At 44.1% G+C, this 288,358-nt stretch overlaps 2 protein-coding genes across 4 annotated transcripts; both read left to right on the top strand.

Annotated features, from left to right (window-relative positions):
• The first annotated feature begins 46,032 nt into the window (after positions 1 to 46,032).
• FCHO2 (FCH and mu domain containing endocytic adaptor 2) lies at positions 46,033 to 184,759 on the top strand. The gene is made up of 26 exons (XM_077287864.1): positions 46,033 to 46,297; positions 87,102 to 87,193; positions 93,069 to 93,143; positions 93,262 to 93,403; positions 93,495 to 93,647; positions 99,753 to 99,857; positions 121,673 to 121,771; positions 127,755 to 127,851; positions 143,966 to 144,010; positions 144,115 to 144,187; positions 145,181 to 145,205; positions 153,205 to 153,262; positions 156,477 to 156,655; positions 159,618 to 159,629; positions 159,967 to 159,991; positions 160,085 to 160,124; positions 161,315 to 161,400; positions 168,728 to 168,843; positions 168,978 to 169,107; positions 169,917 to 170,028; positions 171,360 to 171,515; positions 172,938 to 173,070; positions 176,360 to 176,559; positions 180,126 to 180,190; positions 180,571 to 180,735; positions 182,725 to 184,759. Exons 1-26 carry the CDS (start codon positions 46,082 to 46,084, stop codon positions 182,745 to 182,747), a joined length of 2,622 nt encoding a protein of 873 aa, XP_077143979.1. The 5' UTR covers positions 46,033 to 46,081; the 3' UTR covers positions 182,748 to 184,759.
• A 28,163-nt stretch (positions 184,760 to 212,922) lies between these two features.
• TMEM171 (transmembrane protein 171) lies at positions 212,923 to 273,319 on the top strand. 3 transcript variants are annotated; one of them, XM_077287842.1, is made up of 4 exons: positions 212,923 to 213,038; positions 215,789 to 216,452; positions 256,454 to 256,589; positions 271,205 to 273,319. In XM_077287842.1, exons 2-4 carry the CDS (start codon positions 215,825 to 215,827, stop codon positions 271,416 to 271,418), a joined length of 978 nt encoding a protein of 325 aa, XP_077143957.1. In that variant the 5' UTR covers positions 212,923 to 213,038; positions 215,789 to 215,824; the 3' UTR covers positions 271,419 to 273,319. The 3 variants fall into 3 exon arrangements, with proteins under 3 accessions (XP_077143957.1, XP_077143968.1, XP_077143964.1); XM_077287853.1 differs by lacking the exon at positions 212,923 to 213,038 and adding an exon at positions 213,059 to 213,128; XM_077287849.1 differs by lacking the exon at positions 212,923 to 213,038 and adding an exon at positions 213,156 to 213,338.
• Positions 273,320 to 288,358: the final 15,039 nt, after the last annotated feature.

The following is a 288,358-nucleotide window of genomic DNA, read 5'->3' as shown; positions in this document are numbered from 1 at the left end:
GGCCTGCTGTACTGTTATGATCCTGGTGGCAAGGATCGCAAACTGACCTGCTAAGTAACAGAAATCCTTAGGACAAGCTCTGGGGATGTGGGAGCTATACTGACCGCAACCCTGATTCTATCAATACACACTATAGGCAGCCGTGGAGCGTTACCTAATATCCTAGACGCCTCGTCACAGCCTGAGAAACTAGCTACCCCTAGAGAGAAAGCAAGCCTCACTTGCCTCAGAGAAATCACCCCAAAGTTTTAGACAGCCCCCCACAAATAATAACGGTGAGTTAAGGGGAAAACACAAACGTAGAAATGAAAACAGGTTTTTTAGCAAATGAGGCCCGCTAACACTAAATAGACAGAAGACAGCAAGGGATCTGTGCGGTCAGTATAAAATGCTATAAAAAATAATCCACGCAGAGATTACAAGAACCCCCACACCGACTCACGATGTGAGAGGCGCAACTCTGCCCCCAGAACTTCCAGCAAGCGAGAATATTACATATAAGCAAGCTGGACAGAACTCATCATATACAGAGAAACATTTTCAAGGAAATAATGAGCAAACATGAACTAGCAAGACTTAGCTTCTCAGGAGGAGACAGGTCACAAGGAAAGTCCAGAGAGATCAGAACCAGTACTGAATACAACGACAGCAGGCAAAAAGTGAAGGTCCAGGTGGAGTTAAATAGAGGCCAGACTAGCAGAAAAGGAGGCAGCTGGATTCCAGCTACAGACCCGCAGTAAGCACTAAAGGCCACCAGAGGGAGCCCAAGAACAGAACTCACACAATACCACTCATGACCACAGGAGGGAGCCCGAGAACGGAATTCACAACATTTTCCCTATTGTTGCTCTGCCTTTTTCACATCTTTTAATCCTGTAACTTACCTCTGTTTACATCAATTTAACTTGTGCAATTTTGGCAGGGCCTTATGCTTTGCATACACTTATTCAGGTGCGGGCTGGGCCGGGTGGCAAAGGGGCGTGTGCCCCCCGGGCCGGTCACTTAGCAGCGATTCGGGCTGCTGGTGGCCGGCGCTGTTCTCTATGTCCGGCCAGCTGCATCATCACACTCACAGTGGAGCTGACACGCCCCCTCCTGCTCCCTGTGTGCGGCCTCCTGAAGAGGGAACATGGCTGCATTTACCTGCAGGAGAGGATCTAGTGGATGACTCAGACATCAGGGGGAGCTTCAGCTCTGTGTGCGGTGAGGAGATGGACGCTGCTGCTCACCTCCCGATAAGTCCAGGGCCGGTCCCTCTATAGTATTAGCGGGCGCTCTGCTGATGCTCACAGATTTATTGCAGGAGTCTGAACTTTCAGGGTCACCCTGTCAGTGCCAGGTCATCGGCTCCAGGAAAGTTCAGTCTCCTGCAATAAATCTCCCTATACTGATAGTGAGCAGAGACTGTCTGCAGAATCCAGCACTGGAGTGATCACGCCTGAACCTGGTGACTGGACATCACATGCTGTATACATGGCCCTGTATATATACAGTGCATGTATGTCCAGGGCCAGGTGCAGGATGGATCCATCCAGTGTATATAATGTTGTGTATCTGTGCCCATAGTATACAACTATCAAGGGCCTGGAGCACTCTGAGCTACAAAATGGGTCGCCCGCCCCTCAAATCCTCTGCACAGGCCTTTGTGCGCACTCTCTCGGTGCCCACGCTGACCAAGGCCATGGCAGCCCTCATTCGTGCTTGCGTATGTAGCTGCGGCCTTTGTCAGTGAGGGAAAACAGGAAAGCACACGCACACGCACCTGGACCTGTGCAGAAGATTGAAAAGGCCGCCACTGCGTGCACAGATGCCCGAGCCTCACTGTGTCTAACGCTAGCCAGGACCAGTGTAAGAGAACAGCGCTCTCCTCACCAATCCCCGGCCGGCATCCGATCCATTATATAGGTGATACTGCAGCTGATGTGTATATACGTTATATAAGTGATACTGCTGTATATATATACTGGAACTATACACTGCAATCATAGTATCACCTATATATTGTATATGCAGCATTTGCAGTTTGACCTGTCTAATGTATATTGACTGTTGTATATACAGTATAAGTGATACTGCCATTATATACCGCAGTAGCAGTATCACCTATATAATGTATGTACAGCAGTCTATATACATTACATAGGTGAAACTGCGACTACGGTATGTACGTTATATAGGTTATACCACTGTAATATACTGCGACCGCTGTGTATAGCCCATATAGGCCAGCCGCAGTGTGTGTGTATGCATATATACACACAGACACACACACACTCTCTGTAGCTGCCCTATATGGGCTATACACAGCGGACGCAGTATATTACAGTGGTATAACCTATATAATGTACATACCATAGTCGCAGTTTCACCTATGTAATGTGTGTGTGAGTGTATGAGTGTGTGTCTATGTGTGTGTGTGTATATTATACCCATACATACACAGACACACACCACTCTGATTAATCGTGAAAAAAGTGCGGACTCTTTATTGGCCCATATGGCAATGTTTCGGATCAATAACAGAGCATTTCTCTGATATGGAACTGAAATGTTGCCACATGGGCCAATAAAGCGTACACTGCTTTAAGGGATTGTCTCCCACTAGGACAACCTCTTCTTAAACTAAAGCCTATACTCACCTCCTTTGCCAGCGCCGTTCCCACAGTGGCTGTGATGTGTTGTGACACGTGATGCCCGGCGCCAATCAGCGCTGGTGTCACTGTCTCTGCCTTCAGACAAACTGAACATGAAGAGGAAGTCCAGGATGAGCTGCTTGATCCTGGACGCTGGCACGGGAGGCAAGTGTAGGCTTTATAATTTTATCAGGGCCAAACATTTAGGGGTTGTCCTAGTAGCGGACAACCCCTTAAAGATTTGGTGCTGCTCAGTTATGATATATATATATTGCCTGCGTGGTGTAAATCTGTAAATCTAAGTATCTGTATATATACACTGTATATATACACTCCTGTCCTGTGTATATATACACTGCACAGTACCACTCCTCCTGTCCTGTGTATATATACACTGCACAGTACCACTCCTCCTGTCCTGTGTATGTGTGTGTATATATATGTATATATATATATATATATATATATATGGAAATAAATCCAAAAAAGATAACCTAATGTCTTTAAGTAAAAATGCTTTATTAAAGTGCAATATATATATATATATATATATATATATATATTAGACTGTGGCCCGATTCTAATGCATCGGGTATTCTAGAATAGAATATGCATATCCCCGTAGTATATGGACAATGATGATTCCAGAATTAGCGGCAGACTGTGTCCGTCGCTGATTGGTCGAGGCAACCTTTATAACATCATCGTCGCCATGGCAACCATTATGACATCATCGTCGATACTGTGCCCGTCGCTGATTGGTGGAGGCCTCGACCAATCAGAGACACGGGATTTCCATTATGACATCATCGTCGCCATGCTGTACCCGTCGCTGATTGGTCGAGGCCTGGCGGCCTCGACCAATCAGACGCGGGATTTCCAGGACAGACAGACAGAAAGACAGACAGACGGAAAAACCCTTAGACAATTACCGTATATACTCGAGTATAAGCCGACCCGAGTATAAGCCGACCCCCCTAATTTTGCCACGAAAAACTGGGAAAACTTATTGACTCGAGTATAAGCCTAGGGTGGAAAATGCAGCAGGTACCGGTGAATTTCAAAATTAGAAATAGATACTCCATACCATTCATTATGGCCCCATAGATGCTCCACATAAAGCTGTGCCATATATAATGCTCTGCACCGTTGCCCCATAGCTGTGCCATATATAATGCTCTGCACCATTGCCCCATAGCTGTGCCATATAGTACTCTGCACCGTTGCCCCATAGCTCTGCCATATAGTGCTCTGCACCATTGCCCCATAGCTGTGCCATATAGTACTCTGCACCGTTGCCCCATAGCTCTGCCATATAGTACTCTGCACCGTTGCCCCATAGATGTGCCATATATAATGCTCTGCACCATTGCCCCATAGATGCTCCACATAAATCTGTGCTGCTGCTGCTGCAATAAAAAAAAAACAACACATACTCACCTGTCTTGCTTGCAGCTCCTCGGCGCCATCTTCCTGGCGTCTCTCCGCACTGACTGATCAGGCAGAGGGCGGCGCGCACACTATATGCGTCATCGCGCCCTCTGACCTGCACAGTCAGTGCAGAGAGATGCCGGAAAGATGGCGCGACACCCGGCGTGTGGAACGAGGACAGGTGAATATGCGATACTTACCTGCTCCCGGCGTCCCGCTCCTTCCCCCTGCCTGTCTTCGGTGCCGCAGCCTCTTCCTCTATCAGCGGTCACCGGCACCGCTTCATTAGAGAAATGAATAGGCGGCTCCGCCCCTATGGGAGGTGGAGCAGCCTATTCATTTCTCTAATGAGCGGTCCCACGTGACCGCTCAGGGGAAGAGGCTGCGGCACCCGGAGACCATGGGACGGGCAGGGAGAGCGCCAGGAGCCCCGGAAGCAGGTAAGTATATGACAGTCCTCACCCGCCGACCCCACCACCGATCATGACTCGAGTATAAGCCGAGAGGGGCACTTTCAGCCCAAAAATTTGGGCTGAAAATCTCGGCTTATACTCGAGTGTATATACGGTGTGTGTATATATATATATATATATATATATATATATATATATATATATATATATATATATATATATATATATATATATATATAGCACAGTACCACTTCTCCTGTCCTGTATATATACACTGCAAAGTACCACTGCTCCTGTCCTGTATATATACACTGTACAGTACCACTCCTCCTGTCCTGTAAATATACACTGTACAGTACCACTGCTCCTGTCCTGTATATATACACTGCACAGTACCACTCCTCCTGTCCTGTATATATACACTGCACAGTACCACTCCTCCTGTCCTGTATATATACACTGTACAGTACCACTCCTCCTGCCTTGTATATATACACTGCACAGTACCACTCCTCCTGTCCTGTATATATACACTGTACAGTACCACTCCTCCTGTCCTGTATATATACACTGTACAGTACCACTCCTCCTGTCCTGTGTATATACTGTACAGTACCACTTCTCCTGTCCTGTATATATACACTGTACAGTACCACTCCTCCTGTCCTGTGTATATACTGTACAGTACCACTTCTCCTGTCCTGTATATATACACTGTACAGTACCACTCCTCCTGTCCTGTATATATACACTGTACAGTACCACTTCTCCTGTCCTGTGTATATACACTGTACAGTACCACTGCTCCTGTCCTGTATATATACACTGTACAGTACCACTTCTCCTGTCCTGTATATATACACTGTACAGTACCACTCCTCCTGTCCTGTATATATACACTGTACAGTACCACTTCTCCTGTCCTGTGTATATACTGTACAGTACCACTTCTCCTGTCCTGTGTATATACACTGTACAGTACCACTGCTCCTGTCCTGTAAATATACACTGTACAGTACCACTGCTCCTGTCCTGTATATATACACTGCACAGTACCACTCCTCCTGTCCTGTATATATACACTGCACAGTACCACTCCTCCTGTCCTGTATATATACACTGTACAGTACCACTCCTCCTGTCCTGTAAATATACACTGTACAGTACCACTTCTCCTGTCCTGTATATATACACTGTACAGTACCACTCCTCCTGTCCTGTATATATACACTGTACAGTACCACTCCTCCTGTCCTGTGTATATACTGTACAGTACCACTTCTCCTGTCCTGTATATATACACTGTACAGTACCACTCCTCCTGTCCTGTGTATATACACTGTACAGTACCACTTCTCCTGTCCTGTATATATACACTGTACAGTACCACTCCTCCTGTCCTGTATATATACACTGTACAGTACCACTTCTCCTGTCCTGTATATGTACACTGCACAGTACCACTCCTCCTGTCCTGTAAATATACACTGTACAGTACCACTTCTCCTGTCCTGTATATATACACTGTACAGTACCACTCCTCCTGTCCTGTATATATACACTGTACAGTACCACTCCTCCTGTCCTGTGTATATACTGTACAGTACCACTTCTCCTGTCCTGTATATATACACTGTACAGTACCACTCCTCCTGTCCTGTATATATACACTGTACAGTACCACTTCTCCTGTCCTGTGTATATACACTGTACAGTACCACTGCTCCTGTCCTGTATATATACACTGTACAGTACCACTTCTCCTGTCCTGTATATATACACTGTACAGTACCACTCCTCCTGTCCTGTATATATACACTGTACAGTACCACTTCTCCTGTCCTGTGTATATACTGTACAGTACCACTTCTCCTGTCCTGTGTATATACACTGTACAGTACCACTGCTCCTGTCCTGATCTTGGAGAGGCGACATTGGTCTTTGGGAGGGTTAATATTGGTTTATATTGGAAAACCCATTTAAATGGATTATGCCAAGTAATCCCCATTCCCGAGAGCTTTGTAGTCGCTGGAGTCTGACCGCTGGGACCCCCATGATCTCGAGAAAAGGCGCTCTATAGAGGTGGTCGATCATGCGCACTGCTGCGGCATTTACACGTGGCTCTTCAACTAACGCCTTTAAGAGGACTGTTGAAGGGCACAACACAATAAAGCAAAATCCACTGATCGGGTGTGGGGGGAGTTTTATAGTTTGTGGGGTTTGTGTTTCAGGGCTGCTTTTTAGTCCCAGTCCGGCCCTGGACAGCTCTGCAGGGAGGCTGCCATACTTTGTACTGGTTTTACTCCCTGCATATTGTGGGGCAGCTGAAGGGTTCAGGTAGCAGTATCATCACCCTGTGTTGTTCTGTAGCCCACATCCCCACACTGACTATATACAGTGGGCAACTAAGGTGTAGACAGCAGTTCCTTATGAATAGTAGGGTCAGTGGGTAAATGTGTCTACCTGTTTTACAATGTTATGGCCCAAATGTGAGCTGAGGTAAAACATTGCCAGAAGCTAAGAGGGATCAAGCTTTCTTCTTTCTAACCTCTGACATGTCCATACACGGGCACTACACATCCATGTGTGTGGCAGTAGTTCTTTTAATAGGCTTATCACACCTGTCTGCCATACTTCCTTGAGGCGGGATGGGAATCATAGTTGACGTGTTCTAGTATTGAACTCCCATTTGCCAGCTCTGGAAATGCACAATTTATGGTTGGAGAATTGGCAATATTACTTGTCAGGATGTGACTTTCCCCACCAGGGTTTAGAGGGGCACACTTCCATTTATAAGGGGTCATCCCTGTTAGGCTGGGTTTACAGGAGCGTATTACCATAGACACATGAGGGTGTGAGTTCGGATTGGGATACCCTCCACAAGGCTGGAGGTTGTGGTCTGTATATAGACCGTGTACTTCACTCTTGTGAATCCAGCCTACAACTAATTCCATAATGGTGCAGGTATTACTAACGCAGATGTCGTTTGCGTGTGTCACCATTTCTAATTCACCTATATATTTTGGCATGGGGGGGACCCCATTTGAAGTTTGCATCGGGGCCCATAACTTTGTAGTTATGCCACTGCTCTGTAGTAAAGGTACCTTCACATTAAGCAACGCTGCAGCGATAGCGACAACGATGCCGATCGCTGCAGCGTCGCTGTTTGGTCGCTGGAGAGCTGTCACACAGACCGCTCTCCAGCGACCAACGATGCCGAGGTCCCCGGGTAACCAGGGTAAACATCGGGTTGCTAAGCGCAGGGCTGCGCTTAGTAACTTGATGTTTACCCTGGTTACCAGTGTAAAATGTAAAAAAAACAAACAGTACATACTCACCTTCGCGTCCCCCGGCGTCTGCTTCCCTGCACTGTGTGAGTGCCGACCCTAACAGCAGAGCTGTGACGTCACCGCTGTGCTGTACTTTCACTTTACGGCCGGCGCTCACTCAGTCAGTGGCAGTGCAGGAAGCGGACGCCGGGGGACGCGAAGGTGAGTATGTAGTGTTTGTTTTTTTTACATTTTACACTGGTAACCAGGGTAAACATCGGGTTACTAAGCGCGGCCCTGCGCTTAGCAACCCGATGTTTACCCTGGTTACCAGTGTAAAACATCGCTGGCATCGTTGCTTTTGGTGTCAAACACGACGATACACGCCGGTCTGACGACCAAATAAAGTTCTGAACTTTCAGCAACGACCAGCGATATCACAGCAGGATCCTGATCGCTGCTGCCTGTCAAACTCAACGATATCGCTAGCCAGGACGCTGCAACATCACGGATCGCTAGCGATATCGTTTAGTGTGAAGGTACCTTAAGCTCGGTTCTGCACCCATATCTCTGTAGGAAGCTCGGTTCTGCTCCAATATCTCCAGAGTAAACTCTGTTCTGTTCCCGTATCTACATACCAGCCTGTTTTTAAAGCCTGTTATCTCTACTTCTTCAATGCAATGGCCAGATGTAAGCAGGGAAAAGGAGGGACACCGCGACTCGAGGGCCACTACCTTGTGATTGCCCCCCAGGCTGAAAAGTGCCAGCCAGCCCCTGCACTTATTATTATATAATTATATATTTTACCCCTTTTTATATTTTCTCTTATGATCCCCTAACTTTCCTGCTTTGGTAGTGATAATATGCTCAGATTTTTAAGTGTTAATTTCTATTAATAAAATTGATTTTATGGTTGAACATATTCTTTGATCCCCTGTTACTTTAATTACACCTATTGCGGTTTTTTGTGTTCATAATGCTTTTTGAATTTGGACCTGTTATTTTTTATATTTATCTTGGGAAACTTCTTGTTTAACTACTGAAATATGTGATCAGTAAATGCACTCAATACTTGGTCGGGGCTCCTTTTGCATCAATTACTGCATCAATGCGTCGTGGCATGGAGGCGGTCAGCCTGTGGCACTGCTGAGGTGTTATGGAAGCCCAGGTTGCTTTGATAGCAGCCTTCAGCTCATCTGCATTGTTGGGTCTGGTGTCTCATCTTCCTCTTTACAATACCCCATAAATTCTCTATGGGGTTAAGGTCAGGCGAGTTTTCTGACCAATCAAGCACAGTGATACTGTTGTTTATAAACCAAGTATTGGTACTTTTGGCAGTGTGGAGAGGTGCCAAGTCCTGCTGGAGAATGACATTTCCATCTCCAAAGTGCTCTAAAATGTCCTCGTAGATGGCTGCGCTGACTTTGGTCTTGATAAAACACAGTGGGCCTACACCAGCAGATGACATGGCTCCCCAAACCATCACTGATTGTGGATACTTCACACTAAACCTCCAGCAGCTTGGATTGTGGCCTCTCCGCTCTTCCTCCAGACTCTGGAACCTTGATTTCCAAATGAAATGCTAAATTTACTTTCATCTGAAAACAACACCTTGGACCACTGACAACAGTCCAGTTCTTCTTCTCCTTGGCCCAGGTAAGACGCTTCTGTCATTGTCTATTGGCCATGAGTGGCTTGACACAAGGAATGCGACACTTGTTGCCCATGTCCTGGATACGTCTGTGTGTGGCGGCTCTTGAAGCAATGACTCCAGCAGCAGTCCACGCCTTGTGAATCTCCCACACATTTTTAAATGGCCTTTTCTGAACAATCCTTTCAAGGCTGAGGTTATCCTGGTTGCTTGTGCACCTTTTTCTACCACACTTTTTCCTTCCACTCAACTTTCCATTATTATGCTTGGATACAGCACTCTGTGAACATTAGCTTCTATGACAACAGCCTTTAATGGCTTACCCTCCTTGTGGAGTGTGTCAATGACTGCCTTCTGGACATCTTTCAAGTCAGCAGTCTTCCCCATGATTGTGGAGCTACTGAAACAGACTAAGGGACCTTTTAAAATGCCTTTGCAGGTGTTTTTTTTGTTAATTATTCTAATTTACTGAGATAATGACTTTTGGGTTTTCATTGGCTGTAAGCCATAATCATCAACATTAACAGAAATAAACACATGAAATACATCACTCTGTTTTGTAATGACTCTACATAATATATGAGTTTAATTTTTGTATTGAAGAGCTGAAATAAATAAACTTTTTTATGTTGCACATCCCTGGAATCAGGGTTTCTAGCTCTTTATTATGCTGCTCTCAAATTACATAAAAAAAACTACTGAAAAATTCCCTTTACGGGTGCATGTCTTTAAATATGTGTAACTTGTTCTGTGTGTAATATTTAATTTTTTTAGATTTTTACATAGAAAAGCATTTTTGGGGATTTTTTTTCCCATATTTTTGTAGATTGGTGACAGAGAGACAGAGACATGGGCGGACATAACGCCTGTTCAACCTGTGCAGCTGCACAGGGGCCCGGAGGCTCCAGTTGGCCCCTGCAGGCAGGGCCAGCATTAGGGGCAGGCAGCTGCCTAGGTCCTCGCTCCCCCAGGGGCCCCCAGCTAGCGGCACATCACGCAGCTGCTATGGGGCCCCTGTGAGGCGGGGGGGACGCCTGCCGCCAGCGCCTACTCCCCCACTGCATTTAACTATACCGGCGCCTGCCGGTACAGTTCAAAGCAATGATGGAGGAGAGAACGTCAGCTGACGCTCCCTCTCTCATCATTCCCCGCTCTGCCTCTGACAGACACTGCCGTGCACTCACTTTGTGCCGGCAGGAGCAGGAACTGGAAGCAGCGTGGGCATGAGGAGAGGTGAGGAGTGTGCTGTGTTGTTTGTTGTTTTTTTTTACTCTATAACAGTGAGTACTGGACTGTGGGGCCATTCTGGGGGGGGAGAGCTGCGCTGTATACTATGAGACAGTGTGCTGTATACTATGAGGCTGCACTGTATACCATGAGGCTGTGTGCTGTATACCATGAGGCTGTGTGCTGTATACCATGAGGCTGTGTGCTGTATACCATGAGGCTACGCTGTATACTATGAGGCTGTGCTGTATACTATGAGGCTGTTCTGTATACTATGAGGCTGCGCTGTATACTTTGCGGGTAGTGCTGTATACTATGAGGCTGCGCTGTATACTCTGAGGCTGCGCTGTATACTATAAGGCTGTTCTGCATACTATTAGGCTGCTCTGTATACTATGCGGGCAGTGCTGTATACTATGCGGGCAGTGCTGTATACTATGTGGGCTGTGTTGTATACTAAGGTGGGTACATTATACGTTATATTCTATGGGGGAGGCTGTGTTATATACTATGGGGGGTGCATTATATTCTATGGGGAAGGCTGTGTTATATACTATGGGGGGCTGCATTATATTCTATGGGGGCTACATTATATTCTATGGGGAGGTGGGCTGTATTATATTCTATGGGGGCTACATTATATTCTATGGGGGGCTGTATTAGATTTTATGAGGGAGGATTGCATCATACTCTTTGATGGGGCTACATTATATTCTATGGGGAGGTGGGCTGTATTATATTCTATGGGGGGCTGTATTATATTTATATTCTATGAGGGGTGATTGCATCATACTTTATGAGGGGGCTACATTATACTATATGAGGGTGGCTGCATTATATTCCATGGGGGGTTACATCATACTCTTTGGGGTGGCTGCATTATGCTCTATGGGGTGGCTGCATTATACTATATGTGGGCTGCATTATACTGTATCAAGGACTATGGGGAATACATTATACTATATGAAGAACTATGGGGTGCATTATACTGTGGGAAGTGAATTATAGGACTGAGGACTGAGGAGTGTATTATACTATATGGAGGATTATGCGGTGTGTATTTTACAATATGGAGGACTGTGGTGCACATTATAATATATTGAGGTTTATGAGGTGTATTACACTAAACAAGTAAAATGCTGCCTATTCATCGATTGATTGGATTGGTTATGCCGCAACAGAAATCATTGTTCTCAGCAGCACATAGCCGGTGTAAACTGTAGGTGTGCTACTGGTGACATGATACTGTATGCTGATCTGTTAGCGATCTATTAGTGATTGTTCTGTTCCCATCATTCTTTCTCAGACGGTGTAAAGAGGCTGGGAAACAAGCGTTGAACAACTTCAGTATTCTCGATCACATTCCTTTAGTGGCCTGAACTCAGCATTTGTAAATACAACAGAAATGCTTCTGTGTGATGTGCAATATGTTAGGATTTGAGGCCCCATTTTAAACTTTGCCTAGGGCACTATATGCAGTATGAGGTCCCCACAGCTCCACTATATACAGTATGATGTCCAAACAGCTCCACTATATACAGTATGCAGTATGATGTCCCCACTGCTCCACTATATACAGTATAATGCAGTCAGAGCTCAACTACATACAGTATGACGCCCACAGAGGTCCACTATATACAGTAAGATGTCCCCACAGCACCACTATATACAGTTTGATGTCCCCACAGCTCCACTATATACAGTATGATCTCCCCACAGCTCCATGGTATACAGTATAATGCCACCAGAGGTCCACTATATACTGTATGATGTCCCCACAGCTCCACTATATACAGTATAATGTCCCCACAGCTCTACTATATACAGTAAGTTGCCCACAGAGGTCCACTATATACAGTGTTATGGGCTCTCATATCCACTATATACAGTATGATGTCCCCACAGCTCTACTATATACAGTATGATGCCCCCAGAGGTCCACTATATACAGCAGTGATGGCGAACCTATGACACGCGTGTCAGTGCTGACACGCGTAGTCATTTTCAGTGACACGCCGGCCGCCGGCCGCGGCCCCATAGAAATTGCTTCTTTCCCAGGGTCTGAAGGAGAGGAAACTCTCCTTCAGGCCCTGGGAACCATATTAATATGTAAAATAAAGAATTAAAATAAAAAATATTGCTATACTCACCTCTCCGACGCAGCCTGGACGTCCGCGAGGGAACCGGCAGCGTTGTTTGCTTAAAAATCGCGGTTTTCCTTCCTTACTTGAAGTCCCGGCTTGTGATTGGTTGCGTGCCGCCCATGTGACCGAGACGCGACCAATCACAGCAAGCCGTGACGTAATTTTAGGTCCTTCAGGATTTTAAAATTACGTTCCGGCGTTGTGATTGGTTGCGTCGCCCATGTGACCGCACGCAACCAATCACAACGCCGGAACGTAATTTTAAAATCCTGAAGGACCTAAAATTACGTCACGGCTTGCTGTGATTGGTCGCGTCTCGGTCACATGGGCGGCACGCAACCAATCACAAGCCGGGACTTCAAGTAAGGAAGGAAAACCGCGATTTTTAAGCAAACAACGCTGCCGGTTCCCTCGCGGACGTCCAGGCTGCGTCGGAGAGGTGAGTATAGCAATATTTTTTATTTTAATTCTTTATTTTACACACATTAATGTTGTTTCGATACCGATACCCGATACCACAAAAGTATCGGATCTCGGTATCGGAATTCCGATACAGCAAATATCGGCCGATACCCGATACTTGCGGTATCGGAATGCTAAACAATGGCATCCGATCCGATTTTTTATCGGATCGGATGCCATGCAGGAGGTCTGTGGGTCCAAACAACAGAGCTCCGGTGCAGAGCGTCTAGGCCTGGGACTTCCGGTAGGCCAGGCGCAGCTCCCGGAAGTCCCAGGCCTCTGCGTCGGATCTGTGTTGTTTGGGCGACATTGAGCTGCTCCCTGCTGCACCGACCAGAAGTCCCAGGCTGCACTTCTGAGGCCTGAGGAGATTGCTGTCTGGACTCAGGCCCTGTGATAGCTGTCTGGACTCAGGCCCTGTGATTGCTGTCTGGACTCAGGCCCTGTGATAGCTGTCTGGAGGCCCTGTGATAGCTGTCTGGACTCAGGCCCTGTGATAGCTGTCTGGACTCAGGCTCTGTGATAGCTGTCTGGACTCAGGCCCTGTGATAGCTGTCTGGACAGGCCCTGTGATAGCTGTCTGGACTCAGGCCCTGTGATAGCTGTCTGGACTCAGGCCCTGTGATAGCTGTCTGGACTCAGGCCCTGTGATAGCTGTCTGGACTCAGGCCCTGTGATAGCTGTCTGGACTCAGGCCCTGTGATAGCTGTCTGGACTCAGGCCCTGTGATTGCTGTCTGGACTCAGGCCCTGTGATAGCTGTCTGGACTCAGGCCCTGTGATAGCTGTCTGGACTCAGGCCCTGTGATAGCTGTCTGGACTCAGGCCCTGTGATTGCTGTCTGGACTCAGGCCCTGTGATTGCTGTCTGGACTCAGGCCCTGTGATTGCTGTCTGGACTCAGGCCCTGTGATTGCTGTCTGGACTCAGGCCCTGTGATTGCTGTCTGGACTCAGGCCCTGTGATTGCTGTCTGGACTCAGGCCCTGTGATTGCTGTCTGGACTCAGGCCCTGTGATTGCTGTCTGGACTCAGGCCCTGTGATTGCTGTCTGGACTCAGGCCCTGTGATTGCTGTCTGGAGGCCCTGTGACTACTACAGCAACCATCATCCAGTGAACTGTGGGGTGTCATTGGCCATTACTGAGATAAGTGAGAGGGAGGCATCAGTGATGGCGAACCTGTGGCAGTCCAGCTGTTGCAAAACTACAATTCCCATGATGGCTGGCCATTCAAAGCAAAGGCTTTGGCTGTGAAGACATGATGGGAATTGTAGTTTTGCAACAGCTGGAGTGCCACAGGTTCGCCATCACTGGAAGAATTCCCCCTCCCCCTCACTTATCTTAGTTCACGGCACCCCACACAAGTTAAATAATAGCAAGACCAACAAAAGAAACCAACTGACAGATGAACAAAGAAGTCACTAAGCAGGTAAGTTAATTCTAATTATACATATTTGTTATTTAAACTATACATGTCGCAAAATTATGTTTTTTTATCAAGGTGACACACCACCCAAGTTATGCTCGGTTTTTTGGCGAATTTTGACACACCGAGCTCAAAAGGTTGCCCATCACTGATATACAGTATGATGTCCCCACAGCTCCACTATATACAGTATATTGGGCTCACAGATCCACTATATACAGTACGATGTAATCAGAGCTCCACTACATACATTAAGTTGCCCACAGAGGTCCACTATATACAGTATGATGGGCTCACAGCTCCACTATATACAGTATGATGTCCCCACTGCTCCACTATATACAGTATAATGCAGTCAGAGCTCAACTACATACAGTATGACGCCCACAGAGGTCCACTATATACAGAATGATGGGCTCACAGCTCCACTATATACAGTATGATGTCCCCACTGCTCCACTATATACAGTATAATGCAGTCAGAGCTCAACTACATACAGTATGACGCCCACAGAGGTCCACTATATATAGTATGATCTCCCCACAGCTCCATGGTATACAGTATAATGCCACCAGAGGTCCACTATATACTGTATGATGTCCCCACAGATCCACTATATACAGTATGATGTCCCCACAGCTCTACTACATACAGTATGATGCCCCCAGAGATCCACTATATACAGTATGATGTCCCCACAGCTCCACTATATACAGTATATTGGGCTCACAGATCCACTATATACAGTATGATGTCATCAGACCTCCACTACATACATTAAGTTGCCCACAGAGGTCCACTATATACAGTATGATGGGCTCACAGCTCCACTATATACAGTATGATGTCCCCACAGCTCCACTATATACAGTTTGATGCCCCCAGAGGTCCACTATATACAGTATGAGGTCCCCACAGCTCCACTATATACAGTATGATGGGCTCACAGATCCACTATATACAGTATGATGTCCCCACAGCTCCACTATATACAGTATGATGTCCCCACTGCTCCACTATATACAGTATAATGCAGTCAGAGCTCAACTACATACAGTATGACGCCCAGAGGTCCACTATATACAGTATGATGTCCCCACAGCACCACTATATACAGTTTGATGTCCCCACAGCTCCACTATATACAGTATGATCTCCCCACAGCTCCATGGTATACAGTATAATGGCGCCAGAGGTCCACTATATACTGTATGATGTCCCCACAGCTCCACTATATACAGTATGATGTCCCCACAGCTCTACTATATACAGTAAGTTGCCCACAGAGGTCCACTATATACAATATGATGGGCTCTCATATCCACTATATACAGTATGTTGTCCCCACAGCTCTACTATATACAGTATGATGCCCCCAGAGGTCCACTATATACAGTATGATGTCCCCACAGCTCCACTATATACAGTATATTGGGCTCACAGATCCACTATATACAGTATGATGTCATCAGAGCTTCACTACATACATTAAGTTGCCCACAGAGGTCCACTATATACAGTATGATGGGCTCACAGCTCCACTATATACAGTATGATGTCCCCACTGCTCCACTATATACAGTATAATGCAGTCAGAGCTCAACTACATACAGTATGACGCCCACAGAGGTCCACTATATACAGTATGATGGGCTCACAGCTCCACTATGTACAGTATGATGTCCCCACTGCTCCACTATATACAGTATAATGCAGTCAGAGCTCAACTACATACAGTATGACGCCCACAGAGGTCCACTATATACAGTATGATGTCCCCACAGCACCACTATATACAGTTTGATGTCCCCACAGCTCCACTATATACAGCATGATCTCCCCACAGCTCCATGGTATACAGTATAATGCCACCAGAGGTCCACTATATACTGTATGATGTCCCCACAGCTCCACTATATACAGTATGATGTCCCCACAGCTCTATTATATACAGTAAGTTGCCCACAGAGGTCCACTATATACAGTATGATGGGCTCACAGATCCACTATATACAGTATGATGTCCCCACAGCTCTACTATATACAGTATGATGCCCCCAGAGGTCCACTATATACAGTATGATGTCCCCACAGCTCCACTATATACAGCATATTGGGCTCACAGATCCACTATATACAGTATGATGTCATCAGAGCTCCACTACATACATTAAGTTGCCCACAGAGGTACACTATATACAGTATGGTGGGCTCACAGCTCCACTATATACAGTATGATGTCCCCACAGCTCCACTATATAGTTTGATGCCCCCAGAGGTCCACTATATACAGTATGATGTCCCCACAGCTCCACTATATACAATATACAGTATGATGTCCCCACTGCTCCACTATATACAGTATGATGTCCCCACAGCACCACTATATACAGTATGATGGGCTCACAGTTCCACTATATACAGTATGATGTCCCCACAGCTCCACTATGTACAGTACACAGTGTGATGTCCCCACAGCTCCACTATATACAGTATGATGCCCATAGAGGTCCACTATATACAGTATGAGGTCCCCACACCTCCACTATATACAGTATGATGGGCTTGCAGATCCACTATATACAGTATGATGTCCTCACAGCTCCACTATATACAGTATACAGTATGATGTCCCCACAGCTCCACTATATACAATATACAGTATGATGTCCCCACTGCTCCACTATGTACAGTATACAGTGTGATGTCCCCACAGCTCCACTATATACAGTATGATGCCCATAGAGGTCCACTATATACAGTATGAGGTCCCCACACCTCCACTATATACAGTATGATGGGCTTGCAGATCCACTATATACAGTATGATGTCCCCACAGATCCACTATATACAGTATACGGTATGATGTCCCCACAGCTCCACTATATACAATATACAGTATGATGTCCCCACTGCTCCACTATGTACAGTATACAGTGTGATGTCCCCACAGCTCTACTATATACAGTATGATGCCCATAGAGGTCCACTATATACAGTATGAGGTCCCCACACCTCCACTATATACAGTATGATGGGCTTGCAGATCCACTATATACAGTATGATGTCCCCACAGCTCCACTATATACAGTATACGGTATGATGTCCCCACAGCTCCACTATATACAATATACAGTATGATGTCCCCACTGCTCCACTATGTACAGTATACCGTGTGATGTCCCCACAGCTCCACTATATACAGTATGATGCCCATAGAGGTCCACTATATACAGTATGAGGTCCCCACACCTCCACTATATACAGTATGATGGGCTTGCAGATCCACTATATACAGTATGATGTCCCCACAGCTCCACTATATACAGTATACAGTATGATGTCCCCACTGCTCCACTATATACAGTATAATGCAGGCAGAGCTCCACTACATACAGTATGATGCCCAGAGGTCCACTATATACAGTATGATGTCCCCACAGCACCACTATATACAGCAGAGGTGTCAAACTGCATTCCTCGAGGGCCGCCAACAGGTCATGTTTTCAGGATTTCCTTGTATTGCACAGGTGATAATTTAATCACCTGCACAGAATTATTCCAGCACCTTGTGGAATGCTAAGGAAATCCTGAAAACATGACTTGTTGGCGGCCCTCGAGGAATGCAGTTTGACACCTCTGATATACAGTATGATGTCCCCACATCTCCACTATATACAGTATGATCTTCCCACAGCTCCATGGTATACAGTATAATGCCACCAGAGGTCCACTATATACAGTATGATGTCCCCACAGCTCCACTATATAGTTTGATGCCCCCAGAGGTCCACTATATACAGTATGATGTCCCCACAGCTCCACTATATACAATATACAGTATGATGTCCCCACTGCTCCACTATATACAGTATGATGTCCCCACAGCACCACTATATACAGTATGATGGGCTCACAGTTCCACTATATACAGTATGATGTCCCCACAGCTCCACTATGTACAGTATACAGTGTGATGTCCCCACAGCTCCACTATATACAGTATGATGCCCATAGAGGTCCACTATATACAGTATGAGGTCCCCACACCTCCACTATATACAGTATGATGGGCTTGCAGATCCACTATATACAGTATGATGTCCTCACAGCTCCACTATATACAGTATACAGTATGATGTCCCCACAGCTCCACTATATACAATATACAGTATGATGTCCCCACTGCTCCACTATGTACAGTATACAGTGTGATGTCCCCACAGCTCCACTATATACAGTATGATGCCCATAGAGGTCCACTATATACAGTATGAGGTCCCCACACCTCCACTATATACAGTATGATGGGCTTGCAGATCCACTATATACAGTATGATGTCCCCACAGCTCCACTATATACAGTATACGGTATGATGTCCCCACAGCTCCACTATATACAATATACAGTATGATGTCCCCACTGCTCCACTATGTACAGTATACAGTGTGATGTCCCCACAGCTCTACTATATACAGTATGATGCCCATAGAGGTCCACTATATACAGTATGAGGTCCCCACACCTCCACTATATACAGTATGATGGGCTTGCAGATCCACTATATACAGTATGATGTCCCCACAGCTCCACTATATACAGTATACGGTATGATGTCCCCACAGCTCCACTATATACAATATACAGTATGATGTCCCCACTGCTCCACTATGTACAGTATACCGTGTGATGTCCCCACAGCTCCACTATATACAGTATGATGCCCATAGAGGTCCACTATATACAGTATGAGGTCCCCACACCTCCACTATATACAGTATGATGGGCTTGCAGATCCACTATATACAGTATGATGTCCCCACAGCTCCACTATATACAGTATACAGTATGATGTCCCCACTGCTCCACTATATACAGTATAATGCAGGCAGAGCTCCACTACATACAGTATGATGCCCAGAGGTCCACTATATACAGTATGATGTCCCCACAGCACCACTATATACAGCAGAGGTGTCAAACTGCATTCCTCGAGGGCCGCCAACAGGTCATGTTTTCAGGATTTCCTTGTATTGCACAGGTGATAATTTAATCACCTGCACAGAATTATTCCAGCACCTTGTGGAATGCTAAGGAAATCCTGAAAACATGACTTGTTGGCGGCCCTCGAGGAATGCAGTTTGACACCTCTGATATACAGTATGATGTCCCCACATCTCCACTATATACAGTATGATCTTCCCACAGCTCCATGGTATACAGTATAATGCCACCAGAGGTCCACTATATACAGTATGATGTCCCCACAGCTCCACTATATAGTTTGATGCCCCCAGAGGTCCACTATATACAGTATGATGTCCCCACAGCTCCACTATATACAATATACAGTATGATGTCCCCACTGCTCCACTATATACAGTATGATGTCCCCACAGCACCACTATATACAGTATGATGGGCTCACAGTTCCACTATATACAGTATGATGTCCCCACAGCTCCACTATGTACAGTATACAGTGTGATGTCCCCACAGCTCCACTATATACAGTATGATGCCCATAGAGGTCCACTATATACAGTATGAGGTCCCCACACCTCCACTATATACAGTATGATGGGCTTGCAGATCCACTATATACAGTATGATGTCCTCACAGCTCCACTATATACAGTATACAGTATGATGTCCCCACAGCTCCACTATATACAATATACAGTATGATGTCCCCACTGCTCCACTATGTACAGTATACAGTGTGATGTCCCCACAGCTCCACTATATACAGTATGATGCCCATAGAGGTCCACTATATACAGTATGAGGTCCCCACACCTCCACTATATACAGTATGATGGGCTTGCAGATCCACTATATACAGTATGATGTCCCCACAGCTCCACTATATACAGTATACGGTATGATGTCCCCACAGCTCCACTATATACAATATACAGTATGATGTCCCCACTGCTCCACTATGTACAGTATACAGTGTGATGTCCCCACAGCTCTACTATATACAGTATGATGCCCATAGAGGTCCACTATATACAGTATGAGGTCCCCACACCTCCACTATATACAGTATGATGGGCTTGCAGATCCACTATATACAGTATGATGTCCCCACAGCTCCACTATATACAGTATACGGTATGATGTCCCCACAGCTCCACTATATACAATATACAGTATGATGTCCCCACTGCTCCACTATGTACAGTATACCGTGTGATGTCCCCACAGCTCCACTATATACAGTATGATGCCCATAGAGGTCCACTATATACAGTATGAGGTCCCCACACCTCCACTATATACAGTATGATGGGCTTGCAGATCCACTATATACAGTATGATGTCCCCACAGCTCCACTATATACAGTATACAGTATGATGTCCCCACTGCTCCACTATATACAGTATAATGCAGGCAGAGCTCCACTACATACAGTATGATGCCCAGAGGTCCACTATATACAGTATGATGTCCCCACAGCACCACTATATACAGCAGAGGTGTCAAACTGCATTCCTCGAGGGCCGCCAACAGGTCATGTTTTCAGGATTTCCTTGTATTGCACAGGTGATAATTTAATCACCTGCACAGAATTATTCCAGCACCTTGTGGAATGCTAAGGAAATCCTGAAAACATGACTTGTTGGCGGCCCTCGAGGAATGCAGTTTGACACCTCTGATATACAGTATGATGTCCCCACATCTCCACTATATACAGTATGATCTTCCCACAGCTCCATGGTATACAGTATAATGCCACCAGAGGTCCACTATATACAGTATGATGTCCCCACAGCTCCACTATATAGTTTGATGCCCCCAGAGGTCCACTATATACAGTATGATGTCCCCACAGCTCCACTATATACAATATACAGTATGATGTCCCCACTGCTCCACTATATACAGTATGATGTCCCCACAGCACCACTATATACAGTATGATGGGCTCACAGTTCCACTATATACAGTATGATGTCCCCACAGCTCCACTATGTACAGTATACAGTGTGATGTCCCCACAGCTCCACTATATACAGTATGATGCCCATAGAGGTCCACTATATACAGTATGAGGTCCCCACACCTCCACTATATACAGTATGATGGGCTTGCAGATCCACTATATACAGTATGATGTCCTCACAGCTCCACTATATACAGTATACAGTATGATGTCCCCACAGCTCCACTATATACAATATACAGTATGATGTCCCCACTGCTCCACTATGTACAGTATACAGTGTGATGTCCCCACAGCTCCACTATATACAGTATGATGCCCATAGAGGTCCACTATATACAGTATGAGGTCCCCACACCTCCACTATATACAGTATGATGGGCTTGCAGATCCACTATATACAGTATGATGTCCCCACAGCTCCACTATATACAGTATGATGTCCCCACAGCACCACTATATACAGTATGATGGGCTCACAGTTCCACTATATACAGTATGATGTCCCCACAGCTCCACTATGTACAGTATACAGTGTGATGTCCCCACAGCTCCACTATATACAGTATGATGCCCATAGAGGTCCACTATATACAGTATGAGGTCCCCACACCTCCACTATATACAGTATGATGGGCTTGCAGATCCACTATATACAGTATGATGTCCTCACAGCTCCACTATATACAGTATACAGTATGATGTCCCCACAGCTCCACTATATACAATATACAGTATGATGTCCCCACTGCTCCACTATGTACAGTATACCGTGTGATGTCCCCACAGCTCCACTATATACAGTATGATGCCCATAGAGGTCCACTATATACAGTATGAGGTCCCCACACCTCCACTATATACAGTATGATGGGCTTGCAGATCCACTATATACAGTATGATGTCCCCACAGCTCCACTATATACAGTATACAGTATGATGTCCCCACTGCTCCACTATATACAGTATAATGCAGGCAGAGCTCCACTACATACAGTATGATGCCCAGAGGTCCACTATATACAGTATGATGTCCCCACAGCACCACTATATACAGCAGAGGTGTCAAACTGCATTCCTCGAGGGCCGCCAACAGGTCATGTTTTCAGGATTTCCTTGTATTGCACAGGTGATAATTTAATCACCTGCACAGAATGATTCCAGCACCTTGTGGAATGCTAAGGAAATCCTGAAAACATGACTTGTTGGCGGCCCTCGAGGAATGCAGTTTGACACCTCTGATATACAGTATGATGTCCCCACATCTCCACTATATACAGTATGATATTCCCACAGCTCCATGGTATACAGTATAATGCCACCAGAGGTCCACTATATACAGTATGATGTCCCCACAGCTCCACTATATACAGTATGATGTCCCCACAGCTCTACTATATACAGTAAGTTGCCCACAGAGGTCCACTATATACAGTATGATGGGCTCACAGATCCACTATAAACAGTATGATGTCCCCACAGCTCTACTATATACAGTATGATGCCCCCAGAGGTCCACTATATACAGTATGATGTCCCCACAGCTCCACTATATACAGGATATTGGTCTCACAGATCCACTATATACAGTATGATGTCGTCAGAGCTCCACTACATACAGTAAGTTGCCCACAGAGGTCCACTATATACAGTATGATGTCCCCACAGCTCCATTATATACAGTATGATGTCCCCACAGCTACACTATATACAGTATGATGCCACCAGAGGTCCACTATATACAGTATGATGTCCCCACAGCTTCACTATATACAGTATGATGTCCCCACAGCACCACTATATACAGTATGATGGGCTCACAGATCCACTATATACAGCATGATGTCCCCACAGCTCCACTATATGCAGTATAATGTCGTCAGAGCTCCACTATATACAGTTTGATGCCCCCAGAGGTCCACTATATACAGTATGATGTCCCAACAGCACCACTATATACAGTATACAGTATGATGTCCCCACAGCTCCACTATATACAGTATGATCTCCCCACAGCTCCATGGTATACAGTATAATGCCACCAGAGGTCCACTATATACAGAATGATGTCCCCACAGCTCCACTATATACAGTATATTGGGCTCACAAATCCACTATATACAGTATGATGTCATCAGAGCTCCACTACATACAGTAAGTTGCCCACAGAGGTCCACTATATACAGTATGATGAGCTCACAGATCCACTATATACAGTAGGATGTCCCCACAGCTCCACTATATACAGTATGATGTCCCCACAGCTCTATTATATACAGTATGATGCCCCCAGAGGTCCACTATATACAGTATGATGTCCCCACAGCTCCACTATATACAGTATATTGGGCTCACAGATCCACTATATACAGTATGATGTCGACAGAGCTCCACTACATACAGTAAGTTGCCCACAGAGGTCCACTATATACAGTATGATGGGCTCACAGCTCCACTATATACAGTTTGATGCCCCCAGAGGTCCACTATATACAGTATGATGTCCCCACAGCTCCACTAAATACAGTATGATGGGCTCACAGATCCACTATATACAGTATGATGTCCCCACAGCTCCACTATATGCAGTATAATGTCGTCAGAGCTCCACTATATAGTTTGATGCCCCCAGAGGTCCACTATATACAGTATGATGTCCCCACAGCTCCTCTAAATACAATATGATGGGCTCACAGAGGTCCAATATATACAATATGATGGGCTCACAGCTCCACTATATACAGTATGATGTCCCCACAGCTCCACTATATAGTTTGATGCCCCCAGAGGTCCACTATATACAGTATGATGTCCCCACAGCTCCAAAAAATACAGTATGATGGGCTCACAGATGCACTATATACAGTATGATGTCACCACAGCTCCACTATATGCAGTATAATGTTGTCAGAGCTCCACTACATACAGTATAATGGGCTCACAGCTCCACTATATACAGCATGATGGGCTCATAGCTCCACTATATACAGTATGATGTCCCCACAGCTCCACTAAATACAGTATGATGGGCTCACAGATCCACTATATACAGTATGATGTCCCCACAGCTCCACTATATACAGTATATTGGGCTCACAGATCCATTACATACAGTATAATGAGCTCACAGCTCCACTATACAGTGGGTACGGAAAGTATTCAGACCCCTTTAAATTTTTCACTGTTTCATTGCAGCTATATGGTAAATGCAAAAAAGATCATTTTTTTCTCATTAATGTACACTCTGCACCCCATCTTGACTGAAAAAAACAGAAATGTAGACATTTTTGCAAATTTATTAAAAAAGAAAAACTGAAATATCACATGGTCATAAGTATGGGAATGATGCAACAAGTTTTTCACACCTGGATTTGGGGATCCTCTGCCATTCTTCCTTGCAGATCCTCTCTAGTTCTGTCAGGTTGGATGGTATACGTTGGAGGACAGCCATTTTCAGGTCTCCCCAGAGATGATCAAATGGGTTTAGGTCAGGGCTCTGGCTGGCGCAGTCAAGAATGGTCACAGAGATGTTCTGAAGCCATTCCTTTGTTATTTTATTACCCAAACAAAAAAAGTGAGTCACAAAGCAGAATTCTCATTAAATATATTCTTTTTAATAGAAAATATAAAGGTAATTAAAAAATGTTCATACAATAAATGATAAGGCTGGTGACACCTAGAAACCATGTCAGGCGAGATTAAGGTACATTCAAAATCGTGAACACATCCCTTCTTTCCAATTTAAATGCTTGTGTGGAGTAGTATGTATAAGCAGACACAAAGATGTATCAATAAATATAAGGTCCATAAACCACTGCCAGTGCATACAAACAATATAAGGTGCCTTGAATGACGGGCTCACAGCTCCATTATATACAGTATGATGACCCCACAGCTCCACTATATACAGTATGATGCCACCAGAGGTCCACTATATACAGCGTGATGTCCCCACAGCTTCACTATATACAGTATGATGTCCCCACACCACCACTATATACAGTATGATGGGCTCACAGATCCACTATATACAGTATGATATCCCCACAGCTCCACTATGTACAGTATACAGTATGATGTCCCCACAGCTCCACTATATACAGTATGATGCCCATAGAGGTCCACGATATACAGTATGAGGTCCCCACAGCTCCACTATATACAGTATGATGGGCTCACAGATCCACTATATACAGTATGATGTCCCCACAGCTCCACTATATACAGTAAGTTGCCCACAGAGCTCCACTATATACAGTATGATGGGCTCACAGATCCACTATACACAGTATGATGTCCCCACAGCTCCACTATATACAGTATGATGTCCCCACAGCTCTACTATATACAGTATGATGCCCCAGAGGTCCACTATATACAGTATGATGTCCCCACAGCTCCACTATATACAGTATATTGGGCTCACAGATCCACTATATACAGTATGTCATCAGAGCTCCACCACATACAGTAAGTTTCCCACAGAGGTCCACTATATACAGTATGATGGGCTCACAACTCCACTATATACAGTATGATGTCCCCACAGCTCCACTATATACAGTTTGATGCCCCCAGAGGTCCACTGTATACAGTATGATGTCCCCACAGCTCCACTAAATACAGTATGATGGGCTCACAGATCCACTATATACAGTATGATGTCCCTACAGCTCCACTATATGCAGTATAATGTCGTCAGAACTCCACTATATAGTTTGATGCACCCAGAGGTCCACTATATACAGTATGAGGTCCCCACAGCTCCACTAAATACAGTATGATGGGCTCACAGAGGTCCACTATATACAGTATGATGGGCTCACAGCTCCACTATATACATTATGATGTCCCCACAGCTCCACTATATTCAGTTTGATGAGCCCAGAGGTCCACTATATACAGTATGATGTCCCCACAGCTCCACTATATGCAGTATAATGTCGTCAGAGCTCCACTACATACAGTATAATGGGCTCACAGTTCCACTACATACAGTATGATGGGCTCACACCTCCACTATATACAGCATTATGTCCCCACAGCTCCACTATATACAGTATGATGTCCCCACAGCTCCACTATATACAGTATATTGGGCTCACAGGTCCATTACATACAGTATAATGAGCTCACAGCTCCACTATACAGTGGGTACGTAAAGTATTCAGACCCCTTTAAATTTTTCACTCTTTGTTTCATTGCAGCTATATGGTAAATTCAAAAAAGATCATTTTTTCTCATTAATGTACACTCTGAACCCCATCTTGACTGAAAAAAACAGAAATGTAGACATTTTTGCAAATTTATTAAAAAAGAAAAACTGAAATATCACATGGTCATAAGTATGGGAATGATGCAACAAGTTTTTCACACCTGGATTTGGGGATCCTCTGCCATTCTTCCTTGCAGATCCTCTCTAGTTCTGTCAGGTTGGATGGTGAATGTTGGAGGACAGCCATTTTCAGGTCTCCCCAGAGATGCTCAAATGGGTTTAGGTCAGGGCTCTGGCTGGGGCAGTCAAGAATGGTCACAGAGATGTTCTGAAGCCATTCCTTTGTTATTTTATTACCCAAACAAAAAAAGTGAGTCACAGAGCAGAATTCTCATTAAATATATTCTTTTTAATAGAAAATACAAAGGTAATTAAAAAATGTTCATACAATAAATGATAAGGCTGGTGACACCTAGAAACCATGTCAGGCGAGATTAAGGTACATTCAAAATCGTGAACACATGCCTTCTTTCCAATTTAAATGCTTGTGTGGAGTAGTATGTATAAGCAGACACAAAGATGTATCAATAAATATAAGGTCCATAAACCACTGCCAGTGCATACAAACAATATAAGGTGCCTTAGGGAACCATAATGTACAATAATATCTTTGCGCAAAACACATCATCACAAGCTAACTACCCCCAAAAGAATGAAGGCATGTATATAAGATGCAGGAACAGAGGGAGAAAGATGAAGAGTAAATAGATAAATAGTACCAACCTACTACCAAGACGTGGACAAGAGTCCTCGACGCGCGTTTCGCTGTCAGTGCTTCCTCGGGGGGCGTGGTGTAGAGATGTATTGCAAGGTTTAATAGGGGACCCAAAAGCTGGAGCCCCAATAGCGCGGTCTGATGCGGCGCTTCCTGTGGCATGATCCCGGCGTCTGACGCTGCAGGTCGCCGCCCACAGCTGACGCAGCAATGTGGGCGGGGATTCCACAGCACCGTGGAGACGCGCAACCATGACACCGGATCGGAAGCCCGTCACAGGAAGCGCTCACCGCATACAAAGAAGATAAAGGGAAGACTCATAAGGTGACTAGCGCAATATTAACCCCTTTATCCCATATGACGTACTATCCCATCAAGGTGACCTGGGACTTAATTCCCAGTGACGAGATAGTACGTGATATGCGATCGGCCGCGCTCTCGGGGGGAGCGCGGCCGATTGTCAGCTGACTATCGCAGCTGACATCCAGCACTATGTGCTAGGAGCGGTCACGGACCGCCCCCGGCACATTAACCCCCGGCACACTGCGAACAAACGCAGTGTTCCGGCGGTATAGGGAAGTATTGCGTAGGGAGGGGGCTCCCTGCAGGCTTCCCTGAGACCCCTGGAGCAGCGCGATGTAATCGCGTTGCTCCGAGGGTCTCTTACCTCCTCCTCCCTGCAGCAGGCCCGGATCCAAGATGGCCGCGGCATCCGGGTCCTGCAGGGAGGTGGCTTCACTGCGCCTGCTCAGAGCAGGCGTCGGGAAGCCTCCAGGAGCTGTGCACGTCAGATCACCGATCTGACACAGTGCACAGCAAAGTGTCAGATCGACGATCTTACACTATAACATCATGCCCCCCCTGGGGCAATGTTATAGTGTAAAAAAAAAAAAATTCACATGTGTAAAAAAAATAAATAAAAATCCCCCCCAAAAAATGCAAAAAAAAAATATTGTTCCTATACATTTTTTTATCTAAATAAAAAAAAACTATAAAAGTACACATATTTAGTAGCGCCGCATCCGTAGCGACCCGACCTATAAAATTGTCCCACTAGTTAACCCCTTCAGTGAACACCGTAAAAAAAAAAAAAAAAAAAAAACGAGGCAAAAAACGCCTTATTATCATACCACCAAATAAAAAGTGGAATAACACGCAATCAAAAAGACGGATATAAATAACCATGGTACCGCTGAAAACGTCATCTTGTCCCGCAAAAACCGAGCTGCCATACAGCGTCATCAAAGAAAGAATAAAAAAGTTATAGTCCTCAGAATGAAGCGATGCAAAAATAATTATTTTTTCTATAAAATAGTTATCGTATAAAAGCACCAAAACATAAAAAAATGATATAAATGAGGTATCGCTGTAATCGTACTGACCCGAAGAATAAAACTGCTTTATGCATTTTACCAAATGCGGAACGGTATAAACGCCTCCCCCAAAAGAAATTCATGAATAGCTGGTTTTGGTAATTCTGCCTCAAAAAATCGGAATAAAAAGCGATCAAAAAACGTCACATGCCCGAAAATGTTACAAATAAAAAAGTCAACTTGTTCCGCAAAAAACAAGACCTCACATGACTCTGTGGACCAAAATATGGAAAAATTATAGCTTTCAAAATGTGGTAACGCAAAAAATATTTTTTGCAATAAAAAGCGTCTTTCAGTGTGTGACGGCTGCCAATCATAAAAATCCGCTAAAAAAAGCGCTATAAAAGTAAATCAAACCCCCCTTCATCACCCCCTTAGTTAGCGAAAAATTAAAAAAATGTATTTATTTCCATTTTCCCATTAGGGTTAGGGCTAGGGTTAGGGTTGGGGCTAGGGTTGCAGCTAAAGTTAGGGTTAGGGTTGGGGCTAAAGTTAGGGTTGGGGCTAAAGTTAGGGTTAGGATTACATTTACGGTTGGGATTAGGGTTGGGATTAGAGTTAGGGGTGTGGTTAGGGTTACCATTGGGATTAGGGTTAGGGGTGTGTTTGGATTAGGGGTTCAGGTAGAATTGGGAAGTTTCCACTGTTCAGGCACATCAGGGGCTCTCCAAACGCGACATGGCGTCCGATCTCAATTCCAGCCAATTCTGCGTTGAAAAAGTAAAACAGTGCTCCTTCCCTTCCGAGCTCTCCCGTGCGCCCAAACGTGTTTACCCCAACATATGGGGTATCAGCGTACTCGGGACAAATTGGACAGCAACTTTTGGGGTCCAAGTTCTCTTGTTATCCTTGGGAAAATAAAAATTTGGGGGGCTAAAAATCATTTTTGTGGGAAAAAAAAGGATTTTTTATTTTCACGGCTCTGCGTTGTAAACTGTAGTGAAACACTTGGGGGTTCAAAGTTCTCACAACACATCTAGATAAGTTCCTTGGGAGGTCTAGTTTCCAATATGGGGTCACTTGTGGGGGGTTTCTACTGTTTGGGTACATCAGGGGCTCTGCAAATGCAACGTGATGCCTGCAGACCAATCAATCTAAGTCTGCATTCCAAATGGCACTCCTTCTCTTCCGAGCTCTGCCATGCGCCCAAACAGTGGTTCCCCCCCACATATGGGGTATCAGCATACTCAGGACAAATTGGACAACAACTATTGGGGTCCAATTTATCCTGTTACCCTTGTGAAAATACAAAACTGGGGGCTAAAGTTCATTTTTGTGGGAATAAAAAGGATTTTTTATTTTCACGGCTCTGTGTTATAAACTGTAGTGAAACACTTGGGGGTTCGAAGCTCTCAAAACACATCTAGATAAGTTCCTTAGGGGGTCTACTTTCCAAAATGGTGTCACTTGTGGGGAGTTTTAATGTTTAGGCACATCAGGGGCTCTCCAAACGCGACATAGTGTCACATCTCAATTCCAGTCAATTTTACACTGAAAAGTCAATCGGCACTCCTTCCCTTCCGAGCGCTGCCATGCGCCCAAACAGTCATTTTCCCCCACATATGAGGTATCAGCGTACTCAGGACAAATTGCACAACAACTTTTGGGGTCCAATTTCTTCTCTTACCCTTGGGAAAATAAAAAATTGGGGGCGAAAAGATCATTTTTGTGAAAAAATATGATTTTTTATTTTTACGGCTCTGCATTATAAACTTCTGTGATGCACTTGTTGGGTCAAAGTGCTCACCACACATCTATATAAGTTCCTTAAGGGGTCTACTTTCCAAAATGGTGTCACTTGGGGGTTTAAATGTTTAGGCACATCAGGGGCTCTCCAAAAGCAACATGGCGTCCCATCTTAATTCCAGTCAATTTTGCATTGAAAAGTAAAATGGCGCTCCTTCCCTTACGAGCTCTGCTATGCGCCCAAACAGTGGTTTAACCCCACATATGGGGTATCGTCGTACTCAGGACATATTGCACAACAACTCTTGTGGTCTAATTTCTTCTCTTACCCTTTGGAAAATAAAAAATTGGGGGCAAAAATATCATTTTTGTGAAAAAATATGATTTTTTTTATTTTTACGGCTCTGCATTATAAACTTCTGTGAAGCACTTGTAGGGTCAAAGTGCTCACCGCACATCTAGATAAGTTCCTTAAGGGGTCTACTTTCCAAAATGGTGTCACTTGTGGGGGTTTCAATGTTTACGCACATCATGGGCTCTCCAAACGCAACATGGCGTCCCATCTCAATTCCAGTCAATTTTGCATTGAAAAGTCAAATGGCGCTCCTTCCCTTCTGAGCTCTGCCATGCGCCCAAACAGTGCTTTACACCCACATATAGGGTATCAGCGTACTCAGGATAAATTGCACAACAATTTTTGGGGTACAATTTCTTCTCTTACCCTTGGGAAAATAAAAAATTGGGGGCGAAAATATCATTTTTGTGAAAATATATTTTTTATTTTTACGGCTCTGCATTATAAACTTCTGTGAAGCACTTGGTGGGTCAAAGTACTCACCACACATCTAGATAAGTTCTTTAGGGGGTCTACTTTCCAAAATGGTGTCACTTGTGGGGGGTTTCAATGTTTACGCACATCAGGGGCTCTCCAAACGCAACATGGAGTCCCATCTCAATTCCAGTCAATTTTGCATTGAAAAGTAAAATGGCGCTCCTTGCCTTCCGAGCTCTGCCATGTGCCCAAACAGTGGTTTACCCCCACATATGGGGTATCAGCATACTCAGGACAAATTGTACAGCAACTTTTGGGGTCCATTTTCTCCTGTTACCCTTGGTAAAATAAAACAAATTGGAGCTGAAATAAATTTTGCGTGAAAAAAAGTTAAATGTTCATTTTTATTTAAACATTCCAAAAATTCCTGTGAAACACCTGAAGGGTTAATAAACTTCTTGAATGTGGTTTTGAGCACCTTGAGGGGTGCAGTTTTTAGAATGGTGTCACACTTGGGTATTTTCTATCATATAGACCCCTCAAAATGACTTCAAATGAGATGTGGTCCCTAAAAAAATGGTGTTGTAAAAATGAGAAATTTCTGGTCAACTTTTAACCCTTATAACTCCCTAACAAAAAAAAATTTGGGTTCTAAAATTGTGCTGATGTAAAGTAGACATGTGGGAAATGTTACTTATTAAGTATTTTGCGTGACATATCTCTGTGATTTAAGGGCATAAAAATTCAAAGCTGGAAAATTGCGAAATTTTCAAAATTTTTGCCAAATTTACGTTTTTTTTTTCACAAATAAACGCAAGCTATATCGAAGAAATTTTACCACTATCATGAAGTACAATATGTCACGAGAAAACAGTGTAAGAATCGCTAAGATCTGTTGAAGCGTTCCAGAGTTATAACCTCATAAAGGGACAGTGGTCAGAATTGTAAAAATTGGCCCGGTCATTAACGTGCAAACCACCCTAGGGGCTTAAGGGGTTAAAATTAGAAGCATGATGGATATAGGGACAAGGGGCAAATAACAGATATATATACCTGAAGGAAGGGCCAATGAGTGACGGCCAGAAAAGAAAAGTGCACAAGAGGGTGACACAAGCTGTGAATAAAAAGGCAAAAGAAAGATAAGACATAAATGGATGCATAGAAAGATATAAATGCATCCGTACAATACAAACACTATGCAAAATAACAAAGCATAGTGATTAAGGTGCCTATACGTAAATATTAGAGCAATGTGCTAAACATAATGAACCTAGTAAAAGCCAAATATAAGGCAATATAAAAAGATTTTTTTAGCGCCCTAATACGCTAAATAAGTGTAAATTGTGTCACATTTACTATATAAATAGCTTATGACATATAAAAAATATATGCAAAAAAAGTGAAAAATACAGAATAATCAATCTAATATATAATTGCCTAGAATACTACTTCCTGCAATTTGTGCCAACTTCCGTGGCTTTGTCCGGAGCTAATGTCCGGAGCTAATGTCCGGAGCTAATGTCCGGAGATAAGTGACGTCACCAGTGTCCTACACCCAGGCAGAGCACAGTGGCCCCAGGCAGAGCACAGGGGCCCCAGGCAGAACACAGGGGCCCCAGGCAGAGCATAGGGGCCCCAGGCAGAGCACAGGGGCCCCAGGCAGAGCACAGGGGCCCCAGGCAGCATATGGGGCCCCAGGCAGAGCACAGGGGCCCCAGGCAGCATATGGGGCCCCAGGCAGAGCACAGTGGCCCCAGGCAGAGCACACACCAAATCGGAGGCCGAGGGGCCCCGCCAACCAAATCGGAGGCCGAGGGGCCCCGCCAACCAAATCGGAGGCCGAGCGGCCCCGCCCACCAAAGCGGAGGCCGAGGGGCCCGGCCCCGCCCACCAAAGCGGAGGCCGAGGGGCCCCGACCACCACATCGGAGGCCGAGGGTCCCCGCCCACCAAATCGGAGGCCGAGGGTCCCCGCCCACCAAATCGGAGGCCGAGGGTCCCCGCCCACCAAATCGGAGGCCGAGGGTCCCCGCCCACCAAATCGGAGGCCGAGGGGCCCCGCCTACCAAATCGGAGGCCGAGGGTCCCCGCCCACCAAATCGGAGGCCGAGGGTCCCCGCCCACCAAATCGGAGGCCGAGGGTCCCCGCCCACCAAATCGGAGGCCGGGGGTCCCCGCCCTCCAAATCGGAGGCCGAGGGGCCCCGCCCACCACATCGGAGGCCGAGGGGCCCCGCCCACCAAATCGGAGGCCGAGGGGCCCCGCCCACCAAATCGGAGGCCGAGGGTCCCCGCCCACCAAATCGGAAGCCGAGGGTCCACACCATCCAAATCGGAGGCCGAGGGGCCCCGCCCACCAAATCGGAGGCCGACGGGCCCCACCCACCAAAGCGGAGGCCGAGGGTCCCCGCCCACCAAATCGGAGGCCGAGGGTCCCCGCCCACCAAATCGGAGGCCGAGGGTCCCCGCCCACCAAAGCAGAGGCCGAGGGTCCCCGCCCACCAAATCGGAGGTCGAGGGTCCCCGCCCACCAAATCGGAGGCCGAGGGGCCCCGCCCACCAAATCGGAGGCCGAGGGTCCCCGCCCACCAAATCGGAGGCTGAGGGTCCCCGCCCACCAAATCGGAGGCCGAGGGTCCCCGCCCACCAAATCGGAGGCCGAGGGTCCCCGCCCACCAAATCGGAGGATAAGGGGCCCCGCCCACCAAATCGGAGGCCGAGGGGCCCCACCAACCAAATCGGAGGCCGAGGAGCCCCGCCCACCAAATCGAAGGCCGAGCGGCCCTGCCCACCAAAGCGGAGGCAGAGGGACCCCGCCCACCAAATCGGAGGCCGTGGGGCCCCGCCAACCAAAGCGGAGGCCGAGGGTCCCCGCCCACCAAATCGGAGGCAGAGGGACCCCGCCCACCAAATCGGAGGCCGAGGGGCCCCGCCCACCAAAGCGGAGGCCGAGGGTCCCCGCCCACCAAATCGGAGGTCGAGGGTCCCCGCCCACCAAATCGGAGGCCGAGGGTCCCCGCCCACCAAATCGGAGGCCGGTCCCCACCCACCAAATCGGAGGCCGAGGGTCCCCACCCACCAAATCGGAGGACGAGGGGCCCCACCAACCAAATCGGAGGCCGAGGAGCCCCGCCCACCAAAAGTAAGTGCGGCCCCAAAAGTAAGTGCGCCCCCGGGTGCAAAAGTAAGTGCGCCCCCGGGTGCAAAAGTAAGTGCGCCCCCGGGTGCAAAAGTAAGTGCGCCCCCGGGTGCAAAAGTAAGTGCGCCCCCGGGTGCAAAAGTAAGTGCGCCCCCGGGTGCAAAAGTAAGTGCGCCCCCGGGTGCAAAAGTAAGTGCGCCTCCGGGTGCAAAAGTAAGTGTGCCCCCGGGTGCAAAAGTAAGCGCGCCCCCGGCCCCGGGTGCAAAAGTAAGCGCGCCCCCCAGTCCCGTGTGTGAAAAGTGCTGCTGTGCTGTATTCCGCCTGTGTGCGCCCCACTATGACGGCTGCTAATGGTGACTGGCGTGACTCGCCAATGCGCATGCGCCACTTCTTAACCACACTTCCGGTACCATACGGATATAAACACACGGGATAGAGGTAATTCCAAACCCTGTTGATAAAGCTACACCGCGAAACGCGCGTCCGGGGCCGCTGGGTAAAGTGTGGGTTGCTCCCTCTACACTTGTTATGGGTAAGTCTGCATATTAATGATGTGCTATTGGCGGCGTTGTGGTATTACCTTCTGGTTTATAGGAACCATTTGATACTGATCTTGAGCACTGAGGTCCATGTGCCGCCACATTTATTGTCATTGCTGACTCCCTTGAGGATGTACTTTAGCGACTCACCTAACCTGGCCTACCATGTTATTTCCTTTGATACCTCCAATATATAATGTGTACTACATATATATTCATTATTACTATGGATTTGTTTGTTATTTAAGTTTGTGTAATAAAAGTTATCATTGTTTTAATTATGGTTTTGTGGACATTTATACTCCTTTCTTGTTTGGTTCTACATTGCTGGAGTTGTTCATCTGATTGGACACCCTTGGGGTGTTTAGGGAGGGAATTTTACCCTCAGCTACATGATATTGTGGGGCTTACTGATTACGCTTGTATATGTGACTTTCCTGTGTTTTTCACAGCTTCCAATCCTAAGCCCATGGATTTCAGGACACGAGACCAGGCGTGGCTGTCTCGCCTACAGGAGGTTTTCAAAGGGGATGATATCGGTATCTTAAATATGAGCAATGGGGACTCTAAGGAGAGGATTGTCAGGTTGAGATCTTTGCTACACAGACGGACGAAATTATGGTGGAATAAAGCGACCCTGGGACAATATTTGACACGTTGTCTTATTCCCAGGGGTTTACGCATCCAAATTTTTCCATCATTTACTGTTGAGGACGAGACATTCAGAGGAGAATGGGAGGAAATTGCCACGAAGTGCTCCAGGGGTTTCATCGAACTACTGATTAAATTAGATGAAGCTAAACTATTGGACATAGAGAAAGAGATTGATGAAATTCAGACATTGATTAAGGATGAATTAACATCTGAGGCATTAGAAAGACTGAATGGGGACCTGGACAAGGATTTTTCCAAATGGGAGCAGGAGATTAGCTCTGTTAAAACCAAAAAACTACAGCGCGATAGCCTTGACTACCGTGAGAACAGGGTTTACCGGTGGAAAACAAACAGGGCCAAAAGTCGTCCCCCACAACAAGTGAGATCGGGCTCTACATCATCCATGACCTCTATGGACGAATCAAGCGTGGCGTCTGATCAGTCCATGATGGCTGGTGGTGATAAGATGAGGAAGACACAGCCAGGTAGAGCAGCCAAGGGGAAATATACAGCCAGTAAAAGAAAATTTACATCTCCACCTAACTATGAGCGTAAAGCCAAGAATACCAACTTAGAGGTGATTAACCTGTCTACCTATCCCCTATCTGAAACTCAGGTTGAAATGTTGAAATTTGGTCTTAATTTTGTTCCATCTAATCATTTTGATTTTTTTACAGTCTTAAAAGATACCCAGTTATTTTGCCGGAAATTACTCTTCAAGAAACTGCATGGTCAGAGGGACACTGGGTGTGACACACTTAGCGATGCAGAAGCAACAGCGCTGTCTGCATTAGAGGACCTACTTAAGGAACAACAGCCTGACCAAGGAGGTAAATTCCCATTATCGATTGTGCCAAGATCTTCTTCTTTCCCCCCCTTGTCATTGTGCCCTCAAATAGACATTTTCTGCAGGTTAGTGACGGAGGACCTAATGAAAATACCGAAAAGTCTATATAACGATAATTTGACACCTGAGCAGAGGAGGGCTTTGAAGGAGTTACAATCCTTGGATACGGTGGTGATTAAACCAGCTGACAAGGGGGGGAATGTAGTGATATGGCCAATCGAAAAATACGAAAAGGAGGCGTTCAGGCAATTAAGAAACAAGGACACATATCGCGTCCTAACTCAGAACCCTACTCAGAGGTTTTTAGGGGAGTTGGAGTTGATTGTGACATCGGCCTACGAGTCGAATATCATCCCCAAAAAGGTATTGGATGGATTGTTACCTGAATATCCCAGGGTTGCTACCTTCTATATCCTGCCCAAAATACACAAAGATGCTGTTAACCCGCCGGGCCGACCCATTGTCTCTGGCATGGGAGGGCTATGTGAAAATGTCTGTAAATTTATTGATTTCCATTTGAAGACTTTGGTGGAGACGTTGCCCTCCTATGTCAGAGACACTACTGATGTATGGAGGAGGGTGGACGGACTGTCTCTGGAGGCGGGCATGCTCCTTGTTACAATCGACATAGAGTCCTTATATACGTCAATTCGACATGAGGATGGACTCAGAGCTGCCCGCTTCTTCCTTGAGACTACCAACTGGGATGGCCATTTTGTGGAGTTTATTTTGGATTTGTTAGAATTTATTTTGACCCACAATTATTTTGTCTTTAAGGATAAGTTTTATTTGCAGACACAGGGTACTGCGATGGGCGCGGCATGTGCTCCGTCGTATGCAAATTTATTTTTGGGTTTTTGGGAAAGGCACATTTTTCAGGGTGACGGGGCACATGCCGCGGACCCAGTGGTGGGCTGGTTTCGCTACATCGACGATGTTCTTATGATCTGGGACGGTAGCGAGGCCAGCCTAACCAGATTTATGCAAGATCTCAACAATAACACCTTTAATTTAAAGTTCACATATAGTTGGCATTTGAGGAAAATTGATTTTTTGGATATTACTTTGTGTGTTGCCGAGGATGGCTCTGTCGAGACTGATTTATACAGAAAAGAAACATCTGTGAATTCTCTGTTACATGCCTCCTCGGCACACAATTATTCTACCATCAGGGCCATCCCGGTTGGGCAATTCTTGAGGAATAGGCGGGTGTGCTCTACCGAGGCCCGCTTCGAGAGGCAGTCCGCCATCTTGACAGAACGGTTTGAAGCCCGGGGGTACAGCCGACGCTGTATTAGGGCAGGATATAGACGGGCGAAATCTGCACGTAGGGAGGACCTCCTGTTACAAACTAAGAGGAATAAACCCACATATGACCCTGAGGTCAGATTTATTTCTACATCCAATTGCCGGTGGGACTTGATTCGAGAAAGCCTGACTAAACATTGGCCTGTTTTATTGACTGACAATATACTGGCTACACAACTTACCAAACGTCCTCTGATGACACAGCGTAGGGGTAGGAGCCTGAAGGATAGTCTGGTGAGAAGCCACTATGTGGCGAAAACCAGAAACCCCTTTGGTACAGGCAGTCCAAAAGTAGGCTGTTTCCCCTGTGGCTCGTGTGTCGCGTGTCCTAACATACTTAGATGTGGGACCTTTAGAACATCTAATGGGAGCAGGGAATTTAAGATCCGGGAATTTATCACATGTAACACCACTTTTGTGATATACTATGCTACATGCCCCTGCTCCCTTATTTATATTGGTCTCACGTCTAGGGAACTGAAGGTTAGGACACGCGAACACGTACGAGACATTTTGGCTGCAAAGGGTGCCAAAGACATAACTGGTCTCAAGACTCTACCTAGGCACTTCCACATACATCATGGCTCTGACCCCACAGGGCTGAAGGTGAGGGGTATCGATAGGGTCCATGGAGGTGTCAGGGGTGGCAATATGGTTAAGATCCTGGCACAACGTGAGTGCAAGTGGATCGTCACCCTTGACACCATGGCCCCTAAAGGACTCAATGAGAAATTGAGTTTCGTCCCCTTCCTCTGAGTACTCTGCTCTACATTGTATACTTTGTGCGCATTGCGCATTTTGTGCATATGGGGCATTATGTACTGTTTTTCGTCCGGTCTGTGTGGCTCTGTCTCAACCTGATTTCATTTGGGCTGTTTGCCCTACCTCTCTTTGTACCATTAACATTTATCCCCATGCTCTATTTTTATTAATTTTTATCTTTGTTTTTGTGTGTTTTTATAGTTTTTAGCCCTTTACCTGGCACAAGTGGTTATGAGCCCAGATGTTGTTCATGCTTGCTGGTGTCGTCTTTTCACCTCCTCTTATGGAAATGTGATGAATTGAAGAATTCTCCTCACGAGTCACCAAGGCACTTCATTATTGGATATGGACCACATATCTTTACTTGTCACTTGCAATCGGAGATGCTTTTTATATTATTATTTATGTCTCTGTTTTTATAGCATATTTACTTGTTCTATCTGTGCACCACACTTACGTGTTTTGTATACATGTAATTGCTGCTAACACTGCATCTTTGCACAGCTATTTTTCTGTATTTTTTGTATTTGTATGTTCCATGCCAGGAACTTCGTGTTTTTATCCTCACCAAGATGGCCGCGCTGTATGTATAACCCTGGGCTCCTTTAAAATGACCGATGGTGGGTGCGCATGCGCGTTGGGTGTCTTTGCTGCCCGCCTCCCTTGGCTGCTATCAGATAGTGCGGGGCGCACACTTGATGACGTCATACGGCGGTATTCCGCCTGTGTGCGCCCCACTATGACGGCTGCTAATGGTGACTGGCGTGACTCGCCAATGCGCATGCGCCACTTCTTAACCACACTTCCGGTACCATACGGATATAAACACACGGGATAGAGGTAATTCCAAACCCTGTTGATAAAGCTACACCGCGAAACGCGCGTCCGGGGCCGCTGGGTAAAGTGTGGGTTGCTCCCTCTACACTTGTTATGGGTAAGTCTGCATATTAATGATGTGCTATTGGCGGCGTTGTGGTATTACCTTCTGGTTTATAGGAACCATTTGATACTGATCTTGAGCACTGAGGTCCATGTGCCGCCACATTTATTGTCATTGCTGACTCCCTTGAGGATGTACTTTAGCGACTCACCTAACCTGGCCTACCGTGTTATTTCCTTTGATACCTCCAATATATAATGTGTACTACATATATATTCATTATTACTATGCATTTGTTTGTTATTTAAGTTTGTGTAATAAAAGTTATCATTGTTTTAATTATGGTTTTGTGGACGTTCCTGCAATTTGTGCTAACTTCCGTGGCTTTGTCCGGAGCTAATGTCCGGAGATAAGTGACGTCACCAGTGTCCTACACCCAGGCAGAGCACAGGGGCCCCAGGCAGCATATGGGGCCCCAGGCAGAGCACAGTGGCCCCAGGCAGAGCACAGGGGCCCCAGGCAGCATATGGGGCCCCAGGCAGAGCACAGGGGCACCAGGCAGCCTATGGGGCCCCAGGCAGAGCACAGTGGCCCCAGGCAGAGCACAGGGGCCCCAGGCAGCATATGGGGCCCCAGGCAGAGCACAGGGGCCCCAGGCAGCATATGGGGCCCCAGGCAGAGCACAGTGGTCCCAGGCAGAGCACAGGGGCCCCAGGCAGAGCACAGGGGCCCCAGGCAGAACACAGGGGCCCCAGGCAGAGCACAGTGGCCCCAGGCAGAGCACAGTGGCCCCAGGCAGAGCATATGGGGCCCCAGGCAGAGCACAGGGGCCCCAGGCAGCATATGGGGCCCCAGGCAGAGCACAGGGGCCCCAGGCAGCATATGGGGCCCCAGGCAGAGCACAGGGGCCCCAGGCAGAACATGGGGCTCCAGGCAGAGCACAGGGGCCCCAGGCAGAGCACAGGGGCCCCAGGCAGCATATGGGGCCCCAGGCAGAGCACAGGGGCCCCAGGCAGCATATGGGGCCCCAGGCAGAGCACAGTGGCCCCAGGCAGAGCACAGTGGCCCCAGGCAGAGCACAGGGGCCCCAGGCAGAGCACAGGGGCCCCAGGCAGCATATGGGGCCCCAGGCAGAGCACAGGGGCCCCAGGCAGCTTATGGGGCCCCAGGCAGAGCACAGTGGCCCCAGGCAGAACATGGGGCCCCAGGCAGAGCACAGTGGCCCCAGGCAGAGCACAGGGGCCCCAGTGGCCCCAGGCAGAGCACAGTGGCCCCAGGCAGAGCACAGGGGCCCCAGGCAGCATATGGGGCCCCAGGCAGAGCACAGTGGACCCAGGCAGAGCACAGGGGCCCCAGGCAGCATATGGGGCCCCAGGCAGAGCACAGTGGTCCCAGGCAGAGCACAGGGGCCCCAGGCAGCCTATGGGGCCCCAGGCAGAACATGGGGCCCCAGGCAGAGCACAGGGGCCCCAGGCAGCATATGGGGCCCCAGGCAGAGCACAGTGGTCCCAGGTAGAGCACAGGGGCCCCAGGCAGAGCACAGGGGCCCCAGACAGCATATGGGGCCCCAGGCAGAGCACAGGGGCCCCAGGCAGAGCACAGGGGCCCCAGGCAGCATATGGGGCCCCAGGCAGAGCACAGTGGCCCCAGGCAGAGCACAGGGGCCCCAGGCAGAACATGGGGCCCCAGGCAGAGCACGGGGGCCCCAGGCAGAGCACGGGGGCCCCAGGCAGAGCACAGGGGCCCCAGGCAGCATATGGGGCCCCAGGCAGAGCACAGGGGCCCCAGGCAGCATATGGGGCCCCAGGCAGAGCACAGGGGCCCCAGGCAGCATATGGGGCCCCAGGCAGAGCACAGCGATATTTTGGACCACTGTGCGGTGTTTCAGACCCCCTGTGTGATGTCTGGGGCCCTGTTCTTAAGTATATTAAAGATTAAAGTAACGTATATTAAAGTATATTATAGATCAAATTTGACACGTTTATGAGCACCATTGAGTGATATACTCAAGAATGACATAATTTTTCAACATTTTATGGTTTCAAACTGTAAACACTCAGAGTTTTTTTTACTTCAACCAGAAAACCTTAACGGTTCATAAAAAACTTGACTGTTCAGGATATGATAAAAGTCATAGTATTCTGAATCTTTAACTTATAAAGATACCTTTACATGGAGTGATTATTGATTCCAGAGAGGCTTTCGGCCGATAATCGTACACATGGCTGTTGACAGGACAATACAATATAAACGTTCAAAGGTAAACACTGATAACATTAAAATCTAATATATAATTGCCTAGAATACTACTTCCGGCAATTTGTGCCAACTTCCGTGGCTTTGTCCGGAGATAATGTCCGGAGATAAGTGACGTCACCAGCGTCCTACACCCGCTCAGGGTGGACAAAGATATATGCCTTCGTGGTGCGCGGCACTTTTCTGATTGGTTGCCGCCTGCCGCGAGCGACCAATCAGAAATGTGCCGTACTGTCAAGAATTGTCAAGAGCTGGTGAGTGCAGCCATTTTTTGTTCTTTCTTACTATTATTTATTAATTGTATTATTCTTACATTTGAATAAATAAAGTATATATGGATTCTAGACTCCCGATTCTTTAGAATCGGGCTGCCATCTAGTATATAATAAAAAGGATAAACATGTATGCATACATATAATTATAAAATGATATTGCTTTTGCTCCATTTCTTCTCCCTTCTCCTGCCCTCCATCTGCTCCAAGGAAAGAATATTACAAAAGCCGCTATATGAGAAACATCAATGAAATAATGAAAAATAGACCTGCATGAACAAAAGATAAAAAAGTGAGAATTAAAATCAGAAAATAAACACGAACACAACACAGATTTCATAAAAACGGACGCATTCATGTTTCCTTCAATGGCAACCAGTCGTCCTGTCCCTGCAGCTGAAAAACACTCCAATAGTATGATGCTGCCACCACGTTTCACTGTTGGGATTGTGTTGGGCAGGTGATGAGCAGTGCCTGGTTTTCTCCACACATACCGCTTAGCATTATCACCAAAAAGGTCTATCTTCAACTCATCAGACCAGAGAATCTTATTTCTCATAGTCTGGGAGTCCTTCATGTGTTTTTTTTAGCAAACTATATGCGGGCTTTCATATGTTTATCACTGAGGAAAGGCTTCCATCGGGCCGCTCTGCCATAAAGGTCCGACTGGTGGAGGGCTGCAGTGATAGTTGACTTTGTGGAACTTTCTCCCATCTCCCTTCTGCAGCTCTGGAGCTCAGCAACAGTGATCTTGGGGTTCTTCTTTACCTCTCTCACCAAGGCTCTTCTCCCATGATTGCTCAGTTTGGAAGGAAAGCCATGTCTAGGAAGACTTCTGGTGGTTCCCAAATTCTTCCATTTAAGGATTATGGAGGCCACTGTGCTCTTAGGAACCTCGAGTACTGCAGAAATTCTGTTGTAACCTTGGCCAGATCTGTGCCTTGCCATAATTCTGTCTCTGAGCTTCTTGGCCAGTTTCTTTGACCTCATCATTCTCACTTGGTCTGACACGCACTGTGAGCTGTGAGGTCTTAATATAGACAGGTGTGTGTCTTTCCAAATTAAGTCCTATCAGTTTAATTAAACACAGCTTGACTCCAATGAAGGAGTAGCACCATCTCAAGGAGGATCACAAGGAAATGGACAGCATGTGACTTAAACATGAGTGTCTGAGCAAAGGGTCTGAATACTTATGACCATGTGATATTTCAGTTTTTCTTTTTTAATAAATATGCAAAAATTTCTGTTTTTTTCAGTCAAGATGGGGTGCAGAGTGTACATTAATGAGAAAAAAAATGAACGTTTTTGAATTTACCAAATGGCTGCAATGAAACAAAGAGTAAAAAATTTAAAGAGGTCTGAATACTTTCCTTACCCACTGTATACAATATGATGTTCCCACAGCTCCACTATATACAGTATGATATCCCACAGCTCCACTATATACAGTATGATGTCCCAAGAGCTACACTATACAGTATGATGTCTCCAGAGCTCCACTATATACAGTATGATGTCCCCAGAGCTCCACTATATACAGTATGTCCCCAGAGCTCCACTATATACAGTATGATGTTCCCAGAGCTCCACTATATACAGTATGATGTCTCCACAGCTCCACTATATACAGTATGATGTCCCCAGAGCTCCACTATATACAGTATGATGTCCCCAGAGCTCCACAATATACAGTATACAGTATGTCCCCAGAGCTACAATATATACAGTATGATGTTCCCAGAGCTCCACTATATACAGTATGTCTCCACAGCTCCACTATATACAGTATGATGTCCCCAGAGCTCAACTATATACAGTATGATGTCTCCACAGCTCCACTTTATACAGTATGATGGGCTCACAGATCCACTATATACAGTATGATGTCCCCACAGCTCCACTATATACAGTATGATGTCCCCAGAGCTCCACTATATACAGTATGATGTCCCCAGAGCTCCACTATATAAAGTATGATGTCCCCAGAGCTACACTATATAAAGTATGATGTCCCCAGAGCTCCACTATATACAGTATGATGTCCCCAGAACTACACTATATACAGTATGATGTCCCCAGAACTACACTATATACAGTATGTCCCCAGAGCTCCGCTATATACAGTATGATGTCCCCAGAGCTCCACTATATACAGTATGATGTCCCCAGAGCTCCACTATATAAAGTATGATGTCCCCAGAGCTACACTATATAAAGTATGATGTCCCCAGAGCTCCACTATATACAGTATGATGTCCCCAGAACTACACTATATACAGTATGATGTCCCCAGAGCTACACTATATACAGTATGTCCCCAGAGCTCCGCTATATACAGTATGATGTCCCCAGAGCTCCGCTATATACAGTATGATGTCCCCAGAACTACACTATATACAGTATGTCCCCAGAGCTCCGCTATATACAGTATGATGTCCCCAGAGCTCCACTATATACAGTATGATGTCCCCAGAGCTCTACTATATACAGTATGTCATCACATCTCCACTATATATAGTATTATAGTATGATGTACCCACTGCTCCCCCAAAACGCAATATATTGATCCCCACAGAAGCCCTCACACTGTGTAATGGCCCCCACAGTAGAACCCACAATATATAATGGGCACCACAGTGTATAATGGCCTCTACAGTACTCCCCACACTAGCCTTTAAAATGTATAATGGCCCCCACATTAGCTCCCATGCTATAAAAATGGCTCTCACACTTTATTAGGATCCCCACAGATGTCCCTACAATGTATGAGAGCCCCCCCCCACACACACACTGTAGGCCCCAAACTGTATAATGGACCTTAATTTGCCCCAAATGGTATAATGCCACCCACATTAACCCCCAAACTGTAAAATGGAGCTCACATTAGTTCCCATGCTGTATAATGGCCTCCGCATTAGTCCCTAAACTGTATAATGGCCACTGTATTAGACCTCAAAATATTCACGCCCCCTGCACTTTATAAGGGTCCTCACGCAGAGGACGTCAGAATCTCGGCATGTGAGGACGCTACCGTGGCGGGGTTCTCGTCCTGCACATGCACCTTGGCCTTGGGCGTTCTATAGATGGCAGGCTTAAAGGGGTAGTCCCAACTCCAAGATCCTATCCCAATATGTAGTGGGTTTAATAATAATAATGTAGCATATACCTCCAACTAGAAATTTAGAATAGTTCTTCTGATGAGCTGTCGTTTACCTTATGTGCAGGCATTGCAGGACCTTAGGTATCCATGGTTATGACCACTGATATAGTGACAGACAGATCTTAGCAGATGTAACCATGGATACCTAAGGTCCTGCAATGCCTGCACGAGGTAAGTGATGTAGCGAATCAGAAGAACTATACTACATTTCTAGTTGGAGGTATTTGCTAATGTTATTATTATTACATCTAGTACATATTGGGATAGGATCTTGGAGCTGGGAAATCCCCCTTTAAAGCGACCCTCGGTATACAGAGGGAAGTGCGGGTGTGCTCTACATGGGCCTGATTGTATCCTGCGGTGTAGCACTGGGTGGCCCGGGGAGACCCCACTCTGTCCCCCAAAGCTACACTACTGGGTCTGTGCCATAAAAATGCTTTTATTTCCATAAGTAGCAAAACATAATACCATTCTAGAGAGTTGAGATCGCCCCGTCCTGCGGAATTACGAGAATGTGTCACTTATACTGCACGGAACATGGAAACAGGAAAATAAATGTGACAATAATGCAGAACTGCTGAGGGGTGAGGTGAAGGCAGGTGCCGCACTGCCGGGATGTAGCTCCGGGCCTGGCCCACAGACGGACAGGAATGGCTGCCGAAATCCCCAGTGCGCTCTTCCTGGCAGGGAGTTCCTGCTCACTTGTCTTCTTATTGTTCCCGTTCTCAATAAAGTTTTTTAAATAGAAAAAAAAATATTGGCTAGTCAGCGTTCTTTCACGACATGGCCACTAGCTGGCGCATTACTACGATTCCCACCCTCGGCCGGCTACGCATGCGCGGTCCAAGCTCCAGCAGCAGGAGGCGGGGGAGGAGGCGGCTGTGGGATTCCGTCTGGTTCCGTAGGTTGGAGGAGAGCGGAGGAAAGACACTACTACATCGGGCCGGGGAACCGGCGGAGTGCGGCCGCATTGGAGAGAATACACCGGAGCGGCGACCCCCTTTATCCATTAGCAAGATGGTCATGGCGTATTTCCTGGATAATTTCTGGGTAAGCTGTGATTTCTGCTCGCTTCCTGCCCGGTGTCCGGCCTCCTGTCCTCCCTTCCCTGCAGGCACCACTACTCGTACCTCCGGAGACGTGTGTGACAGGAGCCGCAGCCTCACACTGCCCTTATTATGGTGTGACTGACACCGACAGGGGTAGAATTAGTACATGGGCGTCATGTGTCTGTCAGTGTGCACAGTGCGTGTGACAGAGTGTGTGATAGTGTGTGCTGTGCATAGTGTGTGTGTGACAGTGTGTGCTGTGTATAGTGTGTGTGTGCTGTGTATAGTGTGTGTGTGACAGAGTGTGCTGTGTATAGTGTGTGTGTGCTGTGTAGTGTGTGTGTGTGACAGTGTGTGCTGTGTATAGTGTGTGTGTGTGGGATAGTGTGTGCTGTGTATAGTGTGTGTGTGACAGTGTGTGCTGTGTATAGTGTGTGTGACAGAGTGTGCTGTGTATAGTGTGTGTGTGTGACAGTGTGCTGTGTATAGTGTGTGTGTGAGTGTGCTGTGTATAGTGTGTCTGACAGTGTGCTGTGTGACAGTGTGCTGTGTATAGTGTGTGTGTGACAGAGTGTGCTGTGTATAGTGTGTGTGTGACAGTGTGTGCTGTGTATAGTGTGTGTGTGACAGTGTGTGCTGTGTATAGTGTGTGTGTGCTGTGTATAGTGTGTGTGTGACAGTGTGTGCTGTGTATAGTGTGTGCTGTGTATAGTGTGTGTGTGACAGTGTGTGCTGTGTATAGTGTGTGTGTGACAGTGTGTGTGTGACAGTGTGTGCTGTGTATAGTGTGTGTGACAGTGTGCTGTGTACAGTGCGTGTGTGTGACAGAGTGTACTGTGTGCAACTGTGTGTGACAGTGTGCACTGTGTGTGCACTGTGTGCTGTGTATAGTGTGTGTGTGACAGTGTGCTGTGTGACAGTGTGTGCTGTGTGCACTGTGTGTGTGCACTGTGTGTGTGTGACAGTGTGTGCTGTGTATAGTGTGTGCTGTGTATAGTGTGTGTGTGACAGTGTGTGCTGTGTATAGTGTGTGTGTGACAGTGTGTGTGTGACAGTGTGTGCTGTGTATAGTGTGTGTGACAGTGTGCTGTGTACAGTGCGTGTGTGTGACAGTGTACTGTGTGCAACTGTGTGTGACAGTGTGCACTGTGTGTGCACTGTGTGCTGTGTATAGTGTGTGTGTGTGTGACAGTGTGCTGTGTGACAGTGTGTGCTGTGTGCACTGTGTGTGTGCACTGTGTGTGTGTGACAGTGTGTGCTGTGTACAGTGCGTTTGTGTGACAGTGTGCGCTGTGTGTAACTGTGTGTGTGTCAGTGTACACTGTGTGTAACTGTGCACTGTGTGTGTGTGCACTGTGTGTAACTGTGCAGTATGTGTGTGTGCGTGCACTGTGTGTGCGTGCACTGTGTGTGTGTGCACTGTGTGTCTGTCAGTGTGCACTGTGTGTCTGTCAGTGTGCACTGTGTGTCTGTCAGTGTGCACTGTGTGTCTGTCAGTGTGCACTGTGTGTGTGACAGCGGGCACTGTGTGTGTGTGTGACAGCGGGCACTGTGTGTGTGTGTGTGACAGCGGGCACTGTGTGTGTGACAGCGGGCACTGTGTGTGTGACAGCGGGCACTGTGTGTGTGTGTGACAGCGGGCACTGTGTGTGTGTGTGACAGCGGGCACTGTGTGTGTGTGTGTGTGACAGCGGGCACTGTGTGTGTGTGTGTGTGACAGCGGGCACTGTGTGTGTGTGTGTGTGACAGCGGGCACTGTGTGTGTGTGTGACAGCGGGCACTGTGTGTGTGTGTGACAGCGGGCACTGTGTGTGTGTGTGACAGCGGGCACTGTGTGTGTGTGTGACAGCGGGCACTGTGTGTGTGTGTGACAGCGGGCACTGTGTGTGTGTGTGTGACAGCGGGCACTGTGTGTGTGTGTGTGTGACAGCGGGCACTGTGTGTGTGTGTGTGTGTGTGACAGCGGGCACTGTGTGTGTGTGTGTGTGTGACAGCGGGCACTGTGTGTGTGTGTGTGACAGCGGGCACTGTGTGTGTGTGACAGCGGGCACTGTGTGTGTGTGACAGCGGGCACTGTGTGTGTGTGACAGCGGGCACTGTGTGTGTGTGACAGCGGGCACTGTGTGTGTGTGACAGCGGGCACTGTGTGTGTGTGACAGCGGGCACTGTGTGTGTGTGACAGCGGGCACTGTGTGTGTGTGACAGCGGGCACTGTGTGTGTGTGACAGCGGGCACTGTGTGTGTGTGTGTGTGACAGCGGGCACTGTGTGTGTGTGTGTGTGACAGCGGGCACTGTGTGTGTGTGTGTGACAGCGGGCACTGTGTGTGTGTGTGTGTGACAGCGGGCACTGTGTGTGTGTGTGTGTGACAGCGGGCACTGTGTGTGCAGGGTGGATTGATTTAAATCACGCCGATTTAAATCATGATTTAAATCACGATTTAAATCAAAAGATTTTTTTCTATTTAAATCGGATCGATTTAAATCATGATTTTAATCATGATTTAAATCACTGATTTAAATCAAAAGGTTTTTTTTAATATAAATCACGATTAAAATGAGAAGTGAGAGCAGTGCGCATGTGCGCCCATAGTTACACGGACGAAACTAGGGGCAACGATCTAACGCCAGGGTGAGGGGGGGACCCCAAAGTAAGTAAAAATCTTTTTTGTTTTACTATATGGCAATAGGTAGGTGTTTAAAAGCAGCATGTCTTAATTGTATAAACTATTAATAGCCTCCACATTTTGTTCATACTGCCCCTTTAATTCCACACTTCTAGCTTGGTTTCACTTTTGGTTTAGTTTCTTTTTCCATTCAGTTGACATGCCCAAACTTGTTGGATAGTCAGCATCCTACAGAAACCTCTGGAAGAGCATGGCATTGTGAATGTTAGGCTACTTTCACACTAGCGTTAACTGCAATACGTCGCAAATGCGTCGTTTTTGCGAAACGCCGCATCCAGCAAAAGTTTTTGCTGGATACGTTGTTTCGTCATAGAGTAACATTAGCGACGCATTAGCGACGCATTTGCGACGCATTTCCAAACGGTGAATGCGTTTGGCGGCGTTTGGGCGTATGGTAGCGGTCCGTCGGGAGAAAAAAACGTTACATGTAACGTTTTTTGCTCCCGACGGTCCGCTTTTTCCGACCGCGCATGCGCAGTCGGAACTCCGCCCCCACCTCCCCGCACTTCCCCGCACATCACAATGGGGCAGCGGATGCGTGGGAAATATGCATCCGCTGCCCCCGTTGTGCGGCGGAGACCACACTAGCGTCGGGAACGTCGGCCCGACGCGCAGCGACGGGTTGTTCCCGACGCTAGTGTGAAAGTAGCCTTACACATATACAGCCTTTATTCTACTGAGTTAAACAACTCAGCTTTATCTCATGATGGAAGAACCTTTGGATGGTAAAATATTTTCCTCAAAAAGCAGTTTATTGAAAAAAATCCGATTTAAATCAAAAAAATCCGATTTAAATCAAAAAAATCCGATTTTTTTGATTTTTTTAAAAAAACATTGATTTTTATCCACCCTGTGTGTGTGTGTGTGACAGCGGGCACTGTGTGTGTGTGTGACAGCGGGCACTGTGTGTGTGTGTGACAGCGGGCACTGTGTGTGTGTGTGACAGCGGGCACTGTGTGTGTGTGTGACAGCGGGCACTGTGTGTGTGTGTGTGTGTGACAGCGGGCACTGTGTGTGTGTGTGTGACAGCGGGCACTGTGTGTGTGTGTGTGTGTGTGTGTGTGACAGCGGGCACTGTGTGTGTGTGTGTGACAGCGGGCACTGTGTGTGTGTGTGTGTGACAGCGGGCACTGTGTGTGTGTGTGTGTGACAGCGGGCACTGTGTGTGTGTGTGACAGCGGGCACTGTGTGTGTGTGTGACAGCGGGCACTGTGTGTGTGTGTGTGACAGCGGGCACTGTGTGTGTGTGTGTGACAGCGGGCACTGTGTGTGTGTGTGTGTGACAGCGGGCACTGTGTGTGTGTGTGTGTGACATCGGGCACTGTGTGTGTGTGTGACAGCGGGCACTGTGTGTGTGTGTGTGTGTGTGTGTGTGACAGCGGGCACTGTGTGTGTGACAGCGGGCACTGTGTGTGTTTGTGTGTGTGTGTGTGTGTGTGTGTGTGTGTGACAGCGGGCACTGTGTGTGTGACAGCGGGCACTGTGTGTGTGTGTGTGTGTGACAGCGGGCACTGTGTGTGTGTGTGTGACAGCGGGCACTGTGTGTGTGTGAGTGACAGCGGGCACTGTGTGTGTGTGTGTGTGTGACAGCGGGCACTGTGTGTGTGTCCTGTTCCCTGTTTGTACAGTGTTGTATACAATGACCCATCTGGCTAATGTATCCTCCTTTAAGGTTTCGGAGTTGTGGATCCCTTGGTAAAGACCATGAAAATTGCCACAAAATAAAAAGACCTCTGGGGACCGCATGGAGGATTTAAAACCCCCTAACTTTAAATTGGATTAGGCTGATTTCAAACTCAAATCACTGCATGCGGACACATCCGAATACAACGCATGTCCCTGCGTCCCCAATGTTAAAGATAGATACGCAGGGAAACGCAGGCGGCAGTAGGACAATAATGTTGTGTAAGCCTCCGGCTGTAGTGGCTGCTGTAACCTGTCAGTGTCCTGTGCATGCACTGTCACTGTCACGCTATATACAATAATGTTGTGTAAGCCCCCGGCTGTAGTAGCTGCTGTAACCTGTCAGTGTCCTGTGCATGCACTGTCACCGTCACTACATACAATAATGTTGTGTAAGCCCCCGGCTGTAGTGGCTGCTGTAACCTGTCAGTGTCCTGTGCATGCACTGTCACCGTCACTACATACAATAATGTTGTGTAAGCCCCCGGCTGTAGTGTCTGCTGTAACCTGTCAGTGTCCTGTGCATGGACTGTCACCGTCACTGCATACAATAATGTTGTGTAAGCCCCCGGCTGTAGTGGCTGTTGTAACCTGTCAATGTCCTGTGCATGCACTGTCACCGTCACTGCATACAATAATGTTGTGTAAGCCCCCGGCTGTAGTGGCTGTTGTAACCTGTCAATGTCCTGTGCATGCACTGTCACCGTCACTGCATACAATAATGTTGTGTAAGCCCCCCGGCTGTAGTAGCTGCTGTAACCTGTCTGTGTCCTGTGCATGCACTGTCACTGTCACGCTATATACAATAATGTTGTGTAAGCCCCCCGGCTGTAGTGTCTGCTGTAACCTGTCTGTGTCCTGTGCATGCACCGTCACTGTCACGCTATATACAGTAATGTTGTGTAAGCCCCCCGGCTGTAGTAGCTGCTGTAACCTGTCTGTGTCCTGTGCATGCACTGTCACTGTCACGCTATATACAGTAATGTTGTGTAAGCCCCCGGCTGTAGTGTCTGCTGTAACCTGTCAGTGTCTTGTTCATGCACTGTCACCGTCACTACATACAATAATGTTGTGTAAGCCCCCGGCTGTAGTGTCTGCTGTAACCTGTCTGTGTCCTGTGCATGCACTGTCACCGTCACTACATACAATAATGTTGTGTAAGCCCCCGGCTGTAGTGTCTGCTGTAACCTGTCTGTGTCCTGTGCATGCACTGTCACTGTCACGCTATATACAATAATGTTGTGGAAGCCCCCGGCTGTAGTGTCTGCTGTAACCTGTCAGTGTCTTGTTCATGCACTGTCACCGTCACTACATACAATAATGTTGTGTAAGCCTCCGGCTGTAGTGTCTGCTGTAACCTGTCTGTGTCCTGTGCATGCACTGTCACCGTCACTACATACAATAATGTTGTGTAAGCCCCCGGCTGTAGTAGCTGCTGTAACCTGTCTGTGTCCTGTGCATGCACTGTCACTGTCACGCTATATACAATAATGTTGTGTAAGCCCCCGGCTGTAGTGGCTGCTGTAACCTGTCTGTGTCCTGTGCATGCACTGTCACTGTCACGCTATATACAATAATGTTGTGTAAGCCCCCGCACGCCCATTACTGTATGCAGTCACGGTGGCAGACTGCATACAGTAATGGGCGTGCGGTGTCTGGAAGAAATCCCTGCATTCTGACTTCATTATTCTGGTACTTCCCTCCCCTCAGCGTCGCACTGACCTGTTCGGTGCTGTAATCCCGCGCATGCGCTATGCACATGTTTCCTATGGGCAGTGTCTGCATTGATCTTCTGCTCAGGCGCTGGCAAGTGTCTGCTGCTGAACATATACCCCATTAACGTGCTCTGTTATGAGTTTATTGGTGAAAATCTGCACCAGTTTTGCCATGTCTGTCGATGATTTGCAGGTGACCTTAAACAATTATTTATATAGGAAGTGAATGTGCCACCCTATCCAGCATGTGGCGTAGACGCCTCGCCATACCCCATGTCAGATCGAGCCAAAAAGACATCTTGAAGGATTTATTCAATGCTGTGGTTCCTGCGGTTGGGGTGGAAGATGCTACTGGTGTGGCAGTGTTAGGCATGGCTGGCAGGTGGCTCTCGCCTCCGGTGTGGACGTGAGTTGTTGGATTACCCCTCTACTCCATTAGGTGCCACTGGATTTGCCGCCTCACCTCAGTTGAATCTTGTTCTTTGTCTGTTTCCAAAATTGTCTTGTATCACATTTTCCATGAATTTTGTGTCTGAGAAAATAAATGTGACGTCCAAACAGCTGTGTGGATACTACAGCGCTGCGGATCATCAGTCACAGCGGCTCCTCTGTCCTCCACTGCAGACATTTGCTATACTTTATACTGTCAGTGCTGGTGGATTACTCTGCTGTGCTTGCTAGTAGGCACTAAATGATGGGTTTGTAGACACTGAATGCTTGTCCTGGGGGATCAGATCTGGCTGTCACAAGACAGGCCACCGCACAAGGCATTGCAGGCAGTGGCTACACCGGAGCGCTGTACTAATGGGTTACACACAGATTAGCCTTGCCACTGGTGATTAGGATGTTTCATCGTGAAGCTTCACTTTCATGAATGATCACAGCTTCGTGCAAGACGTTGGCTATGAAGCCATTTTTTCAGTTTACTTATATTCATTTGTTGATCTGGACAGAGCTCGTCTCTGGATGTATTATCTACCGGATTTCAGGGATGTCTCCAGGACTGTGGAGTCTGAGTTGGAGTCTGTATAAAATCGAACGACAGACTCCTAAAATATATAATACATTGGATACAGTAGTACAATGCAGGATGTGCTGTAAATTGTTTGTAATAATTTGGGAAAGTTGTGAAATGTGCTGTTCCTGACCTAAGGATCTGGGCTTTTAGTGGAGATGAATCTGTGCTTTATTCCCGTGCTCAGTAGTGACCAGTGCTGTGGGGTCGGGAGTCGGGGAAATTGAGGCGTCAGTCGGAGGTTTGGCTTACCGACTCCACAGCCCTGGGTGTCCCCCAGCTCTTCATAAGTGTTGTTTTTTTTATCTGGCTAGCAGTATGGTTTCATTTATTGCCACAGATTTGTTTAGATTACAATATTCATAGACAAAAAAGTGCGCTAGACTTGGTGTTCTGGTAGAGGTACCTTCATGTAACAGATCCTAAGAAGATCAGCTGAAAGTGTGCTCTTCAGACTTTGGTGGGCATTTCACTTTATGTAGAGCAAAACAATCCATTCCCATTACAAAACCGTGAATTGAAATGCATGTGTTTGATTTGGTAATCGGCTTGAATGGACTTGTTTTTTTACCTGCATTGATGGACTTTTGAAAACATTCTTAAGGTACCTTCACACGAAACGACTTTGTAACGATATCGCTAGCGATCCGTGACGTTGCAGCGTCCTCGCTAGCGATATCGTTTAGTTTGACACGCAGCAGCGATCAGGATCCTGCTGTGATGTCGCTGGTCGCTGAATAAAGTCCAGAACTTTATTTGGTCGTCCGATTGCCGTGTATCGTTGTTTGAAAGCAAAAGCAACGATACCAGCGATGTTTTACACTGGTAACCAGGGTAAACATCGGGTTACCAAGCGCAGGGCCGCGCTTAGTAACCCGATGTTTACCCTGGTTACCAGCGTAAAAGTAAAAAAAACAAACAGTACATACTCACCTGCGCGTCCCCCAGCGTCTGCTTCCTGACACTTACTGAGCGCCGGCCCTAAAGTGAAAGTGAAAGCGCGGTGACGTCACCGCTGTGCTGTTAGGGCCGGAGCTCAGTCAGTGTCAGGAAGCAGACGCCGGGGGACGCGCAGGTGAGCATGTACTGTTTTTTTTTTTTTACTTTTACGCTGGTAACCAGGGTAAACATCGGGTTACTAAGCGCGGCCCTGCGCTTAGCAACCCGATGTTTACCCTGGTTACCCGGGGACCTCGGCATCGTTGGTCGCTGGAGAGCGGTCTGTGTGACAGCTCCCCAGCGATCAAACAGCGACGCTGCAGCGATCGGCATCGTTGTCGCTATCGCTGCAGCGTCGCTTCGTGTGAAGGTACCTTTAGGGCTCCTTAAGAGGCCAGTGTGTCTGGTAGGTGTGGTGACAGTTTTCACACGTACCGGAGACACGTACACACTAGAAACATTCAAGTGAATGGGTCTGTGCTCATGTCAGTGTGTTCCCACGGACCGTGTGTCCGTCTGCAAAATACAGCAGCACAAGCCTGGTAACGTCCCGCACATGGATGACACACATGACATCCGTGTGTAATCATTGTGACACGTACCAGCGCCTGGGAATCAGCAGTACTGTTAGCCCCCGCCGGGTGCTGAGACTGCTCTCATCATTCTCCCTGTTCTGCCGGCGATCAGCCACTGCCTCTGCTATAAATAAATAAAAAAAAATGCCATAGGGTTCCCCTGTATTTTTGTTAACCAGCAAGGCAAAACTGACAGCTGTACAATCTGCAGCAGAAGGTTACATGCAGATTTTGGATTAAGGGTAAGTTCACACAGGGCGTTTTTGCTGCTTTTTTTATGCTAATGTTTAGTTGCTTTTTACAGTACCAGCAAAGCCTATGAGATTTCAGAAATTTCATGCACACAGATTGGTTTTGTAGCGTTTTTTTTTACATAGGGCATGTCACTTCTTTTTCAGCGGTTTTCCAGCGTTTTTCACCTTGTCACTGTCCGTTTTTTTTACTTAGACAAAAAACGTTACTTTGTTCGTTGTCTCCAGCTGCCAGATCAACAATTTTCGACGGACCCGACGAATGAAACGTGAGGCCATCCGTCGGTAATACAAGTCGATGAGAAAAAAATATATATAAAGGCAAAATATTCACCAAACTGTGTACATTTCTGCACTGAGATTCTGCGGGCTAAGGTTCTCCATTTGCGGTATGTGAATTTGCTTTTGTTAAATCTCATCCACGCTACAGCACAGAAGATTTTCAGCCTGGAAAATCCAAAATGACAATCTGCTAGGTATCCTCCTAACCATTTCCACAACCCTAATCTTGGGTAGTCTGCTTCATCTGAAGAGTCTGGTGTCTGTTTACTGAGGTTTATGGATTTGCACATGGCTAATGCTTTTATATGGTGGAGTGATATAATAGGTTACTGTGTGCTGACTTGTGTCTGATGTCATGTTTGGACTATATTCCCTGGCAAAGCCCCCTGCTTTTATTGACTTTCTGCCATTGACTGGTGGGATAATGTTACAGGATATGTATGTATCAAATACTTCTCTAGGCTTGGAGCCCCTGTAACAAAAGCATTTGTTTTACAAGGAGTAGAGGAGTGTAGCATTGTTTCTCTGGATAGGGCACATGTACAGTAATCCATAGGGAAATCCACATTTAACTCATCTGAAGTCTTTTGACTTCTTCTTTTCTGAAGTTTTAGTTCCATAAAATGACACCTGAAGGGCCTGCTATCCACTACTGCTGTGTACTTATCCGATTCAGCCGGGATTAAAAGCTGTAGGTGTTGGATGAAGAACACGTGCACCTGGAAGATGAGCAGATGGTGCTCAGTAGCTGATCTCCTCGTGCCCAGAGTTGCTGCACTTGAACACTTTATTGCCAAACTTCCCACTATGCTAGCCACATGGCTGTAATGTTATCCGGCAATGGTCCGGCATCCTAAAGCAGGAAGAGTCTACAAGTATTTGCCACCAGTGCCTCTAAAATACCAAGGATGACTACGCTGGTCAGAAAGGAGCAATGTCACTGGAGACAGGATCTGCAACATTTTTATACTGTGGGATGTTCAATAATTTTTAGTAGGGGATTCTGTCCCCACCTTTTAAAAAGTGTTTCTGAAGCTAAAAAAAAAGACAAGACAAAGCCACAGTGAACCCATAGTAATGTGGCATATCATTTGGGCTGCATTTACACATCCCTGTGTCACCATTCAAGTACGGACCGAGGGTCACGGACCGGCTGTGGGTCTCCTCACCCAGCTTCATAGGCCTCCAAGTTTGGGACAGGAGAACCACAGATGTGTGAATGTTCTGATACAAAAAGTTAATATAAATGATAATAAATTAGTTCAGACTACAGTCATGGCCAGAAGTTTGGAGAATTAATTTATTGTTTTTAGCAAAGCTTTCTACTTCAGTGTTTCTAAATCTACCAACTCTGCGTATTACTGTGTGATGTACTATTATAAGCGTCTCATAAGTTTTTAACTTTTTTTTTTTTTTTTTTTTACTGACAAATCAATTAAGATGATTGAAAAACTCAATATTTATGGTATTGTTCCTTATTTTTCAAGACTTCTGCCCTTCGCCCTGGAAGCTGGATATTAGCTCCTGGGCCAGATCCTGACTCATGGCCGCCCATTCTTGTCTAATCACATATATTAGAGAACTACATTGTATGCAATTTCCTTTTATAGTATCCAAGCCTGATCTAAAGGCTGAGTCACACATAACGATATCGTTAACGATATCGTTGCAACGTCACGCTTTTGGTGGCGTAGCAACGATCCCGCTAACGATCTCATTATGTGTGACAGCGACCAACGATCAGGCCCCTGCTGGGAGATCGTTGGTCGTTGGGGAATGATCAGGACCGGTTTTTGGTGTGTGACGCCGATCCAGCGGTGTTTACTTATAACCAGGGTAAATATCGGGTTACTAAGTGCAGGTCCGCGCTTAGTAACCCGATATTTACCCTGGTTACCATTGTAAAAGTTAAAAAAAAAAAACAGTACATACTCACATTCTGATGTCTGTCACGTCCCCCGGCGTCCACAGGGTTAAAACTGCTTTCGACAGAAGCGTTGCTAATGCACGCGCTGCTGCCGAGAGCTTCCCTGCACTGACTGTGTCAGCGCCGGCCGTAAAGCAGAGCACAGCGGTGACGTCACCGCTGTTACTGCCGGCGCTGACAGTCAGTGCAAGGAAGCTCTCGGCAGCAGCGCGTGCATTAGCAGCGCTCTTGCCGAAAGCAGTTTTAACCCTGTGGACGCCGGCATCAGAATGTGAGTATGTAGTGTTTTTTTTTTTTTTTTTTTTACTTTTACAATGGTAACCAGGGTAAATATCGGGTTACTAAGCGTGGCCCTGCACTTAGTAACCCGATGTTTACCCTGGTTACCTGGGTGCTGCAGGGGGACTTCGGCATCGTTGAAGACAGTTTCAACGATGCCGAAGTCGTTCCCCTGATCGTTGGTCGCTGGAGAGAGCTGTCTGTGTGACAGCTCCCCAGCGACCACACAACGACTTACCAACGATCACAGCCAGGTCGTATCGCTGGTCGTGATCGTTGGTAAGTCGTTTAAGGTACCGTCACACTAAGTGACGCTGCAGCGATACAGACAACGATGCCGATCGCTGCAGCGTCGCTGTTTGGTCGCTGGAGAGCTGTCACACAGACCGCTCTCCAGCGACCAACGATGCCGAGGTCCCTGGGTAACCAGGGTAAACATCGGGTTGCTAAGCAGGGCCGCGCTTAGTAACCCGATGTTTACCCTGGTTACCAGTGTAAAATGTAAAAAAAACAAACACTACATACTCACCTTCGCGTCCCCCGGCGTCCGCTTCCTGCACTGACTGAATGCCAGCCCTAACAGCAGAGCGGTGACGTCACCGCTGTGCTGTGCTTTCACTTTACGGCCGGCGCTCAGTCAGTGCAGGAAGCGGACGTGGGGGACGCGAAGGTGAGTATGTACTGTTTGTTTTTTTACATTTTACACTGGTAACCAGGGTAAACATCGGGTTACTAAGCGCGGCCCTGTAACCCGATATTTACCCTGGTTACCATTGTAAAACATCGCTGGTATCGTTGCTTTTGCTGTCAAACACAACGATACACGGCGATCTGACGACCAAATAAAGTTCTGAACTTTAATCAACGACCAGCGATATGACAGCAGGATCCTGATCGCTGCTGTGTGTCAAACACAACGATATCGCTATCCAGGACGCTGCAACGTCACGGATCGCTAGCGATATCGTTTAGTGTGATGGTACCTTTAGTGTGACTCCAGCTTAAGCCAAACTCAGACTAGCGTCTGTAGTCGGACAATGGACTGCTGCTTACAGTTGTGTGTAATTTGTCTTTATTTATGTTGGACTCCTAAACTATCCTGTTACCTGTGGATGGGCTCTAATGAAACCATAGCTGTCTCTGCTGTAGAAACGGCATAATAGCCTTTAAAGATATTCTTGCTAAATTCTTTTAAGATCCGCTACCCCCTGTGGTTCTACAAAAAAAAAAATCTATCTTGAAACGGATTATCTGAAATCGGGCTTTTGGAAACATTTATGTATAGCTGGAATGAGAACCAGCCTAAACAACACAAGGCTCCAGACTCGAGTCAGTGTGTAGATAGTGTGGAGTTGTATATTCTAGAGGCTTCTTACTGCTGGTTTGTATGGGTGTTATTCTTAGAATGACAGTGTGGTCTCCTACCTAAACTCTTTAGAAATGATGCTTTAGCATGAAAACTGCAATTATTAGACCATATACGGTAAGTCAGGACTGGACAGCTCTTACTAGTTTTTTAGGAGCCAGCAATGACACACTTTGCAAGGCTGAGCTCACACAACTTGATGTTCAGGTGTTTTATACACTTTGCTGCACATCACACCAAAACTCTTGCATAAAATTTAATGTTGGACCTTTCTTGAGTATCGCCAACAGGGCAACAAGGATGTGTGTGTTCCCTACAATACATAGCGATGCACACCTTTCGTAGTAACAATATGGTGCCACATTTTCCCCTACATCTGTGTGACCCTCCTATCCCGGCTGTTGATCTTTGACATGTTATATCACTCCATAGCCTGTGCACAGTGTGACCCTGTCTGTATTGATATGACGTGATCTCCCTCCATTCTGTAATATGTTATATCACTTCGGAGCCTGTGTACAGTGTGACCCCGGCTGTACCGGTATTCGCCCAATTTTCTGTGTGTGAATATAACCTTAGCCTTCTTTAATAAACTGTTATTTTGCATGTGTAAGCAATTTTCCATGTGGGCTTTCATGGCTGTGGGCATTCTGTTTGGGCATTTTTCATGGGACCACCCGATGGCAATATCAGTAGGGTCCTTCTATCACCTGAGAGCAGTAGCAGTAGAGGCCCTCTAGCCCCCAGTGGCAATAGCAGTAGGGTCCTTCTATCACCTGATGGCAGTAGAGTTTCTCTAGCCCCCAGTGGAAATTTCAGTAGGGTCCTTCCATCACCTGATGGCAGTAGAGGTCCTCTAGCCCCCAGTGGCAATAGCAGTAGGGTCCTTCTGTCACCTGATGGCAGTAGAGGTTCTCTAGCCCCCAGTGGCAATAGCAGTAGGGTCCTTCTATCACCTGATGGCAGTAGAGGTCCTCTAGCCCCCAGTGGCAATAGCAGTAGGGTCCTTCTGTCATCTGATGGCAGTAGAGGTACTCTAGCCCCTAGTGGCAATAGCAGTAGGGTCCTTCTATCACCTGATGGCAGTAGAGGTCCTCTAGCCCCCAGTGGCAATAGCAGTAGGGTCCTTCTATCACCTGATGGCAGTAGAGGTCCTCTAGCCCCCAGTGGCAATAGCAGTAGGGTCCTTCTGTCATCTGATGGCAGTAGAGGTACTCTAGCCCCCAGTGGCAATAGCAGTAGGGTCCTTCTGTCACCCGATGGCAGTAGCAGTAGAGATCCTTTAGCCCCAGTGGGAATTTCAGTAGGGTCCTTCTATCACCTGATGGCAATAGCAGTAGAGGCCCTCTAGCCCCAGTGGCAAAAGCAGTAGGGTCCTTCTGTCACCCAATGGCAGTGGGGGACCCTCTAGCCTACAGTGGCAATAGTAGTAGAGTCCTTCTGTCACCCGATGGCAGTAGCAGTAGAGGTCCTCTAGCCTACAGTGGCAATAGCAGTAGGGTCCTTCTGTCACCTGATGGCAGTAGCAGTAGAGGTCCTCTAGCCCCAGTGGCAATAGCAGTAGGGTCCTTCTGTCACCCGATGGCAGTAGCAGTAGAGGTCCTCTATCCATCAGTGGCAATATCAATAAGAACATTCAGCATTTTTCTGTCCTTTTTAGTTTAATCTGTCCTTATATAACAAGTACAGGTTCGCCGGTGCTGTCCACATATTAATTAAAGTCTTGTTCTTTCTCATAGAGAGCCGCCCTCCTGTGTCCTAATCCTAGAGAAAGACAAGGTGCGCCTTAGTTTTGACAGCCGGTATGAGTGTAAGGTATATGACACATCTATTAACTGGTTTGACAGTTTTGTGCTGGTGACCACTGGAGGACGACCTTTCCATTAAAGGCAAAGTGTATTTAAAAATTCCAGTAGCCATAGCACATGGATCTCTGCCGCTGGCATCTCACTATATTTTCTGTTAAAGGAAATTAGGAAGTCTGGCCATTGAAAGAAAAATAAAGTTGTTGCCAAAATATGCACCAATAGCTGCTTGTTAGTTCTGTCCGCCACAGAAGAAAAACGCACACTACATTAAAGGAGTTTTATGCAAGTTTACAAAACTTGCAAAAAAATATAAAGACCTAAGCAATCCTTACTAGGCAAAGCCCCCGCTGCTCAGGTGCTGCCCATCGGTCCTAATTGTGATGATGTCTTGCACTTATTTCTCTTGTCCAGTCGCTGGGCTTAGCAGTCCTGTGCCACACATACCACAATCTTTAAGACAGGCATACAATTATGGGTAGCTGTCAGTACGTCGCTGGTGTTAGCAGGTGATCTGCTGCAAACCATAATGAACGTGCAGAGAAACCATTGTGACCATTGGTACACATAAAATGATTGTTAGTCCTGGGTCTACCGAGTGTATAAATCGGGCAAGTGCTATCTCCGTCTCCTCCTCGCAGTGTCCTCTGATTCTCTCATCTAAGACAATCGGATCACACTGCTGACTCTCTGATCATGAATGTCATTGGCATAATCGACCCCATGGTCTCGGATGAGAGAATCTACAGTCGTGCCACCCTCGCTTTCAAGTAACAATTGACATCTATATTGTCGAGCCGCACTTATTGTTGGCCAAACATCCGCTCGCGTAATAAGACTGGTGGGATGTCCCTTCCCGATTTTTTTTTTTTTTTTTAAATTTTTTATTTATATATATTTTTTTCAGCTAATATTTCCAACCTTGAGGTAGATGTGCTACACAACGTCTTGCGTCTGAGATTGTTAATGATAGTTTAAGATATAACGTAGTTCTAATCTTGGTAAAATGGACACATACAGAGAATTCACATGATCAGGTCTCATGAAAGTCGCTGTCTTTGTAATTTGTGAGCTGTAATGTGGACCTCCAAGGTGTCTCAATAATATTACATTGAGCTGCTTTGTAACTATCGACGTCAGAGGTCTCCATAAAACCAAACATGGCGTATGTGTCTCCATTTATACTATAGAGCGAGTATAGTGCAGGGGTGCACTCGGGATTTGCATTGTCGATTCTACTGAATAGCATCATAGACCGTCAGCGGTCCATGCTGCCAGCTGCTCATGTGCATGTACAAGCAGGCATTGCATCTTGTGGTCTTCCAAGCTCCCGGACCCAGTAATGGAGCCAACGATATAGGATGCAATGTTCTTCTACAGACCTGGCTCCCCAGACTGGATACAGGGCCATAGGCGACTGCCGGATGCAGGCTCTCCAAATATGAGCAGGACAGATCGCACCCTGTGTATGGACAGAAGCTGTGGAGCAATGTTTTTAGTATGTCTGGATCTGTGCAGACTTTTATATGATCAAACTGACTGTAGCACAATGTAACCTTATGAAATTGGACTACTGATTTAGTTCACTTAGAATTTAAACCCTTTTCTTTAATACCAGTACCACTTTTCCATATTTATGTAGTCCCTTATACACATTAAGCCAATGTTGGCTGACTCACCAATAGCATTGGGCTCGGCTGTCTAATGTATATGGGGGCGCTTGCTGACTGATGGGGAGAGATGTGCATGTCGGATTTCGGACTGTTGATTGCATTGTTCTCCTGGAGATAAGCCACCAGCCGACGTATCAGTTGGCGGTTTTCTTATAGAGTACACAGGATTGATCGGCCAAGCAATCGCTGCTATGTCTGGGAATGTCGGCCAAACATTTGGTCAAGGCATTGTTTATCTGGTAGCCATCTAAGGTGCATGGCCAGGCTTGCTCTCTTAAGCCACCCATACACTTTAGATAACTGGCCAAGTGTTCCTGTGTTTTGTATGACAGGGATGTCGTCAGACATCTTTGGCAGCTCATTATCTTTTAGAGAACAAAAGAACCAACAATCAGAAGTCATGCATGCCAAATTATCTATCAGGAGGCCCTCAAACACATTAGATTGTCAGATGACCCTGCTGATATTACCAGACTTAGTCTTTAGTGTGGGGGCCTTTAGGCTTGTTATGCAGTTTATCTTTAGTCTCTCTAGTTCTTGAGCTCATTATAAGATCAGCATTTCTTCACATCCCGTACTGACTGGGATACATATATCCTGGAGACTAAAGGTACCTTCACACGAAGCGACGCTGCAGCGATAGCGACAACGATGCCGATCGCTGCAGCGTCGCTGTTTGATCGCTGGAGAGCTGTCACACAGACCGCTCTCCAGCGACCAACGATGCCGAGGTCCCCGGGTAACCAGGGTAAACATCGGGTTGCTAAGCGCAGGGCCGCGCTTAGTAACCCGATGTTTACCCTGGTTACCAGTGTAAAATATCGCTGGTATCGTTGCTTTTGCTTTCAAACACAATGATACACAGCGATCGGACGACCAAATAAAGTTCTGGACTTTATTCAGCGACCAGCGACATCACAGCAGGATCCTGATCGCTGCTGCGTGTCAAACGAAACGATATCGCTAGACAGGACGCTGCAACGTCACGGATCGCTAGCGATGTCGTTTCGTGTGAAGGTACCTTTAGTCTTTATAAGCTTGTTATCCATCTTCACATGATAGTTATAGAGCGTGGACCTGTCACCGTACCTGTTCCTCAGGTGTTTCGTGTGTATTCTATTCATGGGGCTGCTTATCCTGATGGGCATAATACACACAAAAATGGGAAGAGCAGAAAACACTACTTAAACTTGCTGTTTTATCATAGAAGTAAAAGGAAAGAGGGACTCCTAGTGCTATTGCCGCATCAGTGACCCAAACTTAGCATGCTATTTTGCCTGCACGGTGAGCAAGGTTGATATGCTGTGATTTGTTGTTCTCATTTGACAAAAAATGCATCAAAAAGTGATTGAAAAGTCATATATGCCCAAAAATCCCATCAATTAAAGCCTCAGCTCATTCCACCAAAACAAGAGTTATGGCTGGCAGAATATGCGACACAAACACAATTTACTTTTTATTATCTACTTGTCTTGTACAGCAGTTTTAAAACAAAAATAAACTATATAAATTGAGTATTGCCATCTTCTTACTGACCTCATATCATTTATACTGTCTATAAAAATACCGTTTGTGCTACAAATCTACTGTGTGTAGAAAACGTCTGATGCACAAATGCTCTGGAGCACATGGCTTTATTATGGGTGTACATAGACTTCTATGTTCAGACGCCTCTGACTTGATTGATGAAAGGGAGACCTCGGTGATATACTCCATGGGATGCATTTTTTCGGTTTATATCTACATTCACCGTAACTAAAGTTCCTTATTTCTTTATACTATTACTGTAAGTGAAGTAATCGCCCAGAATTTGTGCAGAGATTACACAATCATTGCTTTCCGCTTTTTGTGAAACGGCCATGACTGTACACTTATGTAATGTCAATGTGTTGTACAGATAGAACCATTAGGGCTCGTTCACACAGCTATCTTTTTGCGTGTGAGTGATATCTGTGTTTTTCAGGAATATCACTCATGCCTGTGCAGTCTTTGGGGCAGTTCACATGTCTGATTTAGTTTTTTGTGCACCCAGTGATCCATGCAAAATTGAGGAGATAGATCCGATGTTGATCTGAATGTCAGATAAAACTCAGCAGTGAAAGTCTATGGGTCCATGAAAAAAGATTTTAGATTTTCACTGACCAATAGGAAAAGGTGGAAAAATGTTTTCTTGTTTTTTCAGAGAAAATCTGATCAAAAACACTAATGAAACTCAGACTAATTTTCAAAATTGCTGCTGTGTGCATGACCCGTGTTTAGCATGGTTACTACATGTAGTAGAAGCAGAATGATGTAACTAAGGCAAGCTGGGAGAATTCTCCTGGAGCCGGCGGTCATGTAACCTCAAGTATCCATCCAGCCTCACTCACTACACTTGCGCTGAGGAAGGCTGTGCCCATCTAGTCTGCAGTCACATAGATTAACTGAAGGCTTGTAGTGTAAGACCGAAGAACCCCTTTAACAGTTCAAAATCAGATATCATGATGATGATGAACATGTCAAGGGATAGCGTGTTCTGTGCGGGACCAGCGTGTTCTGTGTGCGGCGGGGCCGGCGTGTTCTGTGTGCGGTAGGGGCCGGCGTGTTCTGTGTGCGGTAGGGGCCGGCGTGTTGAGCCCTTGATTGCTTTTTGGGGGGATTGTTATTTTATAGTTGCTATGGCAGCTTGTGTAAGATTTGGTGTCATAATCTATTTTGAGCCATTTTTGGCAACTTCAGGTGTAAATTCCCTTTGACGTCAATAAGGAGCTGTGCCAGCTGCTTCAGGGCCTGGAAATGAACCCTTTATGACAGTGTGGATGCATGTAAGGGGCAGAGGAAAATTGCTGTACATTTAATGGAAACAAGTCTCATTGTAACCAAAAAGCTGCTTTGCTGAAGAGCGGTACTTCGAATATCCTCCGGATCCTAGCACTATCATCTTATAAATCCTTCTTTTTTTTTTTTTTACTTTGGCATCTTATATCTGATGGAGATTTATGGTATTCCGTTGCAGTTTTAGGACTTGTTCACACTCTCCATCCCCCCGCCCCCCCAGTGCGTTTTGTTTTTTAAGCGTCATTTGAATAGTTAAAGGGAAGCTACCCTCAAAAAAAAAAATACCATCTGTCTAAATAATCAGGTTTTGTGTTACATGTGTTTTTTTTTTTTTTTTTGTTTTATTGTAATATTAATTGAAAAATGTTCATGTTTTACAAAATATAGACTTGGGAGTAAAAACAAAACTTCTCCCAGTATCCGTTGTTTCAGATGCTGCACATCTCGTATCTTCACAGCATAGACGACCACATTATGGAGGTCAAGTCCGAGCATTCCTACATGAACAGTTTCCTGGAAAGTGGATTGGTCGTCTTGGGCCAGTTGAATGGCCACCAAGGTCTCCCGACCTGACCACCTTAGACTTTTATCTCTGGGGTCATCTGAAGGCAATTGTCTATGCTGTAAAGATACGAGATGTGCAGCATCTGAAACAATGGATCTGCAAGTCTGTGCTAGCATTTCTTCTGCGGTGTTGTTATCAGTGTGTCAAGAGTGGGAGAAGAGGGTTGCTTTGACAATCCAACACAATGGGCAGCACTTTGAAAACATTTTATAAGTGGTCATAAACTTGTATATAACTCATGAAAGAATAAACGTTAAAACAAAGCACACCTTTGTTTATCTTGTGAAATTCTCAATAAGTTTGATGTGTCGCATGACCCTCTTCCCATTGAAAAAAATAAAGTTGGATCCAAAATGGCCAACTTCAAAATGGCCACCATGGTTACCGCTCTTCTTGAAAAGTTTTCCCCCTCCCATATACTAATGTGCCACAAACAGGAAGTTGATATCGCCAACCACTCCTATTTTACAGTTATATGATAAAGTTTGGGCACCCCTATTAATCTTAAGCTTAATGTTTTATAAAAATTGTTTTTTTTTGCAACAGCTATTTCAGTTTCGTATATCTAATAACTGTTGGACACAGTAATGTTTCTGCCTTGAAATGAGGTTTATTGTACTAACAGAAAATGTGCAATCTGCGTTCAAACAAAATTTGACAGGTGCATAAGTATGGGCACCTCACCAGAAAAGTGACATTAATATTTAGTAGATCCTCCTTTTGCAAAAATAACAGCCTCTAGTCGCTTCCTGTAGCTTTTAATGAGATCCTGGATGAAGGTATTTTTGACCATCCCTCTTTACAAAACAATTCCAGTTCAGTTAAGTTTGATGGTCGCCGAGCATGGACAGCCCTCTTCAAATGATCCCACAGATGTTCAATGATATTAATTAATAGGGGTGCCCAAACTTTTTCATATAACTGTATTTAGGTGTATCCATATTAATGGCCCACCCTGTAGAATGTTGTGGCCTGTTCATATCAATCTCATAGAGATTGTATATTTAACATGGCCCAAAAGGAATCCCAAGGAGACCAAACAAGGTTAAATCTCTCTACAGTATTGTCAGTAACAAAGCCCTTAACGAACAGAGCCACATAATAGCACAGCAGATCTGAAAAAACAATAAGGTCCCTGTGTGTGCAAAACGGACTATCAACCCCGATCACTAATCACAATGCACAAAAATCTACACAACAAAATGACAAAAGGGTCCAAAAAGTATGTAGAAAAATACAAATTTTATTCATTAAAAATGCCAAATTAGGTCAAACTTCAAAGTGCAAAAGAAAGATGTGCAACAGATTGAATATACATTATGGAAAGTTGTAAGAGTAGGGACGCGCCAGGACATTGGAAATGAACGAGGCAAATAGTATAACCTCATACCAGGGCAAAAGAAGTATCTATTCAACCATGTAAAACCCAAACAAAGAAGGGGTTAACAAGAATTAGAGCCCTTCACATGCCTTCCCTCAGTGCCGCAGTGGATACATACAGCACCATACATAATATAGGGTGACCGCCTTAGAGTAAATGTATAGCCATAATTACCAAAGTGCAGGCGATTCCCGGCACCAACACACCAATGGCACGGCGCGTCCGCCCCGACGCGCGTTTCTGACTTCATGGTGTCGCTTAATGACAATACATTGAACATCTATGTAACTTTTCAATAAGATAGTGACACTGTGGAGTTTCTTGATGTCACACTAAAACGGGATGTACATGGAGAGATACAGACAGATATCTTCCGGAAACCCACTTCCACTAATATGCACCTGCATGCAACTTCCTCCCACCCTGGTCACATGGTTCAGCCCATCCCCAAAGGCCAATTTTTGCGCCTTCGCAGGTTGTGCTCAACTGATGCTGACTTTTTCAGACAGGCGGAGGATCTTAAAGGCTAATTGAGCGTGGTTACAGCAATCGCAAGATAAAGAAAGCCTATAATAGGGCAAGATTTGCATCTCGGCATACATTGCTATATGAAGCTAGGACGGACAGAAATAATAAGGATGTGGTTCGGTTTATTACTAAATTCCATTCCCATTTCCCTCATATGAGAAGGGCATTGGAGAGGTCTTGGCACATGCTTAAAGCGGATCCGATAATTTCCAGATTCCTTTCTGAGAGGGCATCCGTCACAGCGAGGCGAACCAGAAACTTACGGGACCTTTTGGTCCACAGTCATTATGCAAGTGAAACAACTATCACCTTTTTGGATAAAATTCTTGTTAACCCCTTGTTTGGGTTTTACATGGTTGAATAGATACTTCTTTTGCCCTGGTATGAGGTTATACTATTTGCCTCGTTCATTTCCAATGTCCTGGCGCGTCCCTACTCTTACAACTTTCCATAATGTATATTCAATCTGTTGCACATCTTTCTTTTGCACTTTGAAGTTTGGCCTAATTTGGCTTTTTTAATGAATAAAATTTGTATTTTTCTACATACTTTTTGGACCCTTTTGTCATTTTGTTGTGTAGATTTTTGAGTATTGTCAGTAAGGGTTGCCCGGTACTCAAAATTCCTGCTATCCTTGATGTGAGAATATAGATGTAGTTGGGAAGGAGGAGAGGTTTGCTTCCAATGGTAGGCAATCAAACAGCACGCTGCTGTCAACATATATAAAAGCTATCTAATGCATCTCTTGGATATGGACTCAGGAAAATATTTAATAGAAAGAGCTGAGGATGTAGAGAGACATCTACTCCGAAAACTTGCTTAGTGAGGAGTTGGGCTTTCATCCAAAATGGTTTAATCATAGGGCGGTCCCCAAAAAATATGAAAAATAGAACCTCTAGATAGGGTGCACTGGGTCTTTGTGGATTACATAAGGCAACCACTGATTCATAAGTATTTTAACTTATGAACTGAGAAGGGAAATCAGTTTATAGTTTTTACAGTCTAGTCTATCCTTGCCTGGTTTGGGAATCAATGTTATAAAGGAGTGTAGCATGGAGTCAGGGATCTGGCCTCCCTTTAGAAAAGAATTGAAAAGGGGAAAGTTCATCTTGGAAGATCTTATAGTATAAGTAGGACAGACCATCAGGTCCTGGGGTCTTCCCATTGGAAGGTTATAGATTACATCCTTAATTTCTTCTTTAGTAATTACATCATTTAATGATGCCATTACTTCTGAGGAAAGAGAAGGCAACTGACTAGTCCAAGAATGAACAAATAAGGTTACTTCAGGCTTGTGGGTTAGATGGGAGAGTAGAAGGAACAAATAAAGTGGTGAAAAATAGTCATGAACGAATGTCTGCAATTTCTTTAGGGTTATGTGTAATTTATATTGCGTAAGATAATCAAATTTTTAACATTCGGAAAAGAAGGGAGGACATACAAGACTTACAATAGACAAAGGGGGAAAGGATAAGTATAGGTATTGGAAAATGGAGAGCAAAGGAAAAATGGAGTCCAGGAGTATAGAATAAGTAATCCAAGGTGACCAGATGTTACCTGTATTTTGAGCAATGCACACACCCTATACTGTAATGTTACGTTGGGGTGTGTGAAAAGGTTAAAGGGCTGCCAGGGTTTGTGCGCTCTCTGAAGCCTCTTCAGTCTTTACATTGTTCTATCTCCATGAATGTGATCTACTTAGACGCTATAGTGCTTGATGTCATAACATTGTCAGGCGCACAACCATACGTGGGTTCAGGGTTGCAGTCACAACCAGGTCCTGGAGACCTAGGGACCCAAAAAGGTTTCTTATGTCCTCATGAAGTGACCAATGCTATAAAAGACCTGTAAGATTGTGGGGCCTGTTGTAGGTTTTGCATTGGGACCCACAAACTTTGAGTTGTGCCACTGTCCATTGTCCTATTCACGTCAGCACACTGCAATATCCTACATCACTGTTACTAAATGGAGGGTGCAGTGTGAGCAATGTAGAGGCTGCAGCGATCCCACAACCTCTAGGCACCATTTAATAGCTCGTCAGCTGGGTTGCTGAGCTGCTGCCCCATGATCTGATAGTGATCGGTTGATTGACAGTAATGTTGGCACTTCCATTTATCGGATGATGTATGTGTTAGCATAGCACTATTATCACTTTATGCGATGCTGTAATCTACTGTGCTTTTCAGTGTAGCGCTATCCAGCAGAAACCATGTGCCTTGCTTTAGCAGTGGAATTGTACCAGCGGTGAGAGGATCAGCCCTGGCTTCCTGTCCACAAGCAGGCCGTACTATTGACTGGAGCTGCAGACTCTCAGTACTGGGAAATATATTTTTTTTTTCTGGCAATATGAGACCAGTTGTGCAAGGTCACAGAGTTGCTGGCACATTAAAGAGCTGGATTATGTTGTGTTTGCTTAAGCACTTCTTCCTGCTGCATAATCTGGCATTAATTAGTTTTTCTCATAGCTCCGGCACTAAAAAGGCACTTCAAAATGCTAGGAAGTTTCTGATAAATGCTAATGTTTCAAGAATGTAGAACTACTGTCTACAACATAAAGGGTTTTGAAATGTATAAAAGAGCAGTTCAGAATGGCCAAGCATCCTACTAAATGTATCAATTAGTTCTCCCGGAAATACTGTAACAGTTTATTGTTAGGGTGACCAGCGACCATGAGCTGATTGCCAGCAGCCCTAAGCTATGGCAAGGGTTTCCTGGGGGGGCAGAGGTACATGACACTATGCCTATGTACATACAAAACACATCCCCAACATGAAACATCAAATTCATTGCATAAGTCATAAAAAGAAACATTTTTTTTGTACTTTATATGCTGGTAAAGGAGTTCACAACTTCAGTATCTGCTGTGTACACTGTTTACAGCCAGCCGCCTCGGCCTGCTATTAGCTGATTAGTGGTGCTGCCAGGTATGAACTCCCACTGATCTGATATTGATGACCTATTCTACTGATTAATTCATCGTGGTCAACCCTGTTAACAGAAGAACCATTATAGAGTTATGGCATTTTTATGGCATCAACTAGTAGAGCCGTGTGTACATCCACTGATGCGCAAAGTGCTAGTGACCAGACCTCATTCACTGTCCCCACAGCCGAGTCTCGGCCGATGATAATGGCTCGCTGCCCTGTCAGAAGTATGGCAATACAGCTGGGAAGCTTCCTCATTGGCCTCATTATTAAGATGTTCTTGTTTTATCCAATTTACTACTCTACTCCTGCTGAAAACATGTCTGCTTGACCAGCTAAAGCATGCCTGTGCATGAAGGGGTAAGACGAGATGTCTGTCATCATGTAACGTGTATGGCCAGCTATATTATTAGTGGAAGTCTGAACATATTGGCTGTTATTCCAATCAGCTCATTATTGCAGGCTCTCCAACTGTGCTTCCTTGGAAACATTCTAATTTTTAGGCTTTTATGTATAACTAGATGGTGGCCCGATTCTAACGCATCGGGTATTCTAGAATATGCATGTCCACGTAGTATATTGCCCAGCCACGTAGTATATTGCCCAGCCACAAAAAAAAAAACACAACACGAAGGTATGGTGTGAGTCTATAATGCCCATCATCCTTCTGGACAGACTGCTGGGACTTGTAGTTCCCAAATTTAGAACTATGGGCTGGAATATAGGACAGTAAGGTGCAAGACACAGTAGTAAGGAAGAAGCAGACTCCAGCCCCGGTGCCGCCTCCTCCGGCCGATGCTTCCGTCCTCCCTGCTCCTTCTCAGCAAAGCAACAGCAATGTCAGCCAATCACCGGGCGCCTCTCATGCTCCGGGTCTCCGCCACAGCCGCCGCTGCAGGAGAGTCCGAGACACCGGCTCCGGTACTGTGAGGAGGTCACCATGTCCCCGCACCGCCCCGGGAGCCTGCGGCCGCGCTGACCGCATCCGTACAGTTGAGCTGACAGCGTGTGCGGCGCCTGCGGGAAGTGATGTCATCACTGGTGACATCATCACTGGCGGTGACATTATACCATGTAATGAATATCAGGAGAGAGGGAAAACCGCGCAGTGATCAGTGATTACCGCATGTATGGCGGCTGCGGAGGGTGAGACTGACTGCGAGCTCGCCAGTGTGGTGTGTTATGTGTACTGTGTGCAGTATATATATATATATATGTGTGTGTGTATGCTGTATGGAGCGGGCGCCGGGCACTGACTGAAGGGGAGTAGTGAGGGACTAATCGGACTGTGGCAGTCGCTGATTGGTCGCGGCAGCCATGACAGGCAGCTGGCGAGACTAATCAGCGACTTGGATTCCATGACAGACAGAGGCCGCGACCAATGAATATCCGTGACAGACAGAAAGAAAGACAGACAGAAGGACAGACAGAAAGACGGAAGTGACCCTTAGACAATTATATAGTAGATAATACAGCCTGTTTCCATATAATCTAACAAAATACAAGTGTCTCACTAAATTAGAATATCATCAAAAAGTTAATTTATTTCAGTTCTTCAATACAAAAAGTGAAACTCATATGTTATATAGAGTCATTACAAACAGAGTGATCTGTTTCAAGTATTTATTTCTGTTAATGTTGATAATTGTGGCTTACAGCCAATGAAAACCCAAAAGTCATTATCTCAGTAAGTTAGAATACTTCATAACACCAGCTTGAAAAATGATTTTAAAATCCAAAATGTTGGCCTACTGAAATGTATGTTCAGTAAATGCAGTTAATGATCTTCAGAAAAGGAATGGCACTAGGACCACATGAATCACAGCACGCAGACTTTCAATCACGTCTCTCCATGTGGGTGCAGTCGGCGTGGAGCAACTGCATTTATGGTGCTCAGCTACATGTATAAGAATTGCAGTGCGTCATTCCAAAAGTTAATTGTAAGAAAATAGCGGCACTCACCAGTTGGCTGATCCACAATGTTTAATCCATGTGCAGGTTAATGCAAACACATCTTGGAAAGTGCAGAGGGTGCGGGGAGTGCAGAGGGACGACGGCCGTTTCGTGCGATTAGCACTTCTACGGGTCCCTCTGCACTCCCCGCACCCTCTGCACTTTCCAAGATGTGTTTGTATTAACCTGCACATGGATTAAACATTGTAGATCAGCCAACTGGTGAGTGCCGCTATTTTCTTACAATTAACTTTTGGAATGACGAAATGCAGTTAATACTTTTGGTCCGGGCTCCTTTTGCATCAATTACTGCATCAATGCGGCATGGCATGGAGGTGATCAGCCTGTGGCACTGCTGAGGTGTTATGGAAGCCCAGGTTGCTTTGATAGCAGCCTTCAGATCTGTCTGCATTGTTGGGTCTGGTGTCTCTCATCTTCATCTTGACAATACCGCATAGATTCTCTATGGGGTTAAGGTCAGACAAGATTGCTGGCCAATCAAGCACAGTGATACTGTTGTTTTTAAACCAGGTATTGGTACTTTTAACAGCGTGGAAAGGTGCCAAGTCGTGCTGGAAAATGACATTTCCATCTCCAAAAAGCTTGTCGGCAGAGGGAAGCATGAAGTTCTCTAAAATTTCCTAGTAGATGGCTGCGCTGACTTTGGTCTTGATAAAACACAGTGGACCTTCACCAGCAGATGACATGGCTCCCCAAACCATCACTGATTGTGGAAACTTCACACTAGACTTCAAGCAGCTTGGATTGTGGCCTCTCTACTCTTCCTCCAGAATCTGGAACCTTGATTTCCAAATGAAATGCAAAATTTACTTTAATCTGTAAATCACCTTGGACCACTGAGCAACAGTCCAGTTCTTTTTCTCTTTGGCCCCGGTAAGATGCTTTTGGCGTTGTCTATTGGTCATGAGTGGCTTGACACAAGGAATGTGACACTTGTAGCCCCATGTTCTAGATATGTCTGTGTGTGGTGGCTCTTGATGCAATAACTCCAGCAGCAGTCCACTCCTTGTGAATTGCCTCCAAATTTTCGAATGGCAATTTCTTAATCCTTTCAAGGCTTAAAGGGAACCTGTCACCCCCCCTGGCGTTTTAACTAAAAGAGCCACCTTGTGCAGCACTAATGCTGCATTCTGTCAAGGTGGCTCTTTTATTTGGGGTCCCTTCCAATGCTGCAATATTTGTTTTTTAAATTTTACCTGTAGTCTGTTCGGGGGGTGGCACGTCTTTTCCCCCGGGACACAATTGCCTCCCAACCATCACTCGGCCCCTCCGTGCGCCAGGCGCCACCTCCTGTGCTTTCATTAATGTCCCCGGCGCCTGCGCTGTAAGTGGCTTGGTGGTCCGGTATATTGAGCACTGAATAATTGTGAAAGAAATATAATAAGACCAACCATATTCTGCATGGTCTGTGCTTATGGAGGCGTTTGCTTATTCATTCTGTGACCACAGATATTACAGATGCTGTGTGTTAGATAAATGTGTCATGCACCTCCATATGTGCTCACCAATGAGAAACTGTAGCGTTTATAGCCTTATGGTACATAATTGTATTGTGATTATCAGATGTGTAGCTCCGTGTTCAGGGAAGACATGGCAAGATGTCATTCCGCCATCTCCAGTTTTCACGTTTCTGACCAGGCCAAATGTTTGAAATCTGACATGTATGTGGTGGTAACTCTGGAACACATCTACACATCCAGTGATTGAGGGGTTTTTTTGTGCTATATTCTACTTTATCATAATTATTAATTTAGGTCGATAGGCTTTTCATTTCTTGAAAATATTAGATTTTTTATGAAAACATGAAAAAATTAGCAATTTTTAAAATTAGAATTTTTATGGCATTAAATCCGATAGTCATATACCATACCTACCAGAAAGGTAATGATTAACATTTACTATATGTCTACTTTACATCAGCATCAATCCTAATTTTTTTAGGGACCACTTCACTTTTGAAGTGACTGAGGGGCTTATATGTCCAAAACTTTCATTCTGGGAGTTTAATCCTTCAAGTGTTTCATAGGAATGAACACAGAACGGTAGAAGGAAAAATTTAAAAAGTGTTTATTTTTTTAATAAAATGTTGCCTCATGTTTCCATTTTGACAGAGGTGTAATTATTGTAGAAAATGGATCACACAATTTGGTGCTATTTGTCCCGAATTTGGCAATACCACATCTGCTCAGAAATTATTAGGCTCATGGCAGAGCTGGGAAGAATGGAGCGCTATTTGTCTATCATGTTGTAATTTTGGAGTTCCTGAGGTACTAAAACAGCCGAAATTACCCACATACGACCCCATTTTAGAAGCCACCACCCTCAAGGAAGTCAGCTATAGGTGTGAAGAACACTTGAACTCGCAGGTGCATTGGGAAGTGAGAATGAAAAATTATTCCTTTCCACTAATAAATTCCTTTATCGCTTCAATTTTATTTTTTAAAAGGTAAATATGATAAAATGGATCCCACAATTTGTTACCCAGTTTCTCATGGAGGTGGCAATACCCGTGGAAAACCACTATTTGGGAACATGGCAGGGATCGGAGAGGAAGTTGGACTACTTGACTTTTGCAATGTAATTTAGGCTGGAATAGATTGTGAACACAGTGTTACATTTGAAGAGCCCCTGAGGTGCCAAAACAGCAGAGGCGTCCAGAAAGTGACCCCATTTTTAAAACTGCACCCTTTAAGGAATTAATTTAGATCTGTAGCGAATGTTTTGAACCTACAAAGTGTTATAATGCAGGGAAATAAAACCCAGAACAATCTTTATTATAAAATGAAGGGCAAACTATGCCACCACAAAGTGACCAAACCACAACAAAAACGTGTTCCACCCAATTAAAAACTATGGGATATAGCTAGCAATTCCTGCACCGGCTCCTAGATAATATCTGCCTACCAACGGAGGTTGGCACCCTAGGGGGGAGCGTATCGGCGCCCCCGCTCCTCGATGACTGACCCTAGGAGCCCTGGTATACCCTACAACCACTGGTGAGTCCCACTACCCGTAGGCTAAAGGACCACTATATCTATACAGAAAATAGCTATTCTAGGGAAAGCTAGCACCCATAGACATGTAAAAACATTTTGAACACACGAGGACCAGACCGGTGTAAAAATTGGTGAGGAGGAGTGGTGGCATGAGCATATATCTATGTGGTATAGGTATATCGATGATGTGCTTGTAGTGTGGACGGGGCAAAAGGAGGAGTTCCATGAGTTCTTGCGAGTCCTTAACATCAATGATATGGGCCTTAGATTCACCTTTGAAATTAATGAGGCGGAACTAGCGTTTCTGGATATTAAAATCAAAAAGGAGGCGCATGGAGGAGTCTCTACTAGCATATACCGTAAGCCTACAAGCACGAATGGCCTTTTGCACTGGCATAGTCACCACCCTACTCCCCTTAAGAGAGGGATCCCTAAGGGACAATTCCTTAGGTTGAAGAGAAATTGTTCCAGATTGGATATGTTTAAAAGTCAGGCGGCAGATATGTCGGACAGGTTCCATGAGAAGGGGTACCCGAGACACGTTATAGATACAGCATTTAACTGTGCCAGAATGACGGATCGCCAGAGGTTGTTACAAAAACGTATAAAGGATGATCCTGGGGACGTGGTGAGGGTCATTGGGACTTTTGATTCACGACATGAGGATGTAAGACAGATTTTTACAAAGCATTGGGACGTCCTTAAATTTGATCCTGACTTGAAAGAACTGATTGGTGACCGCCCGAATATTACATTCAGGAAGGGCAGGTCAATTAGGGACATGCTTGTGCATAGCCAATACCAGAGACCTAAGACTGGGAGTACATGGCTGGACAGGAGACCTTGCGGTTTTTTCAAATGCGGTGACTGCAGCCTCTGTAAGTGGATGAAACCTGGCAAAAGATTCCAGAGCTCCGCCACAGGGAAAACCTTCTACCATAGAGAGTTTTCGAACTGTAAGACGACGGGTGTTGTGTATGTGGCCTCCTGCCGTGCCCTAGAGACTATGTGGGCAAGACAAAGAGGGAGTTCAGGAGAAGAGTGGGGGAGCATATGGGAGACATCAGAAACAACCGGGATACCCCACTAGCTAAACACATGCGCTCCCACCATAGTGATGATATAACGGGAGTTAGATTTACCATTATGGAGGTGGTCAATATAAACCCCAGGGGGGATAACATAGATAGATCAATTCTACGTCGCGAATGTGAATGGATCTTCAGAATGGAGTCCCGGGAACCTCTTGGGCTAAATGAACAGGTTTCATTTGCATGCTTTCTATAAATGTCTGTGATGTTCTGGGAGGTCCGTCCCCCGTATGCCTGGACATAAAAGGAATATGACAGGGTCTCCGGCAACTGAACCATGCAAATTGATGTTTAGATTTCTTAGTTTTCAGAAATTATATATATTTATATATTTTATCGTAGATATTGCTTGTTCCTCTTTATTTTCTCCCTATTACACGCCATTTACAGAGATGGAGCGGGGTCTACTTGAGAGTGCCTGGATTGGGCAGAATGTACGCTTGGTATTTTGTGGGTGGATAGGTGAAGATATTTTATAGAGTGTGACATTCATAACAATTCCACCCCCATAAGTGACATAGTACGTATGCGTATCTTGGGCTCTGTTAATATCCCAGCAGCTTCATAGGGGTCTAGTGCATACAAGGATATAAAGAAGTGGGTAGATGCGCTAGGCTGTTAGATATAGTATTCCCACCCTGACAGGTGACATTTGGTGTATGCGTTTTTGGGGACTTTGTGAGCCCTTTTTGATTTCATTCTGCCCCAGTCGTTCCGAAGGTATCCAATAGTGTGTGTGTTAGAACATAAATAAGCAGGCGCTTCCATGTGGTTGCTATGCAACCCGCTATAAATTACACTCACGGCGAGCGCCTTGGTGTGACGCAGACAGGAAGTAGTCTCTGGTTGAACCGGAAGCGCTCGCACGCTTGTGATGAGCTTGCATAGAACGGACGGGCGGTTCTGCGCTCCAGCCCGCGCATGCGCCTGCGAGTCATCTGTATGAGATGACGGGATTACAAAGCAGGAAGCGGGGGGGAGTGGCCTGGACACGGCGCAACAAGCGGGAGAAATAAAAGTAGGTGGATATCGGCGGGCACTTAGCCATTTTGTTTGGGCCACAAAGATATCAGTTCACCAAGCCTCCTGATGAGCCTAGGCAGGCGAAATGCGTTGAGGCGTTAATATTGAAAGGACAGACTGTGTGGGAAGTCTGGCGTGATGCAGATGAGTATCAATGGTTCTTTCCGGTATTTTTGTTATGGTGGCTGTTAAGCACCAATAGTGTGTGTATTGATAGCAGATTGTGTGTGTATTGATGTCAGATGGTGGTCTATAAGCATCAACAGGCTATGTATTGATATCAGAATTGAATTGGTATAGGTGGATCCGGATTGTGATGACACATACACTTGGTGATCAGTTATTAGCGGATCTGGTTTACACACACTTGGTGCTCAGTGTTTAGAGTATCTGTTTGATATTTCCGGGTAACCCCGCTTTGAGGGGTAGGGGTGTATCTGTTAATCAGCCACCATAAATAGTTACCTACATCTGCTCAGACGTTCCAATTTTTACACCGGTCTGGTCCTCGTGTGTTCAAAATGTTTTTACATGTCTATGGGTGCTAGCTTTCCCTAGAATAGCTATTTTCTGTATAGATATAGTGGTCCTTTAGCCTACGGGTAGTGGGACTCACCAGTGGTTGCAGGGTATACCAGGGCTCCTAGGGTCAGTCATCGAGGAGCGGGGGCGCCGATACGCTCCCCCCTAGGGTGCCAACCTCCGCTGGTAGGCAGATATTATCTAGGAGCCGGTGCAGGGATTGCTAGCTATATCCCATAGTTTTTAATTGGGTGGAACACGTTTTTGTTTTTGTTGTGGTTTGGTCACTTTGTGGTGGCATAGTTTGCCCTTCATTTTATAATAAAGATTGTTCTGGGTTTTATTACATGATTTTTTGCAATTTGAAAAACCCTCTAATCCATTATAAACAATGCAGGGAAATAACTCACAAAAAAAAAAAAAAAATTGTCTTCAACGTATTGCTTTAACCCTAAAAGGTCTCACAAGGAGAGTAGGAGAAAATGTGCGGTATATTTTGTTACTCAATATCTCCCCCATATGTGGGAAGAAGCGCTATTTGACTTTTGAAGTACAGATTTGGCTGGAATAGATTGTAGACTCTATTTGTGGACCCCAAGTGTTCTACACTGTGTGCAGAATTATTAGGCAAGTTGGACTTTAGAGGATAATTTTTATTATTGATCAACAACTGTTCTCAATCAACCCAAAAGACTCATAAATATCAAAGCTTAATATTTTTGGAAGTTGGAGTGGTTTTTTTTTTTAGATTTGGCTATCTTAGGAGGATATCTGTTTGTGCAGGTAACTATTGCTGTGCAGAATTATTAGGCAACTTAATAAAAACCAAATACCGGTATATTCCCATCTCGCTTGTTTACTTTCACCAGGTAAACCAATATAACGGCACAAAATTTAGAAATAATAATTTCTGACATGCAAAAACAAAACCCCAAAAAATTAGTGACCAATATAGCCACCTTTAATTTATAATGACACTCAGCAGCCTTCCATCCATAGATTCTGTCAGTTGCTTGATCTGTTTACGACCAACATTGCGTGTAGCAGCCACCACAGCCTCCCAGACACTGTTTTCCCTTCCTGTAGATCTCACATTTTATGAGGGACCACAGGTTCTCTATGAGGTTCAGATCAGGTGAACAAGGGGGCCATGTCATTATTTTTTCTTCTTTGAGACCTTTACTGACCAGCCACGCTGTGGAGGAGTTGGAGGCATGTGATGGAGCATTGTCCTGCATGAAAATCATGTTTTTCTTGAATGATACCGACTTCTTCCTGTACCTCTGCTTGAAGAAGTTGTCTTCCAGAAACTGGCAGTAGGTCTGGGAGATAAGCTTCACTCCATCCTCAACCCGAAAAGGTCCCAAAAGTTCATCTTTGACGATACCAGCCCATACCAGTACCCCACCTCCACCTTGCTGGCGCCTGAGTCGGAGTGGAGCTCTCTGCCCTTTACTGATCCAGCCTCTGGCCCATCCATCTGGCCCATCAAGAGTCACTCTCATTTCATCAGTCCATAAAACCTTTGAAAAGTCAGTCTTAAGATATTTCTTGGCCCAGTCTTGACATTTTATCTTATTTCTTGTTCAAAAGTGGTCGTTTTTCAGCCTTTCTTACCTTGGCCATGTCCCTCAGTATCGCACACCTTGTGCTTTTGTTACTCCAGTAACTTTGCAGCTCTGAAATATGGCAAAACTGGTGGCAAATGGCATCTTGGCAGCTTCACGCTTGATTTTTCTCAATTCATGGGCAGTTATTTTGCGCCTTTTTTGCCCAACACGCTTCTTGCGACCCTGTTGGCTATTTGCCATGAAACGCTTGATTGTTCGGTGATCACGTTTAAAAAGTTTGGTAATTTCAAGACTGCTGCATCCCTCTGCAAGACATCTCACAATTTTAGACTTCTCAGAGCCCGTCAAATCTCTTGTCTGACCCTTTTTGCCAAAGGAAAGGAAGTTGCCTAATAATTAAGCACACCTTATATAGGGTTTTGATGTCATTAGACAACACCCCTCCTCATTACAGAGATGCACATCATCTGATTTACTGAATTGGTAGTTGGCTCTCAAGCCTGAACAGCTTGGAGTAGGACAACATGTATAAAAAGTATCATGTGATCAAAAAACAACTTGCCTAATAATTCTGCACACAGTGTAGAAGAACAACAGGTCCTACTCTGGGAATTTACCTAGGGAAGGGTCCTTTTCCACAGACCGACTGGTGGCACAACACCACTGCTGATCAGTAAACGTTTACTGATCGGCGGTCATCTGCCTGGTTACATAGATGTGCACCGAGCAATCTATACTAGACAGTGCCCATATGCTGCCATTATACTCGGAGATGCGAGTCCTGAGTGCACAGACGATGCACTTCCGAGAACGATGATCTTTAATGCTGCATAAGAGATTTAACTAAATAACAAGTGTTTTGCTTGATCATCGGGTGATCGTCAGCTTGTTTACACTGCAAGATAAATGTGAAACACGCTTTTTTTCACAACATTCGATGACTATTGTCTTGCAGTGTAAGTACTCCTCACCTGAACTCCACAGATGTTTTCCAGAAATAACGGTTACAGTGTGACAATTGCAAATATGCCCTTTTAGTGCCCCATACATTGATCCAGCTTGTGCTACTGGAGACACAGACCCAAAAATGAATTGGGTTTTTCCCGCTAGAGGAATGCTATATATGTGAACATTAACTGCTTGGGGCACAGAAAGGAACAGGGTTTATTTGTATTTGGGAGCACAGATTTCTTTATTTTTGGGGAGTGCAGGCCACTATTCCAGAACCTTTCACCTATCAGCAACATAGAACCCCCCCCCCTTTGTCCCAACAGATAATGGACCGGAGTGGGGGCTGTTTTTTGTGGGTTGAATTGGTGCCATTTTGGGGTACATAATGTGTGTTGTTTTGTTTTTTTTTAATTGCTTTTAAGGCTGGATTCACTTTAATCTTGTTTGCTACGCTGAGCACTTATATTGGGGCTTCCATCATAATTACAGGAAACATCATTCAGGCAGGACTCCTTACAGAATGATATGGGGCACGCAGACCTGCTGTGGACTCTATCTGGTCTCTGTTCTGCCGATGTCTGTCTTTTTAGAGGTGCACAAAAGCGAGGTTGACTGCACTTCTTGTACATGCCAAAAATCACAGGACACCGCAGAAACAGAGGCAGACTGAGTTACCCGTTCGCACACCGGGTCCAAAGTGACTCCATCGGCCTCATTATCGTGAGCGGTTCCATCAGAGGATTTTCCATAAATCCTTTTTTTGGACATTTAGACAGAAACCAAAACATAAGAGCTCAGCAGAGAGCACAGGATGAATGTGAACCTAGCCTTATTTAGTTTATAGAAGGCAGAATAAAGCAATAAACAGCAGTATAGGAATCATCATTCATTCATTCATTCATTCATTCATTCACAGTGTTCATCGATGAAGCTAAATAATTTAACCATTTAATAGCACAGGTTGTTCCAGACACTACCAAACATGTACTATTTTTGTTCTTCCATCACACATGCGTTTTTAATGGCGCAACTTTTTTTTTTTTTTTTTAAATTTATAGTATTTTTTTTTTTTAAATCTCATACCTCTGTGGGACTTGGTTACTCAATAGAGTAGATGTATTGCAATCTACTAGGCCTGTCTCTGTTACACTGACTGACAGGAGGCCTGTAGTAATGCACGCCTTTACGATTAGTCTGGTCATTTAAATATGTTAAAGAAGTTTACTAAGGTGAGTGTCACTAAACACTGTCAACTTGTCCCACACAATGAGGTTGTCTGTAATCAACTTAAAAGCAAATCTAACTGCAGGTTTTTGCTATTTAATCTGAGAGCAGCATAATGTAAGGGAAGAGAACCTAAATCCAGAGATGTGTAACTTATTAGGCTGTAATGTAGTTTCAGTACAGTCAGTGTTTTATCAGCAGGAAAATATCACATGCTGGACTGGGTCTCATATGCAAGCCAGTCAGACTATTTCGTGTCACCCACTCCCACCACTGATTGGTACAGTAGCTTGCTAAAAATTCACAGTGTAGACAGGAAGCTGCCAATTAGTAGTGGAGGTGGGGCTATGCACAGCTCAGCATTTTGACCAATGCATCTGCAACAGACAAAACAGGGATTCTATCAAAACTACTACAAGCAGTCAGGGTCTACAACAGAGTCATAACCTAAAGTTTTTGCACCCTTGAAATTGTTCCAGAAAATAAAGTATTTCTCCCTGAAAATGATTGCAATTACACATGTTTTGTTATTCACATACTTATTTCCTTTGTGTGTATTGGAACAATGCAAAAATCAGAGACAAAAAGGCAAATTGGACATAATTTCACACAAAACCCCCAAAATTGGCCTGACAAAATTGTTGGATGTTTCCAAAATTGTGGGTAAACAACTTTTTTTCAAGCATGTGATGCTCGTCCATTTCACCTGCAGAAAGTAACAGTTGTGGGCAATATGAAAATCACACCTGAAACCAGATAAAAAGGGGAGACGTTGACTCAGTCTTTGCATTGTGTGTCTGCGTGTGCCATACTAAGCATGGAGAACAGGAGGAGGAGAAGAGAGCGATCTGAGGGCTTGAGAACCAAAATTGTTGAAAGTTATCAATAATCTCAAGGTCCGTCTCCAGAGATGTTGATGTTCATTTGTCCACTGTGCGCAACATAATCAAGAAATTTGCAACCCATGTAGCTAATCTCTCTTCACAGCAGAGAAAAATTGATCAGATTGCATTCCAGGATAGCCCTGATGGTGTATAACGAGCCACAATCAAGTACCAAAGAAACGCAAGCTGTCCTGCAGGCTTAGGCAGTCATATATATGATATGCATGGTCCTGGCAGAACCCATCTAGAAGGGGCAGCCTTGCTCAGTGCAAGTGTATGGAGTGAGGCTGTGCCCGCTAGGCAGGTTCTGCCCAGGAGTATGTATATCGCATATATCCCTGCATATATCCCCGCATATATCCCCGCTGCTCCCGGCTCACAAACTCGTGAATCTTGGGGCAATTCATGAGTCTGCAGTCACACACAGACTTTTCATTTTAGACCAGACAACCCCTTTAAGTGTCACTATACGTCTCCAGTATTGTACAGGCAAAGCTGCCTCTGTTTGCAGCATGGGGAGAGTCATGGTTCAGGCCAAGGGCTCAGCCACACCACCCTAGTGATCTCCAGCCTGTGACTGTTACAAAATGGAAACTTGGATTCTTAGTTTTGCAGTAACTAGAGAGGCGCAAGTTCCAGATCTCGTATAAGGGCTCATTCCGGCATCATTTTCCCCCTTATAATGACTGTGTTTTTTACGGATAGAACGCATCCCTATTATATTTATGGGGTAGTTCACATGCCCCATTTTCTTTCCTCGGGCCGAGTGGTCCGCACAAAGCACAGAGACTTGTCATATATTCATTCAGTGGAGTATCCGATCAAACTCCCCAGTTCAAGACTGTGGATTCATGAAAAAAATCAGCCAGCACTGTGTTGCAACCATGTGCTATCGGCTTTTCATGGACATTTTGAAGATTGAAAACCCCCCATCTTTTTTTCAGCTTTTTGTACGAGAAAAATCACTGATGTCTGAATGAACTTGTACATTACCCCGCACACTCTCCGGGGGGCTCTAAGGCTAGGATCACATTAATACAGTTCTCTCCATCAGGGTGTCCCCCACAATAGCCGTATTTCAGTGACCACCCTGACAGCCCAGCTATAACCATTAATGTGAATGAACTCTATAGAGTCACTGTGACACCGGCCGGCCTCCTCCCTGGCAATATTTGTCTTTTTCAGACATTCACAAAAACGTGGCTCCCGTCTACCAAACCGGATGGCAGGGATCCTGGCTACATATTTGGCACTGTACCAGAACGCAACATATGTGTGTGATTTCCATCCTACGATGTGTGCAGATTTATGCTGATCTCAGCCTATCCTGCCCTCATTGTAAACTCTTTATAAGAGCTGCTCAAGCTAAAAACATAAATTCTCTGCCATCTTCAGATTCTTCTTATTTTAGAAATCTTTCTGTAGGACACATCTGCCAAGTTACATAAATAATCATTAATCGGAATTATGCTGGAATATGAAATGGTTAAACATTGTGGCGTATACAAAGTTTCAATAAGTTGTTTTTTTTATGTAAAAGGTTAAATGAAACTGGTTTCAGCTCTGATTGTACTGACCTGATCTGTGGTCAGACTCTGTATTGTGCCAAGTAAGGGATGGGGGGAGTATGGGACATTCAGAGGAAGCAGTCCAGGATGAAGACCCCTGACTGCTTGACTTGCTTCTTGGTCAGGCTGGAGTTCATTCATGGGCTGCTTCCTCTATCTCCTGTAGTGTGAGCAGGAAGCCATTCCTGGGGTGGGAGGGGGCACAGTGGAGAGGACCCTCAGACTGCTCACTGTAGTGTGGGCATGTTAACACTGCAGGTAAAAGCTGAGATCCTGTTGCTGCAATGTGTTTAGGAGTAGATCTATGAACATTTCTTAAGTTTCTTCTTTTAATAGCTTGTGATGGCAGAGTGTCAAGTCCATATTTACGTATTACATATTTGCACTTCTTGAGATATGATGTTGGTGTGGCCTGCCTGCTCGGCTCTTACTTGTCAGTGATCAATAGCGATGTATACAGTTCTCATTTATCAAAATTGTTTAATATAACAGATGTCAGTGTGGCCCAGGCATGGTGCAGCACTCTGTTCTCCAGAGCTTAGCTCAAATAGATGCTCTGGGATCCTAGATATCACTGAATGAAATATTCCAGTTGAAAATCTTTATTCATTACATAATGGAATGCGTTGAGAACAATAAGACATAAAGATGATCATTGTAAATCAAAATTAATATCCCATGAAGGTCTGGACTTGGAATGATACTCCAAATCAAAGTGGAAATCCAAATTACAGGTTGATCCAAATTCAGTGGAAATGCCTCAAGGCAAGGAAACGATGCTCAGTAGTGTGTGTGACCGCCACATGCCTGTATGCCCTCCCTACAACGCTTGGGCAGATGTTCTTCTGAGGGATTACCTCCCAGACCTGGATTAAATATCACTCAACTCCTGGACAGTCTGTAGTGCAACGTGGCATTGGTGGATGGAACAAGACATGATGGCCCAGATGTACACCATTGGATTCAGGTCTGGGAAACAGGCTGGCCAATCCATAGCATTAATTCCTTCATCATGCAGGAACTTCTGACACAATTCAGCCACATAAGACCTAGCTAGCATTGTCATGCATCAGAAGGAACCCAGGTCCCATTGCACCTGCATATGGTCTCACAATAGGTCTGAGGATCTAATCCAGGTACCTAATGATAGAGTACCTGTGGTTAGCACATGGAGGGCTGGGCAACCCTCCAAAGAAATGCCTCCCCACACCATTACTAACCCACTGTCAAACCGGTCATGCTAGAGGAGGTAGTGGTCCTGCTGCTGGGTTTCCCTCCTATGGCCCCCTCCACGACTCCTGGTGTACTGCCTGTCTACTGGTATCTGCACCATGCTTTGGACATTGTCCTCACAGACCCAGCTACCCTGTTTGTCACAGCTCCCATTGATGTGCCATCCTGAATGAGCTGCACTACCTGAACAACTTCTGTGGTTTGTAGACACCGTGTCAAGCTACAGTATAGTACCTCCAGGAGTGAGAGCAATGACAAAATGCAAAAGTGACCAAAACAACTGCCAAAAAGGATGAGAACAGAGAAATGGTCTGTGGTCACCCCCTACAGAACCAATCCCTTATGGGGGTTGTCTTGCTAATTGCCTATCATTTCTACCTGTTGTTTGTTGCATTTGCACAACAGCAGGGAAAACTGATTCACAATCAGTATTGCTTCATAACTGGACAGGTTAATTTCACATAAGTGTGTGTTACATTATGTTGTTTAAGTGTTCCCTTTATTTTTTTGAGCAGTGTATATATACAGTTGAAACCAGAAGTGTGCATACATTATATAAAAAAAACACATATGCATGTTTTTCTCAATATCTAGCATGAAGTCATAATAAATCTTTCCCGTTTTAGGTCAATTAGGATTACCATAATTATTAATGTTTGCCAAATGCCAGAATGAGAGAGAGAGAGAGAGAGAGAGAATGTTTTAAGGCATTTTATTACTTACTGTAAAGTCAAAAGTTTACATACATTTTATTAGTATTTGGTACCATTGCCCTTTAAACTGAATGACTTGGGTCAAACGTTTGGGATATCCTTCCACAAGCTTCTCACATTAGTTGGTCAGAATTTGGGCCCATTCCTCCTGACAAAACTGGTGTAACTGATCCAGGTTTGTAGATCTGTATATATCTCCAAAGACCTCCTGACAGGGGAATTGGATTGTGACCCCCAGTGGGGACAGTGGCGATAATGTCTGTAAAGTGCTGTGGAATTACATAGACAAAGTTCTGGAGTATGAAGCTAACTGTAAGCAGAGCTACCCTTATAGAGACACTGCCTCTGAAATTCTGCATTTAGTGACCCTTCATGAGTCCCTTCATGTTGAGCAGACCAGTTTTTGGGTTAACCCATTCCTGTAAAGCTTTGTTGTTGATGTATTTTTAGTGAATGTCGCATCGTGCTAAACTTAAAAACTCTGAATGTCTTCAGTTATTTGGTCCTATGTTCTGGATTTTTAGGTTGTGTGACCCAGTGTCTGGTGATGGATACCTTATAGTTTACATCACTATTAATCGTAGCACTGTTATGTTACTATGTTGGAATGCTTACATGCTTTTCTTTTGGTTTTTTTTTGCACAGGGTGAAAAGAATAATGGCTTTGATGTTTTATACCATAACATGAAACATGGGCAGATATCGACAAAAGAGCTGTCAGAATTTATCCGGGAGAGGTATGTGATTCTCTGATTAGGGCGTTATGTATTGGGTAATATCATGCGCTCCCCTTACCATGTACAGACAGCACAGCGAGTGATGAGGATCCTAAAGGCCTGGATACATCTCTTCCAGCACATGTTCCAAGAACCCGGGGCTTATGCCTGTCTGTAGAGCCATCATTTTTAATATCTTTGCTGTTAAATATTATTTATTATTGATTTATTCTTATTCTCAATTCTGTACCGAACACATTGCCTTTCGCTGACATTACATGTATATTAATATTTAACACTTGTATTGATGAACTCTTTAAAGCGTTGTCCGTTCTAAAATGACAATATGCAGTCACTGTAACCCACGCGATGAGTGTTCCCTGCTGTCAGCGCCAGGAACGGTGGTATAATTGTATAATTTACAGATTCTGTTATTTATTTATTTTTTTGCTATAAACCAGGCCCTCTGATTGGTCAAAGCAATTTTATTAGAATTCTGCTTTGAAAAGTTGTAACATTTTTGCGCAACGTGGCATTTCATGACCGTTTTCCCCAGCTCCATCAAGATGGATGGGGCGCGGCATGGGCGAAACTAATTCATGACAAGCCCCAAGTCTGTGACTGGAGTCAGATTGGCGCAGCGCATGGAGGCACATGGCTCTTGTCAGATGTTCCTAATTCATTATCAGGCGTGCACCTCTTAATGAATCGGGAGCGTCCGAGTCCACCGCGTCCCTTCATCAAGAGCGGCGTGAACATCTCCAGTCTCGATGAATCTGAGCCCAGGTTTTTAAGTATAATTCCTTGCACGAGAAGGACAGATTTATTTGGCGCTACTCAGTCCCCCCCCCCCCCGAAAATGTGATAAAATACACCTTATGATGGATTGTGCAGCATGTAGATACCGTCCCTGTGTTTTCTATTCGCTATTCATTATGACTGGCCGGATGTCAGCAACAATCTTCAGGTTTTTATGGCATTTGCCAGTGGGCTTCACTCTCTTTTAATCATTCGCAGCACGAGATGTACACAGATGTCCACATTACAAAGAACTACCGGTACTTTTTAAGCTGAAATGCTGCTGCATAAAACATGACTAGTCAGGGAAGATGTGTCCGCTGAATGGCTAGCCTCTACTGCTCCCTGCACAAGCTAGGCAATGGATAGCTGCCCAACAGGCACTGTATGTTGTAGTCAGCTATGGTGTTATGTACGCCTGAAAATTTGGCACAATTATTGCAACATCTTAGTGCGGCATATGACTTTTTACGCTTAAAAGTTGTCAAACAAGGTAAAGGTAAGCAAAAATTCATATACTGCGTGCAGCTTTTTCATGAATTTGGTGCAAAAAACAAAAATGAATACCAAGACAATAAATGAAAAGTGGTTTAAAAAAAACTCCAATTTGATGTATTGGGATCTGTGTTTTGTCTGAAAAGTCACAGCATTTTAGGATAAAATGTAGCTGATTGTGATATGCCAGGCAGTATTTCTTGCTGGCCGTGCTTAGTGCACTATGAGTCTGTACATGCAAGTTTTGCCCAGATTTCACCATCTTCACAAAGGGAAACCCTGGTAAGTAATAAAAGCTTTCCCGTTCTTGATGAAGTTTTAGAGGTTCTAAATAATATAAGTAAAAGTTGTATTTCCAAGGCAGCACCCAAATAAGTTAGCATTTCCTTCTAGTAACTGGTGTGGCCGCCTTCTGTATGTGGGGACTAAACTGAATCGGTCAGCAGACGCTATGGTGTGGTCACTTCCTAGGCCATGGAGTTTGGTAGGGCTCACATTTGGTTACTAGATGCTCAGAGGGCATAGAAAACTGGGTCTGATGTAGGTGTGTATGGAATTTTGTAGCACTGCGGGAATTTCCAATAGACCACCCACTGGGACCCCTGCTTAGCTGTAGAGCCTGGACCTCTGAGGGCAGCTGGCCACGTGTGGGGCTCTGTACATGGATAATGCTATGTAGGCCTCTGGAGTGACTGCTCTTTAACTGACAAGATACACTATATGGGTAAAAGTGTCGGAACACCTACACATTACACCAACCGGAGTTTCTATGACATCACTTTCTAAATCCGTCGGTATTATATAGAGTTTGTCACCCACCTTTGAAGCTAAGGCAGTGTTTACTAGGAAGTATTTCTACACCATTTTGGAGTTGTGTTTGGGAATGTTTGCCCATTCATCCAGAAGAGCAGTGCAGTGCAGTGCCTCGGTGGTTAGCAGTGCAGTGCCTCAGTTGTTAGCAGTGCAGTGCCTCAGTGGTTAGCAGTGCAGTGCCTCAGTGGTTAGCAGTGCAGTGCCTCAGTGGTTAGCAGTGCAGTGGCTCAGTAGTTAGCACTGGAAACTTGCAGCGCTGAGGTCATGGATTCAAATCCCATCCAGAACAATATCTGCAAGGAGTTTGTAGGTTTCCCTGTGTTTATATGAGTTTCTTCCAGGTTCTCTGATTTCCTCCCACACTCCAAAGACTGATAGGGAATTTAGATTTTGCGTGTCCAGTGGGGTTGAGGTCAGCGCTCTGTGCTGCAAGTAAATTTCCTCCACCTCGAACTCTCCCAACCATGTCTTTATGAACGCTTCTTCACTGCTTTGTGCACTGGGGCACAGAAAAAAAGGCCTTCTCCAAACTGTTCCCACAAAGATGGAAGCATATAAATGTCCTGGTATACTGAAGCATTGGGTTTCCTTCACTGTATCTTGGTGGCCGATGGCAATGCCTGAGAAACAACCTTATCTCTCCAACAACGAACAGCGGGCACAATGCAGTCATGCAGGTAATGTTCTCATGGCATTGGTGGCATGGCATAACATGACCCATCCATCATGCCAGATAGGCCTCTCCAGAGAACATTTTTCCAGAGTCCAGTGTCAGCGTTCTTTACATAAATTCATCCGGTGCTTGGTAGTGTGCTTGGTGATGTAAGGCTTACGTCCAACTACTCGGCCATGGAAACCCATGCCATGAAGCACTCGGTGCATAGCCTTGTGTTTGATATTCATACCAGATGAGGTTTGGACTCTATAGTTGTCTGCTCTGGACAGTGTGTGTGACTTTTATGCACTAGGCCCTTCAGCACATGATGGACCTGCTTTGTATCAGTACGTGGTCTCCACGGCACTTGTAAGATGCACCTGATTTTTTTAGGTGGCATGCTCATCTTAGGCTTCTTTCACACTTCAGTCGTTTGGCGTCAGTCACTTCCGACAAAGTGACGGATCCGTCACAATTGTTGAAAAAACGGATGTAACGGATCCGTTTTTTTGACGGATCCGTTACTCGGGGGTTGTATATACTTTTTGGAGCATGCGCAATTGAAAAAAAATGAAAAAACGGATTGGGGCGACGGATCCGTCGAAATAACGGTTGCGACGGATCCGTCGCCCATAGGTGGCCATTCTAAGGAATGACGGACGCGACGGATCCGTCGCGATCCGTCATTTCAACGGAGACAAAAAACGTTGCAATGACCGTCAATGTCTAGATGACGTCCGCTAAATTTTGACGGATCCGTCGCATGACGGATGGAACGGACGACCATCCGTCACAATCCGTCGCTAATGCAAGTCTATGGGGAAAAAAACGGATCCGTCGAAAAAAAAAACGCATCCGTTTTTTGAGGAAAATGGCGGATTTAGACTGACGCCAAACAACTGAAGTGTGAAAGAGGCCTAAATGGGGCACATCCTACTCCAGTATGTGTCTGCTTACTGGACTGGACCCATACTGTATATCTACACTTACATTGTCCTTACTGTTGAATTCTATATAAAAAGACAGGAATTGTACATTTTTAGTGGGCTCCAATCAGGACATGTTTGTTTATGTCTGGATCTGAAGACACAGGCAGTCATGAGACATATGAGATCTATGGAGTGACGCAGTGTCAGGCTTATTATTCCCCCTTGTAACTGAAGACAGCCCCGGCTTTGTCATTCCAGCTGTGTCCTATTCATTCCCGTAATATTGCATCTAAATCGCTGGCAATAAACAATGGTTTTGACGTTTGCCAAGGCCTTGTATGATATTACTCCTCTCGTATAACTTGCAGCTTTCTATTGTGCTTGTCGTCTTTTTGCTCAGGGATGACCGATGTAATGCTGAGACAAGGGCACAGACATGTATGATTGTTTTGTGGCCATCAGGGTTGGTTTGTTTAAGAATCTGACCCCCCCAGCACACCTGCCAAAAATAAGGACATATCCTACTATACTTTTTTGAGCTTCCTAGTTTTCCTACACTGATAAGTTTTTAGCATGTTGAAGAGATATTCCATTTATTAGTAGGGGGATGACTGGGCACATACTTTTCTCATCTACCATTACTTAGAGTGGAGAGTAACCATATAGATGAAGGTCCAACTTCACCATGAGCTTGAGGGTCTTTTCCCTTGTACTTCCACTGGTCGCACTTCTATAGTTTGTACTAGTGGAAAAATGTCCTAAATGTTACTCATACCATTTTCAGCCATCACATTAAAACCAGTAGAGGTCCTCTTCCTGCAGCCAAAATAGCTCTGACCATGAATACAGTTTTCTTGGTCTCGGATAGTAGAGGTCTGTGACTGAGTAATGATACATTGTGCTGGCATTTCTATATTTTACTATACAGTCATGGCCAAAAGATTGGAGTCTGGCATAAATGTTGGTTTTCACAAAGTTTACGGTTTCATTGTTGTACCTCTTTTAGTCAGATGCTTCTATAATAATAATAATAATAATAATAATAATAATCTTTTTATATAGCGCTAACATATTATGCAGCGCTTTACAGTTTGCACACATTGTCATCTGCTGTCCCCAATGGGGCTCACAGTCTCAATCTTTGGTTACTGAGGCACAATTATCTGCATTTTTATAGGTTTTTCACATGATTGACAAATACGTCAAGTTTATGTAAAGTCTCAACATTATGATGGTTGACCCTTATTTTTCAACACATCTGCCCTTGTTTTGTTTGTCCAACTGTTTTGTTATTATTGATCACAGGTTCCCAATGAGATTTAAATCTCCTGGCCAAAACCCAAAATTTCATTTTTTTTTTGTTCACCGAGCCACTTAGTTAAAACTTTTGCCTTGTGACCTGGTCTCCATTATGCTGAAGCACTGTTCATCACCAAATAGTTCCTTGATCATTGGGAGTTGCTCTTGTGAAATACTTAGGCTATGTGCACACGTTACGGATTAGGCTTAGGAATTACTGGTGCGGATTCTGCCGCTCCTGGCAGAAAACGCACCTGTGGTTTTTTGTGCGGTTCCGCAGTGTTTTTTTGTGCGTTTTTGCGGCGGTTTTCTTGCGGATTTGCTGCGGTTTTTACCCCTGCGGTTTTCTATAATGGAGTGGGTACAAAAATGCTGCAGATTCACAAAAAAGAATTGACATGCTACTTTTAAACCGCAGCGTTTCCGCAGCGGATTTTCCGCAAAGTGTGCACAGCATTTTTTTTTCTTAGATTTACATTGTACTGTAAATCAATTGCGGATCTGCAGCGTTTCTGCACCTCAAAAAACGCTGCGGATCCGCAGAGAATCCGCAACGTGTGCACATACCAAAAAAAAAGTATATGAAGTATTAAATGGTATCTATTGAAAGAATTGTCTGTCCATATATTGTATGTCATGTCCAAAGAGAAGGACACAAAGGCTATAGAGTTTTTTGTGAAGTTTTTGGAGCAGAAATTCTCGTAATGCTCTTCAAAAACTTGGAGGGTATGCTCCTTTTGTGTCCCAAAAATTCTACAAAAATATTCTGTGCACATACCCTTATTGTAGTAGCTCTTCTCTCCAGATAACTGCAGGACCAGAAGGAGTTATCCCCATGCGTTAGCACAAAATGTCCTTACGGCTAAACCTCACAACTCCTTGAATATTTTGACTTTTTATTTTATAGGTCAGCAATTGAAGAAGCTTACTCCCGATCAATGACAAAACTCGCCAAGTCTACCAGCAACTGCACACAACTTGGGTACGTTAGTTATGATTCGAAGCCAGTGTTTTTTTTTTTGTTTTTTTTTTACCAGCCTTGTGATCTTCTTTTCTCATTTAGAGAAGACTATGCTATGCCTGTATCTTATGTGTTGTAGGACATTTGGGCCTGTGTGGGATGTCTTCAAAGTATCAACAGAAAAGCTTGCCACTTGCCATCTAGAACTTGTCAAAAAATTGCAGGATCTTATTAAAGACCTCCAGAAGTATGGGGAAGAACAGCTGAAGGCACATAAGAAGGTCTGTATTACAGTGCACAGGTTCATGGACTGACATTAAGAATTATTGGATGCTTAATACCGACTGGTTTCCATTTGTTTACATCTGGCAGACAAAGGAGGAAGTATCGGGAACCTTGGAGGCCGTACAAAATATCCAGAGTATTACACAATCGCTGCAAAAAGCCAAGGAACTGTACAATATCAAGTGTGTGGAGCACGAGAGGCTGAAGAAGGAAGGAGCCGCCGCAAAAGAGATCGAAAAGGTAATGCCTTCAGGACATGGTGCAGCTTCTCACTGGTAATATATCGGAGGATAATGTTAGGGAGAACCTGCCAGATGTGAATTCTAAAGAGACAACATGGCAGCCTTCAGCAAGCGGGAAGCCATGGATCTACATTGCTGCTGAAGGATTGCTCAAGAGCTCAGCTGCACATTTGTCACAGTCATATAGAAGAAAGCCTCTTATCAGAGACTATTGGATGTTTTTATGAACATTTCTATTATTTACAGGCTGTTAATATATTGTTAGATAAGTGACAACTGTTGAGTTGCAATAATGATTCTTTACTTTTAGGGTTAGGATTTTAGTCACATCCTGAAAACTTGTTATATACAGCATAAACTTTAAATTCTTCTGTTATGTTAGTTATGACAGTGTGACAACCATTATACTACCTGACAACCATTAATATTACCTTTTAAAGCTCCCACATAGATTGCCATAAGAGGATAATCTTTCCACAAACCACATGTTTCATACTCAGGTGGTCGGGACTGGCTTCTGACTCCCCTCCACACCCAGCAGAGAAGCCAATATGAAAGTCATTCCTAAAGATTGATGGACCACCTTTTATGGAGTCCAAATGCCGTAGGGAGACGACCGCGTTATTGGACATCCGTCTAGTTTTGCAGTGTTATAGCAGGGGATTTATTGCTGTGTAGCTAAGAATATTTGCAGGATTTTGGAAGAATTGGTTGTGAACCCCTGTAGTGATAGATGTGATGGTTGTACGGTGGCAGACTCCCCTACCTGGTCTGACATGAGCATGGAGACACACAGCTGTAGGAATGGGCAAACCTGAGCGGTAGAGTTCGGTGTCCGTACCGGACACTTAGCGTCTGTGCACAGACCCTGAACAAGAACTACCCCCGGAAGTCTGTGTTACTGTTCGGCTGCCCAAGCAAATCTTGTTGAAAGGCTGAAGCACAGCCATTTAACAAGCTTTATGGGTGTGGACGTTTCCGGTTCCATAAGTATTTGCTTGTCTGTGATTGGCCTGCAAAACATGTTAAAAAAAAAAAAAAAAGAGGCACAAACAAGGGCCTCTCTATTTTTGATAACAAGCGCAGGTAATACACACCTCCGCTGTCTGGTTTATCTTGACTGGTTAGAAATCACTGTACATCAGGTAGAAAGAACAAAACCATAAAAATGACCAACATAAGTACTATATCAACAATTGAATCATATAAAACGGATCTGTTAACAAATCATATAAGTTTTACTTAAAAAATTACTCAACCCATAGTTTATCATATGGTGAACACTGATCCCTAGATACACATGGGCGGACATCCGGTCCCCTGTTGTCTGTTGGACTTTCTGAATTTAAGCTGCGGTATGTCTAAATCTTTATATGTCTATATGTGTATGTTTGGTTTTTTTTGTTGTAAATTAAAGGCTAGCATGTTCTCCTGATGAACTTATTGAAGGGGTTACGCGTCGAGAATATGCATACTTGGCTATTGGTGTGCATAGTTTTCTGTGTAACTAAAGAATACGCACAACCTCTGTGTGTATGAAATAATTCTGATTTACTGGGAATAAGTGCAATATTAGATCTTGACATGTACTTGATACATACCTTTATATTTGGGTTTGTAGTATGCTGATATAGTCCTTTTTTTTACTGGTGTAAAGATTATATAGGACACCAGTGTGGGATATCTTCTCTAAGACATTCAGTTTTTCCAATGGGAGTCTTAATTTAATGGCTCATGAGAAGAAATCTTGGTTTATATTTTGTCATCTACTTTGGTGATATCCCTAGGTGTATTGAATATCTTAAAAACTTTTTTTTTTTCTTTGGACATCATCTTGGTAACATTACAAACAATATTGTAATTTGCCATCCGTCTCTGTAAATCTATACACTGTACTGTATTTTGCTGTCTGGTGTTTCTATATTCCATTCTCTTTTCTATCTAGGGAGGGATAGTCGATGATGAGCAGGGGCGCCATTGCGCAAGTTAAGGTGCCAACCTCCACGGCAAGGTAGGGAGACAATAGTGGCCTACGAGGGTAAATCTCTTCCTTTCCTGGAGTGCAGACAGATTAAACTGGGTCGAGTAATTTTTAAGTGAAACCTATTTGATTTATTATGCTCTTTTAAGTGACTGAAATATATGGCACCTTTTATATGATTCAATTGTTGATATAGTACTTAGGTCGGTGATTTATCTTGGCTGTTATCACAAGTAGAGGGCCCGCACACCGTTTATTTTTAATTATTCAAATAAATAATAAAAAAAGGAATTGGTGTCCCCCCTATTTTTGATAACCAGCCAAGATAAAGCAGACAGCTGGGAGCTGGAATTCTCAGGTTGGGATGAGGCCATGGATATTTGGTCCTCCCTAGCCTAAAAATAACAGCCCGCAGCCGCCCAGAAAAGGCACATCCATCCAATTATGGCGTCTTGCCTGGCTCTTCCCGCTTGGCCTGGTGCTTTAGCAAGCTGGATAATATTGGGGGCTTTCAAAAGTAATAAACATACACACACGGCCAACCGCCCCTCATCTATACAAAACACTCCCTGACCCTCTTCTACCCATTTATTGCCTTTAAAAAATAAAATAATCCAAAGGGATCTGCTGTAGATCTATCCAACATCCAACAACGATCCCTGACTCTGCTACATCTGGATGCAGTGTGGAGATGTGACATCAGTAATGTGACTGCTTAGCACGACAGCTGGAACTCACTGACAGTAGTGGAGGCAGCTGACTGCTGATATGAGCGCTAACGTCTGTAAGGTTATCGCAGTCCATAGCCGATGAACTGCAATAACCTTACTGACGTCCGTCATGGTAGATCCCTTTGCACCACTCCACAGGCTCCATGCTTCCTCCTGGCAACTTGCCTCCAAGTTACCAGCATACTCAGAGACAAATTGTTTCCAAGGCATCAGAGACATGTTTCTATTTCTTTTATTCATCCAAAATGCATCATAAAAGCAATGTTAAGGCTAGCAAGCGGCCTTTTTTTCAAGCATAAACAAAATAGAAGATGTTAGCTTAGGCCATGTTCACACTTTGCGGGTTTTACCGCGGATCCGCAGCGTTTCTGCAGCTGCAAGTCCGCAGCAGTTTCCATTGTGTTTACATTTACATGTAAACCCTATGGAAACCGCAATCCGCTGTGCATATGCTGCGGTTAAAACCGCGCAGAAACGCAGCGGTTTACATTCCGCAGCATGTCACTTCTTTGTGCAGAATCGCTGCGATTCTGCACACATAGGAATGCATTGATCCGCTAACATCCCGCATGGGGCTGTGCCCACGATGCGGGAAGTAAGCGGATCATGTGCAGATGGTACCCGGGGTGGAGGAGAGGAGACTCTCCTCCAGGCCCTGGGAACCATATTTGTGTAAAAAAAAAAAGAATTAAAATAAAAAATAATGATATACTCACCTCTCAGCGCTGCACGCGGCCGTCCGGTCGCAGGGTTGCTGTGCGAGCAGGACCTGCGGTGACGTCGCGGTCACTTGACCGTGACGTCGCGGTCACATGACCGTGACGTCACGAAGGTCCTTCTCGCACATCATCTGTGGAACCGGACCGCCGCATGCAGCGCCGAGGAGATCGGGACGTCAGAGGGTGAGTATAAACCATTTTTTATTATTTTTAACATTACTATTGATGCTGCATATGCAGCATCAATAGTATAGGAGTAAACCCGCAGTGGAAACCGCAAAACTAACCGCGATAAATCTGCAGGGATAACCGCAGCGGTTTTGCCCTGCAGATTTATCAAATCCGCTGCGGGAGAACCCTCAGAGGACCCCGCAAAGTGTGCACATAGCCTTAATCTGCCAATTTGTTTATGCATGAAAAAGGCCGCTTGCTGGCCGTAACGTTGCTTTTATGATGCCTTTTTGATGAATAAAGGAAATAGAATCATGTCTTTGATACCTTGGAAACAATTTGTATCTGAACCTTACTGACATCAGTGCTCGCAGCGTGAGATATTTTTGAGGTTCCCCCTTTTTTATTAACCAGTAAAGGCTACACAGACAGCTGTGAGCTGATATTAATAGCCTGCAAGGCTTCATGGATATTGGCCCCTTCCCAGAATAATACCAGCCCCCAGTTGTATGCTTTCCGTCTCCTGAGTCATTTTTTTCTTTTATTTATTAGATAAATACATGTACAGTTAGCGCCACACACAGCACTAATCCTATATCTCACTGACATATTTCTTACTCTGCACATGCGCCTGCTGGTGAAAACTCTCATCAGTGTTGCCTGCTCTTGCAGCTGTCTATCAGAACAGGTGTACGCTGATGAGTAGTAGTCATCAGCCGAATCCTGACTGGCGGTAACCTTTCCACCGCCGGTCACAGCCGCTGACTCTCACGCTCTCCTCTGTGTGACATAGTTGGAATCCCCAGTTCACAATATGCAGCGGCTGTGACCGGCGTTGGCTTTAGTAAGGTTACCGCCTTTCACACAGATGACACCGTGGGAACCACCGGATGTTTGGACCCCCCATTAACTTAAATGGGGTTCGGGATCAGGTTTGGGTCTGCTTTTTTTTTTGTAAAGTTCACCTGAACCCAACGAACCCAAACATCCACGGGTTTGCCCATCTCAACACAGCTGCACTCTGGACAAAAACATTTCGAATGGATATGCCTGACATCTAGAAAATATTATGCATGGGTCCAATTCCAGTTATCGGGTCTTGTGCACAGTACTGGCTGGGTGTTGGACGGTTGCCTCAGTCCACTGTGCAGTCGTGCTGCTTTACTCCTCTGCTCAGGTGGGAAAGTCTACCTACCCAACTCCCTAAAAACTAGGCGAGTAGGGCAGGTGACATCACATCTATCGATACCTGCTGGAATGAGAACACACCGGGCAGAACGTCACCCATCCCATTCATCAGATTATGCACACGTCAGTACTTGACGTCTAGTTGGATCATCTGTGTGATCTGTAGACATTATTCTCAATACATTGCTAGGAGAGAATCAGTGAGCGTCTCCTGGGTCTGTCTTGTTACAGTGTCTCGCGGTGCTGATAGAGGGGACTGCGATGATACAGAAGCACTTTGTAGAGAGTCGGCACACATTTTCACCAACATGCTACTTTAATTACGATTTATTTGGACTTTTTGCTTATGAGGTTTGTAGCCATTTTCTCACTTGATTAAAGACCTGTCTGCTCGGCCTTACCGGTTTGTTACGGATTGCCGAGCCTCGCAGCCGGATCCAGTGTTTCCTGTACGGTATATCTTCTGTACCAGCCGGTCATCGTGTGTGCTGAGCTCATAGTGTTGTGCAGTGTTCATCAGAGGGTTTTTATGTCACTGAATGTGTGGGAAAAGGATTGCCCAGCTAATATAAACCCTGCAGTTCGGTCTCCACCCATGCTAAAACAATACAGTTGTGAATTTGTCACGATCTGCTCATGCACATGTCTGTGACTGTGGCATAAAGCATGTGTTGTTACTGGAGGTGGAGATTATTATTTACTTAATGGTTTTTCACCTAATCTGTTAGCGGCGTCCTCTGTGAGCACATTGGCTGCTATTAGTGGCTGACATGTGGCCTCTGTAAGGGTACCGTCACACAGTGCCATTTTCATCGCTACGACGGCACGATTCGTGACGCTCTAGCGATATCGTTACGATATCGTAGTGTCTGACACGCTACTGCGATCCGGAACCCCGCTGAGAATCGTACGTCGTAGCAGATCGTTTGAAACTTTCTTTCGTCGTCTAGTGTCCCGCTGTGGCGGCATGATTGCATCGTGTGACACAGGTTGTATACGATGTGCGCACAGTAACCAACGGCTTCTACATCGCAAATACGTCATGAAATTATCGCTCCAGCGCCGTGTATTGCAACGTGTGACCGCAGTCTACGACGCTGGAGCGATAATCATACGACGCTGCAACGTCACGAATCGTGCCGTCGTAGCGATGAAAATGGCACTGTGTGACGGTACCCTTAGAGAAATAGATGATTATTGGGGGATCACAGGAGAAGACGGGGGGTTAAGTCTTGTTAAACTTTGAGCTGATATTCATTACATACCAAGGAAACATGTGACAGGTCATATTCTTTATTCTTCATCTTCTTTAGGCTGCAATAAAAGCCAAAAAGGCCACAGAGAGCTACAAGGCCTGCGTGGACAAATATGCTGCTGTCAAATCTGACTTTGAGCACAAGATGGCAGAGACTGCTCAGGTGAGAACATTATTATAGCACCAACATATTCCATAGCGCTGTACAGACATTGTCATCACAGACTTCCACCTGATCGGTATATCTTTGTAATGTGGGAGAAAAAGCAACAAACAGGGGGAGAACATACAGACTTCATGCAGATGTGGTTGGTTGTGAGTAGTGAACCCCCTTCTCTGTAAAGGAACAAGGCTTTTTGCAGTTTTCACTCTTGTCCACTTCTTGTCTTCTATTGTCCCAGGAAACAACACCTGTACATAGCCTCATTGGTCAGTCTGACCCTAACTTTTGTATTGAAGTGTCGAATAAACGTGTGCAAAGGTGGTGGTAAAGTGAGGGGGAGCTGTGACATTGCCTATAGTGATTGGGGGGGGTCTTGTTTTATCAGCTCTGTATAGAGTTGTTACCTTTCATTGTAATCCTGCCTCTGAACAGGACTTTCTAAAAACTTTTCCTGAAAGGACAGGATGTAAAAAGTTTGTGGCCAGTGTGAGAATGGCAAGATTACTCTTTTTTTTTTTTTTTTTTTTTTAAATAAAGGTTCTAATATCAAAAAGAAAATACATGTAACACAAAATCCTGATTAAACAATAGGTATTTTCTGACCACACATTCTTTCCCTTTTTATTTGCTCCATGTCAATTTCTGTTGCAGAAAGAGCAAGGATTTGTCCCGTCATTGACCACAAGCCAATACTATCTGATGTTGCTGAGAAGCTATTGTAAAATAGGGGGTTTCTTAAAAATGGCTATTCTCACCTTGCCAATCTTCTGCCGAGGCTTCCCTAATTCCCAGTGTATTTACTGGTCTCCTGGAATAACAAGTGAATACTCTTCCCAGGTCCAGTGCCGGCTCTCCCCCGCTGCTGCTCCATTCTTTGTGTTTTGGCTGCAGTGGTGATGTCAGTACTACAACGCACATAACCACTGCAGCCAATCATTGAGCTGATATAGGTGGTGCGCTGAACTCAATGATTGGCTGCAGTGGTGACGTCATCGCTGCAGCCAATGTACTGACACCACAGAGCTGGCGGTGGGCGAGTACGATCGGTCTTTGTTGTATAAAAGCTTTTGGAGACTTACTAAAATGGAAACCCTTTATTATTGTCAGCATGGTGCCATAGTGAGAAATCATCGTCGTGCGCGGTTCTGCACGGAAGGACGTGCTTGTTGTAGGAAGCTCACATATGGAGACGTAGTGTTCATTACTTTACACTGATGCACTGATCACCCCTCACTTCTGGCCTCTGTACTGTTGACATTCCTGCTGGGAGCACAGTCTATCATCAAAGGACGGACGGACCCCCGGCATTGCCTACTGCCATCTAATCTGCTTAATGTTACTTTTTATTTTTCCTCCTTATTAATGTCTGCATGGTATGGGTGAGTGCTGCAGCCTGAAGCTGCGGGTCAGATGTTCGCTGTTAAGAGATGAAATACTTGGTATTTCTCTGGATGCCGGGCGGCCGTGTCTGGGGATGCCGTTGTACTAACACTGGGAAGTGACCACACTCTTATTGCAGAGGAAATTCTGTGGGGAAAAAAAAGCTGTATGTAAATAAGGAGCAAGACTAATGTGTGTGTGTATACAGTTATGACGGATGGTTTAGCTTTTATTATTGTTACCTCTTTAGCTTCTCCAAATAAGTAGAACACATAAGCACAGCAAGATGTGAGGCCACAAAATAACTATAGCTCCTTTTATGTGCACAATCAATTTTGCTATATTACTTTTGGAGACAAATTACCGCACTATTTAGGCCATGTTCACACTTTGCGGTGTGCTCTGAGGGTTCTCCCACAGCGGATTTGATAAATCTGCAGGGCAAACCCGCTGCGGTTATCCCTGCAGATTTATCGCGGTTTGTTCCGCGATTTCCACTGCGGGATTACTCCTATACTATTGATGCTGCATATGCAGCATCAATAGTAATGTTAAAAATAATAAAAATTGGCTATACTCACCCTCTGATGTCCGGATCTCCTCGGCGCTGCACCCGGCGGTCCGGTTCCAAAGTTGCTGTGCCGAGAAGGACCTTCGTGACGTCACGGTCATGTGACCGCGGCGTCATCACGGTCATGTGACCGCGACGTCACCACAGGTCCTGTTCGCACAGCAACTGAGACCGGGGACGGCCGCGGGCAGCGCTGAGAGGTGAGTATAGCATCATTTTTTATTTTAATTCTTTTTTTTTACACTATTTATGCTTCCCAGGGCCTGGAGGAGAGTCTCCTCTCCTCCACCCCGGGTACCACCCGCACATTATCCGCTTACTTCCCGCATCGTGGGCACAGCCCCATGCGGGAAGTAAGCGGATCAATGCATTCCTATGGGTGCAGAATCGCAGGGATTCTGCACAAAGAAGTGACATGCTGCGGGTTGTAAACCGCTGCGTTTCTGCGCGGTTTTTCCCGCAGCATGTGCACTGCGGTTTGCGGTTTCCATAGGGTTTACATGTTAATGTAAACGCTATGGAAACTGCTGCGGACCCGCAGCATCAAAATCGCCGCGGATCCGCGGTAAAAACCGCGAAGTGTGAACATGGCCTTAGGAGCCCTCTACAGCCCTCCAGGTGAGAAGGATTTTTTTCTAGTCAAATAATGAAAAATGTAACAATAATAAAAATAAAACCACAAAAGTTAGGCAGCGGTCAGGCCTGTTTTCTCTATCCCCATGATGGCACCACGGAGAGAGGGGTCCGCCCCCAGGGACAGGAAACCTACAGGTGAAAAAGGGCGTACCTCTCTCCCACATCAGTTGGTTTCCTGTCCCTGACGGGGAACCTACAGCACGTACCTGAAGGATCTTCGTGGGATTCCAGGAGCTGGTACAGTCGACTTCATAACAGGGGGCGCCCTGTTACGGCTGGATCAAGCGGTTTTTTCCCCTCTTTTTCTCCCTTGCCTGAAGCACCACCACAGAGGTCGGCGGGCCTCATGGGTGAGTGGAGGGAAGGCAGTGAAAGGAACAAGTCTGCCTTCCTCAAAAAAAAAAAAAAAAATGGGGGGATGAAGGAGCGGGTGACGGCGGTCACCGTAGGGCTCTACAAATAACATGGAGGTAGCGGCGGCTATCTTCCATAAAGCCCAGCTGAGTTCGGGGAGACACCCGTGGGCAGAGACGCCGGCGCCATCACCGCCAAGTCAGGTGCAGGCGCCGACAGCAAGCGCAAAAGCGCCGACAACTGAATGCTAGTGCGCGCTCGCCGACGCCATTACCGGCGACAACTGAACGTTAGTGCGCAACGGAACGCTAGTGCGCGCGCGCCGGTGCCCCAGCGTTTACATTCCCTCATGTGAAGCTGGAACCGGAAGTTGGGCGGGCGCATGCGCGGACCGTCACTTCCGGTGTCGCCGGCACAATACAATAAAAGAAGCGCCTAGCAAACGGAAAGTGTGGCAAATTCAAACTCCAGTGCACCAGACAGTGCGGAGGCCACTATGAGCGAAAACGAGGAGCAGGTTATGCAGGAAGCTGTCCAGCGATTACCTGAGCAGACACAAGTGCAGCGGCGTCTGCACTCACAGCATCAGCGAAAAGGAAACGCTTCCTCTGTACAGCGCAGTAGCAGCGGACGATCAGAGTCTCAACGCAGTCGGGGGTCTGCAAAAACCACACGGCCGGCGGCGATTCCAGCGGATACGGTCCCCAGGCCTGAGACGGTATCTCTGATCCACAGGGGGTGAGTGATCTACGTGAAAGTGCTGAGTTTAATACCGGGTTACTCTTTTTTCCTAGGGGAGAAAAAGTACAGGCAAAACTAAGCACAGGGAATGTGCCATATGTTCAGACGAGCTGCCTTCCTCCTGGGAGAAGAGACTATGCAGCGACTGTATAAAAAAGACGATTCAGGAGGAAACCCCATCATTTACCTCAGAATTAAAGTCATTGATAAAAAGCCAGGTAGAAAGTGCCATTAAAGGCATTAAAACCGCAAAGAAAAAACATATAAAAAGTCCTGAGTTCCCGGAGTCTAGTGCGGACGAGTCGAAAAGCGAGTTATCAGACTCAAATAATTCATCAGCCTCTGACACCTCTTCAGTATCCTCAGAGGGGGGGCGCAGTTGCTTCCCTATCGAGGAAACAGACGCTTTGGTAAAAGCGGTCAGAGCAACAATGGGGCTAGTAGATGAGCGACCTAAAAGAACAGCGCAGGACATAATGTTCAGCGGTCTGGAACAAAAAAGGAAAAGAGCATTTCCGGTAAATGAAAAAATTCACTCTCTAATCAAAAGAGAATGGAAAAAGCCAGACAAAAAAGCTCTCCTGACCCCCAAAAGGAAGTACCCGTTTGATGACCCAGCCTGCTCATCCTGGAGTAAGGCACCAAAGTTAGATGTGGCCATAGCAAAGGCCTCAAAAAAGTTTGCCCTGCCTTTTGAGGACATGGGTACCCTAAAAGACCCGATGGACAAAAAAGCCGAGACTTTCCTAAAAAACTCCTGGGAAGCAGCAGGAGGCGGGCTTAAACCAGCTGTCGCGGCCACCTGCACGGCCCGTGCGCTAATGGTGTGGCTCGAGCACTTGGATTCCCAATTAAAGGAGAAAGTCTCAAGAGACACAATTCAAAAATCAGTGTCCGTAATGAAAGGTGCAGCAGCTTTTTTGGCGGATGCATCTGTAGATTCGGCCAGACTAGCAGCCAGGGCTGCCGCCTTCTCAAACGCCGCAAGACGTGCTCTGTGGCTAAAATGTTGGCCAGGGGACCTTCAGACAAAAACAAGACTGTGTTCAATACCCTGTGAGGGTGAATTCTTGTTCGGCGCAACACTAGATGATATCCTCGAGAAAGCCGAGGACAAGAAAAAATCTTTCCCTGGTTTCTCCAACCAGTCTTACAGACGTTCCTTTCGGAATAAAAAATTCATGCGGAGAAAACCTCCGAAAGGGAACAAAGAAACATGGGGGGACAAAAGAAACAAAACCAGAGGTTTTCTATTCAACAAACCCACTCCCGATAATAAAAAAACTCAATGAAGGTGTCCCCCAGGTTGGCGGGAGACCGACCGGGTTTCTTCCAGCCTGGGAAAAAATTTCAAGCAGTCCCTGGATACTAGGCATAGTACGAGAAGGACTCAAACTAAAGTTCCGCATTCCCCCCATCAACCTCTTCATGGTGACACCGCAGAGACAGTCTCAAGAACAGTCGGCTCTCCAGGAAGAAATTCTAGGCCTAGTTCAGAAGGGAGTCTTACAGGAAGTCCCACACCAGGAAAGAGGCATGGGCTTCTACTCTCCCCTCTTCCTCCGAAAGAAGCCAGACGGATCATACAGGACGATAATAAATCTCAAAAAATTAAACAGTTTTCTCGAGATCCCACACTTCAAAATGGAGACAATAAAATCTTGCGTAAAAATACTCTTTCCCAGGTGTTTCATGACTGTTCTAGATCTACGAGATGCATATTATCATGTACCGATCCACAAGGATCATCAAAAGTACCTCCGGCTAGCAGTGAATATCCAGGGGGAGGTGAAACATTATCAGTTTCGGGCCCTCCCATTTGGGTTAGCTATCGCACCCCGGGTATTCACGAAAATAATGTCGGAAGTGATGGCTCATATACGGGAACAGAATGTCCTGATAGTTCCCTACCTAGACGACCTCCTGGTAGCAGGGACATCATTCCATCACTGCAAACATTTGGATTTGGTTATGACTTCTCTGTCAAGCCTAGGTTGGCTGTTGAACCTTACCAAATCAAAAATGGTCCCATCACAGGTACAGGAGTACTTAGGGATAGTCCTCGACTCAACCACACAAGTGTGCTATCTTCCTCAGGGGAAGATTCAAAAAATGACACAGGCTGCGGTGCACTTGTCAGCATCTCCAGTCACCACGCTCAGGAAAGCCATGTCCCTGCTGGGCTCCATGACAGCCTGTATCCCGGCCGTACAGTGGGCACAGTGCCATTCCCGGGACTTACAATGGGAGACTTTAAGTTCAAACCTGTGTCTGGGAGGAAATTTAGACGGGCAGTTAAGTATATCACCAACTACGATACACTCCCTACAGTGGTGGGCGGACCCGATAAATTTTACCAAGGGGGTTCCTTGGGCACTGCCGATAGAAAAAATCCTGACGACAGATGCAAGCCCCTGGGGGTGGGGTGCTCATGTAGACGGTCAGGTGGCACAAGGAAACTGGAGCAAAAATCAAGAGCTAACCTCATCGAACATGAAAGAACTGCTAGCGGTAAAACTCGCCCTAACACACTTCCTAAAACTCCTCCGCTCCTACCACGTAAAAGTCTTCTCAGACAATCAGGTAGTGGTGGCATACCTAAACCACCAAGGGGGTACCAGGTCGCAAACACTGATGGAAGAAACCCGATCCATCTTTCATATCGCAGAACACAATCTGAAGTCCCTAACAGCCCTTTACATAAAGGGTTCAGAAAACCAGACCGCAGACTTCCTCAGCAGAACCCGCTTGAAACAGGGGGAGTGGGAGCTGAAACAGTCGGTGTTCAACCAAATAGTGAGGCGTTGGGGAGAGCCAGAAATAGACCTATTCGCGGACTATCAAAACCGGAAAGTGAGAAAGTTCTGCTCAATCGATCCCCGGGGAGGGCCAGTAGCTCTGGACGCTCTTACAGTCCCCTGGAACTATCGTCTCGCCTACGCGTTCCCTCCAATATCCCTCATTCCCCTAGTCTTGAGGAAAATTCGGGAGGAGGGGGCAACAGTGATAATAATAGCTCCATTCTGGCCTCGCAGGATATGTTTTTCTTGGCTGAGAAAGATGTCCATAGACAGCCCGTGGGTTCTACCAGACACAAAAAATCTGTTGTCCCAGGGCCCAGTGTGTCACCCCAGTGTAAAAAGCCTACATATGACAGCTTGGCTTTTGAAAGGAAGCTATTAAGCAACAAAGGGTTTTCATCCAACCTGGTGTCCACATTGCTACAGAGTAGGAAACTCGTAACCACCAAAATATATGGCAAAGTGTGGAAAAAATTCATGTCTGTATCGGGGGCTGACCCAGGGGGGGAAATCCCAATAGGGAAAATTCTTGAGTTCCTGCAAAAGGGTTTGGAAAAAGGTCTAGCTACAAGTACACTAAAGGTTCAGGTAGCAGCCCTGGGGGCGCTGTATAATTAGGATTTAGCCAGAAACCGATGGATCGTGAGATTCATCAAAGCCTCGGGTAGATCAAGACCTGTTTCTTTGCATAATGCCCCTCCATGGGATCTAAACCTTGTTCTAAATGCGCTAACCAAATCTCCTTTCGAACCCCTGGCAGACGCACCCCTAAAGATTCTATCTTTAAAAACAACACTCCTAGTGGCCCTAACCTCAGCCCGCTGCGTTAGTGACATACAAGCATTGTCCGCGTGTCCTCCCTTCACTCAAATTCTCGAGGACAGAGTCATTCTAAAAACAGACCCGGCTTACCTCCCAAAGATCGCATCACAATTTCACAGGACACAAGAGATCTCCCTGCCCTCATTCTGTCCCAACCCCAAGAATGAGGGAGAAAAAACACTACATACCCTTGATGTTAGAAGGTGCCTACTCCAATACTTGTCAGCCACTAGGGAGTGCAGGAAGGATAGGGCTCTGTTTGTCTGCTTCCAGGGTCCACGGAAAGGACAGAAAGCGTCAAAAGCTACGCTAGCGAGGTGGATAAGAGATGCCATCGCCTTGTCCTACTCATCCAGTGGGGCGGCCATCCCGGAGAATATAAAAGCGCACTCGACCAGAGCAGTAGCATCATCCTGGGCGGAAAGAGCTGGCGCTTCAATACAACAGATATGTAGAGCGGCCACTTGGTCTTCCCAGTCTACATTTTTCAAACACTACCGCTTAGACTTGACCTCCTCTGATCTCACCTTTGGTCGAAGGGTTCTAGAGGCAGTGGTCCCTCCCTAAAAAGTTACAAATCTATGTAAATCTCTCCGTGGTGCCATCATGGGGATAGAGAAAATTGTAGTTACTTACCGATAACGGTATTTCTCTGATCCCATGATGGCACCCGTATATTCCCTCCCTTTTCACACACAGGTGTGCACATTATAATAATATTGATAATTAGTTTAGTCACGGTGCCTCTGTTAAGTTAAAATTGTTAAGCTTAATTTGTGTAAATATTAAGTTGCAGCTGAAGTTCTGTATAAGGCTCTGTAAACCAACTGATGTGGGAGAGAGGTACGCCCTTTTTCACCTGTAGGTTTCCTGTCCCTGGGGGCGGACCCCTCTCTCCGTGGTGCCATCATGGGATCAGAGAAATACCGTTATCGGTAAGTAACTACAATTTTTTCCGACAGCTAAAACCTCCTGTCTTGGCATTAAAAATGCTGCTTTCAAAACCCTCTAAATGTTATTGTCACGAGTGAATAAAACAGGAATTTTCTTATTATGGCTACATGCAATAACGTTAAATAAAATGCTTCTTACAAAAAAACAAGTATTTTTTTTTGTTTGTTTGTTTGTTTTTTCTTGTTTTCCAGCTTCCAGGGATTTTTCACATATGATATACAGTCATGGCCAAAAGTATTCACACCCCTGCAATTCTGTCAGATAATACTCAATTTCTTCCTGAAAATGATTGCAAACACAAATTCTTTGGTACTATTATCTTCATTTAATTTGTCTTAAATGAAAAAACACAAAAAGAATTGTCCTAAAAACAAATTGGATATAATTCCACACCAAACATAAAGGGGGTGGACAAAAGTATTGGCACTGTTTGAAAAATCATGTGATGCTTCTCTAATTTGTGTAATTAACAGCACCTGTAACTTACCTGTGGCACCTAACAGGTGTTGGCAATAACTAAATCACACTTGCAGCCAGTTGACATGGATTAAAGTTGACTCAACCTCTGTCCTGTGTCCTTGTGTGTACCACATTGAGCATGGAGAAAAGAAAGAAGACCAAAGAACTGTCTGAGGACTTGAGAAACCAAATTGTGAGGAATCATGAGCAATCTCAAGGCTACAAGTCCATCTCCAAAGACCTGAGAATGTTCCTGTGTCTACCGTGCGCAGTGTCATCAAGAAGTTTAAAGCCCATGGCACTGTGGCTAACCTCCCAAGATGTGGACGGAAAAGAAAAATTGACAAGAGATTTCAACGCAAGATTGTGCGGATGTTGGATAAAGAACCTCGACTAACATCCAAACAAGTTCAAGCTGCCCTGCAGTCCGTGGGTACAACAGTGTCAACCCTTACTATCCGTCAGCGTCTGAATGAAAAGGGACTGCATGGTAGGACACCCAGGAAGACCCCACTTCTTAACCCGAGGCATAAAAAAGCCAGGCTGGAGTTTGCCAAAACTTACCTGCAAAAGCCTAAAACGTTTTGGAAGAATGTTCTCTGGTCAGATGAGACAAAAGTAGAGCTTTTTGGGCAAAGGCATCAACATAGAGTTTACAGGAGAAAAAAAGAGGCATTCAAAGAAAAGAACACGGTCCCTACAGTCAAACATGGTGGAGGTTCCCTGATGTTTTGGGGTGGCTTTGCTGCCTCTGGCACTGGACTGCTTGACCGTGTGCATGGCATTATGAAGTCTGAAGACTACCAACAAATTTTGCAGCATAATGTAGGGCCCAGTGTGAGAAAGCTGGGTCTCCCTCAGAGTTCATGGGTCTTCCAGCTGGACAATGACCCAAAACACACTTCAAAAAGCACTAGAAAATGGTTTGAGAGAAAGCACTGGAGACTTCTAAGGTGGCCAGCAATGAGTCCAGACCTGAATCCCATAGAACACCTGTGGAGAGATCTAAAAATGGCAGTTTGGAGAAGGCACCCTTCAAATATCAGGGACCTGGAGCAGTTTGCCAAGGAAGAATGGTCTAAAATTCCAGCAGAGCATTGTAAGAAACTCATTGATGGTTACCGGAAGCGGGTGGTTGCAGTTATTTCGGCTACAGGTTGTGCAACCAAGTATTAGGCTGAGGGTGCCAATACTTTTGTCTGGCCCATTTTTGGAGTTTGGTGTGAAATGATCAATGTTTTGCTTCATTCTCTTTTGTGTTTTTTCATTTATGACAAATTAAATGATGATAATAATAACAAAGAATTTGTGTTTGCAATCATTTTCAGGAGGAAACTGAGTATTATCTGACAGAATTGCAGGGGTGTCAATACTTTGACTTTCATGGGTAATTTTGATCCATGATGCGTATCAAAAACGGACAAGTTTCTATGATTTTTTTTTTTTTGCGAACACACTGTCCGCAAAAAAACCCCATGGAAATGTGAACACCTCATAGACTACAATGGGTACGTGTCACCTCTGTGAAAACCACATACAGAACTCAAGTGATTCACAGACAGATTAATGACGCCTTAGGCCAAATTCAGACTGCCAATTATCATGGCCTGAGAACTGGCCGTGGGTCTTCTGACCCGACAGCTTCATATGCAGGAACCCATGGTCAGACCCGAATACACAGACATCTCATGTCTGCCTTCAGAGGAAAGCAATCTGAAGTTGTTCTTTGATTTTCTCATGCATATTCCCACAGTCCTTATGTTACATTTTCTGTTCATTATTATTTAGGAACTGCAGGAAGGACGGCTACTCATTATGTGAGGACCGCGCTGACCCGTGATCTATATTCTAGATAGCAGGGTAGTTATCTTGTTATACTCCATTATTATTAAGCTTCCAAAGTTAATCAGTCTGTCTTCTGTGTACCGGACAGTCTAGTTTTCATTTTTATCATTTATTACTTTAACCCCTGATGACTCTAGGGTTGTCTGCAGTTGGCAGTCTGATGAAGAGTGCCAAATAATCCAGTGAATAATCCATCTAAACCAGACCCTCACTGTGCCCTGTATTCACTTTTTTGATCCGACTGGTCATAAATAAGGGGATATTTTTCTTTTCTAAGATAAAAAGTTAGTATTTTTATATGCAAATTGCCTCTTCAGAGAAAAAGAGGACTTAAACTCTATAGCGCCACCTGTTGGAAGTAGCGATCCTACAAGTCACAATCAACTCTTTAACGAGTCGTGCAATATGACTTAGGATAAAAGCCAAATCAGTATCTCAATCCGCAGACACGGTGTTTCGGGCTGTTGGCCCTCGTCAGTACGAAGCATGAGAACTGATTTGGCTAGGTGAGAGGCTCTAGGGTTCATTAGAGTATTTTTATAAACACTTTGGCCACGATTCATTGGTGATGGTCTTGTTGAAGACGAGTGCTGGATTCATAAGCCTCTTAACCCGTTCCAAACATACGACGTACATTTATGTCATATGCCGGCTCCCTGATTTTAATAATACAGGGTCCCACACCGAGCCCACATCTTTCCTGGCAGATGATGACTGCTTTTTTCAGCCATCATCTGCCTCTTAACAGCCACTCCTGGAGCAGTGATCCACATGCAGCTGTTAACCTGTTAAATACTGCTGTCAATCTCTGACAGTGGCATTTAATGTGCGTCGGCAGGATGGTGCATCATACCATGAGGCCATCGGTGTGTCCATGATGCAATCATGATGGGTTTCTATGACCACAGGTGGTCTGCTCAAGACCCCCATGCCTGTCATGAGAGTGCTCCTGTGAAAACCACCCTGTAGCTGGCGTTCATAGGAGACTGTGATTTTCACTGTACATAGCACTGCTATGGCTTGCTGTATATAGTACAAGCGATGGGGTGATCGCAGATTTGCGTCTCATAAGGGGACTAATATACAGTAGAAATTAAAAAGTTTTTAATACGAACAAAAAAAAAAAGTTCCAATCACCCACTTTTCCCCCCATTGAAAAGAAATTTAAAAAATACACAGTTGGTATCGGCGCATTCATAAAAGTCCGAGCTATGAAAGTATAAAATAAATTAACCCGATCGGTAAACTGTGTAATTAGAAAAGGATAAAAAAAACACAATTGCATTTTTTCAGCCGCCACAATGCTGCAATAAAATGCAATCAGAGGCAATTAAAACATCCTATCTACCCCCAAAATGGTATCAATAAAAACATCAGCTCAGGCTGCAAAAAATATGTCCTCACTCAGCCCCATCGACCAAAAGTGATAATGTAGCGCTTCACTTTAGCCTGTTGTGGTACTGCAGTAGAATCGTACACTTGCCAATAAGTGGTTTCCACCATCCGGCTATTGTGGATCTACAGTTCCCAACAAGACACGCCAAGTGTTTAGTGTTTTTTCTATGTACAGTGGCCACTGGCGTAGATCGTGAAGGGTAATCTCCCGATTCAGATGCAACTGCAGGATTCTGTGTGTGAAGTGAGGGGCTGCGCCAGATTATCCGATAGACCAGTGCAGCCGTGACGTGAGCAGCTTGTTATGGGTAACCGGAGCCTGGCACTCGTTCAGTCGCGCCATCAGGATTAATGCAGAACGCCACACCCCGGTGGACTCCTAATATTCCGGAAGAGGTCAACGTGTTCTACCACAGGCTGCTCCAGCACTGGAAATACTTGTGAGAGCAGCAGAAAGATGAAGCATTCCAGATTTGTGTCCATAACCAGTGCCGCGCCACAGTATGAGAATGAATGGTGCCAAACTAAAGCGTTTTTCTAATGCTGGAGAGAAAAGCTCATCAGTGCGGTTTTCAGCCCCCAGACAGGTTGTGTATTCTGCAGCGCTTCCACTATCTCTGCGGGACGACGTGCTGCAGACGATTTCATTTTTTAGGCCATACGAGGGATGAGATCGACTGACACACGAAAATGTAGCTCGTTCTTCAGCTGATCTTGGGTAATGAATGGAAATAATTAACGACCTTCTGATGGCTCTAATCGTCATCCTACACTTGATTGCTACAGCTCAAAGCACAAGTTAGCACGCCATGACAGTCAGCAGAACCGGCCCAGTTTGAGCCCGTGACATTGTGATGGTACGTTGCACTAGATGGTGTCTATAATATATCGGCATGTAGCGCAGTGTTTAGAGTGGGATGTTGGCTACAGGACTGTTCCGTCTCGTGTGCAGGGATCATTGGGAGCTGCAGTGGATTTCCTCATAACAAGGGCGATCCCAAACATGAAGCTGCAGGATGCTCCTTTTGCACTTGCTGATGTCGGCATAGTTGCTGTCTCACCCATCACATGTTTCCTGCAGGCTTCTTCCTGTTTGCGTGGCTTGCATATACTATATACATTTTTTTTTCTTTATAGAAGTTTGCAGCAATGGTAAATGCATCAGGTTGTCTATGAAGCCGGGCTGTTTCCCATATGAAGTGCATCACTGAGTTCATACTATTGTGACTGATTTTTTTTTTTTTTTTTTTTTAAACTTCACTTTTGTTTTGTTTTTTCTCTTTTTTCATTCATTGCCATTTTTTGTGCCAAATTCTTCAAAACAGTCCAAACTGTTCATGGATTTTGCATAAAGTCAATTATGGTCTTTTACCGCTCACATTTTTTGTGTCTTTTCTCAAAATAGCGTAAAATGTTTTTGCTAAAGTTTGTGGTATACATAATCACTCCAGGGGGTAACTTCAGCACATTTGCAACCAATTTTGTAACTTTTGAAAAAGTTGCAATTGAAGAATCCGGTAAACACATGAAATAGACAAAAAACCACAAATGGAAAGATGAGTATGGCGCAAACAATAATAAATAAGGCGAAAAACACCGGTGCAAATGCAACAAAGAATCGGACCCTAAATGTGCAAAAGTATTAGAACCTCTATCATATTGAAATGAGGCTTTTTATTCAGTCCCCTTACCGCAGGTGTATAACATCCAGCCCCTCGCATTGCTGTCTGCCTTTACTTTATGCTGCAGATAGAATGACTTGTCTATGGTGCTCACTGATACCAGTGCAGTCCTGTAATAGGAGCAACCGGTGTAGTAAGTCAGTTCTTGGAATTTCTTCCCTACAAAATATTCCCACGATGGACTGTGAATGGTATTACTGGAAAGTGGAAGAGTTTAGGAACCACAGCAACTCAGCCACCAAGTGGCACTCCACAGCAACTCGTCTACCAAGTGGCACACCACCTCAACTCAGCTACCAAGGTGCACACCGCAGCAACTCAGCCACCAAGTGGCTCACTACAGCAACTCAGCCACCAAGTGGCTCACTACAGCAACTCAGCCACCAAGTGGCTCACTACAGCAACTCGGCCACCAAGTGGCTCACTACAGCAACTCAGCCACCGAGTGGCTCACTACAGCAACTCAGCCACTGAGTGGCTCACTACAGCAACTCAGCCACCGAGTGGCACACCACAGCAACCCAGCCACCGAGTGGCACACCACAGCAACTCAGCCACCGAGTGGCACACCACAGCAACTCACCCACTAAGTGGCACACCACAGTAACTCGGCTACCAAGTGGCACACCACCTCAACTCAGCTACCAAGTGGCACACCACAGCAACTCAGCCGCCAAGGGGCACAATACAGCAACTCTGCTACCAAGTGGCACACCACCTCAACTCAGCTACCAAGTGGCACACCACCTCAACTCAGCTACCAAGTGACACACCACAGCAACTCAGCTACCAAGTGGCACACCACCTCAACTCAGCCACCAAGTGGCACACCACATAAAGTTAACTAGTCGGGTCACCGAGTGCTGAGGTGCATAGTGCCATCCCCCAATAAATTCAATAAGGGAAAACTCCAAATCTTCTCTGACATTAAAGGGGTATTTTCAAGTTTGAAAGTTGTAATCTATCAACTGGAGGTCAAACTGTTCTTGGATCCCTACTGATTCCGAGAACCAGAGCTCAGAGCCCTGTGTGAATGGAGCTGAGGTTGATCTTGCACACGCCACTCCAGTCATTCTTAGTAGGACCACCTGTGATAGCCAAGCACACCTCTCTGTTGATCTTCGGCACTCCCATATGAATGATGGAAGAGGCAGTGAGCGCTCCATTCACACAGGGTTCTTCAGGATACTCTGGATCGGTGAAGCTCTCAGAACTGTTGGACCCTCAGTGACTGAGAAGATATCCCTTAAGCCATTGATACCGGATACCTTTCAAGTATGAAAATACCTTTTTATCATCTGCACAAAAACTGTGCCAGGAGCTTCCCGACGTAATTTCCATGGCCGAGCAGCTGCATACAAACCGTACATCGCCCAGCACGATGCCAAGCATCAGATGACGTGATATGAAGACCCCACCACTGGTCTCTGGAGCAGTGGATACAGGTTTTGTGCAGTGACGGGTCATGACTCTCTGTATCTGGAATCTCATGGACCAGTCTGGGTTTCCGTGTTGCCTGCCTGACTGCGTTGTGTCAGGAGGAGAAATTATTAAATTGTAGGCGTTTTACAGGGGTCTTCCTTTACTCTTAAGTTACAGAGAAGGGAAATTTACAGCTTGAACATTCAAGACATTTTAGACACTTGTAACTTCCAGCTTTGTGGGAACAATTTGGAGACTGCCCTATTCTGAGCCCCATGACTGTGTCCCAGTGCAGAAAGGAAGGTCCATAAAGACATGGTTGTGGAGTATGAAGGGGAAGAACTTGTCCGGTCCCCCTCAGACCTCTAACCTCAACCCCACTGAAAAGTTTTGGGATTAGCTAGAAAATAGATTTTGGGCGAGGCCCTCTCATGCATCAATGTCTGATCCCACAAATGCTCTTCTGGATGAAGGACAAAAATTTCCTCAAATACTCTCCAAAATCTGTCAGAAGAGCGGAAGCTGGTGTAGCTGTGAAGGGAACTGCCATGACCGCTCTTGTAGGTGTAATGTGGCTTTCTCAGGACCTTTGTCCATATAGTGTATCTTCTTAGGGAGAAATTATTCATCTATATCAGCTTCTCAGACACAGGATGATGTAGTGAAGATACCACACTTTCAGATATCCCATTTACTTTTGTAATGAGCGTACTGTTCCTTGAGTGCATTAATACGAGATGTTGTACATTAGAGTTCTTAATGGAGGAGAGCATTAGGAAATGCTAATGTGCCGGCCGGTCACGTGGATTATATGCACTGAGTCTTAGATGTTCATAAAACCCAATTCATTCTATTTGCCTTTATGGGATGCTCATTTATATACGTTGTTGCCTCGCATCCAGTTTATGATTTACGGAATGGGTGCAGATGCATCCGCTCATGTAACGTTTAGGGCTTGTACACACGTTGCAGATTTGGTGCGCTTTTGCCATGCAGACTCAACGTGTGCATGACACATCAGGTTTCTCCTTCGCTGATGCAATCCTGATGCCAGCAAAGTGAAGGAGAAACCTGATGTGTCATGCACACGTTGAGTATTGTATACTTGCAGATTTTGTGTAGAAAATAATCTGCAGCATGTCAATTCTCTGTGCGGTTTTGGCGGTGTTTTTCACCATTGACCTCACTGAAATCCGTAAGAAAGCATCAAAAATGCACCAGAAGCGTGGGTTTTTGCAGCTGCGTTTTTCCTCCCAAGAGATGCAGAAATGGTGCAAAAATTTCTCAATGTCTTCACATAGTCTTAAGCTCCTGGGAATATTGTTTCTATATATTGCTTGACTCTGTCTTGGGTTTTATCTATAAGGGCATGTTTCCACGGTCAGTAAACGCTGCGGGTTGGATGCTGCGTACAGCCGCAGCGTCCAGATGTTACAGCATAGTGGAGGGGATTTCATGAAATCTCGTCCACTATGCGTGCATGGATGACTCCGGCTTCCCTGCGGAGATGGACATGCGGCGCGTCTTTCCAGGCTGCAGTATGTCTATTTATCTTGCGCAGATGCTCAGTCTCCGCAAGATAAGTATCACCGTCCAATCTATAGGATGCGGTTCAGTGAACACATGTGGAATCACCTGCGTACAAAAGCCGGCAGCGCTTAGGATGGAGCGGACATGTGCTGTGTCCAAAGCCAATACTGACTGTGGAAGCATACCCTTACAGATTCCTCTATGTATATAAAAACGAGCAAATTAGTTGCCCTAATACAGCTGATTATTTCCTGATCTGTGTCAGACACTTAATTTTGTGTTGTGCAACTTTAGCCCTGAATATAAGGGCATGTTCACATGAGTCAGATTTTCCCGAGAGGATACTTCCCAGCAGATCTCATCCACATGCTGCATAGACTGAATATTTTGCACGCTTCTTGTCTGCAGATTTCCACTGCAGATTTCCCCCGTCAGTGCAATAGATGACACCTGCCGCAGCTCTGCAACGCCACAGTCTAGGGTGAAATCCACGTGATCTGTGGACTTGTCCTGCCTTCAGCCGTTGTTCTTCAATGGTTAATATCTAGCTCAGGTTGACTCATGTCTGCCAATATAGAGCAGAATCTTCATCATGTCCTAAAAGCTGTCCCTTGTGATGTTCATTCACTGTGGCTTTTTGGGGGGCAGAATATCCATTCAGGAGTTAGATTATATTGTGGGGACAGGAGATATGTGAGTACAGGAGTATGGGGGGCTGAGACTACCAGTCGCTGATACGGATCGTTCTTCTGTATTTCCCTTTATATCGATTGATACTTGGTAGGAAGGTGACCTATCACGTGTGTATCCTGTGCGCCCTCTAGTGTCTGCAGCTCATAATGCAGCTGTTGTCATTTGTTTTGGGTTTTTTTTCCAATGTTTCTTGTGCATTTTCCAAGCAGTCTAGTTTTTTCTTCCTTTTGATGACTGAGCTCTCTATTAACTCTCTCCGTTAACCCTATGAATTAGATACTTCTTTATACACTGTGTGCAGAATTATCAGGCCAGTTGTATTTTAGAGGATTATTTTTATTATCGATCAACAACTATGTTCTCAATCAACCCAAAAGACTCATAAATATCAAAGCTTAATATTTTTTGAAGTTGGAGTGGGTTTTTTTTTTTAGATTTGGCTATCTTAGGAGGATATCTGTTTGTGCAGGTAACTATTGCTGTGCAGAATTATTAGGCAACTTAATAAAAACCAAATATATTCCCATCTCACTTGTTTATTTTCACCAGGTAAACCAATATAACTGCACAAAATTTAGAAATAAACATTTCTGACATGCAAAAGCAAAACCCCCCAAAATTAGTGACCAATATAGCCACCTTTCTTTATGATGACACTCAGCAGCCTTCCATCCATAGATTCTGTCAGTTGCTTGATCTGTTACGATGAACATTGCATGCAGCAGCCTCCCAGACACTGTTCCTAGAGGTGGACTGTTTTCCCTCCCTGTAGATCTCACATTTTATGAGGGACCACAGGTTCTCTATGGGGTTCAGATCAGGTGAACAAGGGGGCCATGTCATTTTTTTTTTCTTCTTTGAGACCTTTACTGGCCAGCCACGCTGTGGAGGAGTTGGAGGCATGTGATGGAACATTGTCCAGCATGAAAATCATGTTTTTCTTGAACGATACCGACTTCTTCCTGTACCACTGCTTGAAGAAGTTGTCTTCCAGAAACTGGCAGTAGGTCTGGGAGTTGAGCTTCACTCCATCCTCAACCCGAAAAGGTCCCACAAGTTCATCTTTGATACCAGCCCATACCAGTACCCCACCTCCACCTTGCTGGTGCCTGAGTCGGAGTGGAGCTCTCTGCCCTTTACTGATCCAGCCTCTGGCCCATCAAGAGTCACTCTCATTTCATCAGTCCATAAACCTATGAAAAGTGAGTCTTAAGATATTTCGTGGCCCAGTCTTGACGTTTTATCTTATGTTTCTTGTTCAAAGGTGGTCGTTTTTCAGCCTTCCTTACCTTGGCCATGTACCTGAGTATCGCACACCTTGTGCTTTTTGTTAGTCCAGTAATGTTGCAGCTCTGAAATATGGCAAAACTGGTGGAAAATGGCAGCTTGATGCTTGATTTTCCTCAATTCATGGGCAGTTATTTTGCACCTTTTTTGCCCAACACTCTTGCGACCCTGCTGGCTATTTGCCATGAAACGCTTGATTGTTCGGTGATCACACTTCAAAAGTTTGGCAATTTTAAGACTGCTGCATCCCTCTGCAAGACATCTCACAATTGTGGACTTCTCAGACCCCGTCAAATCTCTCTTCTGACCCATTTTGCCAAAGGGAAAGGAAGTTGCCTAATAATTAAGCACACCTTATATAGGGTTTTGATGTCATTAGACAACACCCCTCCTCATTACAGAGATGCACATCACCTGATTTACTTAATTGGTAGTTGGCTCTCAAGCCTGAACAGCTTGGAGTAGGACAACATGTATAAAAAGTATCATGTGATCAAAATACAACTTGCCTAATAATTCTGCACACAGTGTATTCACTGGAAATGGGGGGAAGTTATGCTGATACTGTATTGGGAATTCAATAATTATCAGCAGATCCCTCTGGTTTTCCCCCATATCTGCCATCACCTCTGTGGCTTATGATATTTTTCAATTCTAGAAGTTTTATAGGAATTGGTAAAGCCTGGGATTGTGCGGGATGTGGCTGAATTTCAGGAACAAATGTGCTGTTTCTCCTGTAGGATGTGAACGTTGTGTTCTGTGGGAAGTGCTGCCACCTAGTGGATAACAGCCATATTTCTCATCAATTAAACTCGTTACTTTTTATTCATCCTAAAATACTCCATATGAGGCCTTGTTTTCTGACATTCTTTGGCGCTGTTTATGGAGACATACATAATTGTTCATGCTATATTCATGTTTCCTTTTTTTTTTTTTTTTTGAGAAAAAATTGTTAAAGAAAATGTTTTTCTTCCATCTTTTAAGCTTCTAGTGCAGAAACATGCTTCTATATGGTAATACATTATGGGTGTCTATGACACTGACTGATCAGGAACGCTAAGTCCAAGAACTGAGTGAACACCAGAAATCCTGATGACCCAGTCACAGGAGGGTCCCCTATATTAATGCCACTGTGCTCCTCACTATGGCAGTAAAAGGTTAAATAGCTGGGAACATGGGGTCCTCCAGTTCCAACCATTGGAACAGGAGCCGTCCCCCACTCTAGGGAAGGACGGGGCCCCATTATACAGGGCCTATTCTGCCACGCCATATAACCTGTGCAGAGCTTGTGGCGGGGCATTCAAAGGTTTAAAGGTTGTTTCTCATCCACATTTCTTTTTATTGAAGCATCGACTGATCATACCTGTCCCCTGCTATGGCTGCTTATAAATGACCATCCATCGTATTAACTTTCAGCCGAGACTCTTCATTTCCAGCAGTGCACGTATACAATATTCTCATCAAACCACCCCATAAAAGATAATTGTCAGTTATATACAGTGGGGAAAATCCATATTTGATTTTGTAAGTTCTCCCACCATAGAGTGGAGAGGTCTGTAATTTTTATCATAGGTGCACATCAATTCTGAGGGACAGAATCTAAAAATAAAAACCAGAAAATCACATTGTATGATTTTTAGATAATTAAATAGCATTTTATTGCCTGAAATAAGTATTTGATCACCTAACAACCAGCAGGAATTCTGGCTCTCACAGACCTGTTAGTTTTTGATTAAGGAGCCCTCCTACTCTGCACTCATTACCTGTATTAATTGCAAATTTTTGAACTCATTACCTGAATAAAAGACCCCTGTCCACACACTCAATCACACTCCAACTTCTCCACCATGGCCAAGACCAAAGAGCTGTATAGGGACACCAGGGACAAGATTGTAGACCTGCACAAGGCTGGGATGGGCTACAGGACAATAGGCAAGAAGCCTGGTGAGAAGACAACAACTGTTGGCTCAATTATTATTATATGGAAGATACACAAGATGACTGACAATCTTCCTCGGTCTGGGGCTCCATGCAGGATCTCGCCTCATGGGGTAAGGGTGATTGTGAGAAAGGTCTGGAATCAGCCCAGAACTGGACGGAAGGACCTGGTCAACCTGAAGAGAGCTGGGACCACAGTCTCAACCATTATCATTACTAACACACTACGCCATCATGGATTAAAATCCCTCAGGTCACCCAAGGTTCCTCTGCTCTGGCCTGAACGTGTCCAGGCCCGTTTGAAGTTTGCCAATGACCATCTGGATGATCCAGTGGAGGCATGGGAGAAAGTCATGTGGTCACTTGAGAATAAAATATAACTTTTTTGTATCAACTCCACTCGTCCTGTTTGGGAGGAAGAAGGATGAGTACAACCCCAAGAACACCATCCCAACTGTGAAGCTTGATGGGGGAAACATACTTTTGGGTGCTTTTCTGCAAAAGGGACAGGACGACTGCACGATATTGAATGGAGAATGGATGGGGTCATGTATCGTGAGATTTTGGCCAACAACCTCCTTCCCTCACTAAGAGCATTGAAGATGGGCCGTGGCTGGTCTTCCAGCATGACAATGACCTGAAACACACAGCCAGGGCAACTAAGTAGTGGCTCCCTAAGAAGCATTTCAAGGCTCTGGAGTGGCCTAGCCAGTGTCCAGACCTGAACCCAATAGAAAATCTTTGAAAGGAGCTGAAACTCAATATTGTCCAGTGACAGCCCCGAAATTTGAAAGATCTGGAGAAGATCTGTATTGAGGAGTGGGCCAAAATCCCTGCTGCAGTGTGCGCAAACTGGGTCAAGAACTACAGGAAACGTCCGACCTCTGTAATTGCAAGTAAAGGTTTCTGTACCAAATATAAAGTTCTGTTTTTCTATTGTATCAAATACTTATTTCATGCAATAAAATGCAAATTAATTATTTAAAAATCATACAATGTGATTTTCTGGATTTTAATTTTAGATTCTGTCTCTCACAGGTAAAGAGTACCTACCATAAAAAATTACAGACCTCTCCATTCTTTGTAGGTGGGAAAACGGTGCAAAATCTGCAGTGTATCAAATACTTATTATCCCCACTGTGTGTCCCTTTACTGACAGCCGTCCTGTCAGACTGGGGATGAAGCTTACCATTTATAGGGGGCAGCATGAATAAGATGGATGCGGTAGTGTGCAATCCTAGTAATTGTGTCCGGCGGCCTGGTGCTGGTCAGATTTACTTACTTTTGGTGATTTACATTCTGCAGAAATTCCAGGACATTGAGGAGGCGCACCTTGTCCGGGTGAAGGAGATCATTGGCTGCTTTTCCCATTCTGTTAGCGAAGTCCACATCCAGATAGGCCAGGTATGTTCAACTAGTGATATTTAATGGGTTTGTCCACTAGTGGACCATCCTTTATTAACCCCTTCATGACCTTGCCGTTTTTTGCAATTCTGACCAGTGTCCCTTTATGAGGTAATAACTCAGGAACGCTTCAACGGATCCTAGCGTTTCTGAGATTGTTTTTTCGTGACATATTGGGCTTCATGTTAGTGGTAAATTTAGGTCGATAATTTCTGAGTTTATTTGTGAAAAAAACGGAAATTTGGCAAAAATTTTGAAAATTTCGCAATTTTCACATTTTGAATTTTTATTCTGTTAAACCAGAGAGTTATGTGACACAAAGTAGTTAATAAATAACATTTCCCACATGTCTACTTTACACCAGCACAATTTTGGAAACAAATTTTTTTTTTGCTAGGAAGTTATAAGGGTTAAAATTTGACCAGTGATTTCTCATTTTTACAACAAAATTTACAAAACCATTTTTTTTAGGGACCACCTCACATTTGAAGTCAGTTTGAGGGTTCTATATGGCTGAAAATACCCAAAAGTGACACCATTCTAAAAACTGCACCCCTCAAGGTGCTCAAAACCACATTCAAGAAGTTTATTAACCCTTCAGGTGTTTCACAGCAGCAGAAGCAACATGGAAGTAAAAAATGAACATTTAACTTTTTAGTCACAAAAATGATCTTTTAGCAACAATTTTTTATTTTCCCAAGGGTAAAAGGAGAAACTGGACCACGGACGTTGTTGTCCAATTTGTCCTGAGTACGCTGATACCTCATATGTGAAGGTAAACCACTGTTTGGGCGCACGGCAGGGCTCGGAAGGGAAGGAGCGCCATTTGACTTTTTGAATGAAAAATTGGCTCCAATCTTTAGCGGACACCATGTCGCGTTTGGAGAGCCCCCGTGTGCCTAAACATTGGAGCTCCCCCACAAGTGACCACATTTTGGAAACTAGACCCCCCAAGGAACTTATCTAGAAGCATAGTGAGCACTTTAAACCCCCAGGTGCTTCACAAATTGATCCGTAAAAATGAAAAAGTACTTTTTTTTCACAAAAAAATTATTTTAGCCTCAATTTTTTCATTTTCACATGGGCAACAGGATAAAATGGATCCTAAATTTTGTTGGGCAATTTCGCCGGAGTACACCAATACCTCACATGTGGGGGTAAACCACTGTTTGGGCACATGGTAAGGCTCGGAAGGGAAGGAGCGCCATTTGACTTTTTGAATGAAAAATTATCTCCATTGTTAGCGGACACCATGTCGCGTTTGGAAAGCCCCTGTGTGCCTAAACATTGGAGCTCCTCCACAAGTGACCCCATTTTGGAAACTAGACCCCCCAAGGAACTCATCTAGAGGCATAGTGAGCACTTTAAACCCCCAGGTGCTTCACAAATTGATCCGCAAAAATGAAAAAGTACTTTTTTTTCACACAAAATTTCTTTTAGCCTCAATTCTTTCATTTTCACATGGGCAACAGGATAAAATGGATCCTAAAATTTGTTGGGCAATTTCTCCTGAGTATGCCGATTCCTCATATGTGGGGGTAAACCACTGTTTGGGTGCACGGCAAGGCTCGGAAGGGGAGGCGTGCCATTTGACTTTTTGAATGGAAAATTAGCTCTAATCGTTAGCGGACACCATGTCGCGTTTGGAGAGCCCCTGTGTGCCTAAACATTGGAGCTCCCCTACAAGTGACCCCATTTTGGAAACTAGACCCCCCAAGGAACTTATCTAGATGCATAGTGAGCACTTATAACCCCCAGGTGCTTCACAGAAGTTTATAACGCAGAGCCGTGAAAATAAAAAAATAATTTTTCTTTCCTCAAAAATGATTTTTAGCCCAGAATTTTTTATTTTCCCAAGGGTAATAGGAGAAATTGGACCCCAAATGTTGTTGTCCAGTTTCTCCTGAGTACGCTGATACCTCATATGTGGGGGTAAACCACTGTTTTGGCACACGTCGGGGTTCGGAAGGGAAGTAGTGACGTTTTGAAATGCAGACTTTGATGGAATGCTCTGCGGGCGTCAGGTTGCGTTTGCAGAGCCCCTGATGTGCCTAAACAGTAGGAACTCCCCACAATTGACTCCATTTTGGAAACTAGACCCCCAAGGGAACTTATCTAGATGTGTAGTGAGCACTTTGAACCCCCAAGTGCTTCACAGAAGTTTATAACGCAGAGCCGTGAAAATAAAAAATGTTTCCTTTCCTCAAAAATATTTTTTTAGCCCAGAATTTTTTTATTTTTGCAAGAGTAACAGGAGAAATTGGACCCCAAAAGTTGTTGTCCAGTTTCTCCTGAGTACGCTGATACCCCATATGTGGGGGTAAACCACTGTTTTGGCACACGTCGGGGTTCGGAAGGGAAGTAGTGACGTTTTGAAATGCAGACTTTGATGGAATGCTCTGCGGGCATCAGGTTGCGTTTGCAGAGTCCCTGATGTGCCTAAACAGTAGGAACTCCCCACAAGTGACTCCATTTTGGAAACTAGACCCCCAAGGGAACTTATCTAGATGTGTGGTGAGCACTTTGAACCCCCAAGTGCTTCACAGAAGTTTACAACGCAGAGCCGTGAAAATAAAAAATAATTTTTCTTTCCTCAAAAAAGATGTTTTAGCAAGCAATTTTTTATTTTCACAAGGGTAACAGGAGAATTTGGACCCCAATATTTGTTGCCCAGTTTGTTGTGAGTATGCTGATACCCCATATGTGGGGGTAAACCACTGTTTGGGCAAACGTCAGGGCTCGGAAGGGAAGTAGTGACATTTGAAATGCAGACTTTGATGGAATGGTCTGCGGGCGTCACATTGCATTTGCAGAGCCCCTGATGTGCCTAAACAGTAGAAACACCCCACAAGTGACCCCATTTTGGAAACTAGACCCCCGAAGGAACTTATCTAGATGTGTGGTGAGCACTTTCAACCCCCAAGTGCTTCACAGAAGTTTATAACGCAGAGCCGTGAAAATAAAAAATAATTGTTCTTTCCTCAAAAATTATGTTTTAGCAAGTAATTTTTTATTTTTGCAAGGGTAACAGGAGAAATTGGACCCCAACAGTTGTTGCCCAGTTTGTCCTGAGTACGCTGGTACCCCAAATGTGGGGGTAAACCACTGTTTGGGCGCACGTCGGGGCTTGGAAGGGCGGGAGCACCATTTGACTTTTTGAACGCAAGATTGGCTGGAATCAATGGTGGCGCCATGTTGCGTTTGGAGACCCCTGATGTGCCTAAACAGTGGAAACCCCTCAATTCTAACTTCAACACTAACCCCAACACACCTCTAATCCTAATCCCAACTGTAGCCATAACCCTAATCACAACCCTAACCCCAACACACCCCTAACCACAACCCTAACCGCAACACACCCGTAACCCTAATTCCAACCCTAATCCTAACCCTAATCCCAACCGTAACCCTAATCCCAACCCTAACCACAACTGTAACCCCAACACACCCCTAACCCTATCCGTAACCCTAACCACAAGCCTAATCTTAACCCTATTTCAAACCCTAGCCCTAATTCCAACCCTAACTCTAATTCCAACCCTAACCCTAAGGCTATGTGCCCACGTTGCGGATTCGTGTGAGATTTTTCCGCACAATTTTTGAAAAATCTGCAGGTAAAAGGCACTGCATTTTACCTGCGGATTTACAGCAGATTTCCAGTGTTTTTTTGTGCGGATTTCACCTGCGGATTCCTATTGAGGAACAGGTGTAAAACGCTGCGGAATCCGCACAAAGAATTGACATGCTGCGGAAAATACAATGCAGCGATTCTGCACGGAATTTTCTGCACCATGGGCACAGCGGATTTGGTTTTCCTTAGGTGTACATGGTACTGTAAACCTGATGGAAAACTGCTTCGAATTCGCAGCGGCCAATCCGCTGCGGATCCGCGGCCAATCCGCTGCGGATCCGCGGCCAATCCGCTGCGGATCCGCTGCCGACCCGCTGCGGATCCGCGGCCGATCCGCTGCGGATCCGCGGCCGATCCGCGGCCGATCCGCTGCGGATCCGCGGCCGATCCGCTGCCGATCCGCTGCGGATCCGCTGCCGATCCGCTGCGGATCCGCGGCCGATCCGCTGCCGATCCGCTGCCGATCCGCTACCGATCCGCTGCGGATCCGCTGCGGATCCGCTGCGGATCCGCGGCCGATCCGCTGCGGATCCACTGCGGATCCGCTGCGGATCCGCTGCCGATCCACTGCGGAACCGCGGCCGATCCGCTCTGTGTGCACATGCCATAACCCTACCCCTGACCCTAACCCTACCCGTAACCCTAACCCTACCCCTAACCCTACCCCTAGTTCTAACCCTAGTTCTAACCCTAACCCTAGTGGAAAAAGAAAAACAAATATTTTCTTTATTTTATTATTGTCCCTACCTATGGGGGTGATAAAGGGGGGGGTTTATTTATTATTTTTTTATTTTGATCGCTGTGATAGAACCTACCACAGCGATCAAAATGTACTTGTAATGAATCTGCCGGCCGGCAGATTCGGCGGGCGCACTGAGCATGCGCCCGCCATTTTGGAAGATGGCGGCGCCCAGCGAGGAGACGGACCGACACCGGGAGCCTCGGTAAGTATAAGGGGGGGGAGATCGGGGCACGGGGGGGGCGTCGGAGCACCGGTGGGTGACATAGGAGCAGGGGGGGAGCGGGCAGGAGGACGGGGGAGCGGAGCACAGGACGGAGGGGACCGGACCCCATAACGGAGCACTGGGGGGGCGATCGGTGGGGTGGGGGGGGGGTCACTTCAGGTTTTCCAGCCATGGCCGATGGTATTGCAGCATCGGCCATGGCTGGATTGTAATATTTCACCAGTTTTTTAGGTGAAATATTACAAATCGCTCTGATTGGCAGTTTCACTTTCAACAGCCAATCAGAGCGATCGTAGCCACGGGGGGGTGAAGCCACCCCCCCTGGGCTGAAGTACCACTTCCCCTCTCCCTGCAGATCGGGTAAAATAGGAGTTAACCCCTTCACCCGATCTGCAGGGACGCGATCATTCCATGACGCCACATAGGCGTCATGGGTCGGGAAGGGGTTAATAGCCCCAGGGTGCAGCATAAAATAGTAAAAATGTACCAATACTGTGTAATTCTCAGATGGTCAAACTCGGACTGGACGATCTTGGAATGTGCCAAATTTATCATAGTGGTTCACGCTGTTTGATTAATGAGCAATATTTTTAGACTGTTGACTCTTAGGTTATGTGCACACGTTCAGGATTTCTTGCAGAAAATTCCTCAGAAAAGCCTGAAATTTTCTGCAAGAAATCTGCATGCGTTTTTGCCACGTTTTTGGTGCGTTTTTTTCCGGACATTTCCCAATGCATTTTATAGTGGGAAATCCACAAAAAAACCCGCAAAATTAATGAACATGCTGCGTTTTTTACCGCGATGCGTTTTTTTCGCGGAAAAAAATGCATCATGTGCACAAAAAATTGCGGAATTCATTCTAAATGATGGGATGCATATTGTATGCTGTTTTTTTGCGGTTTTATAGCGTTTTTATCACGAAAAAACGCAAAAAATCAGCAATGTGTGCACACAGCCTAACTCTCCGGTTGATCAAGGCTGTGAAAGTTCCCATAATTTTGACATAACGGGAGGTTGCCCTAGCATTTTTTGACTTTTGCGGGTCTAATGCCAATTTTCCCCTGCTCCTAGTAAGTGCACGGAGTTTTTGGCTCACTGAGTCACATATAATATCACCTGTCAGCACCTCACGGCCCATGTCATCAGTGTGGAGAACCTGCCTAAAACACAGAATATATAGAGCACATGTAGTCAATGTCCGTTTTTGTTTGTTACGCAAATTACTCCAGCTTTGTGGCGCTTTTAGCTTGGTATAACCCCACCACTGCATATTTTACATTTTCTCTAATAAATGATCTGCTTTTCCCTTATTGTGTTATTGATGACGCTCCCTGTCGGATTCCTCACTATTCTTACACTTCCAGCTCTTCACTTTCCTTATTTGCAGGTACATGAAGACTTTATAAATAACATGGAGAACATTACAATGGAAAGTTTATTGGAGAAGTTTGCAGAATCTAAAGGCACCGGGAAAGAACGACCTGGTGAGTGCGGCTGCCCGGCGGCACCGGGGTGTGTGTGTGTGGATGATTCATGCAGCCGTGTGACCGGTCATACTGAGCCGGGGAAATGCCGTGTGTCACTCCTGGTAATCCCCACGTGGTTCCCGGACTGCTGAGTGCCGTGCCTGATTGATTTGGGAACCGCATGTTCCAGCCCTCCCCTGGAGCATCAATGGTTAGCTGATGGGAGACTGTTCTGTCTGCCCAGTCAGGCTACTGCTATTAGGAGAGACACGCAAGTCCTCGGCAACTTTGTCTCCCACCATTTGCCCTCATCTGCTTAGAACTTTTTCATGAGGAGCTTTCAAAAATGCTCTTACTTTTAACCAGTGGTGTACCTCGCATCCTGTCTGCGCCTCGCATCCTGTACATCAAGTCTAATTATGCCGGTTACTGATCCAAGTATATAATCTTATCGCCAAATCATTCTAAAATATTGACCTCATTGTCTTAGGAAGACATTAAAGGGAAATGACCTATGGTTTAATTCAGTTTTTTTATTTTAATGTAAATTTTTTACAACTTTTATGTTAACAATCAGAAATTTTGAAATATTCACATTGGCTACTAGACCTAAAATTCGACACATACTTTCTATTAGGAAAGCTTTTCAGCAATCTCGTTATCTTCACAGTCAGGATTACAATGACAGGTAACACCTCCATATACTGTAGAAAGCACAGGATCCACCATTCACAACAGGTGATGTCTCTGATGACCTCCTCCTCCTCTTTTCACAATGCTCTGTGCCCAGATTAGAGCATTCTCAGCTAACACTTCTATACAAACAGATAGGGTTTGGGTCAGTCTATTGCTGCTAATGTCCTTGTGAAGAAAAGGAAGTAGGAGTCTTATAAAAGACCCAATGGCCAATGTGAAAATGGCAAGATTTCTATTCATTCCTTTTTTTTTTTTTTTGCGATAGTAAAATGAAATATAAAAAAAGTATCAATTGAAAAAATATATTTAACAAGAAAACCTGATTTAACCCCTTCCCGACATGCCCTGTATATACACTGCACTGCGGGAGCTGCGTTTCCGCAAAGTATGTATACAGCGCCGTTATTTCTGGTCATCGGGCAGTGACCGAGCTAAGATGGCTGCTGTCGCTGACCCCAGGTCATCCCTGCACGTCACCCCGGGGGGCTGTACCTTCCCCCTCCCCTTTTGATCAGGCAATCACAACAATGTCATAATAAAGTTACAAAAATAAGAATTAGCACCAATCACAGCCGTCCTAATAGATGGGGTGATCACCACGTTACCTCGCCTTATTTGGTGCTGATTGGTCAGTAGCTATTGTTCATCCAATCAGCGCCAAAGGGGTTAAGCTTAAATCGCGATCACCACTCTGCATGCATGCCATCTTTACCTCAGAGTTGGCGTGCAGAGTGGTTGTATACCCCCGTGTTACCTGGGCGAGCGTGTAATCCTCCTGCCATCCGTCTCCTGCGCTGTGTGCTGGCTGCTGTGTGACCGATCTGTGAGCACAGCAGCATTTCCCCAATCCCTGTTCCCTATACACCCACAGATTTGGGGTCCACGAAGGGAAGGACACCTGTATTAACCCCCCCTGAATGCTCCCATCCTGGGGGTGAGTGGGATAATTGTGTAGGAATTGCTGCACCCACTGCTGGATAAGGGTTATCATCTCTACATTGATAACTTTTACACCAGCGTCCCACTTTTCCACCCCCTGTCTGTCAGAGGTACAGTTGCATGCAGCACCATGCAAAAAAAAATCAGAGAGGTCTCCCTAAGCCGCTACTTGGGCAACTGCTGAAAAAGGGCGACGGCAGAACCCAATGCAGCGACAACATGCTGGTGGTCTAGTATAAGGACAAAAGGGATGTCCTTATCTTGACCACCATACACCGTGACAACAGCTTCCATGTCACTGTCCGACGTACCACAAGACCCAAAGCCAGATTGTGTCTTGGCTTATAATAAGTACATGGGGGGTGTCGATCTCTCAAACCTTACCATGTGAAAAGCCAGAGTTTGGTACAAAAAAATTGGCCGTGCACTTTGTACAGATGGCACTGTACAATGCTCTTGTGCTGTTTCGATCTGCAGGCATTATGGGGAGTTTTTGCAGTGCATTTTCGCCTGTTACCCTTGTGAAAATTAAAAAAAAATTGCGACTAAAAAACATTTTTTGGGAAAAGATGCGATTTTTCTTTTTATTTTCATGCTAAACGTTATAAAGTTCTGTGAAGCACTTGGGGCTTCAAGGTGCTCACCAAACATCTAGATAAGCTCCTTGAAGGTTCTAGCTTCCAAAATGGTGTCATGTGTGTGGGGTTTTCCACAGTTTAGGCCCATCAGGGGCTCTCCAAACGCAGCATGGCGTCCACTCTCAATTCCAGTCAATTTTGCTCTAAAAAAAAAAAAAAAAAAAAAAATGAAACGGTGCTCTTTCCCTTCCAAGCCCTGCCGTGTGCCCAAACAGTGGTTTTCCCCCACATATGGGCTATCTTTGTACTCAGGAGAACTTGCACAATGGTTTTTGCGGTCCATTTTCTGATGTTACCCTTATGAAAATACAAAAATTGGGGTAAAAAGATAAGTTTTGTGAAAAAAAGTTAAAATGTTTATTTTTCCCTTCCACATTCCATTAATTAATGTGAAGCACCTGAAAGGTTAATAAACTTCTTGAATGTGGTTTTGAGCACCTTGAGGGGTGCAGTTTTTAGAATGGTGTCACTTTTGGATATTTTCTGTCATGTAGACCCTTCAAAGTAATTTCAAATGTGATGTGGTCCCTAAAAAAAAAAAAAAAAAAAATTGTAAATTTTGTTTGAAAAATCAGAAATTGTTCTGATATAAAGTAGACATGTGGCAAATGTTACTTATTAACTATTTTGAGTGGCATGATTCTCTAATTTAAAGGCATAAATATGAAAAGTTTTAAAATTTGAAAAATTATCATGAAATTTTTGATTTATTTTTTTTCACAAACGAAAGTCGTATCGGACAAATTTTAGCACTATCATGAAGTACAATGTGTCACGAAAAAACTTTCTCAGAATCAGTGGGGTCCGTTGAAGCGTTCCAGAGTTATTACCACATAAAGTGACACTGTTTTGAATTGAAAAAATTGGCCTGGTCATGAAGCTGAAAACAGGTTTCGAGGTTAAAGAATAGATCATTTGCTGATGACACATTCCTTTTTAAAGGGGTTTTCTGATTTATGCAAGTACGATGTATTCATTGCAATGAGTTGTTTTTCCTACTGTGTTTTTTTTTTTTTTTCTTCTTCATTCTAAGCAGTGTGAACTCCAAGCGAATACAGACTAATGGGGTAGTTTATAGATTCACCCCGCTGCCTATGCATTGAGCTCAGCTCCCCAAAGGTTGCAGTGCACAGTGTTATTCCATGTGCGCAATGTTTCCCTTCGCTGACCGCAAACAAGGATTCTAAAAAAAAAAGTGCGGAATTAAATTACATATTACACAGTTATAAAACATTTAATTGTGCAATAAGCTATATTTACACAGCACTCATTTAAAAAGGACCTTTCAGAATACAACTTTTCTTTTTCCCCATGATGGCATCACACAAGAGAGAGGATTCATCCATAAAAGACAGGAAACCTACTGAATAAAAGGGCGGAACCTCTCCCCCCTTCCCTCATCAGCTGGTTTCCTGTCCTTGAAGGGACCTGAAGCTGAAGACATCAGGCGTGAAAAAGGATTGGGAAAAGAACTTAAACAGGCCTGACTATCTAGAAGAACGGCTCCTTGCCTGTAGCGCCTGTGTCAGGTACTGGAGGTGGCACCATGGACGCGAGCTACAGAGACTTTTCAGATGTCTGCTGGCCGTAGTGTCTACACATGCACAGGTCGCACTGGGATTCTCGTGCCCTGATGACTAGCGTGCCATAGATTTCTGACCCGGAAGGTTTAACCTCACTTTCGGGGAGTCCGGAGGAGGCATGGGGCAGGAGTTGCGGTGGCTGGTCTCCCATTTAAAATGGGGGTCTAGCCGCCAAAAGTGCTGGTTTGCTTCAGCTCTCCTTCTCTTAGTGATTATAGGAATAGCAGCAGCAACAACGCCAGTGGGCGCAACATTGGCAGTCACACGAGTGGCACAAGCGACACTAAGGCCATCCAGAGAAGCAAAGTGGGTCGGGAATCCACCGCTACCAGGGCCGAAAAAATGTGTGATTTGAAACAGCCTCCGAATTTGATAACTCACCATCCAAATGTTTGGTAAGGGTATCTTTGTGTAAGTTCACATGTTAGTTAGGTTTTTTTTTTCTTGTCATTTAATTACTAGGAAAGGCCTACGAAATGTAGCGCAAAGCTTAAAAATGAGTATGCGCTTTGCAGGGATATGTTTCCTGACTCATGCCAGAACAGAATCTGCTCATTTATCCAAAGAACTATCTTTGAAGAATCACCCAATTTCACCATTGATATGAAATCTGTTATCAGGGCACAGGTAACTTTTAGTGATGAGCGAGTGTACTCATTGCTCGGGTGGTCTCCGAGTATTTGTTAGTGTTCGGATATTTAGTTTTCATCGCAGCAGCTGAATGATTTACAGCTACTATCCAGCTTGATTACATGTGGGGATTCCCTAGCAACCAGGCAACCCCCACATGTACTCAGCCTGGCTAGTAGCTGTAAATCATTCAGCTGAGGCGATGAAAACTAAATCTCCGAACACTAACAAATACTCGGCGGTCACCCGAGCGTGCTCGGGAAAACCCGAGCAACGAGTACACTCGCTCGTCACTAGTAACTTTCCCTTAAGGCACTTAGGGTGTGTGTCCACGGGGTATAATGGCTGCGCTTTGGTTTCAGCGGATACCCCGCTCCACCCAAAGCGATGCCCCCCTTTGTGCGCTCGGTGATTCCGCATGTGTTCATTGAATAAAATCCCCTCCACTATGCTGTAACATCTGGATGCTGCGGCTCTACACAGCGTCCAATCCGCAGAATATCCTGATGTAATACGCCCAGTGGAAATATACCAAAATTAGAAACCGGTCCAAAATAGTATCTACTGTTTCAGATGAATCTATGAAGTCAGAAGGTGAATGTGGATCTGATTCTTCTTCCTCTTTATCCTTTGAGGGCAGTGCAGGGGTCTGACATGCTTTCCCATAGAAGACACGGATAGATTGGTTAAAGCTGTGATGGCTACCATGGGCATTTCTGATGCTAAGACCCCCTCCATACAGGATATTATGTTTGGTGGATTGTAGCGAAAAAAGAGGCTCACATTCCCAATTAATGAAAAAATTCAAGGGTTCACTACCCTCCTCTTCTAAGAGAAGGTACCTCTTTGATGAGGAGGAAACAGCCCTATGGAATAATATCCCAAAAATAGATGTAGCAGTGGACAAATCGTCCAGAAAATCTACTTTGCCTTATGAAGAGATTGGTGTCCTGAAAGACCCTCTAGATGGAAGGGCTGGCTGTTACTTAAGACACACCTGGGAGTCCTCAGCAGGTGCCATGAATCCAGCTATCTCGGCAACCTGTACGGCCAGATTTTTAATGATTTGGTTGAAAAAACTGGAAGGTCAACTAAAGGATTATGTTCCAAGTGAAAATATCCTGGCCGATCTACCATTAATGCTGGGAGAAGCAGTCTTTCGGATGTCACAGCAGACTCGTTGAGGCTGGGGGCAAGGTCAGCGGGCCTCTCTAATGCCGCTCATAGGGGGCCATGGCTAAAATGCTGGCCAGGGATGTCCAGTCTAAGACCAAGCTATGTTTAATTCTGTGTGATGGGGAGTTTCTCTTTGGTCAAGTTCTGGATCTAGGGCAAATTTGTTGATTCCCCAGTTTGTCTATCCTGGAGTATAGGATGTCCTGTCAGAACAGAGGATACAGTAAAAGAAACCTCCTAGGGATCAAGAAAAATGAAATGACAAAAGAGCAAAAATTCGAGGTTTCATGTTTGTGGCTCCCTCCTCGGTGAAGGAAGCCGTACAATGGCTGGATTCTAGGGATAGAGGAAACAGGCCTGAGGTTGGAACTTCACACTGTCCCTCCTCGAAACTTCACATGAACATCTCTCTGGAAGTCTTGCAAGGAACAGTTAGCCTTGGAAGCAGGGGTTTTGAATTTAGTTAAGAAACAAGCCCTCACAACGATGGCGGTGGAAGGATCGGATTCTTTGCCCCCATTTTCTTGATAAAAAAGCCAAATGGCACCTTCAGATCCTTTGTCAGTTTGAGTGGTCTGAACAAATTACTGATATATCGACCCTTCAAGATGGAGTCTATAAAATCGGCTATAAAACTTCTGACTCCAGGTTACTACATTACTGTGTGGACGCATACTGAAAGACACATATTACCATTTTCCGATTTGTGCAGAAGATCAAAAATTCCTCACAGTGGCCCTAGCCATGAATAGAAGGATCAGACATTTTCAGTTCAGGGCTTTGCTCGTCCGTCTATCCATGGCTCCGAGAGTATTTGCAAAAGTCATAGTGGAAACAACAGCGCATCTTTAGAAACAGGATACAGTAATAATTCATACTTTTACTGATCTGCCTACCACCAGGAAATCATTTAAAACTGCAACTTTCAGCTTGCAAGGGTCAGAGCCAATTTAGAGGAATTAGGTTGGCTGCTGAACCTAAGGAAATCAAAGCTAATACCAGCGGGAGATATTGACAGGCGAGAAAAGGTTCAGAGTATGTTTGGAAGGACAGATAAGTAATTCTTCAGTAGGGGCCCCATTGGGAGTATCAGATCAATGATGTCATAACTACAGATGCAAGCACAAATAGATGGGGAGCGCATCTGAGAGACTCTGTAGTCCAGGGCATCTGGTCAGAATGCGAGAAAAGAAGTTTGTCAAACATGAAATAACTGCTGGCAGTAAAATATGCAATACAAAAATCTCTTGCATCTCTCCAAGGCAGTCATGTCCGTATCCTGTCAGACAATCGAACAACGGTAGCTTACATCAACCTTCAGAGGAGACAAAATCTCGCTCTTTGCTAGCAACGGAAGGAATTTTCCAAATAATGGAACAACATCTCTGGTCATTAACAGCATTGCACATAAAAGACTTCCTGAGTTGGAATCAACTGCGACAAGGAGAATGGGCCCTGAATCTCATAGTATTCCAGCAAACTGTAGACCTGTGGGGCCTTCCAAGTGCATAGACCAGTTCGCAAGCAGGCAGAACAGGAAGGTGAAAAAATTCTGCTTGCTAGATCCAAGGGAAAATTCTCATGTGGTAGATGCCTTCCAGATTCCATGGATCTTCGACCTACCCTATGCTTTTCATCCAGCAATGATGATTCCAGCAGTACTAAGGCCTCTTTCACACTTCCCGTCTTTTAGCTCCCGTTAAAATCCGTCGATTTTTGAAAAAACAGGATCCTGCAAATTTTTTGGCAGGATCCTGTTTTTTCCCATAGACTTGTATTAGCGATGGATTGTGACGATGGCCATCCGTTTAATCCGTCGTGCACTGGATCTGTCGGAAAATAGCTGTCCGTCGGGCGGAGAAAACGTTCAGAGTAACGTTTTTTCTGCACGTTGGAAAATCTCTCAGCGACTGGTCCTGCGCTGCCCGTCGTCCCCGTCGTGAAAGAAGCCTAACCGTCAGGGAGGACCAAGCAAGGATAATCCTGATCGTCCCATTCTGACCCAAAAGACTGCCGTTTTCAAGGATGAGGCTGATGTTCATTTCCATTCCATGGATCTTGCCAGAGATCCCCGATCTGCTCATCCAAGGTCTGGTTTGCCATCCGCAAATGACGCTACTTCATTTGACAGCCTGGAATTTGAAAGGTCACTATTGATCTAGAAAGGGTTTTCCCCAAGTTTAGTACCTACAGAAAACAGCAGAAAAGCAGCAGAAAACCAGTGATTATTTTAATACAATCGTCAGTAAATATATACACATATGGCGACTCGAAATCATATTATTATTACTTGGAGAACATAGAGTCAAAAATAGCCCAAAAAGAATAATATTATATCATATTTATTAGAAGTTCTATTTTGCATACAAACACATACATAATACATGTGGAAAAGCTTCATATAAAAAGCAACAATTGTGACTAAATCCTAAATGCAACCAGTACATCAGGTACACAGAACAGGGCGCAATGGTAATAATAATATAGTTTATATGTTGCAGCAAATAGTAGTAAACTCCATATAGGTACTAAGGTGCATGGCAATCAAACAAAGGTATTGGCATCTAACAATGATGTCCACAGCCAGACCATGCATGCATACATGCTTTGCAACATATAGGATGTAAAAAATAGAGATTAATTACCCATGAAAGTTCTGGTGAGCCCGTCTGGGTCCTGGATGTGTACCCCAACGCGCGTTTCGCGTATATGTATAACCGCTTCCTCAGGGGGCGTCAGTGATGACAGAAATATACAGTAGAGCTTGGAAAAAGTTCCTGACTGGTTGTCCAGAAAGTCTGGGTGAGGAAGTTCCAATTAAATCTATCTAAGAATTTCTCCAGGAGGGAGTAGAACACTCTGAACATGCAGGTTTGGGCCATAGGGGCAATGTATACATATAACTTGGGAGCGAAAAGATGGATAACTAGGTTTATTAAAGCTTGTGATGGGTCAAAACCAATCCCTAGTGAGCAGATTCCTCCCTGGGATTTGAACTTGGTATTGAAGGTGTTAACTAAACACCCTGTGAACCATTGGAGGGGTCATCCATTAAAAATCTCACCTTAAAGAATATAATTCTGGAAGCATTGACTTCAGTCCATAGAGTTAGTGATATACAGGCTTTGTTAATTAACCTCCCCATTTACACAGATTTTTTGAAGATGGCTAGGATCTGGCTTTAAAACAACCCTAACTTCCATAAGTAGACATGACATTTCATACGGTAGGTGTCAGGGGTTTATTTTTCCCTCTTTTTGTAATAATCCTAAGATCCCAAAGGAGTAGAAATTCCACACACTTTATTTTAGGAGGACTCTAAGTACATGTAATTTAAAAAGCAATGGAGGAAGGGCCAGTCATTGTTTTTCTTTCCAAGGTTCTAGAAAAGGCCTTAAATTCTCAAGGGGTAACCTAGCAATGTAGATTAGGGAAGCCATTAGGTTAGCCTATCCCTCTAGTGGTATCAGTCCCAGACAGTATAAAAGCTCATTCTACGGTCGCTACCTCTTGGGCAGAGAAGGCAGAGGTGTCCATCGACCAACTTTGTAACCAACATGGTCCTTTCCTTCAACCTCATATAAATGCTATAGGCTTGATCTGTTATCCTCTGCTGATCTATCCTTTGAAAGAAGGGTTCTACAGGCGGTGGTCCCCCCCCCCCAGGGGTGCATTTGATTTTCTCTGTAAATCCCTCATGTGTTGTTCTCATGGGCGAACGGAAAATGCTAAATTACTTAACCATAATGGAATTTTCCAGAGCCCATGACAGCACCCATATATTCTTTTCCTCCCTTTTCCTATCACTGGGTTTATGTGCATTATGTTTAGGTGTGTAAGCCAAAGGTGTTGTGGTTGTTGTTTGGTAACGGTATGTGCATATACGGTAACTGTATGGAGGTCCTCTCATGTTCTGTAACCCAACTGATGCTGGAGTGAAGTTCCGCCATTTTATTTAGTAGGTTTCCTGTCCTCGATGGGCGCATCCCCTCTCTCGTGTGGTGCGGTCATTGGCTCTGGAAAATCCCATTACCAGTAAGTAATTTATTTTATTTTTTTTATTATTTCACCTCTCCATTGCTCCAATATAAGTGATCAAATTATTTGTTACTTAAACAGTTTATTTTTTTTTACGTCCAACCAGGCATTACCAAAGAGGTTTCACTGGGAAAGTCTACTTCTCCCCCTTTTTTGACACTGACCAATCACAAGCAGGTATCAACACACGGGGTCAAGAAGAACACACTCCACAATATCAGTGACAAACAGTCTGGTCTCCTCACTGCAGAGTAGTGAGATGTGCTGTAGCACAGCAGACCTGAGTGTGATTACCTGACAGCTTCCAGCTCTCATCTCTGGCAGTCATTGTGGGAGTACGGGCAGTACAGCACAGTTGGCAATACTGCATTTTCATTGGCAATTCTATTGTGTATTTGGGCCTGTCAATAAAGCTAATTTGAATTTGAGAGGCGAACTACTAGAAGTGTTGTAAAGCACACCCCTGCTATAGCTTAGAACGGGCTCTGTGTGAGACGTAACGACACAATCTGCTCTCCTCCCACTACATGTGCCTAATCACAGCAGACCTGAGCGTGCTTAACAGCTTTCATCTCCAGCAGTCAGTGTGGGGAAGGTGCAGTTCAGCAGATTTGGCAGCACTACACTTGCATTGGCAATGCTAATGTGTGTTTGGTCTTGCCAATAAAGCTAATTTGAATTTGAGGGGAGAATTACTAGAAGTGTTTGTAATGAAAATCAACTTCTGCAGTACTTCCCCATCCACCATAGTGAATGCCAGAGATGAGAGCTGAAGTTTGTCAGTTACTCACACTCAGACTGTCAGTCATTATATGTCTCACACTGGTGACACCCTTTTTATGTAAAATAAGCTCCAGAGTCAGATTCTCAGGGAGATCTAGGTCCAGCCCGTAGATCGTAACAGCTAATTTACATATGAGAAAAATGTGGATTTCTCAGGAATAAGACATCGGATCGCAGATATCAGGGTGTCACTTTGTTCAGCTCCCTATGACCTACATGCCCATATGGACAGCTTAGGAGGGACGATCCTACTGACACATTCCCTTTAATATGGGAATGCAGATGTAGCGTTAGTCTATATGGCATTTTAAGTCCGTCGTTGCTCTGGTAAGTTCTTATGAAAATCCTGAAAAATAGCTTGATTGTGTAGTCCCAGGCGCGACCCTTACTGACCCAGCGCTAACATCGCACAGCTAAGAGCAGTCATTTGTTTTGACAGCAGAATTAATTGAGGCTAAAACATTTGCGATTCAGCTTGTATCAAGCTGTTCATTAGGAATTGCTCTCTGGCTTTAGTGCTGTCAGAAAAATAAAATGTCCCCCTCTGATTAAATAGCAGAATGATGGCCGGTCCACTGAATTTCCAGAGAGAGGTTGAATAAACTTTCTACTGCGGAAACGATCCCGAAGTGACACGCTGCAGGAGGGGGGTCACGGCGTGCACTGATATCCAGCTGGGCTGTCAACTGGCCCCGTGCCAGACACGCAAAGCCTCGCCACTCACTGGCATGGGAAGCGTCTCCGAGAAAATAAGGTCTCCTCTTACTGTATGGGAAACACTGGAGCAGCCTGCCTTTCCTTTATGGTAGCTGCTCTGGCATTCTGGGTGCCTTGTGGGCACTGGAAGATGGTAACTCTCACACATAATGCATATAGGGGAGAAAGTCTTCAAGTAAGGGTCGGATTCTTTGTTTTTCACTCTCCCGTCTATTTCTTAGTTGTTGTACGTTGCTCTGTTGTCAGCCGGCTTTTTCTAGGAGAAGATTCTTCATTTGCACATGTCAGTGCCTTGTTTTGAAGGACTACAGCGTAGGTCAGGGGTCATCTATTGTAACCACATAGGGTGACATTACATGATGCCATCATCCAGTAATTCTGCTTCTGGATGAAGGAACTTGCTGACGATCCAACTCCCAGAAGACAAGACTAAGGAAAGGAACTTGATGCTGACATAAAGTTTGCAGAAGGTGTCTGTGGGGTGTGTGAGAGGTAACTGCCCACGCATGGGTCTACCCCGCACTCTTGCATCCTCAGCATTGCCTTGAGGGGGGTTATGTTCATTCTTAGCTGCAGCCATGAATGACGGTGTCGGTGCACCTACCAGATGGACTAGCTCTGATGGTTCACTTTCCATCTCTTCTGGGCACGCATACATCTACATCTATCTGAAAAAAGGATTAGTTGAGAAGATAGTTATATTTTGGTGGGTAATTTTAAAGAAAAGATTTTGAATGGCCGTCCACCTATATATTTTTTTTTTCTGTAAAGGACAACTCCAAAAAATCTGGGTCAAGCTTCCAATTTCACCATAATTCCTCCAGAAAAAAAGGGTTTGTGAAGGGAAAATGATTAGTGACGAGCAAGCGTGCTGGGATAGGGTGTTATCAGAGCATGCTCGTGCCCTAATAATGACTTCGGCGTGCTCAGAAACTATGCTCGAGTCCCGGTGGCTGCATGTCCTGCAGCTGTTCAATCCTTGCATGCGTTGTGTCTGTCAAACAGTTGTGAGACGTGAAGCCACAGCGACTCGAACGTATTATTCCATCATGCCGAAGTCATTGTTAGCACACGAGCATGTCTGATAACACATTATCCCAGCACGTTCGCTCATCACTAAAGAATATGTTCAATTTTTGTGGCATATAATATAAAAAATGTAAATTGTAATTCTTTTTTCGAGGCTTGAGTATTATTACTAAGGCATATATAGTTATTAAGTGTTGGGTAGATTGTATTCGTTTTCCAAATGGATAAATTTGAGGGGTTGTTCAATAGGACAGTGATTACTATTGCAGGTTTTAAGTAAATATCCTTCCTTTTTTAAAATAATGGTTCATAAGTAGCCAATTATCAATTTCTCTAGCTGGTAGGTTATATTTAAGTTGTATTTCTTGAAAGGAAATTAACGAATTATCTATAGTTATATCCATGAGATTAATAATACCTTGATCTTTCCAGTTTGAGATTTATTTTAGGGGAACAGAGGTCTTTTCTTTTTCCCAGATTTAGCTAACATTTTCTGGTCACTCACCAGCTGTTCATCATCCCCCAGCAGACTGACAAAAATGGGCCCAGGACCTGGCTGTAGACATAGCTAAGCAGGCGCCTCTGATCACACTTTGCAGAGCTAGGATTTAGCCCTGTCCTTCCCGGATGTCCTACATCACGTAGGAGCTGATTCATGGAGACTGGTGTGGGGACAGCAGACTAAGTGAAGAGCTCACTGGAGTCCCACCGCGCCCTGCTCCCGTCCATTTGGGTGGCGCTGCTTCAGATTGACCTGAAAACACCAAAGGTTTCTATTGCAATATTCCAAGTTCTGCAGAAATTTTGTGACTTTTCATAGTGATTTACACACATACTGGCATTGAAACGTTGATAAATCGCCACATAATGGAAACAGGCTGCCAATCGCCTGATGAGCCAGCAAAACGCACATTCGGTGGAACTCGTAGGAGAGCGGAGGCACGAGGCATGGAGCGCTCGTCTAATTCATGACCAGTTGTGACTGGAGTAAGATTTGTGGGGGCACATGCCATGCTTCGTTCATTAAGAGTTGTGCGCCTCTCACTCCGGCACACCGCCTAATCAAGACTGGCGTAAACCACAGCGGTCTTGATGATCTTGGCCATAGTGTCATATCTTCTATAAAGTCTACTAGGTGGCTCAGTACATCAGGACTGCGCCAAGTGAGGTTGTTTTTTGTCCATTGTATCAGATCCTGGACCCACTGGAGAATCCTCTGGCTCTGACCAGCCGGACCCTCCCTGCCTCCATCTCTAAGGGCACATTTACCATAGGGGAGAAAGTCTTCAAGTAAGGGTCGGATTCTTTGTTTTTCACTCTCCCGTCTATTTCTTAGTTGTTGTACGTTGACTGCTCCCATTAAACGACCACCGATCAGTGGTGACTTACTGGTCTATTTGGACAGGCTGACCACAATTCTGCTCACACCTGACAACTGTTAAAACGATTGTTCTGTGCACATAGAAAATCACCATTGGCAACAAAGCTCCTGTTTACACAGGACAATGTGCTGCTGATAGCAATGACTTTAATCCCAGCAAATACAATCTGTTCATGCAACAAACTGGTGTTTTCCTTGTTCATTGGTGATTGCCGGCATATATACACGAGTCAATAATCGGTGAACTTGCTTATTTCAAATTATCAGCTAGTCTAAAGGGCTCTTACCCTGCAGACATACTAATATCTTGAGCTTCTGGTGTTGGGAAGATAGAACACATTTCTTCTGGCCTTATAATTTGCATGTAATTGGACCACTAATTGCCCAAAGATTCTCGCTCCTTTAGCATGAGCGTGCAGATTTATTATCTATGTGATATATATATACAGTGCCTACAAGTAGTATTCAACCCCCTGCAGATTTAGCAGGTTTAATAAGATGCAAATAAGTTAGAGCCTTCAAACTTCAAACAAGAGCAGGATTTATTAACAGATGCATAAATCTTACAAAACAAAAAGTTTTGTTGCTCAGTTAAATTTTTATAAATTTTAAACATAAAAGTGTGGGTCAATTATTATTCAACCCCTAGGTTTAATATTTTGTGGAATAACCTTTGTTTGCAATTACAGCTAATAATCGTCTTTTATAAGACCTGATCAGGCCGGCACAGGTCTCTGGAGTTATCTTGGCCCACTCCTCCATGCAGATCTTCTCCAAGTTATCTAGGTTCTTTGGGTGTCTCATGTGGACTTTAATCTTGAGCTCCTTCCACAAGTTTTCAATTGGGTTAAGGTCAGGAGACTGACTAGGCCACTGCAACACCTTGATTTTTTGCCTCTTGAACCAGGCCTTGGTTTTCTTGGCTGTGTGCTTTGGGTCGTTGTCTTGTTGGAAGATGAAATGATGACCCATCTTAAGATCCTTGATGGAGGAGCGGAGGTTCTTGGCCAAAATCTCCAGGTAGGCCGTGCTATCCATCTTCCCATGGATGCGGACCAGATGGCCAGGCCCCTTGGCTGAGAAACAGCCCCACAGCATGATGCTGCCACCACCATGCTTGACTGTAGGGATGGTATTCTTGGGGTCGTATGCAGTGCCATCCAGTCTCCAAACGTCAGGTGTGTGGTTGGCACCAAAGATCTCGATCTTGGTCTCATCAGACCAGAGAACTTTGAACCAGTCAGTCTCAGAGTCCTCCAAGTGATCATGAGCAAACTGTAGACGAGCCTTGACATGACGCTTTGAAAGTAAAGGTACCTTACGGGCTCGTCTGGAACGGAGACCATTGCGGTGGAGTACGTTACTCATGGTATTGACTGAAACCAATGTCCCCACTGCCATGAGATCTTCCCGGAGCTCCTTCCTTGTTGTCCTTGGGTTAGCCTTGACTCTTCGGACAAGCCTGGCCTCGGCACGGGAGGAAACTTTCACAGGCTGTCCAGGCCGTGGAAGGCTAACAGTAGTTCCATAAGCCTTCCACTTCCGGATGATGCTCCCAACAGTGGAGAAAGGTAGGCCCAAATCCTTGGGAAGGGTTTTGTACCCCTTGCCAGCCTTGTGACCCTCCACGATCTTGTCTCTGATGGCCTTGGAATGCTCCTTTGTCTTCCCCATGTTGACCATGTATGAGTGCTGTTCACAAGTTTGGGGAGGGTCTTAAATAGTCAGAAAAGGCTGGAAAAAGAGATAATTAATCCAAACATGTGAAGCTCATTGTTCTTTGTGCCTGAACTACTTCTTAATACTTTAGGGGAACCAAACAGAATTCTGGTGGGTTGAGGGGTTGAATAATAAATGACCCTCTGAAAATACTTTTCCCAATTTAAAAAAAAAATAAACACAGAAATAACATTCTTTTTTGCTGCAGTGCATTTCACACTTCCAGGCTGATCTACAGTCCAAATGTCACAATGCCAAGTTAATTCCAAATGTGTAAACCTGCTAAATCTGCAGGGGGTTGAATACTACTTGTAGGCACTGTATATATATATATATATATATATATATATATATATATATATATAAAATCTCATATTTATAGCGCACCACTCTTTTAAGTATTTTTTCCCTTTCATTTGCCTTCATACGATTATGTCCTACATGTTGATGTGCACTAGGGGGCGCTGACGCAGCGTGCATCATGTCTGCATCGCTGTCGCTACAAATGGCTGAAATTAGGTTAAATTATTCTCAACATAATCAAGTTTTTTTTCCCAAACGCTAAACATGGCGAACATCTCTGGTCATTACTGACAAGTTGATTTAGCGTCTTTTCCTACAGCTCTCCTTCCAATACGCACAATAGTATACCAGTGCTGTTAGGCAGGATATTGGGGGGCAGTGGTAACATGGTGACATACTCATTATCTGCTTGTGATTCTTGATACGTTTTGAGCTATTCTATTAATCTACATCATATTAGTTAGAAATATTTTTTATTAAAACTTTTTTTTTCTGTCTAGGTCCCATTGAATTTGAGGAGTGCAATGCAGCTGTTGCTGTAGAAGGTACGTTCTCATTTGTAATATTGTGCTACGGAAGGGTTCCTTTATTGCTCTTGAAGCAAATTGCAATTAAATTAATTATCTAAAGTCAGTATTTTAAGTTTCAGGGGTAAAACAGAAGAAGAGAAAGACTTTTGGTCTTCCAACTAAAATGAGGAAAAAGGATGATACAGAGTCTGTGTAAGTATTAATTGGGTTCGTATCATTACCAGAGCGTATAGTAATAGAACATCAACAGGAACCCAAATAGATGCTCTCTTACCTCTACCTTCTCTTACCTCTACCTTCTCTTCTCAGAATATAGAGAAGTATTTATCACCTGGCTCCTCCTGCTGCTTCAGCACCATTTAATGGCTACTCTTAGTTGTTTTAGTGCATCTCATCATGGACATATAGGATAGCAGGTTGTAAAGATGGACTCCTTTCAGTGTTTTAAAGGTTATGACAAATTTTACACTCTTCTCCTCCCTTTTCTCAATCTGAAAAGAGAGTAGGAGGAGAGTTGTACATGGCAAGTCAGAGTATGGAGAGGGAGAGAAGCATCCAGTGTTTCAGGGAGGGCAGATCACAAAAACTGTTTAGTAACAGAGAATAGAGGGAGAGGATCACATTAGTGGGTGTTGGGACAAGGTGAAGAAGTAGAGGAGAAGCCTCATGGGTTGTAGAATAGGAAAGCAGTACGTAGATGGAGATATGCTGACATGCGATCGAGTATTTTGATACTTTTCCTAATAGATTGCAAGCTCTTGTAAATAGGGATCTCGCTTGTTTAATTCCTTTATTAATTTGATACCATGTAAAGTTCTGGGGAAATATGTAAGGTTGTTATCATGGTATTAGTGTTTTTGGACATCAACCTCTCTTCCAGCTTGTATTTCTGAGATAGTCCAGGTCTGAAACTAGGAGCAGGCTGTAAACTGGTTACTAAGAGTTCTGATGAGTGAATTAATTGAGATTGCAGCCTTAAACTTGTGCAATGTAATCTTTAGTAAATGTAAAAATCATGTATCCATTCTAAGTGTCTGCAGCCTTAAACGTCCAATGTGCTGGGAAAGGAGATGTAATGTATAGCTAATGAGCAGTGATGGTTGTGAAGGGTGGGGGAGTGAGGATAGCACCATGTGGCCATCCAGCACCAAATTCCCTTATAACTTGAATCTTTCTTATCTACAGGGAGAATGCTGATGTTGATTCCATTGTAAGTAACTCACACTTTTTTTTTTTTTTCTTTTTAATACGACATGTAATTTCCTCTGCTCAAACGCACAGACACAAATAGAGCATTGATTGCAGATGTACATGATCGGCTGGGAGTCAGATTAGACTTTTCCAGTTGCAAGAGTTAACGTTGGCATCCTGGTATGTAATTGTTTTATCACATGATAATTTATTAATTGATTTAGTAATTTAGTAATCCAGTCTCATATACATATAGATATAGAAGGACTACCTTCTGATCATTTTAGAAGCTTTCCTCCCTTTTCCTCTCATTCATCATGATTTCACATTGATAAATAATCTCTTAATTTGTAAAATCCACATGACAGAATAATATTTCAGAAAAGCAGTTTAAAAGCTGTGTTTTTTGTCCACTCAATTTACATCATGTGCTAGAAGAGACTAGGAAGCAGCACTGTCTGAACCTAAATCACATTACGGAAGTAATATCTGTGTCAACTTTATTTGCAGGAATTGTTTTTTAACTTTACCTACATTATTTACAGAGAGAAACATAGAGGCTACAATATCTGTGCCCGTATTGTTTACATGGAGAGACAGAAGCTGTAATATCTGCCTGTATCATGTATTGTTTGGGACGGGAATACAGTACTATCTGTGCCTATAACATTTGCAGGAAGAGAGATAAAGGCAGTGCAATAGAAATGCACTATACGGTGTATCTGCTTACATAATTTTTACAAAGATCTACTTTGTCATCACAGTGATGAAATCCCCTTAATCTGAGAGTGAACAGGGTAATCTGAGTGCAGTGAACTTAATACGGAAATATTGCTTGGTCATGGTGTTGACTTATCGGCTGTTATATAATATGAAGATTTACAGGGAAACTTTAATGTAAAAAAACTACTAATAACCTGCAGATATTTTGTTACTCTTAAAAGTTAATAGCGTTTTAATAAAGCCGTGCGGCCACCACACTGAAAGCCTGGCTGCCGGGGGCCCCGGCTTTCAGTCATAGCAGTGCTGCTGCTGTGGCTTCAGTCATCGCCTTGGTGCTGAGCCGGGGTGGCTACTGTCGCCGCTCACTGAGTACTGATTGGTGGCTGAAGCTGTGCATTTCCTCCTGGCAGCGGGGCTTTCAGTACTGAGGCTGCACAGCTTTAGAATGCAATTAACACACAGATTGACCCTATATCTGCAGGTTAGTAGTAGCATTCGGGGACATGAAAGGTTCTCTTTAAGGCCGGGATCACACATAATCGAGATACGGCCGAGTCTCGCAGGTGAAAACCTGGCTCTGGAGCCGGCACTCCGAAGCGGAGCGTGCAGCTCCATGTATTGCTGTGCGGCTGCACGCTCCGCTCCGGAGTGCCGGTACCAGAGCCAGGTTTTCACCTGCGAGACTCGGCCGTATTTCTCGCGTATGTGTGATCCCGGCCTTATAGTGAGATTAGAACTTGGATGTGATCCAATGTCCATGGTGATATCCAGTCAGTTTCTCTTTTTTAGGTGTGTTCACACTTTCCGGATTTTATCCTTGAATATCCACAATGGAGTACAGCAGCAGTAAAGTGACTGACATTAATAATCCATGTATGCAGAAACGTTACACGCAGATATTGATTGGCCTTAAACATTTCAAACTACAGTTTTTTTTATTGTAATATATGACAAGACCGTAAAGCTCACAGAAAAGCAATAACCAATCAGGGCGAAGAGTACATTAGAGGAAAGGGAACAACATATGCTCACATCTTTATTAGCCGTACATTCTATTAAAACATATAATAAGGAAATATGTGACTAATGATTTACTACAACCCACCTTGAGCTCAATGCTGCTGTGTGTCTGATAGTTAATGCAAATGTCTGAAATTCCTCCAGGCTTAACAATCATCCATCTATAGTCACAGCTTCAACTTGGCAATAAATCTGGGGTAGAGGGGTAGAGACCCTGATTCCACTGATGTATTTCTCAATTTGCTTGTTTTACTGGACCTGCTGCAGATCTCCCTGTTCTCTGAATGCTGAGCTCTTAACACATTATCTACCAATGTCCTTTTTTTGGGACACCTAATCTTTTGCTTCTAGCAACTAAGATTTTATAATTTTTATAATTAGGTCCAATTTTTTGTGTTGTGTTTGTAAAATGAATGTTTTCAAAACAGGAAATCATGTCATTGTCATTTTTAATTGAATATTGGGACGCCCTTTTCTGAAAAATCCGTACTTTTAAAAAAAATTGGCAAATTATGTTTCTGATTCATTAGGACACAAATCATTAAAAAATCTGTCATTAAAAAAAATTAAAAAATGAATAATGGGTTAATAACCCTGCCCACACAACTCATTGGCAGCTTTCTGTGTACACTGTGCATAGGCAGTAAGCTGCAATCAGTAGTGGGAGCAGGGTTATACAGAGCTCATGCATATGGAGGACTACATGGCAGCAGGTTTACTAATCCCTTAGTGATAATCTCACCAGTAATTCGATCAAAACGACAGCAAGCAGCCCAGTACGTGATACATGGATGGAATCAGGGTCTCCGTTCTTGCATTATGCTGCTCTCAGATTAGGTAGTGAAAAAACCTGATGAAAGATTCCCTTTAATGCTATATGCCTACGACCTAAAAAGAATACATATCATTATGGCACTGGAGAAAGCACTGCGGGGGGGGGGGGGGGGTGTTCTCGTAACTACGATCTACCATGTGTTTCTAGACTAAATGGAAGACTTAAGGTCCTCTCTACAACCTCTTAACCTATTCCAAAAACATACTAATAGGGATTCTACATTGTGAGCCCCATCGCTATATAAAAATATAAAGATGGTAAAAAATAAAAATTATAAAGAAAACCTATTTTTAAAATAGAGCTAGAGTGGCGGCCTGATGATTGCGGCAGGTGCAACGTCTGTAACACCTCTCAATTGTTATGACTGCCATACATGACAGATGTAGTAATACACAGTGGCTATTTAGAGGATTGGCCATCCATTCATTCATTGAAAGAGAATTTGCCCAAATCGACCATGTCTTGACTATGGCTTCCCTGGCTTTTAGGAGGAGCAGTGAGCAATGTGGTGTGATTAGCCGTGGGCATTATTGTATATGAGCAGTCCAGATGTGGAGAGTAATTTAGCGCTGCTGCCCTGCAGGATTTGCTGAGGCAGGAGCTGTTTTCCATGCCCTGTGGTATCTGGTTCCTCTGGGAGGTATTGTGTGCTCCATTGTGGGATGTGGTGCTGCTGCTGCTGCAGAGGCTTTTTGTGATCTTTGTATACAGATTCTGGGGTGGTATTTAGTGTTGGGGGATATTTACTCACTGATGAGGCTCTGGCGTTTCTACAATCAGAAAAAGTTTAAGAAATGATCTAGAGAAGTTTCTTGAGAACCTGTGGCAGTGTCGGATACCTTCCAAATAATTACAATACCTGTGCAATACTAAGGAAATCCTGGAAACACGATCTGCTGTGGGGCCGTGAGGGCTGGAGTTGATAGGCAGACTGTCTCTTCAGAGAGGAAGCGGACTAGAACTCTAGCGCCACCTATAGGGAGTAGCAATCCTTACAGTCAATGTCGACCCTTTAACGAGCCTTGTCACATGACTTGGGATAAAAGCCAAAGCAAAACAAAAGTCTTGTGACAAGGCTCGTTAAAGGGTCAATATTGTCTTTTAGGATTGCCTGCTTTTGACATTCTCTGTAGGCTTTTGTTTTTTGATCCCTTTGTATAATGCTGATTTAGTATTGAGCAGTGCCATAAAGAGAAAAAAGTAAACTCCCCCAGAGAAGAATCTCTGTTAAATAGAATCTGTCAGCAAGTTTTTGTTATGTAATCTGAGAGCAGCATAATGTCGGAGCAGAGAGCCTGATTCCAGCGATGTCACTTACTGGGCTACTTGGTGTAGTTTTGATATAATAATCCATGTTTCCTCTGCATTAGATACATAGTAGTTAAACAGATTGGTTGGGCTGCCATGCACACAACACCTACTCCTGTAGTGATAATCTCCTGATAAAATGCTGAATGTGTTGAAACTGCAGCACACAGCCCAGTAAGTGACACATCCCTGAAATCAGGGCCTCTCTCTCTACATCATGCTGCTATCAGATTAAATAACAAAAACCTGCTGACAGATTCTCTTGAAACATCCTTGAAAAAAAATTGTAATAATCTCTTAAAGAGGTATATACAGTTTCAAATAAAAAATGTAATGAAAGGTCCTCTTTAAGGCGCCACTCCAGCGTTTTCTTTTTCACCACTGGAGAGGTGCTTTAAACATAAGTCCTCTGCCCCCCCCCCAGTCTTATACTCACCCTTTGGCGTCTTCACCGTTTTCCGGCAACGGTCCATTACTGCGGCGCTATCTTGTAAACGCAGCTTCTGAGTGGCCGAACCTCGGAATCTACATCACAAGCTGTCATGGCAAGTCTACGAGACTAGAACGAGACTGTCCTAGACTTACTGATTAGTGACCTCCGGCTCGCCACATGAATCACGGGAGCAGCCGGCTGGTCACAAACTGCAGGAGCGGACACCGGTAGGTGAGTATCAGACCGGGGCAGAGGATTGGGAATTTAAGCAACACTCCAGTGGTGAAATAAAATGAAATGCTGGAGTGGTGCTTTAAAAACTGCCATCATTCTGCCACCGTGCCGCAGTGGAATCGGTCAGATTCTTGCTCACTCTTTCTTGTCTTGTAAATTTTCAACCCCAAACAGTACGATTTATCATGTATGATTCACGCTGGTAGTAGAATAGTTAGTTTTTCTACTAAGAACGTGTAGATGTAAGTTGTGCTCACTAGTAAATTCTTTTGCAGTGATCCATTAGTCAGGGAGGCCTGCGCCTTGGGTGGGCAGATCTGACGTCTGTGATTTAACTACAACATGTCTCCAGAATGACTTCTAATAATGTTGTGTGCTGATAAATGATGTCTCTGTTGTGATGATGACCACTTGTCCCTTGTTATGAGAGTATGTGGACTGGTGGTTGTTCTAGTGGTTGGCGGAGTGAATATCCCCATGTGCTGGTATATGGCTGGCATCGTCTGCACTGACCTCTTACAAGAAACATGCCGTGGTTGCCTTGCACTACACACTTGGCTGAGGTGGAATTGCCATTAGGTTAATTCAGACAAGTAATCGATTCTGAGATATAGAATTTTTACATTTGATCCTTTGGCGTGGCTTGCAGTAACTCGGCGGAGACCTGCAGACATTTAGGTACAACTGATACGTGGCCTTTGTTCACACTATGTTTGTGCTTTAATTTTAGCATCATATGTCAAGATGGCTCCTGACGTTCATGCTATTGGCAAACCCCATCCTCCTTCTTTTTTCCTTCTTTTTTTCTAATGGAAGTCTATCTACGATGGATGCCACAGTGTTGTCTGAGCTTTTCAATAGGATTTCATGACTTTTCCTTTAAACAGATGTCATAAGTCAGTGGGTGACAGATGTTTGGACTCGTGCACATGACCGTAAATATCGGACAGTAACATTTGTTGTTTAGATAGATAGCACTTGTCCCCATGTTATTCTATGGTGCTGTGCACATGCCTAATTTTTTCCGAGTGGTCCGAGGAAAAAAAATGCAGCATGTCCGATTTACCTCTGATAATCGGAAGCCATTCTGGTGCATGGTGTGATCCGATTTTCATGGACTGACAAAATAGATAAGATGGAGAAATATTTATTTGTTTTCTTTTTTTTTTTTTTTTTTTGCATCCAAGAAAATCGGATCCCACTCTGTGAGCAGAATAATTGGACCGATTTTTCGGATGGAGGAGACGGTCGTGTGACCCTAGCCTTAGACAACCCTCGCAGGCCCTGTGCAACACACTTTTGGAGTGATTTCTCATCCCAGTGTGATCATGGCATTAAGGGGGTAGATGCATCTTATTATCTAATGCAGTAATGCACAATGGTGCCCCCAATGTAGATTATTGCTTTCTAATGTGTTTAATATGTAAGAAGTGTCCGGCAGCTGCAGTGACTGGTGGGGCGCTCCGGGTGCACTAGGTGAAGAGGGAGATTCCTCGGAGCTCCTGTAACTGGCGCTACTCACATTACTAATGAACTGCTGATCCTCCATAGCTGCAAGGTGAAGTCGGTGACGCGGCCCTTAATTTGGTTTGACTTACAATGTTTACTTTCTGACTTGCTTGTTTTGGTACTTGGGGTTAATAATTTATGAGACACATTGAACTGGAAACATATCAGTCTTCCGTGCAAGAACTTGCAAAAGCCGTGTCACTGACGTTACCCTTCTCACATCATCGCGTGTTGTGTGGCAATGCAGCAACTTCGAGGAAAAATACATTAATCCAAAAGGATATGTTAGTATTGTGTGGCCACCATTTCATTGCATTAGTGCTGATGATGATCACTGTTTAAAGGGAACCTGTCAAGACGTATGATATGTGGTCTGGAGAAACTGCGCAGAGGGATATTAGTATGATTATCTTTAGCGCACCATGGATTCCATGGTATAACTTATACTATAATCATTGAACGCCCCCTTGTTTGTTTGCATGAGTCCAGTAGGCGGGTCTGCTAGTGACTGACAGCTATGGTTGCATGCACTAGTCATTCATTCACTAGTAGGATCGCCCACTGGACACCTCTATACAAACACCACTGTTTTCAATTCATGAAATCCACGTTTTACTGAAACTTTTCCAACAAAAATGTATAAGAATCTAATCGGCTCCTCCTGCTCTATAGCATCTGGCCTCCTGATCTGATATTTTCAACAGACAGGTTAAGCCTGTCCCTATTAATAGCTATAAATAATATGCAACTCCTGAAAAGTGAACTATTCTACATTAATATAGAAATCTGATCTGTATGCCCAATTATATATACATTTATGGGAAGGGCAGACACACGGCCTGACTGTGCCCTAAAAGAAGTGCTCCAACCTCCACATAGAATCCTCAGTCAGTAGGTGTTGTAAAAGATGGACATTTGTTCTTATTTTAAGGTAATAAATGCAAAAGGCTGTACTGCCACCCCGAGTAAGGTGCCCACCATTTTACACTGCCGCACCAAGCATCGAGCCGGGGTGAGGCCGCAGTCCCATGCACTACCGGGGTTAGTCCTGGTTATTGCATATATGGTAGAAAATACAGTGATCCTGGTACATAAGGACGGAGTCGGTATAATACACAGGATGTTTTTCTAAGATGTCTTGCTTTACATATTGTCTGCTGTCAATTAGTAGAATTATAACAGATTCTCACAGGTTAATGTACAGTGGATAGAAAAAGTCTACACACCCCTGTTAACATCCCAGGTTTTGTCATGTAAAAAAAATATACCAAGAAGAATAATTTCAGAACTTTTTCCACCTTTGTCACCCATAATTTGTACAAATAAAATGAGAAGCAGATAATTTTGGGTGTAAAAATAAAGAACAAAACTAATGTGGTTGTATAAATACACACCCTTATACTAATGCTTTAAGGACCCATTGAATTTCTGACCACATTCAGTCTATTTAGGTAGGAGTCTATCAGCCTGGCCACATCTAGGATTCCGCCAACGGCTAATTCGCAAGTATCCATAGAAAGCGGGGAATAAGCTACTACGTGACACTTGTTCCTGCAGCTTATCCCCATCATTTCCAATCTCTCTTGCTCACAGTCTGCTTTCCGCGGAGAGTCCACGGAGATCTGTTATACACACCGGATTATTGGATGATCTGAAAAAGTCTGCTTTGTCCAACCTTTCTCCTATGTGACCGCCATTAGTTTGGCTACACAGCATAGTCGCACTGCAATAATGTCCCATTTGAGACAAACTATGATTTTAAAGTTTGTTGCCGCCTTTTAGCCTTCGGAGTCCACATAGATATGATTCACACCTGAGGGGTTTCATTCCAGGATAAGCTTTATTTTTAATGACTGTTGTGCCCAGCACTGTGTGCTGTTGGAAATGTGCATGTTTTAGTAATAGTATGTAAGGGACAGGTGAGTATTTTGCATTAAGTATTTTTTAATTTTCCAGAACCTCCCTGCTGTTGATGAAGAAGGATACAGCATAAAGCCTGAAGAAAACCTGAATTATATCCTTTTCCTACTCAGTCACTTACTATTGCTGCATTTTGATTGTGTGTGGAGGCAGATGATCTAAATCTTAGTTACACCACCTAAAAGCTGGACAAATATTCATCAGGATCCCCAAACCTAACACAGAACACACAGCGGCAATGTAGGATCACCTTTCTGGTGAAACTCCGCCTCTGCAGCCACTTCATCACGTCCTCTTTAACCCCTTCCTGCCGTTGCCCTTTTCCGTTTTTGTGTTTTCGTTTTTCGCTCCCCTCCTTCCCAGAGCCATAACTTTTTTATTTTTCCGTCAATATGGCCATGTGAGGGCTTATTTTTTGTGGGACGAGATGTACTTTTGAACAACACCATTGGTTTTACCATGTCTTGTACTAGAAAACAGGAAAAAAATTCCAAGTGTGGTGAAATTGCAAAAAAAGTGCAATCCCACACTTGTTTTTTTCACAAAATGCAAAAAATGACCTGATATTATAATTCTCCAGGTCATTACGAGTTCATAGACGCCTAACATGTCTAGGTTATTTTTTTATCTAAGTGGTGAAACAAAATTCAAAACTTTGCTAAAAAAAAAAAATGCGTCATTTTCCGATACCCTTAGCGTCTCCATTTTTCGTGATCTGGGGTTGGGTGAGGGCTTATTTTTTGTGTGCCGAGCTGACGTTTTTTAATGATATCACTTTTGTGCAGATACGTTCTTTTGATCGCCCGGTATTGCATTTTAACCCCTTCACCCCCGGAGCTTTTTCCGTTTTCGTTTTTCGCTCCCCTCCTTCCCAGAGCCATAACTTTTTTATTTTTCCGTCAATTTGGCCATGTGAGGGCTTATTTTTTGCGGGACAAGTTGTACTTTTGAACGACATCATTGGTTTTAGCATGTCGTGTACTAGAAAACGGGAAAAAAATTCCAAGTGCAGTGAAATTGCAAAAAAAGTGCAATCCCACACTTGTTTTTTGCTTGCCTATTTTGCTAGGTTCACTAAATGCTAAAACTGACCTGCCATTATGATTCTCCAGGTCAGTACGAGTTCATAGACACCTAACATGACTAGGTTATTTTTCACCTAAGTGGTGAAAAAAAATTCCAAACTTTGCAAAAAACAAAACAAAACAAAATTGCGCCATTTTCCGATACCCGTAGCGTCTCCATTTTTAGTGATCTGGGGTCAGGTGAGGGCTTATTTTTTGCGTGCCGAGCTGGCATTTTTAATGATAGCATTTTGGTGTAGATACGTTCTTTTGATCGCCCGTTATTGCATTTTAATGCAATGTCGTGGCGACCAAAAAAACGTAAATCTGGCGTTTCGAATTTTTTTCTCATTACGCCATTTAGCGATCAGGTTAATGCTTTTTTTTATTGATAGATCGGGCGATTCTGAACGCGGCGATACCAAATATGTGTAGGTTGGGTTTTTTTTTTATTGATTTATTTTGATTGGGGCGAAAGGGGGGTGATTTAAACTTTTATATTTTTTTTATTTTTTTCACATTTTTAAAAACTTTTTTTTTTTACTTTTGCCATGCTTCTATAGCCTCCATGGGAGGCTAGAAGCAGGCACAGCCCGATCGGCTCTGCTACATAACAGCGATCATAAGATCGCTGCTATATAGCAGAATTGCAGGTGTGCTGTGAGCGCCGACCACAGGGGGGCGCTCACAGCCACCGGCAATCAGTAACCATAGAGGTCTCAAGGACCTCTATGGTTACAATGGAGGAGCATCGCCGACCTCCGATCATGTGACGGGGGTCGGCGATGCGCTCATATCCGGCCGCACGGCCGGATGCGGTAGTTAAATGCCGCTGTCTGCGTTTGACAGCGGCATTTAACTAGTTAATAGCGGCGGGTGATCGCGATTTCACCCGCCGCTATTGCGCGCACATGTCAGCTGTAAAAAACAGCTGACATGTCGCGACTTTGATGTGCGCTCACCGCCGGAGCGCACATCAAAGCGGGGGTCCCGACATGTGACGTACTATTCCGTCACATGTCGGGAAGGGGTTAATGCAATGTTGCGGCGACCAAAAAAAACGTAATTCTGGCGTTTCAAATTTTTTTCTCGCTACGCCGTTTAGCGATCAGGTAAATGCTTTTTTTTTATTGATAGATCGGGCGATTCTGAATGCGGCGATACCAAATGTGTAGGTTTGATTTTTTTTTAATTATTATTTTATTTTGGATGGGGCGAAAGGGGGGTGATGGGGCCGGAAGCGGTAGTTAAATGCCGCTGTCAGCGTTTGACAGTGGCATTTAACAGGTTAATAGCGGCGGGTGAATCACTCTTTCACCCGCCGCTATTGCGCGCACATGTCAGCTGTTCAAAACAGCTGACATGTCCCGGCTTTGATGTTGGCTCACCGCCAGAGCCCACATCAAAGGGGGAGACACGACATGCGCAGTAATAGTACAGCGGAGGTCGGTAAGGGGTTAATCACCAGATTTAGTATTTCTAAGTGACGAAAGAGGATCCAGTTGTTTTGGTTCGGATGGCAGAAACTTCCAAGTGTCACTGTGTCGATGGAAATTATACCGTATATATGAAAGACAAATCTTCCAATTTATTCTTCTGTCCAGCATAAGTCGTCTAAAAGGGTTTGCGCGTAAAGATGGATTATGGAGAAATCGGGGGAATCCTTACAGTGCACACAGTATGAGGATTCACAAGTCTGCAGTCACATAAGGTACAAGTCTGCAGTCACTCTTAAGTTCGGACAACAGTCTTAAGGCCCCTATAAACATTAATGTCGTCCAAACCTGCCGAATTTTGAGTGGCTCATCTGACAGTCTTATGTGTCTGCAGGGTCCCGACCTCATCCATCGGGGGAGATAAGGATCTGACACTTCCAATTTCGGACATAAAACACCTCCAAAGGTGTCTGACGACTGCTCTCTTGTAGAAAACACATAAGCACTTGGCAGAGCAAGCGCTGCAGTGTAAGGGAGAGATGGCTGCTGTCCATGTTTTGACAGACCGCTATTTAAAGTGTGTGAGGTTTTATTGTTTGTCGCTGACGCTGTTATTGTGCAGATTTATATTCGTACGTTAGCGTCTAATATGTTGGTAACTAAGCAGATAGACTACATAATCAGTATGGTGGATAAAGAGGACCAATAATGTAACTATGCGATACATCATTACTTGGTCTTCATAGCCTAATCCTATCCTCTATAGCAGATCTCTCTAAAAATGATGAATTCTTTAACAACTTCACACATACCAAAGAAAATCACTTTTACTCATCAAGTGACTCCGACTCAGGCGATGATGGACCCAAGAAATTTCACGTGGAGATCAAACCTGTACAGCCTAACAATGGACCTCATCACAACGTGGCCTCTCTTGATGAGCTGAAGATGTCCATCGGGAATATCTCCCTCTCCCCGGCACCTTCTGTGAGTAATTGTGACTCCCTCAAATCACTTTTTGCTGCGACGCACCTCATGTAGACGGACGTGCTGAGAAGTCTTTAGCCATGAGTACAGATACAGAGTAGAAAGTGAAAAATGTCGTCAGGTTGTATTCACTTTGCATTTGAGCGCTGTATGTGCTGGGAAAGCTTTCGATACGTATTGCAGAAGTATCCATTTCTCCACCAATTCTTCAAACAGTAGCATAGGGGTGCTTTTTGACCTCCAGTGGGCTGGTATACGTCGGTATGTCTTTTATATTGTCTGTATGAAAGTGCATTTGGCATCCACTAAATAAAATTGTATTGTGCTACACAAACTTTATAAAATGGAAGCCTTTGTGCAACAGACGACCGAAACCAGGTAATGGCTATACATCACTCTTTAGTGATTGATTATACTCCCCATAATATAACTATTCTGGAGTATCTCCTCTTATTGCTCTGCCTGTTGCATCCCTCTGTTTAGGGTATGTGCACACAGTTTTTTTCAGCCGGATCCCACCTGAAAAATTACTCAAACATTGAAAACCATGAATATCTGCACATCAATGTCAAAACAACTTGCTGTGTGTATATTCAGTCTTTAACCTCTTTTAACCGCTTCAGGGTTCAAAAGCCGAGAAGTGGCTAAAAGTGGTGACCGGACCATTCTTCAGGCGACTTCTGCTTGGAAACTGCCACTATAGTATAAATAAAATGTAACGCTGTGATGACTATGTGCACACGTCAGGATTTCTTGCAGAAATTTCCTGAACAAAACCGGACATTTTCGCGTTTTTTTTCTCGTTTTTTGTGCGTTTTTTTTCTCGTTTTTTGTGCGTTTTTTTTTTGTTTTTTTGCAATTTTTTTTTTCACTTTTTATTCCGGAGGTTCCCAATGCTATAATATAGTGGGAAATCCGTGATGCGTTTTTTTTGCGGAAAAAAACCGCAACATATGCACAAAAATTGCCAAATACATTCTAAATGATGGGATGTATATGTATGCGTATTTTAGGCGTTTTTATCGCGTTTTTATAGCGCGAAAAATCCGGAACGTGTGCACAGAGTCTTAAAGTGGCTGTGTACACCCCCTGATAGTATGGGCACATGAAGTTTCTTTGAATTTTTGGAGCAGGTTCACTTCAGAACCTGCCATAAAATATATGCCATAAAATTACATGAAAATTTTTATTGATACAATATTAAAAGATTCAACGTAAAACCAGTTAGTATGGGGACAGCAATATGCAAAAAAAAACAAAAACCTGCCAAAAAAAAGTACACAAATTACAGGTGAATCATCACCTTTAAGAATGGAGCTGCTATTAGAATTGGAGTGAAGATTAAATATTTATAAATTTGTGGGGCAATGAAGCTTCCAAAAATCTTTTTATATATCATAAATAGTGAAGTAGTCCAAATAGAACAAGCCCCATGACAGTGTTTGTAATATCCTTAGATATATTCCATTGTCAATCCCTATAATGGTAACTGCCTCCACGTGATTCAGCCACAGAAAAAGTTTTCAATTAATGCCTAATTGTGGTATATACAGCAAAAAAAGGGGGCATGATAGTAAGGAACAGGGATAGGAAACCTTAGGGATGGAAGTTAAGATAGTGAGTACTGTACCTTTAAATGACTGTGGCACCCCTGACGCGCGTTTCGCGTTTAAGCTTTTTCCAAGGGAGTGTGCAGCCACAAATTTATAAATATTTAATCTTCACTCCTATTGTAATAGCAGCTCCATTCTTAAAGGTGATGAATCACCTGTAATTTGTGTACCTTTTTTTGGCGTTTTTTTTTTTTTTTGCATATTGCTGTCCCCATACTAACTGGTTTTACGTTGAATTGTATCAATAAAAATGTTCATTTAATTTTATGGCATATAGCTTCCCGTCTATTTTTTTGATTTATGTAATGTTTGGAAGTGCCATGGATCTAGGCATGGTATATACTCTTTGAGGTTCACTTCAGAAATGCTCCACAGAATCTTCCTATTCATATCTATTGTTAAACCACTATGAGGTTGATATGTTCCATATCTTCAGGTTTTTGTGCATTTTTTTCCTCTTTAGATTTTTTTTTAAAAAAGGTGCCTGGTGGAATCTGACCTAAATTAGGCACTGTCCAATCACAGGGTTGCAAAAATAAAAACCTCAACAAAACATCATAAAGAAATGAAAAATTCCCCCAAAACTACTCAAAGGAGGAGTGTTTCCTGAATCAGTTTACCCTAAAGTGTTTTGTTTTTAACCACAAAAAACCAAACTCCTGTGTGCACATAGCCTTATACTGCATGTAAATGTATTACTAAGTGGACGACTGGGGGGTCAGCATTTCGCTTGTCAAAGGGCCCATCTAACTTTGTCACATCAGTGGTAAGGCTACGTTCACATTTGCGTTGTGCGCCGCAGCGTCGGCGCCGCAGCGCACAACGCAAACAAAAACGCGGCAAAACGCACGCTAAAACGCTGCGTTTTGCGCCGCATGCGTCCTTTTTGGCCGAAAGTTGGACGCAAAAAAAATGCAACTTGAAGCGTTTCTTGCGTCCAACGCTTGCGGCCATGCGGCGCAAAACGCAGCACAACGCATGTCCATGCGCCCCCATGTTAAATATAGGGGCGCATGACGCATGCGGCGCCGCTGCGGCGCTGACCGCAAATGTGAACGTAGCCTAACAGACTTTTTCTGGAAGATGGATGTATCTGATTATTCTCACAGGAGACCAACCTTCTAATTTATGGGAAAAGGGACGGGTTTTATACCAAAGGCTCCTAATGCTTAACAGCTGAACTGGAGATAACCTTACAGATATCCTTCCAAATGTATTCAGTAATTTGCCGTGAAACTACTTCCTACCAGCTGCCTACTAAAATCTTCATTTAATTATGCAAAATATATAATTTGCTTTGAAAAACTAACAAGTAATTTGCTTTTTTCCTCCTATAATATCGATCACAGCGACAAAGTCCGGTGAGTATGCACCACAGTTATTCTAACTTTAATTTGCTTTATCATTTTTTTCATATATTTTTTGTATTTTTATAGATTTCTTTGAATTTAGGTCTAATAAAGATACCATACATTCAGAATTGCCTGTAGATTTTAGTGTACAGACTGTTTTACCTTGTTTTATTACAGTTATGTTTTTCGGCATATGCAAAGCATCCCTCTTCTTTGATATTGTGCCCAGTCACTAGTTTCCGAATTGTAGAAAAGCTCCATGCCAACAAGACCTCTATCTAGTTCGTAAGATGTGAAGCTTTCTGCTGATTTTATGTTCTTATTTCTTCCTTCTTCTAATTTCTAGGCACAAATGACAAGGAATACATCAAGTAAGTTGGATTTCTTGATCTGGTCTACTACTTGTACATTTGTTTTTCGCTCTTTGGGTAAGCTGCTGTTTGTGTTTTCTTTTTCTTATTTAGGTGAGGAGGTGACAAAATTACGAATGCCAGGAACTTTGGAGTAAGTGAAAAGAAGACCTTATATACTACAAGCTAGAATTATAATGTTTGACTAAAGAAGCACAAAATCATTAGTCAGTCCTGGCTCTGTGATTTAGATTAAAGACAGCCTGTCAGGAAAATATAGTAATTTAAAGTAAAGAGATGGCTGTAACACAGATTATAGTGATGCTTTTGGTGAAGACATCTTCTGTATTGTTCTTTTTTAAACGTGAACTTTTCTGCTATTTACATTTCAGTGCAGAGGGGCCGGACTGTGCACTGTCGTCTTCTTCCTGTCTGCGATTCTCTGGCCCCTCCGCCTGCCTCCAGTCTTTGAATGACAGGTCACTGATTTTCCAGAGACCTGCCTTGAATCTCGTGCCGTCATTGCCGTGAGCGGCGCCTGCACAGACAAAGCTCCTGACTAGTCTGCAATAAAATGTCATTGTCATTGCTGTGAGCGGCGCATGCGCCATCATCCCTTAAAGGCATTGTTGAGTCGAGAGCTCAAATCTGCTTGTGCGCCGCCTACGGCAATGACTGTGCTGGTGCGAGAGTTCAAACAGAGGAGGTCGGTCACTGGAAAAGCAGTGACCTGTCATTCAAAGACCGGAGGCAGGCAGAAGGGCCGGGGAATCACAGACAGGGAGGAGAAGGCCCAGTGCACAGTCCCGCCCCTGTGCACCAATATCTAATTAGAAGAAAACTTCAAAGGATATTTAAAGAACAGCAAAACAAATTTCTTCACTAAAGCTATCAATGTATTTAGTGTTACAATGTATGCAGTGTGCCGCTCCCCGGTGGGCGCAGTGTGCCGCTTCCCGGTGGGCGCAGTGTGCCGCTTCCCGGTGGGCGCAGTGTGCCGCTTCCCAGTGGGCGCAGTGTGCCGCTCCCCGGTGGGCGCAGTGTGCCGCTCCCCGGTGGGCGCTGTGGGCCGCTCCCCGGTGGGCGCTGTGGGCCGCTCCCCGGTGGGCGCTGTGGGCCGCTCCCCGGTGGGCGCTGTGGGCCGCTCCCCGGTGGGCGCTGTGGGCCGCTCCCCGGTGGAAATTACATGCTTCCTTCTAAAAGTCTGTTACGTTCTCAGGCAGCCGTAAATTGCTACTGTCACTTAATACAAATGCAAATCACAGGATCGCAATGTGCAAACCAAAATATCTGCTTGTCTTCAGACTACATACAGTTTACCAATTTTCCATTTACATTTTACAGCAGAGTCAACAATGATCTTTTAGCCTGGGATCCATTGTTTGGCAGCTCAGTAGAGACATCCTCCATATCCTCTTCCAGTTCTACAGGTAATTTTTCTTCATTTTCAGATAGGAATATGCTGATTTTTTTTTTCCCCTTCTTAATATAAAGACTTGTTTGTCTTGGATCTTTATACCTTTTTCTGGTATTTTGCCTTAAGAGAATATTATGTGCATATAGGCCCTGATTTAACAAGGTTGGTGATCTTCATGCTGGTCTTGAGAAGAGGATACGGTGGAGTAAGAGGGGCACGTCCCTTAATGATTCAAGAACATCTTACAAGTGGTGTGCGCGCCTCTCCACAAATCTTAAGCCCCGGCTGGAGTAAGATTTGTGATGTAGCGAACGTAGCCGTTCATTTGATGAGTAGCTGTCGCCACGTCATCGTTCCGCCACCCTTCACCCACTTTGTCAGAGCTAAGTGAAAGTGATGTGAAACCACCAAAAGTCACAATTTTAGCACCGCTTCGAGTTGTGCCAAAATTTTGCAACATTTCAAAGCTTTTTCCTTTAAAATTCTGAAGCTTTGATTAATCTGACATATAGTGCATTTGGTAAAAGTCAGAATTTAGGCATGCATGAACGTGTTTAATATAATTTAAGAAAAATCTCCTGTCCCAGAATAGTAACATGAGTTTCCTTGAAGTAGTTTAATAGGTTCAGTAATATCATCACTGTTTCTTATGCAACCGTTTTGTGAAGGTAATTTCTTAGAACTATGGTTTTAGGATGAAACACTTTTGTAATGGAAACAGTTGTGTCAACAAACTTTGCATAAATGAATAGTGCAAGCAAATGTAAGGAACTTTGTAATATACCTTAATATAGTATGCTGCTGCTTTCTCCACCTTTGAGCCTCTTAAACTCACCATCCACTCTGGTAAACAAAAAAAACCCAGCTCAAATCAATCTTGGTTAAAGCAAGACACACTGCGAGCTCTGTAAACTGTCAGGTTACACCTCGAAGTGGGTACTTATGAGCTGCGTGAGAAAACAAGCTGACACAGGCAGATTGTCCTCCAGTTAGTGAGTGATTTAGCTTTTCACAGAGCTGGATTACCAGCTACACTGTGCAGTACGGCTGTATGTATGCTGTATCTTTTTTTTATGTTGCTGCTGCTTTTTCTTAACATGAAAGATTTTTTTCAGTTAATAAGGCATTTTGGTTGATTGCTCCCTTGTCTCTAATTGATGACATTAGATCCAAAGTTTTAAAAGTTTGGTAACACATGTGCTAATTCATTATAGCCTCAATCCCCTGATTTAACTGGTGAAAACTTGTTGAGGAGGCTTAGGAGCTTGTTTTAATGGCTAGTTAGTATGGTCATGGGGAATTCATAAATGGGATTATATGGTTAGCGGCCAAGCCAATACATCCTAACCCTAAAATGCAACATTAGCTATTAGGATCATCAATATAATAATAAGATTTTGTGGATAGGATATAAGACTAGTTTGGATCTTATATGTTAAGTAGTTCATTGTGACCCTAGGACACTACTGACTATGCCGTTTGTAAACGTTTTTCCTTTAAATAGTCTAATTAACAGTACATTTTTATAGTCTTTAGATGGGGTGTATTTGCCTCTGGCAATTTGTGAATAAATGTGTGATTACCCTACTCTGATTCTTTGAACAGTCAAAAAGTCAAACAGACCCATACAGTAGTGCATATGCACACACACGGTATCGGCATATTCAGGAAAAATTGCATAAGAAATTTTGGGTTGATTTAATCATGTTGCCCTTGTAAAAATAAAAAGTTTGGGGCTACAGTAAAAATTTTGTGAAAAAGTGAAATGTCTTTTTTCTCCACATTGCTTTAGTTTCTGTGAAGCACATGAAGGGTTAACCCTCCTTGAATGTGATTTTGAGGAGGAGTTTTTAGAATGTTGTTACTTTTGGGTATGTTCTGTCATTTAGGCCCCCACCCCCCCCCAAAGTCACTTCAAATTTGATGTGGTCCGTAAAAAAAATGGTTTTATACATTTTGTTGGAAAAATTAGAAATTGCTGGTTAACTTTTAACCCTTTTAACTTCCTAATGGAAAAAATATATATACTCAAAAAATGATGCAGATGTAAAGTAGACATGTGGGGAATGCTATTTGTTAACTATTTTGGGTGTTATATCTTTGATTTAGGCTGGTTTCACACTTGCGTTTTTGTCTGCAGCGTTTTTTGCACAAAAAACGCATGCGTTTTTTTTTCCTATATTTAACATTGAAAACGCATGCGTTTTTTTGCACATGCGTTTGGTCGCGGTTTCAAACGCATGCGTTTTTTGTCTGCATGCGTTCATTTTCAAAAATGCTACCTGCAGTATTTTCTTGCGCGTTTTTTTGCCGCGAAAAAACGCATGCGTTTTTTCGCGGCAAAAAAATGCATTGCTGTCTATGTAAACGCATGCGTTTTTAAGCACATGCGTTTGTTTGCGCTAAAAACGCATGCGTTTTTATAGAAAAAAAACCAGAAAACACACTGAAAAGCCACCCACCACCATCAAGGTGATAAAGGGATCCAAACCCTAACCCTAACTCTACCCCTAACCTCACCCCTAACCGTTTAATGAACATTTTCTGACAGTCATATTGCCACGTATTTAAGTGCCACGTATGCCACGTGCCACGTATTTAAGTGCCACGTGCCACATATTTAAGTGCCACGTGCCACGTATTAAAGTGCCACGTATTTAAGTGCCACGTATTTAAGTACCACATATTTAAGTGCCACGTGCCACGTATTTAAGTGCCACGTATTTAAGTGCCACATGCCACGTATTTAAGTGCCACGTGCCACGTATTTAAGTGCCACGTGCCACGTATTTAAGTGCCACGTATTTAAGTACCACGTATTTCAGTTGCACGTATTTCAGTGCCACGTATTTCAGTCACGTTTAGGGTTAGGGGTAGGGTTAGGGTTAGGGTTTTCTTGTTTTTTCTTGTGTTTTCTTGTGTTTTCTTGTGTTTTTCTATAAAAACGCATGCGTCTAAAAAACGCATGCGTTTTACCGCGTTTACATGCCTTTTTTTCACACATGCGTTTTTTTTAAAAACGCATGCAGATAAAAACGCAAGTGTGAAACCAGCCTAAGAGGCATAAGAATTAAAAATTATGAAATTTGATCCAAATTTCCACAAATAAACGCAAGTCATATTTAATTCTCTGGTTTAAGGGCATAATAATTAAAAGTTTGAAAACTACAAAATTTTTGCCAGATTTCCAATATTTTCACAAATAAACGCAAGTCATATCGAACAAATTTTACCACTATCATGACCTGAAAAAAACAAATGTTATCTCCGAATCAGTGGGATCCGTTGAAGTGTTCCTGAGTTACCGTATTTTTCGGACTATAAGACACACTTTTTTCCTCCCAAAATGTGGAGGAAAATGGGGGGTGCATCTTATAGTCCGGATGTATGGGCTCTGGCTGTGGTGGGGGAGCGGTTTCGGTGGAGCATCGGGTCACAGGCGGCTCCGGCTAACTCCTGTACCCACTGCTAAAGAGAAATGAGTATGCACTGCATTCCACGCCCATGGGCGCTGAGGGCAATTCATATTCATTGCTCCGGCATCCCTGGTATAAATGGCCCCATCCTGTTCCTGGAATGTTGATCCCATCCTTTTTCTTTTATAATTGGCCCCATGATGTTTATTGTATCCATGGCCCCATCAGGAAAGATTAAAAAAAACCAAAACATTACACTCATCTACACGGCGCTCCCTCGCAGCGTCCTGCTCCGATGCCAGCAGCTGCTTAATGCTTGTAAGTAGCGCATGGCAGGGACATCGTGTGCTGCTCACAAGCAGAGCACAGCTGCCAGAATACTCACCGGGACCGTTCATCGGAGATGACGGTGAATACCCATTCCTCTTCTGAATATTCATTTCTCTTAAGTATCGGCACACGTGACCGCAGGCCCCAGCAGGAAGGCTCCGACTGACAGTGCGCGCTACTGAAGAGGAATGGATACTCACCACGATCTCCGATGAACGGTCCCGGTGAGTATTCTGGCAGCTGTGCTCACTCTGCTTGTGAGCAGCACATGATGTCCCTGCCATGCGCTACTTACAAGCATTAAGCAGCTGCTGGCACCGGAGCAGGACGCTGCGAGGGAGCGCCATGTAGGTGAGTGTAATGTTTTGTGTTTTTTTTTAATCTTTCCTGGTGGGGCCATGGATACCAGGAACAGGACAGGGCCAATTATAAAAGAAAAAGGATGGGGCCAATCATACCAGGAATGGGATGGGGCCAATTATAAAAGTAAAAGGATGAGGCCAATCATGCCAGGGCCGGGATGTTGACAATTATACCAGAATAGGGTTGGGACCAATCAAACCAGGACCACCGAGATGGTGTCAATCATACCAGGATAAGGCTAGGTTCACATTGCGTTAGTGGGTGATCGCTAACGGACAGCGTTGCACGGCGAAAATGTCGCAATTAACGCAGTGCAACGGGTCCGTTAGCGCACCCATTGACAGCAATGTTGTTTCAGCCTGAAGCGCATCGCTAGCGCGTGCCTTTTTCGGCTCGCGCTAGCGATGTGCCGTTCTTTTGTGGCGCGCCTCGGACGCTGCTTGCAGCGTCCGCGGCGCGCCCGAGGTCCGTTCCCCGCTCTCGCAGATCGGGGATCTGCGAGAGCGGGGACGTTAGCGCGACCCCTAAACGCGGCCCCTACAAAAACATTGCGTTAGCGCAATCCGCTAGCGCTAAACGGATTGCCCTAACGCAATGTGAACCTAGCCTAAGGATGGGGCCAATCATACCAGAATAAGGATGGGGCCATGCACACCAGGATAGGGTGAGGAAGCCATGCATACCAGGATAGGGGATTTTACAGTACAAAATTGACCATTTTTTTGCTTAATTTTTTTTTCCTAATTTCCTCTTAAATCTAGGTGCGTCTTATAGTCCGAAAAATACGGTATTATCACATAAAGTGACAGTGGTCAGATTTTAAAAAATTGGCTTTGTCATTAATGTTAAAATTGGCTCAGTCGATAAGGGGGTTAAATGACCGTCTAATGTTTATTAGGGTCTCCCATATCTTCCCCAACAGGTCATGTGGGGAGCAAACAAGGATCTGGCGTGTCGAATTTTAGCATCCCATCCTTATGTTCACAGGGGTTCCCAAAGATGTCTGCCCTATTTTCCATTGTAGGTTCATTGCTGTTTGTAGAGCAGATTGGAGATTTTCTCCTCTCTGTATATTATATAATTCATATTTAATAATTCAGCTATTTGCCATCTGAGGAATACAGGCTATGTTACAGTGATTTGTGTATTTTTTTTTTTTTTCCGTGTTTAAGACAACTTTCCGTTTGTATTCCCCCATTTTTCCTTCAGCCGTGGTACAGGACCCATTTGGGAGTTCCTTTTTTTCTCCCCCAGCTTTGTCCTCAGATAGTTTGTCTCAATTCACATTTGACTTCCCGGTATCTGATCCTGGAGATGCCACACAATCTGATTTTGGTGCCAACCTTATTCATAACCTTGGTACAATGAAATCTCAGGTAGACAACCCACAACCAATCTTTCCACCTCCTCTAAGGCCAAGGGCATCCTTGCATGAAAGCAGCAAGTGCAATAACACAAGCCGGAAGAAGCTTCAAAGATTTCATAGTGCATTTGAGAAGGTCGACAACATGCGCTACTTTTTGTCTGAGAGGACTTTAAGAAGCTATATGCTGGAAGAAAATATAGGCTTGGCAAATGCCAACTATTGCCTCGATGATGTATTCATAGAAGAGAACTCAAATGCCTCAAAGTCGGCAACGTTCAGCTGTAGCCCGTCTACAGTTCAGATGAATAATGGTATGACGAGCATGCGGTGTGTTGCTTCCCTGTGCCTTGTAGTGCCAAAAAGAGCACCTATTTTGTGCGTCCAATGAGAAATATGAATGTTTTTACCTGTTTTGTTGTTTGCTTTTTTTACATTTTTGCTGCATCCTTTTCTTTTATAAAAAAAATAAATTAATTTTCATATTTCGTGGTTTTCAAACAGCCTGATATGTGGATCATATCTGCGTGTTTTTTCCATAGTCAGTGTGGTTTCTTTTTGCATACAGTTTGTGTGTTTTTGTGTAGTAGATTTCATTGATGTATTTTATATGTTTTGAAGGTTTTTGCTCTGCCCTGGAATTGCATGTATTTATGTGCATGGTACGACAACAGTAGTTTGTACAAATTTTTCATTAACTTGCTTTTTACCTCTATAGCTCTGTAAGTATAAATCCACGCAGCTATGAAAATGGAAAATCATTATCATTGCAGTCTGATGTATGTTATTTGACAAGATAATGAAGGGCAGAGTAGTTGACTAAAAAATGTAAAAGGATTTTCCTGGTAACAAAAATTCTACTTCTGTAAAGTTGACCAGAAAGCCGGATAGTTTAACTTCTACATCCTCACCCACCTCAATTAGTGCAGCAAATACTCCTTGTTAAAGGGACTCACTGTCCGTACATACCAGGGGCATAGTCTTATAGGGGATATAGCCCAACAATCTCACCTATAGTGTTCTCATCGCTGCCTCTGTTCTGCAGAAAATGAAATGTAATTAGATATGCCAATTAGGGTGCTCCGTGTCCCCTTGGAGTGGCTAAACAGCTCAGTACCTGCCGGTTTTTCAGGCTTTCACCTCCTTCGCTGGTGATTGCCATTGAGCACTGGCTTGTCTGGCACAAGCACTGTCTGTAGAGAAAACATATGCCAGCCAGTGCTGTCAATCACCGGTGATGGAGGCAGGGACATGCAAAACTAGTAGTCGGAGCGGTGCGTTTAGCTGTTTAGCCACACCCTGGCCCAGAGGCTACATCGGTAGTCTATGGCCACCAGACCAGAGCTCTGCCTCTATTTAGAATAGGTCATCAATAGATCAAATCAGTGGGGTCAGGATTTGGCTGTCACCAAGTTGATATTGTAAGTTATTTTACATCCAGTGCAACTAGCCCCGATCTCTGGTCCTCTTCTGCTTTGTCACAAGACAGGACTACGACTGCATATACTATGTTGGCACGTGAGCGGGCAGTGTGTAAAAGGGGCTGTCTGACTGCTTAATTTAATTGCTAAGCCAGCCCCCTTTTCTATGACGTTCTATGCATAAACTAAGAAGGGGTGGTTTAGCTTTTGAAATCAGCAGCCAGTCGCCCCCCTTTATATAAAAAAAATGTCTTGCCTCAGGTACAAACCAGGAGACCTGCCATGACCAGAGCTTGTAGGTGAAGGAATTAACCATATTAGCAAGCTGCTTAACCCTTTGGAAAGCCTTTTAATACCTCGACTCCAGCTCATCTGGAAATAAATGTTATATTTTGTTTATAGCGTACGACGTGAAGTAACACAGATATTCTGTTCTTGTTTTACCAGTGTCGCCCCCTGCCCGCCCCAGTACGCCACATTCTGTGGGCACAATAGTACCGCCACCAAGACCTCCTTCAAGACCAAAGCTTTCTACTAGCAAGCTCAGCGGCATCAATGAAGTGGTAAGTAATAGTGTAAATGTAATGCAGCTTACAGTAGGTAGACTTGACTGTTTTTGATATGTTCTTTATATATTGCACGATTATTGAATTATATCATGGCTAATGCTAAATTCTTCTCTTATGTTTCTTACAAGCCGCGGCCCTTCAGCCCTCCAGTCTCATCTAACACTAGTCCACCTCCTTCTGCTTCTTTACCTCGGGCCGAAAGCTCATCATCTATATCCTCGTCCACTTCAATTAGTGCAGCGAATACTCCTACCTTTGGTAAGTGCTGTGTGCACCTTTTATGTGGAGTTGAGCAAAAAGGTTTGCAGGAGCCTGGTCCAGAGGCTACATTGTCTGTGGTCGCAGGTCCAGAGCCCTGCGAACTTCTTACTACCCGCAACATCCTAAATGTATCTTCTGATTAGCAGGCCTGTACAATGTACAAGCATGGCCTCTGGACTAGGGTCCTGTGAAACTTTTGGCTGAACTCTTATGTCTTTGCCAGTGTTTCCTAGTATCTTGAAGCAAAATTTCCCTAATTGTGTGCCGCGCAGCACATCTCACACTGCAGAATGTAAAGGCTTTGGATTATTAAGAAAAAAAAAAAGCAAAACAAAAAAAATGTTTAATAGAGATGAGCAGATCAATTTGCAGGACTCCGGTCCAGCGGCCATGTCCGTAATCCATGGCTGCCGGACGATTTCCCTGTGAACCACCACGTAACTTCTGGAATCCCCAGCACTTCTTTGATTTGTAGGCGTGATGTCATCATTCCGACATGATGCATCCATGACATTGTGCCGGGCTTATTAATTAGTAGATGCGCCAGGGATACAGTTAGGTAGGAGGCGGTGCGCAGCGCTCCCATCCCAAGACAACAGACTACTAATGTGGTCCCTGGGCCAGGGTTTTGCAAATCAATTTCCTCAACTCTCTATTGAACAGGTGAAAAACATTTCAAAGAACCTAATTGATTTTTTTCAGGCGTTTTTATCCTAAAAAGCCATTGTAATCCAAAATAGTTTTTGCTCATGTCTGCTGTTTAATGGTGCCATGATATAAACTGCCTGCTTCTGATTGACTTCTAGGTATATCCCGTGGACCCAGCCCTGTTACCTTAGGAAGTCAAGACACACTACCGGTTGCTGTTGCACTTTCTGAATCTGTTAATGCCTACTTCAAAGGTGCTGACCCAGCAAAGTAAGTGACTAGACGGAAAAACTGGAATAAAGGAGATGGTCTGTAAAAAAGATGACTGCTATTATATTGAAACCTGCTCTGGAAAGCCAAAATGTCATTGTTACTATAGGTATCACCGGTGAATGTTATTATAATATAGATATTTATCTCACTATTGCCCCCTTTTGAGAGACAGATACTTTTCATATTTATTTTTCTTTTTGTCACTGCTTGTAAGAACCCATTTCCATCTCCTAAAGGAGAGTCAGATTGCCGCAAAAGCTTCTAATCTAAAAAGTTTGTGTCTGCAGAGGTGGCAAGTTAGTGAACAGTGCGGTAGTTACCAAAAAATTACAGGTGCACTCTGAAACGCTATAACGTGTACATTGAATATATGAAATTGGAATTTCTTTAATGCGGTAGAAAACATGTTAAAAAAATGAAGGTTCTTAGCTCACAAATAGCCAATTCTTGTGAGCCCAACAGCCAGTGTCAAGGCGTACCCCTTTGCTGGGACCCTAAACCTAACATGATGCCTTTCTCTTAAGCTATAAACCAACATCAAGCAGTGTAAAAGCTATCAAGATATGATCAGTCATTTTACCATTATATATTAATTATGACATCTGGGAATTAGCCCAATCCTTTTATTTGAGAAGAATGTAGCCCTGTTTGTTATGGTCTGTAATTCCCTTAACACAACTACTGTTACTTCTATCCATCCTGAAAAGAGGTGTGCAAAAGGGATGGCATTTTAGTTTTACACATTTTGTTCATGTGCTTTGAATTGTGCAAATATCTGTCTGTGTTGTTTGACCCATTTTTGCACCATTATTAATCCTTAAAGAGCACCTGCTTCATCCGCTACCCTGTAAAATGAACACAATTATTACCACTGCAGTTTTTTTTCAGTCTTTCCTCATTGTCCTGTTTTGTCAATACTGACAATGAGACCATTTTAGGTACCTTTTTTTTTATTATTTAGAGTGGTATATATGATAAGCTGTCCGTACACAGGAGGTAAGTCGGTTCTAACAGTCATTTGATAGATGACTTTGTCTCTCAACTTCCCCATACACATGGACAAGCAGCTCAGCTGAGAGTTCATGTACACTGCTCAAAAAGAATTACAGGGAACACTAAAATCCCACATCCTAGATATCACTGAATGAAATATTCCAATTGCAAGTCTTTATTCGTTACATAGTGGAATGCATTGAGAACAATAAACATAAAAATGATCAATGTCAATCAAAATTAATATCCCATGGAGGTCTGGATTTGGAATGATCCAGTTCTCTAACATGAGAATTCCCCTTTAAGGTGATTTGTTTCCTCTGTGTGATGTCTAGGTGTATAGTGAAGATAACTGGAGATATGACCGTGTCATTTCCAAGCGGGATCATTAAAGTGTTCACAAGCAATCCATCTCCGGCCGTGCTCTGCTTCAGGCTGAAGAACACCAGCAAGCTGGAGCAGATTCTACCAAATACACAACTGCTATACAGGTATGGCGCTGCAAATCCTTGTACGCTCGCGGCCTTTGTCTTCTGCAAACCGCACCTAGTGCCTTTATACTCTGCAGAACGTGTTTTAGCCGTAGTGTCACTTCTGTGTAACCAGATGATGATGGAATATATTGTAGTAGCCACTCTACAGAATGCTCTCTGAACAGCTATTTAACGTGACCATCCACCTTTGACGAACTTCAGACATGTCTTTATAAGATGACAGACGTGTGCGTTGCTGGGGGTGTGGGTGAGCCTTGGTTAATATGCGCCCCTACTACAATGCCCACTGGCCAGCAGTGCACTTAGGTATGCCTCCAGGCATCTCACAGTCGTCAGTGGCCCTGCCATACAAACTGCAGCGTGCATGACCAAACTCCGATTTAGTCCCTTACATTTCACATTTTAAATCCTCAAAGCCGTTTTTATCCTGAGAAAGGTAAAAACCGCCCATGTTATATCCCTGGATCAGCATTATACATGATTACCAGTAATCTGGATATTATTTCTCAGGGAGGATGTCCAACCCTGTGATTTGTGTCCCAGTGTAAGGCAGACTGAGGGCATCAGAAAAACTACAGCTATCCAAAGCATTCCTTGTGGAATTGCTACATATTAGTAATTTGGTATCCGGGTTTAGTAAGGGACGATCGTGACATCTGCAGTGATGATATGAAGGGTGTCCCACATACAGAACCCCTCGAATATAATAACCCACAGCAGCGGCAATGTGGTCCTGAAGTATAGCCACTTGTAGTCACCGAAGCTTGCTTTATAGCTCTAACCATGCATTAAAGGGAACCTGTCACCCCCCCCCCCCCAGGCGTTTGTAACTAAAAGAGCCACCTTGTGTAGCACTAATGCTGCATTCTGACAAGGTGGCTCTTTTAGATCGGGTCCCTGGCACTGCTGCGATAATCGTTTTTGAAATTTGTCCCTCATACCTGTGAAATCGTCTGGGGATCAGGTCTTTCCCCCCTAATCCAGACGCCTCACATCCGTCACTCATGGCCTCTGGGCGCCGCCTCCTCTTCCTTCAGTAGTGTCCCCGGCGCCTGCGCTGTAAGTTTGAAGGGCAGCGCAACTGCGCATGCCCGAAAAAAAAATAACAGCGCAGGCGCCGGGGACGCTACTGAAGGAAGAGGAGGCGGCGCCCTGAGGCCATGAGTGACGGATGTGAGGCGTCTGGATTAGGGGGAAAGACCTGCCCCCCGGACGATTTCACAGGTATGAGGGACAAATTTCAAAAGCAATTATCGCAGCAGTGCCAGGGACCCGATCTAAAAGAGCCACCTTGTCAGAATGCAGCATTAGTGCTACACAAGGTGGCTCTTTTAGTTACAAACGCCTGGGGGGGTGACGGGTTCCCTTTAATGCTTTCTTCTGGGTACCCTCCTGATGAAATATGTATCTTCTTTACAGCGATCCATCACAAAGTGACAACAACTGCAAAGACTTCTGGATGAATATGCAAGCAGTTACTGCCTACCTCAAGAAGTCTTCTGAGCAAAACCCGTCTGCCTCCTATTATAATGTAGACATCTTGAAATACCAGGTAGAGAACTTACCTTATAATGTGCATGCACTGTGGGAATGCTTTCTGGAGACCCTTGTGACCATGTACATTGCTTGGCAATATTTTAGGACTAACCAGCTTTATTAAGGAATTGCATTAACACCTACACTCAGTTGTCCCATCGGGACTTGTGTCCAAACCCCCCTGCAAAACAGGATTTGGATGTTGACTGGTCCATTGACTATAATGGTGCCGGTAGTGCGAACGTGCTCTCCGCCGTGCATCATTTTCAGGCATATACGCCTACGGGAGACGAACAGACGCAGTCTACTATGTACTACTATCTGGACAGTGTCGGACTGGGGTACTAAGGGCCCACCAGTAACATTGACTTGGGGGGGGGGGGGGGGGGGGCACTTTATTACCTGCATAGAAATATTACACTACCCTCGTTCACAAATTTACCTATGTCTCTATATAATAATACACTGGTAGTTTGGTTAATGAATGATCAGATGCTGCTTTTTTTTATACAGAGTGAATCAAGTGAATTATGCCAAGAATTGCCCATACAATAGGGTTGAGGGCCCAGCTCTGCCCAGGGGCCCACCGGGGATTCCCCTGTTACCCTATGGGCCAGTCCGAGCCTCTATCTGGATACTCATGGTATACTTCTCATTAGTTAGGACATGTGATCACATTGTGATACCCCCTCCCCACTATAAATGACATGGTATAATCTATTCAGGGGGTCGCCGTCATATGATGCAATTGCATGGAATGTACCACACACTTTCTGGACAGGTGCTAATTGCACAGGTCTTCTCACACCGTTATAATGTTGGAGATTATAGTTCATCCTCTGGACTGTATGCTGATAATCTGCTGATTTATTTAGGAGAATATACAAGGTGTGCTGGGCCAACGTGTGGTGTGCCGACGCAACATGAGATTGATAGCAGAGCGTAGAGCAATAGCATGAAGGATGAAATCTAGGAATCAAGATGCAGGCTGAATTGCACTGAAATGAGTACACTATGTATAAAAGATGTGCAGAGTGTCACAAACAATCAGTTGTAGAGTGCAGTTATTGAAGAAAAACATATTTTGAGTGCTTCTTTAAAGGTGGTTTCCAAGGCTTAAAGTAGTGATCACCCTGTCCTAGACATGTAATATTAGGTTGATGGGTGTTTGGCACCGGGGCGCCCCTCTTAGGCCCCTTTCACACATTCAGTTTTTTGCCGTCAGTCACAAGCCGTTGGCTCAACGGATCGACTGATCCATCGCAGATTATGAAAACTGATGAGTTTTTTCATCCGTTTCTTCTGTTTTTTCATCCTTTTTTTAAAAATGCCCAATGGGAGGCTCCCAAACGTTATTGGCTACTGAAAACCTATATATACAGTGTTCCTACAGCCCATCTTTGACAGGTTGTAGAGCAAGTGGCAAAAATGGAAGGTGTGATTGCGAACATTGTGAAGATCTATGTGGATTTTACTTTGGAGGCGAATCGTTTGGAAGTCATCATTCTTGAAAAGGAGCGAGAAAGACAGCGCATCATGCGTCTGCGCCAGCGTCGTTTTTGGATCTACCCAATCACTGCACTGAGAATGACACGTGGGGTGTATTCTACGTTATATACGGAGTTGAGAAGAAACCCGAAGAGTTTTTTTAACAATGTTCGGATGAAAGCGGAAAACTTTGGGGGCTGGCTAATTGGATCCTAAATAGATCGGAGCATGCTCAGTTAAAAAAAACGGAACCCATTCCCGGATTCCATCATTTGACGGATCCGGCGCCCATAGGTTTCCATTTGAGCAAACGTCGGATGGCGATGTCGCTGTCAGATTTTTCGACGTACACAAAAAACATTACTTTGACCGTCGTCTCTGGCCGCCAGACAAACAATTTTCAATGGATCCGGCGAAAGACGGATGAAACGTGAGGCCATCCATCACAATCCGTTGCTAATACAAGTCGATGAGAAAAAACTGATCCGGCGGCATCATTTGTCGGATTCATTTTTTTCAAAATTCGGCGGATTGTGACTGATAGCAAATAACTAATGTGTGAAAGGGGCCTAAGACACGAGCAGTTGAATATAAACAGAGCTGAACACCTTGACTCCAAACACTTTGCAGCTCAGTTCCTATGGGAGCAGAGTTGTAGTACCAGAGATCAGCCACGGCACAGCATATGGAGTCATGATGTCTGAGTCAGTGTTTACAATCAGCCAGTGATGAAAAGATGTAATTGATGGGGGTGCTGGGTCTTGTGCCTCCACATTTTATTACTTGTATCCTGCATTTTTTACTAGTTTTGTGCACCAATAAACCTTAGCAGTTTTTCCCTTGTGCCTTTCTTCTTTTACCCCCTCCACCCACCTCTCTCCATAGACTTTTATAGGCAGCAGATGTAATTTGATTCCTCACTGCAGACAGATTTGTAGACAGATGTGAGCAGTTTTTGAAAGACGTGAATGATCGGTGCAGGAGACAAAGTGACTGACAAGTGGAGAAGAAAGCATGTTTCTCTAAGATATGTTGCCAAGTTTTTTATTTTCTCTCTTGATTTATGGGGGGGGAAGTAGTTATTTTATACTATTTTTCATGCCAGTTGCAGCCATACATCAGAGAGACTTGGTAATCAGCTATTGAAATCACTTATCCTCGAAATGGGCATTTAAGCCTTATAGAGGAGAGCATTTCTTGGTGTCACTGGCATTTTATGTAATGGTTTTTTTTAAGCCTTGTAATCATAGTCAGTAGCATGATAGTGGAACATGAGTCACCAGCAGGTTATTCGATGGGCAATAGGAATATTCACTCGTCTTGTTTTTATGTTGATATCATATTCCTCTGAGTTTATGCATAAAATATAGTTCACAAAAGAGGACTGATGGTACCGGTGGTATAACCATGTTGTTTGTGTAAGATCAGAGTCCGATTACTTATTAATATTAGTTAAAACTTTTAATTTTCCACGGATTATCTAGTATTTGGGCATAAGTCTGTGTACAGCTACTGATATGGATCGTTTCCCTAGGTCTTGTAGTAATATTCAGCGGATACACTTGCATAAATGTATACTTGATGTTTTATATGCTCCATGTTATAAATTATCTTCTGACGTCCTAGCTGGTTACCTCTATGGTTTCCCCTCATTTTTAGGTTCATTTGCCAAATCTAGGAAAGCCAAAACTGTTTTTTAATTGTCTTTGGAACTTTTTTTTAACCATGTGAAATAAAGTTACATATTTTTTTTATCCATATGGCCATTTGGATCCTTTTCTTCCTTTTTTATCCGAAATTGTGTTTTCTCATTCTAGGTGTCATCAAACGGGATCCAGTCCACTCCCCTCAACCTGGCCACATACTGGAAGTGTAATGCTGACACTACTGATGTTAGACTAGATTACAAGTATAACCCAGAGTCTATGGCAGTGCCCAGTGCGTTATCAAACATCCAGGTCATGGTTCCTGTGGATGGCGCTGTTACAAACATGCAGTCTATTCCCACCGCAGTATGGTAAGTAGGATTATCACTCTCCCAATATTATCATTATTTAAAGCATTTTATTTTTTTTCTAATGTTTATTTACATTTGTAAAAATACATTTGTAAACATACATAAAGATTACAACTTTTGACTCGAGAAATAGTGATTCACATAATAGGAAAAAGAAAAAGGTGAAAATGTCAGGGATAAGGAAAGAGGAGAAATCGACGCCCTATCTTGTATATTAATGACCACTGCCTACTTGCTGCACATGTGACTATAAATCACGTGGTCTCTGACAATGATTTTTTTTCTTTCTGTATCAGGTATTATATCTACGGGTCTCATCCACACCCCTCAACCCTCCCCCACCTGTTCCCCAATCTCAGATATATTGATGAATGGTGTTTATCTACGGTATGTGGCATTGAAATATTGAATTTCATTGCCAGGTATGCTAGAGACATACCGTATACCTTAGGGCCATTATCTCCTCCCACATATTTTGCCACCTGTATACTTACCTTAAAGGGAGCCTGTCACCAGGTTTGGCCGATATGAGGTAAGACCATCACCTTTCAGGCCTGATACCCAGCATTCTATAATGCTATATATCTGCCCCAACCCGACCTGTAAGAGGTAAAAAAGAGCTTTTATTATACTCACCTGCAGAGCGGTTTTGTCCGAGGGGTGTTAGGGTTCTTGGTCCGGTGCCTCCCTTCTTCTTGGGATGCCGTCCTCCTTCTTGTGGATGACGTCCTCCTTCTTGTGGATGACATGTCCTTACATCATCCACACAGTCTCCCTGACATCAAGCTCCTGAGCAGACGTACTTCTCTGCCCTGTACAGTGGAGAGTCGTTTTCGCCCTCTGCTGGTCTGTAGCTTTGTTGTCCCCAATGTCTGCTGCTTGACCTTGTTGTAATGGACTGCCGTCTTAGAAATTTTAAGGATGGAGGCAACATGACGCTCACTGTGTCCCACTGCTAGTAAAGCCAGAATTGAGCCCTTCTTTTCCTCACTTAAGACTTTTTTCTTTTCAACTCCTTTGGCATGGTTAAAAGTTATTTTTACATTTCTATTACTTTTGGGATGCTACTAGCACTTGATTTTCCATCCAGCTTGTCCTATTGCAAAAGGATTGTGAACACCACAGCAGTTTTTTTTATACTTTCCTTCATTAATTAAGATTTGGTTCAGGTGATCACCTAATCAGAGGCACATTAAGTAGAATGATGTGCACTCTGGTTGGAATTCAACTGACATTCGAATGGAATGCCTGTCAGACATGTAGCGAAGCCACGGCCGGACTGGCCATCGGGCAGTTCTGGCAAATGCCAGAAGGGCTGGTGCCAGTAGTGGGCCGCTGCATGCCGACTCACTCTCCCCAAAGCGCTGCCGCATTCAACTATACCGGCGTCTATGACGCCGGTACAGTTGAATGCAATGATGGAGGAGAGAGTGTCACCTGACGCTCCCTCTCCCATCATTCCCCGCTCTGCCTCTGACACTGTGGGTGCTCGCGCACTCACTGTATCCCAGGCAGTGCAGCGACAGCCGCCGAGACAGGAGCAGGGAGCACCGCAGGCACGAGGGGAGGTGAGGAGTGTTTTGTTTTTGTTTTTTACTGGACTGTGGGGCCATTCTGGGGGGGAGAGTTGTGGGCTCTGCTATATACTACTATGTGGGCTCTGCTATATACTACTATGTGGGCTCTGCTGTATGCTACTATGTGGGCTGTGCTGTATACTATTATGTGGGCAGTGCTGTTTACTACTATGTGGGCTGTGCTATATACTACTATGTGGGCTGTGCTATATACTACTATGTGGGCTCTGCTATATACTACTATGTGGGCTCTGCTGTATGCTACTATGTGGGCAGTGCTGTATACTATTATGTGGGCAGTGCTGTTTACTACTATGTGGGCTGTGCTATATACTACTATGTGGGCTCTGCTGTATACTACTATGTGGGCTGTGCTATACACTACTATGTGGGCATTGCTGTATACTACTATGTGGGCAGTGCTGTATACTACTATGTGGGCAGTGCTGTATACTACTATGTGGGCAGTGCTGTATACTACTATGTGGGCTGTGCTATATACTATGTGGGCAGTGCTGTATACTACTGTGTGGGCTTTGCTGTATACTACTATGTGGGCTGTGCTATATACTACTATGTGGGCAGTGCTGTATACTACTATGTGGGCAGTGCTGTATACTACTATGTGGGCTGTGCTGTATACTGCTACATGGGCTGTACTGTATACTGCTACGTGGGCTGTGTTATCTGCTATGCGGGTTGTGCTATATACTATGGGGGGTATATTATATTCTATGGGAGAGGTCGTGCTATATACTATGTGGCTGTTATACTATTGTGGGGGTATATTATATTCTATGGGGGAGGCTGTGTTATACTATGGGGGGCTGCATTATATTCTGTGGGGGCTATATTATATATGGGGAGGTGGGCTGTATTATATTCTATGGGGTGGCTGCATTATATTCTGTAGGGTGGTGGCTGCATTATACTATATGTGGGCTGCATTTTTTATACTATATGAAGAACTATGGGGTGCATTATACGATGGGAAGTGAATTGTACTACATGGATGACTATGGCGGTGCATTATACTATATGGAGCACTATGAGGAGTGTATTATTCTATATGGAGGACTATGAGGAGTGTATTATGCTATATGGAGGACTGAGTAGTGTATTTTAATATATGCAGGACTATAGGGAGTGTATAATACTATATGGAGGACTGCGCATTATAATATATGGAGGCCTATGGAGTGTATTTTACTAAACAAGTAAAATGCTGCATATTCAGATTGTTTCTGCTGGAACAAAAATCCTTGTTCTCAGCAGCACATTGCCAGCGTAAACTGTAGATGTGCTGCTGATAACATGATACTGTATGGTGATCTGTTAGTGATCGCTCTGTCCCATCATTATTCCTCAACTGGTGGAAAGAGGCCGGGAAACAAGTGTTGAACAACTTCAGTATTGTTGATCAAACTCATTTAGCGGCCTGAGATCAGCTCATGTAAATACAACTGAAATGCCTGTGTGATGTCCAATATGTTAGCATTCCTGAAATATGGCCAACTCTTCCCTGTATATAAATATAGTCTCTAGAACCAAGTGGGCTTGGTCCTTAACGCTTTCTCTTGGGTGTCTGTTTTTGGGACCTTATCCATTTGTCTAAAAAGAAACACCTTTATAAACTGGTAAAAGGTCAGGTAGATTAGAATATAACCCAGCATCTATGGCATTGCCCAGTGCATTACCAGATCAGAAATTATAGGGAAACGGACAGGTAATTCATGCTGCCTAGACTGCGGACATCATGAATTGCAGTCTGGCTGAATGATTGTAATCATATTAGTATGGTGCTGCCACCGGCCGCCTCTTCCCAGCAGCACAGTAGGTGATTGGCAGGTCTCTGCCTGAAGTGTACGTGGGTATATCCCCTGTAGCAGTGATTCATGCTGCCCACTGTTTAGACACCATAATATGCCTTTGTCGCCTCTTTTATATTCTAATTTTTGGCATGGGTGACGGAAATTACTTCTCTTGTAGGAATGCAGAACAAATGAAAGCCTTTTGGAAAATGTCTGTGATTTCAGAAAAGTCTGAAAATGGAGGTGAGTACAGAATCCTGGGACGGGGTGAGCATTTTATTACACAGTGTCACGTAGTAGACAGTGGAGATAAATGACCTGTGCTGTATTCATTACCCAATGGCTGAGGGTTGTAACCTTGTTTCTGTGCTCCCACTTCCCATCTTGTAGACATGTGTTTGGGTTTGGTGGGTTGTGCACTCAGACTTATAAGAACAGCAAGTTATTAAAGCTACAACCAGTTCAGGAGGTTTGCTTCCTTCCCACTATATACGGTAGTTTTATATAAGGATATATCATTTATATAGTGTGTATATAAAATGTTACCCCCACCTTTTGATGTAGTCAGTGTGAGGTTTGTGGGTACCACGTTTGTTTGCATTTAATATTGGGTAATATTGTAGGATCAGGATCGCTCAGGGCAAAATTTGATGTCTCGGAGGGTCCTAGTAACCCGAGCACGCTTGCTGTACAATTCATGAGTGATGGCGGGACCTTGTCTGGAGTGGACGTCGAGCTTGTGGGAACGGGCTATCGTCTGTCTTTAGTGAAGAGGAGGTTTGGCACAGGTACAATAATTCTCTTTATCTTTGTGAACCTTGAGTAACAATTTTACATATTTTTCTCTCTTTTCCTTATGAGAATAATTTCTTTACAAATAATTAGGACATTGTACTAGTAGGTCATATTCAGGATCCAGACAAAATTTAGGTACAGATTAGGATGTGATACCCCATCAGACACTCAATCCACAGCATTATTTATTATTACTCCTTATTGCTACCTATACTGCACTGTAAGGGTATGTTCACACTTGGCATAATTGAACCTAATTTTTCTACACCAAAAAACAAAGTGTTACAATGCACAATTTTCTGACATGTACCGTATTTTTTGGACTATAAGACGCACCGGACCATAAGACAAACCTAGGTATTATAGGAAATTAGGAAAAAAAAAAAACTGAAGCAAAAAATGTGGTCAATGGTTCCCTCATCCCTATCCTTGTATGTATGACCCTCATCCCCTTCCTGGTATGTATGACCCTCATCCCCATTCTGGTACGCATGGTCCCTTTATTCTGATAAGATTGATTGGCCCCATCCTGTTCTTGGAATGATCCCATCCAGTTCCTGGTAAAATTGATTGCTTGGCCCCTATCCCGTTCCTGGTATGATTCATTGATTGGCCCCCATCCAGTTCCTGGTAAGATTGATTGATTGGCCCCCATCCAGTTCCTGGTAAGATTGATTGATTGGCCCCCATTCAGTTCCTGGTGTTGATTTATTAACCCCCATCCAGTTCCTGGTATGATTGATTGGCCCCCATCCAGTTCCTGGTAAGATTGATTGATTGGCCCCCATCCAGTTTCTGTTATGATTGATTGATTGGCCCCCATCCAGTTCCTGGTATGATTGATTAACTCCCATCCAGTTTCTGGTATGATTGATTGATTGGCCCCCATCCAGTTCCTGGTGTGATTGATTGCTTGGCCCCCTTCCAGTTCCTGGTATGATGGATTGATTGGCCCCATACCCTTGCTGGTATGATTGGCCCCCATCCAGTTCCTGGTATACATGGCCCCATCAGAAAAGATTTAAAAAAACCCATTACTCTTACCTTCCTCCGCTCCCTCGCAGTCGCAGCGTCAATCAATCAATCATGCCAGGATGAAATGAATATTCATTGCTCTCCACGCCCATGGGCGTGGAATGCAGTGCATATTCATTTCTCTTTAGCAGCGGGCACAGGAGATAGCCGAAGCCGCAGGCTCCTACCTCTGTGACCCCCTGCTCCTCTGATACCGCTCCCCCACCACAGCCAGAGCCAATACATCTGGACTATAAGACTCACCCCCCATTTTCCTCCACATTTTGGGAGGAAAAAAGTGCGTCTTATCGTCTGAAAAATACGGTATATGTGTGCTTTTGCAGGGGTTTTACTTGTGTTTTCTTCATGGGTGAAAAATACTGCAAAACTTCTGAAAGAATTGACAGGCCGCAGATTTAAAAATAATGCTTTGATGGTTAAAATACACAAGGGGGAAAAAAGCAGCATGTACACAAGATTTTAGAAATCGTATTCAATTTTCAGGTTCTATAAAACACTGCGTATTTTATGCACAGTGTTAAGATACGCAGAAAAAATACTGCAGTTACGTCATGTGTTAACGAACCCTATGGATATGTGCACACTGAGGAGGTTTTAGGTGCTTTTGGACTGAGCGGAGACACTCCAGATCCTTTTCGAAAGCTTTTTTGCTCATTTTCAGCTCCTTAAATTCTGCCAAAAGACTCCACATGCTCTGGTGGGGCTGACTATCTCCATTGAATTAGTGTTGAGAGAAATCCACGTGCAGATCTGTCCTCTAATCTGCAGCAGAAATCCAGCTTTCATCTTTAGATTTCTGTCATGGATTTTCTAGAAGTCAGTGTGCGGATGGCCTTATGTTGAATTGAAGGTCTGTGATTCATTGCTCATGTGCATTCTTAAGTAATAACCTTATTTGTCATAAACAATAAGTAATTTTTCTTTTTTTTTTTCTTTTTTTCTTACAGGAAAATACATGGCCGACTATTGATTTTAATTAAATTTTTTTTTTTTTTTTTTAAATCCTGGGATATAAGGAAACTGCTTTCCTGTTAATTTATCGGATATCTTCCACATGCTGTTTTAATTATAGATTTATATATATTTTTAATTGTTTAGAAGGTATTTCTATATTGCTGCCAACTACAAAGCATAAAAATGCACTTTTTACGAGTCATTTTGTGTAATATCTTTTGGACACTGTTGTAGCACTGAAGTTTTCGGCCGTCATGGTTGAAGGTCCGCTGTCAAGGAGAAAAAAAAAGAAAAAAAGGCAATTTCTGTGTATCTGTGTAAAGGCCACACTCTCCTTTGTAACAAGCCATTATTTTGTATCTCAGAAGATTACATTTTATAACAAACCCAAAAAATTGCAAGAGCAATCAGACATCCATCATCCAGTGTTTTCTACCCATGTAAACAGGCCAGTAGAATGACTTATCCCAACTCTCCGGTTCAGGGTTATCCCACTGCAGGAAACACATAGGAGGCCGCCAGTTTGTGGACTAATTCACTACGTAACTTAATGTAAAAGTGTCTGTTTTCCTTGTGGGTGCCACATCCATAGGAAACGTTATTTAGCCCATGTGCCCTACATGCCCAGAGAAGACGCCACAGACAAATTTGTTGATTTACATATTACACTTTTAATAACCGATATCATATTTCTATGAAAGTGCAATTACAGGAAATGGAATAGGACAATATGACTTTTGGTATCAGCGATGATGAAGGCAACGTTCTTTTTCTATGCATTAACATCTGTGCCTTTCCTATCAGGATCTATGACGCTTGTCATTATTTCTGGCTGCACTGGTCGACAACCTGCGGCTCTCCAGCTGTTGTGATCCCATAACTATAAGGGCTAGTTTATTGTCAAGTATGCAAACTTGTAAATGCCACGTACCGACCTCAGCGAGCCCGTGTGCACATCCTAGTCATCCAATGCGGCTGTTCTGTGCTGTAAACAGGATAGCTAACGTATAACGTATATTAATGCATGGCCCAGAAGTAGGGGCAGGCAAGGAAACTTGGGATGTTTCATCCAAAAATGTCTTTGTTGTTCCCAAACTGCCACGTGTAAGCACTGCAATGAAGTCACAGTTTGTTTTACCTACTCAGTTTTGTCCTGTACACTAAAAGGGTTTTCTGTCTAGAAGAATTATCCTTAAAGCACATCTGTCACTAGATTTCACAATGCAAAGTTCCTAGATTATTACATAGATCTTAGACCTTGAGAGATTGGTGTACTTATATTGAAAATCCATCCTACAGTGGCTGCATAATCTGGATATTGATAAAAACATGTTATGGGTCCAGCTTTTACACCTGGACTCCTAAAATGCTTACTTCAATATCAGACTTAACAACTTTCAAAGAGGATTACAGCGTTGTTCTGACTTTGATTTTCAAAATAAGTACAACCGCCTCATCAGATCTAAGAGATTTATTTAATATAATGTTTTATACAGCTTGTATTGTGAAAGGTGGTGATGGATCCACTTCATATGACTTCTTTATCTAGCATTATTTCCATAGTTGCACCGATCTTCAGATACAGTCCCAAGTTTTGGCAGATCATCTTTCACCTTGTGTGCAGGGTAGAATGGTTTCTGGGTCAGTACACTGTCAGTGCTGCTTGTGAAACTGACTCTCTTCAGTGGTGAAGTTACCCATCTTCTGTCATGACTGATGACTAGACAGATGATAGCCACCAGAATGAACCCGTCCGTCAGCCCCTTCACACACAGCACAGATGGCGAACCAACACCATGAACAATGGTGGATACTGCCAGCAATATGGAGATGAAGGGTGCTCTGTGTGCAAAGCAGAGAGCATATAAAATATAAAACAAGTGAACACACATAATTCTGCACACCATACAATAAGTGTCCAAAGAAGTAACCCCATTTACTAACACATATCAGAAACCACAGGAATACTGTAACACTCTCCCATTTTAGGTTAGTTACTGCAAAGTGCGCCCTGGATGAAAAAAACAATATTGAAACTGTCAAAGTGCAAGGACTATGGTCCAAAAGAACAATATGGATTCTAATATACAAAGAAAGTGGGAAAAAAAGAAAATATAATGTCATATCCTAAACGAATCCAGAGTGCATAATGGCACAGGAACATGGTAGAGATCGTACAAGTATGGCTGTGTATCGCTGCAAATGGCTTACTCAGGGGGACACTTTCCTGTGTTAAGCACAAGCCAGAGGTGAAGCTGCTGGAACCTGATATCTGAAGATCAGGGAACCCTTCTGGGAAACAACTATAGAACTTAGTCATATATTTTTTATTGGAATCACATCCAATGATGAAGTGGACAGCCTAAGTTTACTCACAATGCAGAAGTTGTTCCGCTGGGTCCTCATACTGGTGGTGGTCGGAATAGATAATTGTAGCTGAACTCAAGAGTGAAGACCCTGATAAAAAAGGTTCCCTTATCTAAGCTGGCTGGCCCCTGTTCAGGTCGGTCCTAAAGTTTCAGGTTTAGTTTTGGGTTAGATTGTGATACAATATAAGCCTATACTGAAAGACTGTCCTGGAACAGCTATTCAGTTACCACGAACTTTGTTTTCAACCTGTATAGTTCGGGAATGAACACACATACAAAACACTAAGTATTTGCAGGCATGGCTGCAGTTCCTTGTCTTCATCAATAAGTGGAGGTCGCCCAAGAGATATTTGCAATACGTCGTAAAGCCTCACACAATGAACCCTCAGCTTAGATGCTGATCCATCGCTATATAGGCTGAGGTGACCATTAGGTAGTGGGGTTTAATGGGTTCCCTGCTACATACACATTGTCAACGCTCTATTAGAGGAATCTGAATGAATAAGTCTCTAGTTTGGGACCTCCATCAATTTTTGTCTGAGTGGATAACTGCAATACAAAAGCTGTCTTCCAGTTTGGAGGACAGAAGATCTTTTTTTGCATTACATGGGCAGCGCATTGGTTTACATGGGCACAGTGTAATGCCTCTTTTTGCCTGGGGTGGTGCTATAGTGGAACATCACACTTTCTGCCAGGTTCCTTCACCGAATACAGTTGACTGTTGTATGTCTCAATATCCGGAAATGCTGTATATTGTCAGGGGTCCTTTGTATAAGGCTACTTTCACACTAGCGTCGTACGAAGCATGTCGCAATGCAACGTACCGACGCATACTGTGAAAAAAACACAACGGGGGCAGCGGATGCAGTTTTACAACGCATCTGCTGCCCCATTGTGATGTCCGGGGAGGAGGGGGCTGAGTTCCGGCCGGAAATGGCGGACACGACGCACAAAAAAGCGTTACATGTGCAGACATGATGCAGACGTGGCATCACATGCACCCCTCACCACGGTTTTTTTTATAGCCATTTCTTCTCTATGCCAGTCATTATAATAAAAGGTTGACCTTGCGGACACGACCATATTACTGATGGTGACTTCCAGCCACTTTACATACTGGAGATCGGCATCATAAGCAGCAATGAGAAGAACAATCCCCCTATTCTGTGGGTGCTGGATATGCTGTAGTACATGCATCACAGCCGTGAGGAAGCCACCATGGCAGAATCCGGGCTGCCAAAAACTAGCAGCCGGGAATTTTCTGTTGCTGCTGCCCTGCGATAATAGAACGTAACCCCATCACTTCCCACAGTATATGTAATCTACAGACACTAATGTCTTTATTGCACAGCAGGCAGATGTACTGTTCTGTAAGGGGGCAGTGCATGTTACAAGTATACGCTTTGGGGGGCATCGAAGCCCGCTGTCATGCACTAGATGGAACACGGCGTATACATTTTGCCTGGAGTGTTGTTTTTTGTTAAATGAGTGTTCAAGAATAAATAAAAAAAAGCATGAGCTGTACATGACTCTAAATAAACATATTAAAGGGAATCTGTCAGCACAAAATGACTGTTCAAACCAAACGCAGGCGCTCACTGAACAGCTATGTACACCATCCCTCCTACTTGTGTTTTTTTTTATCTGGCTTTACGGGAGCCAGTGGTTGGGTGACAGAGTTGTCAATCGAGGAAGAGGAGGCACACATAGATGGAAAACGAATAGGTGGAACGGTGCTTGTTTTCATCCTGAGTGCATCAAGTGCCTGTGCTTGGTTTGAACAGTCATTTTGTGCTGACAGTACTTTAATTGGATGTTTAATGGATGCCTTTATCTGAAATCTTAAAATCGGAGTCTGGTAAAGAATCCTCCTTGTTATACATTAATACAGTACAGTCCTGTTATATGTAGCTGCAGATGTTTAACCAAAGCTGCCCTATATTACCTACATATTTAGGTTACCGATAAGACGCCTACTAGAAGCAATAACCGTGCTTACCATTATTCACTATAAATGCGATCTTAGCAATATACCAAGCAATACTGGTGTGAAGGGCAATGCATTTATTAGGGCTTTTTACGCTACAGTTCGGGAAGCTAATACATGACACTTCTGGTTCTCTCTATTGTAATCTGTTTTTCATTCTGACCAGTCACTATCTGGATTAATAAATATATATATTTTTTTTCTTTTCTGCAAGAATACAAAGCAGAAGTATGTAAACCTAGTCGTATGTATACATTATAGCACTTACATAATCAGAAATGTATTCGTTGTAAGAGCAGGTTACAATACTGAAGCCATACCGATTTATATGGGACTTTTTTCACTAGTGAATGAAATGACTTTACTCTACAGGTCGATGCTGGTATCTGCCCAATGTTGTGTGTAGCGAGCTGGCTCTTGCTTTTGTACACCGTTCTATCCTTGTAGCTGCCTCTTGTGTAGATGACTTTGTAAACACTGAAGCTAAAATACTCCTGACTTTTTACGGAATGTTCTTACTTTTGATTGTAAATTTAAAAAAAAACAAACAAAACAAAATAAGTTTATCTTACAAAAAAAATGTAAATATGTTTTTTTTTCATAATGTAAATTTTAAAAATTATGTTGCATCTGTAATAAACATGTAATATATGCATAATTTACGAAACCTACACTGTTGTGTTTTTTATCCGATTCATCAAGACTGTAGTACGACGTGCCAAATTCATTCGAAGCCATGCGCCTCGTTAATGAATTTCATGCATATTTCTGCTGTCATGCGCCACTGCAAAAAATGTTCTCAGGTCAGAGACGGAAGAAAATTTGTCTTAATTTAATTCACTTTTGTGGTGGAAATTCTGATGACTTTGCCAATTACACTCAATCACACCCATTCCATCTAAACTTCGCTTGCTTATCAAAAATGTTAGGAGATTTGGCTGAGACTGGTATAAAAATACCAATAGTCACAATTTTTGCAATAAAATTTTGCATAATTTTAGACCGTTTTAGGGTATAGTTCTGTCAAAAATTAGTCCCCATTGAGTCAAGTCATATCAGATACACATCTTAAGGGCCAATTCACACAAACGTTCATGAGCAACTGCTGAGCCCACTTCAGAAAATCGCTGGCCTTTTTCTGAAGTGGCATCTGCTTCCAAAACTCAGTGGGTACACTGGTGTCTAAAAGATGCCACGTGCACATTCCATGACCGTATGTTCCTGTGGTTGTGTGCTGCTTCATAATTAGGACATGGTCAGTATCTCTGAAACAATAGGCATTACCTTCTCCAAGAGCAGACTACATGGCTGCTTTACTATTCCTTCCTGTAGACTTGTTCTTGATTTCATAGCATAGTTTCCTCTTGGCCATTTTGTCTAGTGAAATCCTAAGTGTTCTTTTTTTTCTTTTTTTTTATTATTATGGATCCCAATACACTTAGTGGAAAGAGCACTGATTTGCTACATGATTCTTTAAAAATGAATTTACACAGATTTTTTTTTTGGCTGAAATTTGACTAAAAATACAATTTTATACATCAGAATATAATGGTCTCTGCATTGACACATTGACACATTGATCTCTTCAAGTTCCATTCAGATGATTGAATTAGAAAAAATAAATTGGCTCTAACCTAATAGAAATAGTCCACATATCAAGAGCTCATTCAAGCGTTAATTTTTCACATACGCGTGCAATCCTGTTTTTTTCCCCCCACGGGTAGCACTCGTACCGATGATAGTCTATGGGGCTGTTCATATGTCAGATTTTTTTTCTTGGATGAGTGGTCCGTGCAAGATCGTGGCGACATGTCCAATATTGATCTGGGTGTCGGATCAAAATTGGCAATGCAAGTCTATGGGTCCAGAAGAATCTAATATATAAAGTTGAATGTGTGTGTGTGTGTGTGTGTGTGTGTGTGTGTGTGTGTGTGTGTATGTGTGTATGTCCGGGATTGGCATCTGCACCGTCGCAGCTACAGCCACAAAATTTTGCACAGTCACACATCTGGACCCCGAGAGCGTCATAGGCTATGTTGTGAGGCGAAATTTTAACCCCGCGCGTTCCAATTCACCAAACAATTTTGCCCCTATCTACATAATGGGGAAAAAGTGAAAGGAAAAGTGTTGGAGGCAAATTGACAGCCAGGAGGAGATGGCATACAGGTATATACTATATACAGGGGAGATGATATACACGTATATACTATATACAGGAGGAGATGACATACAGCTATAATACAAAAGGAGATGACATACAGGTATATACTATATACAGGGGAGATGACATACAGGTATATACTATATACAGGGGAGATGACATACAGGTATATACTATATACAGGGAAGATGACATACAGGTATATACTATATACAGGGAAGATGACAGGTATATACTATATACAGGAGATGACATACAGGTATATACTATATATAGGAGATGACATACAGATATATACTATATACAGGGGAGATGACGTACAGGTATATGCTATATACAGGATAAATGACATACAGGTATATACTATATACAGGAGATGACATACAGGTATATACTATATACAGGAGAGATGATATACACGTATATACTATATACAGGGGAGATGACATACAGGTATATACTATATACAGGGGAGATGACATACAGGTATATACTATATACAGGGGAGATGACAGGTATATACTATATACAGGGGAGATGACATACAGGTATATACTGTATACAGGAGGAGATGACATACACGTATATACAGGAGGAGATGACATACAGCTATATATTATATACAGGAGATGACATACAGCTATATATTATATACAGGAGATGACACAGGTATATACTATATACAGGGGAGATGACATACAGGTATATACTATATACAGGGGAGATGACATACAGGTGTATATATACAGGAGGAGATGACATATAGCTATATATTATATACAGGAGATGACACAGGTATATACTATATACAGGGGAGATGACATACAGGTATATCCTATATACAGGGGAGATGACATACAGGTATATATATACAGGAGGAGATGACATACAGCTATATATTATATACAGGAGATGACACAGGTATATACTATATACAGGGGAGATGACATACAGGTATATCCTATATACAGGGGAGATGACATACAGGTATATCCTATATACAGGGGAGATGACATACAGGTATATACTATATACAGGGGAGATGACATACAGGTATATACTATATACAGGAGGAGATGACATACACGTATATACTATATACAGGAGGAGATGACATACAGCTATATACTATATACAGGGAAGATGACATACAGGTATATACTATATACAGGGAAGATGACATACAGGTATATACTATATACAGGAAAGATGACATACAGGTATATACTATATACAGGAGATGACATACAGGTATATACTATGTACAAGAGATGACATACAGGTATATCCTATATACAGGATAGATGACATACAGGTATATACTATATACAGGAGGTGACATACAGGTATACACAATATACAGGGGGATGACATACAGGTATATACTTATACAGGAGGAGATGACATACAGGTATATACTATATACAGGCGGTGACATACAGGTATATACTATATACAGGAGGTGGCATACAGGTATATACTATATACAGGGGGATGACACCGGTATATACTATATACAGGATAGATGACATACAGGTATATACTATGTACAGGAGGTGACATACAGGTATATACTATATACAGGGGGATGACATACAGGTATATACTATATACAGGAGAAGATGACTTACAGGTATATACTCTATACAGGAGGAGATGACATACAGTTATATACTATATACAGGGGAAATGACACAGGTATATACTATATACAGGAGCAGATGACATACAGGTATATACTGAGGGGAAATTAAGAGGTGTGAGTGCAAAAGGAGAGGAGTGAGGGGAAAATAGTGGAGTGATTGGAAAAAGACAGGTGTTAGGGGGGAATGAGAGAAGTGAGGGGAGAAAATGAGGTGTGTGGGGGAAAATGAGAGGCGTGATGGGAAAATGAGAGAAGTGAGGTGCTATAACTTAAGGTACCTTCACACGAAACGACATCGCTAGCGATCCGTGACGTTGCAGCGTCCTGGCTAGCGATATCGTTTCGTTTGACACGCAGCAGCGATCAGGATCCTGCTGTGATGTCGCTGGTCGCTGAATAAAGTCCAGAACTTTATTTGGTCGTCCGATCGCTGTGTATCGTTGTGTTTGAAAGCAAAAGCAACGATACCAGCGATGTTTTACACTGGTAACCAGGGTAAACATCGGGTTACCAAGCGCAGGGCCGCGCTTAGTAACCCGATGTTTACCCTGGTTACCAGCGTAAAAGTACATGCTCACCTGCTCGTCCTCCAGCGTCTGCTTCCTGACACTTACTGAGCGCCGGCCCTAAAGTGAAAATGAAAGCACAGCGGTGACGTCACCGCTCTGCTGTTAGGGCCGGAGCTTAGTCAGTGTCAGGAAGCAGACGCCGGGGGACGTGCAGGTGAGCATGTACTGTTTGTTTTTTTTACTTTTACGCTGGTAACCAGGGTAAACATCGGGTTACTAAGCGCGGCCCTGCGCTTAGCAACCCGATGTTTACCCTGGTTACCCGAGGACCTCGGCATCGTTGGTCGCTGGAGAGCGGTCTGTGTGACAGCTCTCCAGCGATCAAACAGCGACGCTGCAGCGATCGGCATCGTTGTCGCTATCGCTGCAGCATCGCTTCGTGTGAAGTTACCTTAACAGTTACTATGCCAGGGCAACGCCGGGCTCTTCAGCTAGTAAATAAATAAATTGGACAGAAGATACCATCCGTGTTCTGTCCGATTTTCACTGACTGATAGGAGAAGGTGGAGATACTTTTCTTTTTTTCATTAGTGGGAAAAATACTGATCAAACCATAGTTTTGATGTCTGATCCTGACTGTTTTACAAAGACTTTTATCAAGTGGGCTATTCTGATCACTATCACATACTATTCCATAATCTTGCATTTGTCGGCTCCCTCCCATGACGTAATAGAATGTCACTCGGGTGGAGATCTGGTGAGCAGCAGTCTCTCCCAACTCATTAGCTGCTTACAATCAATCTGTCATGGCTGATTAACCTCTTTTAGCCCTATTTATACTATAGTATTGCTTCAAGTTTATCCTCCCAATCAACAAGTGTCCGACAGCCACCTTATGATATTTACACATAAAGGGAATCTGTCACCAGGTGTTTGCCACCTTGTATGAGAGCAGCATAATGTAGATGCAGAGACCCTGATTCCTGCAATGTGTCATTTACTAGACTGCTCTCGGATGAGGCAGCAGAAACGTGGTTATACACAGTTATACACGAGATTATGTTATGTAGTTCTGCATTCTTATCGCTGGGTTTTGCACACTATAGCGGTTCTTGGTCATGTTTTATGTAAGAAAACTGGTTGTTCAAGCACTTTACTGGTGAAACCGTTTTATAGATTAGAGAAATATTTGAGATGTGTGATTACACTTCACACCTTTCCTCATACCTTCTGATGATAAGACTGTCGAGAGCTTCAGCACATCCAGTATGTGAACATCCCTTCCTCCCCATTAGTTCCCTTTTAATAATCAGACAGGACACAGAATCTTTTAGATCGGCCACAGCTTTATTGGCTTTGATTCCTTTTATCAGTATTAATTCCATTATCAAGAACCAACCAGAATGCAACCAACACTTACATCAACCGGATGTGACGACATATGCCAACCTCTGGCTTCCCAGTGGTGCAAGTCTGCAAAGGATCTTGTTTATTGAACGCTAGGAGGATCGACACTTCTAAAAGAGCATTAGCGCCCTCTAGCCAGGAGGAGTGTACAGGGAGAGAGGAGAGAAGGGTATGTACCAAAACCTGTCCCAGGCAGTCAGGAGGCATCCCACCTACGGTATGTGGTGCGGGGTCTTAAATTTTAGCAGTGAGATTTCTGTACCTCGTATTTGCTTTGAATAGTAGAATGCATGTGATGTTGTATTTTACTAATGCAGAAATAAATGTTTAGAATGTTATAAAATAAGAAAAGTAGTCACTCTTGCCAATCAGCCGCCATTCTGAGTTACTTCTGACACTTCCCTAACTCCCATTAGTACCTAGGTGTCTGTACTCTCTGCCCATCCAGGCAGCTGCTGTTAAATCTACTAATACGAGTTCAAAAAGTTGTGCCAGGTTTTATTTCTTCAAGATGTTTGTACATACTGGCCCAATGAAGTATGTATGGACCACAATGGCCGTGCAGCTCTGGACAGCTAGGGGCCCTAATGCCCGTGTGGATGAGTCTTTAAAGGGACTCTCAGCACAGTGACTGTTCAAACCAAGCACAGTCACTTAATGGTTCACGGCGGGGCCAATCATTATTTCCACCTCCCAACTGCTTGGTTTTCATCTATCTCACACTTCTCTGGCTTTATGAAGCCAGACCTGTCAAACAAACAAGAGGGAGTGGAGATTGAGGGAAAACCTGGAGGTGGGAAGGTGTATGTAAATGATTGGCCCTACCGTGAAGCACCGAATGGCGGTACTTAGTTCGAACAGTCATTCTGTGCTGACAGAGTCCCATTAATTTGGAGTAGCAGTATTTGTAAAATAGTACTTCTCTGCAGGTAAATTGCTACCAATGCTTAAAAAAAGGAGACTTGTCCTACTTTAGTCATATTTAAGGACAGGATGTGATCAGTAAAGTGAATAGGTCCAAAAACAAAATGGAGAGCGCATGGATGCCATCCATGTTGCATCCTAGAGCTGTTCTTTATTCATGAACTGAGTGCTAGAATCGCACCTTTTTGGGAAAAAGTGCAATTAGTAACCCAAAAAATCACAGATCTTGTGTCTGATCTGAACCCTGCTCTTGTCCTTCTCCATCATTGCAACATTCCTCTAAAAATATATGTGCATTCTACACTGAGACACTTAATTATGGCAGTGCGAACGAGCATTCATACCCCTGCTCTGGAAAATCCTCAGGAGTGCATCGACCTTGGAAAAGCAGGTTATGGATCACTCTCTACACCCCAAGACCTGTGAATATTGGGTTTGCTGTAAAGTGTCATAGGAGAGGTGGCCCTGCATTCTGCAAGTGGTTGTGGATGTCCCCCTGACATTGATTCGGCATTGGTTGTCTTGTAAATGAAGAGATGGCCTAGTAAAAAGTGCAAGACAATCTGGGTCAGTACCACGAGAGACACCCAGACAAAGTTTTTGAGCAAGTACGGCAAGAAATTTCCCGTAAACTGACCTACAAGTGCTGATGGAGCCTGTCTGCCTGCCTGTAGTGAAATATACAAGGACCTGCACAGGGGAGAAATATAGGGAACTGTCAATTGTGACAAGTGGATCTCGTGAGTTGTAAACTGTGGGGTTGTACCTCTTACAATTGCCTGCTGTGAATTATATTGCTAAATGTAAGTACCAAGCTTTGTCTCTCTACTAGAGATGAGTGGACCCATGAAAGTTCGGGTTCTCATACCAGACCCGAACTTTATTTCAATGTTCGATTCGGGTCCCAGAACTGTATCTTAACTCGAACCAGAACCTGAAACCCATTGAAAACAATGGCGACCCTACCTTTTTATCTGGAAAACTCTCTCTCTCCTCCCAGACTTCCCCTGGAACTCTGAACATTGCAGCTGACTTCCCGGAGAAGTCCATGTTAGGTCTTTAGCACCAGACACTAACTGTCTGGTACGAACCCCGAACTTTTAAGTTCGGGTTCTCTCATCTCTAGTCTTTACTCCACTATGTAACTGAAAAGCCTTCTATCATCTATTTTGTAACCATTGTGACACTCTTCTGTGTGGAACCATCAAGTTTATGCCCTCTGTTGCGTTTACTTGCTGCAAAATCTGGTACAGTTATTGCCAGCTGAGTCTCTGTGTTCACTGCATTTTCCTCAAGTGGGGTACAGGTGCAACATTTAGGGTCACACTCTAGAATCAACACGCTAGCATGCAAACAGGAGAAGCAGAGCAATTAGGCTTTCACATAGTGAGACACTATAGAAAAGTGTTTCCCAAACTCCAGTCATCACTACCTCCAACAGATCATGTTTCCAGGATTTCCCCACTATTGCAGAGGTGAGAGAACATGTGGCGGTTTGTTTCTGGAGTTTGGGAAACAGTGCTATAGACCTGCTGAGATACACGATTGACGATAAACTGTCTCAGGTGCTATTATGTGTTGACTTTCTCTGCCCTTCTACAGACCTTTTCAAATCGCATGGAAAGAACAGGCAGCAAATCACAGTAATCCTTCACTTCTGATCTCTAGCAGCATGTGACTGACTTTGCTGATGGGGCCACCGATTGATTACCAGGGGCTGCAATCTGCAGTGAATGCATTTTTTTACCTGAATTCTGAAGAAGACTCTGTTCCAAAAATTTCAATAAAAATTGCTTCAAATACTCTTTGGATAAGTGTTCTGTTCATTTAAATTGGATTTCAAACAGGAAAAAGAGAAAAAAAGCCAGCTCACCGATAAATGCAAGAGGCACGGAACTTCGTCCTAACACGACGTAGTGAAATTCCAAAAACCAAGAGAAAATGTTCCAGCTTCTTAATAAAATATAAAATTTTAATCCAACATGTTAAAATTGAAAAGGACACACTCCTGGGACAATGCCATAGCATATGTGAAGAAAGCTACGTGTTTCGACCTGACGGTCTTGTTGGATTAAAATTTTATATTTTATCAAGAAGCTGGAACATTTTCTCTTGGTTTTTGGCATTTAAATTGGAAACAGACCTAGAGTGTAGGTGTTTTTTTTTTTCATATAGAAAAATAAGTAACATGTAGGGTATTGAGGCATTTCTGCTTGAAAAAAATAAATACTCAAAATTTGACTATTTGTCGACACCAAAAACTTCCCTATAAATACACCAGAAAGTTTTTGCATAAAATTGGTTCTACAAGTTTCCAATAGTACACTATCTGAGGACAGTGTAGGATATAAGCAATAACACGGAGCTCACGAATACAATGTTTTCTACTAGTAATTTTTAATTAGTATGCTAAGGGAAAAATGTGTTTCTTTTTTAATTTTTTTTTATGATGAGTATTTTTTAGGATGCGTTCCCGCAATGATCTTTCAGTCAGTTTTCATGTTGCAGATTTTCTGTACTTATTAAGTAAATTAGGTTGCTTGCGTTTTTTCATTGCGTTTGTTTTACATGCATTTCTAATGTTTTTTAATGCTGTTTTATATATATATATATATATATATATATATATATATATATACCTCCTGGTATTTGGCTTTGAGAGAATATAATTGATAAAGTCATGTACAGAGTACATGTGGTTTTGATGCATTTCCGTTGCAGATATACACTACAAATACACGTACTTTTTTTTACCTGTGGATGTTCTGCATCTAATGCAATTCTGTGAGGAAAATCTGCACATAAATTTCAGTGCACCCGCAAGAGAAATTGACAGTGCAGATTCAGGTCAGTTTATAATGAGTAAAAAAAAAAACGCATCAAAAAAGCATCAAAATTGTAATTGACCATGTGAATTTCAGGTGCTCATAAAAGCGTATAGAGAAAAAACAACAACTACAAAGTGCTGAGTTTTTGAGCTTTCAGGCATTTACATCCACTTTGCTAGAATTGCAAAACATAACAGTTTCTGCATGTGTTTGAAAAAAAAACAAAATCTTAAAAATATCCTTCTAATTCCTCGTGTTTGCCTTCGTTAATATAATAACACCTATACTCACCTCCGGTGATGGCGCCGTTCCAGCAGGGCTCACATGCGGTTATTATGCATCTGTATTGAACAGACTTCCTTTCACAGTATTTCACAAACTAGTAAAAATAGCTAATAATTCTTATTATTTTTTTTTTATTTGCTTTTTCCCATATAAAATGTAAATAAAATAAAATGCGGTAGGTGTCAGCTTAATACTGATGATCGGTTAATGCAGATGATCCCAAATTACAGAAGTAATATTTGGAGGTAAGATGTTCTGGGAAGCTGAGGTTCCTCTCTGGACAGCTCCTGCAGGCAGCAGGTACAGCACTGAGGACTCAGACACACGTCCCTTTTCAACTGTGAATTTGCCCTTGATACTTGAATGCAAATTTCCACCGTCAAGGTCAGGGTGTGCCAAGTGTGTGACGTGATGCTCGTCTAGCCCTGCTCCTCACAGCTCACACATTTCCTACCTGTAATCGGCCCTCCACATTTATATTCAGGAATCCGGCGCATTACTAATAGCAGACGGCATCATCTGGAATCTCACCCTCAGCAGCAACATCATGAAAGCAAAGTGTAAGCAAATAAGTTACAGAAACTCCATGTAGCTGAAGCGATGGCCGGGGGACCACCACGGTGCAGGAAGACTACTGTACACAAGATGAGGTGCAAACAACAAAGGGTAGATTTATTGGGAGGCAAGGAATGAAGTGGGTGAGGAAGATGCAAACAGGTATGCAATGGCAAGAGACACTTTACAAGAGTTATAAACTTTATCTTGTCCGTAAAATAGCACAGTGCTCCAACTATTACAGACTCAGAAAATGTCTCACAAGCAACTTTAAACAATACACAAATAATGATGCTACTCTACGTATAACCTCCCTGGCCCTTACTAAGCAGGCCACACGGCTCCCGTGTACTGACTACTGAAGCCTACACTAGGCCCTAACAAGTGCACCAAACAGGAAACAGACTCACGGTGATGTTGGGGACTCAGGTCCAGTCCCAGGGGGGCCCCCCAGCAGTCTAATATGGCAGTGCGCACGGCTTTCTGTCAGCTCTGTGAAGCGTGGTCTTCTCCTTGCTTCTGGATCCTAGGGATGCTCCTGGAAACTGTAAGTCCCTTTCTCAGTATCTTCGTGGCTTCACAAACTAGCACAGAACAGCCACCTTTGCTGTACCCGGAAATGTCTTGCAAATTTCACAAGTACACTCTGTCCCAGGCTGTGGGATCTTTCTTGTAGCAAACAGCACACAGTTCTCTCTAGCAGCTTCAGCTCACCCACACAGTTCACGTTCAACTCCTCCCCTAATTCTAGGGAAGTTCATCTTCACAGCCTATAGCAGGGGGAAGCAGGACATTCCATCACACCAGACAAGGGGGTGCTGTCTCTTAAAGTGGCAGCGTGTTACTGTCCATAACAGCACCACCCTCTTACATGCCTCCCTTCTTAATGATGGTTGTCCTCGACCATCACAGAATCAAGGTTGAAGCGTAATGAAGGAACGTGCAATGCGGAACAGCACCTATAGAGGAGGCAACAAAGGTGTAACAACAGACAGAGCACACTGTTCTACATATCGGACTGGTGGAACCCCTGCATTAGACCTCTGGGATCTCCGAAGCTCTTGGCTGTCAGGCAAGGCTTGACTATCTTCCAGAGGAACACTTGTTGCAGGAGACATTGTGAGCTCTTCTCTGGTCTCGTCCTCGCATGGCGGTACTGGTACATCCATGGGATTACCGTCTCTGTGCGGCTGAGGACCCCCTACTGTGTCAGGGATGGTCCACCACTCATCATCGATTTCACCATTGGCTCATCACCACCATGACAGATTCAGGAAGTGGAGTGGCGCCTTCAGGCGACAATGGCGTAGAACAGACCTCAGACCGGCAAGGCCGCAGCATATTTCTGTGAAGTACTCTAGGGGCGGATGCCACATTCTCAATCTGTACCTTGTAGACAGGGCCGTTAGCATACACTCGCTCGATAACCTTGCACGGCTGTACTTCCCATCTCTCACTTAGTTTTCCCTTAGGGCATTTCTCTCTGACTAATACTCGGTCTCCAGGTTGGAGCGGTAACTCTTGAGTCGGTTTGCGGCCCGTATGTTCTTTTTCTTGCAGTTACTGACCCGCCAACCGCCGTATCGTTTGCAATCATTGCGGATGCTCTTTCACCCATGAGGTGACAGTTCGCTCCATCAGCTCCTCTGGCTGTTCCAAATTCAGCTCAATGATCTCTCGTCCAGCTCTTCCAAACAACAGAAGATAGGGGGTATAACCCGTGGTGGAGTGGACCCGATTGTTGTAGGTCCAGACCAATTCTGGCAGATAGTCTGGCCAACACGCCTTCTTATCCTCCTCCAACGTTCTCAGCATTTGAAGTAAGGTTCTGTTGAAGCGTTCACAAGCTCCGTTGCCTTGAGGGTGGTAAGGGGTGGTCCGGGACCGCTCGATGCCATACATGAGATACAATTCTTCCATCACCTTGCCTTGGAAACATGCGCCTTGGTCGGAGTGGATGTGCTTTGGGCACCCATACACCCGGATGAAGTCTTGACAGATGGCTCGCGCCGCCGATTCTGCAGTCTGATCTCTAGTCGGAGTGACTACTGCGAACTTAGAGAAATGATCAGTCATCACCAAACAGTATTGCAGCCCCCGGGCCGAGTGTCCCACGAGGAGATAGTCGATCATCAAGACTTCTAGCGGTTCCTTAGTTTGTATGGTCTGGATGGGTGCCCTCTGTTCAGTACTCTTAATGAGGTCACATACTTGACATTGCCGGCAAACCTCTTCCACCACAAGCTCCAACCGGGGGCAATACACATACCGCTGTAACCATTGGTAGGTCTTTGTGGGGCCGAAATGCGCTCCAAATTCTGGGGCTTCTTTAGCTACTTCTTGAGCCATTCTTCCTGGGATGACCACTTGCCACCTCACTTCCATATCTTTTGGCTGTTGCCTCTTACGATATAGCACTGACTCTCGCACTTCCAGTCTATCCCACTGGTGCAACACACTCCTCATTTCAGAGTCCAGATCATCTCTCTCTTGTTTGCCAGGCTTCCGCTTTTTCGTTACCCACCATTTCATCTGTCTCAGCCCTTCGTCTTCATCCTGAACGTGTCCCCATTCCTCATTGGTTCTCCCCAGGGACTGGGGTAATGCGCAGGCCTCCCTTCTTGACTGGGCCGCAACCATTGGGGGCTTAAACTTATTAAAGTCTGGGGTTTCCTCCTCTTCGAGTTGCTCATCAAGATCCCCCACTGGAGTCTCCACAGGCACTCTTGACAGCCCATCAGCATTTGCGTTTTCAGTAGCAGAGCGATAACGGATGGTAAAGTCGAACTTGGCTAGGCGTGCCATCCACCGTTGTTCTAAGGCCCCCAATTTAGCATTCTCAAGGTGGGCCAGGGGATTATTGTCTGTTCGAACCTGAATCTTGGTACCTGTCAGGAAGCCTGCAAACTTTTCTGTCATGGCCCACACCAGGGCCAGGAGCTCTAACCGGAAGGAGCTGTAATTGTGAGGGTTTCTTTCGCTGTCTCGCAGGGACCTGCTAGCATACCCGATGACTCTCTCATGTCCATCCTGTATCTGAGAAAGTACTGCACCAAGTCCATGAAGGCTACCATCTGTGTACAACAGGAACGGTTGATCGAAGTCTGCATAGGCCAAAATCGGGGCCGAAGTAAGGGCATTCTTTATAGCCTGGAAGGCTTCGTCTTGTCCTTGTGTGATGTCATCCAGATAGATCAGAGTAGCCTCAAAATTTAAATCTCCCAAACACTTTTCTATCAGCCGTTGAAAGGTGCCTGGAGCATTGGAGAGCCCGAAGGGCATCCGGTTAAACTTGAACAGCCCCATAGGGAGGATGAGGGCGGTTTTCTCTCTGTCTTTCTCTGCCACGGCTACTTGCCAGTATCCGCTTGCTAGGTCCAGGGTGGAGAAGTACTTGGCTTTCCCCAACGCTGTCAAGGATTCCTCGATGCGGGGCAACGGATGCGAGTCTCAAACAGTGCAGGCATTGAGTTTCCTGTAATCTACACAGAACCAGATGGTCCCATCCTTTTTCTTGACGAGCACCATTGGGGCTGCCCAAGGGCTCCGACTACTCTGCACCACTCCTGAATCCAGCTGCCTCAGTAATGTTTTCACCTCTTGATACATCTTTGGCGGGATCTGCCGGTATCGTTCTCGAATTGGACGAGCTTTCCCAGTCGGTATCTCATGCGTGATGGCTTCAGTACAGCCGAAATCTTCGGCGTGACGGGCGAATGCGGCCTGATTTTCCCACAGCAGTTTCAATTGCTTGCACACGCTCAGGGCCCATAGCCTTCACATCCACTTCCATTTGATCAAGGATGACCCGTCCACTCCACTCCGGGGATGATGTCTCTTCGTCCCCCGCAGCAACTGCTAGGGTCCACCCCACGCCTTCTTTCAGTGATAAAGACATCTCCTTCTGACTCACCACTTCACCCTTATGTAGGTACACCAGGGCCAGATCTGTCCCTCGTGGCAAGGTGACCTCCCTGGGGCCCACATTCAAAGCTCTTATGGGGACATGTCCTCGCTGGACCACAGCTATCGTACGAGCTATCATGACTTCTTGGTCCACTCCTCCGCCTACCACAGGCTGAACAACCACTTCCAACCCATCAAGGTTGCGGTGAGTCCCCACTGGAAGGTATACTATAGTTTCTCGCTCGGGAGGTAGGATTACAGGTTCTTTACCAGGAGCCCTGATGACCCCTACCGTCTGATAAGATGGCACACTCTTCTGCGTCCCACAGACGCGGATCAGTCATTGAAGGGCTTCTTGAGTAGGCTTATGTGCAGTAGCCTTCTTCCAATATCCAGGTCCCCGTTTGGTAAACATAATCTGATCGAGTTCACGTAGGATATTCATTCCCAGTACTACAGGCACATCTTCCTTGATAGGCTCAGGGACTAGCAGGATCCCTTTTCTCCCAACTTCTTGCCCACAGATTCGAATATGAATCCACATGACCCCTGTGACCGGGATCGGTTGTTGGTTGGCAGCAAACAACCGGATCAATGTCTCTTTTTCTGGCTTGGCCAGGTCCTGGAAATGCTGCTTGAAGTACGCTTCTGGCATCGTTGTCACTTGTGACCCGGTATCTATCAGGCAATCCACTAGAACTCCTTCGAATTCAGCACATAGGATGGGGCTCCCAGCAATCAAGTGTTTGTTATGATATGGAGCGGCCTGTCTTCTCGCCTCCCCCGCAGAGTGCCGCACTACTGCGGGGGTTGGTAGTTTAACGGCGGCTTCCGCTGGCCTTGAGTATAGTTCTGACAGTCTCTGGCAAGATGCCCCCGTCCTCCACATTCCCAGCATTGGATGCCTCCTCCTCGCCGGGGGGTACTTCGAGCCTGTCTTCGTGCCTCCGATGCCTGACGGGAGGGGGCTTGCTCCCACTGATCCCTTATCGGTCGGGCTGAAAAATGGTTGCATGAGCACGGTGGGTCAGACTGTTGTAGTTCCCCCAATCTTTGCTCCACCTGGGTCAGTTTCTCTTGCACGTTGACAAGGGACCACTGCAAGTCTTGCACCACCTGGACCAGCACCTCCTGATGGTTTGGGTCCCCTCTGGTATTGGCGCCCTGGACACGCATCACCCCAGATGCATAGCTCTCTTCTTTACTTCGGGCCACTGTTTCCACCAGGATTTGACGAAACGTAAGAGCCGGATCTGCCCGGACCCGTTCTGACAGTGCTCGCCTCAAGGATGTGCTGTGCAGTCCCAGAATAAATTGCTCCCGGAGTATCCGGTCTTTAGAGCCCATGCCGCCAAATCCATCCGCCTCCTTTCTCTGCACCTCTGCTAATACTTCTTGCAGTGCTGTTGCATACTGAGAAATTCCTTCTTCTTCCCGCTGCAGCCTAGAGAAAAATTTGGCGCGAAGGTGTCCGGCGCTAGCAGTCTCGCCGTAGATCTCTTCCAGGAACTTCACTAGCTCCTTCAGGGTACTGCGGGTGAGTTCTGGTTGTAGGCAGATGTTTCTACGGGCTTCCCCTTCTAGGGCAGTTAACGCAATGTCCACTTCAAGGTCTGGGCTGATGTTATAAATCCTCAGGGTGCTTTGCAGCTGGGACACCCAGTCGGACAGTGGCATATTCTTGCCGTCAAACTTTGGTAGCACACTAAATATGGTGCCCATAGGGAGTGTCCTTGCAGGGGTTCCACCAATGCCTACGGCATCTCCATTAACATTAGCATTCCCGCCATTGCTGTCTGCTGCCTCCATCTTGGTGAGAGTACCCTGCTCGCAGCGCCACTTGAAGCAATGGCCGGGGGACCACCACGGTGCAGGAAGACTACTGTACACAAGATGAGGTGCAAACAACAAAGGGTAGATTTATTGGGAGGCAAGGAATGAAGTGGGTGAGGAAGATGTAAACGGGTATGCAATGGCAAGAGACACTTTACAAGAGTTATAAACTTTATCTTGTCCGTAAAATAGCACGGTGCTCCAACTATTACAGACTCAGAAAATGTCTCACAAGCAACTTTAAACAATGCACAAATAGCGATGCTACTCTACGTATAACCTCCCTGGCCCTTACTAAGCAGGCCACACAGCTCCCGTGTACTGACTACTGAAGCCTACACTAGGCCCTAACAGGTCCACCAAACAGGAAACAGACTCACGGTGATGTTGGGGACTCAGGTCCAGTCCCAGGGTGGCCCCCAGCAGTCTAATATGGCGGTGCGCACGGCTTTCTGTCAGCTCTGTGAAGCGTGGTCTTCTCCTTGCTTCTGGATCCTAGGGATGCTCCTGGAAACTGTAAGTCCCTTTCTCAGTATCTTCGTGGCTTCACAAGCTAGCACAGAACAGCCACCTTTGCTGTACCCGGAAATGTCTTGCAAATTTCACAAGTACACTCTGTCCCAGGCTGTGGGATCTTTCTTGTAGCAAACAGCACACAGTTCTCTCTAGCAGCTTCAGCTCACCCACACAGTTCAGGTTCAACTCCTCCCCTAATTCTAGGGAAGTTCATCTTCACAGCCTATAGCAGGGGGAAGCAGGACATTCCATCACACCAGACAAGGGGGTGCTGTCTCTTAAAGTGGCAGCGTGTTACTGTCCATAACAGCACCACCCTCTTACATGCCTCCCTTCTTAATGATGGTTGTCCTCGACCATCACAGAATCAAGGTTGAAGCGTAATGAAGGAACGTGCAATGCGGAACAGCACCTATAGAGGAGGCAACAAAGGTGTAACAACAGACAGAGCACACTGTTCTACATATCGGACTGGTGGAACCCCTGCATTAGACCTCTGGGATCTCCGAAGCTCTTGGCTGTCAGGCAAGGCTTGACTATCTTCCAGAGGAACACTTGTTGCAGGAGACATTGTGAGCTCTTCTCTGGTCTCGTCCTCGCATGGCGGTACTGGTACATCCATGGGATTACCGTCTCTGTGCGGCTGAGGACCCCCTACTGTGTCAGGGATGGTCCACCACTCATCATCGATTTCACCATTGGCTCATCACCACCATGACAGATTCAGGAAGTGGAGTGGCGCCTTCAGGCGACAATGGCGTAGAACAGACCTCAGACCGGCAAGGCCGCAGCATATTTCTGTGAAGTACTCTAGGGGCGGATGCCACATTCTCAATCTGTACCTTGTAGACAGGGCCGTTAGCATACACTCGCTCGATAACCTTGCACGGCTGTACTTCCCATCTCTCACTTAGTTTTCCCTTAGGGCATTTCTCTCTGACTAATACTCGGTCTCCAGGTTGGAGCGGTAACTCTTGAGTCGGTTTGCGGCCCGTATGTTCTTTTTCTTGCAGTTACTGACCCGCCAACCGCCGTATCGTTTGCAATCATTGCGGATGCTCTTTCACCCATGAGGTGACAGTTCGCTCCATCAGCTCCTCTGGCTGTTCCAAATTCAGCTCAATGATCTCTCGTCCAGCTCTTCCAAACAACAGAAGATAGGGGGTATAACCCGTGGTGGAGTGGACCCGATTGTTGTAGGTCCAGACCAATTCTGGCAGATAGTCTGGCCAACACGCCTTCTTATCCTCCTCCAACGTTCTCAGCATTTGAAGTAAGGTTCTGTTGAAGCGTTCACAAGCTCCGTTGCCTTGAGGGTGGTAAGGGGTGGTCCGGGACCGCTCGATGCCATACATGAGATACAATTCTTCCATCACATTGCCTTGGAAACATGCGCCTTGGTCGGAGTGGATGTGCTTTGGGCACCCATACACCCGGATGAAGTCTTGACAGATGGCTCGCGCCGCCGATTCTGCAGTCTGATCTCTAGTCGGAGTGACTACTGCGAACTTAGAGAAATGATCAGTCATCACCAAACAGTATTGCAGCCCCCGGGCCGAGTGTCCCACGAGGAGATAGTCGATCATCAAGACTTCTAGCGGTTCCTTAGTTTGTATGGTCTGGATGGGTGCCCTCTGTTCAGTACTCTTAATGAGGTCACATACTTGACATTGCCGGCAAACCTCTTCCACCACAAGCTCCAACCGGGGGCAATACACATACCGCTGTAACCATTGGTAGGTCTTTGTGGGGCCGAAATGCGCTCCGAATTCTGGGGCTTCTTTAGCTACTTCTTGAGCCATTCTTCCTGGGATGACCACTTGCCACCTCACTTCCATATCTTTTGGCTGTTGCCTCTTACGATATAGCACTGACTCTCGCACTTCCAGTCTATCCCACTGGTGCAACACACTCCTCATTTCAGAGTCCAGATCATCTCTCTCTTGTTTGCCAGGCTTCCGCTTTTTCGTTACCCACCATTTCATCTGTCTCAGCCCTTCGTCTTCATCCTGAACGTGTCCCCATTCCTCATTGGTTCTCCCCAGGGACTGGGGTAATGCGCAGGCCTCCCTTCTTGACTGGGCCGCAACCATTGGGGGCTTAAACTTATTAAAGTCTGGGGTTTCCTCCTCTTCGAGTTGCTCATCAAGATCCCCCACTGGAGTCTCCACAGGCACTCTTGACAGCCCATCAGCATTTGCGTTTTCAGTAGCAGAGCGATAACGGATGGTAAAGTCGAACTTGGCTAGGCGTGCCATCCACCGTTGTTCTAAGGCCCCCAATTTAGCATTCTCAAGGTGGGCCAGGGGATTATTGTCTGTTCGAACCTGAATCTTGGTACCTGTCAGGAAGCCTGCAAACTTTTCTGTCATGGCCCACACCAGGGCCAGGAGCTCTAACCGGAAGGAGCTGTAATTGTGAGGGTTTCTTTCGCTGTCTCGCAGGGACCTGCTAGCATACCCGATGACTCTCTCATGTCCATCCTGTATCTGAGAAAGTACTGCACCAAGTCCATGAAGGCTACCATCTGTGTACAACAGGAACGGTTGATCGAAGTCTGCATAGGCCAAAATCGGGGCCGAAGTAAGGGCATTCTTTATAGCCTGGAAGGCTTCGTCTTGTCCTTGTGTGATGTCATCCAGATAGATCAGAGTAGCCTCAAAATTTAAATCTCCCAAACACTTTTCTATCAGCCGTTGAAAGGTGCCTGGAGCATTGGAGAGCCCGAAGGGCATCCGGTTAAACTTGAACAGCCCCATAGGGAGGATGAGGGCGGTTTTCTCTCTGTCTTTCTCTGCCACGGCTACTTGCCAGTATCCGCTTGCTAGGTCCAGGGTGGAGAAGTACTTGGCTTTCCCCAACGCTGTCAAGGATTCCTCGATGCGGGGCAACGGATGCGAGTCTCAAACAGTGCAGGCATTGAGTTTCCTGTAATCTACACAGAACCAGATGGTCCCATCCTTTTTCTTGACGAGCACCATTGGGGCTTCCCAAGGGCTCCGACTACTCTGCACCACTCCTGAATCCAGCTGCCTCAGTAATGTTTTCACCTCTTGATACATCTTTGGCGGGATCTGCCGGTATCGTTCTCGAATTGGACGAGCTTCCCCAGTCGGTATCTCATGCGTGATGGCTTCAGTACAGCCGAAATCTTCGGCGTGACGGGTGAATGCGGCCTGATTTTCCCACAGCAGTTTCAATTGCTTGCACACGCTCAGGGCCCATAGCCTTCACATCCACTTCCATTTGATCAAGGATGACCCGTCCACTCCACTCCGGGGATGATGTCTCTTCGTCCCCCGCAGCAACTGCTAGGGTCCACCCCACGCCTTCTTTCAGTGATAAAGACATCTCCTTCTGACTCACCACTTCACCCTTATGTAGGTACACCAGGGCCAGATCTGTCCCTCGTGGCAAGGTGACCTCCCTGGGGCCCACATTCAAAGCTCTTATGGGGACATGTCCTCGCTGGACCACAGCTATCGTACGAGCTATCATGACTTCTTGGTCCACTCCTCCGCCTACCACAGGCTGAACAACCACTTCCAACCCATCAAGGTTGCGGTGAGTCCCCACTGGAAGGTATACTATAGTTTCTCGCTCGGGAGGTAGGATTACAGGTTCTTTACCAGGAGCCCTGATGACCCCTACCGTCTGATAAGATGGCACACTCTTCTGCGTCCCACAGACGCGGATCAGTCATTGAAGGGCTTCTTGAGTAGGCTTATGTGCAGTAGCCTTCTTCCAATATCCAGGTCCCCGTTTGGTAAACATAATCTGATCGAGTTCACGTAGGATATTCATTCCCAGTACTACAGGCACATCTTCCTTGATAGGCTCAGGGACTAGCAGGATCCCTTTTCTCCCAACTTCTTGCCCACAGATTCGAATATGAATCCACATGACCCCTGTGACCGGGATCGGTTGTTGGTTGGCAGCAAACAACCGGATCAATGTCTCTTTTTCTGGCTTGGCCAGGTCCTGGAAATGCTGCTTGAAGTACGCTTCTGGCATCGTTGTCACTTGTGACCCGGTATCTATCAGGCAATCCACTAGAACTCCTTCGAATTCAGCACATAGGATGGGGCTCCCAGCAATCAAGTGTTTGTTATGATATGGAGCGGCCTGTCTTCTCGCCTCCCCCGCAGAGTGCCGCACTACTGCGGGGGTTGGTAGTTTAACGGCGGCTTCCGCTGGCCTTGAGTATAGTTCTGACAGTCTCTGGCAAGATGCCCCCGTCCTCCACATTCCCAGCATTGGATGCCTCCTCCTCGCCGGGGGGTACTTCGAGCCTGTCTTCGTGCCTCCGATGCCTGACGGGAGGGGGCTTGCTCCCACTGATCCCTTATCGGTCGGGCTGAAAAATGGTTGCATGAGCACGGTGGGTCAGACTGTTGTAGTTCCCCCAATCTTTGCTCCACCTGGGTCAGTTTCTCTTGCACGTTGACAAGGGACCACTGCAAGTCTTGCACCACCTGGACCAGCACCTCCTGATGGTTTGGGTCCCCTCTGGTATTGGCGCCCTGGACACGCATCACCCCAGATGCATAGCTCTCTTCTTTACTTCGGGCCACTGTTTCCACCAGGATTTGACGAAACGTAAGAGCCGGATCTGCCCGGACCCGTTCTGACAGTGCTCGCCTCAAGGATGTGCTGTGCAGTCCCAGAATAAATTGCTCCCGGAGTATCCGGTCTTTAGAGCCCATGCCGCCAAATCCATCCGCCTCCTTTCTCTGCACCTCTGCTAATACTTCTTGCAGTGCTGTTGCATACTGAGAAATTCCTTCTTCTTCCCGCTGCAGCCTAGAGAAAAATTTGGCGCGAAGGTGTCCGGCGCTAGCAGTCTCGCCGTAGATCTCTTCCAGGAACTTCACTAGCTCCTTCAGGGTACTGCGGGTGAGTTCTGGTTGTAGGCAGATGTTTCTACGGGCTTCCCCTTCTAGGGCAGTTAACGCAATGTCCACTTCAAGGTCTGGGCTGATGTTATAAATCCTCAGGGTGCTTTGCAGCTGGGACACCCAGTCGGACAGTGGCATATTCTTGCCGTCAAACTTTGGTAGCACACTAAATATGGTGCCCATAGGGAGTGTCCTTGCAGGGGTTCCACCAATGCCTATGGCATCTCCATTAACATTAGCATTCCCGCCATTGCTGTCTGCTGCCTCCATCTTGGTGAGAGTACCCTGCTCGCAGCGCCACTTGAAGCAATGGCCGGGGGGCCACCACGGTGCAGGAAGACTACTGTACACAAGATGAGGTGCAAACAACAAAGGGTAGATTTATTGGGAGGCAAGGAATGAAGTGGGTGAGGAAGATGTAAACGGGTATGCAATGGCAAGAGACACTTTACAAGAGTTATAAACTTTATCTTGTCCGTAAAATAGCACGGTGCTCCAACTATTACAGACTCAGAAAATGTCTCACAAGCAACTTTAAACAATGCACAAATAGCGATGCTACTCTACGTATAACCTCCCTGGCCCTTACTAAGCAGGCCACACAGCTCCCGTGTACTGACTACTGAAGCCTACACTAGGCCCTAACAGGTCCACCAAACAGGAAACAGACTCACGGTGATGTTGGGGACTCAGGTCCAGTCCCAGGGTGGCCCCCAGCAGTCTAATATGGCGGTGCGCACGGCTTTCTGTCAGCTCTGTGAAGCGTGGTCTTCTCCTTGCTTCTGGATCCTAGGGATGCTTCTGGAAACTGTAAGTCCCTTTCTCAGTATCTTCGTGGCTTCACAAGCTAGCACAGAACAGCCACCTTTGCTGTACCCGGAAAAGTCTTGCAAATTTCACAAGTACACTACGTCCCAGGCTGTCGGATCTTTCTTGTAGGTAGCAAACAGCACACAGTTCTCTCTAGCAGCTTCAGCTCACCCACACAGTTCAGGCTCAACTCCTCCCCTAATTCTAGGGCAGTTCATCTTCACAGCCTATAGAAGGGGGAAGCAGGACATTCCATCACACCAGACAAGGGGGTGCTGTCTCTTAAAGTGGCAGCGTGTTACTGTCCATAACAGCACCACCCTCTTACATAGCTAATGCAAAAAGTAGGTAACTTTGAAGACAAGACCATAACACAGAGACTCCCGAATATACAGGTGCTTCTCACAAAATTAGAATATCATCAAAAAGTTCATTTATTTCAGTTCTTCAATACAAAAAGTGAAACTCATATATTATATAGAGTCATTGATCTATTTCAAGTGTTTATTTCTGTTAACGTTGATGATTATGGCTTACAGCCAATGAAAACCCAAATGTCATTATCTCGGTAAATTAGAATAATTAACAAAAAAACCCTGTTTAAAAAGGTCCCTTAGTCTGTTTCAATAGGTTCCACAATCATGGTGAAGACTGCTGACTTGACTGATGTCCAGAAGGCAGTCATTGACACTCCACAAGGAGGGTAAGCCACAAGAGGTCATTGCTATAGAAGCTGGCTGTTCACAGAGTGCTGTATCCAAGTATATTAATGGAAAGTTGAGTGGAAGGAAAAAGTGTGGTAGAAAAAGGTGCACAAGCAACCGGGATAACCGCAGCCTTGAAAGGATTGTTAAGAAAAGGCCAATCAAAAATTTGGGGGAGATTCACAAGGAGTGGACTGCTGCTGGAGTCATTGCATCAAGAGCCACCACACACAGACATATCCAGGACATGGGCTACAAGTGTCACATTCCTTGTGTCAAGTCACTCATGACCAATAGACAATGCAAGAAGCATCTTACCTCGGCCAAGGAGAAAAAAGAACTGGATTGTTGCTCAGTGGTCCTAGGTGTTTTCAGATAAAAGTGCTGGGTTTTATTTTTGGCAAAAAGCATTTTTTTTACTATTCCTGGATAATGCTGGCCACAAGCAATGAGTGAACTGATTGGTAACAAATTGAATTTGTTTGAAATTTCCTGAAAAATTCAGATTTGCCAGAGTCCCAATATATTGGGATTTGATTTTCACAAATCCCGTAAAATCACAGCCACTTCTTTTGTGTGATGGGAAGGGTTAAGAGAAAAAACATTTCCTCAGCTGTTTTTACCCTACCTTGGCAGCTCCCTGGTCCTCCACCCCAGTCCTCCCTTCGTCTGGTGCACCATTCTGATACTGAAGCCAATGATTGGGCTGAGTACTGGAATGGGGAGATGGAAGAACAGAAGACCGACAAGGCAGACCAGCGAGTTGCGGAGGCAAGGTAAGAACAGAAGAATATACTTTTTTTTAACCCCTTCCATCATCTCATGGCAATCAGGGCAGTTTCGATTTGGACCAAGGCCAAGCTGTCAGCTAAACGTAAGTAAATTGTCCAATTTGAATTCTGGGAGATTCACTCGTCTTTACCGGTCACCAATACAAATTACATAGATTATAACATAGGACTTCTAGACCTGATGAGGCGGGTTTATGTACTATGAAAATCCATGTCAGAACAACTATATAATACTTTCTGAAAGTTTTGGCCACATTCACATGTTCAGTATTTGTAAGCTAAAACCAAGATCGGGTGAAAAATACACAAGTGGTGACTTTTCTATTATACTTTTCCATAAAGTGACTGCAGATGTTTAGCCTAAGGCCAGATAACACTTTAACATCACAATTATCTATTTATTCTGAAATGTATTTCCCCATTAGTACACCAGCCTCATCAGGTTTAAGAAAGCCATTTAAAAATGTATGCAGTTAAGAGTGTGAATTCTGGTGACAAATTAGCTCTAAGAGTATTTGCACATGGTTTTGACCACAACGAAAAAAACATTTCTAGGGGGAACTGCTTCAGGAGTTTTTGGTGCAGAAGCTCTCAGAATCCTCATCAAAAATGCAAAACTCCTCAAAAGGAGTTTCCGCTCAGTTTCTGCTCGGAAAAAAATGAACATATTTTTGAAGAGTTTTAGAATATTTTTTTTTTTCTTGAATTGTTTTTTTGTTTTGTTTTTTTGCAGCCTTCTGATTGGACAGAACCTAGCCTGGAGCATTTCTCATCAAGTGACACTTTAAACTGACCTGCAATTTTTATTTTTCCTACCAGCCATTTTTTGAAAACCTGAAGTGGGGGATAAAAAACAGCAATGAATATATTTTACATTGATTGTTAAAAGACTGCATGATGTTGTAGGAGAAAAGTATCACTTGCAAAATTGTGCGTCTGACTGTAATGGGCATAGATAGTGGAGGCGAGCAGCTGTGGGAACGTCCGTGTCCCATATCTTGACCAGTGATAAGGACAACAATATAGGCTCTATTTAGTACGGTGGCCTATGACCCTATGGTGGTTTAGTATTGTGGCCTATGACCACATGGTGGTTTAGTACAGTGGCCTATGACCCCATGGTGGCTTAGTATTGTGGCCTATGACCCCTTGGTGGTTTAGTACGGTGGCCTATGACCCCCATGGTGGTTTAGTATGGTGGCCTATGACACCATGGTAGGTTAGTATGGTGGCCGGCCTATAACACCATGGTGGTTTAGTATTGTAGCTTATGAGATCATGGTTTAGTATGGTGGCTTATGACATCATGGTGGTTTAGTATGGTGGCCTATGACATCATTGTGGTTTAGTATGGTGACCTATGACATGATTGTGGTTTAGTATGGTGTCCTATGACCCCATGGTGGTTTCGTATGGTGGCCTATGACACCATGGTAATTTAGTACGGTGGCCTATGACACCATAGAGTCATATACCAGGAAGAGGCCTAGGTTAGAACTCCACGATGAAATATTGCTTGCGATGTACCTTGTATAATATGAACGCGATGTGCCTTGTATAATATGTACGCGATGTGCCTTCTATAATATGTACGCCACTAAGGCTACGGTCACACCAGCAGTATTTGGTCAGTATTTTACCTCAGTATTTGTAAGCCAAAACCAGGAGTGGAACAATCATAGGAAAAGTGTAATAGAAACATATGCACCACTTCTGTATTTATCACCCACTCCTGGTTTTGGCTTATAAATACTATGGTAAAAAAAATCACCAACTACTGAGCGTGTGAACGTGGCCTAATGTAGGCACTATGGGAACGGAAATCACGAATCAAACTGTAATCCTGGCTGACATTGCACGTTTACTGAAAAGATAGACCATTTCTCCTTCTCTCCTGGATAACATACAGGCTTGGCCATGAATCGCTACAGCCCATAAGCCTTGCATTCAGGCTCTTGCATGTCACTTGTCTCCTTTATGGCTGACGGATGCGTTATGACAGCTTACACTGGTTTTATTGTACTGCTTGCACCACCCAGGTGACAGGTGATTCAGGTGCACCTGGCTGTGCTATTGGTCTGTGGGTGGGGAGCGCCCGTCACACACCCTGTGCAGCAGTTCTGCTGTGATCAGGCGTCACTGCCCACCTCTACTGCAGGGTGCGGAGCGTTCACCTCAGGTAAGAGGGGATCACACATTTTCTACTTGGTTCCTGTTTAATGATCAACACCTGGTTCATTTCAGCACAGCACAAGTCCTGGGATATAAGGTCTGTCCTGAACCAGGAACCATTTACTGTTCGCAGAGGAAAAACAAAAGCCAGTCGTTTGGCAAAACTTCACTTGATATGTGCCCTTTACCCTGAGCCATGCTGCGACACAGATATACTGTGCTGTCTGTCTCAGATATCTTATGGAATGTTGAATTCTGCAGCCAAATGTTACATGTGATTGTACTAGAACTGTGCATTTTCTAGCGGGTAAGGTGGCTCCTCTTATAACTTTGTGCCAAGTATTAGGAATCTCATGGTGTATGGAGAATAAATTACATAGGATGCTGCAGTATTTGGTGTACTGGATTATTATTATTACGGTTTAAAGTTTTTATCAGAACATTAGTGTCTTTCTGAAAAATTGCAGATACAGAACATAAAGTGTCACAGGGGCATAATAAAGCCTCATTTTAAGGTTAGTATTTACCACCATGATGCACTGATTACCTGCGGTTCCACCTTACCTTCAGGTACTTTGGTGATCAGGTACAACCGCAGGAATTTGGATTTTGCAACCTTATAGTAAATGCCTGAAACAGCCATATTCTGGTAACGAACTATAAAACGGGAGCATAGTCCAACTCTGGCGCTGAGCAGTATGTAGAACTGTAGCGGACCCCAATCCCTTTTGTGGTCTATTCAATAGTCAGAAATATGTTTTAATAAACCAAAGGAATTAGGAGACTTTTGGTTTCTTAACAATGTGACCCAAGTTAACCCATTAAAAATACTATTACATCTCTGTCGCAAAGACTTTATTCACACACAAGTATTTTTGATCAGTGTTCCATCAGTATTTCTATGCCAAAACTAGGAGAGTATACAAAACACAGAACAGAAGACAATTAGAGATGAGCGAATATACTCGTTACTCGAGATTTCTCGAGCATGCTCGGGGGTCCTCCGAGTATTTTTTAGTGCTCGGAGATTTAGTTTTTCTTGCCGCAGCTGAATGATTTACATCTGTTAGCCAGCATAAGTACATGTGGGGATTCCCACGTATATTCGCTCATCACTAGAGACAATCTTTCATTAAATGTTTTTCTGTGCAAGCTGCACTGCTGGTTTTGGCATACAAACACTGATGCAGAATACTGACCATATGCTAATATGTGATATGTAGGACATGGCAGTGACATTGCTGTGCAGGGCTAGATCTATGGAGGCCCTTGTCAGTTTACTGTACCTCGGTCTTGTATCACCTCTGTTGTTCGTGTTACATTACATTCCTGCAGGAAATAGATTTGTAGATTAAGCTTTTGCTTCATTGTGTACATAATCCAAGAATCCAAGTGGAAATGTCAGTGACTTGTTTCATATAACAATACATACCCTTACATTACAGTTTACATCAGCTCCTGATGTTGCCGCCGCCTAGATTCATGGTATCGAGGAGCTCATTAACTAAAGTCCACAAATGCTAAACCTTTTTGTCCTGGAAATCCAGTTCATGAACAACTCTGGATTTTGGATTTTAGCATGCTGTTAAACACAGAGGACTTTAGAGATCCATATACCTAGTATGCGGGATAATTTGTAGACTGATGGGGCATCCCGGTGATGGGATCTCTGGAACCTTGTCTTGAGTAGCGTGGGGGTGCACATGCTCGGCATCCGCACCATTCATTTTCAGTGGTAATGTGCTCTGCTTTCCCTGACATCCCATAGGCAATGAATAGAGCAGAGATTGAGTATGCATGTCACCGTTCCATTCAAGATGAGGCTGCAGAGCCCCATTCTTGGGGATTCAAGACCCTGATCTCGGAGTCACTGTGGTCCTAAAAGTCTAAACGCTGAGATCAACAAGTTATATCCTATTCTGTGGATTGCAGATAACTTGTGATTTGGGGAATAACCCTTTAATTGTATGAAACAACTATTACAGGTGTGTTGTACAATTTCAGCTTTTCACTTATTCACAGGATCGATGATCTGTAACTGATCGCTGGGAAATCCATCACTGGTAGTAAGAGCTGTACTTGTACAGATGCATCTTACAAAATTAGAATATCATCAAAAAGTTAATTTTATTTCAGTTCTTCAATACAAAAAGTAAAACTCATATATTATATAGAGTAATTACAGAGTGATCTGTTTCAAGTGTTTATTTCTGTTAATGTCACGCCGCATTGATGCAGTAATTGATGCAAAAGGAGCCCTGACCAAGTAGTGAGTGCAGTTACTGAACATACATTTCAGTAGGCCAACATTTCAGATGTTAAAATCATTTTTTTCAAGCTGGTGTTTTAAAGTATTCTAATTTACTGAGATAATGACTTTTGGGTTTTCATTGGCTGTAAGCCATAATTATCAACATTAACAGAAATAAACACTTGAAATAGATCACTCTGTTTGTAATCATTCTATGTAATATATGAGTTTCACTTTTTGTATTGAAGAACTTAAATAAATTAACTTTTTAATGATATTCTAATTTTGTGAGATGCAACTGTAGATCTCCCTCACCATAGACAATAATTGGAGCTGCAGTGAGCATGAGCAACTACTATTCAAATGGGGCATAAAGGACCCTATTCTCTTGATTGGTGGGCAGCCAATCGGTGGGACACCCAGACATCAAAAACCTATAACCTATCCTATAGTTGTAATTCTAGGACCTTCCATTTTTAATTTCTTTCTAATCATTTTTCCAACAGATCCCTTCTCTTTGGAGGAAGGTGACCAAACCTGAAATGGAGACCTCACATTGCTTCAGGCATGCGACAAGCAGTTCTGCCGCAATCAGCAGGCTTATATTCTTTATGTATATATTTGGAGGGACCCTCTTTTGTGCTGGATTCCTTTTATCGCTCTATGTGTTCCAGGCGTGTAAAGTTGGTGTCCTAAATTACTGCTCCACGACTTTTAAAATAGTGGGACCTTCACTTTCTGTGTTGGGACTGGCTTCTGTTGTGTTGGCAAAATCTAGAGCAAGATTTGAGGCCTCTAGAAGGCCATTACCGGAGGGAGAAACAGATCCGGACCGTTTTTTTCTCTTTGGAGAAAGTCGCCAATTTTTTCAGTGTTTAATATTTGGCTTTTTGTTGGTGACTTGTGGAATACTTGTCAGTATTTTGGGTGCCTGGATACCTGGTTGTAAAGAATCTTTTCCAGATCAAAATATTACCGGCCCAATCTCACAAACTAGAACATGTGGACTCCTGTCTCTTCAGATTTTGGGACCTGTGATTATTCTGATTGGATTGGGTTCTTTTGTGATGGGTCATATAAAAAAGAAAACTCGTCGTCAAAGCCATGATGATCTGGTTAATGAAGAAGAACCTCCGACACAATCAAACGGACAATTTCACGTTACTGTTGGTGAGTAATTTCTAAGATTTAATGAAAAGAAAATCTTGAATACACAGTAGAGTCCTATAAGACATACCCTACAGCAGCCTCAAGGACTGTGTGGTCCTTGAGGCTGCTGTAGGGTATGTCTCTGACTATTGGCAGCAAAAACTTAAGCAAGATGGGAGTGCTGATAAATGCAAACAGAACATGAGAACAAATCTATCAGGACTCTAAGGTTTACATGTCATTAAGTCCTCACAAGGCAACATTGACAGAAGAATGAGAGAGGTAGAAACAGCTGGCTTCAATAATTTACTATTTTCTTGTGGGAGGCAGCCCATGGAGCAGAAGAGTCCTGAAGAGCAAGGAACTATAAGTTATTGCAATTAATGCATCAGATTCTTTCTGGGATCTAATTCACTTTGGGATTTGATCTGCTCTCTCATAACTTAGGGGTATGTTCTGTGGTCTCTCTAAAAAAAACAACTGAGTGGTCTGACATCTGATCTAATTTTGCCGCTCAAAAGTTTGCCAAGCAGTGCAACATTTTCAGGTTACTCCCGGATTTTGTCTTCCCATAGTCCAGCATTACTCGGTAGCACTGGGCATCTGATTAGGTGCAGCACTGGGGGCACTTGTATTGTAGAAGAATCTGTATGTCGGTGTTAAAGGTTTGTGTGTTGCTGCAGAAGTAAGGGGCCATAGATGTCTAGATAGCAAACTCTGCAGTTGCTAGGAGGTCCGGGTTGGATGGAGAAGAAAGGAAAAGTAATTCAAATCATTCAGCTTTGAGTCCCCTCATTTAAAACAACTCTGTCAGCACAGAATGACTGTTCATACTAAGTCCTGCCCCTCAGTCTTCATGGGGGCAATTATTTAAATTCACCTTCCCATCCGCTTGTTTTCCTTCAATCTCGACCCCCCTTATTTGATTGTCAATTCTGGCTTCACAAAGCAGAGATGCAAGGAAAACAATCAGGTAGGAAGGTGCCCTTAAATAATTGGCTCCGCAGTGAAGCACCGGGTGCCTGTACTTGGTTTGAACCCCCATTCTGTGCTGACAGTCCCTTTAATAATATATTGTCCTGTATCATCTGCGGTGTGACTATGCTCTGCTGAACTTGTATACAACTAGTAACTGAGCACTGTGGTCACTTTGAATATTATCAGTTAAAAATTTTAGCTGCAGGGATATCTGAAAAAATGATGGTATATCACAATGATAAGCCACCACTGTATGATTGGTGGGGTAACAGCTTGCACCGTCACAGATCTTGGTGGAAAGGAAGGGGTTAAAGTGCTAATTTGCATTCTTTTGTATGTTTTTGTTCCACATTTTGAATTCCAGCCATCCGCCTATTGCATGCTGAAAATATAAGGTTTGGTTTCTGTGAATTTGTTAGACTTTGTCTGACACTTTGAAATTAGCAGATGGTAATTCCAATTAAGTTTGTCAACGAGTAGCGTATTGGAATAAAATTAATATACTTTATTATAAAACTTTAAAATACAAAACTGACTAAAGTTCAAACCAAATACTCAGTGGTATTCACACACAAGAATGAATTCAGTCCCTTCTATCCTAGTTGGGTAACTGTGCTAATGTCCAAGCAGCACAGTGACTATCTATTATGCCAGTACACTCTGATTATGTAAATATCAGGATGGATAAGGATCTATAAAGCACAGTTGTGTGTGAAATCCACCTAGGTACCTAGGTACGAAAATAAGGGCTATAATATTGCATACCTGGCTACTGGATATGACTGCCATTCATATCACGCTTTCCGCAATGAGATCATACATTCGTATCTCTATCAGCATAATACAGAAATTGCATAAAAAATGGCTTGACCACCGCAATCAGATCTGTATGCCTCTAGTGGACCCTGGGTTAAGGCTGCAACCTATACCTTCATAGGTCGCTGTGCAGCACGTATACACAGGTATTCATAGTATGGCAAACATAGAGAGGGGAGTCTTTGGACATTAGTAGGGCAGTGTTTACTCATATATCAGTTTTCTCCATAGTTATGTCCAACTCTGTAACTCTCTTTAAACTCTCTTAATAATGCATGTATAAATCAATGCAACATTTTCAGAATACAAGGAAAGGTCTCACCCAATTTTGGTGGCGGTGTATATCCCCGGCTCCTGTATTCCCTCCTAGTAATCGACGATGGACTCTTTTCCTTTTTAAGCCTCTCTTCTCCCGACGCGTTTTGTCACAACTCATCAGGGAAGTACCTCGGGATGTATGCGATTCCATGTTGCTGAATAAATTGCCATCATATGTTGAATCGCATGTACCTTACTCAGACATCAATACGTGGTAGATGGGTATATAGAACAATTGGCTCACAAAGAAAAAATTATAGCTTTTAAAAATTAGCTTTTATTTCTATTACAATAAAAATACCCATAAACTAGAATACACCTGGCCAGGCCAGAAAATTGGTCAGACACTGTTACAACGAATATGAGAACTATTTTATATGTTTTATACTTTGTATGTTTAATAAAATATTGTGTGTATGTGTGTGTGTGTATATATATATATATATATATATATATATATATATATATATATATATATATATAATATATATATATATATATATACACACTGCTCAAAAAAAAGCAAACACTTAAACAACAGAATATAACTCCAGGTGAATCAAACTTCTGTGAAATCAAACTGTCCACTTAGGAGGCAACACTGACAATCAGTTTCACATGTTGTTGTGCAAATGGAATAGACAACACATGGAAATTATTGGCAATTATCAAGACACACTCAATAAAGGAGTGGTTCTGCAGGTGGGAACCACAGACCACATCTCAGTACCAATGCTTTCTGGCTGATGTTTTGGTCTCTTTTGAATGTTGGTTGTGCTTTCACACTCGTAGTAGCATGAGATAGACTTTACAACCCACACAAGTCGCTCAGGTAGTGCAGCTCATCCAGGATGGCACATCAATGAGAGCTGTGGCATGAAGGTTTGCTGTGTCTGTCAGCGTAGTGTCCAGAGGCTGGAGGCACTACCAGGAGATAGGCCAGTACACCAGGAGATGTGGAGGGGGCCGTAGGAGGGCAACAACCCAGCAGCAGCACCGCTATCTTAGCCACTGTGCAAGAAGGAACAGGAGGAGCACTGCCAGAGCCCTGCAAAATTACCTCCAGCAGGCCACAAATGTGCATGTATCTGCACAAACTGTTAGAAAGGCCACACACACTACTGAGCATCATTTCCTTGTCTTGAAGCATTTCCACTGAAGTTGGATTAGCCTGTAACTTCATTTTCCACTTTGATTTTAAGCGTCATTCCAACTCCAGACCTCCGTGGGATATTAGTTGTGATTTACGTTGACCATTTTTAGGTTTTATTGTTCTCAATACATTCCACTACGTAATGAATAAAGGTTTACAACTGGAATATTTGATTCAGTGATATCTAGGATACGGGATTTTAGTGTTGCCTTTATTTTTTTTAGCAGTATATATATATAGTGCCTTGCGAAAGTATTCGGGCCCCTGGAACTTTTCATCCTTTTCCCACATATCATGCTTCAAACACAAAGATAGCAAATGTAAATTTTTGGTGAAGAATCAACAAGTGGAGCACAATTGTGAAGTTGAACGAAATTTATTGGTTATTTTAAATTTTTGTGGAAATTCAAAAACCGAAAAGTGGGGCGGATTTCGACGGGAGGAAAAAGACGGAAGTGTGAAAGAGGCCTAAGGCCTCTTTCACACTTCCGTCTTTTATGTCTCGTTGAAATCCGTTGATTTTTGAAAAAACAGGATCCAGCAAATTTTTCTGCTGGATCCTGTTTTTTCCCATAGACTTCTATCAGTGACGGATGGCCATCCGTTTCATCCGTCGTGCACTGGATACGCCGGAAAATTGCTGTCCTTCGGGCAGAGAAAACGTTCAGAGGAACGTTTTTTCTGCACGTCGTAAAATCGCTCAGCAACGGGTCCTGCGCTGCCCGTCGTCGGCTATAATGGAAGCCTATTTCTAGTCAAGGGAAAATCTCTCTCTCCCTCTCTCTCTCTCTTTTATACATTCAAATTCTGGCAGTGCCTAATTCGACGCATCCGTCAGGAAACTGGATGTGTTACATCTGTTTTTCACTTTTTAAGACAGCCGTCAATACGTCGCATCAATGCATTCTGACGGCCACCTGCCGACGGATGTGTGAAAGAAGACTAAGTGGACAGTTTGATTTCACAGAAGTTTGATTTATTTGGAGTTATATTCTGTTGTCTAAGTGTTCCCTTTATTTTTTTGAGCAGTGTGTATATATATATATATATATATATATATATATATATATATAGCCCTTGCTTAAAGCGTTTTCTTCTTGGAGTATACACTTTGCTATGCTTTATAGCTTTTCTCTTTTGGATAAATGTTTAGGTGTATATATTTGCCTGATACTTTGTCAATTTTTTGCTGAAAGTAATATTAATGCAGTTTTCTTTTAGACTTATTTTTCTGACTCTTGCCTCTTTGTTGACTCAGATCTCCATGTAACAATCGGAAAACTAATTACTAATGACTCCTCAATTTGACCCTTAGACTTTACAAGTACCTGGTACAGAAAACTGATAAAAAAAATAAAAATAATTATCTTGTTATGGATACATGCTGTAATTACACCCAACACCTATAATTACTTCTAATTGTTGTTGGGTGACATAACCGGACCATCTAATCAGTTACATAACAGGCTTGTTTGGACACAGTGGTGGCAGAGTTTTATCTTACAGGGTTGTCTCTTTTTAACTCCTTAGTAACCGGGCCAATTTTTTTTCTAAATCTCACGTCTGTCGCTTTATGTAGTAATAACTCTGGAATGATTCAACATATCCCTAACATGGTACCAAGATATATATCTTTCCTGTATCAAAATATCCCAGTGATTTTGAGAGTGTTTTTTTCGTGACACATTATACTTTATGATAATGGTAAATTTAAGTTGATCTGTTTTACATTTTGCTATAAAAATATCAGAAATTTGACCAAATTTTTAAAAAATTTGCAATTTTCAATTTTTAAATGATTATCGGTTTAATCCAAACAGTCATACCGCACAAAAACAATAAATAAATAACATTTCCCTCATACTTGCTTTACATTGGCACCATTTTTGAAATCTTGTTTTATTTTGTTAGCATTTCAGAAGGATTAATAATATAGCAGTCATTTTTCATTTTTTCAAGGAAATTTACAAAACTTATTTTTTTAGGGACCTGTTCAGTTTGGAAGTGACTTTGTGGGTCCTATATATTGGAAACCCCCAAAAGTGATACCAGTTTAAAAACCGCACCCTTCAATGTATTCAAAATTGCTTTCAGGTAGTTTATTAACCCTTCAGGTGCTTTTTCAGGAATTATTGCAAATTGGCATAACAGGAATGAAAAAGTGTATTTTTAAATGTTGATAACTTCTGAACAGGTCACTATAGCTGGCAGACTCTAAGGCCGGTATTTGGTCGTTAACTGCCATGGCAAACATCAGGACCACACAATCATGATCTCTGGGTGCCAACGGGGTTGAATAGGAAGCCCCCACACTCTGTCAGCCATTTAGATGCTGTATTCACTATTGACTGCATCTAAGGGGTTAAACAGATTGGGACGATGACAACACTGATCGTGGCTGATGCAGCAAGTTGTCAGCTATAGTGTACAGCTGACAGCTGCTGGATTGTTACCTGTATGGGGAGGATATTCTCGTATATCTCAGGTCCGTAAAAAGTCGTATTGGCTGTCATTAAGGGGATTTATATGTAAAATTGCAAAGTGCTTGTATAAGAAAGCAACTATGCAATTTAGCTCTTATTATTTTCAAAAATGGACATATTTTTAATCTTATAGGTTACAGCTCGCGAAGCTGGAAGAATGACTGGATCCATCCAGCATCGGTGTCGTATATTCTCTCATCTGAGAGAATCTGGTATTGCAATGGCATTCTGATCTGAGTTTGAACAGCGTGTCAGCCTAGTGTGATCCGATTCTCTCGGATGAGAGAACCATAGCACAGGTGAGGAGAACAAAATTTCTCCATCTTCTCCATTGTTTCAGTCTGTGGAAATCAGACTGCACTCAGATGTCATCCAAGTGCAGTCAACTGATCCCCCCCCCCCCATAGACCTGAATGGTGAGTGGCATCCGATTTGCTCTGCAAACTAACTGTAGAATGCTGCAATTTTTTTTCCTATGCCAAGATGGTATGAGAAAAAACTTACTGCCCCCTAGAATAACATTTGTCTGAGTGCTAGCCAATTAAAACAGCGGATAGCAGACCTCTGGTGCTGCAGAGACAAAGCTTCAAGCAGCAGAGAGTTCTCAGCCATGTTACTGGCCCGGTCAATCATCAGGAGCACAATGGCCCCAAGTAGGGAAGCAGTGAGCTCATCAACATAGGATCCTGAGGGTACTGTCACACAGTGCCATTTTGATCGCTACGACGGTACAATCCGTGACGTTCCAGCGATATCCATACGATATCGCTGTGTCTGACACGAAGCAGCGATCAGGGACCCTGCTGAGAATCGTACGTCGTAGCAGATCGTTTGGAACTTTCTTTCGTCGCTGGATCTCCCGCTGTCATCGCTGGATCGTTGTGTGTGACAGCGATCCAGCGATGCGTTCGCTTGTAACCAAGGTAAACATCGGGTTACTAAGCGCAGGGCTGCGCTTAGTAACCCGATGTTTACCGTGGTTACCAGCGTAAAAGTAAAAAAAAACAAACAGTACATACTCACATTCCGGTGTCCGTCCCCCGGCGTTCTGCTTCTCTGCATTGTGAGCGCCGGCTGGAAAGCGAGCACAGCGGTGACATCACCGCTGTGCTTTCCGGCTGGCACAGACAGTGCAGAGAAGCAGAACGCCGGGGGACGGACACCGGAATGTGAGTATGTACTGTTTTTTTTTTTTTTACTTTTACGCTGGTAACCACGGTAAACATCGGGTTACTAACCGCAGCCCTGCGCTTAGTAACCCAATGTTTACCCTGGTTACCCGGGGACCTCGGCATCGTTGGTCGCTGGAGAGCCGTCTGTGTGACAGCTCCCCAGCGACCACACAACCACTTACCAACGATCACGGCCAGGTCGTATCGCTGGTCGTGATCGTTGGTAAATCGTTTAGTGTGACAGTACCCTGAGACAAATCCTTTATCTAGATAGACATTGATCTATTTTAGTCCATATTTCACTCATTTAGGACATCTTCACCTATTGGAAATCATTTTTCACTGCATGCACATGTGACGTATTGGGACATGTTCGGCTCGGGAGCCTCTATCAGAGCCCACTTATGACAATTAGGGTGTATTTACAGGTTGCAGAAATTTCTGTGCTTGACAATCGATGCCATACTTCTGCAGTCTAGGATGGTTTCTGCGTCATGTGCATAGATTTTCACAAACCTATCAAAAGTGACAGTGAAAAATTTGCAATAAATCTGCTATACGTGAACATAAGTAGAACCAGAAACACATAGGCTACTTGCACATTGAACAAGTCTGTAGGAACATGTTCACACCACCAAGAAACTTGAAGACACAAAAGAGCACAATGAGGTCAAAAATACTCTGTTGTAAAAAAATCACAGTAATGAGCAAGTGCTAATAAAGTACTAGCACCTGCTCATTACTGTGATTTTTTTTACAACAGAGTATTTTTGACCTTATTGTGCTCTTTTGTGTCTTCACGTGAACATAAGTTTAGAAGTTGTTCTCTTGCACATGTGAACAGATTGTTGGGGTCTTCTAATCATCTAACCGTCCCCCCTTTACTCTCTGTCTACACATCGGACCCCATTGTTTGTCATTGCTGAATATCTCTGTAGGTGTTGTCGCTCCATTGCCCACAGTTACATGATGTGATACTAAAGTAGCAGATGTCAGAAATCGATAACACGGCTCCTCGGTGTTATCAGGGGCGGCTTCTGGCAGCCAGTTCTTACCTGTCTGCTCTGGATACACTGGAAAGTGTTTTCCTTGATTTGCATTGCTTGTTTTGTAGCAGGTTCTTATTCTGGATAGCCACATATCTACGCAGTATCTCTCTGTGTCGCTGACGTTCAAAGCTGTGTTGTACACAATGTATCCCTGGTCTTAGGGTATGTTTCCACGTTCAGGAAACGCTGCGTTTTTGACGCTGCGTTTTTCTGCTGCGTCAAAAACGCAGCGTCCAGATGTTACAGCATAGTGGATGGGATTTTATGAAATCCAGACTCCACTATGCGTTTAAAAACGCATGCGTTTTTGCCGCGAAAACGCATGCGTTGTGCGTTTTTTCAAAACGCTGCATGTTGCTACTATGAGCAAAACACGCAGGTACACCGCAGGTGACCTGCCAGTGACCTCAGGTGCAGTTTTGGTCAGGATTTAACTTGCATAAAATCCTGACCAAAGACTGATGCAATCCTGAACGTGGAGACATACCCTTAATGTTTAGTATAAACATGTGATACCCCTGAACCGTATTGTGGAGACTGTACACAGATAGGCGCAGAGGTAACGACTTTGTGTTGGGTTTATACATGTCACAGTGAAGAATATGGGGTGTTATAAAACCTCTCACAATGTGGACTTGCGTGGTGCACATAATGGGTTCATCTATAAAATGGTTTAATATACAATGTAGGAGGTTTGCGTTCTATGAGATCTGGAAAGCAAAGAAAGTAGAAAGGGATTTATCACTGGAATTCCATCTCATGTACATGAGTATATTATGGCTCCACATGTGGACTGCTTATTTAAAATGGTTTCCCTGGTTGCACATATATTTCTGCAACAATGTGTGACAGTATTTGCAACTGTCAGGATTCCCCTCTAATGCCAGCATGATGTGCCGCAGCTTGACCATAGGTATGTCATTTGAGAACACTGAGAGTGGGAAAAGTTAGTTAGCACATGAACACAACTATGAAAATTGCATATGAGATGACTGCTCGAAATGTAAGTAGAGGTGAATCCTGACACTGTGCATATTGCACACTGTGATTCCAACAGTCTGCGTCACCTAGAGTAGCTGCAAAAATGTATGTTTAGCATGGAAAACCCCTTTACTGCTAAGAATCCCATCATCAAAGATCAGGAAAACCATTCCCAAACACTTCTTGTTTGATCCATGATGGGATTGAATGATGAATCCCTATATGAAGCAGTGTATTTTTCATGTCCATGAGAAAACTGAAATCCATGATGTAATCTAATCTGAGGTATTTATTATATGTGGCTTTTGTTGAGTAACTGGCTGAAGTAGTAATGTTAGATATTAACCCCTTCACCCCGAAGCCTGTTTTCAACTTCCTGACCAGGCCACCTTTTTCAATTCTGACCACTGTCACTTTATGAGGTCATAACTCTGAAACGCTTCAACGGATCCTGGTCATTCTGAGAATGTTTTCTCGTGACATATTGTACTTTATGATAGTGGTAAAATTTATACAATTTGACTTGCATTTATTTGTTAAAAAAAGGAAATTTGCCGAAAATTTTGAAAATTTTGCAATTTTTGAACTTTGAATTTTTATGCCCTCAAATCAGAGAGATATGTCACAAAAATTAGTTCATAAATAACATTTCCCACATGTGTACTATACATCAGCACAATTTTGGAACCAAAATATTTTTTGTCAGGATTTTAAAAGGGTTAAAATATGACCTGCGATTTTTAATTTTTTTCAATAAAATTTAGGAAACCATTTTTTTTAGGGACCATTTTTTTAAGTTACTTTGAGGGGTCTATATAACAGAAAATACCCAAAAGTGACACCATTCCAAAAACTTCACCCCTCAAGGTACTCAGAACCACATTCAAGAAGTTTATTATCCCTTCGGGTGCTTCACAGGAGCTGAAGCAATGTGGAAGGAAAAAATGAACATTTAACTTTTAAGTCACAAAAATGATCATTCGGCATCGATTTGTTTATTTTCACAAGGGTAAAAGGAGAAAATGGTTCACTAACATTGTTGAGCAATTTCTCCTGAATACGCCGATACTCCATATGTGGGGGAAAACCACTGTTAGGGCTCGGAAGGGAAGGAGCGCCTTTTGCATTTGAAGAGCCCCTGATGTGCCTAAACATTAGAAAAAACCCACAAGTGACCCCATTTTGGAAACTAGACCCTTTAATGAACTTATGTAGCTGTGTGGTGAGCACTTTGAACCCCCAGGTGCTTCAAATAAGTTTATAACGTAGAGCCAAGAAAAAAAAAATCACATTTTTGCCACAAAAATGATCTTTTAGCAACGATTTTTTTATTTTCAAAAGTGTAAAAGGAGAAAATAGTCCACTAACATTGTTGAGCAATTTCTCCTGAATATGCCGATACCCCATATGTGTGGGAAAACCACTGTTTGGGCGCACAGCAGAGCTCGGAAGGGAAGGAGCGCCTTTTGACTTTTTGAACGCAAAATTGGCTGGAATTGAGTGTACGCCATGTAGCGTTTGAAGAGCCCCTGATGTGCCTAAATATTAGAAACACCCCACAAGTGACCCCATTTTGGAAACTAGACCCTTTAAAGAACTTATGTAGCTGTGTGGTGAGCACTTTGAACCCCCAGGTACTTCACAAAAGTTTATAACGTAGAGCCGTGAAAAAAAAAAAACATTTTTTGCCCTGAAAATGATCTTTTAGCCCCAATTTTTTTAATTTAAAAAAGGTAACGGGAAAAAAAACCAACTAAAGTTGTTGCACATTTTCTTCTGAATACGCTGATACCCCATATGTGGGGGAAAAGCACTGTTTGGCGCACAGCAGGGCTCAGAATGGAAGGAGTGCCGTTTTGATTGCAGACTTTGATGGAATGGTCTGCGGGCATCATGTTGCATTTGCAGAGCCTCTGATGTGCCTAAACATTGGAAAACCCCCACAAGTGACCCCATTTTGGAAACTAGACCCTTTAACGAACTTATGTAGCTGTGTGGTGAGCACTTTGAACCCCCAGGTGCTTCACAGAAGTTTATAACGTAGAGCCGTGAAAAAAAAAAATCACATTTTCTCCACAAAAATGATATTTTAGCCCCAATTTTTTTATTTTCACAAAGGCAACGGGTAAAAATAATCCACTAAAGTTGTTGCACATTTTCTTCTGAATACGCCGATACCCCATATGTGGGGGAAAACCACTGTTTGTGCGCACGGCAGGGCTCGGAATGGAAGGAGTGACGTTTTGGATTGCAGATTTTGATGGAATGGTCTGCAGGCGTCATGTTGCATTTGCAGAGCCCCTGATGTGCCTAAACAGTGGAAACCCCTCACAAGTGACCCCCATTTTGGAATCTACACCCCTGAATGAATTTATCTAGAGGCATAGTTTTATAGTATTGATTATAATGCTTTTTGTTTTACTGGTGTATGAATTTATAATGTGGTGTTATATGTAAGATGTGCGGGGTACATCAGATTTATAAAAGTGTGTTGTGCAGTGTTGAGCGATACCGTCCGATACTTGAAAATATCGGTATCGGATAGTATCGGCCGATACCCGAAAAGTATCGGATATCGCCGATACCGATACCCGATACCAATACAAGTCAATGGGACACCAAGTATCGGAAGGTATCCTGATGGTTCCCAGGGTCTGAAGGAGAGGAAACTCTCCTTCAGGCCCTGGGATCCATAATAATGTGTAAAATAAAGAATTAAAATAAAAAATATTGATATACTCACCTCTCCGGAGGCCCCTGCACCTCACCGCTGTTAACCGGCAGCCTTCTTTGCTTAAAATGAGCGCGTTTAGGGCCTTCCATGACGTCACGGCATCTGATTGGTCGCGTGCCGCTCATGTGACCGCCAGGCGACCAATCACAAGCCGTGACGTCATTCTCAGGTCCTAAATTCCTAGAATTAGGAATTTAGGACCTGAGAATGACGTCACGGCTTGTGATTGGTCGCGTGGCGGTCACATGAGCGGCACGCGACCAATCAGAAGCCGTGACGTCATGGAAGGTGCTGAACGCGCTCATTTTAAGCAAAGCAGGCTGCCGGTTACTACCAGGGCGCGTCAGAGGGTGAGTATATCCCTATTTTTTATTTTAATTCTTTATTTTTTACATGGATATGGATCCCAGGGCCTGAAGGAGAGTTTCCTCGCCTTCAGACCCTGGGAACCATACACTGGGAACTTCCGATTCCGATTCCCGATACCACAAAAGTATCGGATCTCGGTATCGGAATTCCGATACCGCAAGTATCGGCCGATACCTGCGGTATCGGAATGCTCAACACTAGTGTTGTGTCAATAGGGTATAAACTAATTTTATTAATTTGTGGACGTGTGGTACGCTTTGAAACAATTCTTAATGCAAAGGCCAGGTTTCTCAGAGCATGTTTCACAATGGTAAATTGTGTCCTTTCGGATTCCCGTCTTGGAGCATACTCTGCACCATTTTTGTGATCGTCCTGTCCTCGCTGTTTGGGGAACCTGTCCTGGGAAATGTTGACCTGGGACAATACGGGCACTATCAGATTCAGAAGTACTGGGACCCTCACCTCCCCGAGTGCCAAACATTAGGGCCTTGATGATTTCCTCCTGAAACTGAAGGAAGGTCCCCGTATTGCCTGCAGATCGGGACAGCACAAAAGCAATGTACAGTGCCATCTGTACAATGTGCACGGCCAATTTTTTGTACCATACTTTGGCTTTTCGTATGGCACTGTATGGTTGGAGGACCTGATCTGAAAGATCCACACCCCCCATGTACCGATTGTAATCCAAGATACAATCTGGCTTTCGGACATGTGCTGTGGTCCCACGAACATTGACAAGGATGCTGTTGTCACGGTGTATGGTGGTCAGGATAAGGACATCCCTTTTGTCCTTATACTTGACCACCAGCATGTTGTCGCTGCATTGGGCTCTGCTTTCCCCTTTTCTCAGCATTTGCCCAATTAGCGGCTTAGGAAGGCCTCGCTGATTTTTTCACACAGTGCCACATGCAGCTGTACCTCTGGCAGAGTGGGCCTTGAAGAGTGGGATGCTGGTGTAAAAGTTGTCAATGTAGAGGTGATAACCTTTATCCAGCAGTGGGTGCAGCAATTCCCACACAATTTTCCCACTCACCCCCAGGATGGGGAGGGCATTCAGGGGGGTTAATTTGGGTGTCCTTCCCCTCGTAGACCCTAAATCTGTGGGTGTACCCTGAGGTACTCTCGCACAGTTTGTACAGCTTTATTCCGTACCTGGACCTCTTACTGGGCAGGTATTGTCGGAATTTTAGCCTCCCTTTGAAATGAACGAGAGATTCATCAATAGCGATGTCCCTCTGGGGTATGTACGACTCAGCAAATTTTCTGCTGAAGTGTTCAACCACTGGCCGAACTTTATATAGACGATCAAAGTTAGGATCGTCTCGGGGAGGACACTGCGCATTATCACTATAATGCAAAAATCTTTGGATCCCTTCAAATCCTGTCCTTGTCATGGCCATGCGGAATACTGGTGTACTGTAGAGAATATCAGTATTCCAGTACTGACGAATCTCTGTTTTTTTTTATTATGCCCATATGCAGCACAATTCCCCAAAATGTCATCATCTCTGCTGCATTTACGGGGGTCCATCTGGCGTATGATGACGTGGGATTTTGGGTGAAAAATTCCTGGGCATACTGGTTCGTCTGGGCCACCATAAGATTTATTATTTCCTCACTGAAAAAGAATTTGAAGAAGTCAATTTCAGTGAGGCCAGTGGTGTCAAACTGGATTCCTGAGCTGCTGCTGAAATCTGGAATGACGGGCTGAAAATTTTCGGGGGGTGCAATCTATACGGGATTGATTGTTGCAGGAGTTGCCTGGGTCCTAGGGTGCCTTTTTGGGGGTCCTTCCTCACCAGATGAGGAGGATGAGAAGGAGCAATAGAGGAATGTGGGATCTTCCTCACTGGCTGAATCCGTGTCGGATGCAAGGATGGTGTAAGCCTCTTCTGGTGAATAGCGCCTTGTTGACGAATAGGCCATTTTTATTTTATTTCCCAAACCCCGGGGATGTGTATGCAAGTGTTGCTTTTACACGTGTAAGGCTATGTCTCCGTGGTCAGGATGGCCGGCGGTTTCGCCGCAGCGGCGAAGCCGCTCGGCGCTAAGCCCCGCCCCCTTTCTGGGACGCGATCATGCCGGATGTGTTAACTCTTCACATCCGGGATAATCGCTCTCTCCCATAGCGCCCTGTGATATGCCTTGCGGGGACGCTGCGTCCCCGCAAGGTGTACGGACATGCTGCGATCTGAAAAGACGTGCAGCATGTCCGTAGTCGCAGGGCCGCCGCGTGCGGGTTTCCACGCATAGTGGAGACGGGATTTCATAAAATCCCCTCCACTATGCTGGAACATCTGGACGCTGCTTGTTTGACGCTGCAGCTCTGCGCAGCGTCAAACAAGCAGCGTTTCCTGACCGTGGAAACATACCCTAATGTGTGGGGCTTGTGTATAGGGTACTCTTTATTATAACAAAACAGAGAGAAAAAAGAAGTAGAGAGGTAAAATGTAGATGAAAAAATGGAAAGAAAAATCAGATTTAAAAAAAAGTTTGTATAAAAAATAGACGTTCACTACACTAATGCCCTCCCTATAAATTTATCCGACGAAAATTGTTTTTTACAAAAGAAAAACGGACGTCACCAACAATGTGACGTATGCTCCGCTAATACACTCGCTAAAAAGTTAATCGACGCAACTAATTCTTTTTTTTTTTACAAAAGAAAAATGGATGTCACCAACAATGTGACGTACGCTCCCCTAATGCACTTTTTATGCAAGAAAAAAAAAGCTACCTCCCTACCTATAAAACTACTCTGTACTTTTTTTTTTTCTAAAAGAAGATCGGTTGTCACTAAGGCTGTGACGCCGACTGTACTAACACGCTACCACTAAAACTACGCTGTACAATTTTTTTTCTCTAGAAGATCGGTCGTCACTAACGATGTGACGCCGGCAACGATACCTTGCTATGTCTAAAACTATGCTGTACTAACTACTATTATTTTTTTCTAAAAAAACTTGGACGTCGCTTAGGCCGGTTTCACACGTCAGTGATTCCGGTACGTGAGGTGACAGTTTCCTCACGTACCGGAGACACTGACACACGTAGACCCATAAAAATCAATGCATCTCTGCAGATGTCATTGATTTTTTGCGGACCGTGTCTCCGTGTGCCAAACACGGAGACATGTCAGTGTTCGTGGGAGCGCACGTTTTACACGGACCCAATAGAGTCAATGGGTCCGCGTAAAACACGGACCTCACACGGACATTCTCCGTCTGGGGTCCGTGTGCGTGCAGGAGACAGCGCTACAGTAAGCGCTGTCCCCCCCACATGGTGCTGAAGCCGGTATTCATATCTTCCCTGCAGCAGCGTTTGCTGTAGAGAAAATATGAAGAATAGTGTTAAAAATAAAGATTTAGGTGTCCGCCGCCCCCCCACCCCCTGTGCGCCCCCCCCCCGCTGGTCAGAAAATACTTACCCGCTCCCTTGCTTCCTGGTCTGGTCGCACCTCCTACTGTATGCGGTCACGTGGGGCCGATCATTTACAATCATGAATAGTCGGCTCCGCCCCTATGGGAGGTGGAGCCACATATTCATGACTGTAAATGATCGGCCCCATGTGACCGCATGCAGGAGAAGCCGCGGCCAGACCAGGAAGCAGCGAGGGAGCGGGTAAGTATTTTCTGACCAGCGGGGGGGGCACACAAGGGGTGGGGGGGCGGCGGACACATCTTTATTTTACACACTATTCTTCATATTTTCTCTGCAGCAAATGCTGCTGCAGGGAAGATATGAATCGCAGCTTCAGCACCATGCAGAGTGGGTACCACACGTGTGCCGCACGTATGGCCTCCGTGAGTTCCCAGGCACACGGACACGGATAACTCCGGTACCGATTTATTCTGGTACCGGAATTATCTGGACGTGTGGGACAGCCCTTAGACTGCGAAGTCCGCTACACTGACTAGCTAAAAAAGAAAAATTCCCGTGGCGCAGTCTCTGATCAGCAGCGATACTGATCAAAGTGCTGCGGACACAGGAAGAGCACGAATGCTCTGCGCGGGACGCCACGCACAGGAAAAAAAGTGCAAAACAGTGCGCTAAAAATTCAATTGGACGGGGGGACATCACCAAACACTGATGCCGGCTACACTACTTTGCTATGTCTAAAACTGCACTTTACTAACTCCGATTATTTTTTTCTAAAAAACTTGGACGTCTCTTAGACTGCAAAATCCGCTACACTAACTAGCTACAAAAGAAAAATTCCCGTGGCGCAGTCTCTGATCAGCAGCGATACTGATCAAAGCGCTGTGGACACAGGAAGAGCACGAATGCTCTGCGCGGGATGCCGCGCACAGGAAAAAAAGCGCAAAAAAGTGTGCAAAAAAATCAATTGGGGGGAGGAGAGGGAGTGGGGGTACTGGAACAGGGAGGGGGGATGGACTTCGCTCAGACTGCGAAGTCCGCTACACGAACTAGCTAAAAAAGAAAAATTCTCGTGGCGCAGTCTCTGATCAGCAGCGATACTGATCAAAGTGCTGCGGACACAGGAAGAGCACTAATGCTCTGTGTGGGACGCCGTGCACAGGAAAAAAAGCGCTAAAAAATCAATTGGAGAGGGGGGGAGGGGGGTACTGGAACAGGGATGGGGGAGGGGAAAGGGGTGGGGGAGGTGCTGCTGCTGCTGTGATCACAGGCCTCACACAGCAGGCAGATGGCAGCAGAGAGCACAGAGCATGAAGCTGGAGCAGGAGATCAGCACAGGAGGGCAGGAGATCGCCGGGTTGATCACACTGGCCACCAATGGATTCCTTCACTCAGGTCAGACAGAGGGGCTTGGACAACCGCTCTGCACGCCAAATCTGAGAGAAAGATGGCGTGCAGGGCGGTGATCGGTATTTTAGATTAACCCCTTTGGCACTGATTGGCTAGAAGCTATTGTTCAGCCAATCAGCGCCATAGGGGTTAATCAGGTGAGGTGACGTGGCGATTACCCCACCTACTGTGATGGCTGTGATTTGTGCGACGTCACACAGCACCAATCACCTCCTGTCACATGCTTTTTTTTTTTTAACAACTTTATTGTCAGCTTTACTGTGATTGGCTGGTAAGAGTTCACCAGCCAATCACAGCGATCGCCGACGCGGGGGGGCAGATCAGCCCCTCGTGGTGACGTGCCAGGATGGCCTGCTGTTAGAAACAGCAGCCATCCTCACCCGGTCACCGCGCGATGCAGCGCGGTGACCGAAAATAGCAGCGCCGTACTAGTACTGCGGTTTGCGGGAACGCAGTTCCCGCAGCGCAGTAATAGTACGGCACATGTCAGGAAGGGGTTAAAGTGATCGGTAAAATTGCGCTGGAAGTGGTCTGCAATGTTGGGGAAAAGCTTCATCATGCGGAGCATCAAGTCTGACCAGAACTGAGTGTACAGTGTGCACAGTGGCTTTCAGGTCAGATTCTGTGAATTTCTTTATAACTACCAAGTACAGTGAAGTGAAAAAGTCTTTGCACCTTCCTGATTTCCTATTCTTTTGCATGTTTGTCACACTTAGATGTTTCGGATCACCAAACAAATTTAGATATTAGACAAAGATAACACAAATAAACACAACATGCAGTTTTTAAATTAAGGTCTTTATTAAGGGAAAAATAGATCCAAACCTATAGGGCCCCGTGTGAAAAAGTGATTGCCCCCTAAACCTAATAACTGATTGGGCCACACTTTGCAGCAACAACTGCAATTCAGCATTTGAGATAACTGGCAATTAGTTTTTTACAACTCTCTGGAGGAATTTTGGCTCTCTCATCTTTGCATAATTGTAATTTAGCCACATTGGCGGATTTTCCTGCAAGAAGTGCCTTTTTAAGGCCAGGACTTTGACTAGGCCACTTCAAAGTTTTAATTTTGTTATTCTTAAGCCATTAAGAGGTGGACTTGGTGATGTGCTTTGAATCATTGTCCTGCTTCATAACCCAAGTGCGTTTGAGCTTGAAGTGACAAACAGATGGCTGGACATTCGCCTTTATTATTTTTTGGTAGACAGCAGAATTTATGGTTCCATTTACCACAGCAAGTCTTCCAGGTCCTGAAGCAGCAAAACAGCCCCAGACCATCACACTACCACCAGCATACTGTTGGTATGATGTTCCTTTTCTGAAATGCTGTGTTACTTCTATGCCAGATGTAATGGTACATACACCTTCCAAAAAGTTCAACTTTTGTCTCCTCAATCCACAGAGTAGTCTCCCAAAAGTCTTGGGGATCATCAAGATGTTTTCTGGCAAAACTGAGACGAGCCTTTATGTTCTTATTACTCAGCAGTGGTTTTCGGCGTGAAACTCAGTACCTTAACTCAGTACCTTAACTGAGTCAAGTAAGGCCTGCAGTTCTCTGGTTGTTGTTGTGGGGTCTTTTGTGACCTCTTGGATGAGTCATCACTGTTTTCTTGGTGTGATTTTGGTCTGCTGGCCACTCCTGGGAAGGTTTACCACTTTTCCATATTTTTGCAATTTGTAGATAATGGCTCTCACTGTGTTTTACTGGAGTCCCAAAGCTTTAGAAATGGCTTTATAAGCTTTTCCAGACTGATAGATGTTAATTACTTTATTTCTCATTTGTTCCAGAATTTCTTTAGATTGCAGCATGATGTCTGGCTTTTGAGAATCTTTTGGTCTGCTCCACTTTGTCAGGCAGGTCTTATTTAAGTGATTTCTTGATTGAAATCCGCTTCACAAAGATGTGATAAACCACAGTTAATTTCTGTTTTAAGGAGGGGGGAAGTCAATAACTTTTTCACACAGGGCCCTGTAGGTTTGGATATCTTTTTCCCTAAATAATAAAGACCTTCATTTTAAAACTGCATTTTGTGTTTACTTGTGTTGTCTTTGTCTAATATTCAAATTTGTTTGGTGATCTGAAACATTTAAATGTGACAAACATGCAAAAGAATAGAAAATCAGGAAAGGGGCAAACACTTTTTCATTCCACTGTACTTGATAGCTATAAAACAATTCACAGAAACTCACCTGAAAGCCACTGTGCACAGTGTACACTCAGTTTAGATACTAGTTCTGGTCAGACTTGATGCCTGGCATGATAGGGCTTTTCCCCAACATTGCAGACCACTTTCAGTGCAATATTACCAGGAAAGGGGCAACCATTTTCTCGCAGAACCGTATTTATAACTGCAAAGCTTCTGTGCCACAAAACCGCTCAAGCCTGGCCTCTGTACTATATTGTAACGGCAAAGCTAAAACCTGTTGGATTTAACCATTAAGCCTATTTGGATTAAAATTTAAGTTATTTGACACTAAACTGTCTGCCCTTGTGTCATCCACAAGCAGGGTACCGTAACATGGTTTGATGGCCTAGAAAATTGACCTCTTTTACATATGTATGCTTAAAATAGTATAAAAAAACTGCAGCTCACCCTATAAGAAAAACACAAAAATTGAGCTTGCTTTGAGTTGGTATACATGCAGCACATAAACGCATGTTCACATTGGCTACAAAACATACAAAATCTACAAGAAACAAAATGAGCAAAAAACCCGCAGTGATAAAATAAGTGGAAAGCAAAAGTGCTTCCCCAGACTGGTGTCCACTGGTTGGAAGCTGGACCTTTAGTCAGGCCCTTATTCACACACTGAGGTCAACTCTGACACATGGTAAGGTTTTTAATATTAGACAGCGTAGGACCATCCTGATCAGAGTCACCTTGTCGGCGGTGGGATGGCTTTTATGCTATTTTACCTAGTATTACTAAGAACTGTGTTATTAAGATGCACTTTTGCTTTCAACCTATAGGAACCAGGTTTTCACTGAAATTACGACTTTAACCCCTTCATGACCTTGGGATTTTCCATGTTTCCGTGTTCGTTTTTCGCTCCCCTCCTTCCCAGAGCCATAACTTTTTTATTCTTCCATCAATATGGCCATGTGAGGGCTTATTTTTTGCAAAACGAGTTGTACTTTTAAACAACTTCATTGATTTTACCATGCCGTGAACTAGAAAATGGGAAAAAAATTCCAAGTGCGGTGAAATTGCAAAAAAAGTGCAATCCCACACTTGTTTTTTGTTTGGCTTTTTTACTAGGTTCACTAAATGCTAAAACTGACCTGTCAATATGATTCTCCAGGACATTATGAGTTCATAGACACCAAACATGTCTAGGTTCTCCTTTTTCTAAGTGGTGAAAAAAAATTCCAAACTTTGCTAAAAAAAATAAAAAATTGCGCCATTTTCCGATACCTGTAGCGTCTCCATTTTTCGTGATCTGGGGTCGGTTGAGGGCTTATTTTTTGAATTCCACGCTGATGTTTTTATTGATACCACTTTTGTGCAGATACGTTCTTTTGATTGCCCATTTGCATTTTAATGCAATGTCGCGGCAACCCAAAAAATTTAATTCTGTCATTTAGATTTTTTTTCTCGCTACGCCATTTAGCGATCAGGTTAATCCTTTTTTTTATTGACAGATCGGGCGATTCTGAACGCAGCAATACTAAATATGTGTAGGTTTGATTTTTTTTATTGTTTTATTTTGAATGGGGCGAAAGGGGGGTGATTTAAACTTTTATATTTTTTTTTATTTTTTTCAACTTTTTTTTTTTACTTTTGCCATGCTTCAATAGCCTCCATGGGAGGCTAGAAGCTGGCACAACTCGATCGGCTCAGCTACATGGGAGCGATAATCAGAATGCTCCTATGTAGCTGAATTCCTGCATTGCTATGAGCGCCGACCACAGGGTGGCGCTCATAGCAATCCGGCATCAGCAACCATAGAGGTCTCAAGGACCTCTATGGTTACTATGCAGACGCATCGCTGACCCCTGATCATGTGACAGGGGTCGGCGAAGCGCTCATTTCCGGCTCGATGGCCGGAAGCGCCGGTTAAATGCCGTTGTCAGCGTTTGACAGCGGCATTTAACTAGTTAATAGCAGCAGGTGAATCGCGATTTCACCCGCCACTATTGCGGGCATGTCAGCTGTTCAGAACAGCTGACATGTCCCGGCTTTCATGCGGGCTCACCACTGGAGTCCGCATCAAAGCGGGGGTTCTGACCTCGGACGTACTATCCCGTCCAAGGTCAGAAAGGGGTTAATATTGAGAAGAAAAAAAAGATTAAAACAAGGTGTAAGTTTATTTTGTGCAAAAGTAGTTAAACGTAATAACATGTAAAAAGACAGTATCTCCATAAATATAACAACCTGAATAAAGCTGAAAATGCACTGTGTCTGCTGTAAGTGTAAGGGAGTCGACGAGGCAGCAGGTACCTGTGTGCTAGGTCTGGAACTTGTGAGGCTGCAACCACTGTTCCCGGGGAGAAGCCTGAGTGAGTCAGACCTCCCACTGTGGCCTGGGGGAAGCTCTAGAGAGGAGGGGCTACCTGCTGTTGGAGGGGGGCAGAAGAGGAGAAGGAGAAAGCACGTGAAGGAAGGCAGTTTGGCGCCAGGGCAGAGTAGCGCGCAGTCAGGTGAGTTGTGTGCTCCGTTCCCCATCCCGACACAGAGTACAGACGCTGCGACAGGGCAGACTGCAGTCGATCAGAAGGGCAGAGACTGTTGTGTTGAGGGAAGCAGTGTGCCCAGTAGTAACCTAGAGCAGAGCCATGCAGAGCAGAGCCGTGCAGAGCAGAGCCGTGTGCACAGAGCAGTGCCGAGCCGGGTGTTGCAGCAGCCACAAATAGTAGCCGGGAGCACCAGCGCCAAGCAGATCAGCATTGCCCGCCACCAACAGCGGGGACCAGGGAGAGCGGGACGTGCCGTGTGTGTCCAGTGATGGCCAGAGAACCGGGTACTGTACACTACGTGACCGTGACTACTGCACATGCACTGCCCAAGAGAGACCACACACGGGACTAACAGTTGCGCCCTGACGTGGGCAGAGAATAGTTGTCCTGAGCCTTAATACCTGACTACCCCAGCTAAGATACTTAAGGAGCCACATTGGGCTCGCACAGGACTGTGGCCCGTGCTTTTGTTAGTCACATCAGTATATGGACAAAGGGCAGTGGAAGGTACCGGAGACCGACCACTGCCAGCAGAAGACAGACCAACGACTACAGTACCATCCTGATAAAGGCACTATGCCCGTCGTTGCCGGCGCTATTGAGTTCGCAGCAGGAGATGCAGTGTTAGGACCATTGTACTTTACTTTGCCTTTCATACTGTTTAACTCTTTACCTCCCTGCATGGAGTATTCCCTTGTAAATAAAACTGTTAACTCTTGATCTGCCTCCTGTCTGTGATGACATCTCACGTTCCTGCAATTTCTACATTTGACGTAGTCGGCAGGATGTTGTTCAATGGCGCGGACGTGGCAGATTAAGCAGTTGGAGGGGGCCCTAGATCCAGTATCTCCCTGGGGGCCATGCTAAATAACCTTCCAAAGTTCACTGGGAATAACACAATGCTTTGTAGTTGGACTGAACGTATAAGGGGGATGATGAGGATGCATCCCATGACTTTGGCCCTAGAATCAGAGATGGCTATGATGGCACTAGATGGGGAGACCAGGGACTCTGTCATGCTTCGGCCCCCACAAGTGAGAGATACCCTGGATAAAGATTTGCTCATACTTGAGGAGACACCTGGTGACCCCACAGACGTAGGGGAGTTACATATGCGTTTATTTAGGCGTATTCAAAGAGTGGGGGAGACTGTGATACAGTATATGAACGTTCTACAGGAAATCCACACTGCCATGATTAAGAAAGATGGTGCAGGCGTAGGACCCCCTGACCTAGTGCTGTGAGATCAGTTGGTGACAGGCTTGCGAGATGTGCTGTTAAGGCAGGCTTTGTGGAAGCACTTGCGTACAAACCCGCGCATGACGTTTACTGAAGTGAGGAGCGAAGCACGTATACACGAGCAGGAGCAGGGGGTTGCAGCCTTGACAGGGATGGTCCAGTGTTGTGGAGTACCCACCCCGAATGAAGACCTGAAGAAAGCCCTTGCTGCTGTCTTGGAGCCCAGCGTCATGCCCCGAGGTAATTCACGGCAAAGGATAGAAGGAGTTGGAGGAGAGGTGTGGAGCATCAGGAGTACCCCAGCAGTCGCCCCGAAATTTGCTTCCAGGTCGTGGAATGAAGAGCGTTCGGAGATGGGATATGCTTCCCGCAGAGTCCGATGATCCAGAAGGAAGCGCCATCCAGGCAGGTGCAGAAGTGATTGCTGGCCATGCGAAAGAGTGGGACACCTGTCCAGAAATCGCCCTACCCGGGACCAACAATGATGGAGAACCACTCACCCCTTCAAAGGTACTGAAAATTGGAGAGAATGCCGCCCCTGGGACAAATGATATGGCGAGAGGAGAGGAGCCGCACCTAGATCCAGACAGAGCCATGATGACGCAGGCCGAGACGAGATGGGGAAGGTGTTGACTGTCCACGGTGAGATGTCTGCGCTGTCCAGGCACGTGGAGGCGAGTCTGGTGGAACTCCAACCTGGATCCGAAGGTCCCGTCTGTGAGATTCGACCAGGAGAAGAAGGGACGTATGCCCGAGTGGTCCACTGGAATTAATCGCTACTTTGCCCACCACAAGCTCCTGACACAAGAGAGAAGATAACATGTGTTCCTGAGAAGCCAGCTCCTACAGCTCCCGTTTATGAGAAGGAAGGGCCACTAATCTCGTCCCCTGAAGTGGTAAGTTCGCCGCCCGACAGCTCTAGGGATCCTGATCCATTGGGGGAATTGCAAGATGCCCCTGAGGTACCCCCGACAGAAGTAGTAGACTGTGAAAAAGAAGAAGGTCCTGAGACATTGCCTCCGACAGCTATGGATGATGAAGAGGAAGAATTTCTTGACTTAACTGAAGAACAACTCCTAGACCGTTTCTTTTGGCAGAATGTGTAAGAGAGGACGTGAAAATTATGGGCATCTGTCGGCCCTCGGAAGAGCGTAGTGGAGTACGAAGAGTCCTCACCCGTGGAATGGCAAGCTAAAATAGAAGGGGGAGTGTAAGGGGATCGATGAGGCAGCAGGTACCTGCGTGCTGGTTCCGGAACTAGAGGCTGCATCCACTGTTCCCGGGGGAAGCCTGAGTGAGGCCGACCTTCCCCTGTGGCCTGAGGGAAGCTCTAGAGAGGAGGGGTTTCTTGCTGTTGGAGGGGGCGGAAGAGGAGAAGGAGAAAGTGAGTGAAGGACAGCAGTTTGGCTCCAGGGCAGAGCAGCGTGCAGTCAGGTGAGCAGTGTGCTCTGCTCCCCATCCCAACACAGAGTACTGGCGCTGTGACATAGCGGGTTGCAGTCGATCAGAAGGGCAGAGACTGCTGTGCTGAGGGAAGCAGTGTGCCCAGCAATAACCCAGAGCAGAGTCGTGCAGAGCAGAGTTGTGCAGAGCAGAGCCGGGGCAGAGCCGAGTCGGGTGTTGCAGCAGCCACAGAGAGTAGAGCTCCAGCCGGGAGCACCAGCTCCAAGAAGATCAGTGTCGCCCGCCACCAACAGCTGGGACCAGGGAGAGCGGGACGTGCCGTGCGTGTCCAGTGGCTGCCAGAGAACTGGGTACCATACACTACGTGACCGAGAGTACCGCACACGCGCTGCCCAAGTGAGACCACACATGGAACTGACACTTGCACCCTGAAGTGGGCAGAGAATAGTTGTCCTGACCCTTGTTACCTGACTACCCCAGCTAAGATACTTAAGGAGCCACGTAGGTCTCGCACAGGACTGTGGCCCGTGCTTTTGTTAGCCACATCAGTATATGGACAAGGGGCAATGGAAGGTACCGGAGACCGACCACTGCCGCCAGAAGACAGACCAATGACTACAGTACCATCCTGCAAAAGGCGCTGTGCACGCCGTTGCCAGCGCTACTGAGTAGCTGCAGTGTTAGGACTTCCTGATCCACTTGCTACCGAAATGTCGTTATTTGTACGGTTGCACTTCACTTTGCCATTCATACTGTTTAACTCTTTACCTCCCTGCGTGGAGTATCCCTGTAAATAAACCTGTTAACACTTGATCTGCCTCCTGTCCGTGATGACATCTCACGTTCCTGCGATTTCTACATAGGGAAAAAAAGTCTATGTACTGTATATCCATATAGATATATCTATACCATACCTTGAAAAAGTATTCATACACAGAGAACTTTTCCACATTTTTTCACGTTACATCCACGAACTTAAATGTATTTTATTGAGATTTTGTGATATTCTAACACAAAGTGGCAAGTATTTGTTAAGTGTAAAGGAAATGATAAAGGTTTTTCAAATTATTTTAAAATTCTAAATCTGAAAATTGTGGCATGCATTTGCAGTCAGCTCCTTGTAGTCTGAAGCCTCTAAATAAAATCCTGAGTGACCAATTGCCTCCAGAAGCCACATAATTAGTAAATTGCATCCACTTGTGTGTAACTTATTCTCCATATAGCTACAGCTGTTCTATGAAGGCCCCAGAGGTTTGTTTGAAAATGGGGATCAAACAGTATCATGAAAACCAAGAAACACACCAGACCGGTCAGGGATAAAGTTATGCTGAAGAGTACGATTATTAAAAAAAAAAAATGGCTCAAACTCTGATCATCTCAAAGAGCACTCTTGTATTAGACAACTGGAAACCTATGAAGACATGGCCATCCACTTAAGCTGATATTCCAAGCAAGGAGAACACTAGTTAGAGACGCAGCCAAGAGGCCCATGGTCACTCTGGAGGAGCTGCAGAGATCCACAACTCAGGTGGGAGAATCTGTCCATAGTACAACTATTAGTCATATGCTCGACAAATCTGGTCTTTTTGTCGAGCATATGAAAGCAAGCTGTAAGAAGTCCCATTTGCAGTCCCCATCTAGGGGACTGAACAGGGAGAGAAGATATGCAAACCAATGGGATCCCATTGGTTTGCATATCTTCTCTCTCTGTTCAGTAATTATTTATATGCAATGGTTGATCCCTAATCTTTGTATTGGAGTGGTGCCCGCTTCTCTTTCTTTTTATATACCCCATCTAGGGGACACTGCTAGCATGGGAAATAAAGTGCACTGGTCAGATGAGTCCAAACTAGAACATTTAGGCTTCAATGCAGAATGCTGTGTGTCAGAAAACTAACACTGAACATCACCCTGATAACAATATACCCACCGTAAATGTGGTGGTGGCAGCATCAAGCTGTGAGGAGGATTTTCATCAGTAGGGACAGGGAAGTTGATCAGAGTTTATGGAAAGATAAATAGAACTAAATTCAGGGCAATCTTGGAGGAAAACCTATTAGAGGCTTCAAAAGACTTGTGACTGGTGAGCAGATTTATCTTCCAGCAGGACAACCACCCTAAACATACTACCAGAGGTACAATGGGATGGTTTAGATCACACATGTCAAACTCTGGCCCACAGAGTGATTATATTTGGAATGCGACGCCGGCACCGCCCTCCCACTACCGCCTGGCATAGTACTTTCAACTATGTCGACTTTCTGGATGAGGGGGCCATTATACTGTATGGAGGGCTATGTGAAGTCCATTATTCTTTATAGAAGGCTATTTAAGGCCATTATGCTGTATGGAAGGCTATGTGAGACCATTACACTGTATGGAGCACAATGTGGAGCTCATTATTCTGTGTGGAGGACTATGTGGGGTCCATTATACTGTGTGGAGGTTTGTGTGGGGATCACAGTTGGCACTTGTGTCTCCCTGGCTTCTCCTTGGTTAGGCAAGGAAGCTTGCCCCCTGCTGTAAGCATTGTCTGATGGGATTTTTTTCAACATATTTTCCACAGTGGCTTTCTGGTATAGCACCATTTTAGAAGACCTCTCCAGCTCAGGCACAAGACATTTAAAGTTCTCCTTGTAGCGTGGATCTAGCAGGGTGAACAACCAGTACTCTTTTTTTGGCCAAGAAGAATGTAACGCAAGGGTCACGGGAAAGGCATCGGTACATAAAGTAGGCCATATGTGCTAAGCTACATGCAGCCAACACTTCCCTGTCTCCACCATGATGAGGACTCTCTATCTCCTCCTCCCTCTCTTCCTCCTCATTCCCATTCTCAGCCCATCCACGTAGGAAAAAAGGTACGAAATTTGTGTGGCTACTAGCCTGTGTTGCACTTGCCTCCAGCTCCTGTTCCTCCTCCTCAACATCCACCTCCTCATTGTTATCCAATCTGCCCTGAGCAGATGAGATGAGGCTGGGCTGGCTACAATCTCCCTCTTTTAGTCTTCCTCCATCCCCACCTGGTCTGCATGCAAAGCTTCATGTTTAATTGTGATCAGTGAATATTTAAGTAGGCAGAGAAGCGACATAGTTGCGCTGACTATAGCATCATTGCCTCTTATCATCTTTTGTGGAGTCCTCAAAGTCTTGGAGAACCAAACAAATGTCAGACATCCATGCCCACTCTTCAGTTATGTGGGAGGCTGACCAGAAAACCGATGGGCATGTTGGAGCTGGCACTCAACCACTGCCTTCTTCTGCTCACAATGCTTTGCCAGCATGTGCAGTGTGGAGTTCCAGGGCGTGGTGACGTTGCCCACCAGTCAGTGAGCTGGCACTTGCATGCGCTGCTACAGCACTACCAGAGCATCAGGGGCTGTAGGAGACTTGTGGAAATGGGCGCTGACGCGGTGTACCTTGACCAGAAGCTCTGGCAAATCTGGGTATGTTTTCAGAAACCGCTGAACTACCAAGTTGAGCACTTGTGCCAAGCAGGTTACGCCCATTACCACACACGACCATGCGTGGTTGAAGGTTTAGTGGCAAAACCCACAGATCTGTCTGGACTATTATTCCTATATGTAACCCTGCCACATTGCACGGTTTTGTCTCTTAAACAAATTAGCTTCAGAGCCAGTTGCCGGTTCACCGAGGCAGTGCTGCAGAGCAGAGCTTCCGGCTGATGTGGACGACGTGCTCTGGGATAGCACATCGGAAATGGAGGATGACAAGGAACAGGAGGGGATGCAGGAACTGCTGTAGGAGGGGGAGGAAACCCTGTTAGAAGTAGAGCCAGTAATCCTTGGCATTGGAAGCATATGCACTGTGCCAGGGTATGACTGCCCCAGCCTCCACAATGTTCACCTAGTGGCTGTTAGGGAAATGTAGCTTCTCTGGTCTCAAGCACTTGTCCATGTGTCGGTTGTTAAGTGAGCAATGCCAGTAAGTGCATTGGTAAGGGCACAAGTGATGTTCCTGGACACGTGCTGGCACAAGCCGGAGATGCCACACCAGGAGAAAAGTGGCAATCGGGGACCGAGTACCGAGGGATGTCTGCCTCTATGGGTTGGCGGAAATCCTCCATGTCTACCAGCCTAAATGGCAACATTTCCACGGCAAGCAGCCTGGAAATGTGCTCATTTGCATTATGGCCCATGGGTGGATGGTTGGGAACTTTCTTTTTTCATTCCAAGGCCTGGGGGGTAGGGATAGCTGAACACTGGGTTGGGAAAAGGATTTGGAAGTGCCTGATCATGGTAGGTCACAATGTGCAAGGTAGGAGGCATCTGTGCCAGTGTTTTGGACAGGGAATTGGGAAGAACCTAGCACAGGGGAAAAGGCAGTGGTGTCACCCGATGGCACCAATCGTGGACCCAGGCAATTAGCCCACCAGGTGCTTAGATGACATGTGTCTGATCATGCTGGTGGTGGTTAGATTCTTAGTGGTCAGGCCCCTGCTGACCTTTGCATGGCACAGGTTGCAAATGGCCGTGGGGAACACCTAACGCGCATGCCTACCTGCAAAGTGGGACATGAACCCTATGTGTTGTGGATGAGTGTGTTTCTTGTGCTTCAGCAACAGGTGTAGTCACATCTGCCCCACGTCGACATCTGCAGACACCATCATCAGCACTTCCACTTGCTGTCCCTTAACATACACCTTATACATTTTGTAATTGTTAGGTCTCTTGAAAAGAAGTTTGTTTTTAATACAAGAAAAAAATTGGTAACCTGCAGCAATCAAAGCAGTTTTTGTGAATTTACTCCACCATAATAGTAACAGAACGCAGAAAGAATGCCAAAGTGTATAGATGACCATCAAATTTAATCCAGAAAACTGTTTTAATGTTTTTTGTTTGTATTGCACTTAAGCACTTTACGGATGTTGGTGGTAGCTTTTTTTGAGGGATCCCTATCAGGGTCAGTTAGGGCTAGCCATCGTGGAGCTGGGGCACCACTACATTTCCCAATAAGGTGCCAACCTCCGCTGGTAGGTAGGGAAACAGAGAATTATGCCCTCTTCCCTAGACCTATCTTTCATCATAAATATCTGTAATTTAGACAAGATATGTGATTTTTTTTACCGGATCCTGACCTGATCCTGTAATAGATATGTCTAGAAGACTGGAGATTTTTTTTAGAGTTTATTAATAAAAGCTATATTTTAGAGGTTCTGTTCTTTCTTTTGGTTCTATACATATCAGACCTTATTTATTTGTTTTGTTTTTCACGTTACACTGTATGGCTGAGAAATGGAAGCCTACAAAATTTTTAAAACTTTTTCAGAATTTTAGAGATCACAGAAATGTACTCCACACTATGGAATAGTATATGACGGAGAAATGTAGCCTAGGAAAATGTTTCAATGATTTTTGGGTGTGTTACATAACACAAAAAAGGACCTCATAGCACGTAATACTTGATGGATCAAAATATATTTAATTTTTTTTAGACTCCTCAAAAAACTGCAGCTATATACACTGCTCAAAAAAATAAAGGGAACACTTAAACAACAGAATATAACTCCAAGTAAATCAAACTTCTGTGAAATCAAACTGTCCACTTAGGAAGCAACACTGTTTGACAATTTCACATGCTGTTGTGCAAATGGAATAGAAAACAGATGGAAATTGTTGGTAATTATCAAGACACACTCAATAAATGAGCGGTTCTGCAGGTGGGGACCACAGACCACATCTCAGTACCGCTACCTCAGCCTTTGTGCAAGGAGGAACAAGAGGAACACTGCTAGAGTCCTGCAAAATGACCTCCAGCAGGTCACAAAAGTGCACGTGTCTGCACAAACAGCTAGAAACCGACTCCATGAGGATGATCTGAGTGCCCGACATCCACAGATGGGGGTTGTGCTCTCAGCCCAACACCGTGCAGGACACTTGGCATTTGCCACAGAACACCGGGATTGGCAAATTCGCCACTGGCGCCCTGTGCTCTTCACAGATGGAAGCAGGTTCACACTGAGCACATGTGACAGACGTGTGTTGTGAGTTCCGTTCTTGGGCTCCATCCTGTGGTTGCAAATGGTATTTTTGGGAGTTCTACTCTTGGGCTCCCTCTGGTGGTTTCAAGTGGAACTTAGCAGCTGCTTTCACTAATCGGTTCCCTGGCCTTGTTATTTAACTGGGCTTTGGGCTGTAGTGGATGCCAGCTGTCAATGTTCCTTCCTGTGGATTCAGTCCTTTCCTGGAAGTTCTCTGTTGGCCAGTCCATTTCAGCTTAAGATAAGTTCTGCTAGTTTTTGGGTGTTTCCCTGCCTATGACCTTTTGTTCAGTTTAAGTTATGTCTCTTTTGTCCAGCTTGTCATCATGAAATATTCCGGCTAGTTGGAAGCTCTGGGGTTGCAGATTTGCCCCTCCACACCGTGAGTCGGTGTGGAGGTTATTTTTGTAAACTCTGCGTGGACATTTAGTTTTTATACTGACAGCACAGTAGCCTTTTCTTTCTCTGTCTATTTAGATAGTAGTGGCCTCCTTTGCTAAAATCTAGTTTCATTTCTAAGTTTGTCATTTCCCTCTTCACTCACCGTCAATATTTGTGGGGGGCTATCTTTCCTTTGGGGGTTTCTCTGAGGCGAGATAGTTTTCCGTTTCCATCTTCAGGGGTAGCTAGTTCTTAGGCTGTGAAGAGGCATCTAGGCAGAGATAGGAACGCTCCACGGCTATTTCTAGTGTTGGTGTTAGGAGTAGGGATTGCGGTCAGTAAAGTTACCACCTCCTCAGAGCTAGTACATTATTTGTTTTACCCACTAGGTCATTTCAGTGCTGCTCCGTAATCACTAGGTCATATAGGTGATTACTGTCTGTAGAGCTGCCACCTCCTCTGAGCTTGTCCATGATTGGTTTTACCCACCAGGTCATCTCAGTACCACTCCGTAACCACCAGGTCATAACAGTACAGCTGGCCCACAAAGTGTTAAATGCATCTCAAAAGAGGGAAGAGAAAGTTCTGAGTCATAGTTTTTTTTTCTTGTTGCTTGTTTCGTCTTTTTTTTTCCCCTTGATTTTTGGATCGTGCAGGAGCTTGGTACTGATATGGAGGTTCAGGGTCTGTCTGCGCGTGTTGATCATCTCGCTGCAAGGGTACAGAGTATCCAAGACTATGTTGTTCAAACTCCTGTTTCTGAGCCTAGAATTCCTATCCCTGATTTGTTTTCTGGGGATAGATCTAGGTTTTTGAATTTTAAAAATAATTGCAGATTGTTTTTTGCTCTGAGACCCCGTTCCTCTGGTGACCCCATTCAGCAGGTGAAGATTGTTATTTCTCTGCTGCGTGGTGACCCTCAGGATTGGGCATTCTCCCTTGAGCCAGGGAATCCTGCATTGCTCAATGTAGATTCATTTTTTCAAGCACTTGGATTGCTTTATGACGAACCCAATTCTGTGGATCAGGCAGAAAAAATTTTGCTGGCTCTGTGTCAGGGTCAGGAAGAGGCAGAGATATATTGTCAGAAATTTAGAAAATGGTCTGTGCTTACAAAATGGAATGAGGATGCCCTGGCGGCTATTTTCAGAAAGGGTCTTTCTGAAGCTCTTAAAGATGTTATGGTGGGGTTTCCCACGCCTGCTGGTTTGAACGAATCAATGTCTCTGGCCATTCAGATTGATCGGCGCCTACGTGAACGTAAGGTTGTGCACCATATGGCGGTGTCCTCTGGGCAGAGTTCTGAGTAGTGTTGAGCGATACCGTCCGATACTTGAAAGTATCGGTATCGGAAAGTATCGGCCGATACCGGCAAAGTATCGGATCCAATCCGATACCGATACCCGATACCAATACAAGTCAATGGGACTCAGGTATCGGACGGTATTCCTGATGGTTCCCAGGGTCTGAAGGAGAGGAAACTCTCCTTCAGGCCCTGGGAACCATATTAATGTGTAAAAGAAAGAATTAAAATAAAAAATATTGCTATACTGACCTATCTGACGCAGCCGGGACCTCAGCGAGGGAACCGGCAGCGTTGTTTGTTTAAAATTCGCGCTTTTACTTGGTTACGTGAGGTCCCGGCTTGTGATTGGTCAGGGCGGCCATGTTGCCGGGACGCGGACCAATCACAGCAAGCCTTGACGAAATTACGTCACGGCTTGCTGTGATTGGTCCGCGTCCCGGCAACATGGCCGCCATTAACCAATCACAAGCCGTGACGTCACGGGAGGCTGGACACGCGCGCTTTTCAAAATACGCGCATGTCCAGCCTCCCGTGACGTCCCGGCTTGTGATTGGTTAATGGCGGCCATGTTGCCGGGACGTCACTGGAGGCTGGACACGCGCGCTTTTCAAAATACGCGCATGTCCAGCCTCCCGTGACGTCACGGCTTGTGATTGGTTAATGGCGGCCATGTTGCCGGGACGCGGACCAATCACAGCAAGCCGTGACGTAATTTCGTCACGGCTTGCTGTGATTGGTCCGCGTCCCGGCAACATGGCCGCCCTGACCAATCACAAGCCGGGACTTCACGTAACCAAGTAAAAGCGCGAAATTTAAACAAACAACGCTGCCGGTTCCCTCGCTGAGGTCCCGGCTGCGTCGGACAGGTGAGTATAGCGATATTTTTTATTTTAATTCTCTTTTTTACACATTATTACATTAATGTTGTTGCGATACCCGATACCACAAAAGTATCGGATCTCGGTATCGGAAATTCCGATACAGCAAGTATCGGCCGATACCCGATACTTGCAGTATCGGAATGCTCAACACTAGTTCTGAGCCTATGCAATGTGATAGAGTTTTGACGAGAGCAGAACGGCAGGAGTTCCGACGTCAGAATGGGCTGTGTTTTTACTGTGGTGACGCTACTCATGCTATCTCTGATTGCCCGAAGCGAACTATGAGGGTTGCAAGTTCGGTTACCATCAGTACTGTACAGCCTAAATTTGTCTTGTCTATTACCCTGATTTGCTCATTGTCGTCCTTTTCTGTAATGGCATTTGTGGATTCTGGCGCTGCCCTGAACTTAATGGACCTAGAATTTGCCAAGCGCTGTGGTTTTTCCTTGGAGCCTTTGCAGAGTCCTATTCCCTTGAGGGGGATTGATGCTACGCCATTGGCCAAGAAAAAACCTCAGTACTGGACACAGTTAGCCATGAACATGGCTCCAGCACATCAGGAAAATATTCGTTTTTTGAAATCTATGTCTGTGACTAGTTGGGGTTGTCAGGGGATACATAGTGACATTCCTCTGATGTCAATTTCCTCGTCCCCTTCTTCTGAAGTTCCTGAGTTTTTGTCGGATTTCCAGGATATATTTGAGGAGCCTAAATCCAGTCCCCTACCTCCTCATAGGGACTGTGATTGCGCTATTAATCTGATTCCTGGCTGTAAGTTCCCTAAGGGTCGACTTTTCAATCTGTCTGTGCCAGAGCATGCCGCTAGGCGGACTTATGTAAAAGAGTCCTTGGAGAAGGGGCATATTCGCCCGTCTTCGTCACCGTTGGGAGCGGGATTCTTTTTTGTTGCCAAGAAGGATGGCTCCTTGAGGCCCTGTATAGATTATCGCCTTCTCAATAAGATCACGGTCAAATTCCAGTACCCTTTGCCTTTGCTCTCTGATTTGTTTGCTCGGATTAAAGGGGCTAGCTGGTTTACCAAGATTGACCTTCGAGGGGCGTATAATCTGGTCCGCATCAAACAGGGTGATGAATGGAAAACAGCATTTACTACGCCCGAAGGCCATTTTGAATATCTTGTGATGCCTTTCGAGCTCTCTAATGCTCCATCTGTGTTTCAGTCCTTCATGCATGATATTTTTCGGGAGTATCTGGATAAATTTATGATTGTATATTTGGATGATATTTTGGTTTTTTCTGATGATTGGGAGTCTCATGTGAAGCAGGTCAGGATGGTATTTCAGATTATTCGTGATAATACACTGTTTGTTAAGGGGTCTAAGTGCCTTTTTGGAGTTCAGAAGGTTTCTTTTCTGGGGTTCATTTTTTCTCCCTCGGCTATTGAAATGGACCCTGTTAAGGTCCAGGCTATTTATGATTGGACGCAGCCCACATCTGTGAAGAGCCTTCAGAAGTTTTTGGGCTTTGCTAATTTTTATCGCCGCTTCATTGCTAATTTTTCTACTGTGGTTAAACCTCTGACCGATTTGACCAAGAAAGGTGCAGATGTGGTGAATTGGTCCTCTGCGGCTGTGGAGGCCTTTCAGGAGCTTAAGCGTCGTTTTACTTCTGCCCCTGTGTTGCGTCAGCCAGATGTCTCTCTCCCTTTTCAGGTTGAGGTTGACGCTTCTGAGATTGGGGCAGGAGCTGTTCTGTCTCAGAGAAGTTCTGATGGCTCTGTGTTGAAACCGTGTGCTTTCTTCTCCAGAAAGTTTTCGCCTGCTGAGCGTAATTATGATGTCGGCAATCGGGAGTTGTTGACTATGAAGTGGGCATTCGAGTAGTGGCGACATTGGCTTGTGGGAGCCAAGCATCGTGTTGTGGTCTTGACCGATCATAAGAATCTGATTTACCTTGAATCGGCCAAGCGGTTGAATCCTAGACAGGCTCGGTGGTCTTTGTTTTTCTCCCGTTTTGTTTTTGTGGTCTCGTATCTTCTGGGATCTAAGAATGTGAAGGCTGATGCCCTGTCTAGGAGTTTTTTGCCTGATTCTCCTGGAGTCCGTGAGCCGGCTGGTATTCTCAAGGAGGGGGTGATTCTTTCTGCTATCTCCCCTGATTTACGGCAGGTGCTTCGGGAGTTTCAGGCTGATAGACCCGACCGCTGTCCTGTGGGGAAATTGTTTGTTCCTGATAGATGGACTAGTAAGGTGATTTCTGAGATTCATTGTTCAGTGTTGGCTGGTCATCCTGGGATCTTTGGTACCAGAGATTTGGTTGCCAGGTCCTTTTGGTGGCCTTCTTTGTCACGGGATGTGCGTTCCTTCGTGCAGTCCTGTGGGATCTGTGCCCGGGCTAAGCCCTGCTGTTCTCGTGCTAGTGGGTTGCTTTTGCCCTTGCCTATCCCTGAGAGGCCCTGGACGCATATTTCCATGGATTTTATTTCTAATCTTCCTGTTCCTCAGAAGATGTCTGTCATCTGGGTGGTTTGTGACCGGTTTTCTAAAATGGTCCATTTGGTACCTTTGCCTAAGTTGCCTTCCTCCTCTGATTTGGTTCCTTTGTTTTTCCAGCATGTGGTTCGTTTGCATGGTATTCCGGAGAATATTGTGTCTGACAGAGGTACCCAGTTTGTTTCTAGGTTTTGGCGGTCCTTTTGTGGTAGAATGGGCATTAATTTGTCTTTTTCTTCGGCGTTTCACCCTCAGACAAATGGACAGACGGAGCGAACCAATCAGACCTTGGAAACCTATTTGAGATGCTTTGTGTCGGCTGATCAGGATGATTGGGTTACCTTCTTGCCGTTGGCCGAGTTTGCCCTTAATAATCGGGCTAGTTCTGCTACCTTGGTTTCGCCTTTTTTTTTGTAATTTTGGTTTTCATCCTCGCTTTTCTTCAGGGCAGGTTGAGCCTTCGGACTGTCCTGGGGTAGATTCTGTGGTGGACAGGTTGCAGCGGATTTGGACTCATGTGGTGGACAACTTGACATTGTCTCAGGAAAAGGCTCAACGTTTTGCTAACCGCCGTCGGTGCGTTGGTGCCCGGCTTCGGGTTGGGGATTTGGTCTGGTTGTCTTCTCGTCATGTTCCTATGAAGGTCTCTTCCCCTAAGTTCAAACCTCGTTTTATTGGTCCTTATAGGATTTCGGAAATTATCAATCCGGTGTCTTTTCGTTTGGCTCTTCCAGCTTCGTTTTCCATTCATAATGTGTTCCATAGATCTTTGTTGCGGAGATATGTGGTGCCCGTGGTTCCCTCCGTTGACCCTCCTGCTCCGGTGTTGGTTGGGGGGGAGCTGGAGTATGTGGTGGAGAAGATTTTGGATTCTCGTCTTTCAAGGCGGAAACTTTAGTATCTGGTCAAGTGGAAGGGTTATGGCCAGGAGGATAACTCTTGGGTTTTTGCCTCCGATGTTCATGCTGCCGATTTGGTACGTTCTTTTCATTTGGCTCGTCCCGATCGGCCTGGGGGCTCTGGTGAGGGTTTGGTGACCCCTCCTCAAGGGGGGGTACTGTTGTGAGTTCCGTTCTTGGGCTCCATCCTGTGGTTGCAAATGGTATTTTTGGGAGTTCTGCTCTTGGGCTCCCTCTGGTGGTTTCAAGTGGAACTTAGCAGCTGCTTTCACTAATCGGTTCCCTGGCCTTGTTATTTAACTGGGCTTGGGCTGTAGTGGATGCCAGCTGTCAATGTTCCTTCCTGTGGATTCAGTCCTTTCCTGGAAGTTCTCTGTTGGCCAGTCCATTTCAGCTTAAGATAAGTTCTGCTAGTTTTTGGGTGTTTCCCTGCCTATGACCTTTTGTTCAGTTTAAGTTATGTCTCTTTTGTCCAGCTTGTCAACATGAAATATTCCGGCTAGTTGGAAGCTCTGGGGTTGCAGATTTGCCCCTCCACACCATGAGTCGGTGTGGAGGTTATTTTTGTAAACTCTGCGTGGACATTTAGTTTTTATACTGACCGCACAGTAGCCTTTTCTTTCTCTGTCTATTTAGATAGTAGTGGCCTCCTTTGCTAAAATCTAGTTTCATTTCTGAGTTTGTCATTTCCCTCTTCACTCACCGTCAATATTTGTGGGGGGCTATCTTTCCTTTGGGGGTTTCTCTGAGGCGAGATAGTTTTCCGTTTCCATCTTCAGGGGTAGCTAGTTCTTAGGCTGTGAAGAGGCGTCTAGGCAGAGATAGGAACGCTCCACGGCTATTTCTAGTGTTGGTGTTAGGAGTAGGGATTGCGGTCAGTAAAGTTACCACCTCCTCAGAGCTAGTACATTATTTGTTTTACCCACTAGGTCATTTCAGTGCTGCTCCGTAATCACTAGGTCATATAGGTGATTACTGTCTGTAGAGCTGCCACCTCCTCTGAGCTTGTCCATGATTGGTTTTACCCACCAGGTCATCTCAGTACCACTCCGTAACCACCAGGTCATAACAGACGTGACAGAGTCTGGAGATGCCGTGGAGAGCGATCTGCTGCCTGCAACATCATTCAGCATGACCGGTTTGGCAGTGGGGTGTGGGGTAGCATTTCTTTGGAGGGCCACACAGCCCTCCATGTGCTCGTCAGAGGTAGCCTGACTGCCATTAGGTACTGAGATGAGATACTCAGACCCCTTGTGAGTTCATATGCTGGTGCGGTTGGCCCTGGGTTCCTCCTAATGTAGGACAATGCCAGACCTCGTGGCTGGAGTGTGTCAGCAGTTCCTACAAGATGAAGGCATTGAAGCTATGGACTGGCCCACCCGTTCCCCAGACCTGAATCCGATTGAACACATCTGGGACATCATGTCTCGCACCATCCACCAGCGTCACGCTGCATCACAGACTGTCCAGGAGTTGGCGGATGCTTTAGTCCAGGTCTGGGAGGAGACTCCTCAGGAGACCATCCGTCGCCTCATCAAGACTATGCCCAGGCATTGTAGGGAGGTCATACAGGCATGTGGAGGCCACACACACAACTGAGCATCATTTCCTTGTCTTGAGGCATTTCCACTGAAGTTGGATCAGCCTGTAACTTCATTTCCACTTTGATATTGAGCATCATTCCAACTCCAGACCTCCGTGGGATATTTGTTGTGTTTTACGTTGATAATTTTTAGGTTTTAGTGTTCTCAACACATTCCATGTAATGAATAAAGATTTACAACTGAAATATTTCATTCAGTGATATCTAGGATGTGGGATTTTAGTGTTTCCTTTATTTTTTTGAGCAGTATATATATATATATATATATATATATATATATATATATATATATATATAGATTTTTTTTTTTTATTTAAATGGAGAAAAAAAATAATTTGTAAAAAAACAAACAAAACCAAAACAAAATAAGACATCTTGCTTTTGTCGCCATTTCCTCTGAAAAGTATCAAATTCATTTTTTGGGATCTGGGGCTGGGTGACTGATTAGCTTTGCGCTGTGAGCTGACGTTGTTACTTATACCATTTTGGGGTAGATACGATGTTTTGATTGCTTTTTATTTCATTTTATTGCAATGTTGCGGCGGCCCAAAAAGCGTAATTCTGGTGTTGGGATTTTTTTTCTCACTACATCTTTTACCAATTGGATTAATTTTGTATTTTGATAGATTCGACATTTCTGAACGCTCCAATACCAAATATGTGTATCATTATTTTTATTATTTTCTTGTTTTAATTTCAATAGGTTGATTTAAACTTTTGTCTTTTAAAAAGACATTTTTTTAAAAACTTTTTACTGTATTTAATAGTCCCCTTAGGAAACTTGAAGCTACGATCGTCTGATTGCCTGTGCTATACATGCACAACTATGTAATTTTTAAAAATGTAAAAGATGAAAACATATATAAATTCTTTGCCTAAAATACAATGGAAATGTATCATATTTAACTTTCAGGCCTTTTAGAGATCACTTCATCTTCAGCTTGCTTAACTATTGACAATAACAGTAATTTTGACAAGGGGTACCCAAATGTTTACATGCCACTGTGTATGCATATATGCTTCCATTATGTTTCATCTGTCTCGCAAAAAAGTTGTAAAAAAACTGATGAAATTGAAAGTTGCATAGTCGATAAAATGGTACCTATATAAACTACAGCTTGTTCATCATAAAAAAGCCCCCATACGTAAATGATAAATTAAAAAAAACATAATTTTTTTAATCAGAATATGGCAACACAAGGGTGAGTAGAGTGTGAGTTTCCTGATTCATTAAGAGGTGCAGGCCCTTTAATGAACCGAGTCAGGTGTGAAGTGGTGTGCGCCTCTATTTGTGCTTTGCCATATGTTTCTCCTTTCAAAAAAACATGAATTTGATGAGCAGGGGTTGACATGTCCCTTCACTCCCCACCTCCATAGTAGAAGGAGAAAGACTGGCACACTGTCCTTTTAAAAGAATATTGTGCTTGAGGAAGGAACTCCTGGTCCAGACTTGTTGAGGTATGAATCTCAGCACCACGAAAGAAAATGAGACTGTAGGTCTTGCTGCAGTGTAAATTTGTTTTTATTCGGCAAGGAGTAAAAAAACAGATGTGGTCCAACATTTCCACCGGGAGTGGTGTTTGTCAAGGACATCTGTTGTGGATGCAGGTAGGCAAAATCTAGTAGAGCAATAATGTAAATCCTAAGATCTCTTTCATGTCAAAGAGGACCTGCATGCAGCAGGAGTCAGGAGTCGGGAATAAGGAAATGCGGAAAGCAGGATGTAACTCCCCAGCTCCATTCACTTTGTCTGAGCTGTGTGAAAATGGAATGAAAATGCTTAAAGTCGCTAAATTTTTGTGCAGCCTCAAATTGCTCAAAAACTCTGCAACTTTTTAATGCTTTTTACAGTGTTTTTTTTTGCCATAAAAGCTTTGATTTGGGGGCCAAAAACATTTTGAAAAGTATTTTTATTGTGCAAAAGCAATAAACAGCACCTTTTATAGATTTGGAATCACCTGTTCTGACCCTGAGAATAAAGAAACATGTTATTTATGCTGCATTTTAAAGGCAAAAACTATTTAAATATAAAACAATTGCAAAATTTCTAGATTTTTCATTCCTCCACATAAAGTTAATCAACAAGTACCTCACAATGGTGTCACTGACAAATGAAAGTCATCAAAATAAAATGAACAAGCACTTATATGGCTGTATTGGTGAAATAATGATTAATTAATGGCTCTTGGAGTTTGACAATGAATAAACTAAAAAAAAAACAAAAAAAAACCCAGAAAACTAAATACGCCTAGCCTAAAAAAGTTTAGTATTTGGCTTGAATAAAATGCATTTTGAATCATATTCATATATTTTATTTAATTGTATCTTTCTTTTAACAGGCGATACGGTTATAATATTCCCATCACCACCACCTCCCTATTTTGAGGATCCTTTATCACCAGCAGCTGGTTCAGATGGGGCATCATTATCAAGAAGTGATAATCCACCCGCTTACAACAGTATTTTTAACTTCAGGTATGGCACATTACTCAGTCTGGTCCCCCAATAACTGGTCTGCAGTTAGGCTGGCAGGAACTGAGGTTTTGGATCCTGTTACAAGTACAGTCAGGAACACATGTATGGTCGTTGTAAGAATTACCGCATATACTCGAGTATAAGCCAACCTGAATATAAGCCAAGGCACGTAATTTTGCCATGGAAAACTGGGTAAGCTTATTGACTTGATTATAAGCCGGGTATGCATTGTCCCCTCATCCCTGTCCTGGTATGTGTGGCTCCCCCTGTTGTATGCATGGCTCGGCATCCTCCCCCTTGTATGCATGGCTCCCCCGTACTCCCCCGTGTATGCATGGCTCACCCGTACTCCCCCATGTATGCATGGCTCCACCGTACTCCCCCGTGTATGCATGGCTCCCCCATACCCTCCCATGTACACATGGCTCCCCCGTGTATGCATGGTGCTACCGTACTCCTGTGTATGCATGGCTCCCCCCGTACTCCCCCATGTATACATGGCTCCCCCATGTATGCATGGCGCCCCCATACTCCTCCGTGTATACATGGATCCCCTGTACTCCTCCATGTATGCATGGCTCCCCCGTTCTCCCCTGTGTTTGCATGGCTCCCCCATACTCCCTCGTGTATGCATGGCTCCCCCATACTCCCCGGTGTTTGCATGGCTTCCCCGTACTCCCCTGTGTATGCATGCAGTGTCAGATTGGGGTGCCAAGGGCCCACTAGTAACATTGATTTTTTTGGGGGCCCACTTTTCCACCTGCATACAAGTATTACATGACCCTTGTTCGCAAATGTACGAAGTGAATCAAGTGAATTAAGTAAAGTACTGCCCATATAGGGGGGTTGTGGGCCCAGATCTGCACAGGGGCCCATCGGGGAATTCCCCTGTTCTCCTATCGGCCAATCCGAGAGCCTGTATGCATACTCTCCCTTGTATGCATGGCATTGCTCGGGTTGGCTCCCCTGCCCTCCCCCATCATACTCAGCCCTCCTGGCGCGGTCTCTGCACTTCACTGCTTCTCTGTTGTCCCGGCATGGCAGCTTTTTCCTGCACAGAGCGGTCACATGGTACCGCTCATTAAGGTAATGAATATGCGCTCCACGCCTATGGGAGTGGAGACACGTACATATTCATTACCTTAGTGAGTGGTACCACGTGACCGTTCTGCACAGGAAGAAGCTGCCGGCGCCCAGACAATGGAGATGCAGGGATGGAGATCCAGCGACGGAGGGTGAGTATTGCTGTCTGATTCGTGTATAAGCCGAGGGGGGCATTTTCAGCACAAAGAAATGTGCTGAACATCTCGGCTCATACACGAGTATATACGGTATGTGGTTTTGCCATGATTTGAAAAATGCAAGTAAAAAAAGTGCACCAAGGCTGCCACATGTCGTTCTTAAGCACATAATATACTGACGTATTTCTGCATATACAGCTCTGGCAAAAATTAAGAGACTACCACATCAAAACCCTTTCATGGGCAGCCCAATCTCTAGACCTGAACCCCATTGAAAACCTCTAGAATGTAATCAAGAGGATGATGGATAGTCACAAGCCATAAAACAAAGAACTGCTGGAAAGCATGGTGGAAAGCATGCCAAGACGCATGAAAGCTTTGATTAAAAATCATGGTTATTCCACAAAATATTGATTTCTGAACTCTTCCTGAGTTAAAACATTAGTATTGTTGTTTCTAAATGATTATGAACTTATTTTCTTTGCATTACACTGGTCAACGCAATTTTTCTGATACAAGGTTTTAAAACATATTTTAAGTCAATTTTGGCTGCTGATTACGAATATGAACTCCGTTTTTGGCTATCACATCAGGATTTCGAGATATTTTCAATTTTTGATGAAAATTACTCCCAATGTTTTATGATAAAAACACATGATTTTCGGTACTACATTTTGTATATTTTTAATCAAGGAATAACAAAGATTACAAAGTCTATGTACAGTAAATCAAATATACTTACAGAATTAAACTACAAAATATAAAAACACATATATATGGCATACAGATGAATAGCAAATGGCAGTTATTTGAACTTTCTTTTCTTGGCTGATCTGTGATGTACAGCTTCTGGGTTGTCTCTCATCAAGCTCCAGCAATAGTCAGCCATCATATGTGAGTCCCACCGGCCTTGATACCTTTCTTCCATTGTTTTAATGTCCTGATGAAAACGCTCCCCTTGTTCCTCGCTCACATCCCCAAGGTTCTCTGGAAAAAGTCCAAATGGCTGTGTAAATAGTGAATCTTGATACTCATTCTACATCCAAGATTTCGCAGACTCATTAGTAGCTCTTCCACAATCTCTTCATAGTTGTCTGCTTTCTTATTCCCTAGAAAATTCTGCACCACATTACAAAATGCATTCCAAGCTCTTTCTTCTGTCTCATTCATTGATGTGATAAAATGTGGCTCTCTCATAAGTGTTCTTATTTGAGGTCCATCAAATATTCCAACCTTTTTCTTCTCTTCACTAAGACCAGGAAAAGTTGAACATATATAGTTAAAGCATTCTCCACTATGATTGAGAGCTTTGACGAACTGCTTCAGCTATCCAAGTTTTATGTGCAAGGGAGGAAAGACAATGTCATTCCTATCCACTAGAGGATCATGGATGACATTCTTATCGCCAGATGCCAAACTCTGTCGCTGAGGCCATTCAGTTTTCACCCAATGCTCTACTGTCCCAGTAGCACAGAAAACAAGGGTGTTATCATAACAAATGGGAATTATGCATGTTCAAAGAAAACAAAGATATTCTCACATTTATTGGGAGACTAAATGAAAACTAAATTTACCTTAGTGAACCGTATAAACCGGCACTTTTCATACACTACTTATATTTATCATGTAATTCATGAAAATGGGCTATATACCTATAGCGCAAAAATGTGATGTGATAGAGAAATTATAAGATCAGATTTGAATTCAGCACCCTCAAATTAGTCTAAAACTGTTCTTAAAGTCCATGCCAGAATTTTTTTTTTTTTTTGTAGACCAGTGTTATTTGAAGTCTGAAAGCACTGGGTTTTTTTTTCTAATTTTGACCATTTCTCCTTTTCAGAAAAAAAAATAAATTATTGCTTGGAAATTCAGAGACATGTTGTCAGAAGTTTATAGAATAAATTAACAATTTACATTTTACTCAAAAATATACCTATAAAGAGAAAAATCAAACAAACTGAACATTTTGCAGTGGACTCTTAATTTTTGCCAGAGCTGTATATATATATATATATATATATATATATATATATATATATATATATATATATATATATATATATATATAACATGCTTCCTACTGCTACATTAATCACCAGGGGCGGACACTGACAGCTTGGGGTCCTTGTGCAAGAAATGTGTCTGAGCCCCCCTCCTTTTATGGCGACAAATCTACAGATACATATATATATATATATATATATATATATATATATATATATATATATATATATATACAGTATATACTGTATATATAGCCACACACACACATACATGTATATATCATACAAAGACTCCTTTATTATGTATATTGCCATCCCTTATTACACAGTGTCCTCTCTTGTTATGTACAGCACTGTCCTTTACATATTGGATTATTTATAGAGTCCTGTTTTTTATTACATACTGACCTCTCTTGTTATATATACAGGGTGGGCCATTTAAATGGATACAACAAAATAAAATGGGAATGGTTGGTGATATCAACTTCCTGTTTGTGTCACATAAGTATATGGGAGGGGGAAAACTTTTCAAGATGGGTGGTGACCATGGCGGCCATTTTGAAGTCAGCCATTTTGGATCCAACTTTATTTTTTCCAATGGGATGAGGGTCATGTGACAAATTAAACTTATTGAGAATTTCACAAGAAAAACAATGGTGTGCTTGGTTTTAACGTAACTTTATTCTTTCATGAGTTATTTACAAGTTTATGACCACTTCTAAAATGTGTTCAAAGTGCTGCCCATTGTGTTGGATTGTCAATGCAACTCTCTTGTCCCACTCTTGACACACTGATAGCAACACCGCAGAAGAAATACTAGCACAGGCTTCCAGTATCCTTTGTTTCAGATGCTGCACATCTCGTATTTTCACAGCATAGACAACTGCCTTCAGATGACCCCAGCATCTGAAACAACGGATACTGGAAGCCTGTGCTAGTATTTCTTCTGCGGTGTTGCTATCAGTGTGTCAAGAGTGGGAGAAGAGGGTTGCATTGACAATCCGACACAATGGGCAGCACTTTGAACTGATTTTATAAGTGGTCATAAACTTTTAAATAACTCATGAAAGAATAAAGTTAAGTTAAAACCAAGCACACCATTGTTTTTCTTGTGAAATTCTCAATAAGTTTGATGTGTCATATGACCCTCTTCCCATTGGAAAAATAAAGTTGGATCCAAAATGGCTGACTTCAAAATGGCCGCCACCCATCTTGAAAAGTTTTAGCCCTCCCATATACTAATGTGCCACAAACAGGAAGTTGATATCACCAACCATTCCCATTTTATTTAGGTGTATCCATATAAATGGCCCACCCTGTATAATGCAATGATGGCTGATGGGAGCATAGTAAAGCTTCTTTTTTAATGGAGGAGCTGAAGGAATGGTCGTCTGGTCACCGGCTGCTCCATCAGCAGTCATTTTTCTATCTAACAAGAGAGGACTATGTAATAAAAGGGGGCGCTGTGAATAACAAAAGTAACAAAAATACACTTTGTAAGAGACAGTGCTGTACATAACAGCAGAGGAAAGGAAGCTATATAATAATGGATGGCACCATATATAACTAGAGAGGATGGTACGTAATAAGGGACATTGTTATACATAATAAAAGAGGAAACTGTAACTAAGGATGGCGCTATACACAATAAATGAGTACACTATATACTAAGGAACTGTGCTATATATAATTGACTACACTATATAGTAAGGGACTGTGCTATACATAAGTGAGTACACTATATACTAAGGGACTGTGCTATACATAAGTGAGTATACTATATACTAAGGGACTGTGCTATACATAAGTGAGTACACTATATACTGAGTACACTATATACTAAGGGACTGTGCTATACATAAGTGAGTACACTATATACTAAGGGACTGTGCTATACATAAGTGAGTATACTATATACTAAGGGACTGTGCTATACATAAGTGAGTACACTATATACTGAGTACACTATATACTAAGGGACTGTGCTATACATAAGTGAGTACACTATATACTAAGGGATGATGTTATACATAATAAGTGAGTATACTATATACTGAGGAAATGTGCACTGCATAATAAGTGAGTAAACTATATACTAAGGGACTGTGGTATACATAATAAGGCTACATTTCTGTATCTGTGTGCAGTGTCAGTGTGCTGCGAGCTTTTCCCTGACCCTTTGAGCATGTCCTATCTTGAACCTCAAGATCGAAATCAGAACAGGACATTCTCTGACCCTCACAGATCTCATTCTCAGATCTGTGATTTTCACAGACGTGTGAATGGACCTATAAAACGCTACAAGTCCATGTGCTGTCTAATAAAAAAAAAATCTGGAATTACACGGACTTATCACATGAATGCGAGAATGTGGCCTTAGGGATTTTACAGATAACATTATTACACCGAACAGATACAGAATAATATTTACATCCAGGAACTTACTGCTGACATTTCATCTAATTAGAGCACTCTTCTGCTGTTTCTTCTCCATCTGGTCAGACCCTCATGTCAACATCTCCCAACCACGACTCATCTTGTCACGATGATCATCACAGTCCTGAAAATAACAAGGTCACATACATTGTATACATACTGTATATGTGTCTCCCTTGTGGAATATGTATCCCACCATTAAAAAAATTAAATTATGAGCCGCACTGTGCCCCCCATTAACTATAATCTCTGACTCCCAATAATGTAAACTATTCAGTCTGTGTTTCTCCCCAATTAACTGTAAGGCTATGTGCACACGGAAAATGTGCAAGGTTTTACAGTACAAGCAAAGTGAATAAGATCCCTGAAGTCTTATGCACACATTGCATATTTTTTCTTTGCAGAGTTTCTGCAGATTAACATCTGCATTTTGTCAATCATTGCGGCGTATTCGTAGTACCTCTACCGAGCCTTCAGCTCCGGACGTTGCAGGAATGTCCACAAGTGATTCCAAAAAGGCTTTCTACTACCCTGAAAGATGGATGCTTGCCCACTGCAACTTGAACTCGACCTTGATTACTGCACTTCCCTATCTGCCCATCTAACACGAGCGGTCCCTTTGAAGTGGGGCTTGCCCCTGCCACAATGGGCTAGTCCCGAACATTTACTATGTCTGTCTCTACCGGATGTGGCTGGGAAGATCACCTTCACAAACATTGTACATTACATTTAAATACATTAACCAAACAAAGAGATGTGTTTACATGTGCCCTTGATCGGGAACATGAGTTAGCAAAAATTGTGTTTCACGGAATATAGTCACATGTGATGGGCCATAGTATTAACTAAAATAAATTTAATAAAACGTAATATTAAGGGGAGCAGCAGGAATAACATAGGAGGAAAATCTGACCACTTTCGACCTGGTGACAGGTCCTTGCTAACATGATTATCTCTAAATTATTTATATTGCAGCTAGCCAGCTTATCAATTAAAATGGTTGTCTCAAGCTTAAAAATGGTAAAATTGCTAAGTGTTTCATTTTACAAACAACTTTGCAATTTATCGTTTGTTTCCAGGGTTACCAGACTCCCAGCAGGTTCAGAGTGACCAGTTATCTTGGCAAGGGGTGTGCAACACAATCGGACTCTATCCTTTTCAGCCTGCTCACGTCACACTAGAACTGGCTGGTTTGATGGATCCTGCCAGCTTCAGTCCCCTGCAATTCTCCCAATTAGCAGAGGCAAATCTGCCTCTGCAGCATGAGAGCTCTCATTTCAGACCTGCGGTTAGACCAAGCTCCAAAATGCTGAGATCTCACTCTGCTCAGTACAAGCTGCAGCTGTGAGTCAGCCCATATAGGTAAAGTTTAAATACACATGGAATCATGAGCTATATTATTTTATATGTGGACTCATAAAATGCTCATCTTAGTATCGGGAATATACCGCCTTTTCAGATGGATTTTCTGAGTAAATATACCAGTCTCATCAGGTATACGATCTATTTAATCATGTACTTAATTTGTATTGTGCAATCTATTGACAGATCTGATTTAATAGTGGCAATATACAGTGGAGAAAATAAGTATTTGATACACTGCCAATTTTGCAGGCTTTCTTACCTACAAAGAATGGAGAGGTCTGTAATTTTTATCGTAGGTACACTTCAACTGTGAGAGACAGATGCTTAAAAAAATCCAGAAAAACACACAGTATGATTTCTACATAATTAATTTGAATTTTAGTGCATGAAATAAATATTTGATACAATAGAAAAACAGAACTTAATATTTGGTACAGAAACCTTTACTTGCAATTACAGAGGTCAGACGTTTCCTGTAGTTCTTGACCTGGTTTGCACAGTTTGGCGCAGGGATTTTCAACCACTCCTCCATACAGATCTTCTCCAGATCTTTCAGGTTTCGGGGTTGTCACTGGGCACCATTCAGTTTCAGCTCCCTCCAAAGATTTCTATTGGGTTCAGGTCTGGAGACTGGCTAGGCCACTTCAGGACCTTAAAATACTTCTTACGGAGCCACTTCTTTGTTGCCCTGGCTGTGTGTTTTGGGCCATTGTCATGCTGGAAGACTCAGCCATGACCCATATTCAATGCTTTTACTGAGGGAAGAAGGTTGTTGGCCAAAATTTCGCATTACAGGACCCCATCCAGCCTCTGGTCCCAGCTCTCTTCAGGTCATTGACCAAGTCCTGCCATGTAGTTCTGGGCTGATTCCTGACCTTTCTCAGAATCTTCCTTACCCCACAAGGCGAAATCTTGCATGGAGCCACACACCGAGGATGTGTTTCTAACATTTTCTAAGTATTATGCCAACAGTTGATGCCTTCTCGCCAAGTTGCTTGCCTATTGTCCTGTGGCACATCCCAGCCTTGTGCAGGCCTACAATTTTCTCCCTGGTGTCCATAGACAGCTCTTTGGTCTTGCTCATGGTGGAGAGGTTGGAGTTTGAGTGAGTGTGTGGACAAGTGTCTTTTATACAGGAAACGAGTTCAAAAAAGTGCAATTAACAGAGGTAATGAATGCAAAGTAGCAGGGCTTTTTAAAGAAAAACTAACAAGTCTGTGAGAGCCAGAATTCCTGTTGGTTGGTAGATGATCACATACTTATTTCATGCAACAAAATGCAATTTAATTATGTAAAAATCATACCATGTGATTTTCTGTTTTTATTTTTAGATTCTGTCTCTCACAGGTGAAGTGTACCTACGATAAAAATTACAGATCTCTCTATTCTTTGTAGGTGGGAAAACTTGCAAAATCGGCAGTGTATCAAATACTTATTTTCCCCACTGTATATATACGCATAACATAATTCACATAACACGATTGTTTTCTTTTGGGGTAGGAAAGCGACAGAACAGTCCACCACTCTTAGATATATATGTATATATTTGGGATAACAGAAGTGACAGTGTTCTCTGCCCATATACAGGGGAAAAAAGTATTTAGTCAGCCACCAATTGTGCAAGTTCTTCCACTTAAAAACTTGAGAGAGGCCGGCAATTGACATCATAGGTAGTGTTGAGCATTCCGATACCACAAGTATCGGGTATCGGCCGATATTTGCTGTATCGGAATTCCGATACCGAGATCCGATACTTTTGTGGTACCGGGAATCGGTATCGGGATCGATATTAATGTGTAAAATAAAAATAAAAAATATTGATATACTCACCCTCTGACGCGCCCTGGTTGTAACCGCCAGCCTCCATTCATAAGAATGAGCGCTTGAAAGTCCTTAGATGACGTCGCGGCCTGTGATTGGTCGCGGAGCGATCACGTGACCGCAACGCGACCAATCACAAGCCGTGACGTCATCTAAGGTCTTTCAAGCGCTTGAAAGACCTTAGATGACGTCGCGGCTTGTGATTGGTCGCGTGGCGGTCACGTGACCGCTCCGCGACCAATCACAGGCCGCGACGTCATCTAAGGACTTTCAAGCGCTCATTCTTATGAACGGAGGCTGGCGGTTACAACCAGGGCGCGTCAGAGGGTGAGTATATCAATATTTTTTATTTTTATTCTTTATTTTACACATTAATATGGATCCCAGGGCCTGAAAGAGAGTTTCCTCTCCTTCAGACCCTGGGAACCATCAGGATACCTTCCGATACTTGGTGTCCCATTGACTTGTATTGGTATCGGGTATCGGTATTGGCGATATCCGATACTTTTCGGGTATCGGCCTATACTATCCGATACCGATACTTTCAAGTATCGGACAGTATCGCTCAACACTAATCATAGGTAGACCACAACTGTGAGAGTCAGAATTGAAAAAACAAATCAAGAAAATCACCTTGTCTGATTTGGCAATATTTTTTTTGCAAATTATAGTAGAAAATAAGTATTTGGTCACCTAAAAACATGCAAGATTTGTGGTTCTCCCAGACCTGTAACTTCTTATTTAAGAGGCTCTTCTGTTCTCCACTCATTACCTGTGTAATGGCACCTGTTAGAACTTGTTATCAGTATAAAAGACACCTGTCCACAACCTCAAACATTCACATTCTAAACTCCACTGTGGTGAAGACCAAAGAGCTGTCAAAGGACACCAAAAACAAAACTGTAGCCCTGCACCAGGCTGGGAAGCCTGAATCTCCAATAGTCAAGCAGCTTGGTGTGATGAAATCAACTGTGGGAGCAATAATAAGAAATTGGAAGACATATAAGACCCTTGATAATCTTCCTCGATCTGGGGCCCCACGCAATATCTCACCCCGTGGGGTCAAATTGATCACAAGAGTGCAGCGCCCCAGAGTCCTGGTCGTTGCAGTAATGTCGTTCTTCCACTAGGGGGAGTGATATTACGTCTGATGGCAATAAAGGAGATCTTCCTACCAGGTATCACAAACCATACACCACACTTCACACTCCAGTCCACCAGGGGGAGCCTTGCTCCTATCTACTAGGGCACTCCTCACAGAAGGGTAAAACTGGTGGGCTGGATAAAAAGTTAGGGAGAAGCTGACTGGGCTTTGCCCAGGCAACACCTGTCAGGCAGACAGGGGGAAAAGGAGGAACATCGGAGCTGCAGACAGAGGGCCCCTGACAGGGGTGCGATCGTGTCGGAGGTCTATCGGGACAGAAAGACACGGAGCTGCGCCTCCCCACGTGTGGCAGCATCCTAAGAAAGGATACGAAGAGAATTGTATTGTAGAGGGTGAGAAACGAAGTCATAGCACAAGGAGATAACACCAGAAGGAGTTCTGCCCTGTAGAAGGCTGCCTCCTTCTGAGGCGCGTAGCCGGTGGCCGGAACACCAAGGGAGCAACCGACTCCAAGCCTTGCTCCAGAGACCGGCAGGACAGTCAATTCCAAGTTGGCTGCCCGACCTTAATACCTAGGGGACACGGTGGCAACTTGTGGGGGCCGGGGTGTCTTTAGGGTCCCTGTAAAAAGCCTCAGGCCATCAGTCATACGGGTTTGTCCTATCCATACCATCTGGGGGACAGAGAGAGAAGTAACATCTAGAACATCTACAACAGTTGTGAGGACCTTACCGAGAAGCTCAGCAGGGAGGTACAACAACACACAGGCGTTAGAGGAAGGCTACTGATTTCCACCTGGATAAGGGGACTCTGGATTTGTCTTCAGACCGGCTGGACTCTGCCTACCTTGTGATCTGTACCCTGCACTGTGGATGCTGAAGTCTTCAGTAAAAGGTAAAAAGACTGCAACCTTGTGTCCTCGTTATTCACTGCACCTTGCATCAACCACCATCACCATCTTCACTTCTGGGAAGCCCTGGGGATACACTTCACCTGTGGGAAGGTACACCATCTAGCTGCCATCACATCACCCCAGCGGACCCCTTAATGCAGCGTTGGTCACCCTGACCGAATACCACAGGTGGCATCACGAACATTTGCCCTTTAAAGACCTTTCCCAAAACCATAAAAACTCTCTTCTTTATTGGACGCCCCTCAAAGGGCCACGGACTGGGTCGGGCCACCGTGACATCCCCCGAACCGAAGGACCCGGTGCCGAGTACCCCATTGCCCTTGCGTGGGGGTGCTCCAAGAACACTGACCAAAAATCCCAGAACCACATGGGGGGACCTAGTGAATGACCTGCATAGAGCTGGGACCACCGTAACAAAGGCTACCATCTGTAACACACTATGCTGCCAGAGACTCAGATCCTGCAGTGCCAGACATGTCCCCCTGCTTAAGCCAGTACATGGCCAGGCCCGTCTGAACTTTGCTAGAGAGCATTTGGATTATCAAGAAGAGTATTAGGAGAATGTCATATCGTCTGATGAAACCAAAGTAGAACTGTTTGGTGGAAACAAAACTTGTTGTGTTTGGAGGAGACAAAATGCTGAGTTGCATCCATAGAACACCATACCATACCTACTGTAAAGCATGGGGGTGGCAACATCATGTTTTGGGGCTGTTTCTGTGCAAAGGGACCAGGACAACTGATCCGTGTACATGAAAGAATGAATGGGGTCATGTATCGTGAGATTTTGAGTGCAAACCTCCTTCCAACAACAAGGGCATTGAAGATGAAACATGGATGGGTCTTTCAGCATGATAATGATCCCAAGCACACTGCCAGGGCAACGAAGGAGTTGCTTTGTAAGAAGCATATGAAGGTCCTGGAGTGACCTAGCCAGTCTACAGATCTCAACCCCATAGAAAACCTTTGGAGGGAGTTGAAAGTTCGTGTTGCCCAGCGACAGGCCCAAAACATCACTGCTCTAGAGGAGATCTGCATGGAGGAATAGGCCAACATACCACCAACAGTATCTGCCAACCTTGTAAAGACTTATAGAAAACTTTTGACCTCTGTCATTGCCAACAAAGGATATATAACAAAATATTGAGATGAACGTTTGTTAATGACCAAATACTTATTTTCCACCATAATTTGCAAAATAAATCTTGCCAAATCAGGCAAGGTGATTTCCTGGATTTATTTTCTCAATTTTGACTCTCATAGTTGTGGTCTTACCTATGATGTCATTTACAGGCCACTCTCATGTTTTTAAGTGGGAAAACTTGCACAATTGGTGGCTGACTAAATTATTTTTTCCCCACTGTATACAGGACAAGCCCAAAACATGACTATAACACCTTCTTTCTGATGTCGCATCCTTGATGGGACTTAGTGGCCATTCATCAAACATCCACTACTCCATCCATCTGGACCATCAAGGGATGCACACCACTCATCATTAAACAAGACTGTTTTAAAATTAGTCTTCATGTATGTCTAGGAGCACTACAACTGTTTCTGCTTGTGGGCACTGTTTAGGGTTGGCCGAATAGTAGTTTTATGTACAGCTTCAAGCCTCCAGAGGATCCTACACCTTGACATTTGCAGGACTCAAGAGGCACCAACAGCTTCAAATACCTGTTTGCTGTTTTGTAATGGTATCTTAGAAGCTGCTGTCTTAATTTCATAAATTTGTCTGACAGAAACCTTCTTCATTATACCTTTATCTGCATGAATCCGTTTGTACACTTTATCAGCCACAAATCTGTTCACAGTACAATGATCACTTTTGTATTTGTAAAATATCTAATGTTTTCATAGCCTGTCCAATTTGATGCTTTTTGGCACCAGAGAGATGCCTTTTCTTTCCTATATTGCTTAAAACCTGTGACCTGGTTAATAATGTGGAACATCCTTCTTAAGTAGTTTTCCGTTAATTGGGCCCACCTGGCAAACTAATTATTATCATAGGTGTTTGAGATTGATTTCAGTAATCCAAAGAACAGTGAGACCCAATACCATCCATGAGTTTATTAGAACAACAAAAAATGACATATTTGACACTTAAATCCAATTTGTATAATATTTTGGAACGTGGTGTCACCCAGTCCCTTATCTCCATTTTTCATCTAACATCAGTGGCTTAGGATTAGGGAACGCAAATGCTGTAGTAAAATCTAGAACATAGAAATTGGTAGCCAATTGCCATTTAACAGGATAATAGTTATTAGGATAACTATGATATTAGTTCCAAAATAAGAAGCAGCAGGGGTATCCTGGTGCATTTCCTGTATTAAAAGGGGTTGTCTCCTATTCTGAAATTGGAAAAATTGCAATTTATTCGTTACTAGTAGAATACCCATGGCTTCGCTATGTTAAATTGACACAATTTTGCTTTCTTAGCTTTTGGATGAACTTGCCCAATAGATGGTCGTTTTTTGAGCGGCATTTAAAAAAGCAGTCCTTATGACCCTTTAGTGTTCACCTGACACTGATAAGAGATGTAATAGGATGAACAGTAAATACAGAGCAGCCCTCACACAGTATTACTATGACCTGAAGGAGCTGACATCTCAGTAATGAAAACCGCCTCACAGGCAGACTTGCCTAGTTGCCCATAGCAACCAATCAGAGCTCAGCTATCACTTTACCTCAGCAGCTTCAGTGATGAAAGCTCCCTGTATAGTAAGCAATAATGACAATCTTACTATGAGGCATTTTTCGCCTGACCAATATGGATGTTCAGTAATGTTTGTCCGTGTGCGTAGGGTGCATCCATCTGAGTGTGTTTGCATGCGTGTGTGGTCTGTGCGTGTGTGTGTGGTGTGCATGTGGTATTTATGGGGTGGTGTTGTGGTATTTGTGGGGTGGTGTTTGTGTTGTGTGTGTCTAGAGTGGTCTGGTGTTTGTGTGGTGTGTTGTGGCATTTGTGTGGTGTGCTTGTGGGTTGGTATATGTGTGCTGTCTGTGTGATGTTTGTGTGGTGTTTGTGTGTTGTGTGTGGTGGTGCGGCCCCTTTAGCAGCGACTCTTTTACGCCGTCACTATAATCCGTCCCTGTCAGTCACAACTGTTGTTTCCCCCTCAGCACTTTTACTTTCACCTTCTCATTTCTCCATTATATGTATAGGGCCTAGCTTCGGGGGCCCCGATCTCATAATGGGGGGACGCTAGTGAGATGTAATGTGCGCAGTATTCTGCTCCTGTGTGTGGAAAGGGGGCATGCCAAATTTCACCCAAATCGGGCGAGAATTGTGGATTTGCATAGAGCGGGCTACTACAGATTTTGAGTTTTATATGCAGTGTATAGATTAAAAATCCTCCTTGTTCTTAAGAACAAAGAGATTTTTATCTCTATGCTTTACTGCTTGCTGCCTATGTTATTGGCCACCTCTTCAGTCTATCAGAAGTGGCTTGTCTCCTAGGTAAGGACCGTAGCACTTCCAAGTCCTGCATTGCTCCAATGCTGCATAGTTTAGGCCAATGGCACAACCAAGGTGCAAACTGTCATTTGTAGGGGGTGCACCATCCTCGGCAAGCAGGAAACCAAGAGGCGAGGGAGCATGTTGTGCTCTTGAAGACAGTGTGAGACAGCCCCGTTAATGCCTGGTTGATTAAAATACATTTATTTGACACTGATACATTTTCTTGTTTAGCAAAGGAGCTAAATGTCTTGTATTTTTCTTTCCGCAGGACATATCCAAATGATGGAGGCCAAGAATGTACAGTATACACAATTCCATTGCCAAGTTACTCCAATGAATCTTATTCCAATGTGTATTTTGCTTCTGAGCCTCCACCAAAATATGAAGAGAAAGATTCTGCTTTACCTGAAGCCTCCACATCACCCATTGCCCCGACGGACACTACAGAATCTTCATCCAACCCAGCACAAGACAACATCTAGGATAAAACAGAAGAAACATAACTACCACGATGTGTTAATAACATCAGTATACGACCCCATTGTAGAGGTCACATCCGTTTAATAGCCTTCAGTAGTCTGAAATGTGGCAAATCATGGGCTATATGCTTCAGCTAGTCGGGCTTTATATGAAATGGAAAACTCCTATCGATCCATGAAACTTTGTTATTAAAAAAAATTAGGAAAATTTGCTTCTAAAAGAGAAGTCTGTAAAATGGTGTCATATACAGCATTACGTGGTGTCACACAGAGTGCAAAAATGTCAATGGGAACGCTGTGTGCCATCATGGAGTCTCCAGGTTCATGAGGCCTTAGAGGGATATGCTAGGAAAAATGAAATAAATTTGCTATGCCTAGTATAGGGTCTGGGCGCCAGGGCCAAATCATTGATGTTCATAGAATAACTGAAGTATGTCTAGAGAGTACTGAGGAGGCTGCTAGTTTGCGGAGGGAGTCTTCAAGGCCAGGGAATAATTTTGGGGAAAATACATTCATGTCAGCTCTCCTCCAGGAGGAATAAATCTGCCTCTCTAGTGCCACCTATTGGAAAAACTGCCATATGGATGACCGTTTAACGACCATTGCCATATTGCTTAAAATATTTAATGGATGAATGCCTTTTCCTTATGGAAGAGATACTGGTTTGACAATATCATTTTACAGTTGGATATTTAGTCTATATGACAGCTACCTTCGCTAGGTGGTACTAGAGAGCCTGGTTTAGTTGTCGGAGTATTCCCTGGCCTACAAAAACTACCTACGCAATGTGGCAGCCGCCACAAGGAAAAACAGTACCTCTAGCACTCTATCAAAGCCTCTTGCCCAGGCAAAAAGTGCCCTGAACTGCACTGATGAGGGGCAAAAATTACAACACATCTTTCTGCGGATGAGTATCTTTTTTTCCTTTTGAAGAAGGTTCATGATAAACCAAAGCTGTGTCAAGAAAGACACTATGTACAATACGCATGTTTTTATCTGTACTTTTTACTTGCATTTTTAACCCATTAATTTAGGTGAAAAGCGTTGCAAAAATGCTAAAAGAATTGACATGCTGCATCTTGGGAAAAATGAGGCGGGGCTCAAAATACTTATTGGAAGCAAAACCAGCGTGTGCATGAGATTTCAGAAATCTTGCTTATTATGCTGGTACTGTAAAACATTGCCTCTTTCAGCACTAAATATACTGTGTAAAAACAAAAAAAAAAGCAAAAACAAAACATGAACATGGTCTAAAAGCCCATCTTGCTTTCTCCTGGAGGAGAATTAATTTGTCATCCTCTGCCTGCTCAGGCCCTGAGCCAGTCGAGTACATTGCATGTCTGCATAGTGGATTTACTGCAGAATTTCTGCATGTTCGTCTGCATGGGGCTTGTAGATTTCCATGTGCTTGCCTGCTTAACTACTTATTAAGATGAATTGAAGCAATCAGACTGCTTGGTGTGAATAGACCCCAACACAATGTATATGCTTTTGGTTTCTACAAAATCAAATAAACTAGTTCAAGTCCATTGTCATATATGAGCAATTGGATGAAGGCGGCCACATTAACCCCCCTTGTCTCCTGTGTATTTTTATGTCCAGTATCTGGATGCTGCGTTTGTGGAAAGTAAATTAATTAAAAGCTTTGATTTCAGTCAGAACTTTAATAATGTCTTCTCTGAAAAGCACTGCAGGATCCACTTATAATATTTGTTTCCTCAATGTAGCGTCATTATCAGCTATGTCAGGACGTCAAGTGCCTTTAGCACCTTTCAAAATATGTTTGTGCCTTTTTTTTATTTTAACAATTCTATATTCTTATTCATGTGCAGCTATTTATTGAACAAATAGAAGTTAAAAAATGCAAAAAAAAACTATTAAAATAAAGCAGACTTATGAATGTATGTGAAATTCTGTGTTTGATTGTGTAAAGTGTGCAATGCTATATATTTGTGGCCACAATGAACAATGATGATCGCAAGTCGATCAGCGCCTGTCCATTCACACGGCTGATGCAAACTGTATGGGGACTCATGATAAGCAAAACAATTGTTTGGTCTCCATGTAATTCGCCTATAGTCTGCAGCACAGCCCCGATTACATAAGATGTGCTGCCAACAACCATTTTTTTGTAGGTGGGAAAATTAGCAAAATCGTCTGTGTGTCAAATACTTCTTTTCCTCACTATATATTGAATAATGAAAAGTCAGATTCGCATAAATTAGGTAGATTTATACCATATGGTAACGTTCCCAATCCATGTCTCTAAAAACTGTGGTAAAGCTTATAATAAGCTCCACACTCTTTACAAGTTTGTATAATAAAGTTTTATAGAACATAAAACAAATAAGAATTCCATTCTGATCTTTGATGTCGCCCAGTGTTTGCTGTGTAAGCCTTGTGAAAATGAACCTTGAAGGCCGCTCATAAATGGTAATTGCTCGGAGATCTAGAAGTCATCGGATCACTATAAGTTGCCGCTATAAATAAATGGGGCTTTTATCGTTTTCTTACATATATAAAGAGGTCCCTGATGTATGTATAAGATGTTTTTATTCAGGGACAGTGCCTATTCTAGAAATAACATATAAAACATTTGTGAGAAATACAGTTTCAGGGATCAAACACTCATCAGTATCTGGGAAGTATTTTGTATCCATAATTATACAGTATGCCAAAATGAGGAAAAACTATAATTGAAAGATTGACGCCTGTTATGTGTTTTGGAGACCCTCCTGGTTATGACAGATAAATACTGATCAAAATAATGATGGGTGAATAGATCCTCAGACCACGTCCTAGAGGAACACTTCCTGGAAGAACCGATACAATCGGGTTGTGCCTCCATGTCATGTCCTGAAAGTGTCATAACACGGTATCCATTTTTCCTTGAGTCTTCACTTTCACAGTTTCCACAACGGTGTTGATACCTCCATCTATACTTTGGTTCATGCAGACAACCATTTTCTGTCATCAGAGAAAATCAGTCCAATTATGCTAATCACAACCTGATCAGAGTTTGATTGGAGTAGGATCCGATTTTCTCAGCGGTGGAGATAAAAAAGTTTCTCCATCTTCTCTATTATGTAAGTCTGATTTTTTTTCATGGACTTAGACATGAATGGGTGAGTGCCATCCAATTTTCAGAGGCAAATCATTGATGCTGCAATGTTGTTTGTTTTTTTGGTTTCCATGGACCACTTGGTCCGAGGAAAAAGATTAGACATGTGCACGTCCGCATAGAATAACATGAGTAGGAGTGCCGTCTGTTAAAACTGCACACAGCACTCTAATTAAAAAAGTTCGTCTGCACGAGCCCTTAGGGCCACCATCACTCCCATAAATTAGCAGAGCTTTACACCATTTTTACATGCTGATATTTTATCAAATTTACCTTATATTTTATTTTACAAAAATGATCAATGAGCTAAAAATAAGTGACATTTGGCAAAATGAACTAAAGATGGTAGATAGGGGCCGAGTCAGTAAACAAATGATAAACTAGAGGCTTGAAAACATTAAAAATCATGACCATAACATGAAAAACACAAGAAAAACAAGCAGCGATATGGACTGATAGCGGAGATAATAAATTATCTTTTCATAAATGTTTAAACTCCATCTAAATGCTGCAATATTTTATGGTAATTAGAGATGTCATATTATTTACACCAGCAGAATGGCGGCTTGGGTTTAATGAGGCTGGGGCCAAGATGAATGTGGCCCTCTGTGGACCTCTTTAACATGAAAGATTTTTTTTTATTATACAGGACACCCCCTACTTGGAATTTTGTGCTAATGCTGTGACCCATGTACAGGGGTTGGACAAAATAATGGAAACACCTAACATTTTGGCATAATAATCTACGAACATGTGATAAACATGCAAACCGTGATATATGGTAATGTTTTGTAGTTGATTATTTGCGTTATGTGATGTGTATGTAAATTAACTGTTTGCTTTGCTGAATTGTAAGTACATTGATGAAAACCTGATACCAATGGCAGACCTCTCAGATTTTCAAAGAGGCCAAATTGTTGGTGCTCGTATGACACGCGCTAGTGTAACAGAAAGTGCCAGAATGCTTCGTGTGTCAAGAGGTACTGTCTCAAAAGTAATGACTGCATTTGAAAGAGAAGGAAAAACGTCCGCAGCAAAGCACAGGTCCGGCCGAAAGTCGAAGTTGACTGAGAGAGACCGTCGGACTCTAAAGCGAATTGTGAGAGAGGATCGCAAGGCCACGGCTCCGAAAATCACTACTGAGCTCAATGAACACCTACAGAACCCAGTTTCCACGAAAACTGTTCGTCGGGAGCCACACAAATCTGGATTCCACTGAAGAGCTGCAATTAGAAAACCGCTGCTCTCAATGACAAATGTTTCCAAGCGTTTAGAGTGGTGTAGAAACCTCCAGAATTGGTCCCTCGAGCAGTGGAAACGTGATATTCTCAGACGAATCATCGTTTACCCTATTTCTGACCTTCGGCCGAGTGTACGCTTGGAGACAGCTGAAAGAAGCATTCCATCCAGATTGCCTTCTCCCAACCATAAATCATGGCGGAGGTTCTGTGATGATCTGGGGTGCTATTTCATGGAGATCCGCTGGGCCAATGATATCCCTTCATCGAAGAATTAACAGCCGAGATTATTTAGGCATTTTGGGCAACCAAGTGCACCCAATGGTTCAAGCACTGTTCCCTGAGGGGAACGCCATCTTTCAGGATGATAATGCACCAATTCATACAGCTAGAATCGTTAAAGCATGGCGCGAGGAACATTCTAATGAAGTTGATCATCTCATCTGGCCCCCACAATCCCCAGACCTCAACATTATTGAGCATTTATGGTCGATTTTAGAGATTCAAGTTAGACGTTGATTTCCGCCGCCATCGTCGCTCAAAGAACTGGAGGGTGTTTTAACTGCAGAATGGGCTAAAATTCCTTTGGAAACAATTCACACCTTGTATGAATCCATACCTCGTGGAATTGAGGCTATAATCGCCGCAAAAGATGGACCTATACCAAATTAAACTAACTTTTGTTGATATTTCCAGGTGTTTCCATTATTTTGTCCAACCCCTGTATATAGCTTTCACTCTCTGAGCATATCATTGTTTTATGGAGTATGTGGACTGTGCAGACTTTTGGAGTCAATCATTTCCTATTAGATAATTATATTACAGTAGCGGTAGGTAGTGAATATATGATTATTCCGTAGACATGGCAAAAATATGGGATATATAGAATAAAATGAATAATAAGGGAGTATTGCACTTCTTGTCATTGAGACTACCCAACACTGACCATAAATATAGCCATAGCTTGTTTACTTAGTAGGGACAGAGGATAGATACTGTATGTAGGTGGCCACCAGATATGTCAAGCAGGGTTGCCAGGTGGACTTTTTACTTTTTTCTGGACAACTTATTAAAAAATCACAAATAAACAATATTTTTGACCACCAAATTAGAAAACCTTACTAATCATTATGATTATAAGTGATATATGCCCACAGCCCATAATTCTGATATGAGACATCAGCTGCAATTACTGTATCCTGTAAAATGATGCTAATTACAGTCAAAATAATCTGTATAAGTTTCTTCAGCCTCAAAAAAAAATAAATCACAAACACCTTAAATTTATTCTATGGACAAAGTGAAAAAGTGCCCCTTTTCTTCAGACTGTCCTGGAATTTCTGGGTGGTTGGCAACCCTGATTTCAAGAAAGGGTAATTTATCTGACCCTAAATCTATTAAATGCTATAGCCCTATTGGGATTTCATTGATTTGGCAATATGACAGATCAGGTCATACTAATCAATTTGCACCAACTCACACACCCTGTATGAAGCACACAGACATTTTTGTCCTCTCGAGGTATTTTGAGACTACAGCCTATGAACCCTCTATTGTTACACCACTATGTCCCAGCTTCAGAAAAATTATGGATGTTCATAGTAAAAATAGAAGCACTGGCGAAAAGTCGTCTGTTTCTTGTAATTGTCCATACATTATAGCTTAATAGCAGTATAATTACTGCATGTTGATTGTATGTGTATGTGTAACACTCCTTTAAGTTGTCGTCTCTGTAGGCCAGGTGTCTGATAGTTCTCACCTCGCTATTCCACAGTGCCGCCATCCGAATCTTGCTGGGAGATCCGTAAGTTGCAGGAAGGTCTTCCTCTTCTACCAGACGTCCACTCAGGATATTCCTGCTCAAGCTACACACTCACAAGAAATGAGGACAAAAAACTTATCAGGTTTATTGCATGAAGAAAAATGCAGGAAATGAAAAATAAATCATGTAATAGGTTTTGCTAGGGGATAACATGGAATAATCCCTGGGGTGGTATGTAATCAGGCCATATGGACAATGGATTGTTGCACAGTAATTTTTCCAAATCTCGCATAATTCTGGCTCACAGTTCATGATGGTGACAATCACACAGCAAATGACAGCAAGCACACACCTCTAGCAGGTCACAGATAACTTGAAATAACTGTAGAAATGTAATTAACATAGTCAAATGTTAGGGATCATTGGCCTTGGATGTTGGCACGCTTATACAACCCCTGGCAAAAATTATGGAATCACCGGCCTTGGAGGATGTTCATTCAGTTGTTTAATTTTGTAGAAAAAAAAGCAGATCACAGACATGGCACAAAACTAAAGTCATTTCAAATGGCAACTTTCTGGCTTTAAGAAACATTAAAAGAAATCAAGAACAAAAAATGTAGTAGTCAGTAATGGTTACTTTTTTTAACCAAGCATAGGGGAAAAATTATGGAATCACTGAATTCTGAGGAAAAAATTATGGAATCAAGCTGTAAATTTTATTACCCAAAAATAACACCTGCATCAAATTAGATCTGCTCATTAGTCTGCATCTAAAAGGAGTGATCACACCTTGGAGAGCTGTTGCACCAAGTGGACTGACGTGAATCATGGCTCCAACACGAGAGATGTTAATTGAAACAAAGGAGAGGATTATCAACCTCTTAAAAGAGGGTAAATCATCATGCAATGTTGCAAAAGATGTTGGTTATTCACAGTCAGCTGTGTCTAAATTCTGGACCAAATAAAAACAACATGGGAAGGTTATTAAAGGCAAACATACTGGTAGACCAAGGAAGACATCGAAGCGTCAAGACCGGAAACTTCAAGCAATATGTCTCCTAAACAGGAAATGCACAACAAAACAAATGAGGAACGAATGGCTGGAAACTGGAGTCAATGTCTGTGACCGAACTGTAAGAAACCGCCTAAAGGAAATGGGATTTACATACAGAAAAGCTACACGAAAGCCATCAATAACACCTAAACAGAAAAAAACAAGGTTACACTGGGCTAAGGAAAAGCAATCGTGGACTGTGGATGACTGGATGAAAGTCGTATTCAGAGATGATTCACGAATCTGCATTGGGCAAGGTGATGATGCTGGAACTTTTGTTTGGTGCCGTTCCAATGAGATTTATAAAGATGACTGCCTGAAGAGAACATGTAAATTTCCACAGTCATTGATGATATGGGGCTGCATGTCAGGTAAAGGCACTGGGGAGATGGATGTCATTACTTCTTCAAAAAATGCACAAGTTTATTATTGTCTTTTCTTATCCCATCAATTGAAAGGATGTTTGGGTTGGGGATGATGAAATCATTTTTCAAGATAATAATGCATCCTGCCATAGAGCATAAACTGTGAAAACATTCCTTAAAAAAAGACACATAAGGTCAATGTCATAGCCTGCAAATAGTCCGGATCTCAATCCAATTGAAAATCTTTGGTGGAAGTTGAAGAAAAGGGTCCATGACAAGGCTCCAACCTGCAAAGCTGATCTGGCAACAGCAATCAGAGAAAGTTGGAGCCAGATTGATGAAGAGTACTGTTTGACACTCATTAAGTCTATGCCTCAGAGACTGCAAGCTGTTATAAAGGCCAGAGGTGGTGCAACAAAATACTACTGATGGGTTGGAGTGTTTTTTTGTTTGTTTTTCATGATTCAATTTTTTCCTCAGAATTGAGTGATTCCATAATTTTTCCCCTATGCTTGGTTAAAAAAAGTAACCATTACTGACTACCACATTTCATGTTCTTGATTTCTTTTAGTGTTTCTTGAAGCCAGAAAATTGCCATTTGAAATGACTTTGGTTTTGTGCCATGTCTGTGATCTGCTTTTTTCTACAAAATTAAACAACTGAATGAACATCCTCCAAGGCCGGTGATTCCATAATTTTTGCCAGGGGTTGTAGACACCATTGGTTTAACAGTCTTTCATCAATTCCTTATCAGTAGAACTGCAAGTCCCAGCAATGTCTACTCACTCCTTGATGCAGCAACTCTGTCACCCCAGGAACCAGCTTGCTGCTGCAGCGTTCAGATATTCAGGAACACATGGAATGGTGTAGGACAGTAGACTGTGGACATCTCCTGGTAACCTTGCTGGTCTGCAGACATGGCACAGCTCCAGGATTGTCTCCTCTCTGCATACATTTTGCTGCTGAGCTGTCAGTAGTGATTGGACATTAGTGACTGATCTGGCACAAAGACCCAGCTCCCTTCAATGAATGATGGGACCCGGCACCCCAGTGAGAGCCGCTTGAAGTCTCGGAATGGCTCTCACGGGGGGTAAAATCTACTCTGTATCTCTGTTCCCAAATATCAGGCTCTCTGCAGCCTGTAATGGAGTAGCGCGCACATGTCCCTGTGGCCAGCTATCTCCTCCCTTCCTTCCCTACCAAACAATTTTTCCCTCTGCTGCTCCTCCTCTTCCAAGGCAGCGCAGCGGAAAGAGGGGCTCTCTTGTCAACTCATTATTTGTCTTTAGATCCAGGAGGGCGCAATGAAAGTGACACAGGAGCAGGCAGAGACAGCATACTGTATACTGAGGGGTATTTATTTTACTCACATACAGCGCCATTCATTTACACACCGCTGTAGAGATATCATCACTATCCATATTTAGGCACACAATCTAAATTCCCTGTTACTATGTGTTTTGGAGTGTGGGAGGAATCCCAGGCAAATGAAATTTCTTAGAGATTATGTCCTTGGTGGGATTTGAACCCAGGACCCCAGCACTGCAAGGCTATAATGTTAGCCACTGTGCCAATCTCTGATAGGGGCATTTTAAAAGGAATACGTGCCACTGCTCACGCTACTGACTCCCACGAGTGCCCTCTGGAGCTGATAGTTTAGTTTTGCAACTGGGGTCCTGCTGAAGACCCCCTTCAATACCATTATGATACTTACCTGAAGTGCAAGTGCAGCGCCCCAGAGTCCTGGTCGTTGCAGTACTGATGCTCCGCCGCTAAGGGGGGCTATGGTATGTCTGATGGCACTGAAGGAATTCACCTGACCAGGTATCACAGACACCAATACACTTCACAGTCTGGCCTCCAGGGGGAGCTAAGGGTACTATGTATTAGGCCACTCCTCACAATCTGGTAAAACTGGGGGTTGGATAGGAAGTTAGTCAGAAGCTGGCTGGGAATCGAACAGGCAACACCCTGTGGCAGAGGGTGTTGCGGGGAGAGACTCGGAGGGGTCCCTGTCAGGGGTGGGATCCTGACAGAGGCCTAGCAAACAGAGAGAACGTTACGGGACCGCGCCTGCACGAGATAGCGGCGGTGCCCTAAGAAAGGACAAGAAGCGAGGTTTATTGTGCTGAGTGAGAAACGAGATCAACGCAACAAGGAGAAACACCAGTAGGAGTTGTGCTGTAAGACGAGGCAACATCCTACTGAGGCGCGCAGCCGGTGGCCGGAACACCGAGGAAGTATAGAGCTCCAAGCCTAACTTCAAACCTACGGCAGGACAGTCAGTTATAGGCAGGCTGTCTCACCCAAATCACCTAAGAAGACATAGGGGGCAACAATAGGAGAGGGGCGACACTAGGGTCCTGGAAGACCTCCGAGCCTACCCGTCATACGGGTGCGACCTAGCCATATCATCTGGGGGACGAGGAAGAACATCAGAATCAAGTTGTGAGGGAACACGAGAAACAGACACAACAGTTGTGGGGACTATCCCGTAAGCACAGCAGGGGAGGACCACAACACACAAGCGCTAGAAGGTAGGCACAGATTTCCACCTGCAAAGGGAACTCTGGAGGTGCCATCGGACCGGCCGGACTTGCGCAGCCTGGTTAACCGTATTCCGGACTGAGGATCCTGAAGCCTTCAGTAAAGAGGTAAAGAGACTGCAACCTGGTGTCCTCGTTATTTACTGTGACCAGCACTGCACCGCACTACCACCACCATCCACACCTTTCATTGGGCGCCCCTCAGCAGGGTCACGGACCGGGTCTAGCCACCGTGACAACCCCAGAGCAGAGACTCAGAGGCCCGGTACCGGGTACCCCTCGGCCCTGCGGCAGTGGGGGCGCTACACAAGTATATGAGCTTCAAAGGAGACCAAGATTTACACTATATTACTGCAATACTGTGGTATTGAATTACTGTATATAGTATAAGATTGGATGATAGCAGGTTCAACATGCCTAAGGGGACTAAATCATTTTTTTAATTTTTTTAAAAATATAAATGAAAAATACAGATTCAAATCACTCCCTTCTTCCCATTGAAAATAAAGAAATAAAAAAATAAACATATTTGGTATCGCCACATTCATAAATGTCTTATCTAGCAAAATATAAAGCTAATTAACTTGGTTAGCAAATGCTGGAACAAGAAAAAAATAATCAAAATGGCACAAATTAGTTTTTTGGTCACTACTTGTACCTAAAAACCCCCAAAACAATAAAAATAGATCAAAATGTCATACATAGCCAAAATAAGATCAATTTAACACACAAAGCAAGTACTGACCCAGCTCAGTCGATGGAAAAACAAAGATATTAGGGGACTCAGAAAATGGTGATACAATCACCCCATTTTTTTTTCCCTGTTCATAATTCCCTCCACCTTTGCACCACCTCCATGCATGTGTCCTGCAGCCAGTAAGCGCTGATCAGTGACATACATCACTGATCGGCCTCGGGTAAAAAAAAAAAAAGAATGAAATAAAAATACATTTGGATTAGTTGATAGGGCTAGATTAGGGACAGTAAAAATATACTGTAGTAATCAGTTTATACTTCAGTATTTTTTCTAAAATATAACCAGGATTAGCATCAGATAGTAAAGTGTAAAAAGAATAAAAAAAAAATAATAGTTTAGATTAGTTGATAGAGCTAAATTAGGGACAGTGTAATCTAAAGTAAAAATATACTGTAGTAATTTGCTTCTACTACAATATTTATTTCTAAAATATAATCACAATTAACCTCATATAGTTGCAGGCGCTCAGCAATTTGTTTTTACTGACCTCCGTTTAGCAATTGTAGTTTCAGAATTTTAGTGGAAAATTCTTCTAGTGCTTATACTACAGTTTTGTTCTACTAATTTATAGAGTTAAAACTAGCATCACATACAGTGGGTATGGAAAAAATTCAGACACCTTTACATTTTTCACTCTTTGTTTCATTGCAGCCATTTGGTAAATTCAAAAAAGTTCATTTTTTTTCTCATTGATGTACACTCTGCACCCCATCTTGACTTAAAAAAATCAGAAATGTAGAATTTTTTGCAAATTTATTAAAATGGAAAAACTGAAATATCACGTGGTCATAAGTATTCAGAAAAATACGAAGGTAGACGTTCCAGCTCCTAAAACAATTTCTTTATTCTTCCAAAAGTTAAAACATAACAGACGACAGTGTCCTCTTTACATGTGGATAGGCACACCAGGCACGAGCGGCCAAGCGATGCGTTTGTGACAAAGATCCACACTAGGATCAAAACACGTAGCTTGGTGTGCCTGGTGTTGCTATCCACATGTAAAGAGGACACTGCCGTCTGTTATGTTTTAACTTTTGGAAGAATAAAGAAATTGTTTTAGGAGCTGGAAAGTCTACCTTCGTATTTTGCTGATCCACGTCAGATCCTGACGAAGTTCCATGCACCTGGGGCAGTCGGTAAGCTGGCTAGGGCGTTAAGCCCAAATTCTCTTTCTTATATATTGTAAGTATTCAGACCCTTTGCTCAGTATTGAGTAGAAGCACCCTTTTGAGCTAGTACAGCCATGAGTCTTCTTGGGAATGATGCAACAAGTTTTTCACACCTGGATTTGGGGATCCTCTGCCGTTCTTCCTTGCAGATCCTCTCCAGTTCTGTCAGGTTGGATGATGAACGTTGGTGGACAGCCATTTTCAGGTCTCTCCAGAGATGCTCAATTGGGTTTAGGTCAGGGCTCTGGCTGGGCCAGTCAAGAATGGTCACAGAGTTGTTCTGTAGCCATTCCTTTGTTATTTTAGCTGTGTGCTTAGGGTCATTGTCTTGTTGGAAGGTGAACCTTTGGCCAAGTCTGAGGTCCAGAGCACTCTGGAAGAGATTTTCATCCAGGATGGTGGCATTCATGTTTCCTTCAATGACAACCAGTCATCCTGTCCCTGCAGCTGAAAAACACCCCCATAGCATGATGCTGCCACCACCATGTTTCACTGTTGGGCAGGTGACAAGCAGTGCCTGGTTTTCTCCACACATACCACTTAGAATTATCACCAAAAAGGTCTATCTTCCTCTCATCAGACCAGAAAATCTTATTTCTCATAGTCTGGGAGTCCTTCTTGTGTTTTTTTAGCAAACTCTATGTGGGTTTTCATATGTTTTACACTGAGGAGCGGCTTCCGTTGGGCCACTCTGCCATAAATGCTCGACTGGTGGAGGGCTGCAGTGATAGTTGACTTTGTAGAACTTTCTCCCATCTCCCTACTGCATCTCTGGAGTTCAGCCACAGTGATCTTGGGGTTCTTCTTTACCTCTCTCACCAAGGCTCTTCTCCCACGATTCTTCTGTTTGGCTGGATGGCCAAGTCTAGGAAGACTTCCGGTGGTCCCAAACGTCTTCCATTTAAGGATTATGGAGGCCTTTGTGCTCTTAGGAACCTTGAGTACTGCAGAATTTCTTTTGTAACCTTGGCCAGATCTCTGCCTTGCCACAATTCTTGGCCAGTTCCTTTGACCTCATGATTCCCATTTGGTCTGACATGCACTGTGAGCTGTGAGATCTTATATAGACAGGTGTGTGCATTTCCAAATCAAGTCCTATCAGTTTAATTAAACACAGCTGGTCTCCAATGAAGGAGTAGAACCATCTCAAAGAGGATCACAAGGAAATGGACAGCATGTGACTTAAATATGAGTGTCTGAGCAAAGGGTCTGAAACCTTATGACCATGTGATATTTAATTTTTTTTTTTATAAATATGCAAAAATTTCTACATTTCTGTTTTTTTTTCAGTGAAGTTTGAATTTACCAAATGGCTGCAATGAAACAAAGAGTGAAAAATTTAAATGGGTCTGAATACTTTCAGTACCCACAGTAGTTGGGGAAGCTCAGTAATTTTTTTACTGACATCCTTTTAGTAAATGTAGTTTCAGAATTTTAGTGGAAATATCTTATACCATTTATACTACAGTTTTTTCTACTACATAGAGTAATGGTTAGCGTAATTTAGTTGCGGTTGCTCAGTAACTAATTTTACTGCTGTCCGTTAAGTTTCTTTTTTATTTTACCAAATTTTTATATTCTTTTTATTTGTATCTTTTTCTTTCTAGATTCTTTTGTTGTATTTTTTCTTCTTTCTTCTGTTCTAAAAAAATAATAAATAAAAAAGTTTACACCAAACAACACACACACCTGAATAGAATTTGGTCATTTTACAAACACACCGCACACATGAAAAATAAAATTACCCACTCGTCCCAAAGACTGTATTCAGCCGACGAGACATACATCATCCTTGCCTCCACACTAGTGAGGGAGAGGATGCCATGTCCTCTATTTTTCCTCCTCCTCCTCCTCTTCTTTCTCCAGTGATAATGAAACCCCACGCAGATATCCCAGGACAGTAAATGAGCCAGCGCCCACCGTTAGTTACACTATATGGACCTCACCTCTGGAAAATTATAAGCCTCAGATTCCTGATTTTGTGGCAGGGTTGCCAACTGGACTTTTTATTTTTTCTGGTCAAATTATTAAAAAATCATGAATAAACAATATTTTTAACCGCCAAATTGGAAATCCTTTCTTACATATCCCAGGTGAGGTCCCCCATTCAGGAAAGAAAGGAAGGTAACAAAAAAGTTGCAAAGTGTGTTACAGAAGGGGGATAAGAGAGGACACTATTTTTCAGTGTGACACCTGCATAAAAGACGGTTTCAAAGTGTACTACTCATCCATGGACTGCTGCATTTAGTTTTGACTTATTCTAATTTATTGCACGATGGGATGTACTCTACATAACTTACATATGCCAACCTAATGTACTCTACATAACTTACATATGCGAACCTGATGTGCTCTACACAACTCACATATGCCAACTTGATGCACCCTACACAACTCACATATGCCAACCTGATGCACTCTACAGTATACAATTCACATATGCCAACCTCATGTACTCTACGCAACTTATGTATGCCAATCTAATGTACTCTACACAACTTACATTTGCCAACCTGATGTACTCTAGACAACTCACATATGGTAGTCTGATGTACTCCACACAACTGATATGCTAATCTGATGTATTCTACACCATTTACCTAAGCCAACCTGATGTATTGTCCACAACTCACCTTTGTCAACCTCATGTAAGCTACACATCTCACATATACCAACCTCATGCACTCTTATCAACTCATATGCCAAACTCATGTACTTTATGCATCTTACATATGCCAACCTGATGTACTCTACACAACTTATGTATGCTAACCTAATGCACTCTATGCAACTCACCTACAGTACAGACCAAAAGTTTGGACACACCTTCTCATTTAAAGATTTTTCTGTATTTTCATGACTATGAAAATTGTACATTCACACTGAAGGCCACCTTTTACTTTGATGACTGCTTTGCACACTCTTGGCATTCTCTTGATGATATTCAAGAGGTAGTCTCCGGGAATGGTTTTCAATTCACAGGTGTGCCCTGTCAGGTTTAATCATTGGGATTTCTTGCCTTATAAATGGGGTTGGGACCATCAGTTGTGTTGAGCAGAAGTCTGGTGGATACACAGCTGATAGTCCTACTGAATAGACTGTTAGAATTTGTATTATGGCAAGAAAAAAGCAGCTAAGTAAAGAAAAACGAGTGGCCGTCATTACTTTAAGAAATGAAGGTCAGTCAGTCCGAAAAATTGGGAAAACTTTGAAAGTGTCCCCAAGTGCAATGGCAAAAACCATCAAGTGCTACAAAGAAACTGGCTCACATGAGGACTGCCCCAGGAACGGAAGACCAAGAGTCACCTCTGCTTTTGAGGATAAGTTTATCAGAGTCACCAGACTCAGAAATCGCAGGTTAACAGCAGCTCAGATTAGAGACCAGGTCAATGCCACACAGAGTTCTAACAGCAGACACATCTTTACAACAACTGTTACGAGGAGACTTTGTGCAGCAGGCCTTCATGGTAAAATAGCTGCTAGGAAACCACTGCTAAGGACAGGCAACAAGCAGAAGAGACTTGTTTGGGTTAAAGAACGCAAGGAATGGACATTAGACCAGTGGACATCTGTGCTTTGGTCTGATGAGTCCAAATTTGAGATCTTTGGTTCCAACCACCGTGTCTTTGTGCGATGCAGAAAAGGTGAACGGATGGACTCTACATGCCTAGTTCCCACCGTGAAGCATGGAGGAGGAGGTGTGATGGTGTGGGGGTGCTTTGCTGGTGACACTATTGGGGATTTATTCAAAATTGAAGGCATACTGAACCACCATGGCTACCACAGCATCTTGTAGTGGCATGCTATTCCATCCGGTTTGCGTTTAGTTGGACCATCATTAATTTTTCAACAGGACCCCAAGCACACCTCCAGGATGTGTAAGGGGTATTTGACCAAGAAGGAGAGTGATGGGGTGCTACGCCAGATGACCTGGCCTGAACAGTCACCAGACCTGAACCCAATCGAGATGGTTTGGGGTGAACTGGACCGCAAAGTGAAGGCAAAAGGGCCAACAAGTGCTAAGCATCACTGGGAACTCTTTCAAGATTGCTGGAAGACCATTCCCGGTGACTACCTCTTGAAGATCATCAAGAGAATGCCAAGAGTGTGCAAAGCAGTCATCAAAGCAAAAGGTGGCTACTTTGAAGAACCTATAATATAAGACATAATTTCAGTTGTTTCAAACTTTTTTGTTAAGTATATTATTCCACATGTATTAAGTCATAGTTTTGATGCATTCAGTGTGAATGTACAATTTTCATAGTCATGAAAATACAGAAAAATCTTTAAATGAGAAGGTGTGTCCAAACTTTTGGTCTGTACTGTATATCTACTTCATGTATTCTACAAAACTCACATATGCCTACCTGATGCACTCTACACAACTTACAACTTAAACCAGGGATTGAAGCTTAAGGAGGACAATATGCATATTCCAGGTGCCTTCTCGGAAAAGCGGAGAGTCTCCCTCAGCAAGATCGTTGAGTACAGCCGAGACCAGCTGCTCGGAAAGCATCGTGAAACCAGAGATTGAAGCTTGAGTTTTTGCCTCTAGGACATTATTGTAAGAAAGCTTGGCTGATTGAGTAGATTACACAAGAAGGAAAAAACACAGCAGATTACATAAGAAGGAAGACACACAGCAAGTCAGCAGGATCTAGGAGCAACATGGCCGATGTGACAACCTACATGGTGAGCTGCAAAATGTGCTACATGTTCACAGATCGATCAGAAGAAGAATCCAACGTCACTTGCCAGAAGTGTAGACTATTGGCCCTTTTAGAAGAAAAGGTGCGGGGTCTGGAAGAAAGAATTGCAACTTTGGAACTCATCAAAGAAAAGGAAGACTTTCTAGACAGAACAGAAGCATCTCTACTGGTCACAGAAGGTCAAGAAAGTGTCAGAGAACCTCCAAAAGCAGACGCGTGGAA

Source organism: Ranitomeya variabilis, chromosome 1, assembly GCF_051348905.1.
Source record: "Ranitomeya variabilis isolate aRanVar5 chromosome 1, aRanVar5.hap1, whole genome shotgun sequence".
NCBI classification, from domain to species: domain Eukaryota; kingdom Metazoa; phylum Chordata; class Amphibia; order Anura; family Dendrobatidae; genus Ranitomeya; species Ranitomeya variabilis.
This window is presented reverse-complemented; position numbering and strand designations above follow the sequence as displayed.

Coding starts and splice junctions, on each gene's coding strand:
- FCHO2 (XM_077287864.1), top strand. CDS start 46,082: ATGCGCGGTCCAAGCTCCAGCAGCAGGAGGCGGGGGAGGAGGCGGCTG. Junction 144,188..145,180: donor AAGGATGATACAGAGTCTGT/GTAAGTATTAAT, acceptor TCTTATCTACAG/GGAGAATGCTGATGTTGATT. Junction 171,516..172,937: donor AATACACAACTGCTATACAG/GTATGGCGCTGC, acceptor TCTTCTTTACAG/CGATCCATCACAAAGTGACA.
- TMEM171 (XM_077287842.1), top strand. CDS start 215,825: ATGGAGACCTCACATTGCTTCAGGCATGCGACAAGCAGTTCTGCCGCA. Junction 216,453..256,453: donor ACAATTTCACGTTACTGTTG/GTGAGTAATTTC, acceptor TTCTTTTAACAG/GCGATACGGTTATAATATTC. Junction 256,590..271,204: donor AACAGTATTTTTAACTTCAG/GTATGGCACATT, acceptor TTCTTTCCGCAG/GACATATCCAAATGATGGAG.